Below are 233,358 nucleotides of genomic sequence, written 5' to 3'. Positions count from 1 at the left end.
AGATGTATCATGATTTTTCTACCATTTAAACTATTTTTTGTTTGTTTTGTTCTTTCCACATTTTTTGGTGCATTAAAGTTGTACATAATTATGGAATTTATTATTACATATTCATACATGCACAAAACAATACTATTTTTTGACAAGTATCACTCCTCAGCTGTGTCATAATTTATTTAATCATGCTCTTATTAATGGACATTTGGATTATTTCAAATTATTCATTATTACAAAACATGCTGGTACCACTTTTTTTTTTCCATTTAAAAAATGAAAATGACCTTGCCTCTACCTTCATTTACTTGAAGAAAGCTGTTGTTAACATTTTCTGACTCTCAATTTCATTTCCAACTTGAATAAACACTTTCAAGATCCTCTTTTGGTATATGATCATTACCATACCAGACATGTGATCAACCCACATCATTTTCCTATTACTTTGTTTCAGTCATGGGGTATGAACGGAAAGCAGAAGCATTTTATGTGGTTAAAGCTATCTTTCTGAAATGTTGAGTAGAAGCTGAGAACCAACGACTTTTTTGTGTTTCGAGTGTTGGAACTTTGGAAGACCAAATCTAAAAGTACATTGACATTTTGAAAAGGTAAGTCTAAATTCTAACATATTCCAGCTCATATTACTTTATTTTATTCCAAAACTCTTTTAAGTATGAATAAAAGTAGATTTCCTGGGAACATTTATAGTAGACACTATAGACTGGAAAAAGGAAAATTGTGTTTTGAATCAAGTCTACTTTTTCTTTTTATGCCTTAATAAAGTATATGAAACGAAGAAATTCTTCCAGTGGCCCTAAAGAACCATGAAAATATTGAAATACCTGCTTATTACTATAAGATTTGAGTCTAAAAGAAGAAAATGAAAATTAGAAAGAAGCATAAAGATAAAAGAAAAAGGGGGAAAAAGAATGGTAGTGAATTTAAGAAACCTATTTGCATTTATATTATTGAAAAATAAATGGCTGTATTTCTATTCTAAATCAGAAGTTTGCATGAGTTCAAATAATATATATTTTTCCTACAACTTATGCAATTTAGGTTATAGTAATTTTTCAATGTTATGCTTCAAACAATATTAATTAAAAGAACATGTAAAACCAATGGTATATCTTTGAAAGCAGGCTTTAAGTAGACTCTTGGAAGAAAAATTGTTGGGCATTTTAGTCAATTATAAATTAATTCTAAATGACAGCTGAATGTAAAAATTATACATTTGTAAACGTGCATTGCACTATATTATATTATCCTTATTGGGTTGGTTAGCTTTCCTAGCATTTTGAACTTACATGTTTGATCTCCAGCACCACACACAAATAGTATTATCATGGTGATAAACCTGTGAAGAAAGAAAATAATGTTACTCTTTAACTAATGCAAAAATGGTGAGTAAGAAATAAATTATCCAATAAAAAGTGGTCAATGGTAGTACTGGAACTAAAGTCTCTTTATTCCTAGCTTTATTCTCTATCCTTTGAGAAATATTGCCTTCTTTAATTATCTTTTCTTCACATAAGAGATAAATTCTTATTTGACATTGTAATATACATTGCCTTAATGAGTTCTTTTATGTTATAGGAATACTACAGTCTTCCTTTTAGAAAATTTCTTTAACAAAATGCTTGGAGAAGCCTTCCTAATTGAACTCCCTTACAAAGAACAGAAATATACAAAATTTTGCAAACCAGTAACATGTAAGAAGACGTCAAATGATGAAAAAGAAACTTGGAAAAATAAACTTTTATATATAGAAGACAATTCACTTTCCTCCCTTAAGAGTGAAAATCAAGAAAAAATTATGAAAGAAAGTTTAAATGAACAAAGTAATGATACAAATAAAATAAAATCTGTGGATGAGCTATCTGCGGTAAAATGCAAAAATACACCTCTTCCAGGAACTGTGTCCATTGCATTGACCATTCCAAAGAGAGAACAACATGATGAAAGACAAGTGGATTTATATCGATCCTGGTCATGTACCAGTATTTGCCAGAATTATCCTGATCTACAGATTGGAGGTGATCATGTGGGGAACATGTATGATTCAGGCTGCTTTGTTGAACACACACACGATGATGTTTCTAATGGTCCCCTTTTACTTTCAGTAGATATACCATTGGGCCATTCTCCTATCATTGAGCCTCTGGAGAAAACACCCACCTCAAAGTTATTGAATGGAGATGAAATTCGAGAAAAAAGTATGCTGTTTCATAAGCAGCCTCTCTCCAATTCTATGCTTAATAGCTATATGGAAAAAAAGGTCGATGAACTCTATAAACAATTTTTGGAAGAAAATCTCACCAGGTGTCGCTCCATAACCAATCTTATAGCTTCCAATCTGCTAATGAACAATATAAATCAGATTAGTCTTCAAATTTCCCAAGAGCAGAACATAGAGGCATCAAAAGCTCGGGAAGCTCTTCTGCACTCTTTAACACTATGTAATCTTCGTAACATTTCCCATGGAAACAGTTCTGAATTTAGCACTCCTAACTTACAAATATCAAACCAGACAAGCAGGGAACTTGTATCACATTTATAGTAGGAATCAACTGTAGATTAATTTGATTAACTTCAGCAAGACTTCAGTAAGAATAATCTTCTCTGGCTTATCATGTCACAAAAAAATCTCTTTTGAGGTATGGTTATCATGCTGCTTTAAAAAAATGATTTGACTCAGTGTACATTCAAGTTGTTGTAGGAGATAACTATAATAACTAAGTTTTATGAGTATATTTTCTTACTGTTTTGACATCATTAGTGATTACGTGCTTATCTACAGAGTAGTCACTGGCACACCAAATCAATCAGCTCACTGTCAATCAACTTTATTTACAACAAAAGTGGGATGAGAAGTGCGTGTTTGCTCTAAGCTACTGAAAGGACCACTAAAAGCTATTCAGAATGGGACATTTATTTCTGTACAAAAAGGTTCATAGACATATTAGTAGTGCTTAAATTTTCATTTTATTTCTTAACTCCTTCATTTTATTTATTTCTTAAATCCTTCATTTTATTTCTTACATCCAGGATCCTTTACATTGACAATCAGAATATCCTAGTGAAATTTTACACATATTCATACACACACACACACACACACACACATATCATATGTTTCATTTCTTGGTGTATTTGAATGCCTATGCAATGAAAAGAAATATACAAAATTTTGCAAACCATTAACATGTAAGAAGATCTCAAATGTTTGGAAAACAAACTTGTAGATACAGAAGACAATTTACTTCCCCTTTAAGATGGAAAATTATGTTATAATTTATGTCATATATTATACATAATCATAATAATATATACTACAAATTATATATCATGATATATAATTTTCATATAAAATTGGAGTATGGGGTCTATTCAAAAATACTTTAAACAAAATTGAATTTAAATAACATTTGAAAGAAAAATGAAAAAAAGTATTAAGAAAAATAGTGATTTTGTCAGTGCTGTTTATTTTAAAACTGTATATTTTGAATTTTCCTGGGATAAGCATCAACTTTGTACATCTGTATGTTCTTCCTAATTATTTTCATGGATGGGATGAATGAAAACATACAGTATCTTGGGTTAGAATAAAAGTCAGCAACATAGAATTGAAATTTAGGAATCTGAATTAAATAAATTAACCTTACGGGATAGTATGGTTTATTGCAGACTTGTAAACAAAACTCTGCAGTTAATACTGTACACTTCTCTTAGTGATTATCACACATCTTTGCTTGTTAAATATAGTGGTATGAATTTACACTATGGTTTTATATGGCTGCATTATATAGTAATAATATTTGTGCACTAGTAATCACTCCTTCCCCTCCAATTATCTCTTTTGTCTTTGATTATATTATATATAGTGTGTCACCTAAATACCCTTATAACTAATTATTTTCATTAAATGTTCCTTAGATTTTTTTCATTTTCTTCAAATTTTTATAATATAATAATAAGCATCTTTGATTTATCCTGTTTATCCCTTCATCACTCTTTTCCCCTTCATTCTTTCACATAATCTCGATTTCTATTTTTCATATGTTTGATTCTGAAATGATAATGGGTAAAATGTTTTGAAAAAACTGACTCTCATATAGATACTGAAAATGAGTTGTGTGTATATTGTCTTCTATTTGGTTAAATTTGTACATTTTTAGCACAAGATTTATCAAAATGAGAATGTATTAAAATTTATATTTTCTAAACTGAATTAAATATTGTTAGTCAATAATTCTGGTCTGAATAATTTTCTTAGGTACAGTGCCATGTGTTAATATTTGATTTATGAAATGTATCTATTCATAAATAGTGTTGAGACTATATAATACTATATAAAAATGTATTGAGCCAATATCTAATTAAAATGCATATTTATGCTCTCAGATTTAAAATATCCTCCTTTTACCTATACTTATTTCCAACTTCATCAAAATGCTTACTGTATAAAAATACTATGATTAAAATTGGCTAAAATATATTGTAATAATCAAATAAGCAAAGATAATGAGTTTGGTGTTATGTTTTAGTCTGATGTTATACCTGTTAACTTCAATGTTTTAATGAAATACACATATTAATTTGCAATTTAGCATAGTTTGGGTTTTCTATTTTTCACTATATGTATCACATTTATGATTATACTTTTCTCTTTCAAAAATATATTTGAAATATATGGAATAATGGTTTTATTTCTGTCTCACTGCTGCAGTAGTTGAAAATATTAGTTCATGCTTATAAAAATTGGAGAATGTGGGCTGGGGTATGACTTCATCATGGAGCACTGTCTCGCACATGTGAGGCACTGGATTTGATCCTCAGCACCACATAAAAGTAAACTGAAAAATAAAGGTAAAATACATACTAAAAATATGTATTTTTTAAAATAACGTTAGTGATTCAGCAGTTGAAGAGAATTGCCATATTTCCACAGGGAAGAAGTTCAAGAGGTTAAGAATGTTGCTTAATACAGTGTTGCTTCCTGCATTTATTGGTCAGTTTAAACTGCATTTCATCTTTGGCCCAGAAAGGGTTTGAACCAATTTGAGGTAAATTCTTTTTTCAAGAGAATCCTTGAAACTTGAACCCTATTCAAAGAATAGAGTCTACCCTGGATTCTTGGAATTTTTAGACTTAATCTGCCTCTCGTGGACTAATTTCCAGATGAAGCTAGTCTCCATGAGGTTTTTTTTTTTATAAAATTTAATTTTTATTTTTAGTTATACATGATAGTAGAATGTATTTTGGCAGAATATACATACATACAGTGAAATTCCATGAGGTTCTTATGGCAAGAGCTACCACTTACATGGAACAAGCAAGGTTGTAAGCTGACTGTCTGGATCTTATTAAAACCAAAGTATATAGCTTCTGCTTTGGGGGCAGGATATCAATCTATCTCCAAATATAATTAATTTTTCTTTCTTTTAACAGGTAAGTTTAGTTAATATATCATTACTACATGATACTGACTTGGATTAAGGGTGAAGGAATGGTTGGATAAGGATTATTGTGTGGAATAAACTGAATTAGTTGTGTAGTTAAGTGTACAACTGTTTTCAGTCAATACAGGAAAGAAAGAAATCAATACGTTAAATTAAAAGCCATTTAATGTTTTCATGACTAGTCACTTGCATGGAAAATTAGCCAATTGACTAAGCATATGTGAAAATTCATGAAAAATAAAATAATTATTTAATAGTAAAAATAAAAGAAAAAAATTGCTGGCAAAAAATTTCTCAAAATATCAAAAATGCCTATGAGCAATTTGGGACTTTTGATTCTCAACCATTACTGTGGGATTTTCTAAATGTTCACATTGTTATGTCTTGATTTAGTATTTATTAATAGATAAATTTAGCATTTATTAATAAATATTAAATCAAGACATAATATTTAGTATTCATTATAAATAAGCTGTTGCAATGATTTTGGGAAACAACCTTTAAAAAACTACATTTAATAACATATCTGTAAAATATCAAGTCATAATATTTATTATTTATTATAAATAAACAGTTGTAACAATTTTATGAAAATAGCCTTTTAATTACTATATATAACAGCATATCTGGGTCTGGGATTGTAGTTCAGTGGTAGAGTGCTTGCCTCATATACATGAGGCCCTGCATTTGATCCTCAGTACCACATAAGAATAAACAAATAAAAATTTTAAAAACCCAGCATACCTGTAAAATTTATGGGAACCAAATCAAGATATGATAATAAGTAAGTTATGAAGTATAATGAAGTTGATAACTTCAACTTAAAAATATTGTATTATTTTTATGGGCAGTTAAGTCAGAATTTTTCTGCTATTTCTATTTAAAACTGAGAAACTTGTAACTTACAGAACTATAATATTGTTCTGGTTTTTACTTCCTCAAATGAACAGAGGCAGTTCATCATGAGAAATATAAATTGTCAAAGACTTTATTTTTATCTGACAGTGATTGAGGTTCAAAGGTTGGTTATTTCCTAAAATTTATTTCTCTTGACATTTGTTCACTAGACCAATTTCTGCTAAATAGAATTTAAGTAAAATGTTAAAAGTTTAGGGACCATTTCAGGATCCCAGGGACTTCTGTCATTCTCTTAAGAATTCACTGAACTATAGGGAATCCATATTATTGTAGAACGCCTTTATAGTCTTCTCCTTAGCAAAAACTTAGGAAGTAATATATAAATGTTCTATATAAGAATTTATGATTATAAGACCAGCTTGAATCTGGACTAGAACTTCAAAATTAGAATTAGTTCTTAGAGCTTTCTATCTTCCAGAGAGGCATTTCTTTGGAATACTCAAGCTATTAGGAAAAACTGCCTGGCTTTTCATTCATTGAACAAATATTTGTTGAGGACTTTGGTAAGTGATAGGTCTAAATGTTAAACAAAATTGATCCAGTTTCTGTTTTTTACTGAGCTTTCAACCTCGCTGATACAGGATCAGAGAGCAATAGTAAATCATCACAATCTAACTTTAGGCCATGAGAAAATTGTCATGGAGTTCTAAATAATCTATATTGGTAGTTCTGCCTGGACTCTTCATAATGTCACCTGAATCTTGTATCAATGACAGTTCTATTGTTGGTATCAATCAATGTGGCTTTAGTGGTTACTAAACATGTTGAAATATTCCCATGCCAATTCTTATGAAGATGCTGCTCCTAGCCTTACAAGTCCTCCCCCTAAGACCACACTACATACTCTGGCCCCTCCTTCTGGGCCCTTGTATCTCCCCATGATCCAACAACTAACAGAAAAACAACAAGCCTCTAGGACCCAACTCCAATATTACTTATGACAGTACTTGTCCTTATAAGTTAAATATTTTTATTCTCATTTCTGCTTGTATCTACTTCAGTACTGATATTTGTGTTCCAGAAACCCACCCAGTAATACTATTATTCCTAGACCTGGACCCTCTATTTTCTTGCGTTTCTTTAGTAAGTGAAGGCCTGTTATTGAACCTCAAGTCTTTTATTGGTTCTTCCTTACTTTTAGTCACCATCTTAAATTCTCTCTTGCATTGTTTTTGAATCTTTATTGCTTTTTGTTTCTCGGGGGCCATTTGTTTTTTTGATAAACTAGAAAGACACAGGCTATCTTATGGAATTATTGCTTGACTTCCATTGACCAAATTGAGTGATCAAGATACATAATACTCTGAAAAGATCATAACTTGTGTGTTGGATAATGATTACCTTGAACATTGTACTATATAGGGCTGGGGATATAGCTCAGCTGGTAGAGTGCTTGCCTTGCATGCACAAGGCCCTGTGTTCAATCCCCAGCACCACAAAAAAATAACATAAAATCTTAAACATTGTGCTATGTATTATTCCTGCTTATTATGTAATCTCAGACATAAAACTACTGATTTTCTTTGTGCTTAATAGTGAACCAATTATTTCTGCTTCAGTTGCTGAGGAGTTAGACCTTAAAGTTTTAGTTATGAAGGGTCCATGTCCTGAGAGAGCTGCTGTCTATGTAAAGCTTCCTAATTTTTTTACCACAGAGCTTAAAGCATGAAACCCAAAGGTTTTATTACCTATTAAATACCTGTATACCTAACAGGGAGTATTCTGTTATTGGTCATTGTCACACAGTGATACTAATGGTTTTGAATTTGACTATCAGTTGTATGGTAGGCATCCGCTAAAAGCTGTGCTCACATTATCTTCTTTAATTTAAACAAACTTTAAAAAATTATGTTTAATTATATTATTATTTTTATTTCAGACAGGAGGAAATTAAAGTTCAGAGAAGTTAAAAAAATTGCCTGAAACTATAAAGCTAGTCAAAGTTGGAGTCAGTATTCAAATAAAAGCATATACATCAGAACCTGTGCTGTTAACCCAGGATTGCCAGATAAATAAACCTACAGGAATCCAGTTAAATTTGAATTTCAGAAAAAAAACAAGCATTTACCTTTTAGTGTAAAATGTGTCTCCATGCAATATTTGGGACATACTAATATTAAACATTTTTTATTGCTTATTTGAAATTCAAATATAACTGTGAATCCTGTATTTTATCTGACAATACTATCTTAAACACAAATTTTTGTATTTTTCACAGTGATTTCTAAAAGAAGAGAATATTGAAGATGGAGAGGGAACAATTTAGCATAACATAAATGCAGTGGGTAGAGAATTGAGTACCCAGTGAAGGGGCTAGGGAGACCAAGAATTATGAAGATTGTAAACCAAAGAAGTCATTTTATAGAATCATCACCTTAAAGGAGAAATAGGAAAAAAAATAATTCCTGTAGAAACTGTATAATCTAGTGAAGCTTTTGTCCTGTGGTGGTATCAAGACATCACTGTTTCAGTCCTGTTACATAAGTAAACCATTCAGTGAAATGTGGGAAAAGTAAAGATTTTAGAATTAGAAGGTATATGCTTTAGCAAAGTTTCAACTCAGCCACTAACTGCCTGACAAGATACTTTGCTTCCTCTTTCAATATACTTATTTGGAAAAGAGGATAGCAATATTTGCCCCAACTATAACACAGGAATTTTGTGAGTATTAAGGGTGGTGAAAAGACCTGTTAAGTGATAAGAGATTCTACTAATCTAAACCTTTTATATAAAGTATCCGTGCAATTATAACAAATTGATCATCATGTTCAAATTTGTGGTGGTAGAAAATTTTCTTTTTTTTCCTAGGATAATTAATGTTTGTAAAAAATTCTTTCTGACCACTTCACAGGACCATCCAAAAAAAAAAAAAAAAAGAAATGCATGATAAGGACACAAAATGTTTTCTACATTACATTAGGGTCATTCTTTAAAATATTTTAAGAGTGGACAAGAGATCAAATGGTGGCAGTTAAATTGTAGAAAATAAACAAAAGCAAGGGAGCTAGTTGGATATCACATCAAGAGAAAAAGATTAATGGGAATAACTCTTGACAGGGTCCATTGATGTTGACATAAAATTAGGAATCATAGCTATAAGTGTCTCCATATGTCTGGAAAGGAAGTTTCCTTTGGTAGTGCAGGTACACTAAGGTAACTTCTGACCAGCTCTTGACTCCAGTGCCAGATTAACATGGGATTGACTTTGAAAGGAATCCCCACGCAAAGACACCTCGCCGGGAGAATTCCAATTTTATTGCAAAAAGCTGTGTGCTTATATAGAACTAAAGGGGAGATGGTAGGGCTTAGATAAATGGCAGGATACCCGTTTATTGGCAAGCTCTTCCAGATATCAGTTCCTGCGCCCAGGAATTAGTTCTCATTGGGGCTAAGGTTCCTGCCAGCGAGGTTTAAAATTAGCGCCCGCGGGAGAATTCACAAGGGCGGGAACTTTTCGCGCCACTGCAGAGAAGAAGAAGGTAGGAAGAAGAAGTCCTTAGACGCCATGTTGGGGTTTCTCTCTGGGGTATGGCTGCTGTTTACACTTTTCCCAACAGACTTATAGATGAAGCCCCACTAAATAGGATGGCCACCACAATAGTCCTAGAGAGGACCAACTAAGTTACAAAACACCATCCAACACGAAAGAGGAGCTGAAAACCTGATTGGCAAAGGTTGCTCAAGGAAGACCCCAGTTTTCAAGTCAACCATAAAATAGTAATATATTTGGAGAAAGCATTGTCTTCTTTGCCATTCTTTGCTCAGAGACAGCCTAATCTTTTGAGATTGCTCTCTGCTTATCCTCACTTTGCTTTTACTTTACTTTCACCTCACTTTTACTCATAATAAAGTTCTCTTGAATGACTATTGGTGTTTGACTTTAGTTTTTTTTTCATAGGAACATAAGAATGAAGGCTTAGGGCTTTAGCTCCCTGCTTTCCTTTGACATTCACACCGAATGCCAAGCAGCCCAGTATGGAGTGAGTTATCTCCCACTTGGGAGAAGGAAAGAGAATTAAGAGAATTACAACCCAGTCCAAGTCCATCATGGTTTAAACAGTGCTGGGCAAACCCCCAAAACCATTACTTTCAGACTAATACCTGCTGACTAAGATGGAACTGCATTTCACCAGGCAGATGACTGCTTCCACTACTTTCAAGCTCAGTCCACCATAGAGGGTAGCTAGACTCCCAAATTCTGGGGAGCAGGACATGAAAGATAGCACAGAGCCTTGTCATGCATCTTGGTGTTAGCCCCACTGCAGTGAGATTCAGCACCAGGTAGAAACTGAAGGACTCATATATAGGTTAGAGTTCACAGACAGAACTTCTAGAATATTACTGGTGGAGAATTGTGTGCTGTAATTGAGGCCAGAGGAAAAGGACAATCAGTATAGATAATGAATGATTGGGTTTGGAAGATGGAAGCTGATTCAAAGGCAATAAAATACTAATACCTCCAGAGCACTCCCCCTTCCTTCAACCTGTTGCCAAGGTTACCTGCCTCCAGGGAATTGTGCGGCAAAGAGTTGTTAATGAATTCCCCTGGGTGGCTCCCTTCCTGCCTGTATCCTTGGGCTGCTTCCTTCAGCGCTTGGATCGCTCCACCCTTTAGTCTTGTAGGCAGGATGGGAGGAACAAAGAAAATCTAAAATCTATAAAAGTGGCAGGACACTCCAACTCCCCTGGGCACTGACTTGGTCCTCCTCCTGTGTGGAGGAGTCTTTGTCTCTATCTCTCTTTGTTCTATCCTTTAAAAACAACTTTTTTGCTCTTGCCTAGGTGTTTCTCTGGTGTTTAATCTTCAACTCTGGGGGAACAGGACTCAAACATGGTATCATCGGTCTCAGTAAGACAAACTCAAGTTTTAGTCTGCACCATTTACAGTGTTGGAGTAGGCCTGGGGCTTATGTGTCCTCCTCCAGACATTAGGCAAGCATCTGTTGCTGTGAGACTGAGATGCAAATTAGCAGAGGGCCAGCCTCAGTAGCCAAAGATGTCTCCAACACCCATTCCACAACCTCAGACAGCACAGCTGTTTCCAGGACAATACTTAGCAATGTTACTGTAGAATGGCCCTGAGATCATTCAGAGACCTGCATTCTAGTGGGACAGACTTGGGTAATAGCGTTCATCACCAGAAGCTGTGGTATGGGCTTTGATGCACTTCAGACTGTGAAGATGCTTATATCTGTGAGCCTCAACATGATTCAGCCTAGAACCAGATTGGATAGCCAAAGGACAGCCTTCACCAATACTAACTCAACATTGGGAACATAGCATGGTGCAAGATATGACTTTTCTCAGGAACTTAGTGCTGAACTGGTGAATCCTCACACTGCACAGATCCTAACAGCCCCTATCATCAGCTCTGCCTGGATGGATCATCTAGAAGAGATCTGGTGCCAGAGGAAGCCACATGATGCTAGTCTATCAGACATTTATTATAGCATAATCTGGGGCTGGCTGCAGTAGTCTTGGGCCATGAGTCCAGATCAGCAATGGGCATCCCATAACACTGTGGAACTTGGTACAACATCAGTATTGTGCTGGTTTTGTGAGCTGTGGAATCAGGATGAGACACATCTTGGTGACATTGGTGGATTAAGAGCTTGGGGCTGATTTATCCATAGTGAGTTTTCCCAGAGCTAGACAGAATCACACAATGCCTGAACAGAGGCTGATACCTGTCAATAAGGTATCAAGGGCTTACCCCAGCCTCAGGGAGAGGACTGAGGGAATGAACCACATTTTCTAGGTACTCTTATGATTCTTTCTGAACAACATTAGAATAGTATACTTGGAAAAAAAACCTGGGTGTTTTATCCTCTAGTACAGAAATAGTCAGCACAACATAAACAGACTCCTGGTAAATCTGAACCTGGGTGTCATCCAGTGCTTTTATGGTGGAAGGACTATAGGCCCAGAGAAGGCAAGCAACCCACTTAGAAGTCCTGGAAAGACAGGTGCTAATAAAGCCAGATTATGAAGATGGTAATAAATACCCAATCCTTTAAATAAGCACACAAAATTGAATACCAACAAGCAACAAAAGCTTTCACAAAACCATGATGAGCTCACTTAGTACTCAAAATAAGGTCACCAAAACTGAGTGGGCAGTTATTTATTTATTTATCTTTAAATATTTATTTTTTAGTTGTAGTTGGACACAATACTTTTATTTTATTTATTTTTATGTGGTGCTGAGAATCAAACTCAGGGCCTTGCTCATGCTAGGTAAGCACTTTACCGCTGAGCCACAACCCTGGCCTGGGCAGTAATTCAAAACAACTGTTTTAAGGAAATTTAGTGAGCCTGAAGAAAACAAAGAAATGGTTTTATACTCTAACAGAGAAAAATGTTAAGAAAAGACAGGGAAGAAATTTTCAAAAAATCAAACAGATATTCCTGTGCTGAACAAAATATACCTATTGAAATTAATAAAATGCTAGAAGATATCAAGAACAAGATAGATCCAACAGAAGAAATAGCGAGCTAAAAGACAGGCTATTGGAAAGTACATACTTAGAGGAAAAAATGAAGGAAGAGGGATGAAGAATGCTTATGGGACCCTTTGGTACAATACTAAAAGAGTAAATATTCAAGCTATTGGGGCTTAAAGAGACTTGAAAATGCCACAGGGGTAAAACGTTTATTCAAAGAAATAATAATAGAAAATTTCCCAAGCCTGGAGAAGAATATATATATCTGGTTAGAGGAAGGCCAAAGGTCACCATTCACATTTAACTTACCTAAGTCTACCCCAAGACATCTTATATTAAGCTTCAAAGGGAAAGACAAGATTTTTAAGGTTGCAGGATAGTTTTTAAAAGCCAATAGCACAAAGAGGTGTCACAATTTGTCTGATGGCACATTCTCTGCAGAATGGAGAAACCTTACTAGACTGTGACCTGTAAGACATTTTCACAATCTGAAGGGGAAAAAAACCCAAATCCTGTCCACCAAGATTACTATATCCAACAAAGCCATCTTTTAGAAGTGAAAGATTGATAAAGACATTCATGAATAAGCAAAAGTTTGAGAATATATCTCTCCAAGACCTGTCCTACAAGAAATGACAAAGGGAGTGCTTCAAACTGACACATCAAGGAAAGAAAATTTCAGACCAATGAACATAGATGCAAAAATTCTCAATAAAATTTTGACAAATTGCATACAAATGCATATTTAAAAAATAGTGCACCATGATCAGGGTTTCATTCCAGGGATGCAAGGTTGGTTCAACATATGGAAATCAATAAATGTAATTCACCACATCAATAGTCTCAAAGATAAGACTCATAATTGTATCAATAGATGTAGAGAAAGCTTTTGACAAAATACAGAACCCTTTCATGTTCAAAGCACTAGAAAAACTAGAGACAGTAGAAATATACCTCAACACTGTAAAAGCTATATATACTAAACCTAAGGCCAACATCATTCAAAATGGAGAAAAATTGGAAGCATTTTCTCTAAAAACTGGAATAAGACCTGGATGCCCTCTTTCACTAATTCTGTTTAACATAATCATTGAAATCTAGCCAGAGCAATTGACAAATGAAAGAAATTAAAGGGATACAAATAGAAAAAGAATAACTCAAACTATCACTATTTTCCAATAATGTGATTCTATACTTAGAGAATCCAAAAAATTCCACCAGAAAACTTCTAGATTTAATAAATGAATTCATAAAAGTAGCAGGATATAAAATCAACACCCATAAATCAAATGCATTTATTTCTATATAGCAGTGATAGATGCTCTGAAAGAGAAATTAGGAAAACCACCCCATTCACAATAGCCTCAAAAAATATTTAGGAATCAATTTAACAAAAGAAGTGAAAGACATCTACAAGGAAAACGACAGAACTCTATAGAAAAAAACTGAAGAAGACCTTATAAGATGAAAAGATTTCCCATTCACTTGGGTAGGCAGAATTAATGTTGTCAAAATGGCCATACTACCAAAAGTGGTATACAGATTCAATGTGATACCATTTAAAATCCCAACATCATATGTCATAGAAATAGAAAAAACAATCATGAAATTCATTTGGAAAACTAATAAGAGTCCTAGAATAGCCAAAGCAATCCTTAGTAAGAAGAGTGAAGCAGGAGGCATCACTATATCAGATCTTAAACTATACTACAGAGCAATAGTAACAAAAATGGCATGCTATTGACACCAAAACAGACATGTACACCAATGGTACAGAATACAAGATATGGAGACCAAACCCACATAGATACAGTTATCTCATTCTAGACAATGTGCCAAAAAATACATTGGAGAAAAGATAGCCTCTTCAACAAATGGTGCTAGGAAACCTGGAAATCCAAATGCAGCAAAATGAAACTAAACTCCTATCTCACACCATGCACAAAACTCAACTCAAAGTGGATCAAGGACCTAGGAATTAGACCAGAGACCTTACACCTAATAAAAGAAAAAGTAGACCCAAATCTTCATCATGTCAGATTAGGCTCTGATTTCCTTAACAAGACTCTTAAAGTGCAATAAAAAATTAAGAATAAATGAATAGGATGGATTCAAACTAAAAAGCTTCTTTTCATCAAAAGAAACAATCAGGTGAAGAGACAGACTACAAAATGGGAGCAAATTTTTACCACATGCGCATCAGATAGAGCATGAATCTCTAGGATATATAAAAAACTCAAAAAATTCAACACCAAAATAAAAAACCCAATCATTAAATTGGCTAAGGAACTAAACAGATACTTCTCAGACGATATACATTCTAAAAACAAATGTTACATGTTAATCATCTCTAGTAATTAGAGAAATTCAAATAAAAACTACTCTAAGATTTCATCTCTCTTCAGTCAGAATGGCAGTTATCAAGAATACAAACAACAATAAGTGCTGGTGAGGATGTGGGGAAAAGGCACACTCATACATTGCTAGTGGGACTGCAAATTGGTGCAACCAATCTGGAAAGTATTATGGAGAGTCCTTCAAAAATCTGGAATAGAACCACCATTTGACTCAGCTATCCCACCCTTTGGTATAAACCCAAAGGACTTAGAAACAACATACTACAGTGTCACAGCCACATTAACATTCATAGCAGCATAATTCACAATAGCCAAACTGTGGAACCAACCCTTCAATAGATGCCCTTCAATAAATGAATGAATAAAGAAACTGTGCTACATATACACAATGGAATATTACTCAGCAACAAAAGAGGGTAAAATTATGACACTTGCAGGTAAATGGATGGAGTTGGAAAATATTATGCTAAGTGAAGTAAGCCAATTCCCCCCAAAAACAGAGGCTAAATTTTTTCTATGAAAAATAGATGATAATCCATAATGGGGAGGGCATTCGATGAGTGGAAGAATTTTGGCTGGGGCAAAGAGGAAGAGAGGGCAATGGGGGTAGGAAAGATGGTGGAATGAGAGGTACCCTAGGTACATGTATGATTGCACGAATGGTGTGTCCCTACTTTACAAAAAGAGAAGTGAAAAATTGTGCTCCATTTGTGTACAATGAATCAAAGAGCATTCTGCTGTCATGTATAACTGATTAGAACAAATAAATTTTAAAAATTTAAGAAAATAAGAGGAGGAAAGAAGTGTGAATATAGAGTTTTCTTATTAGCATATTTTCTCTTGTACTTTTTTGTTTTTATCTTTATAATATTCTTTCATTTGTATCACTTATAATATCATTTCTTAGTAAAAATATTTCTATAAATCTCAAAACAATCAAAAGACTGCATAAATAAGCTACAGGAGTGGGAAAATGTTTCCAATTATACATCTGATAAGGGTGGATATCCAGAATATGAAGAACTTCAAAAACCCAATAAAATACAAATAACAATTAAAATTGCCAATAGATCAAAATAGACATTATTGAAAATAATATATGCAGGACTGGCGCAGAGCTCAGTTGAAGAGCAGTTACCTAGCTCACACAGGGCCCTGGTTTTGATACTTATTACCAAAACAAACAAATAAATAAAAGTAGAAAGAAATATAAAAGGTCAATTGTTATGTGAAAAAAAAATGTTCAAGATCACTATTTATCAGGAAAATTCAAATTAAACCACAAGGAAGTATTGCCTCAGTCAGTAAGTATGACTATAATCAAAATGACAAACTATAACAAGGTTGTGAAGATTGGATAAAAGGGAAGTCTTTCATGTTGGTAGTATTGTAATTTACTACAGTCATTTTGAAAAACAATTTGAAGTTCTAAAAAATTAAAATTAGATTTACTCTATGATGAAACAGTGTGTCAAAGAAACATCAGCATTTCCTCGTTCATTGCAGCAATACTTAAAATAGCCCAGACAGAAAAAAATCAACTTAAAAGCCCACAAACTGATAAAGAAAATGTTTATATATATAAAATATATATATATATATATATACCATGAGAGACACACACACACACAAACACACAAAAAACAAACTAATTCCATTTGTAACAACATGGATGAAACTAGACATCATTATAAGTGAAATAATCTAGGCACAGGTAGAAAAATACCCCATGATCTCACTCATATGTGGAACCTAAAGAAGTTGATCCCAATCAAAGTTGAGAACAGAGCCAGGTGTGATGGCACACACCTGTACTTCCAGTGACCCAGGAAGCTGAGTAGTATCATGAATTTTAGGAAGCAGTAGTATCATGAATTTGAGGCCAGCATCAGCAATTTACTATGACTGTTTCTCAAAAATAAAAATAAAAAGGGGTGGCAGGTGTAAACTCAGTGGTAGAGCAATCATGAATTAAATCCCCAGTACTGTTTAAAAAAAGTTGAGAATAGAATGGTGGTTACCAGAAGGGCCAGGAAAAGTAGGCAGGGAAGGGTGAAGAAAAATTGCACAAGGGATCTTATATTACGGTTAGATAAGAACAATATGTTCTGATGAGTTATTGTACTTTATGTTGACTATAGATAACAATAATAAATATGGAGGACATGCTAAAAAGAAAGAATTTTGAAAGTTTTCACCATAAACAGGTACTAAATATTTAAGGAGATAGATTTTTAAAATCTAATTATACTATATATTTTATATGCATTCATATATATATATATATATATATATATATATATATATATATATATATATACATGGTACCCCTTAGATATGTGTAAGTTTTATTATCAGGTAAAAATAAATTTAAGTCAGGTATGGTGGCATATGCTTATAATCTTACTGAATCAGGAGGCCAACACAGGAGGACAGCACATTTAAAGCCAGCCTCTTCAACTTATTGAGAACCTAAGCAACTTAGCAAGACCCTGTTTCTAAATAAAACATAAAAAAGGCTGGGGATGTAGTCAGTGGTGAAGTGCCCTGAGTTCAATCTCTGATCCAAAAAAAGTAAAAAAAAATAATTTAAGCTTAACATTTAAAAATAATATTAATATTAATTAATTAATTAAAATTAAAAATAATAAAATAAAAAAAATTTAAAAATGTCAACAGTTGGAACAGTCCAATAAGAATAAGTATTACTTTGAATTATGAATTTCCATGTGTCTGGAGATGTTCAAGAATAGAATAGGTACAGTTAAGGAGAATTCACGAGACCACCTCTTTTCTGATGGCTTTTCCACTCTGGATTCTCTTAAGTTGCAAAATGGACAGGAAGATAATTCATGAAAAGGGGAAATATGAATTGTCTGATTAAACATTTAAATTTAGTAAAGTTTCTTTTGGTTATTTTTTCTATTATGTTAGAGGAATTTATGCAACATCTTTGGCTTTCATAAACCATTATTCAAGTATTATAAAAAAGTCATTTTTAAAATAATTAAACCTCATTTAAAACTTGAGACTTGTTTCCATCTAGTGGCAGAAGGTTGCTGTTAATTTTGGGGAGGCTTAGGTCACTTTTAGCTTTTCTCAGTTATTTCAGAGTTCAATTCAGTTTATTAATAATTTGTCCTAATTTTATCCACCACCCTCTCGGGTAGTATAGGATTTGGGGAAGGCACTTAGTCATAAGTTTCTATTAATACCAGCGTTCACTAAAGCATAAAATCCATCTCTCCCTGGCTAATGTTTCACCCCAATGCTGAGGCAGATTCAATTACATCTGTCTTTTATTTGACACATCCATACTTTCCCCAAACCCTATCTTCTGAAACTTCACACAACTGAACATCCACATACAAAAGAATGAAGTTGGAAACATAACTTACACCATAAACAAAGACACAAACAAACCAAAAGCTTACTCAAAATGGATCATAGACCTAAACAGAAGTTAAAAATATAAAAACCACTTAAAAGGAAACATTTGGGTAACTCTTTGTGACACTTGATTAGGAAAAGCCTTCTTAGATATGACTCTCAAAGCACAGGCAAGAAAATAGAAAAAAATATATAAAATAAAATTAAATAAAATGTACATATGAGAACATAATTTAAAAAGTGAAAAGACAACCTATATAATAAGGTAAAATATTTACAAATCATTATCTGTTAAATGTCTAGTATCCAGAATATATTAAAAAAACTATTACAACTCAACAACAAAAAGACAAAATTCTCAATTTCAAAAAGGGTATAAAATTTTAGTTTTGTTTATAAGGATACAAAGGATAACTGCATAAAAGATGATCAACATCAATAAGTTATTAGGGAAATGTAAATAAAAACACAATGAGCTATATCAATTCATACCCACTGGGAAAGCTACACTAAAAATGGGCTATGATACATTTTGAATATTTTTGTTTATGGTGTAAATTAGATGTCCAACTAATTTGGATATATAGCTGTTAGAGAACTATTTGCTAAAATGACTATTATTCCCCATTAAATTGTTCTGGAACACTTGTTTTAAATTAATGTGCCGTAACCATAATAGGTTTATTTATTTATTTATTTTTTAAAGAGAGAGCAAGAGAGGAGAGAGAGAGAGAGAGAGAGAATTTTTTAATATTTATTTTTTAGTTCTCCGCGGACACAACATCTTTGTTGGTATGTGGTGCTGAGGATCGAACCTGGGCCGCACGCATGCCAGGTGAGCGCGCTACCGCTGAGCCACATCTCCAGCCCAATAGGTTTATTTTTAGACTCTCAATTCCATTCTTTTTATCTACATGTGTGTCTGTATGCCAGTACTACATGATGTGGATTGATTTAATTTTGTAGCAGGTTTTACAATCACAAAGGTTGAGTCCTTCAACCTTTTCTTCTTTATCAGTATTTTTTGGCTATTCTAAGTCCTTTCCCTTTCCCTATTAATGTAAGGATAAAATTGTCAATTTCTACAACATAACAACAAAAAGCCAACCAGTATTTTTGAAAGATTTTTTTTTTAATTTAAGGAATGTTGCCATATTAACAATGTGAACCAGGAAACCAGGAATTTCTTTCCATTTATTTAGATCTTTAATTTCTTCCAGAATGTTTTGTAATTTTCAAGTGGGAGATAAAAAATTCTGTTGTTGAATATATTGTAAATAATTTTATTATTTCTCATGTTATGTATGGAATTTCTTAATTTTACTTTCAGTTCATTCATTGCTACTGTACAGAGCACAATTGATTTTTCAAATACCAATTTTGTATCCTGCAGTACTGTTAAAAATCATTTGTTGTTGCAATTATTTTTCAGTGAATTTCTTAGAATTTTTCCATATACACTATCCTGTAACATGCAAATAGAAATCATTTCCCCCCCATCTGCTTACATTCATTTGTTTTCCTTGTCAAATTACCCTGGCTCACACATATCTATTTGTTGTCATGCAGTTCTTTATAGTGTTGTCTTCTAATCATTCCTAATTCTATAGATTCAGTAGTTATGTTACCCCTTTTCCTCTTTGTAATTTTAGTAATCTGTGTCATGATCATTTTTCTCTGTTAATGGAGCTAAATTTTGCTCATATTTTTATTTAAAAAATACATTTTTTTCAGTAATATAGACTAAACCCAGTGTGCAACTGAACTGCATCCCTATCCCTTTTCATTTATTTATTTTTTGTTTTGCGATGGTTCTCACTAAATTGCTGAGAATAGCCTCAAATTTGCAATCCTCTTTCCTGAGCCTCTGGAGTCCCTGGGATTATAGGTGTGGGCCACTGCACCCTTTTGGTCTTTTTAATGATTCAACATTTGGGTTTGTTGCTTTTCTCTATTATTTTTCTATTCTTTATTTATTGATACTCAAATGTTCTGCCTTGAATTTTCACGAGGTCCCTCTTTTATTCATTTTTTTTCTCTCTGACTTCCACATATGAGAGAAAACATTCAACCCTTGCCTTTCTAAATCTGGCTTAATTCACTTAGCATGATGTTCTCCAGTTCCATCCATTTGTCAGGAAATGCTGTAATATCGTTCTTCTTTACTCCATTGAGTATATATGCCCTGTTTTCTTTATCCATTCATCTGTTGACAAACAAGTGAACTGGTTCCATAACTTGGCTATTGTGAATTCCATTGGTATAAAAACTTGAAATGCATGTATAACTATAGTATGCTAATATTATTTCTTGTGTATAAATATCAAGGAGTGAGATAGCTAGGTCATACAGTGATTGCATTCCTAGCTTTTAAAGGGATATACACACTGATTTCCTTGACAATCCCAATAATAGTGTGTAAATGTTCATTTCCTCCCAAATCATCTACAGCATTTATTATTATTTGTGTTCTTCATGATTTGTATTCTAACTGCAGTGAGGTGAAATCTCTGTGTAGTTTTGACTTGAATTTCCTTGATTACTTATAAACATTTTCAAAAATGTATTTACTGGCCATTTGTATTTCTTTTGAGAAGTATCTGCTTATATATACACACACACTGGATATATATATATTCTGGATATTCTGGATATTCATCCTATCAAAAGAGTATATTGCAAATGATTTTTTCTATTTTGTTGTCTCTGTCTTCACACTCAATTTTTTCCTTTCCTTTGGAGAACCTTTTAAATTTTATGCCACCCAGTTTTAGTGTCTCATTTTCATTTCTATTTTTATTTATCTGGGTCTTAATTCTCCATGTGATTTTAACATTAGTCTAGCTACAGGTTTTTCCATTTGCCTGTCTTTTAAATAACTAATTTAAAAAATATTATCAATCCTCTCCTTTGTTCCTTGAGGCCCTATTTCATTTTTGTCTAACCCTTATTATTATGTTAGTTTTACTAATTTAGAGATTAGTTTGTTTTTGCTTTGGAGGATGCACAAGTAGTTTATTTGAAATCTTATATCTTTTTTGATGTATGCAATCATTCCTATAAACTTCTATCTTACTATGTCTTTCATTGTATCCCACAAGTTTTGGTATGTTGTATTTCCACTATTATTTGTTTCAAATAATTTTTTAGTTTCCCTTATGACTTTGTCAATGATCTACTGTTTGTTCAAAAGTGTGTTTTTCAGTCTTCACGTGTTTTTGTAATTTCTAAAGATTCTCTTACTGTTGATATCTTGTTTCATTCCACCATTATCAGGAATATTCAGGGTAGAATTTGAGCTTTTAAAATGTGTTGAAATTTGTTTTGTGGCCCATAATATGGTCTATTCTAGAGAACATTCTATACATTGATTAAAAGAATGTTTATGAAACAGTTGTTGGATGGTATGTTCTATAAATGTCCATTAATACCATTTGATCTGTAGTGTAATTTAGTTGATGTTTATTTGTTGATGTTTTGTCAGGATGTTCTATGCTTTTGTGAGAGTGGAGTATTGAAATCACCCATTATTATTATACTAGAGCTTATTTCTCCTTTTGATTGATATAATGTTTTTTAAAATAAAATTTGGTTTTCTGACATCAGTCATATATAGATTTATAATTATGACATTTTGATACATTGATTCCTTGATAATTATATAGTGACATTCTGTTTTTTTTTTTTTTTTTTTTTGTACCAGGGACTGGACTCAGAGGCACTTAACCACTGAGCCACATCTACTGACTTTTTAGAGACAGGGTCTTATTGAGTTGCTCATCACCTTGCTAAGTTGTTGAGGCTGGATTTGAACTTGTGATCCTCTAGCCTCAGCCTCCTGAGCCGCTAAGATTACAGGAATGTGCTACCGCATAAGGATATAATTATATAATGACATTCTTTGACTCTTATTACTATTTTCTTGGTTTATGCAACTTTATTGAAAAAATAAATCTATTACTAGCAGAACTATTAATCACTTATCCATTGACAACTTGCATCATTTATTAAAGTTTACTTTAAACAGTGTATTGAAAGATAAATTAACCAATAACTCAAACCTAAACAATTCAAATGAAAATTGCAAAGTATTTTCAGACCCTATTTTAGAATACAAAGGTTGTTTTATTTCCAATTCCCATTCTCTGTAGAACAAGAATAGATCATTTCTTTATTGGCATGCATAAAATACATCACATTTTATTTTATGCTGTTGCTATAAATTCAACTCCAATTTTCCATCAACATTAGTAATGAGCATAAATATATCATATAACCTCAAATCTCTAACAGTGGGAAGCTTAAACAAAAATGGATGCTGCTAGAATAATACTGCTTCTTTTGATAGAGTAGTGAAGAATGATTTGGTCTCATAACCAAGCCAGAGTGAATGCATTGACAACATACTACGGAGGCTCCATTTTTCTTAAGATTCAAAATCTTGGGCAACTGTTCTCTTTTAACTACCTTACAATTTTTAAAAGCTAGAAGAACTTAAGTCTTCTCAGATGAGCATTTAATAAACAGAGGAAAGTAAACAAAATATAAAGTTAAAAGAGGGTCTAATAGGGGAGCAGCTGGATAGAAAAAATAAAGAAGAAAAATAATTTAAAGTTTATTTCAGCTATAATGCAAGATATTTTGACTTTAAGGTAGTATCACATGGAATGCTTCAAAATCCTCTCCTGAGATATTCTGTTGTACTTATCGCTCTCTATTTTATAGATCCATGCAATCTCTGGATTAAAGGGTCATCTGCAGTGAACATAGCACATAGCAGTGAACAAATGGATAAAAGAACTTTAGGAATAGTTAAAGCAGGGGGCCTTCAAGATCTTAGAATACCAAGATAAATGCTCTAATTTCTGTGAATATTTGGATGATAATTTCTTATCATAAATGCAACCTTGCGTCGTTGAAGGGGTAGTGTATAGTGAAAAAAATTGTTAAAAATATACACTGTTTGACATGGGCCGCCATTAGGTCTCATAGTTGTGGCTTGCCAATGAAACATCCCCAAACTGGACCTGTAGAACATTGTGTTGGAGTATCATAGGTCAAATCACACATTTCTTATTAATCCATTTTAGCCACCATAGTCTGTGAATTTTTGTCTGGCTTCTCATTATCTTTGTGTGCTCAAATTTCCAATCAAAACTCTTGAATTTCTGGGTGGTTGGGAAATATTGTCTCCTTATCTCTCACTGGTGCCAAACACAGGTGCCTTTTCATCATTTCAGATCAGTATGCAAATACAGCAGTCATGAGCACAGGAAAAAATTTAAGGGTGAAGGCGATAGGTAATCTGTGCCACCCACTTTTCCTTTTATTTTTTATTTTTTTGTAACAGCATCTTCTCACTCTTGTTTTTGTTTTAAAGTCTTTTTTGTCCTGCTTTCTTTCAAAAATTTTTTTGCTTGTGTTACTGCTTTCCATCATTTCAGTTTCAGTTCCTGTGTTTCTTTACTGGTGAAGTTAATTTCTCATAGCCAGCATATTGTTGGGTGTACATTCAGCCAGTTCATGTCTAATTTTTTGTTGTTGTTGTTTTGTGTTTGGTACTGGGAAATGAACCCAGGGGGCACTCAACCATTGAGCCACATCTCCATCCCTTTTTCTCTTTTATTTAGAGACAGGGTCCTGCTGAGTGGTTTAGGACCTCACTAAGTTGCCGAGGCTGGCTTTGAACTTATGATCCTCTTGCCTCAGCTTCCCAAGATGCTGGTATTACAGGCGTGCTATCACATCAGGCTTAGTTCTTGTCTATTAACAGGATAATCAACGTTATTTTATTTCAGAGTTATTATTGAGAGGTATGGGCTTATGCCTGCCATTTTGATGATTTTCTTCTAGTTGTTTTGAATGCCTTTCTTTTTTTCTCTTATTCATCTTTGTGATTTAATGGCTTATTGTATTGGTAATGTTTGATGCTTCTGTATTTCTCAGTTTTGTTTCTACTCTTCTAGATGGATTTGTATTTTCTCAAGCTATCATGATAAGTTATATTTCCCCTTCTGTATGAATTAATCCATTAAGCATCTTTTATACATCTGATCTGAGTGTCATGAATTCCCTATCTTTTTATTTATCTTGGATGGTCTTTGTATCCTATGTGATTCTGAAGGATATCCTTGCTGGGTATGATAATCTTGGTTGTCAGTTATTATCTTTCAGGACTTGGAATATATCATTCCAAACCTTCTTTGTCTGTAGGGTTTCTTCTGAGAAACATGCTGTTAATTTAATGGTGTTTACCTTTTATGTGACTTAGAACTTCTCTAATTGAAGAATTTACATTTTTTTCTATTTTCTATAATTTTTAATCTGTCTTCATGATAATAATCTTCCATTTAAGCTATTATTTATAGGTGCCTACTATTTCCTTCCTGTATTGGTCTACATGAATTTCTTTCTCAATGATCATACTAACTGGGTGCATATTAATATTACCTTTATATTATAGATGAAATGACTGAGGTTTCTGGAGGCTACCTAATTTTTCCAAAACCACACAGCTGCTTGATGGAAATTCATAATCACTACATCACACAAAATGCTTATTTTCTTTGATGAATGTCTTTAGAGAAAAGTTTAGTGATATCTACTAACCATTTTCTCGACACTTTTTTTTCTATAAGGAGTAAAATTCCTATCCAAATATTTTATTGCTCTGTGCACAGGTGATTCTTAGCCTTGCTCAGTGACAAATGCAGAGTTGCTCCTGTCCAGAATAGGGATTCCATGCATGAATGTGAAAATTATATGAACAGTATCAAGAATATCAAATAAATTAGAAACACTTACTCTATGTCAGAAATTATAATCATTATTTATTTCCTTAATTCCTAACTCACAAAATCACAAACAAAATAAACTGGTGGGTTTAAGCCAAAGGTCAACACACTGTTTCTCAAAGGCCAAATTGGCTTGTTTATGTAAAGTTTTGTTGGAACATACCCATTTTTTTTGTGTGATTGATTTACAAGACAATGATAGAGTTGAGTAGTTGTGACAAAGATCATCTTCATGCAACGCTTAAACTACATACTATCTGGCTTCATGAAACAATCCTGTCAAATGTTGATTTTTAAGTTACTGAGTTTTGGAAATAGATAACTAAAACAACATTTATGAATAATTTAGCATGAATTTATTGTATATCTTTGTATTTTAAAAAGTAAACACTGGCAATTCAGAGATAAATGAGAGAGAATGTAATATCAAGAAGTGTACAGTCTAGTTGGAGAAAAACGTATATAATATTAGGCAAAAACAGCTATTACATAATTTTGTTGCAAATATGTTAAATATATGTAACGTGGCAGGTACTATTTCTATACTAAGGACTAAAGACAATAACTATAGTTAGAAAATATCTTACCTTTGGTAATCTTATAATTTATGTTTGGGTTGTCTGTGGTATATCAAAATAGATTTCTCTTAGAGGGAGCTATTATAAGAAGGTCTAGATCTTTGAGTTTAGGACTTGAAAGTAGAAAAATAGTAGATGTGATTAAATCCATGAGAGAGATGATAATGCATGAGAAATACTTTTGTGAGAAACAATATACATGAGAACAGAATCCCAGGGAATGGTGTCAGATAATGATTGGATGGGGGAAATAACTGAAAAGAAAAAAAAATCTAAGTAAACATGACTACAGAGATTGAAGGAGTATCACAGAAACCAAGAAGATTGAAAAATGTTCCCTTAATGAAAAAAGAAATTATCTACAATGTGAAATGCTGCTGAATGGGAAAGAGAGAACAATAGTGAACAGTGTTTATTGAATTAGGCAATGAAGGAGTTATGAGCAATGTCAATGAAAAGGAGATGATAGGAGCCAGAAAGATTCAGGATGTAAATTAAAACACTATAGTGAGCTGTTAAGGGAAGAAAGGGGTGTTATAGGATTTAGTTAAGAGTGGAGGGCTTTTTATGGAATGGTAAAGATATATGTATGTTTGTAAGCTATAGAAAAGGCATATAGGAAGAGACTGAAAACATAGTAGGAGAATGATCAAGTAAGTATGGTAAAAACCTTGCTATAATGTAAGATGTGATTGAATCAATTGGTGGGTAAAGAAATTACTCTGAAATAACAAAAAAGAAGACTTCTAACACTACACATAAGGAGGAAAATATGGTTCTAAGTATGAACCGGTTTATAGACAGAAAAATAAGGAACTGATTTGTGTCCCATGACTAATTTACTTAAAATTTAAGTGGAAAGCAAGATCATTCAAAAATTGTTCCTGAAAGATTTGGGAGATAGAACAAACTAACAGCAAAAGAATTAATGAATATATGAATGACTCAACTTTTTCTGTAAACTAAAATTGTATCACTGATCTTCTTGTTGATTTTTTTGAACTGGAAATTGAACTCAAGGATGCTTTACCGTAGACCTACATCCATAGACTCATTTTAGTTTTTATTTTGAAACAGGGTCTTGCTAAGTTACTGAGATTTGCACCACCATACCTGGCAGATTTGTGGAATTTTCTGAGCAGTATTCGACATTCATGTATCAGGCTTGAACAAAGATTTTTTAACAATGGTTCGAAGTTGATTTCTAATCAATCAGTGTTAAAGGACAAGAGGAGTTGGGAGTTGAGGACATTGGTGAAAAATGTTGCCTAAGTGAGAGGGTGGCAAAGTTAATTGTCAGGAATTGAAAGTAACAGAGACCTAATTAAGTTGGAGAAAATTGAAGTTCAAGTAATTAGTAGTCTCCAATAAAGTCAATATCAAGTATATGAGCAGTAACTCCAAGAGAGTGTTGTATTATTTGCTGGTGTAATATTAGTGTGTAATATATCAGAGATGAAATTGAAGTAGATGAAAACATGGCCCACAGTGTGACCTCAGAAATGGATGATTTTAAAGATACAGATTATGAAGGTAATAAAAGATAAAAAGCTCTGAGGATTGAGTGTTGGATGGAAATATAAATGTACGTTTAAAACCATTGGAAAAATGGCAGTAACTAAAAAGAAATGTAACCTAAAACACCAGTCTCCCAACTTCTGATTCAATATGGTAGTGTTTACAAGAAACTATTAGAAGACTATCATATAATGATGAGAATGTACTATATGCCAAATGTTATATATTCCTAAGGTTGAGAGATTTAGTATGAAAGAGTAAAAATAATGGTTTGTGTGCCACTGGAGACTAAGGAAATGTTTACAACAAGCTCTGAGTTGTGGGGGAGTGAGAATCCTATTCTTGAAGGACAAAAAAGCATTTCTTATAGACAGAAATAAATTAACATTCAGCTGAGTGCAATGGCACATGCCTGTAATCTCAGTGGCTCCAGAGGTTAAGGCAGGAGGATCGCAAATTCAAATCTAGCATCAGTAAAAGAGAGGTTCTACGCAACTCAGTGAATTCTGTCTCTATACAAAATTTAAAAAAGAGGGCTGGGGATGTGGCTCAGTGGTTGCATGCTCCTGAATTAATTCCCTGGTTCCCCCCAAAAAATCAATTAAAATTTAGAGACAAACTAATAGTCATTAAGAGAGTAATACAAGGAGAATATGTTAACCATCGAGTGAAAAATTTAAAAACTGCACTGAAAATGGAATAGGTCAGTGTTCCTCAGGTTCACTGGTGAAATGATTAGTTTAGGAGAGATAGGCTAAATCTGCTATGGAGGGCTGTCCTGAGAATTTCATGATGTTTAGCAGTACTATGGCATCTCCATTGTAGATGCCAGTAGCACCACTTCCCAAAATTCTAGCAGTCAAAATGTCTTTAGATATTGTGAAATGTCACTCTTGAAGCAAGATCTCCCCCAGTTATAAACCACTGGCTTAGTTCTATACAGAAGTCAGAGGTGTTAGAGTTGGGAAGGAAACATAGAAACAATATGAAAGTTAAATTGAAGAAGGCCATAGAAATCAATAAAACCCAGTATTTAGGGTATTTTCCAAAGATACATGATGATGTTAGCTCAACCAAATAAATTTATAAACTTTGGTTTAGATTTAAAGAATAACAATTTCAATAATGACACACAAAATGAACATTTAGTATTTGATATATACTGCTTTCAAGTGTTTTATAGCATTAGCTCTTTGAATAATCTAGCAACCATGTGAGACAGATACCATTATGGTTAAAATTTTGTTGATCAGAAAACAACCACTGTGCAGTTATATATCTTACCTAAAATCACATGGTTTTAAAGTGTTGGAAGTGGGATTCAAATGCCAAGGCATGTGACTCCATAACCCACGCACTTGCATTTAATCACTTACATTCTCTCACAATGATTAGGATGAGTGAAAATTCACCAGAGTGATGGCTGGGTAAAGCTTTTCAAACCTAGCCCATTTGGTTAAATATATACATTGCAAATGAAAAGGCAAAGAGACAGAAAGTCTAGAAAGCAGGAAGTAGTTTACCAAAATGGAGTACAGTGTGTGTGTTGAAGGTAAGGGTAAAAGATTTTTTCAGAGATAAATAATTTAGCAATTTGGTTAAATAAACATATAAAATTGCTATATACCAGGCACTATGCTAAGAAGTGGAGATGTGTAAATGAATATTAGTTACTACTCTAAAAATGTTCACAGTGTAGGATGACAAACAATCAAGAAAACAGATATTAGGAATATGGAGAATGAATTTCAGTGATAGAGGCATATATAGTGTGATATAGGACACAAAGAAGGGAAACTTAATCCAGTTTAAATGCTGGAGAAAATGATAACAATTTCTCTTTCCTTCTTTTCCTCTTTTAAATTTATAATGAGGTAACTATCTAAAATCACTACAAAAGACAGTGTGTTAGGTTAATGGACATGCTACTGTCCTTGCTGTTATAACACTGCAAAAGACCTAACTGCAAAGTTCTTCTCCCTATACTGCCTGTAGGGATAGGGTCTCTGTTTTAGTCAGGTTTGTGTCACTGTGACCAAAAGACATGACAAGAATGATTTAGAGGAAAAGTATGCTTTGGCTCATGGTTTCAGAGGTTTAATCAATGGTCAGCCTACTCAATAGCTCTGGGCCCAAGTTGTGGAAGAACATCATGATGGAAGGGCATGGCAGAGGGAAGCAGATCAGGACATGACAACCAGAATGCAAAGAGTGATTTCCCCTTATCAGGACAAAAATATAAATCTCAAAGACATTCCCCAGTGTCATACTTGCTCTAGACACACCCTACATGCCTACAATTATCACCTAGTTAAATCCTATTAGTGAACTCATCTACCTCTCCTAAACTAATCATTTCACCACTGAAAATTCTTGCATTTTCTCACACATGAGCTTTTTGGGGATACCTCATATCTAAATGATAACATTCCACACCTGGCCCCCCAAATGCCCATGTCACAATACAAAATACACTCAGTGTATTTCCAAGAGTCCCCATAGTCTTAACAGATACAATATTGCTCAAAAGTCCAAGTTTAAGTCTGAGACTCAAGGAAAACTCAGATGTAAAGGTAAAAAACAAAAGTCACAATTTCTAATGGCACAAAATAAACATTTCCATTCCAAAATGGAGAATGTGTGCTTTAATTAGTTCTTGCATCACTGTTACCAAAAGTCCTGACAAGAACAATTTAGAAATATTTGAAGTTCAGTGTATTTCAGCCAACTCCATAGCTCCAGGCCTAAGATGAGGCAGAACATCATGATGGAGGAAAGCAGCTTAGGGCATGACAATCAGGAAGGAGAGAGAGAGAGAGAGAGAGAGAGAGAGAGAGAGAGAGAGAGAGAGAGAGAGAGAGAGAGAACACTGCTTACCAGAGAGAAACTAGAAAACCCAAAGTCATGCCCCAATGACCCACCTCCTCCAATAACATTCCACCTTGCCCAGTTAACACTCAGTTAATTTATATCAGTGGATTAATCTACTGATTAGATGACAATTCTCAGAATCCAAATATTTCAAACTATAGTATTCTGCTCTTGGCCCCCAATCCCATGCCTATCTCACACTACAAATGTATCTGGTCCATTTTCAAGAATTCCTTCAGTCTTAACAGCCCCAGAATTAGCCAAAAGTCAAAGTTAAAGTCCAAAATCTCATCTGACCCAAGATCAAGTCATGAATGTTTTCCCTTGTAAAGGTCAAAAGCAAGTTACATATATCCAATGTATAATGGTACAGAATAAACATTTCCATTCCCAATGAAAGAAAAGGGGGCATAAAAAGAAGAGATGGGACCAAAGGAAGCCAAAATCCATCTGGGCAAACAAGTTCTGTAGCTCATTTCATCTCTGAAAATTCTTTCACTGTCTTGCACATGAGTTTTTTTTTTTTTTTTTTTAATCTTGTCTAAACCCTAAGAGTATCCTAGCCATGCCACTCTTCTTCTCAAGCGGATCAGGCAGAGTTCTTGCTTACTGCTGAGTGTTAGGTTTTAGTTCTCTTCCAACCTGCAGAATTGTTCAAGCAATCGAATCTCATCTTCTTATGGAACTTATGGCCACCTTGTTTTCTTGAAACTATAAAGTCTGCTTCCCACAGTTCTATTGTTAATCCCCTCTTCCAAGTGCTACTCTGCTGTGACCATCTGGGACATGTGGTATCTTTCCCTCCTGGGCTATAAATATATGTAACTAATAAACTTCACTTTATGTCATTTGTCTTGCATCAAGTTTGTTGTGTCTTTGGATAGCCCCATAACCCTAGAGCATTTCTCACAAAATAAGTGAATAGGAGGAAAATAAAACATCCTCTGATCAGCATAGTAGTTTTGATTTTCTCTGTTACTAACCTGGGCCAGTTCACTCCTAGTTAGGCAGCCTGGTAGACCCCTGCTCCTGGGAGGTCAGCATATTGAAGCCAAACTTAGTACTAACACCAGTGGATGTAGTGCCCCATATCCCAGGACTGCTGGACTCAAGTAACCCTCCCAACCTCAGCCTCACCCAGTAGCCACCATGACCAGAATAAAATACCCTCCCTTATTGCACCAAGTTATCAAAACTGTGCCTTTTTGATCTCTTGATAAATGGGTAAAAACAGGATTTCTAACTGTGGTATATTACATCCTCCAGCACTCAAATACAACCATCCGTTTTTGTATTGCTTTCTTATTGGAAAGAAACCAATGCAAGCTTCTACCAGCTGTTGAGTATTTCAACTTATTACATGGGGACTATGGAACTAATCATAAAATTCATCTGTGGAACTTGTGGATCCACAGCCAGATGAAATTGGACCAGAATTCCAGTTATCAGTTCCCATAAACATACATCCTATCCAGAAAACAATGAGAACATTTGAGGTCTCCTGACATCAGTGTCACTTCAAAACACTATATACAATATGTTTTAAAGATTTTAAAGATCTGATACACTGTTATATTTCTTTATATTTTCAAAGCAATTTGCCTTGCACAGTTTTTTCAATATTTTTCAACTTTTTTAAAAAAATTAACTGATAAATAAAAACAAATTGTACATGTTGATGGGGTATCATGTAATGTTTGACACATGCATATACTACATAATGTTGAAGTCAGGTGAAACATTTCATCTCCTCATTTATGGTTCTTTGTGTCAATAACTTTTAAAATACTTTTTCTAACTTTCTGAAATGTATAGTACATAGTCATCATCTGTAGTCACTACAATATGGGTAGTACACCAAAGTGTCTTGGTCCTGTCTAACTATAATGTTCTACCCATTTGTCAAACTTTTCCCATTCCTCCTCACTCTCTTCTTTCCCCAGCATCTGGTAACCACTAGTGTATTCTCAACTTCTATGAGGTAAAAATTTTTAGATTCCACATGTGAGTGAGATAATGTGGTAAATATCTTTCTGTGCCTGAATGATTTCACTTAGTATAGTGATCTCCGGTTCCATGGTTCCATTTAGGCTGTTGTGAATGAAAGGATTTAATTCATTATTCATGTCGGAGGATTATTCCATTGTGTACATAAACTACATTTTATTTATCCATCATCAGTTGATGGACACGTTGTTTCAATTTTTTGGGCTATTGACTGTAGTGTTGCAATAAACAAGGTAAAGAAGATGTCTCTTCTATATTGGATATCAATGCCCTATTCAGATGAGCACATTTCAAATACTTTCTATCATTCTGTAGGTTGTCTTTGCTATGTTGACAGTTTACTTTGATATATAGAATCATTTTAGTTCTATATAATACCATTTGCTCACTTTTGCTTTGGGGAGTTCTGTTTATAAATTCCTATTCAAATGTCTTGAAGAATATCCCCTATAATTTCTTCTAGTACCTTCATCATTTCAAGTCTTCATGAAATTAAGTCTTTAATCACTTTTTTTCAAGTTTTTGGGGGGAGGGGAAGAGAGAGAGAGAAATCTTTTTTTTTTTTTTTTTTTTTTTTGTAGATGGATACAAGACAATGACTTTATTTTTATGTGGTGCTGAGAATCAAACCTGGGTCCCACCCCTGCTAAGCAAGCACTCTACCGCTGAGCCACAATCCCAGCCCTTTAACCACTTTTCAATTGACGTTTGTAAGTGGCGAGAGATAGTGATCTAGTTTCATTCTGCAGGTTGATGTCTAATTTTCCCAGCATCATTTAGACTATCCATCTTTCAATGCATGCTCTTTGTAAAAAAATCATTTGGCTGTAGATGCATGGGCTCTTTATTAGTCTAAGAATTGCATTTTTCTACGTGGGTGTTTTTATGCCAATACTATTCTATTTTGCTTATTATAAATTTGCAGTAGGCTTTGAAGTTAGGTAACATAATATGTCTTGCTTTGTTATTTTCCCTCAAAATTGCTTTGGCTATTTAGGATTTTTGGAAGTCTTTGATTTTTTTTAATTATGGGAAGAATGTCATTGACTTTTGTTAGGATTGCATTGAATCTGTAAATAAATTTAAGTAGTATGGACATTTAACAATATGATTGATTTTAATCCACGATTGTGAAATGTCTTTCTACTTTTTTATGTTCTGTTCAACTTCTTTCATCAGTGTTTTAAAATATTAATTGTAGATACAGTTCACATTTTTGTTTAAATTTGTTCTTAGGTATTTTTTAGGTAATATAAATTGTGTTACTTTCTTAATTTCTATTTCAGATCATTTGTTATTGTCATATAGCAGCACTATTGTTTTTTGCATGTTGATTTCCTATCCTGAAACTTTATTGAATCATTTATTAACAGTATCCTGATGAGTTTTTAATTTTTGTACTATTTGACAATTCAAACACATCTTTTCAAATTTGGATGTGTTTACTTCTTTCTTTTTCCTGATCACTCTAGCTAGGACTTCCAGAATTATGTTTAATAAATATGGTGTTAGTGGACATCCTTGTCTTGTTCCAGATCTTAGAAAGAAAATTTCAGCTTTTCTCTAATCAATATAAAATTAGCTGTTAGCTTGTTATAAATGGTCTTTATTATTTTGCAGCATATTAGCTCTATATCTAATTCGTTATGTTGAATTTTATCAAATGGTGTTTCTGCATGTATTGAGATGATCATATGGCTTTTGTACTTCATTCTGTTGATTTGATGTATCGTGTTTACTGCTTTATATATGATGAACCATCTTTGAATCTCTGTGATGCATTCCAATTGATCATGGTGAATAATATTTTTAATATACTTGGGTATTAAGTTTTCTAGTATTTTGTTGAGGATTTTTGCATTCTTGTTAATCAAAGACATTAGCCTATAATTTTCTTTTGAGTTTTGTGCTTTTCTTGTTCTGGTATCAAGGCAGTATTGTCCAATAGAATGTGCTTTTAAGTGTTGCTTCTTCTTTTATTTTTTTGCAGTAACTTACAGAGAATTTTTATTTTTGTTCTTTATTTTTTTTTAATTGAGTAGTTAAGCCATCTAGTCATGGTTTTTATTTTTTATTTTTGAAAGGAGATATTTTATTTCTGAGCCAAAATAAAACATTTAATTTTTTATTTTTAAAATTTATTTATTTATTCTAATTTGTGATATATGACAGAATGCATTTCAATACATAATACACATATGCAGCACAATTTTTCATGTCTGTTTACAAAATAGAGTCACACTATTTGTGTCTTCATACATGTACATAGGATGAAGATGTCTATCTTATTCTACCATCTTTCCTACCCCCTACCCCCGTCTCTTCCCCTCCCTCCCCTTTGCCCTATTTAAAGTTCTTCCATTCCTCTCATGCTTCCTTCCCCATCCCCATTATGGATCAGTATCCTTATATGAGAGAAAACATTTAGCATTTAGTTTTTTGGGGATTAGTTTACTTCACTTAGCATAATATTCTCCAACTCCATCCATTTACCTGCAAATGCCATGATTTTATTCTCTTTTAATGCCGAGTAATATTTCATTTTGTATATATAACAGTTTCTTTATCCATTCATCTACTGACAGACATCTAGGTTGGTTTCACAATTTAGCTATTGAGATGCTATAAACATTGATTTGGCTTTGCCACTGTAGTATACTGATTTTTAGTGCTTTGGGTATAAAACAAGGAGTGGGATAGCTGGGTCAAATGGTGGTTCAAAGTTTTCCAACGAATCTCCATACTGCTTTCCATATTGGTTGCACCAATTTGCAGTCCCACAAGCAATGTATGAGTGTGCCTTTCTCCCTAAACCTCGCCAACACTTATTGTTGTTTGTATTCTTAATAGCTGCCATTCCAAATGGAGTGAGAGGAAATCTTAATTAGAGAATGCATTTCTCTAATTACTAGAGATGTTGAACATTTTGTCATATATTTTTGATTGATTGTGTGTCATTTTCTGAGAAGTGTGTGTTTAGTTCCTTTGCCCATTTATTGATTGGGTTATTATTATTTTTTTGGCCCATTTATTGATTGGGTTTTTATTATTTTATTATTTATTATTATATATTATTGGGTTATTATTATTTTTTTTGAATTCTTTATATAGCCTAGAGATTCATGTTCTAGGTAATTTGCATGTGGCAAAATTTGCTCCCATTCTGTAAGCTCTATTAACCTCACTCATTGTTTCTTTTGCTGAGAAGACTCTGTAGTTTGAATCCATCTCATTTATCGATCTTTGATTTTATTTCTTGTGTTATAGGAGTCTTATTAAGGAAGTCGGGGCCGAATCCAACATGATGAAGATTTGGGCCTACTTTTTCTCCTATTAGGCACAAGGTTTCTGGATTAGTTTCTAGGTCCTTGATCCACTTTGAGTTGAGTTTTGTGCATGGTAATGGATAGTGGTTTAATTTCACTTTGTTGCATATGGATTTCCAGTTTTCCCAGCACCATTTGTTGAAGAGGCTTTCCTTTCTCCAATGTATGTTTTTGGAATGTTTGTCAAATATAAGATAACTATATTTGCATGGGTTAGTCTCTGTGTCCTCTGTTCTGTACCATTGGTCAACAAGTCTATTTCAGTGCCAATACCATGCTGTTTTGTTACTATTGCTCTGTAGTATAGTTTCAGTTCTGGTATAATGATGCAAGTAGGTTCACTTTTCTTGCTGAGCATTGCTTTAGCTATTCTGGGTCCTTATTTTCCAGATGAATTTCATGACTGCTTTTTCTATTTCTATAAGGAATTTCATTGGGATTTTGAGTGGGATTGCTTTAAGTTGGTACACTGCTTTTGGTAGTATGGTCATTTTGACATTATTAATTCTGCCTATTCAAGAACAAGGGAGATCTTTCTATCTTCTAAAGTCTTTTTAAATTTCTTTTTTAGCATTCTGTAATTTTCATTGTGAAGGTTTTTCCCCTCTTTTGTTAAGTTGCTTCTTGAGTACTTTATTTATTTATTTATTTTAGGCTATTGTAAATGGGGTAGTTTTCCTAGATTCTCTTTCAGAGGATTTGTCACTGATGTACAGAAATGTCTTTGACTTGTAGGTGTTGATTTTATATCCTGATAATTTGCTAAATTCATTGTTTAGTTCTAGAAGTTTTCTGGTGGAATTTTTTGGATCGTCTAGGTATAGAATCATATTGTCAACAGATAGTGATAACTTGAGATTTTCTTTTCCTGTATGTACCCCTTTAATTTCTTTCATCTGTCTAATTGCTCAGGCTAGAGTTTCAAGAACTATGTTAAATGAAAATGGTGAAAGAGGGCATCCCTGTCTTATTCCAGGTTTTAGAGGGAATGCTTCCAATTATTCTCCATTTAGAATGATGTTGGCCTTGGGTTTAGCATATATAGCTTTTACAATGTTGAGGTATGTTCCTACTGTCCCTAGTTTTTTCTAGTGTTTTGAACATGAAAAGGTGTTGTATTTTGTCAAATGCTTTCTCTGCATCTTTTGAAACAATTATGATTCTTATCTTTAAGTCTATTGATGTGATAACTTACATCCATTGATTTCTGTATCTTGAACCAACCCTGCATCCCTGGAATGAATCCCACTTGATTGTGGTGCACTATTTTTTTGATATGTTTTGTATTCGATTTGCCAGAATATTCTGATAATTTTTTGCATTTATGTTCATTAGAGATATTAGTCTGAAGTTTTCTTTCTTTGATGTGTCTTTGTCTGGGTTTGGAATCAGTGTGATATTGGCCTCATAGAATGAGTTTGGAAGTCTTCCCTCTGTTTTTGGTGTTGATTTGTTCTTCTTTTTCTAGGACTTTGAGATGTAATGTTAGATCAATTATTTGTTGACTTTTTCTTTTAAGTAATGAATTCCATGCAATGAACTTTTCTTTTAGTGGTGTCTTCATAGTGTCCCAGAGATTTCGATATATTGTATCAGTGTTCTCATTTACCTGTAGGAATTTTTTAATCAAAAAGGAGACATTTTATTAGTGATTCAATCTCACTTCTTGTTATTGTTCTGTTAGAATTTTCTGTTTCTTCATAATTAAATCTTGATGAGATGTATATGTCCTGGAATTTGTCAAGTACATTTAAGTTATCAAATTTTTGGCTTACACTTTTTGAAAATAATATCAATTATCATTTATATTTCTGTAATATCAGTTGCAATGTCTCCTAGTCTTTTTTTTATTTAAGGTTTTTATTTTTCTTTGTTGCTGTAGCTAAGGGTTTGTCTATTTTGTTTATCTTTTCAAAGTACTAATTCTTTCTTTTATTAATTTTCTTTATTGCCTTTTTAGGCTTTGTTTCATTTAATTCTCCTGTGATCTTTATTGTTTCTTTCCTTATAATAATTTTGCTTTTGTATGTAGACATTGATTGCCATAACATCCCTTTTTTGACATGTGGTGTCTCCATTTTTATTGGTGTCAAAAACTTTAAAATTTCTTCCTTGATCCATAGAGTGCTCAGGAGGATACCATGGAATTTTCATGTACTTGTAGATGTCAATTTTTATTTTTATTGAATTCCAGTTTTATTTCATTGTGATTGGAAAAGATGTTCAATATTATTTCAGTTTTTTAATTTTTTTGAGTCTTGCTTGGTAGCCAATCACAAGATCTTGCTTAGGGGATGTTCCATGTGCTTATGAGAAAATGTGAATTCGGCAGCAGTTGGATGAAATATTTTGTATATGTGTGTTACGTTCAATTGTTTTAGGGTACAATTTAACTCTTTTGTTTCTTTGTTGATCTTCTGTCTGAATTGGACACCCCACTTGACTTTTTTCTTTTGCAGCTTTCTGAATCTTCTCTTTGCCTTTTACCTTTGAGAGTTTCATTGTACTACACATTGTGGTAGGCTTGCTTCAACTAAATGTGACTGTTTTGGTCTTTTTGTACCATCTAATTTATATCCTTCTCTAGATTTTAGAAGCTTTCTGTTACTCTTTTGCATAAATTTTCTACTCCATTGGATTCTCAAGTCACTTTTAAAACTCCAAAATTTTCCTATTGCCCCAAGGTTTCTCTGAGCTTTCTTTGTTCTTTTTTATTCTTTGTTTTCTCTTTTTTCCCCCTTGGATAGTGTGTTTTCAAATATCCTGTCTTTGAGTTCAGAAATATTTCTTCTGTTTGATCTATCCTGCTACTGATACATTCAATCATGTTTTTAATTTTATTGAGCATATTTTTCAGCTCAAGAATTTTTGTTTAAATGTTTTAGCTGTTTCCCTCTTTTTGTTGTTTCTCAAATAGCACAGTGAATATTTTCTCTCGTTTCTTCAAACTCATTCAGGTTCCTTAACAAGGTTGTTTTAAATTCTATATCAGAAGTTTTTTATGTTGATTACTTTCTGTCTCATTTCTTGCACATTATTCTGAGTGTTAAGTGAGGTCATGATTTTCTGAAAGCTCTTGATGCTTGTTGGAATGCAACACCATTGATAGATCAGTTGTGTATTCTAGTTGTTTTAGTCTGGTTTTGTTTGTGTCTGTCTTTCCAAAAATTTAAGCTAACTGCTTATTTCGAATAAGCAGTCATTTCTACTATTTCAGCACTGAAATAGTAGTCATTTCTACTATTTCAGCACTGGATGATGCCCAGGTCCAAGTTTACCCAGTCGGTTGTTGGTGTTTTGCCACTCTTTTATCACTAGAGGGCAATCCATACATAGGTTTATTCTAAATCTATACTTGGTGTGTTTAATAGAAAGAAACAGAAAAATATACAAAAGAATGTAGTCTGCCCCTTCACAGGTCTCACTCTGGGACAGGGAAGATCCAGACAAGTAAAAAATGTCAAGCACTATAGGATTTTGCTTACCTCTGGGGAAAATTACCATAGATGGACAAGTTTCAGGCTTGTATGTCACATCTGTGGCTAATGATTCAGTCAAACTGTCATATTCTGTTAGGGTACAATTAGGGCTCTGTTAGAGCCCACAGCCTCATGAAATAAGTGGAGCACTGGTATAGATCCAGAGTCCACACTGCTATGGTCTGCCTACTTCTAAGATGGACTAGTGGCCCAAGACCACTGCACTCAGCCATAGGAGATACTGAAAGGAATAAATGTCTAACAGACTAAAGTTACCTGTCTTCTGCCGGCATGAGGTCCATTTCAGAGGCTCCATCTGCACACAGGCCTTAGGATGGGAACCATTAGGATCTTCTCAGTATTAAGTTTCAGCAGCCCATCACTAATTTCCACAGCACAATCCTACACTTATTGTTCTATCCCTAGTTAATAGGGTCTTGTTCCACTCTGTGCTGCCTGTCATTGGTGTAGTGTCTGTGAAGGCAGTCTCTTGGCCTACTAGGCTGTCATTAAATTTGGTCACACCTGAGTCTCACAGCCCCCGGAAACTGTATAATCTTGAGGGCATACATAGGCCTACACTATAGCTGGTGATTAAAAGATAAAACTGTTTCAATGTAATAATTGTTTCTCTCTGGTGCCAGGAAAGTTCTAGAGCTCCATTCTTGAGAAATGACTTGGTTATAGCTATGCTGCATAAAGGTGGGGGATGAATTGCAAAGACAGATCCTTGGCAAACAAGGCTTATACTAAGCTGCATTGTACCTGAGGTCATATCTGTAGGGACTTGCATAGTTTCAGGGTTGTGGGATCTATGCCTAAGTCTCACTCCAAAGCTGGCCATGATGGAGTCCCAAACTTTAGTCTATCCCACTGTGATCTCTGGCCTGTGTATAAGACCTTTAATTTCTATTCAGTGCTGGGTCTGACCATGGTGGTCTTGCCATTATGCTCTCAGAGACTTGACCAGCTTTTGTAAGCTGTTTATTTCCCAATGGGTGGGATCTTTCTCCCTCATTTAGCACTTGGGTTTGGAGGAGGGATGGTAGAAGCAGTTAAATCTCTGATTCAAAACAATTCAGCAGCTTAATTTGTGAGATTTGTCATTTAGGCAGGTTTCACTGTGGAGGGATTGATAGTGGAGTCAAAATTTAAGGATTGGACTTAACTACCTTTCACTTCCCCGAGCCTAAGGTGTCATTCCCAGGACTTTTTGCATCCTAGTCAAAGTACTCCAACATCAAGTTACACTTTCAGACAGATTGCAATGTCTTTCTGGTCACTCTCAAGACATAAAAAAAAAAAAACAACTGTCTCATTTTAGGCATTAAAATAACAATTCTAGTTTACTATCAAATTTTAAATCTCTCTCTTCTTTTAGTTGCCCACTGCTTCCTTTTCTGTCACAGACCTCACTCCCTGTCAGTAGCAAGTTTTTGTCAGAGACACTGTCCCAATTCAACAGTGTCTTTTATGGCTACTACCTATCCAGTCCATGTATTGGGCTGTCCACAGGTTATGTTAGACTTTCTGAATTTCAGAGCAGTAAATTTTCAGATGTATAAGACCCTTCTCAAGAAGACTCCTTTTTATAGTACTCTGAGAGGTTTTTAGGAGATGCAATGAAATTTATTTTCTATAAAAAATTTCTTGTGTGGACTCTGGGTCACTTATCTTATCTCTTTGTCTGCAAGGAATAATTTTTTTTTGTATTGGAAATTGAACCTGAGGGAGCTTAGTAACTGAGCTACATCCCCCCACTTTTTCTTTTTTTATTTTGAGACAAGGTCTCACTAAGTTGCTTTGGCCTCACTAGATTGCTGAGACTGGCTTTGAACTTGCAATCCAACTGTTTCAGCCTACTGAGCTGCTGGTATTACAGGCATGTGCTATCATGTCTGACAAATCAGAGCATGGACTTTTGCTTCTTGTTTTCACTCTTTTTCTTTCATCTTTGCTCCCTTGACAGCAGAGTTCCCTTCTCCTGACTGAAGTGCCTAGCCCTAGGTGTTGGAGCCACTTCTCTTGATTTGTTTTCTCTGGATTTCAAAAGGTTTTATTTTCTTTACTGTCAATTTCTAGTGGTTACACACAACCAGTAATTTCTTCAAGCAGTGAGAAACATGTTGCTTTTTTTCCCCTATATTTTGGAGGAGCAGGCAATTGTTAGGTGCCTTTATTCTGCCATCTACTCCCCCAAATCCTTATCTATATAACATTTTTAGATATTCATGTTCCAATGAACATTTGGATTGTTTCTATGTATTGGCTATTGTGAATAGTGACAGAATAAATATTGGAGTACATTTAACTCTTTGACATGACGATTTCTTTTTTTAAAGAGAGAGAGAGAGAGAGAGAGAGAGAACTTTTAATATTTAATTTTTAGTTTTCGGCGGACGCAACATCTTTGTTTGTATGTGGTGCTGAGGATCGAACCGGGGCCGCACGCATGCCAGGTGAGCGCTCTACCGCTTGAGCCACATCCCCAGCCCTGACATGATGATTTCAATTCCTTTGGATATATATCCCAAAGTGGAATTGCCAGATCATATCGTAATTCTATTTTAGTTTCTTGAGGAAATGTCATACTATTTTTCCTTGTGGCTACACCACTCTTTGTATTCTGACCTTCCTTATAGGTAATTACTTATAAGTGTAGTTGTTAGATTCTTCCCACCATTGTGAAAAATGCAGGCCAAAGTATTTAATTTTATAGTCTACATTATTAAAATGTATATAGTAGACATTTTAAAAATATGGTTATGACTTTAATTTTGTTGTAAAGGCTAAAGGATCAAAATAAGAGAGACTTGGTGAACACAAAAGAATGGAGTATTGATTAAGAAACCTGGAATCCGTTTTGAACTTAGTTGTTAGATCTTATATGATTTATTAAAACTTTATATCCTCTTCTTCAAAAAAGGTTTTGTGTTTAGTTCAAAGCTAGTTGAGAATCTGCTATATAGCAAGCATGGAAATATATGCTTTAGACATGAGAATTAACACTGCCTCACTACAAGCTGTGGGTCAATCTAAGCACATGAGTGAGACTTTGGCACAGATATTGGGGAAGCTCTGGGTTCTGATGGGGGCTAAGGTTTCCAGTCACTGAGTCTGCACACTGAAAAAGAGGGAAGAGAACTCTCATTTAAAATTGGCAGTATTAACTCTGTGATAATGAGGCCAATAGGCAGTGGGACAGGAACAGTTCAGGGTTGAGTGGAAAATAGTTACTAAAAGCATCTTTTTGTGGGTCCCACAAACTCCCTTAATGCCAAGAAAGTTATGGAGGATGCATTTACATAACCTGAGCACTTCCCACACACATTCCACAAGCACACAAATTGAAGTTATCAAGCAAAGTTCATGGTGCCATCTAGATCAGTCCACTGGCTGCTCAGGTAAGAGAGTTGGCCAGCAGTGCCTGTTAGAGTTGCACAATACCTGTTTGCAACAATACAGTGATATTGAAGGGAGATTCTGCTCTGAAATTGTTAACAAGCCCATTACTTGCTTCCTGGTAAGGAGGGGGCAGAACTCGCAGTTTGGTCTCCCTGTATTTCATTCTTCTTTATGGCTGAGTAATTTTCTATTGTGTATATACACCATGTATTGTTTATCTGTTCATCAGTGTTTTTAACATTAATGGGTGCTGAATTTTGTTGAAAAATATATGAAAATGTTCAACATCTCTAGCAATTAGAGAAGTGTAGACTAAAACTACACTGAGATTTTATCTCACTCCAGTCAGAATGGAAATTTTAGAGAATACAAGGAACAATAAATGTTGGTGAAGATGTGGAGAGAAAGGCACACTCATACATTGCTGGTGGGATGGCAAATTGGTGTAACCTTTATGGAAAGCAGTATGGAGATTCCTTAGAAAACATGGAATGGAACCACCATTTGATCTAGTTATTCCACTCCTCTGTCTATATCCAAAGGTCTAAAAATCAACATATTACAGTGACACAGTCACATTGATGTTTATAGCAGATTAATTCACAATAATCTAGCTATGGAACCAACCTGGGTGCGCTTCAATGGATGAATGGATAAAGAAAATGGTCAGCTTTTAAGTTACCATTGTTAATGGTATCTACTCTCACCTCTGAATTGGTAATGGTGGTTGAACATAGTACATTGATTGTGGAAATTTGATGTTTTGAGACCAAGATGTAGTACCAACTTAGGATAGACAGTAAAGAGAAAACTGATCACTGAAAGACATTTACATAATGAAAGAAGACTCCATCACAAAGATAGTAAACAAAAAACTTTCAAAAAGACAATGAAATAAGCCAATATAACACCTTCAAATATTTGTTATTCCCCACAGTACTTGAATATACAGATAACAAAATGTATAAAATCCTTGACAAGTAATTAAAAAGTTGATCATTAAAATGACACAAATGAAAAGATCAGGGAATGAACTTTTGGAGAAAACACAGGATAAGGAGGAGTATTTTAGTAAAGAAATGGGGATTTTGAAAAAGTACCAAATAGAAAACTTGGAAATGAAAGATTTAATACATCAAGAGAAAAATTCAGTTGAAAATCTATACAATAGATTAGACAAAGTGAAAGATAGAACTTGAGAGCTTGAAGACAAGGTGACTGTCCTTGAACATTCACACATTATTGAAGATAAAAACTGACTGTTGTTGGAGTATTGAATAACAATTTTCAGGCTTATAGGCTTAGAAGAAGGTGCAGAGATATATGCTGATAACATTGATAACCTTCTCAATGAAAAAAAATAGCAGAAAATATTGCAAACCTTGGGAATGAGAAGGACATACAGAAAATGGAGGCATCTATAACTCCAAATAGCAAAGACCTGAAAAGAACTTCTCTATGAAACATTGTTACTATTTAGTTATAATGTATCCCCCCAAAGCTTACATGTGACACAATGCAAGAATTTTAAGAGAAGAAATAATTAGATTAGGAGAGGTGATAGTGAATCAATTCTACTGATATGAATTAACTGGGCAGTAACTGTAGGCAGGTAGAATGTGGCTAGAATAAGTATTTACTTGGGGTGTGGCTTTGGGGTTTATATTTTGTCCTTGGGGAGCACAGTTCCTTTTCTGCTTCCTGGTTGGCATGTCCTGAGCTGCTTTTTGCCTGTCATGCCTTTCTGCCATGTAATTGTGCCTCACCTCGGGTTGAGAGTTAGGGAATCAGCTGATTATGGACTAAAGCTCTGAAACCATGAGCCAAAATAAACTTTTCCTCTTTTAAGTTGTTCATGTTGTATCTTATGGTTACATTGTTGCAAAGTGATAAAAACACACATTGTAATCAAAATACCAAAATTACAGATTGAAAGAATTTTAAAGAAAGAGAGAAATGATGGGCTACATTTGGAGGAAAATATCAAATGAAAATAACATCAGATTTCTCAGGAGAAACACTAAAATCTAGGAGTACTTGGTATAAATTGTTTCAAACCCTGGAAGAAAATGACTGTCCAAATTGCTATATCCAGCAAAGTGATTCTTCCAAATGAAAGAAGAAATAATAATAAAAATTTCCCAAATAAGCATTAGTTGAGGAATCAGAAATATATGATTCCTAAGCCAAAATTGCAGAAGATAATTAAAGAAATCCTATAAGCAGAACAGGAAGATAATAATAACCAAGAAAACTCAGTAAACTATAAACATTTTAGAATACTATATAATTAAATGAGAATTTGTATAAAATAAAACACTGGAAATCAATCAAAATGGCACAAAGTAATAAAAACCTTTCCATAATAACAATGAATGCTGATAGTCTCAAAACTCCAATTGAAAGTCGATTGGCAGGGCTGGGGTTATGGCTAAGTGGTAGAGCACTTGCTTTGCATGTGTAAGGCACTGGGTTGATTCTCAGCACTGCATATAATTAAATTAATAAAATAAAGGTCCATCACCAACTTAAAACAATTTTTAAAAAGTAGATTGGCAGATTGGATTAAAAATAAACACCCAAATATATGTTGCCTGTATGATAAACTTCTTAGGAAAAGAGAGTCACAGCAGGAAGTGAAAGATTGGAAACTGTTATCCCATGCAAATTGAATCTAAAAGCAAACAGGTATAGTTAATCTTCCATTTTAAAAAGCAGACTTCAAGCCAAATTAATGAGAAGAGAAAATTATCATCTCTTCATAATCATAACTGGAAAAATTCAGCAAGAAAATAGAGTGATATTAAATATATATGTCCAAAATGCTCATTTAATTAAACAAGACAAAGCTGCTCAACATAAATGATCAGAGAGATCTCAATGCCATAATAGTTCATGATTTAAGTATACTTCTTGTACCAATAAATATATTATATATACATAAACTCAACAAAGTTACTTCTGACTAAAAACACAATATAAATTAAATTAACTCAACAGACATTTATAGAACATTGTTTCTAACAACAGGTGAATATACTTTTCTTAGCTGTTCATGGAATTTTCACCAAAACACATCATATTTTAGGCCACAGAGCAAGTCTTAGCACATACAATAATACTGATATAATTCTTCACATTTTATCAGATCATAATGGAATTGAATTAGAAAGCAACAGCAAGAAAACCTACAGGAACTGTATAAACACATGGAGATTGAACAATACACTTTTGAATGAGGAATGGGTCATTGAATAAATCATGGGAGAAATTCTAAAATTCATGGAATAAACCTGAAATAGAGATAACACATACAAGAATCTCTGGGACTATATGAAGGTGGTTTTAAGGTAAAGTTTATAGTGCCTACATAAAAAAGTCATAGAGATTATAAATAAATAAACTAATCATGCGTCACTAAGTTTTAGGAAAACAAAACAAACTAATTCCAAAACCTGTAGAGGAAAGGTAATAACAAACATCAATGTTGTAAAGTCAATAGAGAACAGAAAAATCAATACGAATATCAGTGAAAAATTTTGTTCATTTGAAAAGATAAAAAAGATTGATAAACCCTTAGTCAAACTAACAAAAAGAGAGAAAGTGCAAATTAATAAAACCCAAGACAAAAAATGGGGATACTACATAGACATTAATGAAATCTAGAAAATAATTGGGTAAATATGGAAAATTTGTAATCCAATGAATTTTAAAATTTAAAATAAACCTATGATAAATTATGTGATCAAAGTAGTAATAAAAAGCCTCTTGGCTGGCACTGTGGTGCACAACTGCAATCCCAGCATCTCAAGAGGTTGAGGTTGAGGCAGGAGGGTGGCAAGTTAAAAGCCAAACTCAGAAACTTAGCGAGGTTCTGGGGAACTTAGTGAGACCCTGGGAAAACTTAGTGAGACCCTTTCTCAAAATAAAAAGTAAAACAGGATGGGGATGTGGCTCAGTTGTTAAGTGCCCCTGCATTCAATATTTGATATCAAAACAAACAAACATACAAACAAAAATTCCTCCCAGCAATGAAAAGCCCATGTCTGTATTGATTCCAAGCTGAATTTTGCCAGATCTTTAAATAAGATGTAGAACCAGTGCTATTCAAATTATTCCATGAAATTAAAATGGAGAAATGATTCCAAACTCAGTCTATGACAGTATCACCCTGATACCAAACACAGTAAATCAAAGAAAAAATATTAGGGATCAATGTTCTTGAACATAGATGCAAAAATTATTAATAAAATACTTGAAAACTGAATTTTACATCATACCAAAAAGATCATACAACATGATAGTCATTCCAGTGATGCAAGGCTAGTTTAATATATGAAAATGAGTAAACATAAAATATCAGATAAATAGAACTAAGAACAAAATCACATGATCATTTAAATAAAAGAAGAAAAGACTTCAACTAAATTCAGCATTCACTTATGTTAAAAACATTGATGAGCAGATAAAGAATACTTGCTATGTATACAGAATCTTAAAGAGGAATGGAATTATGGCATTTGCTGGTAAATGAATAAAACTGGAAAATATCATGTTAAGTGAAATAATCAAGAACCTGAATGTAAAGGGTTGGAAGTTTTCTCTCATATGTGGAAGCTATAACAAACCAAGGATTATAGGGAAAAAAGTGAGGAGTGGGTGTGGAAACATCTGATGAAATAAGAAGAAGAGAGATCAAGTAGTAGAGGAATGGAATTGAGGGGCAGGGGAGAGGGATGGGAAAAAGGATGAATGTAGAAATGAATCTGATGAAACTTTCTTAGATAGGTATGAGTATACAACATTGAATTTTACCTTTATGTATATCCATAATGCATTAATTTAAAAAAATAAATAAATAGAAGAAAATTCAGCAGAATAGAAGAAAGAAAATGTGGGAGGGAGGATGGGTGGCAAAGAGGAAGTACTGGGGATTAAATCGGAGCAAATAGTATTCTATACTTCTATATTTATGTCAAAATGAATGCCAGTATTATGTATGGCTATAATGTGTTAATAAAAATAGATCACTGATGAAACTAGATGTAGAAGGATACTACCTCAACAACACAAAGAGGATAAACTGAAAACATTTACTCTAAAATCAGAAACAAGACTTGCATTTCATTTTCACCCCCCCCCATTTAATACTTTACTTGGAATTTTAGTCAGCACTATTAGACAAGAGAAAGGAAAATGCTGAGTAGAATGTGAACTACAAGGAACTCTTATACACTATTGCTGGGAATGTAAATCTATACCACTAGGTCAGAAATAAATATGGGGATTCCTTGAAATCTAGGAATGGAACAAACGAGTGATACAGCTATACCACTCATTGGTATTTGCCCCAAAGAAATGGAAACACCATTCTATAGAAATGTATGTATATCCACGTTTATGGCAGCACGAATTAGAATAACCAAGTTATAGAACATGATGAATGAATAAAAATGTGGTGTATATATATACAGTGGAATTTTATTCAGCCTTAAAGATGAATGAAATCATGTCATTTGCAGTAACCCGAACGGTAAAATATTAAGTGAAATAAGCCAAACCCAGAAAGTTCAAATATTTTATGTTTTCTCTCATATGTGAAAGCTAGAAAGAAAGAAGGAAAAAAATGTTCTCTTGAAAATAGTAGGGACACCAGTAGAGCACTGGAAGAAGATTTAGGTGTAGGTACTTGGGAATTAAATTGATCAAATTTTGTTTTGTTCAAATTTGTAAATGCAAAAACTAGTATTATGTATATATAATTACTATACCTACCAAAAGCTTTAAGAAAAATTATTGTCAAATTGATAATAGCACCCTAGAAAGTTTCTGCACAACAAAGCAAACAATCAATTGAATGAAGAGATGATGTGCAGAGTGGGAGAAAATCTTTTTGTGTTCCCTGGAGAAAGGATTAATATCCAGAATATATGAAGAATATATGAATATATAAATACATGAAGGACTCACCAATCAAAAGACATAAACTAGCAGACTGGATTAAAAGAAAAAGACCCAACAATATGCTGCTCTAGGAGACTCATCTGAAAGGAAAAGACAGATTGAAGGTGAAAGGTTGGGAAAAATCATACCACTCACATGGACTGAGGAAGCAAGCAGGGATTTTCATCCTCATATCTAATAAAGTAGACTTTAAGCCAAAGTTAATCAAAAGGGATAAAGATGGACATTACATACTACTCAAGGGAACCATACACCAACAAGACATAATAATTATAAATATATATGCCGCAAACAATGATGCAGCCATGTTTGTCAAACAAATTCTTCTCACGTTCAAGAGTCATATTGACCACAACACAATAATCTTGGGTGATTTTAATAGACCTCTTTCACCACTGGGTAGATCTTCCAAACAAAAGTTGAATAAGGAAATTATAGAACTCAATAATACAATTAATAGGGCTGGGGATGTGGCTCAAGTGGTAGTGTGCTCGCCTGGCATTCGTGCAGCCGGGTTCGATCCTCAGCACCACATACCTACAAAGATGTTGTGTCCACCGAGAACTAGAAAATAAATATTAAAAATTCTCTCTCTCTCTCTCTCTCTCTCTCTTAAAAAATAATACAATTAATAACTTAGACTTAATGGCATATATAGAATATTTCAACCTGCATCAAGTGGATACACTTTCTTCTCAGTAGCACATGGGTCCTTTTCTAAAACATACCATGTACTATGCCACAAAGCAACTCTTAGCAAATGCAAAAAAGAGATACTACCATGCATTTTATCAGATCATAATGGAATGAAATTGGAAATCAATGACAGAGTAAAAAATTAAAATTTCTCCAACACGTGGAGACTAAACAATATGCTACTGAATGAACAATGGGTTGCAGAAGACATCAAGGAAGAGATTAAAAAAATCTTAGAGGTAAGTGAGAACATAGACAAGACATATCAAAATCTCTGGGACACTATGAAAGCAGTACTAAGAGGAAAGTTCATTTCATGGAGTTCTTTCCTTAAAAGAAGAAAAATTCAACAAATAAATGACTTCACATTACATCTCAAAGCTCTAGAAAAAGAACAAATCAGCAGCAAAAGCAGTAGAAGGCAAGAAATAATTAAAATTAGAGCTGAAATCAATGAAATCGAAGCAAAAGAAACAATTGAAAAAATTGACAAAACAAAAAGTTGGTTCTTTGAAAAAAATAAATAAAATTGCTAACCCTTAGCTACACTAACAAAGAGAAGGAGAGAGAGGAGAGAGAGAACTCAAATTAATAGTATATGTGATGAAAAAGGTAATATTACAACAGACTCTACAAAATTACAAAAGATAATTAGAAATTATTTTGAAAACTTATACCCCAATAAAATAGAAGATATTGAAGGCATCAACAAATTTCTTAAGTCATACTATTTGCCTAGATTGAATCAGGAAGATATACACAATTTAAACAGACCAATATCAAGTGATGAAATAGAAGATGTCATCAGAAGCTTACCAAACAAGAAAAGCACAGGACCAGATGGCTACATAGCTGAGTTCTATAAGACCTTTAAAGAAGAGCTAAAACAAATACTCTTCAATTTATTTCAGGAAATAGGAAAAGATGCAGCACTTCCAAACTCATTATATGAGGCCAATATCACACTGATCCCCAAATCAGGCAAAGACACATCAAAGATAGAAAACTTTAGACCAATATCCCTAATGAACATAGATGCAAAAATTGTCAATAAAATTCTGGCAAATCAAATACTAAAACATATCAAAGTGAATGTGCACCATGATCAAGTGGGATTCATCCCAGGAATGCAAGGTTGATTCAACATATGGAAATCAATAAATGTAATTCATCACATCAATAGACTCAAAGATAAAAATCATATGATTATCTCAATAGATGCAGAAAAAGCTTTTGACAAAATACAGCATCCCTTCATGTTCAAAACACTAGAAAAACTAGGGTTAACAGGAACATATCTCAACATTGTAAAGGCTATCTATCCCAAGCCTCAGGCCAACATCATTCTAAGTGGAGAAAAATTAAAGGTATTCCCTCTAAAAACTGGAACAAGACAGGGATGCCCTCTTTTACCACTTCTATTCAACATAGTTCTTGAAATACTGGCCAGAGCGATTAGACAGACAAAAGAAATTAAAGGAATATGTATAGGAAAAGAAGAACTTAAATTAGCTCTATTTGCTGAAGATATGATTCTATACCTAGAAGACCCTAAAAGGTCCACCAGAAAATAGTGACAAATCCTCTGAGAAAGAAATGAGGAAAACTACACCATTTACAATAAGCTAAAAATAATAACATTTGGGAATCAACTTAGTGAAAGAGGTGAAAGATCTATACAATGAAAACTACAGAAACCTAAAGATAGAAATCAAAGAAGACCTTAGAAGATGGAAAGATCTACCTTGCTCTTGGATAGGCAGAATTAATATTATCAAAATGACCATACAACCAAAAGCATTATACAGATTTAATGCAATTCCAATTAAAATCCCAATGGCATTCCTCATAGACATAGAAAAAGCAACCATGATATTCATCTGGAAAAAAGAAGGGACCCAGAATAGCTAAAGCAATCCAGAGCAAGAGTGAAGCAGGTGGTATCAATATACCAGATCTTAAACTATACTACAGAGCAATAGTAACAAAACCAGCATGTTATTGGCACCAAAACAGACTGGTAGACCAATGGTACAGAATAGAGGACACAGAGACTAACCCACAAAATTACAATTATCTCATATTAGACAAAGGTGCCAAAAACATGCATTGGAGAAAAGATAGCATCTTCAACAAATGCTGCTAGGAAAAGTGGAAACCCATATGCAACAAAATGAAATTAAATCCCTATCTCTCACCATGCACAAAACTCAAATCAAAGTGGATCAAGGACCTGGAAATTAAACCAGAGACTCTGCATCTAATAGAAGAAAAAGTAGGCCCTAATCTTCATCATATGGGATTAGGCCCCAACTTCCTTAATAAGGCTCCTATAGTGCAAGAATCAACAAATGAGATGGATTCAAACTAAAAAGTTTCATCTCAGGCAAAAGAAACAATCTGTGAGGTGAACAGAGAGCCTATATCCTAGGAGCAAATTATTTACCCCTCACACATCAGATAGAGCACTATCACTAGGGTATATAAAGAACTCAAAAAGCTAAGCACCAAGGGCTGGGGTGGTGGCTCAGTGGTAGAGCACTTTCCTGGCATGAGTGAGGCACTGGGTTTAATTCTCAGCACCACATATAAATAAATAAAGTAGAAGTCCATATACAACTAAAATAACTGAAAAAAAAACTAAGCACCAAAAAAACCAAATAACCTAATCAATAAATGGGCTAGGGACCTGAACAGACACTTCTCAGAAGAGGATATACAATTAATCAGCAAATAAATGAAAAAATGTTCATCATCTCTAGCAATTAGAGAAATGTAAATCAAAACTTCTCTAAGATACCATCTCACTCCAGTCAAAATGGCAGTTATTATGAAGACAAACAACAATAAGTGTTGGTGAAGATGTGGGGGAAAAAGGTACACTCATACATTGCTGGTGGACTGCAAATTGGTTCAGCCAATATGGAAAGCAATAAGGAGTTTCCTTGGAAATCTCGGAATGGAACCACCATTTGACCCAGCTATTCCTCTCCTCGGTCTATACCCAAAGGACTTCAAATCAGCATACTACAGGGACACAGCCACATCAATGTTTATAGCAGCACAATTCACAGTAGCTAAACTGTGGAACCAACCTAGATACCCTTCAGTAGATGAATGGATAAAAAAATGTGGCATATATACCCAATGAAATTTTACTCAGCAATAAGAGAGAATAAAATCATGGCATTTGCAGGTAAACGTATGGCACTGGAGAAGATAATGCTTAGTGAAATTAGCCATTCCCAAAAAACAAATGCTGAATGTTTTCTCTGATATAAGGAGGCTGATGGGGTAGGGAGGGAAGGCACGGGAGAAATACACAAACTCTAGATAGGGCAGAGGGGTGGGAGGGAAAGGGTAAGGGCAGGGGTTAGCAAGGATGGTGGAATGTGATAGACATCATTATTCATGTATGAAGACATGAATTTGTGTCAACATACTTTATATATAACTGGCAATATGAAAAAAATGTGCTGTATATGTGTAATAAGAATTGTAATGCATTCCACTGTCATTTATTTTTTTAAATCAATAAAAAATTAAAAGATAATTGCAAAAAATAGAAAATAGTATGGAAGTTCTTAAAAATTAAAAGTAGAACAAATCTGTGATCTAACTATATGACACCATGGTATATATCTAAAGGAAATGAAGGAGGCATACAAAAGAGATACTTGCATACCTGTATTTATTGCCACAGTATTCACAGTAGTCAAGGTATGGAATCAGCAATCAGTGCACACAGACAGTGGATAAAGAAAATATGGTATATATACACAATAGTGCTTCACTCATCAGAAAAATGAAACTCTGTTACTTGCTGGAAACTGGATCTAAGTGAAAGTCTCATGTTCAGCAAAGTAAGCCAGAAACAGAAATCACATGGTTTCTTTCACCTGTAGAAAATAAAATCAAAGCAAAACAAAAGGATGAACTGAAAGTAGATGAAGAATTATTAAAGGTTGGAAGGATGCTTGAGGGTGAGGACAAAAGGAGGAGAGGAAGACAGTATAGAAGAAAAGATGGTGGACATGATCAAATACGTGCACATATGGAAATGACACAGTAAAATCCATTAGTTGGTACAAATAATGTATAATTATATCAAAAGAAAATGTGATATATATGTACAATGGAATATTATTTTTCATCAAATAATATCATTTGTCATTACATGGGTGCCTCCAGAAGACATTATGCTAAATAAAATAATTTTGTAACAAAGACCAAATATTTCATTATATTACTTCTAAATGGTATTTAAAGTAGATGTAAAAGCAAAAAATTGAATGATGATTCTAGGCATTTGGGCAAGAAGATTATGTTGAGTTTTTGCTCAACAGGTATGTGTCTTTTATGTAAGATTATAGGGATCTGCTCTACAATGTATGACATAAAATAAACAATATGATATTGTTCTCTAATAAGTATCTTAATACAGTGCTTTCCATGTTAATTGTTGTCACCATGCGCTCACACACACACAAAAATGCAAACACATACACAAATATAAACACACATATCCAAAGAATATAAGAAAAATTGTCAAAGTGATGGGTAATCTCAGTACCTTGATTGTGGTGATGTTAGCATGGATATACACATATATGCATACTCATCAAAATACATACATTTAGTGTGTGCAATTTTGTCATATAAATTTTATCTCAATAAAGCATAAAAATTGTAAAAATGAAATAATGCAAGCATACACATTATATTCAACAATGTTCATAGCATCCTTTTAAAGAATCACCCCAAACTAGTAACAACTTAAATATCCATCATTTTGAGAATGTATGAACAAATTATTGCATATATCCATAATGGAATCCATCTCAGCCATAAAGGATCAAACTAGTGGTACACATAAAAATATGGATAATTTCTATAGGTAGTGTGCTGAATAAAAGAAGCTAGACACAAAGGAGTGCATACTGTATGATTCAATTTATATGAAGTTCATGAATTGGAAAAAAAACAATCTATGTTGCACACAATCAAAACAGTAGTTGCCTGGGGGTTAGTGAGGAATAGTTCAAAAGAAGTATAAGAGAAAGGTTCTATATTTACTTTTGGGTGGTAGCTAATAAAGGTTCATATTAATTGTCAAAAACTCATCAAACTGAGCAATGTAAAACTATATATTCATTAAATGTAAGTTATACATCTATAAAAACAAGGAATGGAAAGATATTTTTCTAATCATGCATGGATGACTTTCCACAGATCCTAAAAGGATAACATTATATGATTCTGGCATAAAAGGCTAGACCTAGATAAAAAGGTACATAAATATTGAATATTCCATGCCTGATGTGATTACTCCAGAATTTGGCCTAATGGAAACTTAGAATATAATTACTTAGAATAGTGGTCAGTTTCAAATTAGCGGTCTGTTCTAAAACTAAAGTGAATAGCTCGATGTTCGGTATGGGTTGATGGTAAGTGAAATTGCAAATTGAAAAGTTTACAGAGAATATAATACTAATTTCTTAGGTTTGAAAAAAAATGCCTCACTTTTAAAAACTAAACTACTTTTCAATAAAGACTTCCTGTGGACAAATCAAAACCATATGCATTGGTGAGTCTTTGTCTCCAAATTTTCCCCTCTTTGATGAAAAATGGGTCATTGATTTATCATTAGCTGTTAGGCTGGATGGTATTTAGGCAGCTAAGAAAAAATTGGGTCATTGATTTATGTAATAGCCTAAGGCTCCCATATTTTAATTACCCATGTTCTCTGTGAATAGTCAAGCATGTTGTTAACACTAAGGCATTTATTTTATGAAATATTTATTTACTTACTTTGGATATTTCTCCCTTCCTCCTTTTTTCCTTCCATCCTTTTTTCTTTCCTCTTTTCTACCCTCCTCTTCCTTATCTCTCTGTCTGTATCTTTAGCTTTCTTGATGAAGATAAATTTTATGTTTATTAAAAATAAAAAAATATTAAAAAGATACTTCCCCATATTTACCATGTAATTTAGCAGTGTTCTGATCATGCAGAAAATAAGAAAACATAAATTTCCTGGTATCACATATATTTATATTGTCATAATGCTCAAAGCACAAACATAATTTTCAGGAATTACAGTAAAATAAAATATCCATCACAAATACCTGTGAGTTTTTTTCATTGAGTACCTCTAGAAAGCATTGCTTTATTTCAAATATCCTTACATTAAGCAAAACATTTGGTTTAAGTTGAGAAGCTAAAGATACAGTTATAGTAATGTAAAATAAATACAAATATTTAGTAAAAGGTGGAATAGAGTAGTAAGCAAAATCCATTATCTCTGTTATCATGCCATAGTACATACTTGTATGCAGGTATGTGTCTGGATATATTAATTAGCTTGATTATGGAAGTCATTTCACAATGTATAAATATCAAAACATCATGTAGTATATACCTTGAATATATATGATTTTTATTTTTCAGCTAAACCTCAATAAATCTGGGGAAAATGGAAAGGTCATGATAATACAGATTTGCAACTATTCAAGAGGTCAGCCTCACTGATTAAATATCACTAAGTTTTATATTCATGAAACCAGTTCATGTTGGTCATAATAAAAACTGAATAATTTGACAAGGAAATTAAAGGAGCATAATTCCCATGAGTTGAAAGTGGGATCACAAATTTTTTGGCTTTGAAATCTCTATCAAAAGACATCACATGGATTACAGGAATTAGAGTAAAATAATATTGTTTGCCCTGTTCTTAACTACATTGCCATATACTCAGAATAAAGAAAATTATTTTTCTTAGAATTTTTAGGAGCAGCTGATTAATGTTTTTCAATCCTTCCACTCTCTCTGTTAAAGCAAACTAAGCTACTTTTAGGTTTTTCCTGCCCAAAGCATGCTAGTTAGGTTTCTTGTGTGCAGACACCTTGATAGACCGGAAGGAGGCATAGGAGTTTCACTTGAATACTTTTTACAGATCTACAGGGAATAAAGAAATCTCATGGTAAGAAAATAAATTTTTAAGTGGCCAGAATCTAGTTTTCAGGGATTTTCCTTAGTTGAGAGTTAGGACTGAGGTTAAAATTTTTTTCCATGTCAATCAATCATTTCCCCCAGCACCCTCCCTTTGCAGGCTCCTGGCTCTAATCTCATTCCAGGGTATTGCGACCTATCATTTATCTGCAGGGACTCCAGGGAGCTGCTGGAGTGTTCACTGATCTACTAAGTGCTAGGCAGTGGGTCTAAGGGTTAGAGACAGCAAACCACATTTGAGAGGAGGAGAGGCTGGAGATAATATTAAACTGCTTTAGCAAGCATAGCTCGCAGAGCTGTTGATGGCCTGTGGGCTAGGGCTCTTGCATCTGCTGCTGGGGCAGCTCTGTTCCCAGCTTCTAGGAACCTTCGGGAATAGTATGCAGCACCACCTGGACCCACAGACAGACAATGGCAGCTGGGAGCCAGAAGAAACACAGGATAATGACTCAGTGGTGTCGGCTCACACACTCCTCTTCTCCCTGGATTACCAGCATGTGCAGGTCCCTTTTGAGATCACACTTTGGATTATGTTAGCCTCTCTGGCAAAGATAGGTAAGTGAAGGACTGCCTAAGGCTCTCCCATAAAGTTTTCTGATAGGAACTCTTTGGGCTTTTCTGGATGGTAAGAAAGGTGCTCTTTGCTTGAAGTACCGGAGAAAGCAAGCTGGAACGTTTGCCTCCTGCTGCCCGCCAGAATGATCTTTTCTTTATAGATAAATCCCCACTTGAAAGTGATTATATCCAGATTATGGTGGTGGTCTCCAAACTGAAGGTGGGAATAGGCCCAGCCTGGTATAGAATGAAAAGGGTTGCAGTTGTTCAAGGGATATGTGGAGAAGGTATAACACTAAAAGAAGAGCAGGTGAATGTTATTAGTTTTATTCTAGACACTAACTGGCCTCAGTCTTTATGTATCCCTTTTCCCCCCTCATAGGAAGCTTGTTATATTTTTCAGGTAGATTATCTCCTCCTTTAAAAAAGAAATTCCTTTTTACTCCCATTCAGCATTTTAGCAGGTGATCACAAAAGAGAAGCCTAGCAAATAGAACAGAAGATTTTTTTAACATATTTAAACTATAGGAACACCCTGAATTACTAGTATTATAAACTTCCTAAGTGGAGTTCAGTTATTTCTTTTATGTTCGTTTATAATATATCTGGCTTTTACCTTGGTGATGTTAAAATTATGAGCCCTTTAAAAGTTCAAAGTGTTTATTATTAACTATTACTTTTTTATAGGCTCAGAACCAAAAACAATGACAGGCAAATATGGCATCCTACAGAATTTTGTTATTTTAAAATGAGTTTATTAGTTCCCAAATAAATCATGTTTAGCATTACAATGTTTAAGTTACTTTATAAACATAGTTTCAGTATTAACAAAATATATTGACTGATTATGATACATACAAGATCCAAAGACTCATAGCATGATACATTGCCCAAACTAGGAAAAACCTTAGAAGTCATTCTTATTCCAGCCCCATTTTTTCATCCATTCTCTTTTATAGATAGTATATCTGAAGGCTGGAGAGAAAATATAATTTGCCATGTTTATGGAGCAGAACTAGAATGCTCATCTGCTGCCTTCTTGATCAGAAATACTCATTATCTTGAGTGACAATAATTTTCATATGTGTATAGTTAAGGTCTTTTATATTTTATACTTTGCAGTACTAGATATACTGATAGCAAAAACGTATAAGTAAATATTAATGTGAGGACAAGAGGGCAAATGTTACTACTTAAAACTGAATGTGTGACTCTGGGGGTCCAATGAATCAGGTCTCATCCTTTGCCCCCCAAATCAAATGGATAAACTAGTAATGAAAAGTGGGAAAGGAACTTCAATCAGTATAGCTATATCAGGATGGCAAAGTGAGATTAAGGATTTTATGTAAGTTTTCATGTAAGTAAACATATGGCAAAATTATTTTTCTGCAATGGTGCAATACAATCCAATTCAAACAACTGTAGATGGGTTACATAACAGAGAACTAGGAGCTGATTTTTCTAAAAGCACTGACTTGTCATTTGGGACTGCAAATGCCCAGTGGGCAGCTAAAAGCAGAATAATGTTTGACATTTCTGCCTTCATTTTGTACCTGTCTTCAGATTCCTGATGGGCTCTGCACATAGGCATGTTCATCATTTAAAGAGGGCTCATCTAAACATTGGTAATACATGGTTTATCAGCCCTAAGTTTACCTATCCTACTTCATCCCTTTTAAAGACTGAGGAATACTTATATGAACTTTAGCTTTAAATAGAAGTAGAATTGAGTCAGGTGGAGATGAAAGATATGTATAAGTAAGTAGTCTTGGTTAAACTGTGGTCTGATTATTATAGTTCTGTGAGGTTGCTCTGATGAAGTACTTATTACCTGAGGTGTCAATCTCCATTTGATTCTCATAATGTTTACCTATGAGACATGTGATCCTGGATGAGGGAAATTTGGCTCCCATGAGATGATTGCTCTTCCTTAGGGGTGCAGTCTCATCATGTGGTGAGCTATTTGCAAGGTTGTGATCTTCTTAGAAGATGTAGGGCAATGAATGAAGACTTCTAGGTGCCAATCCAGGAGATCTGCAAAGCTGACAGTGGAATGTGCCTGCAAATCTTGAAAATACCTTTTACCTTGGTATCCTCAGTCTTAAAAGGGGTTGAAGTAGGATAGGTAAACTTAGGGCTGATAAACCATGTATTACCAATATTTAGATGAGCCCTCTTTAAATGATTAACATGACTATGTGCAGAGCCCATCAGGAATCTGAAGACAGGTACAAAATGAAGGCAGAAATGTCAAGCATTATTCTGCTTTTAGCTGCCCACTGGGCATTTGCAGTCCCAAATGACAAGTCAGTGCTTTTAGAAAAATCAGCTCCTAGTTCTCTGTTATGTAACCCACCTACAGTTGTTTGAATTGGATTGTATTGCACCATTGCAGAAAAATAATTTTGGCATAGTTTAGTAAGATAATATAAACAAAATCTCCATTGTTAGCATTAATTAATTAATTAATTCAGCAAATATTTTCTGAGCATATTTTATGTGTGGATCCATGGGCTGTAGAACTAAGACTTCATTTTTACTCTGAGGAACTTTCAAATTATTTCAATATAAAGAAGAAAAAATCATTCTGTAGAGGGAAATAGCATGGCATAGTGGAAATAACAGATGGCTTTTAACCAATTAAAAAATTTTTAAAATTATGGTTCTCAACTATATATAATTTGATGTATATCACTGTGATTGTGAGAAGAATAGAAGAACATATCTAGCTGATAACACGTTTTGTGTGTATTTTAAAATATGCACATGCATTTGAAAATGATCTGGTAGACATATGAATTATTGTCCTCTTTTTAACTGTGAATGCCATTATCCTACTAGCAAATATTTTTCCTTTATAGAGACAAATGTCTTTGTCCATGCATCTGCACCTTTTAGACATTATTAAAATGAAAAATGTGAAATAACTAAGAAGCTATTTTCCTGAAATCATGAGGCTTGACTAGAAGGACATTGGACATATGGGGGTGATTGATAATGATGTTTTAATGCTCGTATCTTTTCTCTCTTTTCCAGGATTTCACGTCTATAATAAAATGCCCACTGTTGTACCGGAAAGCTGCCTCTTGATATTCGTAGGTCTCATCATGGGAGGACTAATTTATAGTTTAAATGATCAATCCCCACCAATAATGGACAGTGACATATTTTTTCTGTACTTACTCCCACCAATAGTCCTTGAGGCAGGGTATTTTATGCCCAGTCGGCCCTTTTTTGAGAACATAGGAACCATTCTCTTGTATGCTGTAGTTGGAACCATGTGGAATGCATTTGGAATTGGTCTTTCTCTCTATGGCCTATGTCAGGTGAAGTACTTCAACCTTCAAGATGTGTCATTGCTTCATAATCTTTGGTTTGGTAGTTTGATTGCTGCTGTAGATCCTGTAGCTGTTCTCTCTGTATTTGAAGAAATACACGTGAATGAGAAACTTCATATTTTGGTATTTGGAGAATCCCTCCTAAATGATGCTGTTACTGTTGTAAGTATTTTAGGCATGGAATTTCTGGGCAATGAATTAAGTTCCCTTAAGATCACCCCTGAAATTTAGAATTAAGTCCTAATTTAGGCCATAATTGAGAAAGCTAATTCTAGAAGTAAGTCTATAAATTTAAAGAATATGCTTTAACAGTCACAAATATGCTTTAGAAAGTGACAAGATTTCCTTGACCCTGTATTTATCTTCTATTAGTTTACTAGTTGAAAAGTGAGATAAATCTTCTGGAGGCCATGATCTTCTTAGTCATGCCAACTAAGAAAATCTTAGCCATGAAAGCTGTCTTCACAGCACATCAGAAAAATTTCAAACATAATCATGTATAGTTGGATGGTGATCTGTGATCTGTAGAAATATTGATATGGGTAAGCCTGCTAATGACTTATGTTCAGTGGCATTAGGAGTTATAGAACTTCAAAGTTGAGTAACTCACAAGTTAGAAGGGCAGATAGGGTAGAATTTGAGATTTTTTTTAATTGATACATTTGCTGTAATCTTTCTTATGCAGGTACTATATAAGCTGTTCAAGTCTTTCAATGAAATGCCATCTATCAAACTTGTGGATATTTTGGCTGCAATGGGAAAATTCTTTTTGGTTGGAATAGGAGGAGTTTTCATTGGGTTCGTGTTTGGAATGTTTGCTGCCTTTACCACACGTTTTACGAAGACCATCCGGGTCATTGAACCCCTTTTTGTCTTTTTATATAGTTATCTCTCTTACCTGACAGCAGAAATGTTCCATCTCTCAGGGATTGTGGCGTAAGTATCTGGATAAGACTTGATCTGTCTGTCTGTCTGCCTATGTATCTATCTACCTATATTTTTAGGGATTGAGTCTCATTTTATACCAGAAATCGAGAAAATTCCATTTCCTAGATATGGGAACAGGATGCTCCCTTTATTCTCTTCCTGATACCTCTAATAGAGTCACTTAGTCACAGTACTCTAAGTTTATTTTGGGACCAAGTTTATGGGCTCCTTCTAGAGGTTAAATTGCTACACCTCAACTACTTTACCTATATTGAAGTAGTTGACTGGAAAACCAAAATGAATCCCTCATTTTATGGACATGGAACTCCCTGAGCCAATTCTCTATCTTTGAAGGGGTGAATCATTTCCCTAATAGATTTGATGTGCCTGAGCATAATAGCAGTCCTGGGTCTAGTTAGACAGCATATCACTTAAGTAAGTTTGACACTTATTGTTCTGGCATAGGTGAACTTTCTGCAATAACCAAGAATATTTTTATTACTTCTTTTGTAAACTATACAGTGTATGCTGTTTTTCCATTATCTATCATTGGCACTAACCAGTAATGATAATCCTACATGTTTAATAGTTAACTTGCAAAGGCTGAATGCTCACATCCTAAGTTGAACAGTATTAGCATATAAATGCTTTTGCATTAGGGTTTAGATAGACCAACCCATTTAAAATATTAGGAAAAAAGTAATGAAATACTTAAATAAAATGTTACAGGTTTTCCAGAAGCTTAGATAGAAAAAATTGAAAAGATTGATTTAAATTAATTTCCAAAGAACTAATGCCTCTAGGTTACTCTAGGGTTTAAAAGGATTTGCTGTGAATAATAAATGTCATGGTAATGTGACTAGAATTAGTTTGTTTTAAATGAAAATATTCTAAATTAAAAGTAAGAATTCCTATCATGGACCTGGGTGATTTTACCTTAAATTGTTACGAGATGTAGTTTGGGCTTTCAATTGTCTTTTGTTTTATTGTCTGCCATTACCCTTTATGAAAGACAGGTAAAAAGAGCTAAGAAATGTGTGGAATTGAATGAAACAATTTAAATTTAATTCTAATTCAGGGCATTGTTCAGAGCTTCTACAATGGTATTTTTAAAGTGGCTTTCTTCTTTTGAGCCACTAGGCTTTCACAAAACTTTGCAATATGGAGATTGTTGGCAGGTTTCTGTTGAGTCTTGAAAGAATAAATCCTAGGAAAAACAATGTTGCCAAATCTACTTGCTTCCTTTGAAATATCCTGAAGCTTAACTTCCTTAAATGTAGAACCTTCATTTTCAGTTATGATTACAAGTATCCTTTGGGGCTGTGATCTTATAATCTTTTTTTATTTTGACTGAAAAAGATAATGGAAAAAAGATCTATCCTTAATTTCTTTGGAGATAGGTTTATAAAATCCATTTAAATAATTTATATTTTTATTTAGGTATTTTAACATAGGACTTTAGGTTAATTTTTATTTAAAAGTTGTATTAATACCCTTTTTAAAAATAAGCAAATTGCGTTTATATATTAATCTCTGTATTTACTGTAATTACTTTGAATGTAGTTGAACAAGAACAGCACAAACATGATTTAAAATATTTAAGAAAATGCTTTTTCTTAGACATTATTTTTTATTATTAATTTCAAATTATTAATTTGAAAATTAGTTAGGCTGAAAGTACTGTATTAAGAAATTGAGCACTGATGCATTGGTCACCTACAGAACATAGCATATAGATGATGATGAACAAATAATTAAATACAATAATAATAATGCATAATTTAGATTGAATAATTTATGTAACAGTCAATTCATAGATTTAAAAATAAAATATATTTCAAAAATTAAAATTTTATCTTTTTTTGTGTTGGAAACAGAAAAGCTTCTCCCAAACGTCCTGAGCTTTAGTTCCTTCATCTGTTAAATGTGGATGATAGTATCTATTTTACAGTATGATTGCAATAAATATAGTATATTAACTGAGTACTATTTAAATATAAAAAATAATTTTTGTCATTGTTATTTGTTGATTGGATTACTGTGTTAAGCATGCAGCAATCATAGATATAATGTTGCTTTGGGGAAGATTTCTCCTCCTTCTATTTTATTCCACTGTCCAATAATTTGGAAAAGAGGCATGAAAACACCTGCACTCATTCAAGAATTGATTGCTTTTTCAGAAATGAGTTGCATATGAATCAGTTCCTACTTAAAAGATTATTAGTTCTCAGAATGGTCAATAACATCATTGATTTTTGTGTGAATATGTTGAGGGTGGAAGAAAGGATGAAAGCATAATGCATGAAAAGTAATTAAAAGTCAAGTAGGAGATTTGTGAGGTTGAGCACTGTTTTTAGCCCAAGACTATAAAGTATCCATTCTTTATGATGGCTGCTTTTAACAGTAGTATATTGCATCCATTTGGAACTAATTTTGTTCCTTTTCAATAATACATTACTTCTGGAGTCAATAAGTCCACAGTTACTGATATTTAAAACATAAATTTTATTATAACAAGTTACCTTCTACTTGGGACTTTCTCTGATAAAAATTCTACCCATCAGTGCTATTAATTGCTATATTTAAATTTTATGCTAAAATTTTGTGGTTTTATTACAATAAAAATTATATTGTTGAATATATACATCTGTTTATATTAGTACTTTTTTGAGATTAACAATCATGCTTGGATTTTCATTTAGAAACTTGAAAATATGCTTTTTATCGCCATTATATTTTTGTTACCTTTTTGAAAGCTTGGCAAAAATATGAATTTGCTTTCCCAGGTTTCAAATAGATCTGTATTTTGTTTAGAAAACTGCTACTTTGCTATTGTTGCCTAATAGTGTAGGTAGGAGAACAATGTTTGTTAATTAAGTGTGGTTGGGTCAAACAACCACTTCTGTCTAACATTGTTTTTGGGACTCTCAGAAAATATTCGGCATTGTTATTTAAATGTTGGGTTGACACTTCTTGTCTGGTATCATTTCTATTCATAGCGCTTAAATGCATTCTACTCTCATGTATAACTAATTAAAATAAATAAAAAAATAATAAAAAACCTTAAAAACTATAATTAATGAAGTACACTATTCATTGGCTCTGCAAATAATATTATATAAAAATTATAGTACAGAAAGCAGCAGGCAAATTTCTCATATTGTTTTCTCATAAGCATCTATAGATAAATGATTATTGTGTCTAAAGAAAGTTTCTTTTTATAATAATCTTATAATTTCTATTCGTGAATTTAAAAAAAATATTAAAATTAAAACTGGATTTGTAATTGTAGCTAAAATACTCAAAATTAATTCCTTTTAAAAAATTTTGTGGCTCTGAGGATGGATTCCAAGGACTTTATACATGCTAAGTAAGTACTCTACCACTGAGCTACACCAGTAGCCCAAAAGGGTGCTCTTTTTATATTCTTATTTTCTTCTTCTGACAAAAGAAAAAAGTGCATAAGTTATGGAAGAAAGAGGATCCAATAGAACGTTAGGATTGAGAATGATGTTTTGTGTAGTGACAAGCAGTATTATTGTAAGATCACAAATACATTTTGAAGTTATTATTGTTCATTTAAAGTGAACTACAAAATCAAAGCACTGAATTCAAGAATATTCTCTCTCAGGTCTCCACATTTATGAAGAGTTTTAACTAAATTGGTTGGTAAATTGCATAATTCATCTGTATTACTATATGATAATATTTTATCCAAGAAAGTTATATAAAACAGTATAAAACACCCTATATAATGTCATTTCAATAATTTATCATGACATTGCTTAGCTTTCTAACTGTGTGAATCTACTAGATGTTCTACTTTCTTAGCTGAAATGGTGCAATGTTATGTGTCTGTGGAGCTAAGAGCTCTTTCACTTTTGGAAGGAATTTGTCTTCTATCCCACCAACATATAGATGTCTTTACCTGGCAACTGTTACCACCTTTACCTGAAGCTTCCAGATAAGTACTTTCTATACTAGTTTCAAAACTTAAATACTAAGCTTAAATTTAAGTCCTTGTTCAAAATAAATGAAATCAGAAATTTTACCTATAGCATATATTTCATTGTAATGATAGGCATAGCAAGTTTGAGTGTATTTCTTAAAGATATCAAGAGAATTATAGAATATGAAATATTTTTGTTTCCTTTAAAATTGATGAAACCTATCCATCTTACAGTCCTTTGTCCTAGCTGAAAGGATATTTGTATACTTAATCAATGAACAAACAAACAGGTAGTCTGTCCCTGCTCCCTGGATACAACTGTTCTTCCTCCCCAATTCCCCTTTTTAATTCAAATTTTCCAAGATTAGAGTAGGCTCTGCTGGATGAGTCTTCAGGAAAGTTTCTGTGGTTCACCTAACTTGCTCAATTCTGGAATTGCAATGCCAACACAGTTTTCAGGAAAGAATCACTACATTTTACTGAGAATAATACAGGAAACAAGAGCTGTAGCAACTTATATCTTGTGGACCCTCAGTTGTCACTTTTTGAAAGATTATAAAAAAGAGTACATAAATGACTAGGGGAATTTTAGGTAAGACATCATGAGACCACTTCTGTAAAATGAGTTACTTGTGTTAATCATGCCTCAGTGAATCATGCACATCTTGCTCTATAGAGAAATATATCTAGGAAGTGAGTAGTGACATTCTTAAGAAACCTCTACTTAAGGGAGAAGTTAATGTGAATTTCTTAGAGAACTGTAATGAGTCAATGACAGACATGACCTTTCATTTTGAAATTTAATTACTGAGAAACTCTTTTACTCCTATGGCAAATCAATACTTGAAATTTTAATTAAAATTCAGTGTCTAGGCTTAAAGACTCTTGAAAAATTTCCATCAAGAAAATAATAAAAATTAAGCTTGCACATAAAAAACCAAAACTAATTCTATTATGAGAAGATGTTTATGATTTTTATTTTTTAAAATCTTATTTGGATTCTAGGTCTTCCCCTGTGAATGATCTAGAGTTTGTGCCATGCTGTGACTTTTGCAAAAAGGGATTTTAATAAGCTAATAAAATGTGTTTTAACAGTGTGAAATGCTTTATTTTTATCTAGGTCAGTGATATTTAAATTGTGGCCCATGAACATCTGCTGGTCTATAAACTGTTGGTTACTATAGAAACTGATAATTTTTACAATGTCCAATATTCTGCTAAACACAATAATCAATAGGGACTTGTATTTTGTATGTCTCATTTTTATTCCACTTTTTTTCTAGTAATTCTTATTTTTATTAACAGAAACTGACCTTTCATTTCAGATAATTTGAGTCCCTTATCTAGACCAAAATGAGCTTTGTAAATAGTCATTTAGCATCTTAATATGGGCAGTTTTTTAGAATATATGAGGCACCATATCAGAAGCTGGTCATACAGAAATGAATAAGGTGGAGACCTGTATGAATGCAGTGGAGAAGAATGGGTGGTAGGTGGTAAATTATAGTGTGGTTGTTAAATCATTAAGTTATGTAGTCAGACTAATGTAAGTGAAAATCCCTGCTCTTATTCAAACTTTAGGAAAGTTACTTAATCTCTCTGATTTGTAAAATGGGCTTAAATAAATGCCTAACTGATGCAGTTTCTCTAAAGATTGAAAGTTAATGTCCATAAAGTGATATGAATCCTGCCTACTATACAGGATGAATATTAGTGAAATTTTTTTGGAAATGAGAATGAGAAGCATCCATATGGGCAACTATGAAACAGGACAGATATTATAAAAGTCATATTATAATTGCAATTGAATTCTGAGTGATGCAGACTTCACAAACATTTAAGGTGGTTGAAGAATGAGTTGAGCAAGTAGAATGGTAGAAAGAGACTATTTAAAGTAGAAATGCTTGATTTTATGAAACTATTTTCAAGGTTATAATTTCCTAAAGGAACTCAGTAAATTATGAGTAGTTATTATTTACAAAAATACTTTTCTTAAAAACTGCCACTCAAAAAGAATTTGTAATTGTTATAATTCTTATTGGTCTTAGGTGGTTAGCTCTTCAGTTTTCTTGAAATATATTGCTAAAATGCCATAGGGAAGAAAAATTCAATAAAAAATTAATGAAAACTTTGTGTGGTGACATATACCTATAATCCCAGGGGCTCAGGTGGCTGATAGGCAAAAGGATTCCAAGTTTGAGGCCAGCTTCATCAACTTAGTGAGGTCCTTAGATACTTAATGAGCCACAGTCTCAAAATAAAAGACAAGTAAAAAGGGCCAGGGATGTTGCTCAGTGGTTAAGCATTACTTGGTTCAATCCTCCCAAATAAAGTAAATAAATAAATAAATAAATAAATAAAATATTTAAGTAATTCTTCAACTTTCTCAGACTGAGATAAAAAGGATTGTAGAAGTCTTTAAAAAGTGAATTTGTAAGACTAAACACATACTTTAAGGTTAGAGCCAGTTATTCAAGTGTAATCAAAGGGAAAATATTTAATAGTCATCTTTACTTCCAAATTGATCTTCAATTTGTGTGATACAAAAAGACAAAATAATATGTTTAGAGGAGATGAAGTTGGTTGATGATGCAAAACCATTTGATGTTTGCTCCAGTCTAGTTTTTCATTTAATAAAACCAAAGGCAAAACTTACACATCCAACACTAAAAATCCTCTAGTTGAAAAGATGTATAGCTTAGTCTGGCATGACTTATTAGCTATATTTTGGGTTCAAAAGGTTTTCTGTTTGTAAGTACAATCACCATTCATAATATTGACATTTTCACATTCTAAATAATAGACTTCAGAATGTATCTCATTAATAAATGTAAAATTTTAAGACTTCTCATATCTAATTCATTAGAAAACTGAAGTGTGGCTGAGGACCATGGATTGTTTTGTGTTATAAATAAATTATAATTAGTAGTTGTCTTTGTAGTCAACTGATTTGATTATAATTTATGCACCATTATGCTTGTAAGTATGTATTCTTGAGATCAAGTCCCATAAACAATAACTGGATAAGTCTGGAGATGTTAGAGTAAGAGAGTTGAAGAATATTTTCCTATAAATGAAACAACAATTGCACAAAAATTTGTGTTTATGTTTTATGTTTGAAAAAATAGAACATTACACATTATATTTATTAAAAATGTGATAAACGTTTTTTTAAACTAAGAGAAAAATGTAGGAATTTTAGTATTAGGGTAGTGGTTAAGACTATAGGGACTTGAAACTAAACAGATTTTTAAGTCCCATATTTACTATTTATTAGCTATGTGCCCTTGTCGTGAGTATCAAATGAGATATAAAGAACTCTTCACAATATACAACCCTTTATGAGAGCTCAATGTGTACATTATTATTTTTTCTTTCCTTTTCACCTATAATAATATGTGATACTTGTATTCTCTTCAGTGTAATGAACAGATATCTTACTCTTTTCTGTCTCCTAGATTTTCTCTTTATTCTAGACTTTCAATATGCTAAGTCTGTCTATAGTGCTGAGAAATACATATGGGTTGTACTAAGTAACTGAAAAGAATTTTCATTTTTTAAATATGTTACTTACACAGGCTCATTTCAAAATATTCAGAAAATTCAGATTTTAAAACAAATTATTTATATACAAACAGATAAAATCAGAAATAATATTTTGTTGAAGATCTTTTCAGGAATTTTTCTGTATATTTATGTAGCATAAAAGAAGCTTGGTGAAAAATCCATTACAAAACAGAAGAGAAGGCTTATCAATTTCAGAGCAGCACATGGCACTGTTCACTTTTTTGGTGCTCTTTTTTTTTTTTTAGAATTGGTGCATTATAATTATGAACAATAGTGAGATTTGTTGTTATGTATTCATACATACACACCATACTATTGTGGAAAGGCTTCTAGTACCTTGCCAGGGTGTCCTTTTTCCTGCCCAGGAGGTTATAAGCCACTGGAGAAAATAAGTCAGAAATAATTAGTGAAGAACAAAAAGACAAAGAATCAAAAGTATAGTTTTAAAGTAGAGTGCCTGATAGATCCAGCCCACACAGGAGCTGGAGCTGGAAAATTAAAATATGGCTCCTATGGTTTATTTTAGGGGGTACATAAAAAGCAAGAATATGGTTTCAGGGGTGGAATTTTGCTTTGTGATGTCTCATAGTCAGCAGGTTGATATGCATCTTGGCAGGTCACACCCATCTTTGAGAGGCTGTGTGGTTGCAGCAGATCACCCTATCTCCAGTGCTCTGTGGGACCAGGCAGAGCTTGAATAGGCCTCACAATGTGTCTGGGTGGTCTTAGCTAGAGGAAATTTCAACTGGAAATTCCCAGACACCAGATTCTCCTATTCACTAGGCTGCAATGTCAATGTAGACCACAAATAGCCCAGGGATGGCTCTTGACACAATAGGGTAATATAATTTGGTCACTTGCATCCCCCAGTACCTCTCCTTTCCTTTCTCTCCTCTTTTCCCTTTCTTAAGGCAATGGGACCATGAATATATTTGCATAAAGTACTGCATCACAGTGACTTTTCTCTAGTTGAGTGGCTTGTCTATGCAAAGACCAATAAGAGTCTTCTGAGCTCCTGAGACTGGTGACTTTATTTTTTCTCTTCACACTGAAAAACACTTGGTTTATTATAAATTTTTTATTAGGCAAATTTAATTTTTGTTGGTACTTTTATTTTTTAACTGGTGAATTGAAGTGCTTATGAATTATCTATTATTTATAAGCAAATATATATATATATATATATATATATATATATATATATATATATATATATATCTCCAAAAGACTTTTTATCCATAGATTAAAATTTTATTAATATAGAAGCACAGGAATTACCAGTTCCTTCTTTTTCTTAAATTTGTGCAATGATTTATATGTAAATAATCAATTACTGCATTTATCTTTAATGTGTTGGCATACTGAATATACATTCAGACCATTGTCTGATTTTAGTTGTGTACTGATAATAACCTGGTGCTTTTCCAGGCTATTCCCTTTACATTTCTTATTACTCTTCTTCAAAAACTAATAGCAGAAGTGCAAAATTAGTACAACCTAATATTGAAAGGAAACTTGTGGAATCATTCAATACAACCCCCTCATTTTTTCATATGAGGAAATGGATGCCCAGAAAGATGTGTAAATGATCACATAATTTATTTTTTTCCATGCAGGAGCATAACAAAGTCATTTCAACACATAAGAAAGTCTTTCACTTTTAAAGAGTCTGAGAGTAGAGCAATCCAGTATAAAGCCATCTTTTAAAAATTTAGTTGTTGCAAAAATCATGTAATAAAATGTGCCATCTAAGCCATTTTAAACATAGTGTTAAGTATATTCACATTCAGCCATCCTTTCCTTCTTAAATCATCTTTTTGAGTCTAAAAGCCTATGCCATTTTAATAAAAGTTTCAGTTTTCTTTTGTACTCATGGAATGACAGCTCTAAGATGTAAAGCAGTAAAGAATGGATGAGAGTTGTTAAATTTGTGCCTTATGAAAATATGGAATCCTAGCAAATGCTTTGTAAAATTATACTTAAAAGGTAAAAGATAAACTGTTGTAGGAATTATAGAAGATTTGTTAGATAAGGTCATTATCTCTTTTATTTTTCATATACTAAAGAGATAAAATCTTTGCACAGTCCATGTGAATTAATATTTTGTTTAATAAATTTTGCACATTTCCCTTGCAAGAGTTAATTTGTTTTTTAAAATAAATTTTAACATCATTATGAAACTATCATAAATAAATTTTCCTTAATTTTTCATTGTAGAAACCTAAGAAGAACAAGTATTGATTGGTTATTAATATACAAAGAGGAACCTTTTAGGTATAGTTGTTTTAATTAGTACTTCAAAGAAGCTTTCCAAAGACATACTCTGATTTTCTCACTTAGCTTCATTTTTTAATTTCTGTCATTAGTAATTTATTTGGGCCATAGTATAGACAGCCAAATTGATTGGGATTAACTGAGATTAGAATGGATTTCAGTCAACCATTTTTTAATATTTATTTTTTAGTTGGACACAATACCTTTATTTTATTTATTTATTTTTTATGTGGTCCTGAGGATCAAACCCAGGGCCTCACATGTGCTAGGCAAGTGCTCTACCCCTGAGCCACAACTCCAGCCCCAATCACTTTTAAATCATTTCAAAATACACCTTATTTCAAACAATAAACACATTTTTGAACTTCTACTATATTCTCACTTTTGTAGGAGTTAAAAAAAACTAAACAAGATCTCCTTTCAAAGGTTTTAAAATTTACCTAATGAGGTAAAAACATGATTACATGGAATTATAGGTTGACAACAAAGAAGGATAGGAAACAATGTCTATAACAACTAAGAACATTTAACTACCTTAATGTCTGAACTTGGAAGAGAGTGCATGTGGAAAAGCAGTGGTGGTGGTGGTGGGGCATGGGGATTACAGTAGTATTAGAAGCCAAATTTCACTTACTCAGGAAAAGGAAAAAGTGGGTAAGTAGAAAAGGTAAAGGGGATGGTTCCCTCAACATTGAAAATCTAGAGGCTGTAGACTTTTCTTCCTGTTCCTCTTGCTTTTCATAACAACTTATTTTAATCTTCAATGTCATTAGATTCTACGGACTTCTAATTCATGTTAGTTACTTTAGGCATTTATGAAAATTTGTGTCTAGCTATTCATTTAATCCTCCAGTAAGTGTCTAAGAAACACTTTTATTCTTTAATCCTTTGTACTGTTAAGCACTTTCTTATGAATCTCCAATCCCCAGAGTTGTGAACTCTTGTAGGACAGTAATAATACCTTTCACATTTTTCTTTTTTATTCATTTACTCACTTACTATAGATAGTCAAAATATTTATTGAACATATGTTTTATTTATTTATCATTTCATTTTTTATTGGTATTATTTGTCTTATTGTGCCCTACAGGGAAAAATAGACTGGAAGAATATTTTGGGGACTGGTAGAAAAATTATCTTGTTTTTTGATTAAATGGCTACTATCCCAAGTTATAGTTTTTGGTGTTACATAAAAATGTGCAGAAATACAGCCCCCCCCCATTTAACTATGAAAGCTTGTTGATACATTAGCACTATGTAGTAATGATGAAGTAAATAAAAGGTCTAAACTCATGGTCTAATAAATGGTCTAAAAAGAAAACAAATAAATTCCCAGTTTCTTTAAAATCCTAATTATAACATTTAAAAAATCAAATTTGTTAGAATTTGATTTTTTTGTGGTGCTGGGGATTGAACCCAGGGCCTTGTGCATTCGAGGCAAGAATTTGATTTTTAAGTGGCTTTAATTTAAAAATAATACTAATCTACTTTTAAAAGTTTACTGAAATAAAAGTTTCAAATACCATATTGAATAAAAAAGGAATAAAAAGAAAAAAGGGCAAACAAATGTCTGAATTTGATGAATAGAATTTCCATGTTATAAATAGCAAATGTTGGGTGATAGCAGAGGGGAAAGTAAAGAAATAGGTAGGTACAAGAAACCTTGTAAAGTAGATGAGAATTATTGCCAAATTAGAGCATGGGGAATACAGTAGTATCAGAAGCCAAATTTGACTTACTCAGGCAGACATCATTTGCTTTGAAGGATAACTTTATGACCATATCTGATAATTACTGGTGATTGACAAGGAGACCTTTTTTTGATAGGTGTTTCAAATTATGGGTTCTATTTGTAGCTATTTTCCAGAAAGGTGAATAGTCACAACTGGATTTTTTATCAATTTACCATTGTAATGCATAAAGTTTATTGCGTAAAGGCAAATAATAAGATGTGCAGAATATACAAACTAAAACATACCAGGAAAATTTTGTGTCTAATATTTACCATATATTTTGTTGTGTTAAGCATTTTGATCTTTCTGGGGTGCTTACAGTAACATATTTTTGTTGGAATGCTATTAAGAACTAAAAAAAAACAATTGTGGTACCAGGTATTGCACCCAGAGTCACTTAACCATGGAGCTACATCCCCAGCCAGGTTTTTTATTTTATTTTATTTTTTGTTTGTTTGAGACAGGGTCTTGCTAAATTGCTGAGTGTTGAACTTGCGATCCTCCTGCCTCAGCCTCCCAAGATGCTGAGATTACAGGTGTGTGACACTGTGCCAGGCAAGAACTTTTTAAAATTTGAAAAATATGAATATCTATTTAGGGAAAATTTTGTCTATTTCAATGAAATGAAATCATACAACACAAAGACGACAAACTCTGGATTCAATCAAAGCTAGGCTCAAATAACTGCTGTGTAAAATGCTAGTTGTTCTATACTGGGCCAGTTAATGTTTTTGCGGTTCATGCATTCTTGTGAGGTTATTGTGAGGATTTAATGTAATAATGTATGAAAAGTAATTGGAATATAATTGGCATTCAAATATTAGCAGTTTCAAATGTTGGTGTTGTGATTTTTTTCATCAGCTGTTGTTTCCCTGGCTAAAGGAAACAATCAAATAATATTTCTGATCTTTGCTTAATAGATTTTTCTTCTTCACCACTCTTAATCTTTTTTTTTTTGTGGTAACATTTTTATAAATGAATTAGAAATGACCTAACATGGGGAACACAAAACAGTGGATACTTTATTCATATTTAATCTGGCAACTGAAGATGTGTGCATGTGTGGTATATCTATACTTAGAAAACAGAATAGAAAGTAAAATATAACTAATCTTTGAAACAATCTGCAAACATGCAAATTATATTTTGGCTTGATATACGTACTATTAGGGTGATGTCAGGTCACCTTAGATCATAAAGTGATTGAAAACAGGAATCACACCATGGTGAGAGGGGAACCACACAATACACCATATTTCTCAAGAAGTATTAAACTGATGCAATTGGAAATTGCCTAAGAACAGGTGTGAGTATGCAGTCATAGTTCATTTATTATGGCAGTAATATAGTCTTGGTAATATTTTAATTAATTAACATCTTTAAGACACTCAAAGCTGAAAACAAAGAAATATATTTCACTCAGACATCAGGAAGCATATAGTATTTCAGGAATTTTAGCAGATGATCAATGTTAATCATGCTCCCTGAGGATTTTATTATACTATTTACTCAAACAATCAAAAATTGACCTGAGGGAGAATACATTTTTAGATGCTGAACTGTTTTAATTTTTTTCCAGAATAGAAAATGAAAATAAAACCTACATGGTAACAGATAGGAAAACAAGAAATTGAATATAAATATCAAGTCACCAAAAGCTATTTATTAGACGGTATTGTTTAATAAGAAAAAAAGAGGGGAAAAAAGAAGGGGAGATTTCATCAAAATAGAAGAAAGATCAGTGAGATAGTGGAAGAGGATTGAGGGGGAAGGAGAATTGATGGGAAAAGGAAAGTGCAGTGGGATGAATCTGACCTAACTTTCCTATGTACATATATGAATACACTACAGTGAATCTCACCATCATGCACATTCACAAGAAATTAATTAAAAAACAACTATGGGTAAATGGCAGAAAGTTCAGTAGAGTAGAGAGAAGGGAACAGGGAGAGGGAGGAGGGGAGGAAAATGGGATGTACAAGGGACTGAATTAGAGAAATTATATTTTATGTTTTTCTAATAGTCAAATTGAATTCTAATGTTATGTATAGCTCAAAATAATCAATAAAAAGATTATTTAACAGTGAAAATAATAAGGACATATATTCTCTTGGCATTTGTTAGCATTTGACAATTCATTTGAAGCTTTTGGTACCTACCTAATTTAAAATATTTTTATGATATAGGAATTTTCAAATATAAAAATAGATAAAGTTTCACTGGACAAATAAAAATTGTTGTTCTTGAGACAAATTTGTGACAGGAACTCAGTTCTCACCTTCAAAATTTGCACATAGAACTACAACTTAAAACAATTCTGTAACAAATTGAAAGCAGATACTTGGCTATCACATTTTAAAAAATACTGTTTAATAATTGATTAAGATTATCTACTTTGTAGCTCTGTGGCAGAGTGCTTGCCTAGCATGTGTGAGGCATTGGTTTTGATCCTTAGCAGAGCATAAAAAATAATCATTTGGGGGATAGTGGGGGAGAGGAAAGGTAGCAGAATACAACAGTCACTAATATGCCATTATGTAAAAATGTGAGTATGTAACAGATGTGATTCTGCAATCTGTATTTGGGGTAAAAATGGGAGTTCAAAACCCAATTGAGTCAAATGTATGAAAGATGATATATCATGAGCTCTGTAATGTTTTGAACAATCAATAAAAAAAGATGCTTGAAAAAAATAATCATTTAAAAAAGCATTTTAAAAAGATTATCTATTAGCTGAGATTAAAATGAAAATAGTCAAATTAAAATATGTGAAAATTATATTTTGAAACATTGTACATCAAAATGAAATCTTTCAGTTTCTGGAAGGAGACCCCAAATGATAGAGAATAAAGAAGCAACACTATGTAACAATGGCAGGAGATAGAGAGTTCTTTATTATTAAGCTGACTAGAGAGAAGATACAATTTGACAGATAAAAGTATATATACATACAATTTGATTTTAAGTATAGGAAATACTTTGAAATAAAGCCTTCAAACATAGATATAAACATCAGAAAGTGTTTCTTTTTGATTTGGTGTGAGGAAAAAGGAAACATCAGAGAAATTTGTTATATTCTTCTCTTCCTTCTGTTGTTTCCAGAGTAGATAGCCACCATTTTTTTTTTTTTTTTTTTTTGGTGGTACTGGGTTGATCCCATAATGCTTTACCATTGAACTACGTCCCCAGTCCTTTCTAATTTTTATTTTAGCTGAGTTGCTTGGGGTCTGCTTAAGTCCCAGTACTAGCTTTGAATTTCTGCTCATCTTGCCTCAGCCTCCAGGTTCACTGGGATTACAGACCATCACTCACCACCAATGTTTCTTTAAAAGTAGTAGTGGGAGAATTTATATTGAATTGATGCTGAATTCAGCATTCAACTAATGAAAGGAAATAGAGAAAAGCAAATCAGGTAGGAAATGTAACTTTCAAGAAATTGAAAAGCATATAATATCATGTTGGTTGAATGTGCCATTCGTGAAAAGTATTAAACAGAATTTGTAAAATAAATACCTTGTGTGTATTTTCAAATATATATCCAGGGGATTAAGTGAATGGGGTCTAGAGGCAGATCTGGAGACAGCTCTGCAGCTTACTGTCTTGAGCAGTTTATTTAATCTCCATAACTCCCTTATCGTTAGCATGGAGATAATAAGTGTTTCATAATGGTGGAAATGAGAGTTTGAGAAAAAGTAGATAAAACAATTAGGATACATACTTATAAAGATTAAGCACTGAAGAAATATTAGTTATAATTGTATATAAATAGATATATGTGGGTAAAAATTATAAACTAAGCTTGTTGAATGGAATTTTTAATCATTAATGACCTTAAGCCCATTAGACTCTAAGTGTGTCTCATGGGTTTAATTTGAGTGGAGCAATATCAGAGAACTTGCAGTAACTTTAAAGAAAATTGTCAGTAAATTCCTACTGTTATTAAATAAGTGGAGGAGAAGTGTCTTGATTTGTTTCTAGGGATTGAACCAGAGCCTCTCCCCTTTGTGTTTGTGGATTTTAGTAGGGCTGAAACTTAAACCCAGTTCTTTGCAGGTCTCTGCTTCACCTACTATTTTTGGTTTTATGTAGGGTAATCTTCTTTTCATTTCCAGGGTACATTTCAAGGAAAATTAGTTTAAGGTTTAAGAACCTATGGTTTTATGCCCCAGAGTGTCATATTACAAGATTTAGTTGTTTGTTGACTGGCCCTATATTGACCTACAGATTAGTTAGTGTGATTCCCACATTTCTCCTTTGGCATTATGACCCTTCTGGTTTTTAATGTGAGTTATTTTCTAGGATTTATGCATTTAGAAAAAAAAAGGTTTTACTACAGGTGGCAGAATTTCTGTTTTTATTGTAGATTCTGACTTCTGTGCAGATGATGTGAATGACTACCACTTTTGCCACACCTACAGTAAAGAATTATTTTAAAATAAATTAGTATGGGGAACTAACAGGTTGTTGTTCATTTTGTGTACAATGTTCTCTCTATCCCTGTCCCTTGCTGCTCCTCTCCAAGTTGTTGTCTGAATATCTTTCCCCACAATGATAAAAAATAGAAATAAAAGCTTGTAGGAATGAAACCATTTTGGTGAATGGAAGGGTGTGTTAAAATACTCTTGAGGATGACTGGAAAGGCTTACTAGACAGGAGGATAAAAGCATAATTTTGAAAATGTGGTGGATGGAATACAATAGTCAAAACATCCCTGAGTATAAAATATTATAACACTGTAGCACTTTAGAATCTATAAGGATCAAGTTTTTATTCTTAGCATTTAGCTCTTAGTGATTTACTGCCAACTAATGATTAGAACCTATCAATGTAATCTTATTTGAGTAGGAGAGATTAGACAATTTCAAAAATGATAAAGCAGGCAACTTGCTCTCAGCACACAAAAGGACACAGAAATTGTCACCTATTTTGAAAGCTAAATATTTGATAGTCTTAGAAATGTTATTGTATAAAACTTGGAAACTGGCATGCTTTTCATATTCTGTAACACAGTAAAGTACCTTGAGTAACAGAAATTCTGATTCTTCAATAATGTTTATATGATTACCTTGCATTATAGTTAAATGCAAGTGCTATTCTCACACATTATTTTTCCTTCTTTAGAATTATCACTTGTGCTATGAGCATGAAACGTTATGTGGAAGCTAACATTTCTCAGAAGTCCCATACTACTATCAAGTATTTTATGAAGATGTGGAGCAGTGTTAGTGACACTCTTATCTTCATCTTCCTTGGTGTTTCTACCATTGGAAATAACCATGAATGGAATTGGCCTTACATTTGTTTCACTGTCTTTTTTTGTCTTATATGGAGAGCATCAGGTATGGTAAATGTTATTTACATAAAACTATGCTGACTAAACTTTGGATTGTGCTAGAGGCATGGAATTAAAAATTTAAATATGCTTATTTTCTATAATTCTATAGGCAGACTATTATATATTTTCATTTATGTAGGAAGAATTTAATAGCAATATTAGGAAACAGGCTATGGAAATAGACTACCTCAATTAAAATCCTAGTTTTACCCTCGAGCCTTGTGGCTTTGACAAATTTATAAAATCATTCTAGGCCTTAGCTTCTTCAACTTTAAATTGCCAGTGGTGTTGATACTAACAACTTCTGCCAGCCATTATAAGAATTACATGAGCTAATCCAGTCAAAGAGGTTAGCAAAGAGACAGGTATATTAAAAGCTCTCAGTTTTTTTACTACTATTAGTTTTTTTACTACTATTAACAATTAAAACTAATAGTAGTTTTTTACTACTATTAACAATTGCTGCAGCTGCAGCAGTGAAGTTGAATATTATTAGTAATAATGATGTTATAATATGGAATAATATAACAAAATACAAATGCTCCAAGAAATACTACTAAGAATTTGTACCCAGTACTACTGCTATTGCTAGGAAAAAAGCTGAGCAGTTTTTGTGATTCTTTTCTGAGTGTTTACATCTGCCCGCCTTATCCCAAATTACAAAGAAAGGATAAAGTCACCTACAACTTTCAGCACTGTTGTTTTAACTTTTCATTCTTTCATGTACATATGTAGCACACTGATATCGTTTCATCAGTATTATTGAAGTCCTGGCTATGGCTTGGGGAATGCTGAGTCTATCAGTTAAATATATACATTCTTCATCTTTTACTCAAACCCTAGTGGAAGCTGAGTGACATCTAGTGTCCTTCCAAGTCCTACCTAATATATGACTTTACTGTTGGGTGAAACTAAATATTTCTCAGTTCAATCCTTATAGTAAAAAAAAAATACCATTTGTACCAAGGTGAAATATGCATGTATAGTATATTTTTCATTCTAAAAAAAAATCACACCTTCATTGCTAATTGAACTGAGATTTCTCTTTAATCTCATGGTTTACAGTCTTCATGGGAATTCAGTTTATACTTTATCATCTTTTCTTGACATTTATGTCTCCTCCTCCACAAATGAATAAAATCATTGTAGACTTTTTGTTGGAGGCTATGAAACTTACTTTAACAATACTGAGAGGCACATTAGGAAAATTGCTTAGGGTTTCAAGGATGAATAATAAGAGAGGTCAGGGTATGCTTTATTATCCATTAAAATGTGTGTAGGTTAGACATTAACAGTGAAATTATCAGGTGAATGTCATACAGGTTCATAGAAGGCTATTTATGGCTTAGTCTAGCCCACTGGAAAATCTCATTAGAGTTTTAAAATGTTCTTTAGAAAAAACTACACAACTTTTAAGATAAAATCAGATTTTAAAAAATCTACTTTGTGTCCATATGCTATCATAAAAACTCACAGGAAAGAGGATACCAAGGTTAATACCAAGGATAAGTGAGAATGTTTTGTTTTAAAAAAATGTTAACACCTAACAAAAAAGCTACAACTAGAGAAGAAGGTCAATATTTCTATAGGTTTGTATAAATTGATTTCTGTGAAAATTCAGAAGGAAAAAACAGATCCTGTTTCCAATATTTTCTTATTTCTGAACTATAATATATAGATAATCACTGCATCTAGTATGAGGAAATACATAAATGCCTCTTACAACATAGTCAGTGAGGAATCTGTAATTACATAAGCCTGGCATCACAATTTGATTTAAGGCTGTGCCTATAAATGAATGGAAGAGATAAGCTGTAGGCCTTATTCTCTTTTCCCTTTGGAAATTAGCTGTGTTAAATGTTATTTTTTCAAGTCTCTGAAATTATACATTAGTAGTTGGTACATCAGAATATTCTTATTCCTTTTGATTTGGGTGCCTATATAAAAGATCAGTAAAAATCAAAACTAAAACACCAGATTTCTGTCAATTTTGATTAGTTGAAGATAATCAATTAAGTTGACTTTATGTACTTTGACTCAAAGTGTGCTAGATTACATGTCAACTTGGATAAAATTGTAATTTGGTTCAAAATGATTATAGTGTCACTATATTTGAATACTGTCAATTTCAATACAGAATAAGAATGTATTATATAGATTTAGACATTTATTGGAATATCTAAATGTACAAAAATAAGGGAGTGGTTAAAACAAACTACTAGAAAAATAATAATATAAACATAAGCATGTGGATTTGGAAAATTTTATTCCAAAGTATTAGCAATTGTTTTATTAGAATGGGTGAGATTATGAGTATTATGTTCTTTCTTTGCATATTTTTATTTTTCTCTAAGAGTTCCTTCTGCATTTGTAGTAACAAAATAGTGAATTAAAAGAGCTAAAAAGAATTCAACAATTTTAAAAAATTTACAGTTTTCAAATCTCTGGACTTGAGAGAATTTAGTTATTATTTTCATTATATCTATTCTAATGGCTTGATTATATTTTCATTTCACCGTGTAAAATACTTAAATTTAATTACAATGTTTTAAATAATAGAAATAGATACATTTTTTGATCATCCACAAATGGTTGCAAATCAACCTCATGGCACCTTAAATTGCTATACTCAAAGGCAGAGAATCTGAGATTTTTTCTAACGTGAATCAATTTAGTCAGAACTGTCTGTCCGACAACTTATTTCAGCTCAAATTTTCTGTAAGAATCTGTGCTTTCCACTAACAGGGAGTGGGAAGACGGGAGAGATAGAGGAATTATTGGGGACTGAATTGAATCAAATTGTATCCCATTCTTGTATAATTATGTCTGAATGAACTCCAATACTATGCATTAATGTAACGAATTATTAAAAATTTGCATAAAATAATCCCTATTTTCAGTACTCCTGTCAAGGGATCTTGTATTTTCTTTCTGATCTTGAAATAAATTATTTGATAAACCTACTTACAGAAAAATGTTCAAGATGTACTGCATATTGAAAGGAGAGGGAAAAGGAGTGAAGTATAACTCAAGTATAGTAGTATAATATGATCTGTGTGACAAATGATTCTCTTGTGTCTCAAATTGTATTAGTACATGATCTCATAATTCTATCTTCACCAAGGTTAGATTTTGAGATGATAATGAAATGTGAGTAATTAAAAATTTTAGCTGATGTTCTCAGAACCTTGGATCCTAGGTAGATGTTAAAAAAAGCACCCTTATTGATAGCCTTGAACTATATGGAATTATTGCTCAGGTCACATTCTTTAGTTTTTATTTCATTAGCTTGTATCTGATCAGTAGCATTTATAAGACTGAATAGAAATGTTACATTTTGTTTGTGGAGATTGCTTTTTTTAAAAAAAAATATTTCCTAGTTGTTGATAGACCTTTTATTTTATTTATTTATATATGGTGTGGAGAATTGAACCCAGTCCCTCACACATGCCAGGCAAATGCTCTACCACTGAGCCATACAGCCCCAGCCCCTGGAGATTGCTTCTAAAGAGTACCCTAGAGAATCCTTGTGGGCCCAAGGAAAACAAGTATGGCTTAAATTCTAAAAACCAAGAATGATCAGAATTTTAAAAAAAACAAACAAAATAAAACAAAACAAAAATGCAACTATTTAAAGTAAACTCTCTGAATGTAATTTTATAAACTAAACCTTTAAGTTGCTTAATTAGTTTAAGTTTTTAAATTATTGATCACAAGTTCTTAGAATTCTAAACTAGTTCAAAACCAATTTATTAGAATGTAATTTTAACATTATTTCTGTTGATTAATTAGCTCCTCTCCTCTTTTTATTGAAACATTTAGGAGTTCTTGTGTTGACTTTCTTCGTGAGCAAATGTCATATGAATACAGTGACCAGAAAGGACCAGTTTATTATAGCCTATGGGGGACTTAGGGGAGCAATCTGCTTCTCTCTTGTTTTCCTGCTCCCAGAATTTTCCAGAAAGAAGCTCTTCATTGCAGCAACTACAGTTGTTATCCTTTTTACTGTTTTTGTGCAGGTAAACAAACTACTAAAGTAGTGCAATTTGAAGTCTTCCACTCAGATAAAGAAAAGAAAAGAAAACAAAAACAAACAAACAAAAAATTCAAAACCAACGTTCTCTATTAGGACCTTGAAATTAGGTATTTTAGATTTAAGAGAGACAATTAAAATATGTGAAATAGCTCCTATCATAACTAAAGCTGGACTTTTACAGAGTCTGAAGTGAAATTGATTTTAAGTCAATAGGGGAAGAGGAGGATGCAGCATTTTTTTTTCAAGTGGATGACAATCAATATTTAGCTACTTAAAATGGTAAGATTGGAGTTGAGGGCAGACAGGGATATAAATAAAATATTTTAAAATTTTAATTCTATGAAAATTCTGTTCTTAAAATACCCTTTGGCCATTTGCATATGACCATTTGTCTTAAATTCTAATATAATTTACATTAGTTTTGCAAAAGTTATTATAAAGATTCTTATAAAAATGTCTAAAAATATATTCATTTGCTAAATGGTATTGTATATGATTTTTTGGCAAATTGTATTTTTACTAGAATAATGACAGTGGGTATTTCTCCATGTGTACATGTATGTGTGATAGGGGTAAGACAAGTTAGGAAATTTGAGTTTAGTAGACTTCCCTTTAATTTTTCTTTAAGTTTTTTTTAGTTGATACATAAAACAATATATATATATATATATATATATATATATATATATACACACACACACACACACACACACACACACACACACATACATACATACAAGTTAGGTTTCAATACATACATTTTGAAATGTTAAAATCAAGTTAAACATATCAGTTTTTTCAAATATTTAGTATTTGTTTATGGTAAAGATCTTCAAAGTCTTTTCTTACAGCTTTGTGAAATAAAAAGTACATTATTTTTTATCTATGATCACCCAGCTGATGCAATAGCACAACAGAACTTCTTACTCTTAGTGAACTAAAATAGTACTCATTGGTCAAATTTTCCCAATCACTTCAACCCTCCTATTTTCCCCAGCCTCTGATAATTACCATTCTATTCTCAGTTGCTATGAAAAACTAGTTATTTTTTTAAATTTATCTTAAGGTGCTGATGATTGAACCCAAACTCTCATGGATGGTAGAAAACTGCTCTACCACTGGACTAAACTTGCATCCCTGATATAAATATTTCTAGATTCCACATATGAGTGAGATCATATAGCACCTGTATTTCTGTACCTGGATTATTTCAGTTAACATAATAACTCTGGTTCCATCCATGTTGTTGCAAATTTCATCCTGTTTATGGCCAAATAGTATTCCATTATAAATATGTTCCACATTTTCTTTATCTGTTCATCTATGGACAAATAATTGGAGTGTTTCCATTTCTTGGCTATTGTAAATCATGCAGCAATTACCACAGGATGGAGATATCTCTTCAACAACATTTCATTCCCTTTGGAAGTGTATTCAGTAGTGGAATTGTGGGATTTCATGTTAATTAATTTTTTAATTAATTAAGGAATCTCCATAATATTTTCCATAATAGCTTTACCAATTTCTATGTCCACCAACCCTTTTCTCCATATCCTCACCAGCATTTGTTACCTTTAGACGTTATGAGGATAGCTAATCAGAGTGATATTCACTTTTTTTAAAATTTAAATGTCTCTGATGATTAGTGATGTTGAGCCCCTTTTTATATACCTATTGCCAAATTATATGTCCCACTTTGGGAAATATCTATTTTCATTTATTTTCCATTTTTAAATGGTTATTTGGTTTTTCAATACTGAGTTTTTGGACTTATTTTTATAATCTAGGTGTCAATTTCTTCTTGGCTGAAAGTATTTTCTCCATTCTATTGTTTGTCTCTTCACTCTGTTAAGTGTCACCTTTGATGTGCTAAGATTTTTAGTTTGAATTAATCCCATTTGTATAATCTTTTTTATTGGTTGTTCAAAACATTACAAAGCTCTTGACATATCATATTTCATACATTAGATTCAAGTGGGTTATGAACTCCCATTTTTACCCCAAATACAAATTGCAGAATCACATGGGTCACACATCCACATTTTTACATAATGCCAATTTGTATAATCTTGGTAGTTTTTCTTGTGTTTTGGGGTCTTATCCTAAAAATATTGGCAAACTTCAATACCCTGAAGGGTTTCCCTTCTGTTTTCTTCTAGTGGTTTCTAGTTTCAGATCTTACACTTAAATATTTAATTTATTTTGAGTTCATTTAGGTAAATAGTGAAATATAAAAGTCTAGTTTTATTCTTTTCATTGTGGATGTCCAATTTTTTTGCCAGCATCATTTGTTGAAAAGATTATCTTTCTCCTATGCCTGGTTTTAGAAACTTTGGGGAAAATCGATTCACTGTGGATTACATCTGGATTCTTACTCTGTTCTCTTTGTTTATGTATCTATATGTATTTCAATATCATGTAATTTCAGTGATTACAACTTTGTAGTATATTTTGAACTCAAGTAGTATAATGCCTCCTGCTTAACCTTTTCCTCAGGATGGCTTTGGGTATTTGAAGTGTATTGAAATACTATATAAATGATTGAGATTGTTATTTCTAGTTTTGTGAAGAATGCAAATAGTATTTCCATGGGATTGCATTAAATCTACAGATCATTTTGGGTTTTATGTGTTTAATATCAATATTGATTCCTCCAATCTATGAACAAAGGATATCCTTTTTGTGTTCTTTCCAATTTTTTTCATTAATGTCTTATGATACTTATTATGGAGAACTTCCACTTCTGCTTAAATTTATTTCTAAATATTATATTTTGTAGCTATTTTACAAGAGATTGGTTTATTAGTTTCTATTTCAAATAATTTATGATTGGTATATAGCAACACTATCATTTTTGTATATTGATTTTGTATCATGCAACATTGATGAATTAATTTATTAGTTCTAATAGTTATAATTTCAGTGGTTTTGTTGGAATTTTCTATATGTAGGATAACATAATCTATAATCAGTGGCAGTTTGACTTCTTTTCCAACTTATATGCTCTCAGTTTCTTTCTTTTGCCTCATTGTTCAGGCTAGGACTTCTGCCACTGCATTCAATAAAAGTGATGAAGGTGGGCATCATTTTTTTGGTCACAATTTTATGCAACTTTCAATTTTTCTTCATTTAGTAAGACATTAACAGTACACCTAATTTGTTCAGTGCTTTTATTATGAAGAGATGATGAACATTATAAGCTGAATTTTTTCATCTATTGAGATGTCATATCATTTTTTAAAAATTATTTGTTCTAATTAGTTATACATGACAATAGAGTGCATTTTGATACATAATTACATAAATGGAGTATAACTTCTCATTCTTCTGGTTGTACATGATGTAGGATTACATGGGTCATGTAATTATATATGCACATCAGATTATAATGTGCCATTCATTCTATTATCTTCTTACCCTCATACCCCTTCCCTTTGTTCATATGGTTTTTATTATTCATTATGATGATGTAGTATATCATGTTTATTGATTTACATATGCTAAATCATCCTTTCATCCCTAGGATGAATACTGCTTGATAATGGTGAACAATATTTCTAATATGTTGTTATATTGATTTTGTATCATGCAACATTGATGAATTATTTCTTCACGATTCAATTTTGATAAAGTGTAGGTGTCCAGGAACTTGTCCATTTTTTTCTAGGTTGCCATATTTTGGTGTATAGTTCTTTAAAGATACTTTGCATTCCTGTGGTGCTAGTTAAGTATTCCATTTCATCTCTGACTTTGAGTCATTTCTCTTTTTCTTAGTATAGCTAAGACTTGGTCAATATTATATTTTTGAAGAGCTAGCCTTTTGTTTCATTGATATTTTGTGTTAGATTTTAGCTTATAGTGCATTTATTTCTAATGATATATTTTAAAAATGCTTCTATTGGTGCATTATAATTATACCTAATAATGTGGTTCATTGTGACATATTCATATGTGCACATAATGTAATGTATTCCATTTAATTCTCCAGCACTTCCCTTTTCCCTCCCTCCTCTCCTCCCGATCCCTTTATCCCTTTCCCCTAGTCAATTCCTCTCCCTTTTATTTTTATGAGATCCCCCCTCTTTTTCATTCCACATTTTTCTCTATCTTTTGCATGTGAGAAACATTCAACCCTTTTCTTTCTGAGTTTGGCTTACTTCACTTAGTATTATGTTTCTCTAGTTCCATGCCAGAAAATTACATGTTTTAATTCTTTTTGTGGCTGGGTAGAATTCCAGGGATGTTTATTCTCAGTGGAAGCTGGAGAGAAAAATAGAAAACAAAAAAGATGGAGATGGATCTCATGTAAATCAAAGGCAGATCAGTAGAAGAAATTTACCAAGAGTTGGGAGATGGGGAAGGAGTGGGGAAGTGCTGGGAGTGATACTGGCCAAATTATATTGTTACATTTTGTATTGTGTACATGTGCAAATATGTACCATCAAATCTCATTTGAGGAGGGAAGAAAATATGTACAACTATAATGCATCAATAAACATATGGAAGAAAGAAACTGTACCCTTACACTCCATTTCTTTCCATACTTTGAATATTTAATATTCCATTTTACATTCTATATCCGTCTATCTCTTAAAATTACTGGTGACTGAAACCAGGGATGCTTTACCACTGAGCTACATTCACAGCCTTTTTTATTTTACTTTGATACAGTCTCATACAATTCCCAGGGCTGGTCTTAAACTTGGTATCCTCCTGCCTCATCTTATAGAGTAGCAGGGATAGCAGTCCTGCACACATATTAAAGTTGGTAATATTAATTTTAATTGCTATTTTAGATTTTTTAGTAAATATACTGACTTATTCACCATATTCACAATATTAGAACATTCTGAAATTTCCTATATGATTATTATTAACACTGAGTTTTGTACCTTTTTCTCCTTACTCATTATTGTTTCTTCTTCTTTTATTATTATGTTTTTTTTCATTTGAAGAATTTCCTTTAGCATTTCTTGTAGGACAGCTATATTAAAGATACTCTCAGCTTGTGTTTAGCTAGGAAGGTCTTTATCTATTCTTAATTTTTAGAGGATGGTTTTGCTGGGTACAGTGTTCTTATTTGGCAGGCTTATTTTTCCTTAAGCATTATTAAAATCTCATGCCACTCTTTTGGCCCACAAGGCTTCTTTTCACATGTTTTCTCTCAGGTGGACTGAGGGACTTTGATAGTTTGTGTCTTTACTTTTGTAGCCTTGAAAATATTCTTTTTAGAGCTAGATTGTAAGCTATCTTGGGGTAGACTCCTTAGTGTTAAATCTGATTATTGACCTTTAACCTTCTTGACTCTGGATATTTATTTCATCTAGTCTTGGGAAATTCTCTGTTATCATTTTTAATAAGATTTTTACACTTTTGCATTCTCAAATTACTCTTTAAACACTACAACCCAGATATTTTCTTTCAATACTCTCCCAATATGTTCCATTCTTTTTTCCTCTTTGACAGTGAATGTTTGAATATCGCATCTTCAAGTTCATTGATTCTTTCTTCTGTTTGATCTATCTTGCTATTATTGCTTTCTATCATGTTTTTCATTTATCTGAGTACATATTTTCAGCTCCAGTATTTCTATTTGACTTTTCTATTAGATTTGATTTCTCTGATATATTTTTCTTTTAAAACATTAAAATATTTTTACATGTTTTCCTCAAGTTCATTGAGTTCCCTTAAACTAGTTGTCTTAAACTCTCTGTGAGATCTCCCATATATTTCTATCTGGTCAATTTCTGTCAGCCATTTTAATGATTAGATGAGGTCATGGTTTCCTGAAAGTTCTTGAGGCTTTTTGGTGTACAATGATATTCAGGTTTTGAAGGATTAGATATTTGTTCCAGTCTTCCTAATCTGGCTTTGGTTGTGCCTGCCTCTCTGGAAATTTTAAGTTGGCTGCTTAGTTTCCCTGAGTCTGTATTTACTTCCACTATTTCAGTAGTGCAGGTTCCCAGGTCCAGATTTTACTGGAATTATCTCTTGGTTTGTTTTCACCATCTCATTACTAGAGGGTAATCCAAGCTTAGATTTATTCTTGTTTTACTTTTTTATTTGTTCTATTCAGATACACATGACAGTAGAATGTACTTTGACATATTATACATTCATGAAGTATAACTTATTTTAAGCAGAGTCTCGTTCTTGTGGTTGTAAATGATGTGGAGTTACACTGGTCATGTATTCTATATGAACCTAGGAAAGTTATGTCTGATTCATTCTAGTGTCTCTCCTGTTCCCATCTCCCCTCCCTTACTTTCATTCCCCTTTATCTTTTCCACTGAAGTAAAGGTTTATTCTTAATCCATAGTTGATATGTTTTTAAGGTGAGCCTGGGGAGATTCTAGGAAGTGTAGTTCATCCCCATTTGCCTCTTGCTGGCATTGGAGTAGGACTAAAGACGTAGTTCACAGTCAGCTATCTAGTCAGGCACTGTGGAATTCTGGACAGAATCACCATGTATGGACCACCCCATGCTGCTAACTTTGTCACAACTTGATCCCAAAGACCACTAAGGCCAGTGTAGCACTGGAGAAGTGTCAAGGCCTATAGTACTATGGGTTTCCTAATGCTGAAATGAACTCATAGCCACAGAGTGCTTCAATCAGCTGCAGGTGATGATAACTAGAAGTCTGATGGATTGGGAACATATATCTTCACTTGGCACAGGTGCTATTCTAGTGGCTCCATCCACAGGCAGGCCTTGGTATCAGATTTGTTGGGTTCTGACCATTGTTATGTTTCATCAGCCCAACATTAAGTTTCAGGGCAAAATCTTGTGTTTTCTACACTGTACTACCCCCAGAAAATGGGGTCTTAACACCATGAAATGATGCTCAATATTGGAGTAGTATAAGTGAATTCATTCCTTTTGCCATATGAGCTGATGCTGGGCTGGATACAACTTGAATCTTACAACCACAATGACCTGCACTGTCTCAGAAGTGCAGCAAAGATCGCAACACAGCTACTGGTGATATAGGCCAAAACCTAGGTCCATTCCACTAGGACACAGATCTCTGCCTAGTGCAGGTATAGTTCTAGCTCAATCTGCAAGCACTAATCCTGTAATAGCTGTGCTGCGAAAATTGGGGACAGGTGGTAGTCAGTCGCTTTGCCACCAAGGCTTATCCTAAGATGAATTGTACTTTAGTCTTACTGGAGTAGGGCTCTTCAGCATTGGGGAAGGTGTGTGTGCATGCTTCAGATCCATTAAAAATCTTGCAATGAATGATGTAGGACAAAACTCAAGTCTGTCCCATCAGTGAGCAGGTCTCCACCTGTTCCCGGGGCCAGTCTAGACGTCCATCAACAATGTCCTGTGGACAGGACCTTTAATTTCTACCCAATGCTGGGTCTCACTCTGGAGGGTTTGGTACTGGGTTTAAAGACTAAGGCCTTGGCTTAATTCCCTCTCCCTCCCTCAAATGGGAGCTCTCCTCTCTACACTGTGCTACCTAAATTTTGGTGAGGGGCAATATGGGAACTCCTGCCTTATTTCTTTCTTCAATACGTGTATTTTCTCTGTTTTATTATACTAAAAAACAGGCACTATGATTTTTCAGCTGATTTATTTAGCTCTTAAGAAGACAGTTTAGTATAAAAATTGCAATACAACTTGATGTGTCTCTTTGGAGACAATTGCCAGAGTATCTTAGTTGCTATCTTGCTCTGTCCACCCAACTTCCCTTCAAAAATAATTATTCCTCTAAAATGAATGAAACAAATTCCTAGTTATTAAAGTTTTGGTAGGGAACTTGGGATTGAACTCAGGGCCACTCAATCACTGAGCCACATCCCCAGCCCTATTAGTATTTTAATTGAAGACAGGGTCTCACTGAGTTGCTTAGTGTCTCACCATTGCTGAGGCTAGCTTTGAATTTGTGATCCTCATGTCTCAACCTCCTGAGCTTCTGGGATTACAGAACAATTTTTAAGTAAATACTTTAAAACTTAACATTTTTTTCTCATTTTAAAATTAATGATTTGTATTAAACTAGTACCCTCAAACTTATTTTTTTAAGGAAACACTTGGCCTTCAATTAAATGAATGTGTCAGGTAGTAAAATATCACTTCAAAATGCAAAGTCAGGTTATTGATTTAATTTCCATTTCCCCAATCTTTCAAAATTCTCTGATTATAATTTGTCCATAACACTCATATTCTCCTCTAATTTTATATTTCAAATGCATTCCACTCTCAGTTACCTTATCAGTTTACATTTACAGTTTCCCTATTACTGAAAATAATTCTTTTATTCATTTTAAGACTTGAGCAGGCAATTTTGGTGAGGTTCACATGTTTTGAGTAGATAATGATTGCAATCAAAGAGACATTGTGCAATAGAGAATCTTTCATGTCTTTACACTACCATCTAGTGGTTAAAATATTTGCAGAAAATTTCATTTTGTTTACGAATCAAAGCCCATCAACAGAAAAATTGTTCTGTGTTTTATTGTACGTATTGGTGCTTGATGAATTGTCATGATGTGCTTTAATAGTTAGTGCCAAGTCCACCATCAGAATGTTTCTTTTGAATTTTTGTCTCTGATGTAGTGGAAAATACTCTGTAAACATTTATTTATTTTATCCTTGATTCTTCTTCTGGTAAGAAACAGAACAAGAGTTGAAATTGGAGAAGCTTATTTTTCCTCCCAATACTGGTGATTGAACCCAGGGCTTGGCACATTCCAAGGTTTGTCCCTAACTCAGAAGAGCTGAGTTCTAATCACAACTTCATTTCTGACTACTCTTCTAATTTTATACGTCATTGTTTATTCAATATCCTCAAAATAGAAACATTATACAAGGTCTGTATTTCAGGGTTGCATTATTATAAAGATTAAATAATGACAATGGTAATATAAATTTTAAAGAATTTTACATTTATAAGTTATTATTTTTATTATTCTTGTGACTGAATGAACTCTAGAAAATTTTCTTAATTGAGGTCTGGATTATGTTCTTATTCTTTCACAAATTCATTCCTGCTGAAGCTTCCACAGACCTCTGTATTTTTAAGTTAGGTTACTTTCTTTTTTCTTAATATTATGTAACTTGACAGCAGAGATTCTTTCATTGTGGGCAATTTTGAGTTTTCTTTGCAAGTTGATTCTCCTCTACTGGAGCTCTAAATGTTAGAATTCTCCAGAATTAGGTACTGATTATTCTATTATCACTACATACTTTTTTTGTTAGGTGACATATTCATTCTAATAACTTCAAACACAAAATAAATTCTGATAATGTCCAAATGTCTGTTTCTGGACCATACATCTATGCTGAGGTCCAGATATGTATCTTATACTACTATTAAACAACTTGAATTTAATGTCTCCATCCATATATATTCTCTCTCTGTCTCTCAGCAAATGGCACTGATGTCCACCGAGTAACTAGTCAGAAATGTAGTTGCATCTTTGATTCATTCATTTCTAATTTCTCCTATCATGTCCTGTGGTTTCTAATATTTAAATATATTTTCAATGTTTTTTTATTTTTAAAAATGCCCAAGCATACAAGATTATGTTAATAATTTTGATTTATGAGAGGCTAGAATTATCTCATAAATTCTTACCACAATTCAAATTGTGGTAAGAACACTTAAAATTGTTGATCCTCTTAACACATGTTTGAGTACATGTTTAATTAAGTATTGTTAATTGTAGGCAAAATTTTGCACATCAGATCTCTAGAATTCATTTATTTTGAAATGTATTTATCAATCCAGTCTCTGATAGCTACCATTCTGCTCTCTCCTTCCATGAGTTTGAATATTGTAGAGTAGTCTTGATTGTTCTGTGACTATGCTAATTTCACTTAGAGTATTGCCCTCCCAGTTTTCTGTATCATCAAATATGGAAGGATTTCTTTCTATTTTAAGGCCAGAAAAAAATTACTATATATGTATACACAGTACCACAATTTCTTTATCTATTCATCCATTGATGGATATTTGTGTTTTTTCTATGTTAGTTATTGTGAATGATGTTGCTATGAAGGTGGAAATGTAGATATCACATTGAGATCCTGATTTCATTTCTTTTTGCATCCATAACCAGAAGGGAGAATTCTGGGTTATATGGTAGTGTTAGTGTTTAATTTTATGAGTCATTTACAATGATAATTCCCATAGAAGTTGCACCATTTCAATTACCACCAATAGTGTATCTACAAGGGTTCCAATTTCTCCATGTGAATTTCCAATTTCACATTGTCTTTTACTATTTTGATAATAAACATCATAACAGTATGAAGTTATATATATATATATATATATATATATATATATCCCTGATAATTAGTTATGTTGAGTATATTTTCATATATCAGTTGGCCATTTTTATGTCTTTGGAGAAATGTCTGTTCAAGTTTTGTCCTTTTTTCAGTTGGGTTGCTTTTTTGATTTTACTGATTTTGATACTTCTATTGCTTTCTATAGCTTAATTACTCAATGATTTCTGGTACTATATTAAATAGAAATAACACAAGAGGCATCCTTGCCCATTTCCTAATTGTGGAGAAAAAGTTTTCAGTTTTTCATCAATGACTATGATACTAAGTATGAACTTGTCATATATGGCCTTTATTGTGGTGAGGTATATTCTTTCTTTGTCTAATTTATCAAAGTTGTATTTAATATGAAAGAGTGATAGATTTCATGCTTGATTTGTTTTCATATTGATGTTAAGCTTCTTTTAATTTTAACTTGAAAAATGTCTTTTCAAAATTTTTTTAAGTTTGTTCTGATAGTGATGAACTCCCTCAGCATTATTTTTTTCTGAAAAATTCTTTATCTCCTTATTTAAAAAAAATTAGTTGTAGTTAGAAATAATGCCTTTCTTTTAAATTATTTATTTATATGTGGTGCTGAGAATCAAACCCAGGGCCTTGCACACACTAGGCGAATGCTCTATTGCTGAGCCACACTCCCAGCCCTATCTATTATCTATCTATCTATCTATCTATCTATCTATCTATCTATCTATCTATTTTATTTATATGTGACAGTGGAATGCATTATAATTCTTATTACACATATAGAGCATAATTTATCATATCTCTGGCTGTATACAAAGAATGTTGACACCAATTCGTGTCTCCATATATGTACTTTGGATAATAATGTCAATCACCTTCCACCATCATTTCTAACTCCATGGCCCCTCCCTTACCCTCCCACCCCTCAGCTCTATCTAAAGTTCATTTGTTCCTTCCATGCTTCCTCTCCCTACCCCACTATGAATCAGCCTCCTTATATCAGAGAAAACATTCAGCATTTGTTTTTTTGGGATTGGCTAACTTCACTTAGCATTATCTTCTCTAATTCCATCCACTTACCTGCAAGTGCCATAATTTTATTCCTTTTATTGCTGAATAATATTCCATTGTGTATATGTGCCACATTTATTTTTATCCATTCATCTATTGAAGGGCATCTAGGTTGGTTTCACCATTTAGCTATTGTGAATTGTGCTGCTATAAACATTGATGTGGCTGTGTTCCTGTAGTATGCTGTTTTTAGTCCTTTGGGTATAGACTGAGGAGAGGGATAACTGGGTCAAATGGTGGTTCCATTCCCAATTTTCCAAGAAATCTCCATGCTGCTTTCCATATTGACTGCACCAATTTGCAGTTCTACCAGCAGTGTCTGAGTATACCTTTTTCCCCACATCCTCGCCAACACTTACTGTTGTTTATCTTCATAATAGCTGCCATTCTAACTAAAGTGAGATGAAATCTTAGAGTATTTTGATTTGCATTTCTTTAATTTCTAGAGATGATGAACATTTTTCATATATTTGTTGACTGTATATTACATCTTCTGAGAAATGTCTGCTCATTTATTGACTAGATTATTTGTTTTTTTTTTTTAGTGTTTAGCTTTTTGAGCTCTTTATATACCCTAGAGATTAGTGCTCTATCTGATGTGTGAAGGATAAAGATTTTCTCCCAAGATGTAGGCTCTCTATTCATCTCACAGATTCTTTTGCTGAGAAGAAACTTTTTAGGTTGAGTCCATCCCATTTATTGATTCTTGATTTTAATTCTTTTGGTATGGGAGTCTTATTTGGGGCCTAATCCCACATGATGGAGATTAGGGCCTTCTTTTTCTTATTAGATGCAGGGTCTCTGGTTTTATTCCTAAGTCTTTGATCCATTTTTAGTTGAGTTTTTTTGCATGGTAAGAGATACGTATTTAATTTCATTTTGTTGCAAATGGATTTCCAGTTTTCCCAGCACCATTTGTTGAAGAGGCTATCTTTGCTCCAATGCATGTTTTTTGAACCTTTGTCTAATATGAGATAATTGTAATTTTGTGGGTTAGTCTTTGTGTCCTCTATTCTATACCATTGGCCTACCCATCTGTTTTGGTGCCAATACCATGCTGTTTTTGTTACTATTGCTCTATAGTATAGTTTAAGGTCTGATATAGTGATGCCACCAGGTTCACTCTTCTTGCTAAGAATTGTTTTAGCTATTCTGGGTCTCTTATTTTTCCAGATGAATTTATAACTGCTTTTTCTATTTCTATGAGGAATGTCATTGGGATTTTGATTGGAATTACATTAACTCTGTATAGTGCTTTTGGTCATATAGTCATTTTGATAATATTAATTTGGCCTATCTAACAGCAAGGTAGATCTTTCCATCTTCTAAGGTCTTTTTTGACTTCTTTCTTTATGTTCTGTAATTTTTATTTTATAAATCTTTCACCTCTTTCGTTAATTCTGAAATATTTTTTTGAGGCTATTGTAAATGGGGTAGTTTTTCTCCTTTCTCTTTCTGAGGATTTGTCACTTATATACAGAAATGCCTTTAATTTATGGGTATTAATTTTATATTCTGCTACTTTGCTAAATTCATTTACTAGTTCTTGAAGTTTTCTGGTGGAACTTTTAGGGTCTTCTAGGTATAGAATCATATCTTCAGCAAATAGTGTCAATTTGAGTTTTTCTTTTCCTATGTGTATTCCTTTGATTTTTTCCTATGTGTATCCCTTTAATTTCTTTTGTCTGTCTAATTGCTCTGGCCAGTGTTTCCTTAATTTTTGAAAGACAGTTTTTCCAGGTAAAAGTATTATTGGTGGGAAGCTTATTTTTTTCTCTTTTAACCCTTTGTGTCAATCATCTACCTCCTCCTGGCATGTAAAAACTTGCTGATGAATCCACTGATAATCTTATGGGGGCTCCCTTTTATACAATGAGTAACTTCCTGTTTTCAAATTTCTCTCACTTTGACTTTTAAAATTTGACTGTAATTTGTGAGTGTAGATCTCTGTTGGTTCATCCCTCTTGGGATTGTTTTTGTTTAATGCATCTGGATGTCCATTTCCCTCCCTAAATTTGAGATGTTGTCTGCCATTATTTCTTTAAATAAGATACCCACCATTCATATTCTTTTTCTGTTTCTGTCTCTCATATCATTCTGGTAATTTCATAATGTCCACTTGATCATGCCTCATGAATTCCATTACTTTCCTTTACTCTTTTTCATTTTTTGTTAGTCTAGGTAAATTCAAATGACCTGTCTTTTAGTTTACTAATCCATTGTTCTACGTGACCAAGTCCGATGTTGGTGTGGAGCTTTGCCAGTTTTGGGAGGAGTTGACACAAATTGTTCTTCTTACCAATTTCCATGTGATTATTCTCAGTTTTGTGCTCGTTTAGAATATTGTAAATTCTTAACTGGATTCTGAACTTCTCATAAGAATATTTCAGTTTGTATATCATTGTTAAATTGATGTTTCTGTTGGGGAATGAGGATATGCCCTTCCTATTTGCCATCTCACTGCCATCACTCTTATTATACTTTGAATAGCTGTGAAACTACCATTCAACATTAAAAATGGAATATAATAATATCTTAAGTGATTTTCCTCTATTCTATCTCTTGCCTCTTCATATCACACATGAACAATATCCTGAATGTATCATTTAACATTTTTTGTCTTTTAAGTACCAATTTTGAAACATTGTATTACACATAGACAAATATACATAAATAATATAATGTGTAGTTTTTCAACTTTATAGAAGCATGTGTGTGTGTGTGTGTGTGTGTGTGTTACACGTTGTCTTTTGGATTTTTTGGTTTAACATATTACTGATATTTATTTATATTTTTCTGAATTGTTGTAGTTCATTTATTTTCTCTTCTCTATAATTTTGCATTTTGTGATTATATAACACTTTATTTATTCTCATTTCAATTGGTATTTGTGATTTCTTTCCTTCTTTTTTTTTCCTTTTACAAATGGTGCATCCATAAATGTCCCTATATGTCTCTTTGTTTTTCTTTTTTTTTTTTTTTTTTTTTTTTTTGGTACTAGGGATTTGACTCAGAGGCACTCAACCACTGATTCACATCCCAGCCCTATTTTGTATTTTATTCAGAAACAGGGTCTCACTGAGTTGCTTAGTGCCTTGCTGTTGCTTAGGCTGGCTTTGAACTTGTGATCATCCTGCCTCAGCCTCCTGAAACAATGGGATTACAGGCATGTGCCCCCAGCGCCAGGTGATGTGTCTCCTTGTTTAATCCATATTCACATGCTGTTTTTCATTCCCATTGTCACCATTCTAAAGTTACTTATCATGTCCTTCCTGAACTGCCTTAAAATGTTCATTATTTCTTTCATAGTTCAATCCATGGATCAAAACAATTTTCATTATTTACCTTCCAAAAGTATTTTTATTCTTTCTTTTGGAATTTTTAATAAAAATCTAAATTTCTTAGTGGCTAAGTTGGAACCAGGATGACTCATTTCTACCTCTGAAACCTCATGTTTTTGAGCAACTCTCCACCTTATCCACTGTAATTTATAGCCTTTAATTTCTTCAAACATGAGGAACTTTTTCCCTGTCTTGAGTCTATCAGAGATGTGATTTCTCCACCTAGAATATTCTCTCCTAATTCCATGAATGTGTGGTTTCCTCTTATTCTTTAAGCCTTAGGAAATAATTTGCCTCCTCAGAGAAACTTTCTCAGACCATTATATCTAAGTGGATTCCCAACTTCCTTTTCTCTGTATCATTTATCCCAGGTTTTTTTCTTCCTAGTTTCTGTCTGTCTGTCTATCTATCTATCTATCCATCCATCCATCCATCTATCTTCTTATATTTACTTGATTTTTTTCTCCTCTTTGTGATGTCTGTCTTCTCTACTAAACTGTAAATTCCATGAATGCAAACCATATTTATGCTTTTCTCAATACTACATACTCAGCATCTAATACATTGCCTAAACAAAATGAAATGTGCATGAACATCTGTGAAAAAAGTAAATGTTTAAATAGTTAATATAGTTTATATGCAGGGGTAAATAAGATATCAATGCATATCTATCTATCTATCTATATATATATATATATATATATATATATATAATCTTGATCTCTAAATACTCCATTTAGTCAGATTTGCTAGTTACTACAGATATTCTCATGTATTGAATGTATATTTGTATATATATATACATTATATGTATAAATATACTTATATGATATAGCTTCACAGCTGCAGTTTACAGTTTCAAATGGAAAATATCAAATGCATTAAGTTGGGTGTATAAGGAGATCTCAAAATCTTGTTGCTTTACCATTTTAATATTCATCAGCTCATAAGCATCAATTTTGATCTATTCCTGGTAGACTGAATGGTGTAAATTGTTAGGTCAGTGAAGATGGAGAGTAGTGTAGATGGGTTTAAAAATGCAAATGTGAAGTCAGCCTTTTAAAAGACCAGGTCATTAGTCAGATCTACTTACATTGAGGAGCTTTTTGTCTGTAATAAGCATGATTAAAAAGGATGTGTTTTTTTAAATTCCATTGTACTATAAGTTTTCAAATGTCAGAATGAATTAGTGGAATACCAGAACTCAAAGATTATGTAAAAAGCAAGAATTACATTAAATTACTTATGGAAGCCATATGAATAAGATGATCCCCTGACTTTGGGTAATTCAGAAGCAAATTGTAAAAAAAAAAAAAAAAAATCATAGTTCCAAGTCAGAAAAGAAGCTCTTTGGGTGACATTTTTTTAAAAACAGGGGCACAGTAAGATATTTCTGTCATTTAAAGGAGGTGAAGAGCTGATAAAGGGCTAGGACTCCTTAAATATCTAAGATTCAACCTTAACAATAATGGAAATTACTGCATTTTTCTTTCAACGTTTCTAAGATGAAAGTAGCAACTTTATGAAGTTGCATTTCAAAAATGTGTTGGAAATGACTAAGTAGTACAGAAGCTCATTTGAAAACAATAGGTTTTTTTTCTGTTACCAACGATTTCCCCATGTTCCACCTCAGGGTTTTGACACTGGGTTTTATATCTGTTCTTTAAAATTCTTGTTCCTCCATTAGTCTCTGGAGAAAATATCAATTCTTTCTTAACTACACTTTGATTTTAGAAACCAAAACAAAACTTGTTGTTTTGGACAATATCTAGCATTCCATTTTCTTTCTTTACTCTGTTATTCTTATTTTTGCTTTATCCTTGACATGGAAGGTGAAGAAGCAAACATCACTCACCCTTGCTGTTAGTTCATTTAATGGCATTGTTATGAATGTGTTCAAAATCTTCAAAATTGATATTTTATCTAATATATTTCTATATTAAGGCACTAATATGTTCCTAAAATCAGATATTAAGTGAATGTAGACTATGGATCCAGTTAAGGATTTGAGAATCAATGTTAATGTTCACATTGGAACTCTCAAAATGATATACTAGGGAGTGAAATGTCCTTAATAATAAATTATGGATAAATAGAATTCATCAGCCCAATCCTTACCCTTGCTTTTAAATGGTAGTCTCTGCCAAAGGGAAGAGTTAAGGACTGTCAAACTAGTCTGGTAGAAGTAGAAGTACATTTGTTAGATATAAGCTGTTAGTGTAACTTTTTTCCATTTCCTTAGATCTTATTAGGATAAGTGCAATTCAAATAAATATTTACTTCTGTTGTCTAAAAGCCAGATTAGAAGATTCATAATGAATCTTTATTATAAGTGGTGGCCAATTGGTTCTCTTCATAGTATATTTTTCTGTTTTAACTAGAACACACAATTGCATGGCATAATGTAAAGTGCTTTTACTGCTATTTTAGTTTGTCATTTATGTTGCTTAATATTTTTGATGTATTCAAAAAATATTTGTTGATTAACATTTATTTTCTGGGTAGCATGCAAAATGCTTGGGCTACAGTAGTAGACAGAGCAAACACTGAGCTGAACTTCTCCAAGCTTATCATCTAATCAGTATAATTATTTAAAAATATTAAGTATAAGACTTCTGGTACTTTGGACTTTACTTCATCATTACTAATGGCAGAGGTGGAAATATGTTAATTTACTATGAATATTTTTATTAACACATTGCAATTTTATGTTACTTATAGTGTATAATGTGATGACTTATTCTGTTTTGTTAGCAAATTATAATTATACATAATAGTGGCGTTAATTTTACATATCCTTCCATGCAAATAACAGAATTTGCTCCATTTCATTTCCTAGTATTTCCCTTCTTTCCTCTCCTCCATTCTCCTGACCCTCTTCCTCTCCTCTACTGATCTCACTTTTATTTATTTGTTTTAAATGGTGGATTATAATTATATATAACAGTAGAATTCATTTGATATATTCCTTCATACACATAAAAATTGGATGTTTTGATTGATGTATACTTTGGGTAATAATTGAATTAGGGTGGTTAGCATATCCATCACTTTAGAAGTTAATCATTATGTTGATACACTCAAAATCATTTCTTTTAGCTGTTTTGAGATAAATAACACATTATTGCTAAGTATATTCACTCTATTCTGCCATAGAAAACTAGAGTTTATTCCTTCTATCTGTAGTATTAAATTTGTTGATCTTCTTTCTCCATTCCTCCTCCCTGATACTTTCCCTCGTCTCTGGTAACCACTATTCTATTTTCAATTTCTATGTGATATTTTTTTTTTAGATTCCAAATGAGTGAGATCATGTGGTATTAGTCTTTCTGTGTTTTGCTATTTTACTTAATATAACTGTCTTCATATCTATTCATGTTATCATAAATTACAGTATTACATATATTAATGGTTGAATAATATTCCATTGTATGTATGTAATACCTTTCTTTATTCTTTCATCTGTTGATGGAAATTTAATTTAATGAATACCCTTGCTATCATGAATAGGGCTAAAAATGTCATTTTTCATGGAAATAGAAAAAAACCCAATCTTAATAGTCCTATTGAATCACAAAGATGCCAAATAACTAAAGCAATCTTGAACAAAAAGAACAAAGCTGGAGGCATCACAAAATATACCAGAAGGTTATAATAACTTAAATATTATGGAATAAATATAAAAATGGACACACACAGATCAATGGAACACAATATGCTTATTTTTATAAGTGATCAACAATGGGATAATCATATTCAAAAACATGATTGAGTGTCTCTCAGCACCAATATCTAACAATTCAATTTTGGTTATAAAACCCTTTTATTAAGTGACCTATATTTGCATTTTATTAAGTGACCTATATTTCCCATTTACCTCTGTGAAAAAAGAAGCACTGATTTTCTCTCAGGTATTATTTTAGGCCCAATCATTACTCTTTTTTAAAATGTTTTTCGTTGTAGGTGGACACAGTACCTTTGTTTTATTTGTTTTTCATTTTTATGTGGTGCTGAGGATCGAACCCAGGGCCTCGCATGTGCTATGCAAGCACTCTATCGCTAAGCCACTACCCAGCACCCCCCCAGTCATTACTCTTAATATTCTAAATTCCCTTCATTTTGGCCAGAAATAGAAGACAGACTTGCATATCCATGCACACACATGAATGCATAAACACACACACAAATACATCAAGAATATATTCAAGCAGTAATTTTATGTCAAAGTGTTGCACTGGAAAGTTTTCCTGTCCTCAGTTTTTGTGTCTTTTTTTGGAACAATTTATACAAGACACACACAGTTTTAAGTAACATGAAATGGAACGGTAATTAGTAAAGAGAAAATATGAAAGTGCACCATCAGACGGGAGAGACCAGGTTGCCCCAAAGAAGATTAACCCCTGGTCTCTTTGTGAGCTAAGCTGTAGTGAGTGATAAGGAAGTTTTCCACAATCTTTACCTTCCAGATCCACTTATTCTATTTTATTCAGTAACTAATATATGTTGATCATCTAGGGGTGACTTTTGGTCACTAATCAGCTTCATTTTCCGTAGAGGGCCTTGTATCCTATTTTCCAAGGGGCTCAGAATCTTGTGACAGCTTATCATGGGCCACCATATGATTAGTATTGTTGGTGTAAGGTTATGTTCAAGATGTTTTAACAGTTAGACCATTTTAATCAGACATTTCCCTATTCCCTGGTTCTTAGCCTCTGACTTTATCAGTATTTGTAATAGATAAAAGAAATGGTTTATAGAACTGAGATCAGGCAATAGTCATGAAATAGCTGTTTTGTCAGATTTTGTGATGACACTGAGGCAGGACTGTTGATTAACTGCTTTATCCACTAGCTTTTTAATATTTTGATGTACCTTTACCAGACTGAATGCTGTAAAAACAGCATTCTTCTTGAAAATATAGACAAGTGTGATCCTGACTTACAGTTAATAGACTAGGGAATCTTTCATTTTGGAGAATAACTGTGACTAGATAGTGCAACTGTTCCTGTAGCTACTAATTAATTAATTGAAAGCATTTAAATCTTTTCCAACTTTTTACAGGTGTTTTGCTATTCCCACACACCAGAGGCTGTGGCATTCTTTGTTTCATCAACTCAGTTTCTGAGCATTCCATTCCCATCTTTCCTTGGTATGGAGGGCTAGGTGAGGAAGAATAGTAGAGGGTCGGAGCTTTGGGTCATAGCATGACAGTGGCAGGTGTAGGTTTTGGTTTTTCTGGAGGAGTCATAGGCGGCTCATCTCCCAATCTTGGAGGGAACATGTTTAGGTCTGCCATAAAATCTGGGTCAAGCCAGCATTAATGGTATAGCTATTTATCTTCCTTCAGTTTGGAAAAGATCTGTACTTCCCCTTTTTCTCTTCCTGTTCACAGAAAAGGTCTAACTGCAAGAAGGTGTATGTGTTATGGTTCACATTAAGGGGCCATTATTAATTACTCCCAAGCTTGATGTTGATGTCAAGCACTGTTATAAAAAAATGAACCCCTTTTTCTTGAGTATCTCAGGGTCAAATTTACTTCAGTCGTTGAAGATATAGCTCAGTAGAGAATGAGAGGAACTAACATGAAATTTTTTATTTGTCAAAAGAGAGAGTGGGGCTGGGGATGTGGCTCAAGTGGTAGCACGCTCGCCTGGCATGCGTGTGGCCCAGGTTCCATCCTCAGCACCACAAACAAAGATGTTGTGTCTGCCAAAAACTAAAAAAATAAATATTAAAATTCTCTCTCTCTCTCTCTCTCTCTCTCTCTCTCTCTCTCTCTTTAAAAAAAAGAGAGAGTGATCACAGAATCTTCAGGTGAGTGGGCATCTCTGAATTAAGCTCAGTGTCTCTTGGGTTGGAGACCAACCTGGGCATCCCATCAATGTCTCCCAAGTGAGGTTCAGACTAATGGTCACTCTTACTATTGCCCCCATTCCATGTTCTAAAATAATATAACTAGGCCATGAGGCACCCATCCTCTGTCTCTATCTCATAATTCTATCAGTCCATCCTGGAGGCCCTGCTGACCTAGCTGGTGAAGAGAGGGAGTTGGGGCTATTTTTTTCCTCATAGCATGCTAGTCATGTATCCCATGACAGCAAATAATAACTCTTAAGTGAGATACAAATGGAATAAATTGATAACTAGCATTAGGGATTGTCATCCCCAAACAAATGGTGTCTGAGTAGCCAGCAATTTGAAAAGTAGGAAGCCTTAGTCTGTTTCCACTACCAGGGCTTAAAAACATGAGATAACAGAAATTTATACAAAGCTCCTGCAGGGAAGGAGTTATTTTTTTTTCCTTAGTGAGCCAGGAACCATCTGTGGTGGAATTGCCATGTCACATAGCAAGAAATTAGCCCCAAGAAGAACAAACACTAAACTTCCTTTGGCCTCTCCTGCTGCCATTTGAAATAAACTACAAATAACTATATTCTGTAAGCTAATGCTGTGGGAGGTCAATGTGATGAGAGAGAGAGAGGGAGAGAGAGAGGGAGAGGGAGGGAGGGAGGGAGGGAGGGAGGGAGAGAGAGAGAGAGAGAGAGAGAGAGAGAGAGAGAGAGAGAGAGAGAGATCTGTTTTAATATTGACAAAATTTATGACTTAGACTCTATGACTTTCTATAATCTTTTAATTCCTTATTTGACTTTCTCCATTTTGGGGCAACCCAGTCATTTTACTTTATGACCAAGTATTATTTCACTATACAAAATCCTCTCTTATACAAACATATCTTCTTTCTTTTTTTTAACCTTCCCTACCAAAAATGTGCTCATACTTATAACCATTCGTGCATATGTTTTACACTCCTCTTTTATTTTTACTGGTTGATTCTTTACTTTCATACTCTTTAGAATATGCACTCAGAAATCCTATACTTGATTCATGTACTATGTTCTGGGTCTCCTTTGCCTTTATTTGTATCCCACATATGCTCACTTCAATCCAACATATATGCTCCAAATAGTTATGGTCTTGTACCAGATCTCTCACTCTTCTAGGGCACTACAAGGACAATAGAACCTCCATAAAATATTGGGCAGTTGGTAAGCATTCTCTTGGTTCACTGGGGGTACTTTGAGCCTCCTTAATAAACATGTATATGAAGCACTGGTTAGTCTGACAATGAGCACAGGGACCTAGTATGTGACAAAAGCAATATATCAGGAAAATGAAAATCTCCCAAGCTATCAAATATGCACAGAATGGAGTGAGTGACTCAGCTCTGGTAAGAGGTGAGCTATAGTAACCTTTTACTCAGAAGGAGCAGATCCGTCATGACACCAAATATATACTCTGGTGGAAAGCCCTCCTCCATTCTTGTGGCCTTCCTGAGAAAATTTTGAATGAGACATAATACAGTTCTATCACCAAACAGAGCCTTAATTAGCAAAGAGAAAGTAATAAAGTACAACTTTAGACTGGAGAGTCCAGATCATTGCAGAGATTGAGTCCAGCTCTCTTTGTGAGCTCAAGTGTGTTATAGTATCAAGGAAATTCTTTTTTTGTCTCCACCTCCTAGACCAACCTACTGTATTTATTGACGGTTATTTATACATGACAATTTAGCTAGGGGTGACTCTTGATCACCATAATTGGATTCTTTTTTCTTCGTGGGCTTTATATCCTGTTTTCTCAAGGAATCACACAATCTTGTTTTTTAAAAAAATATTTTCTTAGTTTTAGGTGGGCACAGTACCTTTATTTATTTGTTTGTTTGCTTGTTTGTTTATATAGTGCTGAGGATGAAATCCAGTGCCTCACTATTATGGTTTGGATATGAGGTGTCCCCAAAAATCTCATGTGTAAGACAATGCAAGAAGGTTCAGAGGAGAAATGATTGACTTGTAAGAGTCTTAACCCAATCATTGATTTAATCCCCTGATAGGGACTAACTGAGTGGTAACTGAAGTAGTATGGTGTGGTTGGAAGAGGTGGGAATTGGGGTGTGGCTTTAGTGTATATATTTGTATCTGACAAGTGGAGACCTCTCTCTGTACTTCCTGCTCACCATGATGTGAGCTGCTTCCTTCTGCCACACTCTTCCTCCATGATATTCTGCCTTACCTTGAGCCTTGAGGAATGGAGTAGGCCTTCTATGGACTAAGACCTTTGAAACTGTGAACCCTCAAATAAAAGTTTCTTCTTCCACAGTTGTGCTGGTTGGGTCCTTTAGTCACAACAGTGAAAAAGTGGATTAAAACACTCACACATGCTAGGCAAGCACTCTACCACTGAGCTACAACTCCAGCACCAGACACAGGAACTTGACAGCTAAACTTAAGTCAGCATTGTTGCTATAAGATTTTGCAGGATCTTGGTTTTTGCAGTTAGGCCCTTTGAGCTAATATTCCCTTTTCCTCTGGTTCTTATCCCCTGAATTAGTCTATCTTTCTCCTTTTGTAAGAGGAATAATTTTTATAGTGGAAATCAGGTAAGGATCATGAAGTAGCTATTTTGTCAGACCTTATGGTGCTTACAGCATAAGCAGAGCTGATGCTTAACTGATTAGTTTTGCGCTAAGTATTTTCTTAAATCCCAGATCCACTGAATATATCTAACTGATAGCTAACAAAAAGAATGTAACCTTTTGTTTGTCATTTTATAGGGGATGACCATTCGTCCTCTTGTTGACTTATTAGATGTGACAAGAAGAAGAGAAACCTCTCCAACTGTGAGTGAACAAATTCTTATTAGGGTAAGCTGTCAAAATATCATCTAGGTGATCTTGTTGGATGAAACTAACCCTTATATGAAGATCTTTTTTATTCTTGGATTGTCCTCCTAACAAAATGAGACATATTTTTTTGACTTTCAAATTGGTATTTATTATTTTTTATTTATCTGTAATTTGGAAAGTCAAGAAACAGTTTTGATGGACTAAGAACACGGAGAATGTGAACTTCAACCTTTGCTCTGTTACTACACAGCTTCCTAGATTATGTTGGGAAATTTTTAAGATCATTGTGACTTTGGCTTCTTACTCAGTAAATTTAAATTGTGTTTTTCATGATCTCCAGGGACACATCCTGGTTGAATAATTATGAAAGATAAATATTTTTACTTAAATTTTTAGTATCAGTGTTCTTGGTTACTTTATCATACTAATTTTTAATATATGCTCAATTAATCCAGTAGCTTAGTTTACTTTGTATTTGGTTTTGTAGAGCAATTGCATTTAACCTCAATTGTTTAATTCATATATAATTGGAAAGTTTTGGGGGGCATTTTTGTGTTTGGTAGAATTTCTTATATTATTGAGGTCTGAGGAAGTTAAAGATTTTAACAGTTAACTTGTAAAGTATATTCTTTGAAACAGGGCTTCTTAAATGCCCAGAGTTGAAAATAAAATGCCTCATATCTACATGAGAAGTAACAAGATGGTCAGAGATATTTAATGGCATAAAATTTGTATTAGTTGCTTTTGCCTACTTTACCCTTAAGAAATTATAGATATACATAATACTGGGGTTCATTTTGACATAATCATATAAGCATGGACTCTTTTAAATATATATATATTTAGTTGTAGATGGACACAATGCCTTTACTTTGTTTGTTTATTTTTATGTGGTGCTGAGGATTGAACCCAGTGCTTTACACATGCTAGGCAAGTGTTCTACCTCTGAGCCACAACCACAGCCCCAAACATGGACTCTTAATTTGCTCTAATTCAGTCCCCAGTACTTCTCCTTTCCTTCCCCTTCTTCCTCTCCTTGTTCCCATTTTTACTTTAATTTTTACATTTCTCTTATATAAATATAAATATTGATTATCATATATAAACTAATATAAAATGAAAATAAAAATACTGAAATATAAATGATATTAAGAATGATTTCAAGATACGCTTTAATTTATTAATATTGACAAAAAAATCTAAGACTACCTTGCTTGAACATCAATTTGGCAGAGTCCATATTTATTTTTTGTACTGGGGATTGAACCCAGAGGGGTTGAACCACTGATTGACATCCCCAGCCCTTTTTTAAAAAATATTTTATTGAGAGACAGGGTCTCACTGAGTTGCTTAGGGCCTTAAAAAGTTGGTGAAGCTGACTTTGAACTTGTGATCCTCCTGCCTCAGGCTCCCCAGCTGCTAGGATTATAGGCCTGCATCACTGAGCCTGGCCAGTGTGCATAATTTTTTGAGACACATTTTCAGCAGATGATGACATTCTATTTATCAAATATATGTTTTGTTAATATTCATGTGTCTAAGACTCTACAAGCATGATTAATTAAACTCTTTACATTTTTATCTTCAATTTTAATACTTGCTCAAGTTATAAAAAGAAATCTTCTGGTCTTTTTATTGTAACTGAGTGGCATTTTAGATTAATTTAGGGATAATTTATACTGATATTGTCGTATTCCTGGCCATATGAGCTAATAACTTTAATGATGACATAATATACACTACATAGATAAGACATAACTCATTTAAACAATTTATATGACTAAATCAAACCTTAATTTATTTTGTTTTTCCAACATTAAAAATATTAAGTCTATAGAATTTCAAACGTAGTTCAATGCAGTGTTCATTGATATCTTTGCCACCTTTGCTTTACCATTTTGTTTATATATGTATGTTATTATTGTCATTTAGTGAGTCATTTAAAACTAAGCTGCAGATATCCTGACAATTCACCTCTAAAAACATCAAGTATTAATATTTTCTAAGAAAAATGACTTTCTAGTATATAATCACGATCAACTTATACAATTTAGGCAGGTAAAAATTGATACAATACTGATATCTAATTTCTACATTAAAAATTTTGTCAACTGTTCCAATAATGTTTTTTATAGTATTTTTCTCCTGATGCAGGATCATGAGTTGTATCTAGTTGTCATTTTAAAAAATATTTTTAATGTTGTTTCTCAGCATTTCATTGTCTTTGATGACATTGCCACTTTTAAGATATGTATTTGTAGACTATCACTCAGATTTATTGTTTCCTCATACATAAATTCAGATTATGCAATTTTGAGATGTATATCAAATTAAACTTCTAATTTTAATATTCAAAACATTTTGTAAGCTGCTCTCTTTTGCCCAACCCTTGGCCTATATCTATCCAGCTTTCTATTTTTATGATTCTTCTCTAAAGTTTCTTATTTTCTCATGCTTTTCACAGTGCATAGTATGATTTCTTTTTTTCCATACATACCCCCATTTAATCAGGATCAATCTCATAATGCACATTTTCATATAAACCTCCTCTAACTCCACTTTTTTTCTACTTCTTTCCTAAGTTTGTCTTTTTATGTTGCATTTATACAAAAAAATGCATTCCAAATTTCACCTTCATCTCCCTCTTCAGTTTGGTTCTAAGTCCTTCAAAGGTAGGGGTCATGCCTTTTGCTTCTTTTGTTTACTTCATAATACCAAGCCCAGATCCTTGAAATATGAATGAATCTGTCATGTAGTATTAATTGATATGAACTTCTTTTGAATTCAAATACTGCATTTATAATGAATATACTAGAGATACTGCAAACATTGTCATCTATAAGCATTGATGCTTCTTTTTATATTTACTCTGAAAAGAGTTTATAATATATCAGAATACACTCTACTATCCCCAGGACCACATATAAAAAAATTCTACTGTCATGTATATCTAAACAGAACAAATCTTTTAAAAAGAAAAGAACTGATGAGTGAAAAAAATACACTCTACTGTCAGGTATATCTAAAAAGAACAAAAAAAAATAAAAAAGATTTTAGGATGAAATAAGCAAGTAGTCAACAATTTTGTAGATGCTTTTGATGGATTCTTTTATTTTGTAGCGATTGATCAAGGTTTTTATATATGCTTTGTATTTAGATACATGTTTCATTCTGTTTCAGTTCTTTGATCATTTGCTGGCGGGCATAGAAGATATATCAGGACACTGGGGACAATATTACTGGAAAGACAGGTGAGAATTTGCCAAAAGTTACATCTGTATTTGTGTTGAAAAAAGAAACAAAATGAGTCAACTTCTCATTATGTCTGGTTCTTTTGGGTATTTTTGATATTTATTCATCTATATGTTATAAAAAATGGCAGCTTTAAAGAAAGGTTAGAACTTTTTTTTTTAACCAAGAAATGTATACAACCGACACAAAATCCACACTGTAAAGCTAAACCTTATGTCAAAAAATTCACAGGCCATCCCTTTCTCTTGGGAATATTAAGTATAGTTTCAAAGAAATTGCTAAATTTCCTTACACATCTTATAGTATTCTCTCTGCCATTTACTATGCTGCAGACATATTGTTATTCTATTTCTTCTGTCCAGTAAACTCAGAATGCTTCTACCTTAAAGTCAGTGCATACTATTTCCTCTGCCTGGAATGCACTTTTATATGATATTTGCATGTCCAATATTTTCTTGCCATTCAAGTCTTAATTTAAATTTTGTCTCATCAGAGACATCTTCCCTCATCATTCAATTTTTCTCTATTATATCAGTGTATTGTAATTGTATGAAAATATATAAATCTCTGGTATCCTAAATGTTTATTAAATATTTTCTAAAGGTTTTAATGATATAATTAATATAAAATGCATAATTTTGCATGCTTTTCTTTCACTAAAATACCAGTTGTGTGAAAGTGGAGACTTTTGTCCATCTTGTTAAATTCTGTAACTGCAGCACTTAGAAGAGATCCTTTTACTCAGTAGGCAGCCAGTAAATATTTTTAAATAAATAAATGAGTGACAGTGAGCTATAAAGGGACATTATATGCTTATACTGAATCTATTCCTAGAGTTTAACACAAATATTTGAATGATATTTAATTATGATCTATTTCTAAGTGCTGCTTTAGCAGTGAATATTAAAATCCCCTGATTTGATGTTAAATCCTGTCTGGAACTTTGTAAAATATCAGATTTCATTTTAGCAACAAACACATGACACAAGTCCTGATGCCTGATGATTTGTAGATATCCTTTTATGTTACTGTCCAAAATAGTTATAAAGTGAAGCTAAGGTAAGAGAACCAAGATAAATTACTATACTGATATTCCCCAGTACTAAAACAATTTTTAGTTAACTCTATTAAAAATAATATATTTCTTTGCTATAATTATAAATGCAAAGGATATAACAAAATAGATCTTTTCCACTTATTGAATTTTAATGCTAATTTTTTTTATCACAGGGAAAGGACGTAAAAAATGAATTCAGGAGAATTTACACTAATTGTTTTTCCTTTACGGACAAGTCAAATAGCAACCCCCACCCCTTTTTCAGTAGTGTTGGAGATCAAACACAGGGCCTCGTGCATTTTGGGCAAGTGCTGTACCACTGAGATACACCTACAGCCCCCAATATTTTTTTTTACTTATATGAGTTGTATTTTATATTTAATTCACAACTGTTTTTTCTCCTTTTTCAATAGCATAATAACCAAACATTCTAAGATAGTTGTTCAAAGAGAGAAATGATCTTTCCAGAATCACAAGTATATATTCCTTCTGAGGTTTCTCTGCCTCTCTCTTATCTATGGTGCTGGGAGAAAAACAATGAAACTGTTGTATGTACCTCTCTCCTCCCAGAGACTTTTGTTCACATTTTTATCATTATTATTTTAGATTTTTCAGCTATCAAACTTCTATATTTCACAAAAGTAATTTTTTCCTAGGGACAGCTAATGCATGTCTTAAAGCATTTCTTGGAAGGGAAGAAAAAGAAGAAAACAATATTCACTTTAAAAGTCGTAACTTTGAACGTTGCTTAATTATCTCCTTTGTGCTTTTCACTTCCTCCCTTTCTTAAGCAGAAATGATTATCATTATTAGACTCAATACATACTGTGAGGTGAAAGTAAAATAAACAAAAAATTTTCTATGAGAAGAGGAAAATTGTTGTTTTCTACAAGGCATAAATACATGAACATATACAACATAGAGGGTTAAAATAGAAGCTGATGAAACCACTTGCAAAAGGAAAATCTGAAAATATGTATGTATAATTTACATATTCATATGAAATAGTCCAGTTTGTATCATGTTAATACTTTTACTGCTTCTTGCCCATTAATGACGTGAGCTACTAGCTATTGTCAGTTCAGAAGAACAGATTCTCATCCTGACACCCAGGATGTGAAACACACACACACACACACACACACACATATATATCTTTATATCTTAGAAAAATTTGAAAAACATACAGAAGATAAGTAAACAAAGAAATTGACTCTTATTCTTCACTTTGAAGCTTAATTGCTAGTTCTTTACAAGACTGAGAAGTATTTTCACTTTCTTTTTCTTATGAGGGCTAGCCATGCCTTTGTGTTGCAGGACTTACCTGCCATATTCATACATCAGAATGTGGATTATGCAAAACTCTGAAGTCTTATATGATATCAGAAAAGTGAAGTTCAGTCTAGTCTTTGTCTGCAGTGGTTTCTATCATATTTATGGCTTTTTTTCTCTGATGCCATATTGGAGCATTTGTTGGACACTGTTTATGAGAGGAAGCCAAAAAGTGCCCTTTTGGAGGTCATCTATACAAAATTCCAGCCTAGCCACAGGGATCAGTCCTGTAGTATCCAAGAGTCAATTGCATCAATGGCCTGCTACCTTTTAAAGAGCTGTGCTGGTCTCTGTTGTGCATGGGATCCATCCTTCATCAGCTTAGCCTAGCTGGATAAATCCCTCCTTAGGCTGCTCTCTTTCCCAGCATCAGCTTCAAATCCCCATTTTCTTTACTCTGGGGAAACTACTCCATCCATACTTATGCTTGACTTCCCCCCAACAAAGGCTACATGGCTGAACTTGAATTTGATGCAAAATGGAAGAGAAGGAGTCCTTGATCAATTAGTCTAAAGACACAACATTCATAAGAATCTCTAAAAATCTCTTTATAATATATATGTATTATTCACTCCATTTTGTATAGATCTCAGAAATTTTCAGAAAGGACCTGGACAAGCCTGCAATAGACATTTCTAGGACCACACTTGGAGAAACACCATTTTTTATAATAAAGTGTTTGAGTTAATTACTCCACTTTCTGCTTGAGTATGCTCTATATGGTTTCGTACAGTGAGCTTTTTTTTTTTTTTCTGTGAACACAACTTCATTGTTGCACAAATGTGAGCAATCTCTTTTCATTTTCTTCCCCTTCTTATGTTTTATAAATAAATATCCATCTTTCCTAAAATAGCATCTTTTCCTACCCCCACAAATTTATGTGTCCAATTATTATTATTATTATTATATTTATTTTTTAGATGTAGATGGACACAACACAATGCCTTTATTTTTATGTGGTGCTGAGGATCGAACCTGGGTCCCACCAATGCAAAGCCAGCGCTCTACCGCTGAGCCACAATCCCAGCCCTGTACAATTATTTTTGCTATCATTATATTCTACAGTATCTGTATTCTTTTTAAAATATTTATAATTGTAGATGGATATGATACCTTTATTTTATTTATTTATTTTCGTGTGGTGATGAGGATCTAACATAGTGCCTCACATGTGCTAGGCAAGTGCTATACCATTGAGCTACAACCCCAGCCCTGTTGTTTCATTATTTTCTGAGCTCAATACTGCCACCAGCTTCCTAAGCAAATTTGAAATTGAGCTCTTAAGCCTAGAATCAAAGCCAGACATTTCTATTCAGTTGTTATGAAGTTGAGAATAAACATTATTTTTCTTTCATTTTTTGAGTTTACTGTGTAAGTTTAAACTCAGGCTCCTTATGCAAAGCTTTCAAAAATATGACTCATTCCTTTTCTCAGTCTTTGAAAATAAGTTGTTTCAAGTATCCTCTTTTTTCATGGCTGTTTCTGAAATGGAGACCCTACTTTAACATTATTTCTGTCTTTGCCCTTAAAGTTTTCTTTTTTTTTTTTTTCCTATACTCTGCTTTTCATGGCCTCAATGACTCTATTTGGTTAACCCTAAAGGATAACTTTTTTTCATAACACATATTTGAAATTAAATTAGAGGGGCTGGGGATATAGTTCAGTTGGTAGAGTGCTTGCCTTGCGTGCAAAAGGGCATGGGTTCAATCCCCAGTACCACTATAAAAAATAAAAATAATAAAAAAGATGAGAAATTAAATTAGAATCTCTTGTGAGTTTTTTCCCCCCTCTACTACATATTAAACTTACATTTTAATGAATTAAGGTTGGATTAGGGAGTTGGTAAACCAATTTTGTGATTTTTTTCTCCAAAGTGTAAGCCTCCTCAAATAGTGGCATTAAATTCCTGGAATTTATGTTTTATTTGATTCATGAACAGATTGGAATATTTCAACAGCAGATATTTGCAGAAAATTTTGCTCAGAGAATATGACCAGCCCAAATCCAGCATTGTGCTTCTTTATGAAAAGCTTGAGAGAAAACATGCCATTGAGCTGGCAGAAGCAGGCCAGCTAACACACACACCATCTAGTACATCTTTGCTGTAAGTATATATGTTAGTGTGTTATTGTGTGGGTTTTAATCTGTTTAATTAGCTATCACAGGATAATTACAGAGATCTTCCATGTATTTTAGTTTCAAAATATAATTTGCCTTTCCTTGCATCACATTTTGGAAAAACAAAGAATTTTAAGATAAAATTGAGGATGTTTGGTTGAGTATCACTGGCTGCTTTGTTGAACATGGAGCTTAATGAAATAAATTATGTCTATGAAACTTTTAGCTTTTAAAGGTTTAAAAAAGGTTGTCTACCTCCAAGGAAGAATTATCTTTGCTTTTTTGTTTCAGGTAAGGATTGATGTTAGGTTAAATATTTTTGTAGGCTTTTGTTGATTAAGAATTTAATTGAGGGCTGGGGAGGTGGTTCAAGCTGTAACACACTCGCCTGGCATGCGCGGGGCACTGGGTTCGATCCTCAGCACCACATAAAAGTAAAGATGTTGTGTCCACCGAAAACTAAAAAATAAATAAATATTTAAAAATTCTCTCTCTCTCTCTCTCTCTCTCTCTCTCTCTCTCTTTAAAAACAAGAATTTAATTGAGTGTTGTTTAATTTGTTTTTGTTGGAGATAAACAATAAAGAAAAAATATACAAGTTGGTGATTTCCTGGCTGTAGATCTGGAGGCCACTGTTTAGAGAGAGCAGATATATCTCAAAAGAGAAAACATAAGAATAAAAAGTAATAGAAAGCTATTACTCTATTCATTTTGTGTGTTGATTCAGTAGGAATTTGATGTTTTTCTGCATCATGAGAGTTTTCTTGAGGGGTTGGTCTTTTGATTAAATTTATTATACAATATTTTTTCCTTTAAAAATATTTTTTAAAAATTGGTATAAAGTAACTGCAGCTGCATATTTAAACAAAGATTAAATAATTAACTAACTTATTATTCAATATATCTTTCTCAACTGATCAATGCTTGATTTTACAGGAATATATTTAACCAATAAATAGCTCATTTCTCTATTCAAAATCCAGAAATGAAGGTCTAACACTTAGCTTTTCTTTAATATTTAATAATTAGTTAGAACAACATACATCCTTTAAAGTGATGAAGATGTATAAAGTAAGTATTTATATGAACCTTTATCTGTGGTACACTATCAAATTGAATAATAATTTTTAAAAAGAAAGTATATATATATATATATATATATATATATATATATATGATTATTTTTTGTAGAATATGAAATTTTTCTGCCCTTATCTGTGTCTGGGTAAAAAAAAATCTGGAAATGCATACATCATGTTTTAATCATAGTTTTCTCTATGTAGTGAGATTATTTGATTTTTTATTACTCTTTATATTTTCTGTATTTTTGTTAGTATGCATATACTAATATTGTAACCTGAAAAATATATTTAGGAGAGGAAACTATAAGAATTAAAAGTAAACATTATGTAAGGTAAAAATGAACGAAAATATCCTAAATTCATGACTGGGTATCAGTTAGGAATTCTAAATAATTGACTGAAGTTAAAGGATGTCTTTTAAAGAGAAAGTTATGAAATAAGTGCTGGAACAAGATATCAAAATATATTAACAAAATACTTTTTATCTTTTATGAGTTTTAATTAAAAATAAAATTTTTATTGGGTTTTTGACTTGCCTATTTAATGTGGGCTACACAAGATGAACTCCTGAAATCTTTTCTACTATAAATCATCACAACTGGATGTTCTCCAGGTGGAGGGGCTATCTATTATAGAGAAGGAAAGATAAGTGGATAAGTGGATGATGAAAATCCTTGAGTACCTTAGGATTTGGATGTATTTAGGAAGGGTATCATCATTAATATTTGTATTTATCAAGCCAGATATATAAAATTAAAACCACATCAAAGGCTCAACTTAAACTTGATGTACTTGAGAAGTGTATATAGCAAATCTGATTAATTTAGAACCCTAAATGTGAATTTTATTTTATCTAAATTAGGTACTATCTGAAGTAACTATATAAATCACTTATTTTCCCTTTTATTTAATAATATAAATCTGAAATTAATATTAGGATAAGAAATATAGTAAATTGTTAGGATTTGATATCCCTTAATAATAATAATATGTTCCAGAATTTGGAGAATAAAACATTAATTTCAAGATTAACATAAAAATATTATTATAAAGTGGCCAAGTAGTATAAATTCAATTCAGGTATTATTACAGTGTTACATACTCAAAATAAAATCTCAAACAAATTTCCAATACTAGTATAAAATAGCATAATTCTAATGTTTGGTCTCAGTCATCATATTTATCTTACTTGCAATTTTCTTTCCATGAAGAGTAAGTTATTCAAAATAAATATCAAAGGGTTCTTATCTGCAACTTTATTAAAGGTATTTTGAGGAACATATTATCAGCATTTTATATATTTCATTGTATATAGATTATACTGTTATTTGAATTATAAAATTTTAGCACACATCAAAAGAACTTCCCTTTTAAATATTATGCTCATGTATCTACTGTAAGTATATTTTAAATGTTGAGATAAGTAAGGTTAAAAGAAGAAATTACCTAAATATCTGATTTTATTATCTCTGAAAGATCGGATTTATGCTTTTTTTGAGAGAGACAGAGAATTTTCTAATACTTATTTTTTAGTTTTCAGTGGACACAACATCTTTATTTTATTTTTATGTGGTGCTGAGGATTGAACCCAGCACCCCGCGCATGCCAGGTGAGCACGCTACCACTTGAGCCACATCCCCAGCCCCAGATTTATGCTTTTTAATGTGTCTTTTGTACAATCTCCACCCTGCCCTCAATTACCCTTTCAAAATATCTTTGAAAACATCTATTTATTGATACATTAGGTTTTTTGAATGTGTTTTTTGAATTTGTATATTTGTGTGTTGAAAGAGCATAAGTAATCCAGGTATTTTATTTCCAGCCACAGCCGTCAAACAACCATGCCAATCTCATCCCTAACTCCTGATCAGGATGTTATGGCTAATATTCAAGAAATATTGACCACAAACCTTTATAAAATCAGGAGAGTGGTAAGACTTATTTTTTAATGCATATAACTTTATTAATTACACAAATGAAATGTAGTAACTTTTCTTTTTATAGTTCCAAATGAATCTCTGTCTCTGTGAGTGTGATAGGAATAAGAGGCATGGTAAATAAAATGACAAATCAGTGTTTAAGTCATATTCAGATTTGTCATTCATTGGAAAGTGCTTAAACAATTTCTGTTTAACTGAATATGCACTGCATTATGTGTTGATTAAGGAATTTTTTAATATATAATTTTGTACAATAAAGTGTATTTTCAAATCACAAATAGTGGGTGTTTTAGTATTAAGGCAGATTTTGTTAGTAGAGGGTCACCAAACTCCACATTTTAAAAAATTAGGTCATGGAAAAATAGGTTTAATATGTTCATAGTTGAACATTAGTTAAAGTTAGTTTGATAATTTAGAAATCTGAAAATTATTATAATACATCAGAATTCTGTATTTTGCCCCTCTTCACAGGAAAAAAAAATTGTCTTCAAGTGGTAAAGTGCACACTTATTTTGAAATTAGTATTTACGTTAGAAAAAGTTTGACTTAAGCATGGAATACTTAGGTCGCTGCTGTTAAGACAATTTTTGATTCTATGCATTTTGTAGCATTAGACACAAATAAATATGAGTCAGTTAACGTAAATGTAAAAAATATTGTTTTGATAGTATGCTGGATTATGGAGTTAATGCTGGATTGTCATGGAAACTCTTAAAAATAGAGCTGACTGGATATGAAAACCACTTTGAGCTCTTGAGAGAAAAGCTAGAACAAAAACATTTAATAATAATGAATGATTATAATTTTTATGTCAGTTCATACATAATTGAAATTATTTTCTCATAAAAATGTAATAAGCTTATATTCTGAATTTCATGGTCATAAATATTATGCTTTCATTTCTAATTTTTGGTACCAGGGATTGAACCCTGGGGGTGCTTAACCACCAAGTCACATCCCCAGCCTTTTTTACTTTTTATTTTGAGGGTCTTGCTAAGTTGTTTAGTGCCTTGCAAGGTTTCAGAGACTAGCCTAAAAACGTGTGATCCTCCTGCCTCAGCCTCCCAATCAGCTGGAAACACAGGCATGTGTCATAACACTCAGTATAAATACTACTTCTTACATTAAGATAGGAACTATAATGTTCAAAATGTTGTGAAGATATATGTATATATTTTGAATTGTCAGATTAAAAAAAATATATCCAGTTTTCTTTATTTATTTTCAACTTTTTTATATTTTAAATTTTTACTGTTCTTTTACGTTATACATGATAGTAGAATCTATTTTGATATATTTATACCAGTATGGAACACTTCTTCTTCTTTTATTTTTTAAAAATTTATTTATTTATTTTAATTAGGTATATATGATAGCAGAATGCATTTTGGTTCATTGTACACATTTGCAGCACTTTACATTTCTATGGTTGTACATGATGTAGCGTCATACCATATGTACAATAATACATGTATCTAGGGTAATGATGTCCATCTCATTCCACCATCTTTCCTGCCCCCATGCACCTTCCCTCCCCTCCCTCCCCTTTGCCCAATCAAAGTTCCTCTATTTTTCCCTTGCCTCTCCACTCCCTGTTATGAATCGGCAGCCACTTATCAGAGAGAATATTTGGCCTTTGGTTTTTTGGTATTGGCTTACTTTGCTTAGCATGATATTCTCCAACTCCATCCACTTACCTGAAAATGCCATAATTTTATTCTCTTTTATTGCTGAGTAATATTCCATTGTGTATACATATACCAAAGTTTCTTTATCCATTCATCTATTGAAGGGCTTCTAGGTTGGTTCCACAGTTTAGCTATTGTGAATTGAGCTGCTATGAAAATTGATGTAGTTGCATTATTATATTATGCTGATTTTAAGTAGTTTGGGTATAGACCGAGGAATGGGAAAGCTGGGTCAGATGGTGGTTCCATTCCAAGTTTTCTAAGGAATCTCCATACTGTTTTCCAGATTGGTTACACTGCTTTGCAGTCCCCCAGCAATGTTTGAGTGTGCCTTTTCCCCCACATCCCTGCCATCATTTATTTTTGTCTGTATTCTTGATAGCTGCCATTCTGACTGGAGTGAGATGAAATCTTAGAGTAGTTTTGATTTGCATTTCTCTAATTAGTAGAGATGTTGAACATTTTTTTAATATATTTGTTGATCAAATGTATATCTTCTTCTGAGAAGTGTCTTCTTATTCTAATTAGGATCCCAGCCCTGTGAATGTACATGATGATGAGATTCATTGTTGTGTATTCATATATGTACATAGAAAAGTTATATCAGATTCATTCCACTGTCTTTCCTATTTGTATTCCCATCCCTTCCCTTTATTCTCCTTTGTCTAATCAGTTTTTCAACTTAAATAATGGTTTTGGAGAAAAAGGCAGGGTCTGGATGGAAAAAACAAAGAAACAAATTATTGAGGTAAGAGAAAATAGGTTTTATGACCTCTTTGTAGTTTTTGTTCCCAGATGAATAGATAAGTATTTTTGGTGATTTGGGCTTCAAATATCTAAAGGTACCATGATATTACAAATAGAGTTACTTTTTATTAGTCAGAGGGGAGCGAAGAGAGAGAGGAGGGAGGAGGGGGGTAGAAGGATGGTAGAATGAAGCCGACATTATTACCCTATGTATGTATATGATTAAACAACTGATGTGATTCTGTATCATCTACAACCAGAAGAATGAGAAGTTATACTCCATTTATGTATGATATGTCAAAATGCATTCTATTGTTATGAATAACTAATTAGAACAAATAAAAAAATTACAAATGAAAAAAAAAAACAGTGAATTGAACAGTTTTCTTGTCTTTTAAAATGGTGCCTAAAGATAATTAACCTTTATTGGACATTTTTATGTGCTATGTGCTAAGAGTTTATAATAATTATTTTAGCTACATTTTATTTTGCCTTTGTGAAGTTAATACCATAATCATTTCCATTAAAGTACTGAGAAAACCAATATAAATTTCCCAAGGTTGTACAGTTAATAAACAGGAAAACCAAAAATTTATACCTGACAGTCTGAATCCAGAGACTTGCAAATTAATTTTGACTTACAAATTAATTATGACTTTCAAATTAATTTTCAATCAAGTTGTTTTTTCACATTTAAAATACAATCATAAGTCTTTAATAACTACTAGGCAAGAATGTTTTCTATTATATATGAAAATATGAGCTCAGCAGATCATTAAAATTTATTATTTTTATTTTTGAACACATAAACATAGAAAATAAAATGAATCTTTAAATATTTTTCACTCAGATAAATTATTATCAGCTATTTGGTATTTCATGTTTATTTATTTCCCCACTCCAAATTAGTGTTTCTTCTGGAATAGATGTAAAGCAAATTTTAGACATATTTTTTACTCAGAAATATTACTGTATACTAACAGATAAATGAAAACCACAATACCATCATCACATACCCATATTAACAATAATTCATTAGTATTATCAGTACACAGTTTATGTTCAGTTTTCCCTTATTGTTTCACTGTTTCTTCGCATTTGTTTTGTTTGAAGCAAGACTCAATAAGTTCACACAGTTGTCTAGTTCGTCTCCTTTAATATCTAAGAGATTCAGTTTACATTTTTACGTTTTCTTTTTCTTTTTTTTTTTTATTGGTTGTTCAAAACCTTACATGGCTCTTGACATATCATATTTCAGACATTAGTTTCAAGTGAGTTATGAACTCCCATTTTTACCCCAAATACAGATTGCAGAATCACATCAGTTACACATTCACCTTTTTACATAATGCCCTATTAGTAACTGTTGTATTCTTCTACCTTTCCTATCCTCTACTATCCCCCCTCCCCTCCCCTCCCCTCCCATCTTCTCTCTCTATCCCATCTACTGTAATTCATTTCTCTCCTTGTTTTTTCTTCCAATTCCCCTCACAACCTCTTTTATGTAGTTTTTTTTTAACAATGAGGGTCTCTTTCCATTTCCATGCAATTCCCCTTTTCTCTCTCTTTCCCTCCCATCTCGTGTCTCTGTTTAATATCAATCTTTTCTTCCTGCTCTTTCTCCCTGCTCTATTCTTAGTTGCTCTCATTATATCAAAGAAGACATTTGGTATTTGTTTTTTAGGGATTGGCTGGCTTCACTAAGCATAATCTGCTCTAGTGCCATCCATTTCCCTGCAAATTCCATGAATTTGTCATTTTTTAGAGCTGCGTGATACTCCATGGTGTATAACTGCCACATTTTTTTAATCCATTCATCCATTGAAGGGCATCTGGGTTGGTTCCACAGTCTAGCTATTGTGAATTGTGCTGCTATGAACATCGATGTGGCAGTATCCCTGTAGTACGCTCTCTTAAGGTCTTCAGGGAATAGACCGAGAAGGGGAATAGCTGGGTCAAATGGTGGTTCCATTCCCAGCTTTCCCAGGAATCTCCATACTGCTTTCCAAATTGGCTGAACCAATTTGCAGTCCCACCAGCAATGTACAAGAGTACCCTTTTCCCCACATCCTCTCCAGCACTTGTTATTGTTTGACTTCCTGATGGCTGCCAATCTTACTGGAGTGAGATGGTATCTTAGGGTAGTTTTGATTTGCATTTCTCTGACTGCTAGAGATGGTGAGCATTTTTTCATGTATTTGTTGATTGATTGTATGTCCTCCTCTGAGAAGTGTCTGTTCAGGTCCTTGGCCCATTTGTTGATTGGGGTATTTATTGTCTTATTGTCTAATTTTTTGAGTTCTTTCTATACTCTGGATATTAAGGCTCTGTCTGAAGTGTGAGGAGTAAAAATTTGTTCCCATGATGTCATTTCTGTATATCAGTGACTCAGTTTACATTTTTAATAAGCAATTATTTGTTGAAGAAATTGTATAATTTGTCCTATAGAATTTATCAGTCTCTACATTGGGCTGAATGAGCCCTTGCAGTGTAACGTAACATGTTTCTCTAATCTCTGATTTCCATTAAATCAATAGATTTAGATGTTCAAACAGATTCCAATTTAATTATTTATTAAGAGTACTTTATAGGTAATGATGTTTACTTCATATAGAATTTAATCAGAGGGAATATAATTTCCTCTAGAATTGGGTATCATCATCACTTGAAAATTGGGTTCAAGAGTTACCAGTTTGATCCACTCATTATAAAGTTCTCCAATCAATTTTGATTACTGTCACCCATGTCCTTTATTTCATCAAAGGTTGCAAAATGGTAGCTTCCTATATATAACATTTCTTCTACATTTATTAGCTAGAATTCTTCTATAAAGAAGAAGTACTCTTCATCAATTATTTGATAACCCTGTTTTCTTATAGGAAAGTTAGGATACAGGCTTTATTTTTTTCACTTTTCTTAAGAATTTTAGAGTAGTGAGCTGGTATTCTAGAAACCTCCAAAGGTGACTTGAGAGAATTAAGCATCTTTATAAATTAATAGATATTTCATATTTGATGCATTTTTACATTTGATGTATATTTGATATATTTCAATTTTTAGATTATTGATGCTTAAACAACCTCATCTTTGGCCAGTGAGTGCTAGTCAAAATTGGCCTCGATGTGTTTCTAACATGACCCAATAAGTCTTAAATAGCTTTTTAGCTATTTATTATAATAAGATATCCAAGGATCATATGATATATTTCTGATTCAGACTTTAAACAAGCTTTTTTCCCCAAGGTTCTCAATCCTTTTGGTGGACAATGACATTTATAGACTGTCACCTGAGCATCATTATGACTAGTTCAGCATTACTTTTAGAAAGTTTTAGTAGTTAAATCTAAGAAAGTATACATACAGAGAAGAAGAAAATTCCTGAGATTTTACAGGTATTTTCAATTAACATAAGATATTCCAGTACTTCTAACTTTGATTGTATATTTTCATCTCTTCTCCTAAACTGTAAAATGTGTGTGTATATATATATATATATATATATATATATATATATATATATACACACACACACACACACACACACACACACACACTATTTAATGTAACAGACCAATAGTGCTAATTACAATTAGACTAATGAATGAAATTTAATATTTACATATAATTGCTGAGTCCTTAGAAGAGATGTAATGAAAATATGGTTTCCATATCAGTTAAAGTATTTTCCCTCTTGGAAATGCTTAGGTTATGGTTACTTCTTTTGGTTAATTTTTAAAAGTTTTATTGAAGCACAAATGACAAACAATAAACTGCACATGTTAAAGTATACCATTTTATAAGGTTTTACATATAGATACCTATATTTGAATATCCAAACAACAATCAGGATGTTATGGAGCTGGGGCCTCCCAAGAAGCTGAGGTACCCCAAAGACAACCTCTTCAAACCCTGATTCCTGCGATAAAGTCCAGAAAGATTTCAGACATGTTGCTTAGAGTAACAGGCATGAGTTTATTAAAGGGAGAGGAAAAGAAGGGGATACTCTCAAGGGAGAGAGTGGATCCTCTCAGCAAGGAAAGGGACAAAGTGCCCCTCTTGCATTCCATTAAAAATTATTTGTTCTTTTGAGTTATATATGATAGTAGAATATATTTTGACATACATAGATGGAGTAAAACTTCTTTTTCTGGTTTTACATGATACAGAATTACATTGGTTGTGTATTCACCTATGTGTATTTGAGTTTTATTGGGATCCCAGAGAAGTTTCTGGAGAGTCTTGTCCAAGTCCACATCTTGAGTTTTTTTTTTTTATAATTTTTGTATTTGTTCTTTTTAGATATGCATGATAGTAGAGTATATTTTTGACATATTATGCATACATGGAGTAGGGTTGGTGATTTAGTTCAGTGTTAGACTCCTGGCCTAGTATACACCTCTTGACTTTTGGTGGACAGCAGGGTGACATCAGACTTTCAAATACCCACTGTTATGGTAACTCTAGGTCACCTTGGCACTTGCCAACTGGTTCTAATTGGATTCTTAACCATAATTCTTACCGATTTTATGGTTAGGAGGAACTATCCTTATCTCCCAGATTTTTAGAATCTGGTCACAAAAATCTCCTGGCTTCCTCCCATCAACTTTATGATGGGCCTGTATTTCTCCTGCAGTTAACAGGTTGTTTGCTGAGCAATGTGACATATCCTGTTTACTTAAGCCAGGCAGGGTTTCGGGTAAATTGTTTCTTGGAACAAACAAAGCATATGGGGGTCAGCATAATTATTCCATTTTATAGAATTGTTCTCTTAAAGAATCTTGTATTCCCACCACCCTTATCTATCTGCTCCTTAACTAGAATAATGAACATCCACTAATCCTAAATATTATCTTGTTCCTCTTTGAATCCTTCCTTCTCTTCCTCACCCACACAAATGAAAGGAAATTAGATGTTCTGCCTTCTCTCACTATACATTTTTTGCATATCCTAGAATTTTATGTAAATAAAATCACATTGTATATGCCTGATTTCTTTCACTCAGCACAATTATTTTGTGATTCAACCACATGTAGAGTAAATTATTGGACTACTTCGTGAGCTTCTTTCTTTTAAGAGCCCTGGGTTGGTCTAATTTCCAGATATTGATACTTTAACTAAATATGTGTCCTCTGCTGACCCCAGTATCTGTGCATAATTGATAGATGCCACTGAATCCTATTTATTATAATCATTTCAGAATCAAGCTTTTTACTATTCAAATTTATGAAAAATGAAAAACAAAAACTAGTTCATATTGTTCTCCACAGCTCCTTAAATCCAGGTATAAACTTGTAGAAAAGTTCTGGAATAGGTTGAAAAATTAGTTATTGAATTTATCAAAATTGCTATAATGTTAAATGGGGTTCAAAGGGGGAGAAGAAAGACTGGTCAAGAAAGAAAATAATAATACACACCAATGTAGAAAGGAGAAAAAGGTGGATGGTAGGTATTTGAGATAGCAGAAGATAATGAATAGCCGGGAATAGTGGAGTAAAAGGACAAGTATAAACTGGAGCTAGGAAAACAAAGACAGAATGATTCCAATTAATGCCTTAAACCATGAGAAGAAATACATTCAAATGGGATGAAGTTACAACGTTGGGTATTAGGATAAGAACTTTCAAAAAAGGTTAAAGAATGATAAGATAAAAATGTAAGATCATGCAAGGCAGGCAGAGACCAAAGGAGGCAGATTTTAGGCAGATTTTAAAAAGTCGCTGAACAAGGCTTTATTTGAGACATCACTCATGGGTGGAACTGGATCAGACCAACAGAGTGGACAAGAGAAGGGTCTGAGGAGAAACCGTGTGGGAGCTCAATCGGACTGGGATTTTATGGGGCTTAGGTGTGAAGGGAAGGGCTGGGGACAGGAAAAGGTGTTTTTAGAGTCCTTGTCCCACTGGAGTTGGTTCTGGGGAGCTGGCTGAACTCCAGGATTGGCCAGGGGGTCCTGCTGATTGACAGGTGTTAGTCAGGAGATACCGCTGATTGACAGGTGTTTCCATTGGCTCCTGATTGATGTTTCTTTCCTGCACAGGCTGCTTTGTTCTAAGTCACCACCACCGACCTGACAAAAAGTTGATATTAGAGTTATTTATAGTAAAGCATGCCAAGGTGAAGAAAATTCTTGTCAAATCTTTGCTTGAATTTCATTAGAGTTTGGGAAATTTAGCATATGTCGATTATTCTTTGGCTGTGGATCCTCCAGAGTTGCTGGGGCACAAGAGACACCTAGTTGCTAAACACCTCCCACCAGCCTGTTCTTGTTTATCAGCTCAGGGCCCTGTGGCTGCTTGGAGCACTCAGTGTTTTGTCTTGATTGTTTCTATTGTGTGTAGGAATTCAGAATGTAGGCTCTGATTTGTTCCTGTGTATCACTGTGTAACTGCTTCCCTCTACATGATTCTTATTGTGGTGGTGTAGAGTCTGGGGGTTGTCTATAAGTACAGGTCCGGTGATTTTGGATTTTCTGCAGGTTTTCTGTAGTGCAGAAATACTACCCTTAGTCAATGTTGCTCTTTGAGCTGCTGTAGTAAAGGAATTCAAGTGGTTCACCTGGGTTCTATTTTCTACTTCCCCAAATTGTGAACAGTGGGCATTGATTCCCTCTGTTGACTATGACTGATGCAGGGTTCAGACAGTGTCCAAAAATGATGTTTCACTTACCAGTTGTGATCACAGGTTAAGCTCGAGGGGTCAACCTGGGAGCAAAAGCTCTCTATTGCCTTGAACCAGGCAACTTTCCATCTTAACTACCTCCCTTTTGCTATGGCAGCAATCTGGAAACCTTCACTTTAATCTTTCTGGGGTACTCAGATATTCTAGCTGCCTTCTGCTGGTTCCTTTCACCATCCAGAAACTGGACCTTTGTCACTGCATATTCAGGTAGTTTCCCTCCAGTATGGGTCCCACTCAGACTGTGGGTGTGATTGAAGGGGACAGTCCCTCTAGGCTTCTTTGACAATTTCCCACAGTGCCTCCCCCAAATATCAGTGGTTGGAGTCAGTGCAGACCTGACAGATCTACTTGAGGCCAAAGCTGCCTTGAAACTATGTCTCTGCCCAGTTCCTGCAGAGGCAGCACACAGCATTCTGCCACTGCCTGTGTTTCATAGAGGCTGAGTGGAATGCTGGGATAGGTTCATTCCCCTTCACAGTTCTGCTCCACCCCACTCCACTTTTTTGCAGTGAGGGGAAGGGAAATTCAAAGATTTTTGATTTTCGACTGGTAGTTTTCTCTAGTTGGATTATTGAGAGATTCCACTGGAGGGGTCTTCATTCTGGTATAATTTGCAGCTGTCTGAAAGAGGGAAGATGCCAGGTTGATTTAAGGGATGACTAGTGAGCTGAGGACTCCACAGAATGGCTGCATACCCTGGCCCAGATTTCTATTCACAATTTGGTATTGAACCCATCTGCTTCAGGGACACTGCTGTTCATATCATGCTTTAATGCCTTTCCAAATGTTTTTAAGTGAGTGAGCTTAAGTGTTTACCTGCTCCCTCTTTCTCTGTTGACCTCCCACCTTTCCTCTGTCCTGGGATGGGTTCAGAGTTAGAGAAGTCTGCACTTATTTTCTACTCTTGTAACCAATCTTTAAGTCTCTCCAGGTCTCAGACTTTATAATATTGAGTCTTAGAGCATTTATCTTGTCAGCAAATTCTCAATTATGCTTTTCCTTCACTGCCTCCTTTCTATGGTTTGAGGAGATTGAAATCACTGCCTAGCTCCCTTTTGCCATCTTCTTGAACCTCCTCCATTTATTTTTTTTTGTTTTTTTTTTTTATTGGTCGTTCATAACATTACATAGTTCTTAATACATCATATTACACGGTTTGATTCAAGTGGATTATGAACTCCCGCTTTTACCCCGTATACAAATTGCTGTATCACATCAGTTACCCTTCCATTGATTGACATATTGCCTTTCTAGTGTCTGATGTATTCTGCTGTCTGTCCTATTGTCTACTATCCCCCCTCCCCTCCCCTCCCCTCCCCTCCCCTCCCCTCCCCTTTTCTCTCTCTACCCCTTCTACTGTAAATCATGTCTTCCATTTGTATTCTCTTGACTTACCCCTCCTTACCTCTTATATGACATTTTGTATAACCCTGAGGATCGCCTTCCATTTCCATGCAATTTCCCTTCTCACTCCCTTTCCCTCCCACCTCTCATCCCTGTTTACTGTAAATATTCTTCTCAAGCTCTTCGTCCCTACCCTGTCCTTGTTTACACCCCTTATATCAAAGGAGTCATTTGGTATTTGTTTTTTAAAGATTGACTAGCTTCACTTAGCATAATCTGCTCTAATGCCATCCATTTCCCTCCAAATTCTATAATTTTGTCATTTTTTAATGCAGAGTAATACTCCATAGTGTATAAATGCCACATTTTTTTTATCCATTCATCTATTGAGGGGCATCTAGGCTGGTTCCACAGTCTTGCTATCGTGAATTGAGCTGCTATGAACATCGATGTAGCAGTGTCCCTGTAGCATGCTCTTGTTAGGGCTTTAGGGAATAGACCGAGAAGGGGAATAGCTGGGTCAAATGGTGGTTCCATTCCCAGCTTTCCGAGAAATCTCCATACTGCTTTCCAAATTGGCTGCACCAATTTGCAGTCCCACCAGCAATGAACAAGAGTGCCCTTTTCCCCGCATCCTCTCCAGCACTTATTGTTGTTTGACTTCCTAATGGCTGCCAGTCTTACTGGAGTGAGATGGTATCTTAGGGTAGTTTTGATTTGCATTTCTCTGACTGCTAGCGATGGTGAGCATTTTTTCATGTACTTGTTGATTGATTGTATGTCCTCCTCTGAGAAGTGTCTGTTCAGGTCCTTGGCCCATTTATTGATTGGGTTATTTGTTATCTTATTGTCTAATTTTTTGAGTTCTTTGTATATTCTGGTTATTAGGGCTCTATCTGAAGTGTGTGGAGTAAAGATTTGTTCCCAGGATGTAGGCTCCCTATTTATCTCTCTTATTGTTTCTTTTGCTGAGAAAAAACTTTTTAGTTTGAGTAAGTCCCATTTGTTGATTCTATTTGTTAACTCTAGCGCTATGGGTGTCCTATTGAGGAATTTGGAGCCCGATCCCACAGCGTGTAGATCATAACCAACTTTTTCTTCTATCAGATGCCGTGTCTCTGATTTAATATCAAGTTCCTTGATCCATTTTGAGTTAACTTTTGTGCACGGCGAGAGATAGGGATTCAGATTCATTTTGGTGCAAATGGATTTCCAGTTTTCCCAGCACCATTTGTTGAAGATGCTATCCTTCCTCCATTGCATGCTTTTAGCCCCTTTATCAAAAATAAGATAGTTGTAGTTTTGTGGATTGGTTACTGTGTCCTCTATTCTGTACCATTGGTCCACCCGCCTGTTTTGGTACCAGTACCATGCTGTTTTTGTTACTATTGCTCTGTAGTATAGTTTGAAGTCTGGTATCGCTATACCACCTGATTCACACTTCCTGCTTAGTATTGTTTTTGCTATTCTGGGTCTTTTATTATTCCATATGAATTTCATGATTCTTTTATCTATTTCTACAAGATATGCTGTTGGGATTTTGATTGGCATTGCATTGAACTTATAGAGAACTTTTGGTAATATCGTCATTTTGATGATGTTAGTTCTGCCTATCCATGAGCAGGGTATGTTTTTCCATCTTCTAAGGTCTTCTTCTATGTCTTTCTTTAGGGTTCTGTAATTTTCATTGTATAAATCTTTCACCTCTTTTGTTAGGTTGATTCCCAAGTATTTTATTTTTTGGGGGGATATTGTGAATGGAGTAGTTGTCCTCATTTCCGTTTCAGAGGATTTGTCGCTGATATACAGGAATGCCTTTGATTTATGCGTGTTGATCTTATATCCTGCCACTTTGCTGAATTCATTTATTAGCTCTAATAGCTTCTTTGTAGACCCTTTTGGGTCTGCTAGGTATAGAATCATATCATCTGCAAATAGTGATAATTTAAGTTCTTCTTTTCCTATTTTTATGCCTTTAATTTCTTTTGACTGTCTAATTGCTCTGGCCAGTGTTTCGAGGACTATGTTGAACAGAAGTGGTGAGAGAGGGCATCCCTGTCTTGTACCAGATCTTAGAGGGAATGCCTTCAATTTTTCTCCATTCAGAATGATGCTGGCCTGTGGCTTATCATAGATTGCTTTTACAATGTTGAGGTATGATCCTGTTATCCCTAATTTTTCTAGCGTTTTGAACATAAAGGGATGCTGTACTTTGTCGAATGCTTTTTCTGCATCTATTGAGATGATCATATGGTTCTTATTTTTAAGTCTATTGATGTGGTGAATAACATTTATTGATTTCCGTATATTGAACCAGCCTTGCATCCCAGGGATGAATCCTACTTGATCATGATGTATAATTTTTTTGATATGTATTTGAATCCGATTCGCCAGAATTTTATTGAGGATTTTTGCGTCAAGGTTCATTAGAGATATTGGTCTGTAGTTTTCCTTCTTTGATGTGTCTTTGTCTGGTTTCGGAATCAGGGTGATGTTGGCCTCGTAGAATGAATTTGGAAGTTCTCCCTCTTTTTCTATTTCCTGAAATAGCTTGAAAAGTATTGGTGTTAGTTCCTCTTTAAAGGTTTTGTAAAACTCTGCTGTATACCCATCCGGTCCTGGGCTTTTCTTAGTTGGTAGTCTTTTGATGGTTTCTTCTATTTCCTCTATTGTTATTGGTCTGTTTAGGTTGTCTATATCCTCCTGGCTCAATCTGGGCAGATCATACGACTCAAGGAATTTATCTATGCCTTCACTATCTTCTATTTTATTGGAGTATAAGGATTCAAAGTAATTTCTGATTATCTTCTGTATTTCTGAAGTGTCTGTTGTGATATTGCCTTTTTCATCCCGTATGCTAGTAATTTGGGTTCTCTCTCTTCTTCTCTTCGTTAGCATGGCTAAGGGTCTGTCAATTTTATTTATTTTTTCAAAGAACCAGCTTTTAGTTTTGTCAATTTTTTCAATTGTTTCTTTTGTTTCAATTTCATTAATTTCAGCTCTGATTTTAATTATTTCTTGCCTTCTACTTCTTTTGCTGTTGTTTTGCTCTTCTTTTTCTAGGATTTTGAGATGAAGTATGAGATCATTTATTTGTTGGTTTTTTCTTTTTTTGAGGAATGAACTCCAAGCAATGAATTTTCCTCTTAGAACTGCTTTCAATGTGTCCCATAGATTCCGATATGTTGTGTCTGTGTTTTCATTTAACTCTAGGAATTTTTTAATTTCCTCCTTGATGTCTTCTAAAACCCATTGATCACTCAGCAACCTATTGTTCATTCTCCAGGTGATGCTTGCTTTTTCCTTTCTTCTTTTATCATTGATTTTCAGTTTCATTCCATTATGATCAGATAAGATGCATGGTATTATCTCTACCCCTTTGTATTGTCTAAGAGTTGCCCTGTGACATAGTATATGGTCTATTTTTGAGAAGGTTCCATGTGCTGCTGAGAAAAAAGTGTAGCTACTTGATGTTGGGTGGTATAGTCTATATATGTCAATTAAGTCTAGGTTGTTAATTGTGTTATTGAGTTCTATAGTTTCCTTATTTAACTTTTGTTTGGAAGATCTGTCCAGTGGTGAGAGAGGTGTGTTGAAGTCTCCCATGATTATTGTATGTTGGTCTATTAGACTCTTGAACTTGAGAAGAGTTTGCTTGATGAACACAGCTGCACCATTATTTGGGGCATATATATTTATGATTGTTATGTCTTGTTGGTGTATGGTTCCCTTGAGCAGTATGAAGTGTCCTTCTATATCCCTTTTGATTAGCTTTGGCTTGAAATCTATTTTATTAGATATGAGTATGGACACTCCTGCTTGTTTCCGCGGTCCATATGAGTGATATGATTTTTCCCAACCTTTCACCTTCAGTCTATGTATATCTTTTCCTATAAAATGCGTCTCCTGTAGACAGCATATTGTTGGGTCTTGTTTTTTGATCCATTCTACTAGCCTGTGTCTCTTAATTGGTGAGTTTAAGCCATTAACATTTAGGGTTATTATTGAGATATGGTTTGTTCTTCTATCCATATTTGTTTATTGATGTTACTAAACCTGATTTGTTATCCTCTTTGACTACTTTCCCCCCTTTACTGTCCTACCTCCCATTGTTGGTTTTCAATGTTGTTTTCCATTTCCTCTTCCTGTAATGTTTTGCCAAGGATTTTTTGAAGAGATGGTTTTCTAGCTGTGAATTCTTTTAACTTTTGTTTATCGTGGAAGGTTTTAATTTCATCTTCTAACCTGAAGCTTAATTTCGCCGGATACACGATTCTTGGTTGGAGTCCATTGTCTTTCAGTGTTTGAAATATGTTATTCCAGGATCTTCTAGCTTTCAGAGTCTGTGTTGAGAGATCAGCTGTTATCCTGATTGGTTTACCCCTAAATGTAATCTGCTTTCTTTCTCTTGCAGCTTTTAAAATTCTCTCCTTATTCTGTATGTTGGACATCTTCATTATAATGTGTCTAGGTGTGGATCTCTTATGATTTTGCACATTCGGCGTCCTGTAGGCTTCTAGGATTTGGGATTCTGTCTCAATCTTCAATTCTGGGAAGTTTTCTCGTATTATTTCACTGAATAGACTGTTTATTCCTTTGGAATGGAGCTCTGTGCCTTCCTGTATCCCAATGACTCTTAAATTTGGTCTTTTGATATTGTCCCATAATTCTTGGATGTTCTGCTCATGGTTTCTTAGCAGACTTGCTGAGCTGTCTATGTTCTTTTCCAGTTGAAATACTTTGTCTTCATTGTCTGATGTTCTCTCTTCTAAGTGATCTACTCTGCTGGTAGTATTCTCAATTGAGTTTTTAAGTTGGTTTATTGTTTCCTGCATTTCTAGAATTTCAATTTGTTTGTTTTTTATTACCTCTATCTCCCTGTGAAATTGATCTTTTACTTCCTGGATTTGTTTGTCAATGTGATCTTTCATTGTCTGATTTTGCTGTCTCATGTCTTCCTTGAGACTCCAGATCATCTGAAGCATATATATCCTGAACTCTTTATCTGATATTCCATCTGTTGCAGCTATTACCTCTTCTAAAGTTGAGTTGACCTGCATTGCTTGTGGTCCTTTCTTTCCTTGTCTTTTCATACTGCTCGCGTTTCTTTCTGCTTGGTGCAACTGTTGTGTTTTGAAATTTACCCCCTATTTATTTATGTTGCTCTTGTATACTTGAAAAGTCTCCCTTGCAGGTGCGGGCGGCGGCTGTGCCCCTACTCCTATTGGGGTGACGTGTCTACCACGCTGGCGGCTCTCTGGGCCTGTTCCGGGAGTGGAAGGCGGCTCTGCTCTGTCCCTATTCCAATTGGGGTGTCGTGACTACAATGCTGGCAGGACGCTGGGCCTGTTCCGGGCGTGGGCGGTGGGCTTGGCTGGCGGGATTCCACCTAATGGCAGTCCCTAACCTCCCTGCTTGCTAATTAATGGCTTCTCTGAGGCGCCACGCCTTCTGTAGCTGCGGGGCAGGCCGCGGGAATCAGTTGGCCTGGATCTCCGGGGTCCTGCTGCTGGCTGTTTTGATGTTGCAAGCTGTTGGAGAGTGGTGGTGTATTCTTCAGCTTTCCCGGATGGTGGCCGCTGACTGCCTGGATGGAGTGTCCGCTGTTTTGATGTTGCACTCTGAAGGAGAGTGGTGGTGTATCCTGCTGCAGGGTGCTGGGATCCCTGGCACTCTATCACTTTGATTTTTTCTGCTTGCCCCTCCCCCAGCGCTGGCTAGCCAGGTTTCCTTTTGGCTGCTACTGGGAGGAGGGGTTGGAGGTCAGGTGTCTCTGGTTTCCCCCTAGCCTGTATGGAGGCTCAGCTTGATACTCCCTCTCCCGGCAAGCCTAGGAGAGATTTTATGCGAATCCCCGCTGTCTGGGGGGTGAGCTGAATGACACCGACCTGTTTTGATGTCGCACTCTGAAGGAGAGTGTCGGTGTATCCTTCAGCTTTCCCGGATGGTGGCCGCTGACTGCCTCGGCGGAGTGTCCGCTGTGGGGGATGGGACTGTACCGCTTCCTTCCCCTTCTGAGAACCCGTGCTCGGCCCAAGGGTCCGTGTGGGCTTGGCTGGTGGGATTCCACCTAATGGCCTTCCCTAAACTCCCTGCTTGCCTAGGAGAGATTTTATGCGAATCCCCGCTGTCTGGGGGGTGAGCTGAATGACACCGACCTGTTTTGATGTCGCACTCTGAAGGAGAGTGTCGGTGTATCCTTCAGCTTTCCCGGATGGTGGCCGCTGACTGCCTCGGCGGAGTGTCCGCTGTGGGGGATGGGACTGTACCGCTTCCTTCCCCTTCTGAGAACCCGTGCTCGGCCCAAGGGTCCGTGTGGGCTTGGCTGGTGGGATTCCACCTAATGGCCTTCCCTAAACTCCCTGCTTGCCAATTAATGGCTTCACTGAGGCGCCACGCCTTCTGTAGCCGCAGGGCAGGCCACTCGAATCAGTTGGCCTGGGTCTCCGGGGCCCTGCTGCAGGCTGCTGGGATCCCTGGCACTCTATCACTTTGATTTTTTCTGCTTGCCCCTCCCCCAGCGCTGGCTAGCCAGGTTTCCTTTTGGCTGCTACTGGGAGGAGGGGTTGGAGGTCAGGTGTCTCTGGTTTCCCCCTAGCCTGTATGGAGGCTCAGCTTGATACTCCCTCTCCCGGCAAGCCTAGGAGAGATTTTATGCGAATCCCCGCTGTCTGGGGGGTGAGCTGAATGACACCGACCTGTTTTGATGTCGCACTCTGAAGGAGAGTGTCGGTGTATCCTTCAGCTTTCCCGGATGGTGGCCGCTGACTGCCTCGGCGGAGTGTCCGCTGTGGGGGATGGGACTGTACCGCTTCCTTCCCCTTCTGAGAACCCGTGCTCGGCCCAAGGGTCCATGTGGGCTTGGCTGGTGGGATTCCACCTAATGGCCTTCCCTAAACTCCCTGCTTGCCAATTAATGGCTTCACTGAGGCGCCACGCCTTCTGTAGCCGCAGGGCAGGCCACGCGAATCAGTTGGCCTGGGTCTCCGGGACCCTGCTGCAGGCTGCTGGGATCCCTGGCACTCTCCTCCTCCATTTATTTTTGAGGAACTTTGATATTTTATTCAGATTGTTCAATTAGATTGTCCAATTTGGTAAAATTATCCACAGTTGTTTCTTGGTGGTGCTGGGAATTAAACCCAGGACCTTATGCATGCAAGGTAAGTGTTCTACCAACTGAGCTATATCCCTAGCCCCTGTAGAAAGATTGATACTAGTATTTTCCACATTTTTATTTCTAAAGTTAGTTCATTATATCTTCTATATTTTAATAATTCATTCTAGCTAAATAATTTTCAGATTTACCCATTAAAAAAATTGGATCTATTTTTTTTCTATTTTCGAATTCATTTGTCTCCATGTTAATTTATATTGTTTTTATCCTTTTTGTAGTTCTGTTTAGTACACTCTTATTTTGCTAATTAATTATAGTGCAAAGTTTTTGATTGGAGATCATTTTTGTTTTTAAATGTAGGCACTTACAATTCAAATTCTTTCTGTGAGCACTCTTCACTGCATACCATAAATTTGCTTATTTTGTCTTTTTGTCCTTTGTCTCAAATTAAGTTCTAATTTATTTGGGGGCTTTTATTTGGACCCAGTTTTTTTAGAGTGAGTTGTTTAGTTTTCATATTTTTGTGAATTTTACAGTTTTCTTTCTTTTATTGTTAGTATCATTATATGATGGTCAGGGAAGATATTTTGTGTAATTTCAATCTGTTAAAATTTATTTTAATGCTTAGTTTGTAACATATAGTCTAGTTTGGAAAAATTTCCTTATGTAAAAAATAGGAATTGTAGAGAATATTATATAGATGGCTATTAGGTCTAACTGGTTCATAGCCATGCTCAAGTCCTGTATTTCATTATCGACATTTAGTCCAGATATTATATTCATTGTTAAAAACAGGGTGCAAATGTATTCAACTATTATTGCAAGATTATTGTTATTTCACGTTTCAGTTCTGTAAAAATTTGTCTCATATATTTTGGGATTTCCTGGTTTGGTGCATAAAACTTTATAATTTTTTATCTTCTATATTATTTGATATTTTTAACAATGGCAATATGTTTTCATTTGCATGCCATCTTGTTTTCATATTAATATAGCTATTCCAGCTATATTTTAGTGAGTATTTCAATGGACAATGGAATTATCTCTTTCCATTCTTTTACTTTCAAGCCATCTTCTTTTTTTTTTTTTTTGACTGGGAATTGGACTCCAAGGCACTCTACTAATGAGCCACATCCCCATCCCTATTTTGTATTTTATTTAGAGACAGGGTCTCACTGAGTTGCTTAGGGTCTCCTTAAGTTGCTGAGGCTGGCTCCTTAAGTTGCATGATCCTCTTGCCACAGCATCCTTAGCCACTAGGATTACAGGCATGTGCCACTGTGACTGGCTTTCAAACCATCTTTGTTTTGGATCCAAAGTGATTCACTACTAGAGAGCATATATTTGGGTTATGTGACTTTTTATTGTGGTATTTAATCCATTTGCATTAAAGTTTTTTCAAAAAGGGCCATTGTGCTATTTGTTTTTTTTTTATATGTCTTTATATACCTTTTCCTATTTCATTTTATCCCCTACCACCTTCTTTTATGCTTCTTTTGTAGGGTTCCAATTTTATTCCCTTATTCCTTTAAACACTTTAAAATATATTTTCTTGGTTATTTAATAAGGTTTACCACTAGCATCTACATTTTAACATTCTAGTTTGAACTAAAATTAAGTTAGCTAAAATATCATAGAAAATCTTTGTTCCTATACATCTTAACTCTTTTTTTATGGCTACACATTACATATTCAATAATAGTTGAATACAATGTATGGTATATATTAACATTAATTCATTAATGTTCCTATATGACATTAAAGTCATATAGGAAACAAAGAGGTTTTGCAAATCAAAAGTATAAGAATAGGGCTGGGGTTGTAGCTCAGTGGCAGAGTGCTTGCCTAGCATGCATGAGGCACTGGGTTTGATCCTCAGCACCACATAAAAATAAAAATAAAACAAAAAAGTATAAGAATATTGGCTTTTGTATTTGCCTATGTAGTTCACCTTCACTGCAATTCTTTATTTTTTCTATGGCTTCAAATTCCTGCCTAATATTTTTATATTTCAATCTTAAGTGTTACCTTCAGCTTTTCCTAAGGAGCAGGAGTATTATCAGTGTAGTCCCTCAGTTTTTTGCTTATCTGGAAATTTCTTAAGTTCTTCTTCATTTTTTATACCTTTTCTCTTTCTTTCTTTCTTTCTTTCTTTCTTTCTTTCTTTCTTTCTTTCTTTCTTTCTTTCTTTCTTTCTTTCTTTCTTTCTTTCTTTCTATGTGTTTCTTAGGATTGAATCCAGTTCTTCACAGGTGCTAGGCAAATGCTGTACTACTAAGCTACAACCCAACCCCAGCCCAAAGTATAAACAATAATGTAGAATTATTGCTTGATGGTTTTATTTCAGCAATTTAAAAATGTCACAGCATTGAGTCTAGCCTCCATGTTTTCTGATGAGAAATCAACTGACTATTGAACATTTTAATTATAATTATTAGAATGTATTGATTTTATAAAATAACAGGGTTCAGTGTGACAATTTCATACTTGCATATAATGTACTTAAATCATATTCAAATTTCCTAATACCCTCTTTTAACCCCCATACCTTTCAACTATACTAAGAGTCCCTTTCTATTTTCATGTCTTTTAATTTTTTTGGATTCCATATATGAAAGAAAACACATGATACTTGTCTTTTTGAAGCTTCCTTAGTTTTCTTATCATGAAAGCTCTTGTTCCATTCATTTTTCTGCAAACAACATGATTTCATTTTTTCGTATGGCTGAATAATATGTCATTTTGTATATATATCACATTTTCTTTATCCGTTTTTCTGCTGATAGGTATCTAGGCTGATTTTAAAACTTATGTACTATGAATAGTTGAAGATTATTTGGACATGATGAGTCACACCTCTCTTGTGGCTTTTAACTTTCACACTTCATTTCTGTCTCTGTCAATGTGATTATAATCTATTTCAGTGTGAATGTCTTTGAATTTCTCCTTTTCAGGATCCATTAAGTTTCACGGATATGTAAATTTATTCATTATATCAAATATATTTTATCTACTATTTCTTCAAATATTTTTTCCTTCTCTTTTTTTTCTCCTTTCTATGACTCACATTATATGTATGTTGGTGTGTTTGATATTGTCCTACAGGTATTTTAGGTTCTTCTATAATTCTTTTTTTAAAGTTTTTAAAATTTGTTTTAATTAGTTATACATGACAGTAGAATGCATTTATGCACTTTGATATATCATACATACATGGGATATAATTTCTCATTCTTCTGAGTGTACATGTTGCAGGATCATATTGGACATGTACCAAAAGTGCTATACAGATTTAATGGGATTCCTATTAAACTCCCAGTGATATTTTTCATAGAAACAAAAAAGGCAATTATAAAATTTATTTGGAAAAATAAGATACTCAGAATATCTAAAGCAATCCTTAGCAAGAAAAATGAAGCAGGAGGCATAACAATACCAACCTTAAACTCTACTACAGAGCTATAGTAACAAAAATGGTATGGTATTGGCACCAAAATAGACTTGTAGACTAATTATACAGATAAATATGGTTATCTCATACTAGACAAGGGTGCCAAAAATATTCACTGGAGAAAAGATAGCCTATTCAACAAGTGGTCCTGGCAAAACTGGAAATTTATATGGAGCAAAATGAAATTAAACCTCTATCTCTCACCTTGCACAAAAATCAACTGAAAGTGGATCAAAGACTTAGGCACTAGAATAGAGACCCTGATCCTAATAGAAGAAAAAATAGGCACAAATTTTCATCACGTCAGCCTAGTATCTGACTTCCTTAACAAGACACCTAAAGCACAAGAAGTAAATCAAGAGTCAATAAATGGGATGGATTCAAATTAAAAAGCTTCTTCTTAGCAAAGGAAACAGTAATGTGAGGAGAGAGCCTACAGTTTGGGAGAAAATCTTTACCACATATACCTCCAATAAAGCATGAATCTCTAGGATATATAAAGAACTCAAAAAACTTAACACACAAAAAAAAAAAAAAAAAAAAAACAACGAATAACCCCACTATGGGAAGCAGCATGGAGATTCCTCAGAAAATTCGGAATGGAACCACCATTTGACTCTGTGATCCCACTCCATGGTTTACACCCAAAGGACTTAAAATCTGCTATAATTCCTCATTCTCTTTTTATTTATCCCCTTGGGTTTGAAAATTTCAATTGACTTTTTTAAAAGTCTTTTGTTTATTTTTCTTCCTGCTCAAACCTAGTATAAAATAAAACCTTCATTTTTAATATTTTTTTTCCATTTTAGCTTTGTTTTTCAGGTCCAGAATTTCTATTTTATTGCCTTGTATAATTTCAAACTCTAATTTTATATTACTTTTATAATTTTATATTACTTTTATAATTTCAAATACTATCTAGTTTTAAATAATTCTGCCATTTTCAAACATTCCTTTGTCCATAGTTTCCTTTATCTCTTTCACTATATATAAAACAGTTGATGTAAATTCTTCTCCTATTAAGTCCAACATACATGCTTCCACTCTAATAGTTTCTGATAATTTATTTTGTGATTGGCCTACACTTCTTTGTTTATTTGCATAACTTTTTTAAACTGGCATTTCAAATATTATAATGCAGTAATTCTAGAAATAAGATTCTTCCCTCTCCTTCTCCAGAACTTTACTGCTGTTTTTGTTTGTTTGTTTGTTTGTTTTCTATGGGTTATAGCTGCCATTGCCTCCTCCTCCTCCTCCTTTTTATTAACTCTGAATGTGGTATCTTTGTCTTGTGTAGTTTCTAAAGTCTCTGTTTATTTAGCCTGTGCTTAGCTAGTGTATAGGCAGAGATTTCACTGAATGCCATAAATGGGAAAAAAGGAAGGAAACATTTTAAACGAGGGAAAAATGCCACAGTTTATGGATTAGTCTTGTGTTGGAACACTATATAAATGTTGCTGCTAAGTTGTGTGGGCCCTCTATCATCCAGCGAGGAGGTCCATGGAACAGAGTAGAGGACAATGTGGCTGTGGAGTCGATAATCAAGAACTCCGGAGATCAAGTTGGAAGCAGGTTGTAGTTACTAATTTATATATACTCAGGCAGTAGCTAAACAGATTATAGAAAGCCACCAATACAATTTCTTGCCAACTATCCTTGTAGCAACCAATCAAGGAATGGGCCACGGAGCAAGTGCTGTTACTGCAACAAGTAGTCTTACAACCTGGGATGTGCCTATGGGGTAAGCGGTTTGCCACTCATAGGCCTAGCATGAGGGGAGTGGTTTGACACTCAGGCATCCTTAACATATACCATGTATGCAGTACTACATGCACTTGTCCCCACGTTTACACAGGTTGTTTGTAAATATGCTTTAGCCTTCACTTTCTTGTGGCACTAAGTATACACATCAGCTAAAGGTAAGCACTTAGTGTTTTCTTAGAAGTTTTTTCTGAATATACGTCTTTCCCTGTGAATGCTTGTGGCTTTCCATATACTCTATTATATGCTATTTGAATGACTCAATCTTTCAAAAACTATCTCCTCAGTTTTTTCTCCCTCCTACACTTTTCATGTATACGCTCAATTTTTGCCTCTACCATATATATTAATTTTCGATGAACCTTTATTTTATTTATTTATATGCTGTGCTGAGAATTGAACCCATGGCCTCACACATGCTAGGCAAGCACTCTACAAATGAGCCACAATCCCAGCCCCTCTACCATATATTTTGACACAGTTCTTTTTTCTTTCGCCTTGCAATAATTTTGAGAATCACCTCTGAAGAGTCACTTTTACAGTCTGTATAATTCTCATTTAGGCAATTCAAAAGCAACTGCATTTTGTCAGTACTTAACACAACCCCAAACAGGCTAGAATATGCAAACATAATTTTTAGAGATTAAGGTCTTTTCTGCTTCCTCTGGAAATAGGATTTAGGTTCTAATATTATTTGGATGTGGTTTGAGTATGTTCCCCAAAGTTTCATTTGTTTGAAGTTTGGTCCCCAATGTGCTATTGTTGAGAAGTGGTGAAATTTTTGAGAGGCAGGGCCTAGTGGAAAATAATTCGATTGTGAGGGTACTGTCCTAAATGGAATTAATACTAGTCTTCTGAAATGGATTAGTTCTTGTGAATAATTCCCTTTATGCTTTTCTGCTGTGTTTTGACACAGTCAGGAAACTGGCACCATGTTCTTGGGCTTCAAGAACTGTGAATTAAATAAACCTTCTTTTTATATAAAGAACTCAGTCTCTAGCATTTTATAACAACACCAAATGGAATAAGACTGAGTTCCACCATGAAATTGTCAGTTGATCTCTAAGTACAGAGATGTGAAGATGCATGGAACAAGGTCAAGTAAAAATCTTTGTTTGTATGTGGTGCTGAGGATCGAACCCGGTCAGCACGCATGCCAGGCGAGCACGCTACCGCTTGAGCCACATCCCCAGCCCCAGTTGCCCTATTCTTAATTAACAATTTGCTTGGTGGCAATGAGCCTTCGACTAATTTCCAGAATTCTTGCAAAGTAAAATTGGATAGTTTTTCTTGATTTTTCTGTTTTGGTAGAGGTGCATGTCATTTAACTGCCTTTGTTGCATATTATCTGACATCATTCAATCTGTTGGAACTTCCATTTTTATTGCATTAAATCTACAGATCATTTGAAGAGAACTGATATCTCAACAATAGAGTCTTAAATTGTGAATATAGTATATATTATATCTGTCTATTTTTATGTCTTCTTTATTTTGGTAATGATTTTTTTCAGTGTACAATTTTTACATATATTGATGCTTTTGTAAATGATATAATTTTAATTTTTATATTACTTTTTAAAAACATTTTTAATATTTTTTAGTTGTAGATGGACACAATACCTTCATTTTTTTAAAATTTTACTTTATATAGTACTGAGAATTGAATCCAGTGCCTCACAAATGCTAGGCGAACGCTCTACCACTGAACCACAACCCCAGCCCCTCATATTACTTTTTCCTAAGTTATAAAAAAAAAAACTTTTAAAAATATTGATATTGCATTTTATAATCTTGCTAAGATCACTTATTTATTTAAAAAGAATATTTTTAATTACATAAAATATTCTATATAGATGATGATTTCTTCTGCAAACAACTGAGAAAATTTTAATATTTTTTTATTATCTTCTGCATGCATTTCAAACTTTTTTTTTGTCTTTATTACACTGGATAGAATTTCCTGTCAGCTTTATGTAAGTTGTTTTTTTTTTTTTCAGCACAAAGTTGTTCACACTATTCCCTTATTATTAGTTACTATATAATTATATAATATATATGTAATATATATAATATATAATTTCTATATAATTTATAGTGATGTCATGTATTCTCTTATCCTTGATAAAGTTGAATAAAGATTTATTAATTTTAATGACTCCACAGAACAAGTTTTTGGTTTTATGGATTTTCTCTGATTTTTCTATTTTCAATTTAATTAATTTCCACACTGGTCTTTATTTTCCCTTTTTGGTATTTTGATTTTCAGTTGGTCACTTGATTCCTAGTTTCACATGATAGAATCTATAGTGATTCATTTATATATTTTTTCTATTCTGTTAAAGGTGCTTAATGCAAGAAATTTCTCTGTAAATATGGTTTAATGGCTATATATATATATATATATATATATATATATATATATATATATTTATATATATATATTATGTTTTAAATTTAATTTGTTTCAAAGTAATTTATATTTTCCCTTATCATATATTTCCTGAATTACTTATTTATTAGTGTGTTCTATTCAATTTCCAAATATTTGGTTATATAATTTTTATGTTGTTAATTTGGAATTTAATTCCACCTGAGAATACATATTATTACTTGGATACTTTTAATTTATTGAAATTTTATAAATGGCTTAAAATATGATGTATCTTGGTAAATGTTCTATGTACTTCATTAAGGAAAGTGTATTATGTTTTTATTGGATGGAGTGACCTACATATGTGAATTAGGTCGAAGTAACTAATAGTGGAATTCAGGTTTTCTCAATTGTTGATTTTCTGCTTATCCAGTGCATCAGATGTTGAGAGAGAGAGAGAGAGAGAGAGAGAGAGAGAGAGAGAGAGAGAGAGAGAGAATAAGGAGGAGGAGGAAGAGGAGGAAGAGGAGGAGGAGGAGGGAGAGCATTGTAAAATCTGAATTTATTTAGATTTCTTATTATTACTTATGGTTCTTTCAAGGTTTGCTTTACACATTTTAAAGCTTTTTTTATACACATAAAACATATTAAATATTCTTATGTTTTCTTAATGAATGGACCATTGTATAATAACCCATTTTAGTGCTGGCTTTCATTTCCTTCATCAGAGCATAGGGAAATTCCCAAGGCAATAAGATGGAGTAATAATTGTAGGGCTTACCTCCTCTGTTTCCATTTTTCTATTTTCACTTTCCTAACTTCTTGATTAATCGTATTACAAACCATTGTTTCCTATATTTTTCCATGTTTTGGTTGTTTCAGAGGAGAGGTTAGATGTGATTGATCTCTGTTAATTCATCTTTGCTTAAACTCAATTTGTTTTGAAGTCTTTTTTTCCTTTATATTTTCTTTTATTATATAAAATAGTGATTTGGTTTTGCAGTTGAAGTACAGTATCAGATAATTTAGAAACTTGTAGCTCTCATCTCTTTTTCCTTCCACCCTATTTCTTCTTTCCATCTAGAAGTAATATTTTTAATTAGTTTGTTGTTCACATTTTAATTTTTTCTTTATGAAAAGATAATAAAATAATCATTAATTTTTAACCTTAATCTAATCCATTCATCAAAATTTTGTTGTATACAGAGTTTCAAAAATACCACACAAAATCTCTAAATGTATGATGTAATGATAAAATGAGTATATTTAAAATGTAGGGATTTTGTCAGTTACATATTTATGAACTTTTTAAACCAGAGATATTTTAGTGATTTTAGCTGGAGAAATATGCCTTATGTCTTAGTGCAATAGAAATATATTAAAAAAAATAAAAGAAATCAATACCTTCTTTTGTCTTTATAGAACTCTAATACATCTCATACATTAGAGGTTTATGTCAATTTCATTTATATATAAGTAGAAATTAATTGTTTATTATTTCCATATTGTTGGCACTTTAATTCTGAAATCTCTGTGTTATGAATTTTCACCAGGCTCCAGCATATAACAGGTACACCCTTCCAGGAGAAATGGGAACAGCAGAACAAGTAAAGGAAATTCTCATACGGCGACACAAGAGCTTGCAACTGAGTCTTTCTCGACGTGACTCTGATAAATCTCAAAAAGAGGTATATTTTTATTTAAAATTGTATCTTTTGTAGTTCTTCTGTTGTAGCTCTCTCTTATTGGACAGTTTCATTCCTCTGTTCTACAACTATAATTCTGGTGAGAGACAAATAATATTAATTTTACTTAAAAAAATAGCTAGTAGGCAGGTGTTTACATGCACAGTGGAAAGACTGAGGTATCATAGTCACAAATTTGTATTGACATAGCTCTGTAAGACCTCAGTTTCAGCAATTGAAATAAATATTACCAGACAGCAGGACCTTAGGCTCTTCGTACCAAGTAAATAACCCATTAATAGTTATAATGTGTGTGAGATTTTCAATTTCCTCATCTAAAAACACTACCTGTTACCTACCATATTTATCTATTTATTTATTGTTTATTTTTTTGGCATGAGAGATTGAACTCAGGGCTGTTTTACCATTGAGCCACATTCCCTGCCCTTTTTAATATTTTGGTTTTTTAATTTATTCTTATTAGTTATATATTACAATAGAATATATTTTGACATATTCTCTCTCTCTCTCTCTCTCTCTCTCTCTCTCTATATATATATATATATATATATATATATATTATAACTTCCCATTTTTTCCGATGTGGAATTACACTGATTGTGTATTCATATATGTACATAAAAGTAATGTTTGATTCATTCTATCATTCCTATTCCTTTTCTCCTTTCCTTCCCTTTATTCCTCTTTGTCTAATCCAAAGTACTTCTACTCTTCCTTAGCCCCCTTATTGTGATTTAGCGAACACATATCAGAGAAAACATAAGACCTTGGAGATTGGCTTATTTCACTTAGCATGATAGTCTCTAGTTCTGAACATTTACTGGCAAATTCCATAATTTCTTTTTTAATGGCCAAGTAATATTCCATTGTGTATATATACCATATTTTCCTTATCCATTCATCTGTTGCAGGGCACTGAGGTTCATTCCATAACTTAGCTATTGTGAATTGACCTGTTATAAACATTAATGAGGCCACATCACTGTAATATGCTGATTTTAAGTCCTTTGGATATAGACCAAAGAGTGGGATAATTGGGCCAAATGGTGGTTCCATTCTAAGTTTTTAAGGAATCTCCATACTGTTTTCTAGAGTGGTTGCCACAATTTGCAGACCCACCATCAATGTATGAGTATATGTTGTTCTGCACATCCTTCCCAGCATTTATTGTTACTTGAATTCTTGATAATTGCCATTCTGACAGAGTGAGATGGAATCTCAGTGTAGTATTAATTTTCATTTCTCTAATTGCTAGAGACGTTGAACATTTTTTCATGTATTTGTTGGCGGATTGTATGTCTTCTTCTCTGAAGTGCCTGTTCATTTCTTTTGCCCAGCTATTGATTGGTTTATTTATTTATTTATTTTTTGGTGTTGTTTATATATCCTGGAGATTAGTGCTGTATCTGACATGCATGTGGTAAAACTTTTGTTACCAATTAGTAGGTTCTAGATTCACCTCACTGATTGTTTCTTTTGCTGGGAAGAAGATTTTTAGTTTGATTCCATCCCATTTGTTAATTCTTGATTTTACTACTTGCACTTTGGGAGTCTTGTTAAAGAAGACAATTCCTATTCCAACACGATAAAGATTTGGGCCTGCTTTTTGCTTTATTTGGAGAAGGCTCTCCAGTTTAATTCCTAGGTCCTTAGTCCACTTTGAGTTGAGTTTTCTGAGGGGAGAGAGATAGGGGTTTAGTTTCATTTTGCTGTATATGGATTTCCAGTTCTTTCAGTACCATTTCAGGAAGAGGCTGTCTTTTCTCCAATGTATGTTTTGGCTCATTTGTTTATTATGAGATAACTGTTTTTATGTAGGTTTTTCTCTTTGACTGCTATTCTATACCATTGGTCTACATGTCTGTTTTGGTGGCAATAACATGCCGTTTTTGTTACCATAGCTTTGTAGTGTAGATTTAGGTTTGGTATTGTGATGCCTCCTGCTTCAGTCTTTTTACTTAAGGCCAACATAATTATAAATGGAGAAAAATTGGAAGCATTCCCTCTAAAAACTGGAACAAGACAGAGATGCCCTCTCTCACCACTTCTATTCAACATACTCCTTATAACTCTAGCCAGAGCAATTAGACAGATGAAAGAAATTAAAGGGATATGAATATGAAAGGAAGAACTCAAACTATCATTATTTGCTGACAACATAATTCTATATTTAGAGCATTCAAAAAAGTCCACCAGAAAACATCTAGAATTGATAAATGAATTCACCAAGTAGCAGGATATAAAGTAAATACCCATAAATCAAATGCATTTCTATACATCAGTGATGAATCCTTTGAAAAATAAATTAGGAAAACTACGCCATTCACAATAACTGGAAACCACAATAAAATACTTAAGAATCCACTTTTAAAAAAAGAGGTGAAAACCTCTACAATGAAAACTACAGAACACTAAAGAAAGAAATTGAAGAAGACCTTATAAGATGAAAAATTCTCCCATGCTCTTGGATAGGCAAAATTAATATTGTCAAAATGGCCATACTGCCCAAAGCACCATACAGATCCAATGTGATTCCAATTAATATCCCAATGCCATTCATTATAGAAATAGAAAATGCAATCATGAAATTCATTTGGAAAAAATAAGCATCCTAGAATAGCCAAATCAATTCAATTTCTTTCTTTAGTGTTCTGTAGTTTTCATGTTAGAGATCTCTCACCTACTTTGTTAGATTGATTCCCAAATATGTAATTTTTTTATACTATTGTCAATGGCATATTTTCCCTAATTTCTCTTTCAGTTGATTCATCATTGATGTATAGGAACACAATTGATTTTTGTATGATAATTTCATATCCTGATACTTTGCTGAATTCATTTATGAGCTCAAGAATTTTTATGATAGAGTTCTTTGGGACTTACGGAATTGGGTCATTGGCAAATAGAAATAGTTTGAGTTTTTCTTTTCTTATGTGTACCCTTTTAATTTCTGTCTAATTTCTGTCGATAAAATTTCAAGGACAATGTTGAATAGAAGTTGTGAAACAATGCATCCTTATCTTGTTCCCATTTTTAGAGGGAATGCTTTCAATTTTTCTCCATTTAAGAATTATATTGGCCTTGGGTTTAGCATATACAGTTTTTACAATGTTGAGGTATGGCTGTATACTATGCCTAGTTTTACTAGTGTTTTGAACTGAGTTGGTGCTGAATTTTGTGAAATGATTTTTATGCATCCATTGAGATCATAATCATATGACATTTGTCTAGATGTGATGAATAATGTTTGTTGGTTTTCATATGTTGAACCCACCTTGCATCCCTGGGATGAACTACACTTGATCTTGGTGCATGATCTTTTTAGTATGTTTTTGTATGTGATTTGCCAGAACTGTATGAAGATTTTTTTTTGTTTTTTCCCATTTTATTCTTTTAATTTGCATTTTTAAATAATTTTAATTTGTTATATATGACAACCGAATGCATTACTATTCACATTACACATATAGAGCACAATTTTTCATATCTTTGTTTGTACACAAAGTAGAGTCACATCATTAGTGTTGTCATATGTACCTAGGGTAATGATGACCATCGCATTCCACTGTATTACTACTGCCTTGGCACCTGCCTTTCCCTCCCTCCCCTTTTCCACTTTGCCCTATCTATTGTTTATTTAACTCCCCCACAGCATATTATGAATCAGCATCCTTAAATCAGAAAAAAATCATTCTGCATTTGTTTGTTTGGGACTAGCTAATTTCACTTAGCATTATATTCTTCAGCTCCATCCATTTGCCCTCAAATGCCATGATTTTATTCTCTTTTAATACTGAGTAGTATTCCATTGTGTATATATACCACATTTTCTTTATCCATTCATCCACTGAAGGGCATCTAGTTTGGTTCCACAGTTTAGCTATTGTGAATTGTGCTGCTATAAACATTGATGTGGTTGTGACCCTGTAGTATGCTGTTTTTAAGTCTTTTGGGTATAGACCAAGGAGTGGAATAGCTGGGTCAAATGGTGGTTCCATTCCCTATTTTCCAAGGATTATCCATACTGCTTTCCATGTTGGCTGCACCAATTTGCAGTCCCACCAGCAATGTATGAGAGTGCCTTTTCCCCCACATCCTCGCCAAAACTTATTGTTAGTATTCTCAATAGCTACCATACTGACTGGAGTGAGATGAATTCTTAGAGAAGTTTTATTTGCATTTCTTTAATTGCTAGAAATGATGAACATTTTTTTCATATATTTGTTGATTGATTGTATATCTCATTCTAGAAGTGTGTGTTGAGTTCCTTGGCCCATTTATTGATTGGAATATTTTTTCTTTTTGGTGTTAGGATTTTTGAGTTTTTTATACATCCTAGAGATTAGTGCTGTATCTGACATGCATGTGGTAAAACTTTTGTTACCAATTAGTAGGTTCTTGATTCACCTCACTGATTGTTTCTTTTGCTGGGAAGATTTTTAGTTTGAATCCATCCTATTTATTGATTCTTAATATTAATTCTTGTGCTATAGGAGTCTTATTTAGGAAGTTGGGGCCTAATCCAACATGAGGGAGATTTATTTGGGCCTAATTTTTCTTCTATTAGATGCAGTGTCTCTGGTTTAATTCCTAGGTTCTTGATCCTCTTTGAGTTGAATTTTGTGCATGGTGATAGATAGGGGTTTAGTTTCATTTTGTTGCATATGGATTTCCAGTTTTCTCAGCACCATTTGTTGAAAAGGCTATCCTTTCCGCAATATATGTTCTTGGCACCTTTGTCAAATATAAGCTAACTGTAATTATGTGGGTTAGTCTCTGTGTCCTCTATTCTGTACCATTGGTCTAAAACTCTATTTTGGTGCAAATACCGTGCTTTTTTTTTTTTCTATTGCTCTGTAGTATAGTTTAAGATCTGTTATAGTAATGCCACCAGTTTCACTCTTCTTGCTAAGGATTGCTTCAGCTATTCTGAGTCTCTAATTTTTCTAGATGAATTTCATGACTGCTTTTTCTATTTCTATGAGGAATGTCAGCAGGGTTTTGATTTGAATTGCATTATGTTTGTATAGTGCTTTTGGTAGTATGGTCATTTTGACAATATTAATTCTGCCTATCCAAGAACAAGGTAGTTCTTTCCATCTAATAAGGTCTTCTTTACTTTATTTCTTTAGTGTTCTGTAGTTTTCATTGTAGAGTTCTTTCACCTCTTTTGTTGATTCCAAAGTATTTTATTTTATTTTTGGTGCTATTGTAAATGGGGGTAGTTTTCACCTTTCCCTTTCAGAGGATTTTTCAGTTATATACAGAAATGCCTTTGATTCATGGGTGTTGATTTTGTATCCTGCTACTTTGAAGAATTCATTTACTAGTTCTATAAGTTTTCTGGTGGAATTTTTGGGTCTTCTACGTATAGAACCATATTGTCAGCAAATAGTGCTAATTTCAGTTCTTTTTTACCTATCCATATCCCTTTAATTTTTTTTGTGTGTGTGTCTAACTGCTCTGGCCAGCGTTTCAAGAAGTATGTTAAATAGAGTAGTAAAAGAGGGCATTCCTGTCTTGTTCCAGTTTTTAGAGGAAATACCTTTAATTTTTCTCCATTTAGAATTATGTTGACCTTGGGCTTAGCATAGATAGCTTTCACAATGTTGAGATATGTTCCTGTTAACCCTAGTTTTTCTAGTGTTTTGAACATTAAGGTGTGCTGTATTTTGTCAAATGCTTTTTCTGCATCTATTAAGATGATCATATGGTTCTTATCTTTAAGTCTACTGATGTGATGAATTACATTTATTGATTTCCATATGTTGAACCAACCTTGCATCCCTGGAATGAACCCCACTTGACTATGGAGTACTATCTTTTTGATATGTTTTTGTATTTGATTTGCCAGAATTGTATTGAGAATTTTTGCATCTGTGTTCATTAGAGATATTGGTCTGAAGTTTTCTTTCTTTGATGAATCCTTGCCTGAGTGGTAGTGGCCTCATAGAATGAGTTTGGAAGTACTTCCTTTTTTTCTATTTCACAAAATAATTTGAAGAGTATTGGCATTAGATCTTTGTTAAAGGTCTTGTAGAACTCATCTGTGTATTCATTGGGAACTGGGGTTTGGTGGTAGGCTTCTGATGGCATCTTCTATTTCAGCACTTGAAATTGATCTGTTTAAATAGTGTGTGTATGATCCTGATTCAATTTGGGCAAATCATTATGGCTCTAGAAATTTTTGATGCCTTCAATATTTTCTATTTTATTGGAGTATAATTTTTCAAAATAATTTCTAATTATCTTCTTATTTCTGTAGTGTGTGTTGTGATATTTTCTTTTTCATCACATATGTTAGTAATTTGAGTTTTCTCTCTCCTTCTCTTCATTAGCATGACTAAGAGTTTGTCAACTTTATTTATTCAAAGAAGCAACTTTTTGTTTTGTCAATTTTTAACTGTTTCTTTTGTTTGAATTTCATTGATTTCAGCTCTGATTTTTAATTATTTCCTGTCTTCTACTAACTTTGGTTTTGGTTTGTTCTTTTTTTAGAGCTTTGAGATGTAATGTTAGGTCATTTGTTTGTTGAATTTTTCTTATTTTACAGAATGAACTCAAGGCAATGAACTTTCCTCTTACTACTACCTTCATAGTGTCCCAGACATTTTGATATGTTGTATCAGTGTTCTCATTCACCTGTAAGAATTTTTTAATCTCCTCCTTGACGTCTTTTGCAACTCATTGTTCATTTAGTCTCCAGTTGTTGGAGTAGCTTTTATTTTTTATTTTGTCATTGATTTCTAATTTCATTCCATTATGATCTGAGATAATGCAGGATAGTATCTCTACTTTTTTGTTTTTGCTTAGAGTTGCTTTGTGGCATAATATATGGTCTATTTTGTAGAGGGTTCCATTTGCTGCTGAGAAAAAATGTGTATTCTCTCATTGAAGGCTGGAATATTCTATATATGTCAGTTAAGTCTAAGTTATTGATTATATTACTGTGTTCTATAGTTTCTTTCTTTAGCTTTTGTTTGGAAGATCTGTTCAGTGGTGAAAGAGTGTGTTAAAGTCACCAAGAATCATTGTGTTGTAGTCTATTTGAGTCTTGAACTTGAGAAGTGTTTGATGAATGTAGATGCTCCATTTTGGGGGGGACATCTATATTTATAACTGTTATGTCTTGTTCATGTATGATTCCCTTGGCAGTATGTAGTACCCTTCTTTATCCCTTTTGATTAACTTTAGCTTGAAGTCTCTTTTATTTGATATGAGGATGGAAACTCCTGTTTGCTTCCACAATTTATGTGAGTGGTATGTTTTTTTCCAACCTTTCACCTACAGTCTGTGGATGTCTTTTCCTCTGAGATGAGTCTCTTGAAGGCAGAATATTGTTGGGTATTTTTTTTTTGATCCAATATGCTAGTCTATGTCTTTTTATTGGTGAGTTTAAGCCATATATATGCAGGGTTTTATTGATACATGATTTGTATTTCCAGCCACTTTTGTTTATTTTTGGTATATAACTTGACTTGGTTTCTCCTTTTTTTTTTAAAGAAGAGAGAGAGAGAGAGAGAGAGAGAGAGAGAGAGAGAGAGAGAGAGAGAGAGAGAAGTTTTTTTAATATTTATTTTTCAGTTTTCGGCGGACACAACATCTCTGTTTGTATGTGGTGCTGAGGATCGAACCCAGGCCGCACGCATGCCAGGCGAGCGCGCTACCGCTTGAGCCAGCCCAACTTGGTTTCTCCTTTCATTAGTTTTCCCTTATTGTAATATCTCCCTCTGTTGATTTTCATCATTGATTTTCATTTCCTCTTCATGGAATACTTTGCTGAGGATGTTCTGTATGCAGGCTTTCTAGATGTAATTTCTTTTAACTTTTGTTTATCATTGAAGGTTTTTATTTCATAAAATCTAAAGCTTAATTTTGCTGGACATACGATTCATGGTTGGCTTCCCTTTTCTTTCAGAGCTTGGTATATATTCTTCCATGATCTCCCAGCTTTGAGTGTCTAGCTTGAAAAATCTGCTGAGACACAAATTGGTATCCCCTGATATGTGATCTGATTCCTCTCTCTTGCAGCTTTTAAAATTCTATTCTTATTCTGTGTGCTAGGCATTTTCATTATAATGTACCTTGGTGTAGATTTGCTGTAATTTTGTACATTTGGTGTCCTGTAAGCCTCTTGAATTCAGTTTTCCAATTCATTCTTCATGCTTGGGAAATTTTCTGATATTATCTATTAAAGATATTGTGCATTCCTTTGGTTTGAAACTCTGTGCCTTCCTCTATCCCAATAACTCTGAAATTTGGTCTTTTGATGCTGTCCCATAATTCTTGGATGTTCTATTCATGGCTTCTTACTATCTTCACTGTGTTGTCAACTGTATTTTCCAGATTGTATAGTTTGCCTTCATTATCTGACATTCTTTCTTCTAAGTGATCTCATCTGTTGGTTATGCTTTCTATTGAATTTTTTGTTTGATTTATTGTTTCCTTCATTTCAAGGAGTTCTGATTGTTTTTTTTTTTTTCAGAGTCTCTCTCTTGAAGAAGTAATCTTTTGCTACCTGTATTTGGTCTCTCATCTTGTTGTTGGAGCGATCAATTTTTTTGCCTCTATTTGCTCATTTATGTTTAATTCACAGACCATATTAATTATAAACCACTTGATTCCTTGTTTGGGGCACTTTCCTCCCTTGTTTTTTCATGTTGTCTATGTGTCTTGCTTTCTTGTCTTGCTTTCTATCTAGTGTAGATCTGAGATATTAGTTTCTACCCTATATTTTTGTAGTATCTGTGTGGATTTTCTGTTCTTCACCTTGATATTGGGCTTCCAGACCTTACTGGTGTCCTTCAATATATGCTAGTGCAACTAAAGGTGGCTGTGGCAATAGCCGTGGTAACTTGAGATAATACTGGAGGTGCCCCAAGCTGGATGCTGTGTGTTACAGAGATGGAGCTGAAAGGGTGGGCCTTATGCTGTCTTTGGGATGCCTTCTCTGAGATGCAGCTGCTTCTAGGCCATGCCTCTTGTCAAAAAGGTAGGGGCTACTGCGTGGGGAAGGCTATGGTGATGTCTGCAGTGTCCCAAGATGGAAATGGGTTAGGCTTGGGCTCCCAGGTGGGGGGTGGTGGTGAACTCAGACCTACTCTGGGACTGGGTCCAATGTATGTCAGTGTGGGAGGATATGGGCTGGGCCTGAGCTCCTGCAGTGGTCTGCTGGTGGGAAGAGGTGGTCCTGTCTTGGAACCTGAGCTCCAGTGGGCATCTGCGAGTGGCCAGATGGACCCTGGCCTACTGTGGGCCTGGGTCCCATGCAGGTCAGTGTAGGAAAATCTGGGCCAGGCTTGAGCTCCCATGGTACTCTGCTCATCGATGTATGAAGAATTTTTACATCTATGTTCATCAGGGATATTGGTCTGAAGTTTTCTTACCTTCATGTGTCTTTGTCTGGTTTTGGTATAAGGATAATACTATCTTCATAGAATGAGTTTGGAAGAGTTCCCTGCCTTTCTATTTCATGAAATAATCTGAGGAGGATGGGTGTTATTCATTCTTTGAAGGTACTGAAGAACTTTACTATGAATTTATCTGGTCTTGTTTTTTTTTTTTTTTTAGTTTGCAAACTTTTGATGGTGACTTCTATTTAACTGCTTGAAATTGAAAATTTTCTATGTCCTCCTTTTTCAGTTTGGGTAGGTCATATGTCTCTAGAAATATATCAATGTCTTCAATATTTTCTATTTTATTAGACCATAAATTTTCAAAATAGTTGCTGAATATCATCTGTATTTCAGTAGTGTCTGTTGTGATATTTCCTTTTTCATCATGAAATTTAATAATTTAAATTTTCTCTTCTTGCTTAGCATAGCTAAGGATTTATCAATTTTAGTTAGCTTTTCAAAGAACCAACTTTTTGTTTTGTCAATTTTTAAATTGTTTCTTTTTTATCAATTTAATTGATATCAGCTCTGATTTTAATTATTTTGTCTCTTTAACTTGAGTTTCGTGTTGATTTGTTCTTTTCCTAGGGATTTGAGATATAATGTTACTTTATTTATTTGGTGGTTTTCTATTTATTTAATGAATGAGCTCAATGCAATGAACTTTATTCTTAAAATTGCCTTCATAGTGTCCAGTATTCTCCTTTATTTATAAGTATTTTTCAAAAATTTCATTCCTGATTTCTTCTGCTATCCATTTGTCATTCAATAGTGGATTATTTAGTCTCCATGTGTTAGAGTTGCTTGTATTTTTTGTTTTATCCCTTGATTTCTTATTTTATTCCATAATGATCTGATAGAATGCAAGGTATTATCTCTATATTTTTCTATTTACTAAGACTTGTTTTTTGCCTAAAATATAATCTGTTTTAGAGAAGGGTCCATGTGCTGCTGAGAAGAAAGTATATTTTCTCACTGATGGATGAAGTACTCTCTATATGTCTTTTAAGTCTAAATTTTTGATTGTATCATTTAATTCTATACATTCTTTGTTTAGTTTTTGTTTGGTGAGTCTATTCAGTGATGAGAGAGGTGTGCTATTGTGTTGTAATCTATTTGATTCTTGGATTGAGAAGATTTTTTTAGTGTATGTAGATGCTCTGTTGTTTGGGGCATGTATATTTATGATTGCTACATCTTGTTGATATATAATTCCCTTAAGCAGTATGAAATATCCTTCTTTGTCCCTCTGATTAACTTTGGCTTGAAGTCCACTTTATCTGATATGAGGATAGAAACCCCTGCTTGTTTCTGAGAGCCATGTAAGTGATATGATTTTTCCTATCCTTTTACCTTCAGTCTGTTGATTTATTTGCCTATGAAGGGAGTCTCTTGGAGAAAGCATATTTGGGGGTCTTTTTTTTGTGGTGCTGAGGTTTAAACCCAGGGCTTTGTGTATGCAAGGCAAACATTCTACCAACTGAGCTATATCCCAGGCTTGAAGTCTTATTTTTTAATCAAATATGCCAGTGTATGTTTTTTGATTCATGAGTTTAAGCCATTTACATTCAAATTATTATTGAAGTAGGATTTGTATTCCCCAAACTTTTGGTTTCTTATGTTTTTTCATTAATTAGTTTCTCCTTTGATTGACTATTTTTTTAGTGTAGTTTTTCTCTTTGTTGGTTTTCATTTTTATTTTTTATTTCCTCTTCATGAAATATTTTGCTGAAAATATTCTGTAGTGCAGGTTTTCTAGTTGTAAATGTTTTTAACTTTTGTTTATCATGGAATATTTTTATTTCGTCATCAATTTTAAAAGCTTAATTTTTCTGGGTATAGTATTTTTTCTTGGTATCCATTTTCTTTCAGAGATTTTTATGTGTTTTTCTAGGACCTCCTAGCTGTGGGTTTCTGGGTTGAGAAATTCAGCTGATATTTGTATCTGTTTCCCTCTAAAAGTAATCTGACCATTCTTTTTTCTGGCAGCCTTTAAAATTCTATCCTTATTCTGTAAAGCATTTTTATAATAATGTGTCTGTGTGGGTCTGTTGTTATTTTTTGTTTATATTTGGGGTTCTCTAACCATTCTATATTTGATTTTCTATCTCAATTTTTAGGTTTGGGAAATTTTCTGGTATTATTTTATTGAAAAGTTAATGCATTCCTTTGGTTTGTATCTCCATGCCTTCATATACCCTGATATGTCTTAAATTTGGTATTTTCATTTTATCCCATATTTCTGAGATGTTCTGTTTGTGGTCTCTTAACATCTTTTCTCCATGGTCAATCTTATTTTCAAGATTATATATTTTGTATTCATTGCCTGGACCTCAATCTGTTGGTCAAGCTTTCTCTGGAATTTTTAATTTAATTTATTGATTCCTTCATTTCAAGATTTCTGCTTGATTTATTTTCAGAATCTCTAACTCTTTATTGAAGTGATCTTTCACCTCCTTATTTTCTCTCTGATTTCACTACATAAGCCATTCTTTATGTCACAAATCAAGTTGCCTGTGTACATTCTAAACTCTTTCTCTGATATTTTACCATTGTGGTGCCAGTGGATTCTATTTTTTGGAGCATCTTGATTTGTTTGGGGCACTGTTTTTCCCTTGTTTTTTTTTATGTTGTTTGTGTGTCTGCCCATCTAGCAATATGTACCTGAGGCAAAAACAGTTTCTATCATGTGGACATATTCTGTCCCTGATGGTTTCTATTACCTCTCTGTAAAGGGGGAGTCAAATAATAACAGCAGTCAATTCAAATAATATACAGCCTTAAATCAAGTAGCTCCTGCTATTTTTGTCACAATAAACAAAAATGGTATGTACAGTTATTGCCTATCATAAACACGGTAAGTTTGCTAGTGGGTTTACAATTTAGAATGTAGGAAAAGGAGAGAACAGAAGTTGTGAAGGATGTGATGATTATAAATAAAGAAAAGAGAAGATAGAAGTAAAAAAAGTAAAGAAAGAGTGGAAAAGGGAGCAATAGAGGTTGGTTCTTAGCAGGAGAAAAGAGAGAGAATCAAGGTAACCATGTGAGACAAAATTATATGTAAAGTAAAAATTTTAAAAAATTAAAAATAGAAAAAAAGAAAAGGAAAAAAATAAAAATAAAAGAGCACAAACAAAACTGAAATATACTAATCAGACATCTTTGTCCTCAATAAGCTGATTCATGAAAAAATAATTGCTTTCAATAATGGTAGAAATGTGAGGGGGAATAAAAGTAAAAACAAAAAACTCAATGAAAAGTTAGGGAAATTGCTTTTGTTGGAGATTAAAGATTTTAGCTTCCCTTTTCCTCTGCAACATGGAGTATGATGTTTGCTCCACCCTCTGGGTGGGGTTGCTAGGGTGAGAGGGTTAATCCTGGAGGTGGAACTCCTGGAGGAGAAGTTTAGGCTTAGTTATTCTTCACACTCTTCATTGAATGCCAGTTGGTCTGGAGATCTTAAATCCGCAAACCTCTAGGGCTGACCAATTGCACATCCATGCTAGAAGGCAGTACCCCAGGAATCTCCTTTGGATTCCACTCCTGTGGTACAATAGCCAATTCTTATTTCTCTAAGTTGCCTGCAGAACCCATGATCCTGGGTCACAGGTTTAGTCTCCAAACGCAATTTCTCCTGTCCCTGGCCTTTTGAATTTCAAGTCAGGTGCTTTCTCTCAGCTGGTCCTGCAAGCAGCTGGTTTGGAGGGGGAAGGGGAAGTCTGATGGGTTTCCAAGACCAGATGTCCTCTGTGTAAACCTCTCTCCATTCTTGCTTTACTCCTTGACACTTTGGCCTGCTCTTTGTCATGCAGAATTGATTTGCAAGGCTTGTTTTCCAGGGCACACTTAGATCTGCCAGAAATTGGCTCCCTGAGTTGGCTTGGGGGCTGTGCTGAGGCTGCAAAATGGTTCCTTCCTTTGTCCTCTGAATGCCAGTGGGAGAGATGTAGTTTCTTTCCTGTACAAGGATATTGTGCAGTGGTCCAGGCAGTGTCTTTAATCACTAAACTCTCCATACCCAGACATGCCTCAGTACTCCCCCAAACATGGGTTCCTTTGATCCCCTTAACACTTTATTGCTTTTGCAGAGGGATTGTTCTGGCTTATGCCTCTGACTGTTGCCACAGGGAATTCCTTCCCTATTATGTGTGATCTCCTGAGTTCCTGATCTGTTTTGAGTGTCCATGCTAAATTCCAGCAAAGTCCCTTTGAATTTTGTTCCATTTACCCACCTTACTGAGAAGTTGCTTGTCTGCTTTTCTTGGTTGCACACCATGGAGCATCCAGGGAAGTGATCTCTTTGTGCTGACATCTTCTGCAGGGCCCTAATATTTTATTTAGAGGAAGGGTCTTGCTGAGCTGCTTATTGCCTTGATAAATTGTTGAGATTTACTTTCAACCTGCGATCCTCCTGCCTCAACCTCCAGATATGCTGGGATTAAAGGTGTGTACCACCATGCTCAGCTACCATATTGATTTTGGATGGACATAAGAGAGGAAGATAGGTTGAGCAGGAGCCTGAAAGGTTCTCAAGAAATGTCAGTGGCAAAACCTGGAGGTGAAGTTCAAGATTTAGGTTTCTTAAGTAAAAGTCAAGATATTAGTCTCAACCCAATAGAGGATGGAAACCAGGAGAAATGTCAGGCAGCATTTCATTGGCCTTAATGTACAGTCTATGTGGGCTACATATTAAATTCCATAAGATAGGTTATTATGATTGTCTTTTTTTACTACTCTATCTCCAGCACCTGGTAATACTGCCTAACACATAGTAATGATGATGATATTGTGATAAGTGACATTTATTTTTCAGTCACTATTCTGAGCATTTTATATTATGTAACCCTTACAATTGTTTGACATAACTATTATTATGCCCATTTCACAGATGAAAAAACTGGGGCTAAGGAAGTGAGGTCATTATCCAAAGACTCAGGATTCGAATAATATTCAATATAGATGCTCAATAAATCTATGATGAAAAACATTTATTTGAGTGAATGAAGTGATTTAGCAGGTCATACTCTATACCATCATGACATTGAATCATTGGTTCTCAGGCATGTTGAACAGGGCTTGGTTTTTTACATTACCTGATATATTAGAATATATCATGATACAGATTTGTGTAGAGTAACTGCCACTCTGAGGACAAAGATAAACTTCTTTTTAGCTATAAATCTGAATGTTATGGTCCAGGGGGATATACTTACATCATTACCATTTTATTTGGATCAAGCCATTTTAGAGCACTAATAATGGTGTTGCTAAGTTAGCATATCTAATAACATAGCCTGTATTGTAGATACGACTACCACAGTTGGTGACTTGCTCATACGGATAACCTCAGACATTCATTAGCCAGTGTATATGTTGAACACCAAACTTCAATAGAATATAGTTTCAAGTTGGGCTGTAAACAGTACTGAATGCATTATGTAACTGTATAAAACAATTGTTAGATGATGGGTCTGGGCATGGAAGTTATGAAGAATTATGAATATTTTGAACCAACTTATAAATCAGCAAATTAGGCAGCTGTCTTGAGCCAAAGTCAAGCTTACATATTTGGAAATATTAAATATGTATCTAATTCTGGAGTACTCAATATCCCAAGGAAACTACTCTTGTAAAACTATTAATAAAGATGGTGCTCAGATGCTAGCTCATTTGAGTTTGAACATAAAGTTAAGGGTAAACTGCAGCCTGAAGTCCAAATCAGAACAAGATAACAGAGCCTAGAAGTGAGATTAAAGGTTCAGGACAGGTTTGATAGATAGTTTTTGTGTTTATGGAACAATATTCTATTATAGACTAAAATATTCATATTGATTATTTTAAGGAAATAAAAACAAACCAGTCAACATAGGACATATATAAGCAAGAAATAAATCAGTGCTCTCCTTGTGCACTTGTTGCATCATTAAATTGTTAATCAAGATTTAAATAAGTGCCAGTACAGCATTGTAGTTAAGCGTATATAATCTAGGTTTAGACTGAGTTTAAGTCCAAGTTCTCTCAGGTTTTATATTTGTGATTTTGAATAACGTCTTTCTTAATTTTAATCTAGTTTATTTATCTGAAAAATAGGAATAATAATTTTCTTGCAATAATTGTTTTATGATTATATATGATAATATATGTAACACAATTAATTTCTGATACATAATTAGCACTCAATGCGTTTTTGCTATTATTATTACTGTACATGTAGCATTGCTCTGAAAATTAAACTTTTATTAATTTTTAGGAATCTATTTCTGAAAGTTCATTCACCTTATGGAATCTTTTAGCTATACTTTACACACTTCTGTGAGATATTAGATAGTTTTATTTATCAATTTTCTATGAGTTGGGTTGGTAGTTATGAGTCTTAAATCCAAATCCCTAAAAGAAATATGTTATTAAATGACAGACCTAGAAATGTCAGAAGCATTGTTTCTTAATTTACAATATAAAAATTATATGATGGTAGGCTGAGGTATAGATCAGTGGATGAGCACTTGCCTAGTATCTGTGAAGCCCAGGAATCAATCCTCAATCCTGCAAAAAAGTGAAAGAATTATGATTATCATGTGAATCTAGTGGTATGAAGTTGAAGAGCAAGATTGTTTGTCTCTCTGTTGTTTGTCCATATTATTATTGGATCTTTAACTTTTGAAAAGAAAAAATAATGTTTTGCTATATAATTTTCTATACTTCCATCCTTACCACCCACATTCACATCATTTTTCTTCTGTGCCCAAATTTTACTGTTTGTAGAATAGGCTAGCCTAAGAGAAATGTTAACATAGACGTAGTTACAATACCTTTGCACTTGACTTAATTTGTACCTCTTCATAGTCTTTTTTTCCTCAGACCCATTAGATTCACTAGACAAAGGTAGCTTGCCAGTGTGTGTTTTTTTTCATTGATGCATTAGAATGATACATGAAAATGGAATTCATTATGATATATTTATACTGGCACATAACGTTAATTAGATCAGTCTCATTCCCCAGCACCTCCACTTAACCTCTCCTCTTCCTGCCCTCTGAACACATTTCTCTATTCTACTGTCCTACTTTCTATTGTTATTTTAATTAATGCATAATAAATATGTATAAAAGTGGTTTCATTGTGGTATGTTTGTACATGTACATAACATATTTTGGTGGATTTTATTCTCCGTTACTTCTCGATGCCAAACCCTTCTCCCTCCATCACAATCCCTTAACTTTCTCTGTTGTTCTAATTTTATAAGATACTTTATTATTCATTATTTTTCTCTTTAGCTTCCACATTTGAGAGAAAACACTTGGCCATTGACTTTCTGTGTCTGGTTTATTTCACTTAGTATCCAGTTCTATCAATTTACCAGCAAGTGACATAGTTGTTTTCTTTATGGCTGAGTAAAATTTTATTGTGTATGTATACCATATTTTCTTTATACAGTCATCTTTGACAGGCATCTAGGCTTTCCATAAGGTGGTTAGTGTGAATTGCAGTGCTATATACATTGTTATGCATGTATCACTATAGTATGCTGATTTCCTTCTTTGAATAAATAATAAGAAATGGAATAGCTGGGTCATGTGCTGTTTCCATTCCTAGTCTTTTGAGGAATCTCCATACTCATTTCAAATGTGGTTTTTCAAATTTGAAATCCCACTAATGTATATGTGTACATTTTTCTCACATCCACACAAGTATTATTGTTTGTATTCTTTTTTTAAATACCTTCATTTATTTATCTTTATGTGGTGCTGAGGTTCGAAACCAGGACCTCACACATTCTAGGGGGAGCACTGCACCACTGAGCGACAACCCCAGCCCTGTTATTTTATTCTTCATAATTACTCTTCTGACTGGAGTGAGATGAAATCTTAATGTAGTTTCGACTTGCATCTTTCTAGTTGCTAGAGATATTCAACATTTTTAATATATTGAACATTTGTATTTATTCTTTTGAGAAATATCTATATAGTTCAAATTCCCATTTACTTAATCAGTTATCTATTTTTCTGATACTAAGTTTTTTTTCATTTTCATTTGAAGCAATAAATTACTCATAATTGTGGAATTCATTATGCCATATTTTTACATGTAAATAAAGGTTGTTTATTTACACACACATATACGCATATGTGTGCATTATATATAATTAAATATACATATGATTCATTGTGTTGTAGTCATACATTCACATAGCAAAATTTGGTAGATTTTTTTCCTCCAATACTTTCTCATGCTCTCTCCAACTCCTTCTTCAATCCCCATCCTCTACTCTGTTGGTCTTCTTTTTATTCTTGTGAGACATTCTTTAATTTTAATTTTCCCCTATTTCCTCTCTCTAGTTTCCAGATGCAAGAGAAAACATTTGATCTTTGACTTTCTGAGTCTGGCTTATTTCATTTAGCTTGATGTTATACAGTTCCACCCATTTACTAGCAAATGTCAGAATTTTACTCTTTGTGGTTTATTAAAACTCCGTTGTTTATATGTACCATGTTTACAGTATCCATTTGTTTGTTGTTGGGTACCTATACGCTGTACCTATATCTTGGCTTGTGTGATTTGTGTTGCTATAAATATTGGTATGCATGTATCACTATAGTTTGCTGTTTTAAATTCTTTTAGTTTAATACCAAAGAGGAAGATACCTGGGCCTGATTGTGTTTCCATTCCTAGTTTTTTTTTTTTTTTTTTTTTTTTTTTTGAGGGTGGGTACCAGGGTTTGGACTCAAGGACACTCAACTACAGAATCACATCCCCAGCCTTACTTTGTATTTTATTTAGAGACAAGGTCTCACTGAGTTGCTTAGTGCCTCACTTTTGCTGAGGATGGATATGAAATCTTGATCTACCTGGTTCAGCTTCCCGAGGCAATGGGATTACAGGTGTACGTGAGTACACCTAGCTCCATTCCTAGTTTTTTGAGGGAGCACCATAATGCTTTCCACAATGGTTTTACTAATTTGCAGTTTTACTAATATTATGTAACTATATGTTTTCTCCACATACTCACCAACAACTATTATAAATTGTATTCTTAATAATTGCTATTTTACCTAGAGTGAGAGGAAATCTCAGTGTAGTTTTTCTTGCATTTCCATGTTACTAAAGATGTGGAACATTTTATTTTATGTATTTGTTGGCCATTGCTATTTCTTCCTTTTAGAAATATCTACTTAGATCTTTTCCAATTTATTATTATTATTATTATTATTATTATTATCAAAAATTAAGATTTTTTTCTCTTTATGTATTCTGCATATGAATCCTTTTTTTTGAGGACTAGCTGGCAAAGGTTTTCTTCCATTCTGTAAGTACTCTCATCATGCTCTTCTTTACTTTGCTCTGTACAACTTTTTAAATTTGATGTTATCCCATTCATTGATTCTTAATTTTATTTCTTGAGCTTTATTATGCTTATTTCTTCTTATTATTTTATTTCTTCTTATTAAAGAAGTCAGTGCCTGCAACAAATGTAAGAGTGTTGACCCTATGCTTTATTGTAACAGTTGCAAAAAGTTTCTGGTTTAATTCCTATGTGTTGATGCAATTTGAGTTGAGTTTTGTTCAGGGTGAGAGAAAAGGATGTAGTTGTATTCTTCTACATATGAGCATCCAGTTTTCCTAACATCCTTTTTTTATTAGTTTAAATGTACTTTATTTTTAGACCACCTACATGACATGTATTCTCAAACAACAACAACAATAACAACAACCAATACCTCCATTCCAAATAAAGCACAATTAAAAATAAATGTGCTGAAGATGACATCAGTTCCATTTGTCTTAAGTCCTGGTGTTATGTGAATGACAAGCAACAGCTAGTTATGATGACAGATGATAGATCCAAAGTAACTGCGTAATTTGTTAGCATTTTCCAACTTCTAAACCATCTTTAAAGAAAATCACATGTGGGGTCACATCATCCTCAAGGTAGTTCAGAAAAGTGACCAGACCATCTGGATTCATGTTTTCACCAACAAAGAACTGATAGTTTTTGAAATTAGCAAGGATGGGCTTGATTTGTTCTGCAGGCCCTGTCATAAAAGGTTTTACTCTGGTCTGTGTTCTTCAAATTTGCCTTTGATTGATTTCATGTAATTTTTGATGTACTTCCTGTATGATTATTTGTGAAGCTAGTTTCTGGCAAGTGATGGTTATGACAATACCAACACTAGTGATTACTGTGCTTTTGGTACCTTCTCTCTCGAGTCCTTCAGTGCATCATTTCCAACAATGAACGAGTCATCAATGTTACCCTCTGTCCTATGAACATCTTGCCCTCCACCTCCAGGCACAGCCCATTCATGATCTCCTGGATCTTGTAAATGTGGGAGAACATTTCATTATGGCTAATGAGGTCCAGGTAGATAATAATGATGGTGACTGGAGTGAAATGGTGGTGGTCTAGCTTATTAGGAACCTGGAGCTCAGAGCAAGCATGGTGCAGCCCGAGCAAGCAGTCAGGGTGAGGGGGGAGCGGACAGTAAAAAGAGCTCTGGCACCATTTTTGAAAAGAGTTATCTTTTCTCCATCATGCATTTTTGGCATCCTTTTGCAAGAACATATGAATGTATCTATGTGGGTTTGTATTTGTGACTTCTATTCTGTTACATTGTTCTTTATTTCTGTTTTATGCCAATGACATGTTTTTATTTTATTTTTTTTTCTGTAACTGTGGTATAATTTGAGATCAGGTATTTTGATGCCTCTAGCATTGCTTTTTATCTGCTTAGAACTTCTTTGGTTATTTTGGGTCCTCCATATGAATTATAGGACTGTTTTTTATTTTTATTTTTTTAGTTTAATGTAGAATGTCACTGGATTTTGATGGGGATTGCATTGAACCATTTGATTGCTGTTGTTACTATGGCCATATTGATTATATAAATTCTGCCTATCTAGGAACATTGAAGGTCCTTCCATCTTCTAAGGTTTTCCTTAATTTTTTAATACATTGTTCTGTAATTTTAATTGTATAGATCTTACTCTTCTTTGGTTGGATTTATTCCTAGGAACTTATGTTTTGGGGGGTTACTGTAAATGGAGTTGCTTTCCTGATTTCTTTTGCAGTGGATTCATTATTAGTTTACATAATAATTTTTTATTGGGTTGGTTTTGAATTCTCCTACTTTGCTGAATCCATCAATTCCAGAAGTCCTTTGGTGGAGTTCTTTGGGACTTCTAAGTATAGGATTGTATCATTTGCCAAAAGTGACAGCATGGTGATTTTAGTTAATAATATTGTATTGTATATCTGAATTTTGCTAAGAACATCTTAAGTATTCTCACCATATGTGCTCATGCTCTCTCTCTCTCTCTCTCTCTCTCTCTCTCTCTCTGAAAATGTAACTGAAGTGATGCATAGATTAGCTTTCTTGTGGTAATCATTTCATTTCACTATACATTCATATGTCAAAGCATTACATTGTTCACTAAGTGTATAATTTTTATTGAGTATTTTCACTTTTGTTTAGATTGACTATGGTATTATCAATCAAATACATATGGTATTATGTATTTGAAGAGCCAATTCTCTCTTTAATTGATTCTTCTTATTATTTTTAATTTTTTATTTCATTAATTTCAGCTCTTAATTATTTCCTGCCTTTTACTTCTTTTGGAAATGGTTTGTTCTTCTTTATTTAGAACCTCGAGATGAAGCACCAGATTGTTTATTTGGGATCTTATTATTTTAATTTTCACACTCATAACTGCAAAATTTCCTCTTATAACTGCCTTCATGCTGTCCCAGATATTCAGATATATTTTCAACCTATCACCATTTTATATTAGCTTAATTTCTCTCTGAATTTCCTCTATGATATGTTTGAATGGTTATTCAAAATCAGATTGTTTAGTGTCCATGGTTTTAGGTAATCATTATGATTTTCTTACAGTTAACTTGTAATTTCAATTCATTGTGATCTGATAAGTTCAAAAATTTATATCCATTTTTTTTATAGCTGACACTTGACTTATATTCCAAAATGTGATCAGACTTCTAGATGGTTCTGTTAGCAGCTGAGAAGAAAGTGAAGTTGGCTGTAGTTGGATGAAATATTTTATAGATATGTGTTAGGTCCTTTTCTTTTATAGCATTTTTTAATGTGTAAAGAGTCTTAACTGATTTTTGTCTTGATAACATCTGCTGGTGATAGAGGTGTTGAAATCTCCCAGTATTATTGTAATGGGTTTTTGTCTCACTTGTAATGTTGGGTAGTATTTATTGTACATAAATAGATGACCGGCATTTGGAGCATAAGTATTTAATATCATTTTATTGCCTTGTTGGATTGTTCCCTTTACCAGTATGACATGATACTCTTTGTCTCTTCTGACTGATTTTGGTTTGAATTTTGGTTTGTTGGATATGAGAGTAGGAACAACTGCTTGCTTTCAGTGTATGTTTTGGTGAATATCCTTTTAAGTTCTTTCACATCAAGCATGTGAATATTTGCCTTTAAGATGAATCTCTCACACAAACATACAGTTGTGTCTTGTTTTTTCCTCCCCATCTCCTGTCAAACACCATTGTACTCTCTATTTCTCTGAATTTGACTGTTTTAGATATCTCATATAGAATCATGTAGAATTTGTTCAAGTGTGATTGGTCTATTTTAATTAGTATAATGTCTTCCAGGTTCATATATACTGTAACATGTGTCAGAATTTTTCCTTTTAAAAAGTTTCGTAAGGGCTGGGGATGTGGCTCAAAGTGGTAGTGCATTCGCCTGGCATGAGAGGGTGCTGGGTTATAATACTCACCACCAAATTAAAAAAATAAAATAAAGATGTTGTGTCCACTGAAAACTATATATATATATATATATATATATATAGAATTATATATATATATAGAATATTATTCTATATATATATAGAATTTATATATATATATATATATAAATTCTCTCTCTCTTTTAAAAAAGTTTCATAGTATTTTATTTAGTCAGGGTTCTGCAGATAGACTGAATCAATGAAATATATCTACTTTGATGTATAGATAAAATGAGGATTTATTAGGGAATAAGGTTCATATGGTGATGGGCACTGATATATCCATGACAGGATTTTTGTAAGCTTCAAACCGTGGGATTTTGTTAGTTTGGATCAGTCCAAATTTGAAGGTCTCAGAAACAGGAAATCTGATGGTATAATAATCCAAGGAAAAAGTATTAGGAACCCATGGAAATCCTGGTATCATTCCTCAGCCCAAAGACTAGAAAGTCTGTAGTTCTGATGTCCAAAGGCAGGAGAAGAGTGTTCTTGCTGTAGTAGAGACAGAATATCACCTTTCCCTTTTTTTGTTGTTCTTTCTGGGTCTCTAGATGACAAACTACACTGAAGAAACATCTTCCCCACTCAGATCAACAAATCACACTTCAATTTCCTCCAGAAACAGTTTCACAATACACCCAGAAATAATACTTCACCAGTTTTCTGTGTATTCCATAATACAGTTGACATCTAAACTTTGCTATTATAATATTCCAGTATGTGTTTGTATATCATGTTTACTTTATCCATTGATGGACATATGGCCATTTCATGGCTACTGTAAAACTGCTGCAATAAGCAGAGAATTGCAGATATTTTTAAAGATCCTGCTTTCTATCAGTAGAGTAGAGAAAGTGTATTGAGGTAAGGGAGAATGGGAGGGAAAGGAAATGTACTTGAAAATTAGATGAAATAACACTATGTGCATGTACAAATATTGCCTAATGAATCTCGCTTCTATGTATAATTATAATTTACCAACACAGTGTCCTGATTTCTAGTATTTTGGACATATACTTGGGATTTGGATTACTATATTATATGGTAGTCTTATTTTGTAACTTTTTTGAACATCTCCATACTGTTTCCATAGAAGCTCCACCATTTTATGTTCCCAAAAGCAGTATACAAATGTTCCAATTTTTCTACATACTTACAAGTACATGTTATCTTTCATTTTTATAACATCCACTCTAACAGGTTAGAAGTGATACCTTATTTCAGTTTTGATTTTCATTCCCCTGATGACTAGTGATATTGTGACTTTTTATATACCTCATATCTCTTTTGGAGATTTGATAATGTATGTCCTCTGTCATTATAAAATCAGGTTGTTTTTGCTATTGAGTTCTTTGAATTTTTATATCTTCTGGATACCAACACTTTATCATATATTCAGTTTGTATAAATTTTATTCCATTATACATAAGTTGAATTTTCACTCTGTTCATTATTTCCTTTCATGTACAGAAATTTTTGAGTTTGATGTGGTCTTATTTTTCAATTTTTGTTTTTATTTCTTGTGCTTTTGGTGTTATATAAAAGAAATGATTGCCAAGATTAATACTAGAAAGTTTTCCTTTTATGATTCTGTTTTGAAGATTTATAGTTTTAACTCTTACGTTTAGACATGTGGTTCATTTTGTGTTGATTTTTGTGTTTAGTGTAAGATAAGAGTCAGTTTCATTTTGTGTGTGTCTCTGTGTGTGTGTGTATCCTATTTCTTTCTTTCTCTTTCCAGGGTGGAGTACTGAACTCAGAGCCTTGAATGTGCTAGGCAAGCATTCTGCCACTTAGTTAAATCCCCAACCTCTGTATATATCTTTGCTTAATACTATTTGTTAAAGAAATTATATTTCCCCCATTGTGTATTCTTGGAACCCTATCAAAGATTATTTGATCATACACACTTGGGTTAATTTTGGGGTTCTCTGGACACAAGTAGCTCAAAGAGCCGTGTCACAGCTGTGGGTTATAGTTCATTGGGATGATTTCTGCAATCCCAGGCAAAAGTACATAAAGTAGGATCCAGAACTCCTAATCCAATGAGCCTAGATTTGTAGGAATAGTGACACAAAGTACTGTGCTGGGTCATTTGGCATAACGATAAGTGGGGCTACTCCTGCTGCTATTCCTTGTTTTCCAGAACCATTCATTATTCCTATTAGTGACAATGTAACATATAGGGGTTCCTAGTTCCAGTTTACATATATTGAGCACTTTCAACTCCTAGGATCATGTTGGAGATTAATTCCTACATGTACTACCCAGTTTTGAGCTCAGAGAGCAGCAGGTCATTGTTTAGTTTTACTGATTAGTATGCATTTCTCTTTTATTTTTGATTCACAGAAAATATTTCCCTTTGTTACCTGAATATATTTTTGTTTTTACCATTTTACCTAACATTCCTGTATATGTGGTTCAAAATAGTGCCTCAAAGGATGAACTTATAATAGCATCTGGATTAGAAGTGTATACCCTCTGTTTTCTTTCCAATTACTATTTTACTGCACTACTCCCTTTTGGGTATCTCTACCTATTTCTCTACTCTGAGATCATCTCGAGATATCTGATGGCTTTCTACCTCTCAAATTTGACTCATGATATTTGCATCATTCTGTTGTCCCTGATTTCAGGAATTAAAATTTATCATTCTGCCTCCAAAAGATATACCTGGCTCCTGACATGTAACAATAGTTCAGCATCAAACCCAAATCCTCAAAGTTAAATCACATATTATCATTTTCTACCTGACCTTCCCAAGAGTTGATAAAGATCTTTTCTGCAGCAGCTGCCCCTTGTGCAAATCTATCTTTTCATACCAATCATAGCATATTGGAATGTCTGCCTGTGTGTGTTGCCTTTTTTTCTTACTACCTATGGAGTTTTAAGGCAAGGAAAAGATATTTAAACATATCTGTAATAACTAAGTTTCTTTACTTTTTTTTACAGTTGTTTTATTTTAGATATTTTTATAAACAAAACAAAAAATAAAGCACATAATACAGATAACCTATTCTTATTATAACCACAAGATGGAGCCACTAGAATTCAGAATGAACAGAAGGACAAAAAATAATAATAATTTGAAGTCAAGGCTGTGAGAATTAATACAATTTTCAATTTTATTAAATTTACCATGTATTTATTTTAAAAGAAAATATTTAGACTTTACATAATCTATGCATATGCTTCCTATCCTAAAATGAGAGCATAAATGCTTTTCAGGAAATTTTTAGGAAAGATTGATATTACTCAATATGAAATAAATATTTACTACTTTTAAAAAATTGAACACATTTATTGCTAATCTTACAATAGGGGTCTTTGGAGTTGGTACTTTATGCTTCATTTTGTTTATTACCATGACATCCAAATGAGAAAAATCTTAAATCTTCTTGAAAAATGGGACCTTATTTATTATGACAAATTTTATCATAGGAAAATCCAGGAAAGCTAAAAAGCTATCTCTTTTAAATGAATTTGAAGTGAAAATTATTTAATCACATTACTGAAGATACTATTAAATGCTTTAATATAATTTAATGATTTTAGTTGGTTCTTTTTAGTTATACATAACCTTAAGATTCATTTTGACATAATTATGAAAGCATGGAATATAAGTTGCTCTATTTAGTACCCAGAACTTCCTTTATCCACTTTCCCTTTTCACTTCCCTCTGCTTTACTGATCTTTCTGCTATATACTTAAAAGTTTTAAAGTTTTTTAAAAAATTAATCCTGCTGTACTTATATTTCTTTGCTCGACTTATTTCGTTTAGCATAATGATCTTCAGTTCCATCTTTGTGGTTGCAAATGAATGAATCTAGTTTTTTATGGTTGAATAGTATTTCATTGTATGTATGTACTACAGGTCTTTATTTATCTACTAGTGGACACTTAAGTTGTTTATATATTTTTTGCTATTGTGAATATTAATACAATGAACATAGAAGTATGTGTGTGTGTGTGTGTGTGTGTGTGTATATATATATATATATATATATATATATATATATATATATCTTTGACATACTGAACATACTGAATTAATTTAATTTAATTTTAATATATATCCAGTAATGAGATTGCTAGATCTTATGGTGATTCTATTTGTTTTTGAGGAGATTCCATGCTCTTTTCCATAATGTGTATATTAATTTACATTCCATAACTATGTTCCATGGTTCCCTTTTCTCTACATCTTCACAAGCACCTGTTACCTCTAGCCTTTTTGATATTAGTCATTCTTACAGGGGTAAGATGACATCTTATTGTGAATTTGATTTTTATTTATTGATGATAAGTGATATTGAACATTTTTTCTTACATGTAATAATTATTTGTAGAAATTCTTTTGAGAAATATTTTATTGCCCATTTTGATTTAGGTTTTTTTCTTTTTGCTATTGAATTTTTGGAGTTCTTATATATGCTGGATGTCAAACCCTTCCCAATGCATATATTGCAATTATTTTCCCTCATTTTATTCATTGCATTTTTCACTCCATTGATTGTTTCATTTGCTGTGTAGATACTTTTTAGTTTAATGTAATCCCATTTGTCAATTTCTGCTTTGGTTTCCTGTGCTTTTGAAGTCTTTTCCAAAAAAATATGTACCCATACCAGGTCCTGAAGCATTTCCTTTACAGTCTTCTATCACTTTCATATTTTTAGATCATACATTAATTTTTGAATCCATTTTTATGATTATTAGTACATATTAATTATACAAAACAATGACTTCCATGGTAACAATTTTATACATGCATATAATGTACTTTGGTTGTATGTACTCTCCCTATTTTCCTCTTTATTCCCTTCTCCCCTTCCCTCAGTCCCCTATCTTTTTCCTAATACTTCTCTTTCTACTTTCCTGTCATCCACTGTGTTTTTTTCTTCCTAGATGCCACATATTATAGAAAACATGTGACACTTGTCTTTCTGAATGTGATTGATTTCACTTATTAGTAAGGTCTCCAGTTCTATCAAGTTTTATGAAAATAACATGATTTTGTTCTTTTTCTGGATGATAAATTCTCCGCCATTGTGTTTGTATACCACATTTTCTTTGGTCATTTATCCACTGAAGGCCATTGTTTTAGTCAGATTTTTCATACATGTGACCATGAGTCCTGACAAAAACAATGTAGAGAAAATGTTTTGTTTTTTTTTTTGTCTTATGGTTTCATAGGTTCAGTCTATGGTCAGCTGATTCCATAGCTCTGGGCCCAAGATGAGGCAGAATGTTATGGGGAAAAGGTCCAGGGTTAGCAAAGTGGTTAGTTCATGGTGGGGTCTAGAAGAAGAAGAAGGAGCTGTCTCTGCTCAGTAGGGACAAAATATAAGCCCCAAAGTGCTTCTAGTGATGCACCTCCCCTAGTCACATCTCACCTGCTTACAGTTACTGCCCAATAAATCCATGTCACTGTAGTAATCCAATGATTGAGTTATACCTCTCATAATCTAATCTTTTCATCTTTGAAAATTCATGTATTATTTTACACATGAGCATTTGGAGGACATCTTGTATCTAATATCAAAAAGGTTAGAGGTAACAGGTGCTTGTGAAGATGTAGAGAAAAGGGAACCATGGAACATAGTTATGGGATGTAAATTAATAAAACCATAAATTAATAAACCATAACAGCCATTAAGACTGATTCCATAATGTGGATATTGTGAATATTTCTGCAATAAACATGTGTATGAAAGTGTCCTTACAGTGATGTGATTCTGATACCTTTGTATATACCCAGGAGTGGCATAGATAGAACATGTGATACATCTATTTTTAGTTTTCTGAGGAACCTCCATACTGTTTTCCATAGTGGCCACATTAATTTACATTCCAAACAATAGTACATAAGAATTCATTCCCCCTGCATCCTTGCCACCACTTGTTTTCTTTGATAATAGTCATTCTGACTAAGATGAGATGGAATATAAAAGTAAGCTTGATTTGCATTTTCTAGATGAGTGAAATTGTCAAACATCTTTTTCATTTAATTATTGGCCATTTGTATTCTTTTGAGTATTGTCTGTTCATATATTTTCTCCATATATTAATTGGATTACTTTTCATCAGAGTCCCATTCAGGAAATCATATTCTCTCTCTCTCTCTCTCTCTCTCTCTCTCTCTCTCTCTCTCTCTCTATATATATATATATATATATATATATATATATTTTTTTTTTTTAAACCCAGAGTTGACTCACTGAGTTTCCTTTTTTTTTTTTTTTTTTTTTTTGGAGGGGAGGAAGGTAATCTGGGATTGAACTCAGGGGCACTTGACCCCTGAACCACATTCCCAGCCCTTTTTTGCATTTTATTTAGAAACAGGGTCTCATCAAGTTGGTTAGTGCCTCACTTTTGCTGAGGCTGGCTTTGAACTCATTACCACTCCTTCAATTAGGTACCACCTCCTACGGTTTCTTTCAATTTCCATTAGTGCATTCTGCTATGAATGCATTAATAGTGATGAAGTTGAACCTGTTAATGTTACAACCACTTCCATGACTTTTCATATCTGGACACTGATGAATTATGGAGAAAGTATTTAAGATATGAGCTTTGTGGGGCACATTCCAGATCCAAATGATAACAGTTAGAGATTAATAAAGTAAAATTAATAATACAATTTTTTAAATGTAAGGGGATAAACTAATATGAAAACTTGAAAGTAATAATACAATATTATAGAAAATGGAATTAGAATGCTTAAGAAGAAAAGAGAAAATTGAAGAATTTTTAAAATAAATAAAAATTGATAAAAGTACCAAAAAATAATGAGGTGAAACAAAACAAGAGAAAAAGAAACAAGCAAAAAACAACCAAAATGAGTGAAAATTTCTTTTTTTGCTGAGGTTTTAAAAATAAAGACACTTATTTTCAGGACCACTAATTGGGAATCCACCATATGTTGGGGGGTAGGAAGTGAGCTGCAGCCTGGTGTTTTCTTTATCTCTTAAAGCTTAAACAGAACAAACTAGTTATTACAATTTTAGATTGAGCTATGTCCATATTTGTCCTATTATGTGAGCCAAAGAAAGGATGTCTACAGTATGAGTAAATTTACTCCTAAGACTTTCTTCCTTGCACCCAAGGATAGACATATGATGAGAGTCAAAACAGCTTACTAGCTCCTCTCACCTGCCAAGCCTGTGGAGCAATGGGACTGGGAAACCCTTGGTCTTAAGGTACTACATTTAGGGATGTCACAAATATTTAGGCTCTAACAGTGAATCATCTGAGTATCTTTGAACATGAAGGAAGCAACTAAGCTGATGGAACTGTGCTGGGGTAGGAGTTGAAAGAACAAAGCAATAATTCGTTTCCATTCATGGCACTTCCTTTCTGACCACCCTTGCAAATTCACATACAAATTGTCTCCCTTTTTTCACAGAAGTAAAACCATCAATTTTAAATTAAAATGCCTTCTACTACCCTCACCTCACGGATTATAGTGTCTACTGGATATATTTCTGAGATAATTTGTGTCACCTTCAATTCCATAGGACCAGAGTGACATGTGGTATATGTCTATTGAGTCTGTTGGTCTGTTGAAGAGAAGAGGCCATTGGATCTTGGAGATATATATATATATATATATATATATATATATATATATAATTTATATGTATATATACAGAATTTATATATATATATATACAGAATTTTTATATACAGAATTTATATATATAATGTGTATAAATATGCACATTATATATAAATTGTATAGATATACATTGTGTATATATATACATATATGTATACATATGTGTATATATGCATATATATAAATTATAGGGACTTCTGGTTTCTCATTGGGTAGAGACAATGGACCTTCTTAAGATGTCTCTCTTCCTCCATGGCCCCATAGGAATATACTGCATAGTGCAGAGAAACCCTTCTCTCATGCCAGCTTTATTTATATACTGAACTCCAAACAACACTTAGCATGTGTGTTTGCCCAGTGGTAGACTCTGAACTCCTGGAAATTGTTATAAATAATTTTCCAAATTTCACTCTGCTTAGAGAACATGTAATATTCCTTGCCACCTGCCAAGCACTTAGAGTTGTTGCCTTTTGTTTCTCCAAACACTCTATAAAACAACATCTCTGTGTTCCACTTGGTCACCTACTCTTAAAGTTTGCTCTTCAATGCTTTCCACCCTACTATTCATAAAGCATCTCACCCTGTTGTTTTGACTTTTTCTCATAGAGCCACAAATATTGCTGATTGCTGATTGCCTCCAGTCTGCCACCTTTTAAACTATTTTAATTAATTTTTGTGAACATACTTTCTTTTGCTCAATTAATGTTCCTAGAAACTTTGTCCTAAGATTGCAAGTTCAAAGCCAGCCTCAGAACTTAGCAAGGCCCTCAGCAATTTAGCAAGACCCTGTTTCAAAATAAAACGTCTAAAGGACTGGAGATATTGTTAAGCAGTTGAGTGAGTGCCCCTGGGTTCAATCCCTAGTGTGTGTGTGTGTGGTGTGTGTGTGTATCAGTTGGTTGTATATATATGGGTTTATTGCTAAGCTCTCTATTGTGTTCCATGTGACTTTTTTATGCCAATACCATACCGCTTTGTTTACTACAGCTTTGTAGTACAGTTTGAAATCTGGTATTGTAATGACTCTTTTTTTTTTTCATGCTCAAGATGACTTTGGCTACTTAGTGATTTTTGTCATTGTACGCAAACCTTATGGTTATTTTTAAAGTCCAGTGGAGAATGTCATTTATATTTTGATAGAGATTACATTAACTCTATAGACTACATTGGGCATCATAGACATTTTAACAATACTGATTCTTATGTTATGTTAACATGGTGTGTCTTTCCATTATTTTCTGTTTTCTTTAATTTCTTTCATTACTGTTTCAATATTTTTATTTTGGAATTCTGTACCTTCATTTCTTGAACTTATTCCTTGTTGCTTTATTGTGTGTAGTTATTGTGTTATTGCTTTTAAAATTTTAATTTGAAATAATTTGCTATTAGTATATAGCCACACTAATTAATTTTGTATGTTGAATTTGTTTCCTAAAACTATTTGAATTCATTTGTAAGTTCCAATATTTTTTGGTGGAATCATTAGAATTTTCTCTCTTTATGATCATATAATATTCTGTGACAGTTCAACTTCTTTCTAAATTGGATACCCCTCATTTATTTCTCCTGCCTGTTTGTTTGGTAAGATACCTATCAGGCGATCAAAAGTCCTAGAAAGGAACATCCATGTTGTTTCAGATCTTAGAGAAAACTCTCAGCTTTTATTCATTCAGTGTGGTGTTAGCTGTTGGTGTATTATAAATGACCTTCATTATATTGACGTACATTTCTTGAATGCTTAAGTTGTTTAGTGTTTTTATCATGAAGGGATGTTGAATGATATCAAATGCCTTTTCTATATCATCTGATTTCCATGTGTTTTTTATTCTTCATTCTGTTGATATGGGGTATCACATTTGTTGATTTGCATACGTTGAAACTTCATTGCATTCCTGGATTAAATCCTACTTGATCATGGTGAATAATCTTTCTAGTTTGCTGATAATTTTTTTGCCCCTATTGTTCATCAAGGATATTAAACCATAGTTTGGTTTGTTCTTTTCTTTTCCTTTCCTTTCTTTTCTTTTTCCCTCTTCCCTTCCTTCCTCCCTTCTCTTTTTATCTAATTTGGATATCAGGGTAATATCAGCTTCATAGAATGTGTTTGGAATAATTCCTTTCTCTCCTGTTTTTTTTTGTTTTTTTTTCTGTTTTTTTGTAATAACATAAAGAGAATTGTTATTATATTTTCCTCAAAATACTGGTAGAATTCAGCAGTAAATTCTAACCCTGGGCTGTTACTTGATGGAAGAATTGGTCTCTTCAGGTTTTCTCTTTCTTTATGATTCATTCCTGATAAGGTGCATGTGTCTCTGAATTTATCCATTCTTTTCATATTATCAAACTTATTGGCTTGTAGTTATTCATAATAATCTCTAGTGGTCTTTTATATTTCTGTGCTTTCAGTTATAATATTTCATTTACATCTTTGCTATTACTTATTGGCCTCATCTATTTTCTTTCATAGTTCAGCCAAGGGTTTGACTATTCATTTATATTTTCAAAGAGGCCCCTCAATATTTATTTTTAAAATTTTATTTCTTCTTTTTAGATATATATGACAGTACAGTATATTTTGACACATTTATTTAAAAAGTGGGGTATATATTATTCTAATTAGTATCCCAGTCTTGGGATAATCTCTTGCCTGAGGTTGGAATAATTTAGGAGGAAGAAGATTCATTGTGCTGTATTCATATATGTACATGGGAAAGGTGTATCAGATGCATTCCACTGTCTTTACTATTTATATTCCCACTTCCTTATCTTAATTCATTTTTGTCTAATCCACTGAAATTCTATTCCCCCCACCCTTGCTGTGTGTTAGCATCTGTAAGGGTAAGTAAAAGGAGACACAGAGACAAGATGCAGAGGCAGGAAAGATGACAGAATGGCAGAGAGGCCAAGCTGCCAAACTTTATTTATATCAATAGGTTAGGTCATTGGCATCATTAGTACATATTGTTCACTGTAGTATTGGGCAGGTTACAGACTTAACAACAGTATGCAGCTTATTCCTCAGTTACATACTAAGTTGAAATGTGCAATGTTAGGATCTTTGTGTAGCTCTAAAGAAAGACCATTGTATAAAGTTACTGTTATATGGATAGATTTAGGCTTAGTGAAACACTGTGGTTGTCTAACCAGAGACTTCCTTTATTCCCAGGAGCTGTGTGCCCGAGATCAAGATCGAGGCTGATAAGACTAATAAAGAGCCTCCTCTTGAAGGACATTGCTACAGCACAGCCAGACATTGCACATGTATTAGTTAACTTATCTTACTAGTTCTTAGAAATTGCAGGGCACTCTAAGAGTGGGAAAAAGAGTGCCTGTTATCCCCAGGGAGTTTGCTCACCAGAGGAATGCTTCCTTATATATTTCCATGGTGAGAATCCCTACAAGCATCCACATATCAGAGAGAACATTCAAACACTGTTTTTTTTTTGGGGGGGGGATTGGTCTATTTCACTTAGCATGATGGTCACTGGATCCATCCATTTACCAGCAAATATCATAAATTCATTCTTTTTTGATGGCTGAGTTATATCCCATTGTGTCTATATACCACATTTTATTTATCCATTCATCTGTTCAGTGGTATCTAGGTTTGTTCCATATCTTAGATACTGTCTATTTTGCTCTATTTAATTTATTTCAGCTTTGATATTTATTATTTTTCTCATTCTACTTATTTTAGTTTTAGTTTGCTCCTTTTACTTCTAGTTCCTTGGATGTAGTGATAGTCTTTTTTATCTGTAATCTTTCTACTTTTTTTAGTTGACCATTGATTGCTATAAACTTCATTCTTAATTCTGCTTTATTTTATTTCATAGGTATTAGTGTGCTGTCTCCTTTTACATTTGCTTTGAGGAAACTTTTACTAAATTCATTTCTTGATTTTTCCTTGATCCATTGATTATTTAAATGTAAAATATTTAATTTTCATGTGTTTGTAAAGTTTCCAAAGTTTTTACATTTTGACTTTTATTTTCTGTTTTGTGTTGGTTAGCTTGAATCAACCCAGCACTAAGTTCCAGGGCAAAGTAACAAGAGTACTACTTTACCCTGACACAGTAAATAGGGTCTTGTGCTATCTCATGTTGCCTGAGGTTGGGATAATTTTGTGGGAAAGCACACCATTTACCAAATTTAGTTGTTGCTAAGCTGGGTCATACCCACGTCTCCCAACTGTAAAGCTCTGCTCATTGTCAGTTGTACACAGAGGCTCACACTATAGGTGGCAGTAATGGAGGTGGAAGCAGGAACATGTCTCATTGGGGTGCATGTCTCTGTCGTTGCTGGGACCATTATAAGTTTATATCTGTGAGCACTAGCCTGGTGATAATTCTGCTTCCTACTTTTGGGAGATGGATTGAGGAAACAGACCCTTGGACTCCAAGGCTGGTGTAAGCCAGGTCACACTTGAGTTTCTGGAGCTTCTACAGTATTGAAAAGGAAGATATCTTCCCTGGATCCTCTCCAATTCTGAATCTGATACATCTGAAACTCTTGTCTGTGCCACAGGCCTACCTGTCTCTGCTTGATGCAGGACCTGGCTTAGAGACCCTATGAGCTCTGCTGTATGAAATGTTGCCTTTTGTTTTTACTGTGTGCTTGATCCCACAGTGGTGGTTCAGGTCTCTAATACAAAACCCTGCACAAATGTTTGTGCCCTACTCTCCAAGTATTAGAACCTTGCTCCCCACTCTGCTATCTGAAGTTAGGAGAGGAGTGGTGGATTAATACTTTTCAGATGCTCAACATGTAGGTACAGCCTGGCTGAAGGGATCATGAGGCTTTTTCTGGAACTGGGTTTCACCATGACCAGCCCAGCACTCGGTTTCAACTTTAAGGCTTGTACTTAATTCTCCCTCATTCTACCAAATGGAGGCACCTCTCTCAATTCTGGGCTGCTTAGAGTTGGGGGAGGGTTGATGTATAAAACTCCTTTTTTCCTGGCTTCTTTAATGTTTCTCTTCAATTTTATAAAAAAGACCCTATGGTTTCTCACCTGATTTACTTAGCTCTTGTGCTACTACTTTTGTTTGTGAATAGTTGTTTAAGTTTGTTTGTCTGTGGGGAAAGCTTGCCAGAGGAACTTAGCTCAATTTTGTTCTACTTCCAAGGGCAACAATTTTTAACCAAGGTTGATATAATTTATCCCATACTCCCTCAATGTATACTCCATCTTGCTTTAATCTCTCATTTACTTGTTGAGGTCCAACCACATTGTTCTGCTTTCTAATTTTCATATTTATTTTTTAAATTTGTTTTGTCATATCTCAAAGTTTTTGTACATACTATTACCATGACATGGCAAAATCTTCCCCTTATATTTGGTTAATCAATTTTTTATTATCCTCTGATAAAATTCAAAATCTTTCTTACTTCATAGACCAAGTTAGATCTATCACATATAAAATTATTTTGTACTTCTTTTCCTTCACAGTACTAGTAATTTGTAATTCAATTATGTGTGTGTGCGCACGCATGCATATGGCTTCTATAATTGTAAACAATGTTAAATCAGATAATATGACTGTCTAGTTTATCATCTTCAGTGCCTTATACATTGCCAACACATATTAGATGCTCAATGAGTTAATAAATGTGCTACATAGTTAGGAGTCTGAAATCAAAACATCACCTGTGAGCTGGGAATAAATATGGAATGTTGGAGCTCCACAAAATTGTGGCATCTACAAGATATGGGCTTGCTTTAATGAGTTGAGAGAGTTATAATGTGCAGTTTAACTGAGCTTAAGAACCTCGAATGAATGACACTTTTTTCCATACCAACACATATGTTCCAAAGTTCTTTTCAATCCCTTGTTGGTTGACCTTCCAATTCAATATTGCTTACAGATGTCATCATTGTGTTCCCATTTCATACTCAGTACATCTCATTTCATTGTTTTCCTTTCTGCCAGTGTCATAAAAGTTGCTAATAAATGCTGACACTTAAAAATGTGTTTTATGATCACAAATATAATGCATATTTACATAAAATAGATATACTAATGAAAGTGTATAATGAAAAAGTTATCAATTTTTAACAAACTATTCACAAAATAATTTTAATTTTAATAATTTTATGCTATTTAAGTCTTTTAAATTTATTTTCATAGGTTTTGGGTTTTATTCCTTGCCATTATATAAAAATAGTTCTGTAATTAAATATTTAAACAAAATTTATAGTTAATGAACAATTCATAACCTGAAGATAAAACAATATACAGAAACCTTAAAACCTTTATTTGCCAATAAAGTTTTGTCCTCCATAATATTTCTTTCTTTCTTTCTCTCTGTCTCTCACATGCACATGTACACACACACACACACACACACACACACACACACAGTATATTTGTTTCTTATACAGTAGTAGAATTTTGGCTACTTTTAAAACACCAGATTCCCATGGGTCTGGAAATGGTCTGTGAGACAACGTTTCATTAGCTCAGAATTCATTCTTAAACTAATGTTTGCAAATTTCCTCAATGACACCGTTGGGGAAATGCAAGCACCAGCTGGATGAAGGAGAGGAAGCAAGAAACAACTGTCTGAATTGTGATAAGAGAAGAACTGCATATATTAGCAAGTGGGCCTTAAATACTAATTCTTTTACTATTCTTTCAATTTTTAGCTTTCTTTTTTTTCTGGTTACTCAAATATATTTGAAGGACACTGCCATTTTGTTTGAAATGTTTTATTTCAGCAATTTTAGATATAAAGTGATGAACACATTTTACTGATTCATTATTTTGATGTCACCCTCTCTCTGGGGTATTTTTCTATATTCCTACTCTTCTCATCTTTTTAGATTACTTACTTATCTGACGTTCAGGTCAGCAATATATTTCAGTCCCTTTACCCATGGTAACCATGTACCAGAAACTCTCATGATTAAATACATAATTATACTTATTTACTTCTTTTCTTTATTATCACAGTACTGTTTTATGTAGTTTGCAACTTAAGTTTTCTACCCCATATATTGTAACGAAGCACACTAAAGGTTTCTAATACCCCATTTACATTATCTTCACCATTTTCATGTGATGTTTATTTATTTTTAATAGGATTGACCGCAGGGGTGCTTAAGCACTGATTCACATTCCCAACCATTTATATTTTATTTTGAGAGAGGGTCTCACTAAGTTGCTAAGGCTGGCTTTGAACTTGTGATCCTCCTGCCTCTGCCTCTCAAGCCACTGGGATTACAGGTGTACATCACTGTGCCTGGTTCACATGTTATTTTCTTACTCCTTGCAACCTTATATCTCCATTCTTCTTACTTGGACTTAATAAGAACTCGTTATCTTAAGAAACACTTATAATGCTGCTAGTTGCAATGTATATAGTACTGAGAAAGTACTATAAGTATTTGGCATGTTTTAGAGATACAACATTAACTTTAATATCATGTTTTTTCTAACTACTTCTGTAGGTATCCATGAATTGGAGGTTTTATTGGTTGCAGAGAAAATATCTAATAGACTTGATTTACTATGCATCTGTATCAGCAGTGAAAGAGAGAATGTAAATTATGTTAGATTTAAATGGTCATTCTAAAGTAACTAGTCAAGGTAAACATATGGCATGTACACTTGGCTCTTATTAGATAGTCTTTCATTATTTTAAATAACATATTAGAAAGGAACCAAGTATTTCAGTTTTATATTATACATTCTTACTGGAATTGTTCAAAATGCTACAAAGTTTCTCTGCCTCTCTCTTTCTTAAATCTCACTCTCCTTTTTTTTCTATATTTTTCCCTCCCTCTAGCCTTCCCTCTTTCCCTTTTTATTATGTTTTCTTCCCTCCTGCCTTTTTTCCTGATTAAAAATATACTTCCCAGGGAAATGATAAGAAAATACTTTGTTTTTCTGGGTTTAGTTAAGATGTGTGCAATTTATTCCTTAATATTATGCTGAAGATCTTTCATAGTATTGTTTTAGCCAGCCTTTTCATGACTGTAACCCTAGATCCTGGAAATAATATTTTAGAGTAGGAAAAGTTTATTTGGTGCACATGGTTTCAGAGGTCTTAATTCATACATGGCTGACTCCATTGCTCTGGGCCCCAGGTGAGGCAGAACATCATGACAGAATGGCATGTGGAGGAAAACAGCTTAGAATATGGAAACAAATGCAGAGAAAGTTCACCAGGGACAAAATATCAACTCCAAAGCCATGATCCCAATGATCTACCTTATCCTGCCACATTCTATATACCTACAGTTACCATCTAGTTAACCCATATCAATAGATTAATGCACCAATTAGATTAAGGTTCTCATAAACCAAATATTTCACCTCTAAACTTTCTTTCATTGTCTCACGCATGAACATTTGGGAAGCATCTAAACCATAACAAGCATTTAAGAAGCTCCTGTTCAACTCAGTCAAGTTTAGGTTATAGTTTTCCTGTAATAAGAAGAGGAAATAAATGGGTTTTGAATATCAGAAGACTCACAGATAATTCCAGAGGCAATTATTTGTCACAGATGATTGGAATCATAGGGAATTTTCTAAATGCAAACTGATGTTTAAACAGTCAAAATTATTGAGCACCTACTATGAGACTAGAAGGCAATGGAGCAGTGACAACAAAAAACAAGGAACAAAAATTATAGATGCCAGGCTTTGTTTATTCGATTTTTATGTGAAGTTGGATCAGTAGTTATAATAAACTGTGATCCAAGTTATTAGCTTGTGCTCTAATATAAAACCACAGGTTTGAGTTATCCTACAGATAAAAATAGTGAATAGTAAAGTTTGATGTTAATGTGCTCTCAAAAATTTAATGTTTTATAGAAATATAAGATACAATATTATAAGATGTCCAAATTTTAAGGGAAATATCATGAATAAAATATAGTCACATTCCACTGTAGAAACATCTATGGCAAGTGATAGTTTAGTTGGGAATGTTGGAAGGAAAGATGTGGGGTATAATACTCTTTGGAATGTGAAGTAATGTGAAAAGTAATTATGGAGTATGATGTTGCCATAAGAGATAATATTCTTTATCCTCTACAGAAAACAAATGTACACATCGATCAAAAGCCAGAATATCCCTGGGGCAGTCAAGGTCCTATTTCAGAGTCTAGAGTTGCACAGAAGAGAAGAAAATATAATACCCACATACAAAAAATCACCAGTGGGCTCTGGTTGTAGCTCAGTTGCTTGCCTAGTGTGTGTGCAACACTAGGTTTGATCTTCAGCATCTCATAAAAATAAATACATAAAATAAAGGTGTTGTGTCCATCTAAAACTAAAACTTTCTTTTAAAAAGATCACCAATGTGCTGGGGTTATGGTTCAGTGGCAGAGCACTTGCTTAGCCTGTGTGAGGCACTGGGTTCAATCCTTACCACCACATAAAAATAAATAAATGTACTGTGTCTATCTACAACTGAAAATATATTTTTTTAAAAATCACCTAGGAGATTAGTATATGTGAGAGCCATAAAATGTCTTCAAAACAATGGCACAGCAGGATGTTGTGCATACCTGTAATCCTAACAACTTTGGAGACTGAGGCAAGAGGATCTCAAGTTCAAGGCCAGCTGCAGCAACTAAGTGAGACCCTGTATCAAAATAAAAACAACAACAAAAAAAATGAAAAAGGGTGGGGGATGTTGCTTACTGGTAAAGTTCCCCTGAGTTCAAACCATGATATGAAAAATAAAACAAAACAACAACAGAAAACAATCAAGCAAGATAATGGATAATATCACTTTTAGCCATGCAGTGTGAACAATCAAAGTCTCTGAGAGCCTACCCTAAATGGGACACATGCACATTTTTGTCACTGAGGTATCCAAAAACATTCCATCAGGGGAATCCTAGAGAAGGACACTTAGCTGCAGAAACAAACCCTCCCAGAAACAGCTACTGTTTTGCCACTCTAGGAGTGGAGCATCTACCTTTACCAAACTTACACATGCCCATGATCCCTGATTCAAGGCAATTCCATAAGCATTCATATGACAGACCAAATTTATGTGCCTGTATTATACCTGCTCACACTTCAGACACTGGAATCATCCCAATAATGAGATACTTTAAATATCAGTTTTAAGAACCAAGTCTCTGCACATGCCCAGACTGTGGACACCTGCTCAGCAGCCAATGAGTGCTAGCCTATGCTCTGTACCCTAGTTCTGATGGTGCACTGTGAATGCTTATGCCTCAGACACTAGAGCTTTGATCAAAGGGAACTACCTTGCATCTTGGCACTCAAGCCAGTATCTCTCTAAATTCTTTCATACCTTGGGTACATTTCATCTACCATAGAAGCTAGGTGTTGTCCTGACCCCAGAGCCACTATAGATCTGTACATGTTCATGTTTCCATCCCTGGCTCACCTATTGATTCATAAACACCTGTGTCTCACACAACATTGTACATTTAGCAATACCATTATCATATTTGACACAGTGAGCCTTTTGTGCTGGTATCAATCCTTCCCAGACCAAAGATCCATAATAATTTCACATGTGCCAATGATTTAGACTTAAGCTCTGTGGCTGGTCTACGGGCACCACTCATGAGATACAAATGCCACCACTACTATGACTAGGACTTGAAAAAGCCAGACCCAGTGGCAAGAAAGATATTCTTAGCCAGAATTTTCTCAGTAAAAGAAAAAGACATTGTAATAACCTAAGCAGTCATCACCACTGTATAACGTAATAGATGTTTTCTTTTTTGTATATTTTTAGTTGTCGATAGAGCTTTATTTTATTTATTTATATGTAGTACTGAGAATCGAACCCAGTGCCTCATACATGGTAGGCACGTGCTGTATCACTGAGCCACAATCCCAGCCCTAATAGCTCTCTCTTCTGATGTGGACATTCATAGCACTGACTCTTAGTGGCCACTTCAATATTAATCAACACCAAACTGAATTGACAGAGTGGCATAAAGACAGCATTAGTGCAGCCTAACTGGGGCCACAACTCTTGTACTCCAGGAAGCCACTGCCCTCACGACTCCTTCACATGGCCAGAGGGTATTTACTCATTGAAATCAATGTATAAAGTCTGAAGGAAGTGACTGATCCACCAAATGTGTAGACATAGGATCTACAACCAGAAAACAAAAATATACTAGTATATCCTCATCTATCAAAAATCTTCTTGAACATAAATGAATTATATGCTCCAATAAATGACATAGAGTGGTTGAATGGATACAAACATGAAGCCCCAACTATATGCCGCATAAAGAATCACTTCATATGTAAGAACACACATAATCTAAATATAAAAGAAAGGGATATAATATTTCACAGAACTAGAAATGATAAAAGAGCATGGGTGGATTACATATGTCACTCACAATAGATTTAAATAAGAATTGTGAAGCAGACTCTCAATATCATTATATAATGATAAAGGGCTCAATTCAATAACAAGACATAATACACACACACAATCAATATGAAAGTATCTAAAATACAAAGCATCCATTTAAAGATCCTAAGGGAGAGAAAGAGACTGCAATATAAATAGGCAAACAGACTTCAGTACTCTAGTCTCAACAATGTACAGAACATACTCAAAGAAAGTAAGAAAACACAGGACTTGAACTGCATGTTAGAACAAATGAGATGTGTGTGTGAGAAACATACCATCCAATAACAGCACAATGTACATTTTTTTCTCAAGTGCACATGGGAGTTTCTCAAGAACAAATCATATGTTAGTCAAAAATTTAAGAAATTAAAATCATTTCAAATGTATTTTACTACCTCAAGAATAGGAAGCCAGATATCAAAAATAGGAAAAAAAATTTGAAGATTTTACAAAAACTTAAAATGCTACTTAAAAAACACAATTGATCAAAGAAAAAAATGAAAAGAAAATTTAAAAATCACCTTGAGACAAATATAATGGAAACAGTTCATACTAAAACTTATTAGATAAGCAACAGTTCCTTTTTTCCTATGGAAAGTACCTTTTAAATTTGTTTATTGTTTTTTTAGTTATACATAACAATAGAATCCATTTTGATATAATTATATAACCACAGACTATCTAATTCTAATTAGGACCCAATTCTTGTGTATGAAAGAGATGGTGGGATTCACTGTGGTGTATTCATATATGTATACAGGAAAAGTATGTCAGATTTTCCATTGTCTTTTCTTTTCCTATCTTCCCTCCCTTCCCTTAATTCTCTTTTGTCTAACCTACAGGATTTCTATTCTTCCCCTCCTCCCATATTGTGGGTTAGCTTCCATGTATCAGTGAAAATGTTTGACCTTTGGCTTTGAGGGACTGGCTTATTTACTTAGAAGATAGTCTCCAGAGCCATTCATTTAATGGCAAATGTCAGAAAGCTAGTGTTCTTAATGGCTGAGTAATACTCCATTGTGTATATACATTTTCCCTCTCAATTCATCTGTTAATGGACACCCAGGTTGGCTCCATAGCATCATAGTTTAGCTATTGTGAATTTCAATGCTATAAGCATTGATGTGGCTGTCACTGTAGTATGGTGATTTTTAAATCTTTTGGATATATACCAAGGAGTGGGATAGCTAAGTCAAATGGTGCTTCCATTCCTAGTTTTTTTGAGGAATCTTCATACTGCTATCTAGAGTGGTTGCACCAAATTAAAGTTGTTTGAAGAGGGAAGTTTATAGCAATAAATGTCTATATCTAAAAATTAAAACAAAAATCCCAAATAAGCAATCTAATGTGATGACTCAGGAAACTAGAAAGTGAAGAATGAACAAAGCCCAAAGTTATCAGAAAGAAGTAAATTATAAATATCAAGAAAGACATAAATGGAATATAAAATAGAAAAAAGAGAAAAATCAATGAAAATAATATGGTGTTTTGAAAAGATAAATTTGACAAGTCATTAGTTACATTAGTAAAAGTATAGTAGAGTCAAGTTCATAAAATCACAAAGGATATAGGACAGTACAGTGGTACTACAGAAATATATGAAGAGACAAATATGAGCAATTATTTGCCACAAAATTGGATTTCCCCTTAAGAAATGTATGAATCATAGCACATAAATCTAATTAGAAATAATCATGAATAAATAGAAACTGTGGAAACACCAATAACGAATAAGAATATTGAATTAAAAAGTAAATTATGCCAATCCTGTTCAAAATATTCCATGAAAGAGGAAAGGAGAAAACATTTCAAATTTTATTCTATGAATCCAGCATCACCCTGATACCAAAACCAGATAAGGACATGTGAAGGAATAAAACTGCAGACCAATATTCCTGATGAATATAAATTCGAAACCTTGAAAAATATTAGATATATACATTAAAAGACAATGTTAAGAAGATTGTAGTCTATGATTAATGGTTTCATACCAGGGAGGCAAGTTTGTTTTACAGATGCTGATTGATAAATATAATTCATCACATAAATGGAATTAAGGGATAGAGTGCCGGGGATCCCAGCAGCCAGCAGCAGGACCCTGGAGATCCAGGCCGACCGACTCGTGCGGCCTGCCCCTAGGCTACAGAAGGCATGGCGCCGCAGAGAAGTGATTAATTAGCAAGCAGGGAGATTAGAGACTGCCATTAGGTGGAATCCCGCCAGCCAAGCCCAGACTGATCCTTGGGCCGAGCACGGGATCTCAGAAGGGGAAGGAAGCGGTACAGTCCCATCCCCCACAGCGGACACTCCACCGAGGCAGTCAGCGGCCACCATCTGGTAAAGCTGAAGGATACATCACCACTCTCCCACAGAGTGCAGCATCAAAACAGGTTTGTGTCAATCAGCTCACCCCCCAGACATCGGGAATTCGCATAAAATCTCTCCTAGGCTTGCCGGGAGAGGGAGTATCAAGCTGAGCCTCCATAAAGACTAGGGGGAAACTAGAGACACCTGACTTCCAACCCCTCCTCCCAGCAGCAGCCCAAACGAAACCTGGCTAGCCAGCACTGGGGGAGGGGCAAGCAGAAAAAATCAAAGTGATCCTCCTTCCTGTGGAGCACAGATAACTCAAGGAGAATAGGAAGATGGCGGCGAAGGGAGTGCATCACCCCAGGGAGCTGCGTCACTAAGTGGGAGAAAGACGATGCAAAATGGCTGAAGGATATCTTTGGGAAGTTCCAGTGAAATTGAGGTGCTCCAGAATCTAGTGGACAGATTTCCATCGTGAGAAGTTTGGCTCTGAGAGCTCCATTTCCCTGCACGGAGGGTCGCATAGCCTGATAGGCAATCGCCCGGAGGCTGGAGTCTGTGGCGCGTGCCGGGGAGCGATACGGATCCGGGGGGGCTCCCGCCAGTGGTACATCGGAGCCCTTAGTGCTGAGTTCCGGCTTGGAAACAGAGGAGAGAAGCGGCCCAGTTTGGTTCCAGACACCGGTCGGACCACAGTGGAGGACAGCAGCCGCCATTTCGGAGAGATGATGTAATCATCCCCGTGTTCTACTGATCTCAGCCCATTCAACTACGGAACAGGTGATATCAGGCTGGTATTTGCCTGCGTCTAGCAGACAGATTTCTTGCTCAGGCTAGGGGCGGGGGTTCTTGTGGAGAATACTCCTAGAGGCGCGTGCTGGGCAAGGCATGCGCCGGGCACTGAGCAGCTGGATTCTGGTTCCCGGGGCTAACCTGGCCCAGGTCTGAGGAAACTGCGGAGACAGCCGGTGGAGGCCAGCTCCAAGTGGAGCGTGCGCTGAGCTTGGGGCGACTGGGTTCTGACTCCCGGAACAGTTTTGGCCTGGGGCTGGGGAACCCGTGGGGTCGCTCCCTGGAGCCAGCTCCCAGCGGATCGGAGAGGCGGGGTTCCGGCTACCTAAGCTGCTTTGGCCCAAGGCTAGGGAACCGGCAGTGACTGCTTCTCAATCAGGGTCCGGCGGGGTGCTGTAGGGGCAGAGTGGAGCTTTCACCTGCGCCCAGAGCAGGCCAAGTGACCCGCCGGCGTGGTAACATGACACCCCAAACGCAGCTGGGGCTGAAGTGAGCAGCCGCCCACGCCTAGAATAGGACCAGCGATTCCGTGGCCCGGTAGCCAAGTAACCTCATTTGGAGTAGAGGCTGTGCAGAGCTGACATCCGAGCAAGCAGGGCAGGCAGACCTGCCGCCAACTGGCAAGACAGACCAGGTAGCTTGCCAGCGTGGTGGACACGTAACACCGAGGCAGTCGCGTCACACTGGTTGGAGTGGGGGTGGAGCAGGGTCGCCGCCCGGGTCTGGAGGGGGCTCAGCGACCCGTTGGAGAGGTAGTCAGGTACCCCCATTGGGAGTGGGGGCTGTGCAGAACTGCGACCCACCGGCCTAGAGGTCTGCCAGCGCAGTAGACTCGTCACACCAATTGGAGTGGGGGCCCAGCAGAGCCGCCACCCACATCCAGATCAGGACCAACGACCCCAGGGCGTGGTAGTTACGTTACCACAATTGGAGTGGGGGCAGAGCAAAGCCACCACCCGTGCCCGCAGCGGGGGCAGACCGGCGACCGATCAGCGGGGTAGACAGACCACCATAATTAGAGGAGGAGCACAGCCAATACCCGCCCTGCAAGGGAGACTTCCCAACTATACAAGAGCAACATAAATAAATAGGGGGTAAATTTCAAAAACACAACAGTTGCACCAAGCAGAAAGAAACGCGAGCAGTATGAAAAGACAAGGAAAGAAAGGACCACAAGCAATGCAGGTCAACTCAACTTTAGAAGAGGTAATAGCTGCAACAGATGGAATGTCAGATAAAGAGATCAGGATTTATATGCTTCAGATGATCTGGAGTCTCAAGGAAGACATGAGACAGCAAAATCAGACAATGAAAGATCACATTGACAAACAAATCCAGGAAGTAAAAGATCTATTTCACAGGGAGATAGAGGTAATAAAAAACAAACAAATACAAATTCTAGAAATGCAGGAAACAATAAACCAACTTAAAAACTCAATTGAGAATACTACCAGCAGAGTAGATCACTTAGAAGAGAGAACATCAGACAATGAAGACAAAGTATTTCAACTGGAAAAGAACATAGACAGCTCAGCAAGTCTGCTAAGAAACCATGAGCAGAACATCCAAGAATTATGGGATAATATCAAAAGACCAAATTTAAGAGTCATTGGGATACAGGAAGGCACAGAGCTCCAAACCAAAGGAATAAAAAGTCTATGCAGTGAAATAATACGAGAAAACTTCCCAGACTTGAAGAATGAGACAGATTCCCAAATCCTAGAAGCCTACAGGACGCCGAATGTGCAAAATCATAAGAGATCCACACCTAGACACATTATAATGAAAATGTCCAACATACAGAATAAGGAGAGAATTTTAAAAGCTGCAAGAGAAAGAAAGCAGATTACATTTAGGGGTAAACCAATCAGGATAACAGCTGATCTCTCAACACAGACTCTGAAAGCTAGAAGATCCTGGAATAACATATTTCAAACACTGAAAGAAAATGGGTTCCAACCAAGAATCGTGTATCCGGTGAAATTAAGCTTCAGATTAGAAGATGAAATTAAAACCTTCCACAATAAACAAAAGTTAAAAGAATTCGCAGCTAGACAACAATCTCTTCAAAAAATCCTTGGCAAAACATTACAGGAAGAGGAAATGGAAAATAACATTGAAAAAACCAACAATGGGAGGTAAGACAGTAAAGGGGGGAAAGTAGTCAAAGAGGATAACAAATCAGGGTTAGTAACATCAATAAACAAATATGGATAGAAGAACAAACCATATCTCAATAATAACCCTAAATGTTAATGGCTTAAACTCACCAATTAAGAGATACAGGCTAGTAGAATGGATCACAAAACAAGACCCAACAATATGCTGTCTACAGGAGACGCATTTGATAGGAAAAAATGTACATAGACTGAAGGTGAAAGGCTGGGAAAAATCATACCACTCATATGGACTGCGGAAACAAGCAGGAGTGTCCATACTCATATCTAATAAAATAGATTTCAAGCCAAAGTTAATCAAAAGGGACAAAGAAGGACACTTCATACTGCTCAAGGGAACCATACACCAACAAGACATAACAATCATAAATATATATGCCCCAAATAATGGTGCAGCTGTGTTCATCAAGCAAACTCTTCTCAAGTTCAAGAGTCTAATAGACCACCATACAATAATCATGGGAGACTTCAACACACCTCTCTCACCACTGGACAGATCTTCCAAACAAAAGTTAAATAAGGAAACTATAGAACTCAATAACACAATTAACAACCTAGACTTAATTGACATATATAGACTATACCACCCAACATCAAGTAATTACACTTTTTTCTCAGCAGCACATGGAACCTTCTCAAAAATAGACCATATATTATGTCACAGGGCAACTCTTAGACAATATAAAGGGGTAGAGATAATACCATGCATCTTATCTGATCACAATGGAATGAAACTGAAAATCAATGATAAAAGTAGGAAGGAAAAATCAAGCATCACTTGGAGAATGAACAATAGGTTGCTGAATGATCAATGGGTTTTAGAAGACATCAAGGAGGAAATTAAAAACTTCCTAGAGTTAAATGAAAACACAGACACAACATATCAGAATCTATGGGACACATTGAAAGCAGTTCTAAGAGGAAAATTCATTGCTTGGAGTTCATTCCTCAAAAAAAGAAAAAACCAACAAATAAATGATCTCATACTTCATCTCAAAATCCTAGAAAAAGAAGAGCAAAACAACAGCAAAAGAAGTAGAAGGCAAGAAATAATTAAAATCAGAGCTGAAATTAATGAAATTGAAACAAAAGAAACAATTGAAAAAATTGGCAAAACTAAAAGCTGGTTCTTTGAAAAAATAAATAAAATTGACAGACCCTTAGCCATGCTAACGAAGAAGAGAGAGAACCCAAATTACTAGCATACGGGATGAAAAAGGCAATATCACAACAGACACTTCAGAAATACAGAAGATAATCAGAAATTACTTTGAATCCTTATACTCCAATAAAATAGAAGATAGTGAAGGCATAGATAAATTCCTTAAGTCTTATGATCTGCCCAGATTGAGTCAGGAGGATATTGACAACCTAAACAGACCAATAACAATAGAGGAAATAGAAGAAACCATCAAAAGACTACCAACTAAGAAAAGCCCAGGACCGGATGGGTATACAGCAGAGTTTTACAAAACCTTTAAAGAGGAACTAACACCAATACTTTTCAAGCTATTTCAGGAAATAGAAAAAGAGGGAGAACTTCCAAATTCATTCTACAAGGCCAACATCACCCTGATTCCGAAACCAGACAAAGACACTTCAAAGAAAGAAAACTACAGACCAATATCTCTAATGAACCTTGACGCAAAAATCCTCAATAAAATTCTGGCGAATCGGATTCAAATACATATAAAAAAAATTATACACCATGATCAAGTAGGATTCATCCCTGGGATGCAAGGCTGGTTCAATATACGGAAATCAATAAATGTTATTCACCACATCAATAGACTTAAAAATAAAAACCATATGATCATCTCAATAGATGCAGAAAAAGCATTCAACAAAGTACAGCATCCCTTTATGTTCAAAACTCTAGAAAAATTAGGGATAACAGGATCATACCTCAACATTGTAAAAGCAATCTATGATAAGCCACAGGCCAGCATCATTCTGAATGGAGAAAAATTGAAGGCCTTCCCTCTAAGATCTGGTACAAAACAGGGATGCCCTCTCTCACCACTTCTGTTCAACATAGTCCTCGAAACACTGGCCAGAGCAATTAGACAGACGAAAGAAATTAAAGGCATAAAAATAGGAAAAGAAGAACTTAAATTATCACTATTTGCAGATGATATGATTCTATACCTAGCAGACCCAAAAGGGTCTACAAAGAAGCTATTAGAGCTAATAAATGAATTCAGCAAAGTGGCCGGATATAAGATCAACACGCATAAATCAAAGGCATTCCTGTATATCAGCGACAAATCCTCTGAAACGGAAATGAGGAAAACTACTCCGTTCACAATATCCCCCCCAAAAATAGAATACTTGGGAATCAACCTAACAAAAGAGGTGAAAGATTTATACAATGAAAATTACAGAACACTAAAGAAAGATATAGAAGAAGACCTTAGAAGTTGGAAAAATATACCCTGCTCATGGATAGGCAGAACCAACATCATCAAAATGGCGATATTACCAAAAGTTCTCTATGAGTTCAATGCAATGCCAATCAAAATCCCAACAGCATTTCTTGTAGAAATAGATAAAAGAATCATGAAATTCATATGGAATAATAAAAGACCCAGAATTGCAAAAACAATGCTAAGCAGGAAGTGTGAATCAGGCGGTATAGCGATTCCAGACTTCAAACTATACTACAGAGCAATAGTTACAAAAACAGCATGGTACTGGTACCAAAACAGGCGGGTGGACCAATGGTACAGAATAGAGGACACAGTAACCAATCCACAAAACTACAACTATCTTATATTTGATAAAGGGGCTAAAAGCATGCAATGGAGGAAGGATAGCATCTTCAACAAATGGTGCTGGGAAAACTGGAAATCCATTTGCACCAAAATGAATCTGAATCCCTATCTCTCGCCGTGCACAAAAGTTAACTCAAAATGGATCAAGGAGCTTGATATTAAATCAGAGACAAGGCATCTGATAGAAGAAAAAGTTGGTTATGATCTACACGCTGTGGGATCGGGCTCCAAATTCCTCAATAGGACACCCATAGCGCTAGAGTTAACAAATAGAATCAACAAATGGGACTTACTCAAACTAAAAAGTTTTTTCTCAGCAAAAGAAACAATAAGAGAGATAAACAGGGAGCCTACATCCTGGGAACAAATCTTTACTCCACACACTTCAGATAGAGCCCTAATAACCAGAATATACAAAGAACTCAAAAAATTAGACAATAAGATAACAAATAACCCAATCAATAAATGGGCCAAGGACCTGAACAGACACTTCTCAGAGGAGGCCATACAATCAATCAACAAGTACATGAAAAAATGCTCACCATCTCTAGCAGTCAGAGAAATGCAAATCAAAACTACCCTAAGATACCATCTCACTCCAGTAAGACTGGCAGCCATTATGAAGTCAAACAACAATAAGTGCTGGAGAGGATGCGGGGAAAAGGGCACTCTTGTTCATTGCTGGTGGGACTGCAAATTGGTGCAGCCAATTTGGAAAGCAGTATGGAGATTTCTTGGAAAGCTGGGAATGGAACCACCATTTGACCCAGCTATTCCCCTTCTCGGTCTATTCCCCAAAGACCTAATAAGAGCATGCTACAGGGACACTGCTACATCGATGTTCATAGCAGCACAATTCACGATAGCAAGATTGTGGAATCAGCCTAGATGCCCTTCAATAGATGAATGGATAAAAAAATGTGGCATTTATACACAATGGAGTATTACTCTGCATTAAAAAATGACAAAATCATAGAATTTGGAGGGAAATGGATGGCATTAGAGCAGATTATGATAAGTGAAGCTAGTCAATAAAAACAAATACCAAATGACCCCTTTGATATAAGGGGAGTAAACAAGGACAGGGTAGGGACGAAGAGCTTGAGAAGAAGATGTACATTAAACAGGGATGAGAGGTAGGAGGGAAAGGGAGTGAGAAGGGAAATCGCATGGAAATGGAAGGCGATCCTCAGGGTTATACATAAGGACATATAAGAGGAAAGGAGGGGTAAGACAAGATAATACAAATCGAAGAAATGATTTACAGTAGAAGGGGTAGAGAGAGAAAAGGGGAGGGGAGGGGAGGGGAGGGGAGGGGAGGGGGGATAGTAGAGAATAGGACAGACAGCAGAATACATCAGACACTAGAAAGGCAATTTGTCAATCAATGGAAGGGTAACTGATGTGATTCAGCAATCTGTATATGGGGTATAATTGGGAGTTCATAACCCACTTGAATCAAATTGTGAAATATGATGTATTAAGAACTATGTAATGTTTTGAACGACCAACAATAAAAAAAAAAGAAAAAAAATAAATGGAATTAAGGACACAATTATATTATCATCTCAACACATGCAAAAAGGTGTTTTACAAAATCCAGTACCCATTCATATTTAAAACAGAAGAGATTAGGGGTCAAAGGATACATTAGTATCATAAAAGGTATTAGTATCATCAAAGGTATATATTATAAAGCCAACATTATATTGAATGGAGAATAACTGAAAGCATCTCCTTTAAAATCAGGAATGAGGCAAAGTTGTTCACTGTTACCACTCCTATTCAATATTGTACTTGAAAGTAAAATCAGCAGAATTATACAAGATAATGACATTAAAAATTTTCAAGTATGAAGAGTGGAAGCCAAATTATTTGTTTACTAATAACGTGATCCTACATATTGATGGCCCAAAAAACTTCACCAGAAGGCTTTTAGAGATGATGAACAAATTCAGCAAAGTAGTAGGGCACAAGATCATACAAAAATCAATAACTTTATTATACACCAATTATGAACCAGGTGAGAAAGGTATTAGGCAAACAGTTCTACTCACATTAGCTTCAAAGGAAATAAAATAGTTTGGAATAAATCTAATCAATCAGGTGAAAGCCCTATACAATGAAAATTACAGAACATTGAAGAAAGATATTGAGGAAAAATTTAAAAAGATGAGAAGACCTCCTCTGTTCTTAGATAGGCAGAATTTATATTGTAAGAATTACTATATTACCAAAAGCAATCTATGGATGCAACTCCTATTAAGAGAGCAATGCCATTTTTTACAAACTAGAAAAAAGAGTCTTGGAATTTGTGTGGAAGATCAAAAGATCCAGAAGAGCCAAACAATTTTTGACCAATAAAGATGATGCTGGTGGCATAATAATGCCCAATATTGAAAAATTCTGAAGAACTTTATTAACAACAAAAAATAAAGGGATTGTCATAAAACAAGATGATGTCCAATTGAATTGAATAAAATACACAGATATTAAAAAAGCACACATACAATCATCTAATCCTTGAAAAAGATGCCAAAAACATACACTGGAAAAAAAGGAAGCCTTTTAAAACTTGATCCTAGAAACCTGTATACCTATATGTTGAAGAATTACATTAGATCCTTATTTCTAACTCTGCACATAAATCAACTTATCAACTTGAAGTGTATCAGTGGCATAGGAATTAAACCAGAAACTCTGCAACCACTGGAAGAAAAAAAAATAGGTTCAACACTCCAATAAATTGGCACAGGTGTTGATTTCCTTAACAAGACACCTAAAGCTCAAGAAATAAATCAAAAATTTTCTACAATCTCTTCAACAAATGGTCTTGATAAGCTTTTTGATTTTAGTCATTATTTCAGGCTTCTGTTATTTCACTGGGGTTTTAATTTACATTGTTGTTCTTATTAACTTTAAAAGAATTTCATATGTTTATTGTTTATTTGGATTTTTTTCTTTTTTAAAATCCCCCTTTAAGCCTTGATTAAAAAAAAACTTGGTCATTTTTGTCTTTATTATTCATTTTGTGGTTCTTAATAGATTAAAAAAAAACACCAAAGATGTGGCTCAGTAGTTAATTGTGAGTTCAACCACACCGCCCAAATTTTTAACAAAGCAAAGAAAAAAAGTAAAAGCATGAGGAGTCTATATAGCCTATATAATGGGAGGAAATCTTTTCCAGCTACTTTACTGACAGGTAATTAATACCCAGAAACATCAGAACTTAACATAAAAAAATAACTCAGTCAACAAATGGGTAAATCAACCAAATGGACATTTGTCAAAGAAGAAATATAAATATATGAAAAATGTTTGACATATTTAGCAATTTGGGAAATGCAGATCAAAACTATCCCAATCCAATTAGAATGGCAATCAAGAAAACAGATAAAATTATTACTGATGAGAACACGGGAATATGATACATTTATACACTGTTGATGATACTGCAAATTATTACAATCCCTTCAGAAAACATTATGGAAATTCCTTGAAAGAATAGAAATTGAACCACCATAGGACCCAGCCATCATATTCCTTGGAAATTATAGAAAAGCAAGGAAATTAGCACATTATATTGATACATGCATATCATTGTTTATAGCAATGCAATTCATAGTATCAAACTTATGGAATCAGCCTATGTGCCCATGAACAGATGAATGGATAAGAAAAAGGTGGTATATATACACAATGGAGTTTTACTAAGCCATAAAGAATGAAATCACATCATTTGTTGGTAAATAGATGAAAATGGAGAACATGGTGCAAAGTGAAATAAGCCAGTAAGTTAAGAATTACATATTTTTTTCTCATATGCTAATGAGAGAGAAAAGGGAAAAAAAAGACTACATGAAAATAGAAGGTAGACTAACAGGGTAGAGGAATGGTTTTGAGTAAAGATGGGAGGGTATAGAAGTACGGGAAAGTGAAATCTATCAAATTATGATGTCATGCAAGGATATCACAATGAATACAGCTTTTTATATAATTTTAATGTACCAACTAAATGACAAAAATAGAGTAGATACTAGTAAAATAGAGCAATCAGGTAAGGAGAAGGTAGAAGGGAGGATAAAGATTAGTACAGGGAAAAGATATTCATCAAATTATATTATGTGCATGCATAGATATGACATAATGATTTCTACTATAATGTAAAATTAAAATGCACCAATAGTGAAAAAGAACTTTCATACTACCCAAAAATGTATACAGGTTTACTTAGTTTCTATCAAAACTTTGATGATATTTTGTTTATAGAAATATAAAAAAATCATATAGAAACACATAAACACACAAAAAGAACAAAGCAGAGAGTTCACATGACCTGATTTCAAAATCTATTACCGAGGTTTAGTGATCACAACAGTATGGTGCTTGCATAAAATAAACACATAGATCAATGGAAAAGAACTGAGCATCCCCATATAAATTTATTCAGTTGTGTTTAAGAGATTTGGGGCCATGACATTTGAAACACCCAACTGGGGAGGCACAGTCTCTTTAGAAATCTTGTGTAGTCAAGTCATTTGGGTATAAAACGAGGAATGGGATAGCTGGGTCAAAAGGTGGTTCCATTCCTAGTTTTCAAAGGAATAACCATACTGCTTTCCAGATTGGCTGAACTGTTTTGCAGTCCCACAAGCAATGTATGAGTGTGCCTTTTCCCCTACATCCTTGCCAACTTATTATTGTTTGTATTCTTTATAGCTGCCATTCTGATTGGAGTGAGATGAAATCTTAGAGTAGTTCTGATTTGCATTTCTCTAATTGCTACAGATGCTGAACATTTTTTTCATATATTTGTTGATTGATTGTATATCCTCTTCTGAGAAGTGTCTGTTCAGTTCCTTGGCTCATTTATTGATTGGATTATTTGTTTTTCTGGTGGTTAACTTTTTAAGGTCTTTATATATCCTAGAATTTTAGTGCTCTATCTGATGTGCAAGTGGTAAAAATTTACTTGCAACTTGTAGGCTCTCTTTTTACCTCACTAATTGTTTCTTTTGCTGAGAAGAAGCTTATTAGTTTGAATCCATCCCACTTCTTAATTCTTGATTTAATTATTATACTATAGGATTCTTATTAAGGAGGTTGCTGCCTAATCTGATATGATGGAGATTTGGGCCTATTTTCTTCTGTTAAACGCAGAGTTTCTGGTTTACTTCCTAGGTCCTTGATCTAGGTTGATTTTTGTGCATGGTTAGAGATAGGGTTTAATTTCATTTTGTTGCATATTCATTTCCAGTTTTCCAAGCAGTATTTGTTGAAAACTGCTATCTGGTCTCCAATATATGTTTTGGCACCTTTGTCTAATATGAGATAACTTTAATTATGTGGGTTAGTCTCTGTGTCCTCTATTCATACCCAAAGGACTTAAAAACAGCATACTACAGGGACACAGCCACATCAATGTTTATAGCAGCACAATTCACAATAGCTAAACTGTTTAACCAACCTAGATGCCCTTCAGTAGATGAATGGATAAAGAAAATGTGGTATATATACCACAATGGATTATTATTCCACAATAAAAGAGAATAAAATCATAGCATTTGCAGGTAAATGGATGGAGTTGGAGAGTATAATGCTAAGTGAAGAGAGCTAATCCCAAAAAACTAAATGCCAAATGTTTTCTCTGATAAAAGGACACTGATTTATAGTGGGGTTGGGAGCGGGAGCCTGGGAAGATTGGACAAACTCTAGATAGGGCAAAGAAGAGGGAAGGGAAGGGAGCGGGCAAGGGGGTAAAAAAGATGGGAGAATGAGATAGACATCATTACCCTAAGTATATGTATGAAGACATGAATGGTGTGAATATACTTTGTGTACAACTAGAGATATGAAAAATTGTGCTCTATATGTGTAATATGAATTGTAATGCATTCTGCTGTCATATAAAACAAATTAGAATAAAAAATTAAAAAAATATTGTAGTAAAAACTGTGTATCTCCATTAAGAATAAATGTGATCCTGCAATCTGTACACGTGGAAAAATGAGAATTCATACCCTATTTGAACCAAATGTATGACATGTCAAGATCATTCTATTGTCTTGAGCAACTAATAAAAAAAAGAAATAAAGATGTCAAAACCCATAAAAAAGAATAATAAAATTAGTTCATTTTAGACATATCGATTTATCTCAAATTTATTTAAAGGCTTGAATGCAAGACCCTAGACTATAAAACTATGGGAAGAAACCAAGTGGAAATATGACAGAATAAGAAATAAATATTTTTACAGTGTTGTTTTGGATATCATTGTAATACAATTCTGTTTATTTTAAGAAAAATATTTTTGCTTTGCATTTTCTTGGTAATTAATACATAAGGAATGAAAAAGTGCTGGTGAATCATACATTTGTTTTAATAATTTTTAAACGATATTAACAATTATGTTAGCAGTTTTCATGAGTACAATCATAAATTGTCTTTTTTTCCTTCTAGAAAGATATCTATTCTTCATTCCATGGTGATTCTGAAATAAAGGTTAAACGATGTCAGTCATTAACTAGTAAGTTGGGAATCTGATAAGTATAAATATTATTTTCCCCAGTATTTTTGACATAGCAAAAATAGCCACAGAGCTCTATTGTATACTATGTGTGTTATGTCCAGGTGGACATTTTCACTTCCTGGCACTTTGTTCAATAATTGAACATTTTTTAAACAATGTAATCCTCTTATTAACACTGACAAATTAGTTGTTGAAGTTTTTTCCTAGTTTATATTAGAAATTTAAGGTTTTAAATAGCACTTTATATAAAATTATAAGTCAATTTTTAATAATCTCTCATCCCTTGAGTATATTTTATAGGTAAGTATCAGTTTGTAGGTAACTTGGAAGCTATCTTTTTGTTTTTGACCCTGAAGAAAATTCTATAATCATTTACCAGTTTTGAATCACATTTGTAGAATGAAAGTAGTCACTTCAAAGTGCTTCTTCTCAATAATTTGACTAAGACAAATTTATTTACTTTCTGTAAACTTAGTGATGACAAATGAGCATTGGTTCTGCTGATAGTGATTTTAACTCTGGTACTTAATTTAATTAATTTAATCTGTTGTTGTCCTGTTATGTCAGCCCCTAATAATTTGGCTGATAAATATACACATATTTAACAGAACTATCTCCTTATTATGTTAGTTCAATCAGTAAAGGTAACTGAATCTACAGTCATAGTCTTGGTCCCATATGGACCTGTTTCACTCTAATTCTTTGTTGAAAACTATATCCTAAACTATGGTCAGATGTCTTAGTCCATAGGTCTTCCAAGATAATGGGTAAAATATGCCTGTGTTTAATTGGTTGTTTTCCATTCCTATAACTATGAATATTATAAGTCATTTGTCAAAAAGGGATTGATTAATTGTGCAAGAATTTGTGAATATCAGTGCAGACTCATCACTACTCAAGATGCTTCATTACATTACAGTGCCATTGTAAAGAAGATGATAAAAATTATGCTTTGTGAACATGAGTGAAATGAAACAAGCTACCTTATCAATAATATTTGTGTCTCAATAGATAATGTGCTGATAAGACATTCTCTTCCTGGTTTCATTTATATTTTTTTCAGTAGTCTTTGCTTTGATTTTGCTTATTTTTCAAAATTTGTTCAACATAGATAGCAAAATTTTGACACAACCAAAAAAATAGCCCAGGTGTTATTATGTGAACATGCCTTTATTAATTTGTAGGATTTGGAAATAAGTTTGAAATTCTTCTCTGAAATGTCTTTTGTGAATTAATTGCTTATTCAATGTAGATATATTTTGTCATTTATTTTATATTTGAAAGAAGTCTGAAACACAGGGTAGATTTATTTTGTCTGATATTATAATATTTGGTTATCATTTAAGATGACTTTTTCCTCTTATTTCTTTTTGTTTGTACTCACATTGTTTCTTCTCAAGGGGTAAATCATGGCAAAGTGCATAGGTGGATAGATATTGTAGCCCGGTCAGTAAGGTGGTTGCTTCTTTGCCTTGTTTTTCCCCTTAAAATATTTTTTCTTGCTGTTTGGTCCTTAAATTGTGGTAGATCTTTTACTCTCACATTAGAAATTTTGGACCCATAAAGATTTTAAAATAAATGCTTTATAATATTCATCATTCTTTTTCTTTTCAAATAATCCAATAAATGATAGGGAACAAAAAATGTCAAAACATCATCTTTTCCTCTCACACTCTTTAAAGGATGTTCAGGAAGTTATACTTCCTTGTTAGCTGATTTCCCCCTATTTCTGACTCATTCACATAATCTGAAGGGAATTCTGTCCTGTTGATTATTTTAAGATTGAAGAGGACTCCCAAAGTGAAAAAAATGGGGGGGGGGATTAAAGCATTCTAATGCTTTGCAGAAGTTCCCCATTTCCAACATTTGCAAAATAAATTTTGTAATTTTATGTATAGAGTGACAAGTTTTCCATTTGAAATTCTAGGCTGTAAATAATTTATAGTCCCTGAAGAAATAAATGGGGATGTAATGTGTGGCAATCAAAAGTGTATGCTTTGCTTCTTTTATATCCTTAAAAAGGGAGGAGTTATAATCACATTTAAGCACTCAGGTGCTCCTCATTACAATAGATTACTACTTACATTATATTTTATTATGTAAATAGTTTATGTTGTGAAAGAAAGAATCAATGAGTGTGCCCAATGTGGCAGATGATGATATTTTAACATGCAGCCTCTGCTGGTTGCCAGAGAATATAAGGACATCAATTAGCAATTACTGCAGAATCAACTATTTCAGTTTTTACAAACAAAAACAAAAACAAAACAAAACAAAACAAAAACCACTAATGTTAGGAAGCCCATTTACACCTAATTATTTTTCCTTCTGGCTTGTTACTGCCTGATTATTTAAATAGTTCCTTTGATAACTATTTGGAATTTCATTTCTGAAAATAATGATCATTCTCTTTGAACTCAAATTGCATTTTAAATATTTTATAGTACCATTCTAGAGAAGAGGTATAGGTGGAATTATGGGAATTATGGAGAATTAGGTGGAATTATGGAGAGGAAAATTTCTATTGATGTACTGGGTTGATGTTGCCTTTATTTTGATTAATAATTTCTGAGAAATTCTTTCCCCATTTATTATTTCCTTGATGCAAGAGTCATAAATATTTGAGGAAAAATATGAAAGGACAGTAGATTTTGGGAGAATTAAATTAATTCAAAACTTTTACTCCTTTATTTTCATTCAGTTACATGTTTAGTCTAAATAATTTTGGTATTCTTGACTGTTCCTTAATTTTATCCACTTTCCAGCAGGTGACTCCATAGTTTCTTCTGGTATAAAATATAGTCGCTCCAAGTCAGAATGTTATATTACTTCACTGAAGGAGAACAATGTGGAATTAGTAAATGAAGATGAAACAGACTGCGATCAAATATTATAAAACTGAAACCTGGTGATTTGTGGCTATCTCATGGAGCTACCAGTTATTGGATTAATTATTCATTAAAGGAGTATTTGCCCAGTCTTCAAGATATCTGGTGTATAACAATAATGTACCTATAATAATTAATTATATCTGTTCTTAAAGTGAAATAAATTTGATATTAAATTTAGTTTCCTTTGTTTTAAAAATTGCTGAAAAAAAACTGAGTACTGAATACATTTTTTACAAGTTTGGAAGATAACAAATGTAAAGGTATCTTACCTAGTAACCAATATAAAAATTTTTATTCTGTTTATTATTCATTGAATAGAATTCAAAATCAAACTTTTAATCTTCACAGTTAAAATGTGTAACCAAATAGGGGAAACTGTAAATATACAAACAAAATTGCTAAAAAGTTTGTAAATTGAAAACCAAGAGAAAATGTTGACAGAATTAAGCATATCTTGCAAAAAAATCATTTTGATATTATAAAAACAATTTGTTCTCATTAATCTGTAAAATCAAAGGAAACAAGAAAATGTGAATTATAAATTCAGATAAATTTTAGAACTCTAAAAGCAATCAGGGTAATGAAATTATGAACAAGATTATCTGTGCATAACTGAAGATAGTCAACTGTTTCTGGATGAAGTTTGGAATGCCTCAAGGCAATTTTTTTTACCCTGAGACTTGGTCATTTTCTATTTCTGTCTTATGTCTATTGTAATTTTCATTTTAAATATCTCATAATATTAATGTCACTCAAATAGTCTCAACATCAGTATCATAATGATTAAAATCAAACCTAAAATTAGGTGACCAGAAAGTTGATGTTCTTTATTCCAATTCTTTCCTGCTGTCATGGAAAACATTTCATATTTTGCCCAGCATCATTTTATCATTATTGGGCATATTACTTACCCTATATCTATAGAAGAAAAATGAACATATGTATTGAAAATTCAATTTGCCAAAATCTCTATCCATCTTTAAAAAATGTGTGGAAAAAATATATATTCTTGTAGATCTGGGAAATTGAACCCAGGGGCATCCCACTACTGAACTACATTTCAAGCCTTTTTTATTTTGTATTTTGAGACAGGATTTCACTAAGTTGCTGGGGCTGGCCTCTAACTTGTGATCCTTCTGCTTCAGCCTCCTCAGTTGCTGGTTTACAGGCATGTACCACCATGCACACCATGAAAATATATTTTAAATATATTAATGATGAAAATTATGTACAATGAAATATACAAGTGCATTGTCTTCCATATTGACAACAATAGAAAAGAAATATACATTATTATTTATATTAGGGAAGACATAAATCTTCTGTTTAAAAATAATATACTAATGCATTGTAATTCACAGTGTTTCTTTCTTTATTCATTCTAGTCTAGATCCATGTCATTCCTTACCCAATGTTTTTACTTTCTTCTAGTCTATAAGAAATGACCATATTCCATTTCATATAGACTACATTTTTGCTAATATAGAAGATGAAAATTTTGCACATATTGAATTATGCATTTCCAATGTAAATATTTTCACTTATTAAGTTATTTAAAGGTAATTTCACTTATGTAAAGGTAATGCTCATTGTGTATAATGGAGAAGAGTTCACAGAATAACCATAATACTTTAATGAGATGCACTTTGAGTTGTTTTCCTTTAAGTAAAACTAAGTGTTACAACAGTACCTATTAAATCTAATTTCAATGTATGACACCTTACCATGTTGCTCTATTTATATATATTTGTATTAGTTGATTGTAGTGCTACTGTAATTCTCTTATATAAACATTGTGTCAATGGTTAAAATCATATGATTGTTCTCATTTCTTCTTACTTGATATCTAAACCTCAGATTTCAAGTGAGAAATCAACTTTTTATCCCAAAGGTTGAATGGCATGATAGAGATATGGAGTTTTATTAAATTCTTTTAGAAGTTAAAGGAAATTGAAATAATTCAAAAGCAAAGAGACTTTGTGGAGCTTAAGTATTTGGATACAATAAACATGATAAATTTCATGGTATGCTTTTATTTTCTATTTTTATGTGTTTGCCTATATAATACTGATCATTCAAGTTAATATCTTCTGTATCTGAATGATATATCTACCAGGTATATACCATGTGTTCCAGATTATAAGAAGTCCTATCACCCCCAACAGAATAAATTGTTTTCCATCATATACCATAATAGTTCCACTATGAAATATTTCCAATTTTGAAAGGGGGTGTTGAAAAAAGACAATCTGGTTGATGGGGCAGACAGAACCTGATGAAAAAACAAGTATAAGTATCAAATGTAATTGTAAACATTTCATCTTTAAAGGGAACATTAAGAAAAAATAATTGAAAATTCAAGAATTTTCCTATGTTGTACAGTGCATCTTATGACCTAAATAACATAAGTCATTCCACTTGTCAACACCATTTTTCTGACTTTTCTTGAATGATTTATATGTAATATGGGGATACATGGTAAATATCTTCTATCCTTAAAAACCTTATAAGGTCAAGAAGAAGGATAAATATCTAAGGATAAAAATGTAAAGGAATTATTTAAAACTCATCTTTGAGGGGAATGAATGTGAGACTAAAAAATACTTATTGAGAACATAATACATGCAATTATTGTACTGATTGCTGGTATTTATCTGAAAATTTTATAGTCTATTATGTAGTTTGTAGTCCATTAGGAGATATGGAGCTATCTTCAGTCCCATTCAAAAAATGAATAACATAAATGTGATAAGGGCCAAGAACTAGGGTTCTGAGAAATGACTGATGTATATTTGGAAGAAAAGTCTTGCCAGAAATAATGAGTTCTAGTTTCATATTAAGGAGTAGTTGTAATATGGCAGATGCCAGATCTTTTGATATATTGACATGAAGGTGGAGTTAAACAGAGGCACAAAAGAAGGGAGAAAAACATATCAAACTTCAAGATAATGGCAGTACAAGGAAGCAAACTTTTATTAGGTGGAGTGTGTGTATGTGGGGGGGGTTATTCCAAGGATGCAAGTTTAGTTCAACATATGAAATCAATAAATATAATCCATCACATCAATAGACTTAAAGATAAGATCATATGATTATATTAATTGATGCAGAGAAAGCATTTGACAAACTACAACAGCCTTTCTAGTTCAAAACACTAGAAAACCTAGGGATAGTAAGAAAATACCTCAACATGTGTAAAAGCTATCTATGCTAAACCCAAGGCCAACATCTTCTAAATGGAGAAAAAATTAGAAGCATTTTCTCTAAAAACTGGAACAAGACAGGGATACCCTCTTTCACCACTTCTATTCAACATAGTTCTTGAAACTGTAGCCAGAGCAATTAGATGAAAGAAATTAAAGGAAAATAGGAAAAGAAGAACTCAAACTATCATTATTTACTGACAACATGATTCTATACTTAAATGATTCAAAAAAACTCCACCATAAAGCTTCTAGAATTAATAAGTGAATTCAGCAAAGTTGCATGATATAAAATCAATACCTGTAAATCAAATGCATTTCTATACATCAGTGATAAATCCTCTGAAAGAGAAATTAGGAAAACTACCTCACTCACAATAGCCTCAAAAATATAAAATACTTAGGAATCAATTTAACAAAAGTGGTAGAAGACATCTACAATGAAAACTACAGAACACTAAAGAAAGAAATTGAAGAAGATCTTAGAAGATGGAAAGATCTCCCTTGTTCTTGGATAGGCAAAATTAATATTGTCAAAATGGCGATACAACCCAAAGTACTATACAGATTCAATGTGATTCCAATTAAAATTCCAATGTTATTCCTTATAAAAATAGAAAAAGCAATCATAATATTCTTTTTTGTATCTATTTTTTATTATTAGTTGTTCAAAACATTACAAAGCTATTGACATTTCAGGTTTCATACATTTGATTCAAGCAGATTATGAACTCCCATTTTTACCCCGTATACATATTGCAGATTCACGTCGGTTCCACATCCACTGTTTTACATATTGCCATACTAGTGTCTGTTGTATTCTGCTGCCTTTCCTATCCTCTACTATCCCCCCTCCCATCCCCTCCCCTCCCATCTTCTCTCTCTACCCCATCTACTGTAATTCATTTCTCTCTCTTGTTCTTTTTCCCTTTCCCCTCACTTCCTCTTATATGTAATTTTGTATAACAATGAGGGTCTCCTTCCTTTACCATGCAATTTCCCTTCTCTCTTTCTTTCCCTTCCCCCTCTCGACCCCGTTTAATGGTGATCTTCTTCTCATGCTCTTCCTCCCCATTCTGTTCTTAGTTGCTCTTCTTATATCAAATATGACATTTGGTATTTGTTTTTTTAGGGATTGGCTAGCTTCACTTAGCATAATCTGCTCTAGTGCCATCCATTTTCCTGCAAATTCCATGATTTTGTCATTTTTTAGTGCAGAGTAATACTCCATTGTGTATAAATGCCACATTTTTTTTATCCATTCATCTATTGAAGGGCATCTAGGTTGGTTCCACAGTCTAGCTATTGTGAATTGTGTTGCTATGAACATTGATGTAGCAGTATCCCTATAGTACGCTCTTTTAAGATCTTTGGGGAATAGTCTGAGAAGATGGGTCAAATGGTGGTTCCATTCCCAGCTTTCCAAGGAATCTTCATACTGCTTTCCAAATTGGCCGCACCAATTTGCAGTCCCACCAGCAATGTACAAGTGTATCCTTTTCCCCACATCCTTGCCAGCACTTGTTGTTGCTTGACTTCATAATGGCTGCCAATCTTACTGGAGTGAGATGGTATCTTAGGGTGGTTTTGATTTGCATTTCTCTGACTGCTAGAGATGGTGAGCATTTTTTCATGTACTTGTTGATTGATTGTATGTCCTCCTCTGAGAAGTGTCTGTTCAGGTCCTTCATTTGGAAAAATAAGAGACCCAAAATAGCCGAAGCAATCCTTAGCAAGAAGAGTAAAGTAGGGGGCATTACAATACCAGAACTTAAACTACACTACAAAACTATAGTAACAAAAATGGCATGGTATTGGCACCAAAATAGACATGTAGATTGATGGTACAGAATAGAGGACACAGAGACAAACCTACATAAATACGGTTATCTCATACTAGACAAATGCGCCAAAAACATACATTGGAGAAAAGCATAGCCTCTTCAACAAATGGTGCTGGGAAAACTGAAAATACATATGCAGCAAAATGAAACTATACCCTCTCTCTCACCATGCATGAAACTCAACTGAAAGTGGATCAAGGACCTAGCAATTAGACTAGAAAAACAGACATTTTTTTTCCCTAGATATTGTTTTCTAATTGCTCATTTTGCCTTATACTTAATTTTCCAAGTATTAAGATTGATATAAAACATGATTTTTACAAGGTACTTAAGTCAATGCAACTATTTTATGATATATTTTCTGGATACTATATGGCTCTAGTATAATTTCTAATAATAATTTCAGCTTTTTACATTTGTTTTTGTTAAAAACTTTGCTTTTTATGGTCTTGAACTCTATGAGTGGAAAACTGGTAAACACTTGAACTTGAATTCTTTGTAGAGTTTTAGTCCTTTAAAGTATTTAAAACAATTTTATTCTATTATCGTACATTGAATCATTTCATGAAAATGTAATTTAATGGTTTAATTCTGGTAATCTGTTCAATAATAGTACACTATAGAGATTTTCCTTTAGCTTTCATTTGTTGTTTTGACCCTCTTTTCTCTGTTTTTCTCTTCTTAGTCTTTCTCCTGTCTCTCTTTTTTTATTTGCATATTTAAGCATACTTTCACCAAGGCAAATCTGATCTTCTTAGATGAGAAAGGATGTTGGTTGTGAATTGTATGCTCCTGAAAACTTGTGGCAAGATACTGATAGAGTTCTCACTATAGGAAATTAAAAAAAAATTTTTTTTAATAAGGGAATCCAGTAAAATGACAAGGAGACTTTTTGTCCTGTAGAATTTAATACTAGAATATCAATATAGAACTATGTTACATAAACAACTTTGAGTGGAATGGCCATTTTTACTACACAAGTAACTGTAACTTTCCTATGAAAAGAAAGAGAAAACAGAAATATTTAAAAGAATCAGAGAAGAGTAATTTTACACAACAAGAAGTTCAATAGCTCTGTATATGAACTGAATGTGAGCTGAGAAAAGTAAAGGAATATTGATTCTTTATACAGCACATTTTGTAAGATGTGAATATGATGCATTATGAAGCAAGCCATGTAATCCAGACCATATTGAAGAAATTATAAACAGGGCAATGAGATTTAGTTCACTGGCAAATAATAATAATAATAATTTCGGTTAAGTAACAATGCAAGAAATTATTTCTCAGAAATCAACTTTGATTTTTTTATCCATAATAGTTCCCAGAGAAATAAAGCATTTGCTTCATTACTATGGATCATATGCCATCATACCATACTGATAAGCATACAAAGAATCTTATAAACAAATATCCATTGTACAGTATTAAGCCTGAGCCTCATAATCACTCAGTCTCTTTCTTGCAAAGATTATTTGTGAAGAGCCATGTGCAAACAATTCTACCATGTGATTAAAAAAACATGGGAAGAATAAGGCCATATAAAACTTTCCCTTCTTGTGGTATGTGAAATGCCTTCCAAGGGTGGCTTCGCAAAAATGATGCAGGAAAAAAATAATGTTAGAAACTTGGGTTATTTTACAGAAGGAATTGAGGTTGAAGGGGATAGACTGCTTATTGACCAAAACATTCAACATGTAAATTTGCAAGTTCAGAAATCCTAAGCCTTTTCTTCCTGTTAGGGGCCAGACAGATATAAATGGTGGGAGCACAAGATTAAGGGAATAATTCTATGAAATGGGCCGACTATATTGATCCCCTCATGCTTTCTTTTCCAAGAAGCAATTTACTTTCAGGTCTGCCAGGCTTAAGAGGACAGGTTATGTCACATTCTTCAACAAACTACCTCTAACCTGCTGGGCAAATGCAGATCCAAAATAGTGTTGATAAGAAGAATCCAAGTTGCCCTGAAGGATGAGAATTTGTTGACCCTTTTCATAGACCTGATCCTCCTAACCTGGAATCTAAATTTTTGGTTGAGAATTCAAATAGAACTGGTCATCAGTTGTTATGAGAATGTGGACTTGAATGTCTGATGTGTCACCCCACTGTCAGTCAAAATTAAGAGGTAGACCTGGGTGAGTCTCTCTGGAAACTTCTCTGGGATCCCCAATAACACTGGAGTGCAGGAGAGGCACATTGTCCCTCTCTCTCAGGGGACCCAATCTCTCCTATGAGAATACCCCATTTCCCTTTTCCTATCTTTTTAATAAACTCATGCCTGTAACTCTGAGTGACATGTCTGAACTCTAACTTGATTACAAGAATGGAGTTTGAAAGGGGGATCTTCATACTGCCTCAGTTTCCCAGATGGTCCCAGCTCAGTAATGCAGGGATACAATTCTAATGTACATATGGTAACAAACATAGGGACTTGTAGCAATTAGAAACTAAGAAAGAGAAAGAAGAGCTCAAAATACATGAAAAACAGAATGATATAAAAGAATGAGCAGAAGGAAAAATTATGTCTCGAAGATTTGAAATAAAAACAATTCTGCTGTTGGAAATTTTGAATTAATTTTTTTCCTGTAGTGTGTATCAGGAGATAAAAGATTTTTGAACAGCATTCTCTGTCTTCGTTTCTTCAGTTATCCTTATTGGAATAGTCATTTTCTTTACAAAGACAAAAATTCCTGGAATGTAAACCAGGTGCAGTGACACAGGCATGTAATCCCAGTGTGTTGGGAGGCTGAGGCAGCAGAATTGTGAGTTCAAAGCACGACTAGGCAAAAGTGAGGAGCTAAGCAACCCAGTGAAATCCTGTCTCTAAATTAAATAAAAGATAGGGCTGGGGATATGACTCAGTGGTCAAGTACCCGTGAATTAAATCCCTGGTAACCACCCCCAAATTCCTAGAATCTAAAGCCATTTGAATCTCAGGAGGGCATCATGTGCTCTCTTAATTCTGGAGGAGAATGAACAGCTGTGGAATCAAGTGAAGTTTTCAACAGCTGTTCTACCATATTTCTCATTTAAGTTGTGATAGATTCCCCCTGTGAATATATTTAGCACTTTGGAGGGGGCACTGGGTCAAGGGACTATTCAGTGAATACTATTTTGCACGGAATGTTTGCCTAATGACAAAAAAATCTCTCCCACCACAAAGAAAAACTGCTAATTTCCAATAGAAAGTAAACACCAAAAAAGTTGGTTAAGAAATTTATCATGTTTTATTTGACCAGTGTATGTTGCTTTTTATCTTCAGAAAATAATTTCCAGAAATTTGTCTAACTATTGTCTTTGAACTATAGTCAATAAAATGTTGCATTTATTTCTTAATCTAGATTAGGTGGTGCATTGATGTAATAATCAGCAAATTGTCTACTGAAGATTTATGTCCTATCAACAAAGCCTCAATCTCTTTTCTTTTTCTCAAAATTAAGATTCTCTGATAAGTTCATATTTTAATGGGAGTGATAGAAATGAAAACATTATTCAAAATTATACCTGATAAATGCAATTTTGAAAGTGCTGAGAAAACAGTGTTCATTGCTTCCTGAGGAACAATGTGAAAAAAAACATAGCATCAGAAAAATGTGGGGGCTATTTAATCATCAATTGTTTGTGAAAGCACATGAGAGAGAATGCAATAAGAAAAAGAAAATGGAGGCAGAGATCAATGGACCAGTAATGTTTTATTCAATACCAGAGGGACACATCTTCAGGGGAAAATGGTGGTGGGCCACCATAAGAGTCTGGGCTTTATTTTTTTATTTTTTATTTTTTTAGGGTCTGGGCTTTAAAGGTCCTTAGCAGAGCCAGGTTATGGGAGGAGTTACTTACTTTTGGTGGGCTCATAGAAGGTTATGGGAGGACTTTTTCTGGCAAGCTTATTTAGGTTGGGGCAAGAGGGGAGGCAGGGGGATAGTAAGGGAAATTTGCTGGGGCCTATTGTCCTTATCCCTCATTCCAGACTCTAAAAGATATATAATGAGTTGGGGCTACATTAACATACCTGCTTACTTTTTGCTGAGAAGGGGCAGATTAGAGCTAGAAGACAACAAGGAAGTGGGAGGTATTTTATGATTCTAGTTCTGGAAGTTGTGCAGTGAGGAGGTGTAGAGGGAGGGAATTTTGACATCATAGTGGTTGATTCCTTCCTTAAGGGTCTCAGGAGATTCTTGTTGAGAGTAAAGTAGGAGAATGGCTTTTGCATGTTCTTGGGAGGTGGTCTGGGCTAGACGGGCCACTTTTTCAAGATGTTGCTTATATATATAAATAGTTATGAAAGTAGGGATAAGGGTTATTACTAGAAAATGAGTATTAGAGGGTTTAAAAGAAGGAGAAGCCAGGTAGTCCACCATTTTAGGTCTTCCAATGAGGCTCATCAGGAACTGGCTAGTTCTCTCTGCTGATTCAATTGATATAGAAGCAATATTCTTCCCTGGAGAAGAGGCAGAGGGCATCTCATTCTACAGTAAGGAGATCTAGGCCTTGATGATTCTGTAGAATGACAAATTCCAGGAAATACAATTGATTTTGTAAAGTCAGTATTGAATCAGTGCCTTTAATAACTTGTACTGAGAGTTTTTTATAGTGGTGAAGAGAGATTCCTAAACTTGCTGTTCCTCTGCCAATCCAGTAGATATCTCTAGCACTATGAGTTAGGGAATAAACTTAGGGGACCTCTTACAACTTTTATACACCATTATCAGGATAGACAAACTTTAGTTGTTGTGTAACACATCAATTTGAAGAGTAAGGAAATCCAAGGTACAGAATTCAGTTCAATTTTTGGTATGCAGGGACAAATATCAGCCTCACAAAATAAAAACTGCCTCAGAATTTGGGCAGCACCAGGACTGTGGGGCTGACACAAGTGTACTTCTTAAGTGTATTAAAAGAACGATTGTCTTTTCTTTTAAATTCCAAGGTATGGCTGTACTTTGTTTTTAACTGTTTTTGCTAGGTGTTCAAGACCAATATGGTCAAATTGACCTTGTTCCTATGTATGGAGAATCCGGTGCATTCCCTCAGAGGGTCACTCTTGGGGAACTTGAGAGCAGCCTCTTAGCTCTTTTAGGGCCATCTTCAAGGATGGGTTAAGGTCTCCTTGATGATGTGGCTTCCACTGGAATCATCAGGGATGTCTCCCTTCTCCAATGACTCTCTTTTTTACAGCATTTGCACTGGCCAGCTTTCTGTTCTCCATGGTCTCATAGAGCCCCCTTATTGGAAGGACATGTGGCCCAGAGTTGGAAATCACTTTCTTAACTTTAATCTTTGAGCCTTGGTCTTAAACATTCAGCAAGCCAGTTTCATGAGTCTTAAAATAAGAGTACTTGGTTTTAACTTTAATGTTTATAACTTTACAATGATTCACCCCTTTTATTTAATAGGGGTCAGTACTAGCACTGTAAGTTAGCTTTACATTCTGTCTGTTTATAGATGTTGACCTACTATCTCAAATCAGCTCAGGTTGTTATACTAAAAGTTGTACCAATGTACCACACTAAAAGAAAACAGTTGACGTTTATAAGAAAAATGCAAAATGAAATTAACAAGAGTAAAAACATATTGAGTTTATATAACTATGAACAATGAATTTTTTATAATTTTAAACCTTACTTAATTATATATCTCCCAGTTATCATGAGATCACAGTGATATTTATAACAAAAATTTATCCTTTGAACATAACTTTAAATGAGCTTAAGTCTAGCCTATTTTAAAATTATCTTAACATGCAGTAAGATGAGAGGCAGAGTCTTAGTTCAGGTGAGGTTGGGCTCTTGGCAAATCTTAGGTAAAGTGTCTTATTTCTGAAGCCGATTATTGCCTCTTTCTTAAATATCATTTTATATATATATATATATATATATATATATATATATATATATATTTCCTTACTCTATAGAAATGTTAGCTAACAAAATATAACAATATAACATTACATCGGAAACGTGAATCAAACAAAAGCTAAGGGAGCTTTTAAACCATTTTGTGAGAAAAATATTTGGATCCATTTTTTCATGAGCACTCATCATATATGATATATTGACATATGTACATTCAAACATATAACACAAAACACAAGTGTGCACACATAATATAATACATACAACACATAACATAATAGTAAAGGCCTTATAACTTTTTACAGGTGAAATCTCCATTGCACTGTTTAAAAACTCTATAGTCAAAAAATAGAACTGATCAGCAAAACATTAACCTAGGTCTGTATGAGCTCAAAAAACAAAATAGAACTTCATGATGTGGGAAAGGGCAATAATAAAATAGATATTGAAAAAAGCATCCTGGTTCTGTCGCAGATGTAAGGGTAGCCAACCTGGAGTTTTGGATATCGGTTGTTGTGGATTTGAGCCAAATCATCTTCTTTTTGGTCTGTAGAGATCGCTTTAGTTAATCTTTCTGGAATCCAAATCAGCTGCTGTTCTCCCTGTGGAAACACACAAACAGACCCCTGAATCCAGACAATTATTGGGTCAGAACCTTTCCATTGTCCTGTTAGAATATCCTTCCAAAGTACCTTGGGCTTATGTACATTTTTTGGACACATATGCCTTTCCGCAGCACTAAGCCCTGATGAATCCAAATGAATTACAGTAGATGGGGTAGAGAGAGAAGATGTGAGGGAAGGGGAGGGGGGATAGTAGGGGATAGGAAAGGTAGCAGAATACAACAGTTACTAATAGGGCATTATGTAAAATTGTGGATGTGTAACTGACGTGATTCTGCAATCTGCATTGGGGGTAAAAATTGGGAGTTCATAACCCACTTCAATCTAATGTATGAAATATGATATGTCAAGAGCTGTGTAATGTTGTGAACAACCAATAAAAAAAAGAAAATAATGAGAAAAAAAAGTTTAGAGTAAAAAGGGTTATTTTAAGTTTATCTTTGGGGAATATATACCCCTTCCCAATTCCTTCTTTTTGCTTTAATAAGTACATTTTAATAGTTTGATGAACTCTTTCAACTATGCCTTCTCCCTGTGGATTGTATGGGATTCCTGTTATATGAGTAATGCCAAATGTTGAGCAAAATTGTTTAAAAGAGGTAGAAGTATAACCAGGGGCATTATCTGTTTTTAACTGTTTTGGAACACCCACAGTGGCAAAATTTTGTAAGCAATAAGCTATAACATCTTTAGTTTTTTCTCCAGCATGAAGGGAGCCCATCAAAAATCCAGAAGAAGTATCAACTGTAACATGCAAATATTTTAATTTTCCAAATTCTGGCAATTGTGCGATGTCCATCTGCCAAATATGGTTAGGTATCAATCCTCTAGGATTGACTCCAAGATTAACTTGTGGTAGAAAGGTCACACAATTTTGACATTGTTTAATTATTTGTCTAGCTTGTTCCTTAGTTATTTTAAAATGCTTTTGTAAAGTATTAGCATTGACATGGAACCTTTTATGAAAATTTGTAGCTTCTTCTAGTGTAGAGAAAATATGTATGTCATGTGTAGTTTTATCTGCTAAATCATTGCCCAAACTAAGGGCTCCAGGCAATCCTGTATGTGCCCTGATATGTCCTATAAAGAATGGATCTTTTCTGTCCCAGATTACACTTTGTATATTGGAAAGCAAAGAGAAAACAGTAGAGGAAGGGGAAATCTTACCAGCATCTTCAAGGGATACTATAGCATTAACTACATACTGACTATGGGAAAATAAATTAAATATAGAATCTTTAAACATCACAAAAGCTTGTAATACTGCATTAAGCTCTACCTTTTGAGCTGATTGTTTGGGTACTAAAAATGTAAAAGTTTGATCAGGTGTAACTATTGCTGCTGTACCATTATTTGACCCATCAGTGAATATATTTGGAGCATTCATGATAGGTGTTTTTCTTGTCATTTTTAGAAAAATTACAGGATGCAATGACCAAAAAGACAATAAAGGATTAGATGGTAAGTGGTTATCAAATGAAACATTAGATTTGCACATGATTATTGCCAAAGTATTTAACTCATTAGCTAACTCATCAATTTGATCCATAGTATATGGAGTAATAATTTTATTGGGAGAAATTCTAAACACTCCCTTTGCTGCTTTTATTCCTTTGAGTATTAATTGTCCTACAGCCTCAGGATACCTAGTAAGAATACTGTTAGGAGAATAAGATAAATGTATCCATAATAATGGACCTTCTTGCCAAAATACTCCTGTAGGAATATTTTTTGTTGGTAGTACAATAAATAATAAAGGCAAACTTATATCAATTCTATCCAAATGCATATTTTCCATATATGTTTCAATGATTTTTAATGCCTTTCTTGCTTCAGGCGTTAACATGCGGGGTGAATTTGGATCTGATGGACCTTTTAGGATATCAAATAAAGGTCCCAACTCCCCTGTTGGTATACCTAGATAAGGCCTTATCCAATTTATGTCTCCTAATAACTTTTGAAAGTCATTAAGTAATTTGAGTTGATCTACTTGTATTTGAATTTTTGGTGGATGGACCATGGTTGAGGATATTAGAACTCCTAAATAATTAATTGGAAAATTTAATTGTACTTTATCTATTGCTATCTCTAGATTATAATTTTTTAATAAGTTTGTAAGTGTGGCATAACATTCTAGCAATGTGTTTTTATCTTTGTGTGCCAATAACACATCATCCATATAGTGAAATATTTGTAGTTCAGGATTTTGATTTCTAAGTGGCTGGATTACTTTGTTAACATAAATTTGACACATAGTTGGGCTGTTAGCCATCCCTTGAGGGAGTACTTTCCATTCATATCTCTGATCAGGACCTTCATGATTCAGTGCAGGGATAATAAATGCAAAACGTGGACTATCCTCAGGATGAATTGGAATTGAAAAAAAAAACAATCTTTAATATCTATAAATAAAACATACCAAGTTTTTGGCAAAGCAGACAATTGAGGAATCCTGATTGAGCAGGTCCCATAATAACCATCTCATTATTAATTGCTCTTAAATCTTGCAATAATCTCCATTTACCAGATTTCTTTTTGATGACAAAAATGGGAGTATTATGGGGAGATACAGAAGGTTGTATATGTCCTTCCACTAATTGTTGTTTGACCAGGTCATGGGCTGCTTGTATCTTTTCTTTAGTCAGGGGCCACTGAGGAACCCATACTGGTCTTTCTGATTTCCAAGTAATTTTGATTGTCTCAGTGGCCCTTTCTGAAAATCCAACCCATGTCTGTCTGTTCCTTGATCTATTTATATTGGTGCTGCTATATCTTGTTCTTGTTTTTCTAATCTTATTCCTTTCCTAAAAACTTGTCTAGTCATAATAGTGGGTGCATTTTGGTTGATGTTATTTGTTAATGTCAAACCTAATTGATCTAGGACATCTCGTCCCCATAAATTTATGGGAAGATGATCCAATACATATGGCTGTATAGTTCCTCCACATCCTTCAGGATCCTTCCAATCTAATACCATTGCACTTCTATGGGGATTAGTCGCCACTCCTAGGCCTCAAAGCATTTGAGTGGCTTGTTGTAATGGCCAATGTTTTGGCCATTCTTGATGAGAGATGATGCTAAGGTCTGCAACTGTATCCAGTAGTCCATTAAATTCATGTCCTTGAATATTTAGTTTTAGAATGGGGCGAGAATCTAAATTTAAAGAAAGCATAGCCCAATCTACACCTGTGGAGCCTAATCCCTTGGAATCTCTTTCTACAGTACGACTGGAAAATTTATCATGTAGGCTGGGTATTATTAGTAACTGTGCTATCTCCTGGTGAAATTACTGATATACCCTTTGGAGACCTGGCTATAATTTTTATTTCACCTTCATAATCGGGATTAATTACCCCAGGACTTATCATAAGTCCTTTTAAAGTAGAAGAGCTGCATCCCAATAATAAGCCTACTGTTCCTTTGGGAAGAGGTCCTTTTACCCCTGTGGGAATGATTTGAACTCCCACCTCTGGAGTTAGTACTGCTCTGGCAGAGGCGCAGATGTCCAACCCTGCGCTCCCTCTGGTTTGTCTGATGAGGGATGTAATGGACAATGTGTCCTGGGCACTACCCTGATGGGGTTGCTGGGTTGCTCCAGTGCTCCATACATTTGTGGTTTTGGGCCCCGAGCATTGGGCCCTGTGGTGAGCCGTTTCTGTGAACTGTGGCCGCCATTACAAGATGGCGCTGGTTTCCCCTGTAGTCTGTGACAAACAACTCCTTATCAGAATGAGTTGGCACGCTGTGACTTGGCACCCTATAAGAAAAGTCCATGTGGCAGCTTCGCATTGGGGCTTGAGGTGCTTTATTAAGGCTGGGAGGGGCATCCGGGGAGAAGAAGAAAAAGTATCAAGGACCTGAATAAACTGCTGAGAGAAGATTCCCGAGTTGCGTCTTCCTTGCGGGCAAGGGGTCGCGACAAGTGGTGCCGAGACCCGGGAACCAGAACTTTCAGTCAGTCAGGGGTGGTGCACCGGTTAGTCCCAGGTAAGTGGGATCTGCAATGAAAGCAGGGATAGTCCCAGTAAGTGGGATCCGCGTCCAAAGCGGGGTCAGCTCCTCTGCAAAGAAAGAGAGAGCCTCATATTTATTGCAGCTGCACTGTGTACTTTCACTTTTGTTTTCTGTGTTTCTTTTGTTGTGTCATCTCGTTTTTGTTTTTTGTGGTATCTCTTGTTGTTTTTTGTGCGTCTTTTGTTGTTGTGTCATGGGTGTCGCATCTTCAAGTCCGCTCCTCCTGGCCCTAGATGACCTGTTACGTTCCAAGGGCCTGGAAGTGAAACGTAGTACTTTAGAGAGATTGTTACAGAAGACAGATATTGCTGCGCCGTGGTTTGCATTTTCGGGCAGCCTTACTATACCTAGTTGGGACAAATTAGGGAAAGATCTGGATTTCGCTTACAAACAAGGAACTTTAAGGGGCAGTACCATTCCGCTTTGGAAATTAGTGAGGGGGTGTATAATGGATGGTAAATGTCAGAAAGCTGTGAGCGAGGGTCAGGCCGTTCTTGAGCAATTGCATGAAGAAAAATCGGAGGGGTCACATAGCGAGGTAGCAGAAAGTATTAGGAGTAAGAGGGGTGAACAGATAAGGGAGTCTGAAGTTAAACAGAGGAGAAGGCTCTATCCGGACTTGACTGAGTTAAAAACTCCCAAGGACACAAGTAGCTCGGACAGTTCTGAGGAATTAGATCCACCCTAGCCGCTCTCAACCCCGCCTTCTCATCTTCCCCCTCCCTACCAGGCCCACAGAACAGTCTTAACTGACCTTCTCCAGAATATTCACCATGGCTTATTTTAGGACTTTCAGCAAAAGAATCTCTACAAAAAGGTTTAATGTAGATAAACTTCCTATTTTCATGTTGCCCTGTTTTATTTGGCTACTGTCTGAAAAAAATCAGCATTCCAGGCACTGGACACTCCCTTACTAGTTTTTCACAAAAATATGTAAACAAGGCCTCTGGCCTTCAGCTGGGCTTCACAGTGCTGACTACATTTCTAAGATAAGGGAGTTACTAACTGGGCTCCAGGGTAACAGCTGGCAGGAGGAAAAACTGGAAAGGGAGATAGAAGAACTGGAGGGTCGATTAAAAAAGTCAAGATTTAAAGCACCTACAGCCCGGATCGCTGTCACGCTCCCTCCTTATAACCCCGATTGGGACAAGGACAACCCCAGAAGGCTGGGGGGTGTTCAGTGGCAGCCTAAGACGGCCCAAACTTCCCAGTAATTGAAAACTTGGATGCCGATGGACAGCCGGCCAGAGTACATGTTCCTTTAGCCTTTAAGGATATTAAACAACTAAAGGAGGCAGTTACTAATTACGGATCCCATGCCCCCTTTACATTGACTCTCTTCGAGTCTTTCTCTGCCAATCAGCTGACACCTAGTGACTGGCAACAGCTTTGCATGGCTGTGTTGTCCGGAGGGGATTTTTTGTTGTGGAAAAGTGAAAATCAAGAGAGGTGTCGCGAGCTAGCCCGAGTCAATCAGGACGCCGGCTTCCCACGGCATAACCTTGAAATGTTAACAGGCTTGGGACTATATGCTATCATAAATCAACAAATTAATTATAATCCTGGGGTCTATGCTCAGATAGCTACAGCAGCCATTCAGGCTCGGAAGGCTCTACCTATTTCAAATGCTAAAACAAAAATTTCAAAAATTGCTCAAGGACACTCTGAGCCTTATTCTGACTTCCTTGCCTGATTGATACAGGTAGCAGAAAAAATATTCCCTAACTTGGAACAAGCCATGCCGGTCATTAAGCAATTGGCTCTTAAAAATGTAAACTCCTATTGCCAAAATGCTATTAAATCTACCAGAGCAAAGAGTGTTGATGACATGATTCGAGCTTGTAAGGATATTGATGGAGCTCATATTACAGGACAGGTTCTGGCCGCTGCCCTCAAAACGGAAACAGGGGCCCGACCCGGGCCCCGGAAGCCTAGGTGTATGGGGCAATCCAGGGACGGAATGGTACCCCGGGGAGTGGGCGACTTCGTCACCTCCCACGGACCAACCCCTTTCTATCTGTAGACTCCCTAGGGGAATGCCAGGAAGTACAGGATGTACAACTGCAACCGCAGGTCGCAGAGACAGAACAAGCTGCTACCGCAGTAAGATCTTGGCCAGGCGGGGGAAAATGCAGACAAAATCAAACAAAATACAATCGGCTAAGAAAACTTGGAGAACTTTTGCCCTGAAAATGGGCACCAGACTCCATGTTGTTTGCATCACCATGGTAACCATGGGGTGCCTGGCCGGCATAGCTGCTTCCTGGTCCCACCTCCCACACTTTTGCGGGCTTCTGATTGGTTCTTCCACAGTCACTCAGACAGGACTTCTAGTCCCGCTTTCCAGCCACTAACCTGTACTGCTGTGTTTCAGGTTTCTACCGGAGCTGCTCAGAGCCTGTATTTTTTTTTACAACAAAATGCCTACCTGTAAATGCTAATGAAAGATATCTTTTTCAGACAAAATTTAATTCCACAGGTTTCTATGTTACAGTCCTAAATTTAAGCTAATTCTAAGTTAAATAACCTGACTTTTTCTCTATAGTTGTGTTACTGAATAATGTTCTATTGATGAGAGATATCAAATATGCTTCTTTATATTTTACTTTTAATTTTGAAGGTTATGAGGATACATTTGCTCGCCACAGGAACAAGCCGGCAAAGTTCCTGTGATGACCAAAAAATCCTTATTTTCATTGCTAACTATAAAAATAAAAATGTATACTCAAGGATCTTATTTCAGTTACATCAAGTGACGTCACATAGAAGAGTGCACTCCTAGTTAAAAAATAAATTTAAATGGATCCAAATATTTTAAGACCACGTGGTTACATAAAGTTAATACAATTATAAGTTATGTTCTTATTCTTTATATATATATTTTAGATATTTAAATAACCTATATTTGTTAATCTATAAATTAATTAGCACATGCCTAATTGATTAGTTAATATATATTTGCCTAATTGTTTTTCTTCAACAGAAAACCCATAATTTATGTTTTATATTTACATTTATCAGATACTCTGCCTTTTCAGTTACAGATATTTGAGATAAATGTGTTTACTATAAATTTGCTTTTAAGTAAAAATACAATCAAGTAATTTCTAAATCTCAAAGCAGAATTAATCAACACATTTTATCTGGGATTTTGGCTGCTAATCAAAGGATAGATCTGCTTCAAGCTCAAGTTGAGGAATTGTCTGACCTAGTACATTTGGGTTGTATTGATCAACGAGCACATTTATGTATAACCTCTGTCAGATTTTATGATTCCAGAAATGCCTCATGCATCATCGGAGAATATCTATCCGGAACCTGGTCCATGGAAGCAGAAAACATGATCCAGTCTCAACTAACCCAAATAGCTGTCTTGAACAGTACCCGTGTCGATCCCGTGACCTTGGGACAATTCACCGATTGGATATCTTCTGCCTTTTCCTTTTTTAAAGAGTGGGTGGGGGTAGGCGTTTTTGGTGCAATGTGTTGCTTCGGTATGTTCCTCTGTTTGTGGTTTCTCTGTCGCCTCAAGGCCCGCAGTGCTCACGATAAGGCTATGATCATACAAGCTCTTGCAGCTTTAGAAAATGGCAATTCACCTCAAGTCTGGCTTGCGCATCTTAAACAGTAAATCTTTGACATGGTCGTTGCACCCCAAGTTATTATAACATTGCACTGGGATCGACATGTCTTTCCTCGCTATTCTCTTAGTGTTGGAAAGCCCTTGCACTCTGCCGGTCTTGCTGCCATTGCACGCAGATGGGTTTCCACACTAGTGCTTCTCTATCGCTTTAAAGTCCATGCCTTTCTTTCAGGGTGCTGTCAACTTGTTTGTCGTTGTACACAGCCACAGTTCAGCCTCAGCTATCCCCCTCCGTCCACCATCGTCACGGTACAGGATGCGAGGCAAGGCACTGCACTTGAGTGATCCTTGGAGTGGACCTCAAGGAGAGCATGTCCTATTGCATGCGGGTTTGACGTCCTTCCTTACCCCACCTTATCCACGCCCCGCCCCACGAAAAAAGGCGTCGGCTGATATGGCCTCGGATCTGGGGAAGGCGCCTCCTTAGGGCTGAGCCATACTATGCAGCCACTTCTGCACAGTGGGATAGAACCTCTACTCTCGCCTGTATTGTCATACAAAAACAAAAAAGGGGGAACTGTGGTGAGCCGTTTCTGTGAACTGTGGCCGCCATTACAAGATGGCGCTGGTTTCCCCTGTAGTCTGTGACAAACAACTCCTTATCAGAATGAGTTGGCACGCTGTGACTTGGCACCCTATAAGAAAAGTCCATGTGGCAGCTTCGCATTGGGGCTTGAGGTGCTTTATTAAGGCTGGGAGGGGCATCCGGGGAGAAGAAGAAAAAGTATCAAGGACCTGAATAAACTGCTGAGAGAAGATTCCCGAGTTGCGTCTTCCTTGCGGGCAAGGGGTCGCGACAGGGCCCCCCTGTCCATTTTTTTGACAATGGAGCCCGATGCCTTTCTCCACGATATCATGGATAAACACCTGGTCCTTGTTCGTTTTTTGATAATGGAGTACCCTCTATGGTGGTTTGAGAACGGCATTCATTAGCCCAATGTCTCCCTCTACGGCATCGTGGGCAAATACCCGGTATTCTACTCCTTTGATACCTAGTTTTGTTAAACCCTCCTCCTATGGGGCAATTCCTTTTAAAATGTCCTGTTTGTTCACAATTGTAGCATGTTCTTGGCCTGGCACTTAAAGCCTGTTTTACTGCAACTGCCACAATTTGCTCTTGTTCATTAATGTCTCTGGCATCTAAAGCCTGTTGTATTGCAGCTGCCACGACTTGCCCTTGTTCATTAATGTCTCTACATAATTTAATATATGTGTTTAAATCTTCATGTTTCCATGGTCTAATGACTTCTCTGCACCAACGATTTGATTGCTCATAAGCCAGTTATTTTATTAATGGCATTGCTTGTTCTGTATTCCCCAAAACTCTGGTAGCTATTTGAATAAGCCTATCTACAAATTCAGCGTAAGATTCATTAGCTCCTTGTATTATCTTAGATAATTGACCTTGTAAACCTCCATGTCCTTGTAAAGTCTTCCATGCCCTAACCGCCTCTGCAGCAATTTGTGCATATACGCCAGGATCATATGCAATTTGTTGCTCCTGATCCTTATAAGGTCCCTTTCCTAACAACATATCTAGATTTCTCTGAGGATAACCAGCTGCTGCATTTCACCTAGCCGTCTCCTTGCAAAATTCCTCATTGGCAACCTTCCATAACAGTTATTGACCTCCATTTAGCACAGCTTTACACATATTAGCCCAATCTGCTGGCGTCATGTTCAAGTTAGATTTGACCAAGCTTACAGTGAAGGGTGCTTGAGGACCATAGGTTGTTACAGCCTCTTTTAGCTGCTTCACTATTTTAAAGCATGGTGAATTCGCTGCCCTCCAACCTCAAATACAGGGCATGTTAATTCTTGAGATCCTGTCTCAGGATCCCAACTATCAACTGCGGGGGTTGGGGGCCTCCCAGCATATTGAGGTGGCCTTGTTAGTTGGACATTTGCATCCTCTGGTGATAGAAAGATGTTAGTAGCAGTCTCCTGTAGAGGTGGTGCTGTTGGTTGGACACTTACGCCCTCTGGTGATAGAAAGATGTTAGTAGCAGTCTCCTTCTGTAACTTTCCCCCTGATGGCTTTTTCTGCTCTAAGCTTTGTTCCTCTATCTTTGTCTGAACTGAAGCCTTTGGAGTAAGCAAACAAGATACCAATGCCCACAATGTCAATGTGCCAACTGGCAGAGTTCCTGGGCTTTTCTTTTCTAATCTTTTTAAATCTTCACCATGATGGTTCCATTGTGATATATTTAACAACTCCTCCTTAAAAAGCCATGGGCTACATTTTTGTATTGTATCAACGTATGCCCTGACTGCTCTTGATTTTACTGGGATGCCTCCTTCCTCTAACAATTTACTTAACACTCTTTCAGTTTGTTTTTTACTAATTTTTGATCCCATATTTCTACTATAATACAACCCAACAAGATAACGCCTAACAAAACCGAGACAGAATGAAATAAAAATGGAACCACACAAAATCATTATAGCCTTTCTATCCTCCTGAAATGTGCATCCGTCCTTTCTCCCTATCTGTTCCTCAGATGCAAATAGTTTTTCTTCAGATGTGAGCGGTTTTTCTTCCATCTCACTCATCTCCAGGGACAGGCAACTTAAAACAAAAGCGAAACAAAACAAAAGAAGAATTTTAAAATGGCTACCCATCCTCTCGCCCTGCCCTCAGGGGCAAGCAGTTTACCTTATCACTTACCCTCAGTCATTCCCATGCGGCCCACCAAATGCCTCAGTCTGGCTGGGCACAATTCAGGAGCTACTTGTCAAAAGAATCGAACTTTATTTTTAGAACCACACACGCCAAACAAAACAGCTCCTCAGGAAAAACCTTCAGAGCCCAACTGCCACCACTGGCTTCCCACAAGCCTCTCAACCTCCCCCCTCCTCCTGCTCTTGAGGCTGATTGGCTGGGTCGCATGGGCGGAGCCAAAAAAGTCCCCCAATGAGCAGCTCTGTGGTCTGAAAGGGCAGGGAAACAGCCCAATGAGCATCACCGCAGAGGAGCCAATCAGTTGGCAGCTAGAAGTTGCTGGGGCCACTGTGAGCCAATCATCAGCTGGCAGCTGGAAGTTTGCTGGCAGCTGGAAGGTTGCTGGCAGCTGGAAGTTTGCTGGGGCCCCTTCGGCTGTGGCTCTCAACAATGTTTCACAATATTGACTTTAAACAGATGAGGCTCTCATTAAATTTTAAAAATACATTTTAATTTCTATCCCAGTGTAAAAAGTAGCATAAAAATTTACATATATATCTTATTGATAACAGGTCTAGTTACAGAACATTAGATGATATAAATAAATCCCCAATTAAATTCGCTAACTTTGTAAGTCTAAAATTACCAGTACAGAGAACTTTAGTTTGGAGAACAATGGCTTGATGAAAAAAATAAATATTAAAAAATTCTCTCTCTCTCTCTCTCTCTCTCTTTTTGTTTTCCTCTATCTCTCCCACTCTCTCTTTTAAAAAAATTACATTGATGTTTTATATTAACCAAATTTTGCTTTTAAGACCCTAGTTCCATTAAAACCAGTTGCTTTAACAAAGGTTAAACTTTGGTTTGTACAACTATATTAATATTTGACCTTGGGGAAAAAACTTGAATAGCCCTAACTGATTATGCTAATTATATGTGTGGCCAACTTAGTTACACACAAACTTTTTGAGATTTACCCTCCACAAATCTTTAGCAACTTGCTTAGACATTTTACAACTTTAATTTTTTTTTTTTAATTTTACCACAAAAAGGCTTTCTCATCCACAAATCATGGTCTTTTCCTTCTGCTTTTCATACTAAAATAGACTTGCATACCTAGAACCTTCTTATTTCTCTTTCCTAGCTGCTAACCCCTTTTTAAAATTTACATTCTGAATCAATCCTAGGAAATTTCTGAATTCAGACAAATGACTACATTTAATAATTGGAGTAAATTTGTTATTTTCAATACTCTAATTAAAATACAGGTGAAACTTTTGGACCTTTTGTATATAGAATTATACCTGCTACAATTCTTAGTTACCTTGTTTTCAGTGAAGACACAGTCAAAGTAACTTTTTTGTTATATTTACTTTTTGGTTGTAGTTGGACACAATACATTTATTTTTATTTATTTATTTTTAATATGGTTCTGAGGATTGAACCCAGGGCCCTGCACATGCTAGCTGAGCATTCTACCACAAAGCCACAACCCCAGCCCACAGTCATAGTAATTTTAAACGTTTTCATTTGCCAATTTATGAAAATACACATTAAATATATTACCCTATGGAATTCAAGAAGTCAAGAGTACTTGACCACTTTAGTACTTCAAGCTAAGAGGAGGCTATGTTGGGAAAGCAGTTTGACTTTCCTTTTTAGAATGGTTTGGGTAAGTTGAGGAGTCTGTGGCAAAAGTCTGGTTAAGGAAGAACAGGTTGTAAAGTCATTTGGGGGGTGGATGCTTCTATGAGAGAAAAAAAAAGACATGAGTACTGGAATGACATTAATACAAAATACATTGCTGAGGTTATCAGGAATGTGTCAGATTTGAGACATGAGAACTTCATGTGCATCAGGGGTGGCCATGGCCAGCTGCCTTCAGTTATCTCAAGACTTCCTCTTTCCCACACACAAAATTTCTTCCACAGAAAGAAACTGAAGCAAGTCAGGACAGACATTCTCAACACAGGATGAAGGGAAATCCAAAATCCAACCCACCTCCTGACTTTTGAGGCTGGAAGGCTGACATTGTTGTGGTGTCCTGATGATCAGCCCTTGGGCATGCATTCCCAGGGTATAGATATGCACATGTGCTTCCACCCACAGGGTAAGTCTCATCCTGGCAGGGTGGGCAAGGGGAACTCTGGGCGGGGAGTGGCAATGGGGATCGGGGAAGTGGGACCAGCTCACACAGTGGGTTGCCACTGGGGACAGACGGGACATAGACTGGCCCTCTCCCCAACATATACACTTCATTGCAGACACTGATGAGTGGGAAAAAGCTGGACTGGTGCACTGCTATTTTGGGAAACAGTAAGTGAAGAAGGGAGATGGGGGTCAGAACCTGATCTAGGGGGCGTATGAAGCAGAGAGCAAGAATTAATTGTAGAGCAGAGCAAGTTTCTTGTAATGAGTACCTAGAGCAGAGGTCAAAGACAGCTTACAAATAAGGAACTTCAGGCCATTTCCCATTTCATTAGAGTAAATTGTCTAAGTCTTGAAGGATTTGGTGGTCAAAGTTCACAAATTCTGAATTTCAACCATTGACTTAGGCTGCCTAATTTAGATTGTGGCCAGACTGGTAGAGGCCCACTGGGTCTGGATGAGCAATGAGACAAACTACTTGGGAGTTCTGTGGGAGTCTCCATGTTGGAGAGGTTTGACCAGGATGACAGTGGTGATCAAGGCATCTCTTGATGTCTGCCATCACTGGAAAGAGTTCCCCCAGAGAATGGGAGAGTGTTCTCTTCTATAATCTCAATGGTGGAGGATCCATGGGGTTGGATAAGCCAAAATTTAATGGTCTCAGGCAGAGCACTTCTGCAAGAGACCAGAAGGGATCTTACCTCTCTGAAGAATGAGGACACCAGTGTTGCATGCAGGAATAAAATGGCAGAAAAGCAGCTTCTGTTCTGGAGGTCTCATGGAGAGAAAGAGAAAAAAGATGTAGGTTTGATGGAATGGGAAGGGTATAAAGAACCCCCAAAATTCTACTTACCATTCAGGGAACCAAATAAAAGCACATAAAACAGAACAAAAAAAGAAAAAGCAAATGGAGGCAAACCTCAATAGCCAAGTGGCAAGCCACCATGAGGGTTTGGGTTTTATAGGGCCTTAATAGAGCCAAATCATGGGAAGAGTTAGTTGATGTGGTGGACTCATAGCAGGGCCAGGTCATCAGAGGACTTTTGGTGGTGGGCTCATTTAGGGTAGGGCAGGAGGGCAAGTAGGGAACAATAAAAGAAGTTTGCTGAGGCCTATTGTCCATATCCTTCAGTTTGGAATACAGGAACAAGGGGAAAGGAAAACAAAAAAAGTAGAGGAAATGGAAAATTATGAAAGATAATGATACTTTGGAGATAATTTAAATATTACAATTACAACGGTGATTTGCATTCCAATTTAGCATTCTGTTCTTTACACACTTCATAATACTTAAAAATCATGAATAAAAAGCCTGAACCTCTATGTTTAGAAAGTGCATAAGTTTCATCAAACTTATATGAGTGACCTTTCTTAGTTGATGTAGTTGCCTCATAAAATGATGTTAAAACTCATTTTGACCTTTAGCTTTATACAATATAAAAGACCAATAGAATCCACTTGACTATTATTCATATTCATGTGACAGTCACACCGAGCACAGTGTAGTTAAGAAAGATTTCTAGAGAATGCGCTTAAGTCATCTCTAGTCCTTTAAATTTTAGGGCCAAAAAAAAAGAGATCATATTATTTCCACTACTTAACTTTGAATCTTAGACTAATATTTATAGAAGAAAATGATAATGTTTAATTTCATTTAAACTCATTGAATTTCCATGGGAATAGAAAAAGAAAAGCTGGCATCAAATGTTTTCTTCTGCTGATGAAATAATTTGATGGTAGTATAGTTCAAATATGCACTAAAGTAATTTATTTTGATCTGTTTTACATTGCTGTTGGTGAGAATTTGGTTGTTTAAGAACATTTGTTGTAAATTCATTGATCCATCCAACGTTGAAGATGTAGTGAAAAATATGGAGGCTACTCTGAAGTCAAAATTATCACTGTGTTTCATTGAGAATCCTGTTATAAAAATTACACAAGCATTTTTTATCAAAATAGCACCAACTAGCTCCACAGATGCTGAACCACTTCAAATTGCCCACCAATCTACTAAATATTATACAAAATGTTCTTATCACCCAATCTTAGCAGCATCAAACAAATTAATATCAAATCATGGGTAAGATAATCGTGAGACAGTATATTTATTACCTCATGGCATATCTACAGTTTGAATCATAAAACATACTGCTTAATTAATAGTAAAAAAGATGGTTTGATCTCCTATTATCATTGCTGTGAATTCCACACAGTATATATTGAATCAGATGTTTAAAGATACCTGACTATTGTTTACCTTTACTTCCATTTCTATATCCTCTCAAAGATATGAATCCAAATGGAAACAACAGAAACAACTGTACAAAATGTGCAAGCATGTGTGCATGTTATGCATTGATGTCTGTCTATGCATTGATCTCAGTATTTCATACTGAGATACAATCCTAATTAGTAGTGTTCTATTCTAGGGTAAAATCAGAGATGTATATGGTATTGGCTTTTGCTAGAAACTGTACATTTGATATGTTCCATCATTTCATAGTCTCAGCAAAGGAGATAGTTATACACTGGAAGTGTGTAGATAATTACTTTCCAGCTGCAGTTTTAGTAAGAGGATTAAATCATGACCCATTTGACAAAGTGAATCCAGAAATTTAGAATGTTTTTAAAAATAAAACTGATTTTATAAATTAAACTTTCGTGCAACAACAAGGCTATTTGATATATTACTTTTATTTTAATATTTATTTTTTGGTTTTCGGTGGAGACAACATCTTTATTTTTTTTATTTTTATGTGGTGCTGAGGATCGAACCCAGCGCCCTGTGCATGCTAGGCAACCGCGTTACTGCTTGAGCCACATCCCCAGCCCTGATATATTACTTTTAATGAACCCAAATCTTTTGGAATTTTTGTTCACTTTTAAAAAAGTGTCTGACTTTGATTACCAGGCTGGTCTCAAACTCCTGGCTCAATAATCTTCCCACATCACCCTGCCAAGTGCTGTGATTACAGGCATATACCACTGAATCTGGCTTATATATATATATATATATATATATATATATATATATATATATATATATGTGTGTGTGTGTGTGTGTGTCTGTTTGAATAATGCATTTTATGATTATTTTCAGTATTCAAGCTTTTATTTCTTTGTCTCAAATTACTTTGCTGGATAGGATCTCCAATATAATATTACATTTAATTAGTAATAATAGTTAACCTTATCTGTTTATTTTTATTTTGAATTCTGGGGATAAAAACCATGGACTCACACATGCCAGGCAAACATTCTTACCACTGAGCAATGCTCTCAGTCCCTCCTTGTCTATTTTCTGTAAGAATTTGTACAATTTTGTTACATTATCCTAAATTTTCAGAATAATTCATTATTGAATATGTCTAGCACTAGGGTATAATAATTTTTTGTAATATTAATGAAATTTTGCTACAATATTATGGTGGTCCCACAAAATGAGCTAGGAAGTACTCCTTCCTTTTTCCATTTTCTTTAAAAACTTGTCTAATTATTTATGTCATTTAAAAAAAATTAATTAAATTAATTAATTTATTTTGGGGACCAGGGATTGAAGCCTGGGATGCTTAACCACTGAGCCACATTCTCAGCCCTTTTTATATTTTATATAGATTCAGGCTCTCACTAAATTGCTTAGGGCCTCCGTAAGTTGCTGAGGCATAATCATGGAATCCTCCTCCCAGTCTCCTGAGCCTCTGTGATTATAGGTGTGAGCCACAACACTCTGCTTATGTCATGTTAAACTATTTAAAAGAATCCATCACAGATTTTCCTCAGAAGATTTTGTTTGTATAGATTTTTTTTCATTTTGTATCAGTTGCTAATTTTGCTTTTTAAATAATTTGCCCAAATTGCCTAGATTCTCAAATCCATTGGCATTAATTTGTTCAATTCTCATTACTATTAATATCTATAATATTATACTGATATCCCCTTTCTTTTTATTTTAGCCATTTGGTATTTTCCTAGTTTTCTTTTTGTGACTGATTAGGTACTACTTGTTTTTATACATTAAAATGACTGAAATTAAAATAAAATTGTGTTTTAACTGATAACTGATGGTATGTTTGTTTCTTAGCTCTGAACCCCATTGGCCAAAGTTGTTGGAGAAGTCTGTATGCTGAAGTCCCTCCCTTTCTTGCCTGATTGGATCTAGTGGTAGAATGTTGTCTGCTTCAAAGAAGATTTTCTTCCCCTCTGAATGGCTGTTTTATTGTTTCCAGGAGTGATAATGTAAGGCTGGCAGGGGTCCTACTAAGTCCTTTCATCCACTCTACCAATAGAGTGATTGAGTTGATCACACCCCTTATTCTAATAAGAGAGCCTCACTAATGTGTTTTGTGTCTCTTCTGAACTTGGGAAGATTGTGATGGAGTGCCCACTTTCCCGCTGACCTTGATCAGTCCAAGTCCTCTCAACCATCAGTGAGCTCCTTATTCCAGAGGTCAGCCTGCCAATTTCATATGAATTAACCAACACCTTGTATTGGTGGGGGAAATTTCAGTCTCTGCAGGATGTCTGGATTTCTAAGACCTCTGGTAAAATCCACTTTAAAGGTGTAGGAACAAAATGTCCACAGTTTTCAGCTTCCCCTCTATGAATATGTAGTACTGGGTATCTGCTTTTGAATGAAGATATTCTTATGTTTCTACTATAGTGCCAGGAATGATGTCAGCTTGCTCCCTTGTTTCCTATTTCCATCTCTCAAGTTTTTTTTTTTTTTGTAATTTTTAAAGATGTTGATGGATCTTTATTTTATTTATTTATTTATATGTGGTGCTGAGAATAGAACCCAGTGCCTCACACATGCTAGGCAAGTGCTCTGCCACTGAGCTACAACCTCAGCCCCTCAAGTTTTTTGATCCACTCCAGGAGTTCCTTTTCTGCCAACTCTGTTTGCAGTTGTGCCACACAGCATTCCTGTTTTCCCCACCAGAAACATGGCTGCTGGTTGGTTGCCTTGCTTTCCCAGGGAGCCAGGTGACTTTTCTCCCTGCCTAGTAGTGTTTTTCACTCCTGGAATATCTCCTATTCTGGGGAAATCAACCATGGGTTTGCTTTCATCAAACTGTTTCTCCTACTTATTCTGAATCCATTAAAATCAGCCTTCAAAAGAAATTCCAAAAGTTGCTTTCTATTAAAGCCACTTTTCCTCTTAGATATCAAATGTCACTGCCTTTTCTTTAGATTTTCATTTAACCTGAAGTGTGAAGTGAGAAACCGATAGATCAATGTTGCATTGATCTGTTTGCTGATCAATGGAAGCTCTGTTTAAGTGAAGTTATCTATGATTGAAATTATTCCAAGTTTTAGAAGGGATTATATTCTGCAAATTATGTCATTTTGGAATTTCAAAACTAAATGAATTTTAAAATATGATTTAATTCTCATGCATCATAACTGTAAATATATTAAACTAATTCTCTTAATATTAATTAAAAAGACTTGTTGTTACTTCTGCATAATGTATTCCTTGATTTGGAAATAAAATTTTGGTAATTATAAAATATGTTTTGTTGTTTCTATTTGTTTTACTTCAAATAAAAGTCAAGAAGGAGTAAAGTTGATGTCCCCCCAAAAGAAATCAGTTTCTGGCTTTTAATATTTAAACTATTTTGTGGCTTTCCTTTCATGAATAATATGCATGCTTCAAAATATAGACACATTGTAACTCCTTTTACATAGCCCTCTTAGCTGTGAATATTTATGAATAAGTGATCATTGGTAGACATTGTTAGATGTTGTTTATTCATTTTTTGTTGTTGCTGCTATTGCCAAAAAACTTGACAAGAAGAATGTTAGAAGAGAAAAAATTTATTTGATGCACACTACTGCAGATTTGGGCCTGAGCTGAGGCAGAACACCATTACCACTGAAAAGATTGGCAGATGAAAGCAGCTCAGGACATGGCACCAGGCAGCAGATAAAGACTCCACTCGCCAGGGACAAAATATATACTCCAAAGGCATGCCCACATTGAACCATCTCTTCAAGCCACATACTACCTGCCTACAGTTATCACCCAGTTAGTCCTTATCAGGGGATTAATGCACTGATTGGGTTAAGGGTCTCATCATCCAATCATTTCACCTCCAGACTTTCTTATATTCTCCCACATGTGAGCTTTTGGGGAACACCTCAGATCTAAACCATAACAGATAGTCTCTGAAATTTAAAAGACCCTGGTACCCAACATCAGGACTTTATAGTTTTTCCTTATGTAGTAGTTTATATGTGAGACTGGATTTCTTCACTTTGGTAATATTAAAGAAAATAATATGCTAACTTTTATGAAAAACTAAATGGAAAAGAAAATGCTTTATTTTCGACATTTTCAAAGTCTATTATGATACCCCTAGGTACAGAAAAAAACAAAAATAAAATGAGGATTAGGGGATATTTCCTAGTTTATACTTGCGAAGGCCAAGAAATTGATATACTCATGAAAAACAAATCACATTAATTTGGAAAGTATTACTACATTTTAAAAGAGCAGAGTGCCTTTTCTGTAAAAAAATGTATCTGTTTCTATGTTTTATTTGTCATGTGTCAATATTAATATTATTCTTTGCCAGTGAAAAGTGCATTACCATGAATATTGTTACAAAAACATTAATTTTTAATGTGCTCTGTGAATATAGAAAACACAGTAATGGTGTGCAAGCATAGAATTCTGTCAGTTTCATCTTGATGTCATTGTGTTAGTACATCTCAACAATAAGCTTTTCCACTGGAATGAAAGAACACTTAGCATTGGTTTCATTGTTTTTTGTTTGTTTGTTTTGTTTTTGTTTTCCTACTAATGGTTCACATTAGAGACTATACAGGGATTAATTTACTGAACTTGTTCTGATTCTTGTTTTGCTTTTAAATAATTTAATACATTTAAACCATCTTATCTTATAATAATAAAATGTATTTTTTTAAAGAGAGAGAGAGAGAGAGAGAGAGAGAATTTCAATATTTATTTTTTAGTTATCGGCGGACACAACATCTTTGTTGGTATGTGGTACTGAGGATCGAACCGGGCCGCACGCATGCCAGGTGAGCTCGCTACCACTTGAGCCACATCCCCAGCCCGATAATAAAATGTATATTCATCCTAAATGGTGCCATGTTCTATGTAAGCTAGCACATATCATTTTCCATAATGGTGCTTAACCTAATTATAGTTATACAGTATTGAGTTTGATTCTCTAGTCAAAATAACTTTGTCCACTTGGTTATGGACTAGAAGATGAACTTTAATTACCACTTTATTTATTTTTATTATTTCATATGAGACATGTCTATCTGGCCAGAAATTTGACCTAGGAACAATACTTCATGATAAATTCTTCATGAATGCTGATAGTTGCTTTAGAAGAGAATAACTCATTATTAAGACAAAGATTTTATTCTTTTAGTCTCATTTCTTTCTTTCTCTCTTTCTTCTTTAAGAAATGGCATAACAAACTTTTATCATGATAATAGGAAATGGAATTAGTTTAGCTATGTATTTTTAACAGGGAAATGGGAAAATCAACAGTTTCACAGGATACATATTATTAAAATATTCTTCAACCTCACATAAAGCAAAACAGAGAGGATTTTTAAGAATAAATGATATTTGAGTGTTTATATTCCATATAATAAACAATTTGGTAATATCCAAGAAAATGTGGAATCTCTATAATTGATATTTTAAAAGAGGGCAGGTTCAAGAATCATAAGAAAATGAATTGAAAAGTTTGGCACTACAATTTCTAATTTTACAAACTGGAGCATATTTCTGCATATCAATAAAAAAGAAATCAATTAGA

At 34.3% G+C, this 233,358-nt stretch overlaps 2 protein-coding genes and 1 pseudogene across 2 annotated transcripts; 2 read left to right on the top strand and 1 right to left on the bottom strand.

Annotated features, from left to right (window-relative positions):
- The first annotated feature begins 1,630 nt into the window (after nt 1-1,630).
- Nucleotides 1,631-2,554, top strand: LOC113200920 (TLR adapter interacting with SLC15A4 on the lysosome-like). The gene has a single exon (XM_026414524.1). It carries the CDS (start codon nt 1,631-1,633, stop codon nt 2,552-2,554), a length of 924 nt encoding a protein of 307 aa, XP_026270309.1.
- Nucleotides 2,555-56,512: 53,958 nt separating this feature from the next.
- Nucleotides 56,513-151,787, top strand: LOC113200921 (sodium/hydrogen exchanger 2-like). Its single transcript, XM_026414525.1, has 11 exons — nt 56,513-56,765; nt 59,802-60,265; nt 60,789-61,039; nt 77,675-77,892; nt 81,711-81,907; nt 105,215-105,304; nt 108,467-108,537; nt 112,867-113,031; nt 115,950-116,058; nt 142,776-142,910; nt 151,671-151,787. Exons 1-11 carry the CDS (start codon nt 56,513-56,515, stop codon nt 151,785-151,787), a joined length of 2,070 nt encoding a protein of 689 aa, XP_026270310.1.
- A 10,397-nt stretch (nt 151,788-162,184) lies between these two features.
- Nucleotides 162,185-177,023, bottom strand: LOC113200922 (translationally-controlled tumor protein-like; annotated as a pseudogene).
- Nucleotides 177,024-233,358: the final 56,335 nt, after the last annotated feature.

Source organism: Urocitellus parryii, chromosome X (genome assembly GCF_045843805.1).
Source record: "Urocitellus parryii isolate mUroPar1 chromosome X, mUroPar1.hap1, whole genome shotgun sequence".
NCBI classification, from domain to species: Eukaryota; Metazoa; Chordata; class Mammalia; order Rodentia; family Sciuridae; genus Urocitellus; species Urocitellus parryii.
This window is presented reverse-complemented; position numbering and strand designations above follow the sequence as displayed.

Bases quoted from the DNA above. Each gene is read 5' to 3' on its own strand.
- LOC113200920 (XM_026414524.1), top strand. From the start codon at position 1,631: ATGCTTGGAGAAGCCTTCCTAATTGAACTCCCTTACAAAGAACAGAAA.
- LOC113200921 (XM_026414525.1), top strand. From the start codon at position 56,513: ATGGCCTGTGGGCTAGGGCTCTTGCATCTGCTGCTGGGGCAGCTCTGT. The intron at 81,908-105,214 runs GTAAACAAACTA...GTCATTTTATAG, and splicing joins TTTTTACTGTTTTTGTGCAG to GGGATGACCATTCGTCCTCT. The intron at 116,059-142,775 runs GTAAGACTTATT...AATTTTCACCAG, and splicing joins TTTATAAAATCAGGAGAGTG to GCTCCAGCATATAACAGGTA.